General features: G+C 36.9%; 1 protein-coding gene across 7 annotated transcripts; it reads left to right on the top strand.

Moving 5' to 3' along the window:
• Positions 1-64,020: 64,020 nt before the first annotated feature.
• On the top strand, positions 64,021-253,064 carry SLC16A7 (solute carrier family 16 member 7). 7 transcript variants are annotated; one of them, XM_086712936.1, is made up of 6 exons: positions 64,021-64,184; positions 160,491-160,618; positions 163,576-163,819; positions 243,312-243,455; positions 245,748-246,566; positions 250,641-253,064. In XM_086712936.1, the coding sequence occupies exons 3-6, from the start codon at positions 163,606-163,608 to the stop codon at positions 250,910-250,912; spliced, it is 1,449 nt and encodes a 482-aa protein (XP_086569062.1). In that variant the 5' UTR covers positions 64,021-64,184; positions 160,491-160,618; positions 163,576-163,605; the 3' UTR covers positions 250,913-253,064. The 7 variants fall into 7 exon arrangements, with proteins under 7 accessions (XP_086569062.1, XP_086569060.1, XP_086569061.1 ...); XM_086712934.1 differs by lacking the exon at positions 160,491-160,618 and adding an exon at positions 154,960-155,064; XM_086712937.1 differs by lacking the exons at positions 64,021-64,184; positions 160,491-160,618 and adding exons at positions 64,870-64,996; positions 66,108-72,145.
• Positions 253,065-288,358: the final 35,294 nt, after the last annotated feature.

Genomic DNA, 288,358 nt, shown 5'->3' with positions numbered 1-288,358 from the left:
ATTTATGAGTCTCTTCTGTTTTGTCCCCTCCCTGTTTTTATAATATTTTTGTTTCCCTTCCCTTAGGTTCATCTGTTTTGCCTCTTAAAGTCCTCATATGAGTGAAGTCATATGATTTTTGTCTTTCTCTGACTGACTAATTTCACTTAGCATAATACCCTTCAGTTCCATCCACATAGTTGCAAATGGCAAGATTTCATTCTTTTTGATTGCTGAGTAATATTCCATTATATATATATATATATATATATATATATATATATATATATATATATATATATATGTATACCACATCTTCTTTATCCATCCATCCATCGATGGACATTTGGGCGCTTTCCATACTTTGGCTATTGTTGATAGTGCTGCTGAAAACATGGGGGTACTTGTGTCCCTTTGAAATAGCACACCTGTATCCCATGAATAAATGCCTAGTAGTGCAATTGCTGGGTCATAGGGTAATTCTATTTTTAGTTTTTTGAGGAACCTCCATACTGTTTTCCAGAGTGGCTGCACCAGCTTGCATTCCCACCAACAATGCAAAAGAGATCCTCTTTCTCCGCATCCTCGCCAACATCTGTCCCTGCCTGAGTTGTTAATGTAGCCATTTTGACAGGTGTAAGGTGATATCTCATTGTGGTTTTGATTTGTATTTCCCTGATGATGAGTGATGTTGAGTATTTTTTCATGTGTCAGTTGGCCATCTGGATGTCTTCTTTGGAGAAGTGTCTATTCATGTCTTTCACCCATTTCTTCACTGGATTATTTGTTTTTTAGGAAGGGAGCTTATTTCTAACAGATTTTTAATCCACTAGAAATCCCAGCCACAAATAAACTAATATGAAATAAAGAAGTCTACATGTAAGCTAACATAAAAGTTCATATAAAATAGTGCTATCTAATAATAATGGTGGGGGGAAAACAGGATTATGTGATAGAAAATTATTCTAGGAATACACTTTAAATAGGCTTCTTTGTATAGAGGGTAGGTATTTGTGTTAATATAAATGTTGAGAAGGGGCCAGAATTGGGGAGGACAAAAAAGAATGTTCCAGCATAAGGGATAGCAGGAAAAAAGACCTTTAAAACAATGAATTTTGTACCTTCAGAAGTACAAAAAGAAGATTGGTGAGGCTCATCTCATTATGTGATGGGAAGAGGAAGAACAGTGGAGTTCAAGTGATATATCAAGGGGTAACAAATTTGAAGATAAAAAGTTTTGGAGATCATTATTTTATTTTTCTGTTATGTGCAAAATGTTATTCTAAGAAGCGAGAAGGAGTTGGAGGGTTTAAAGCAGGGGAGTAATGTGATCTAACTTACACATTTAAAAAATCACTTAAATGCTACATGAAGAATATGTTGCAGGAAACCCAGGGAACTGCCAGTGTGGAAAAGGGAGAAATCAACAGTAACTATACTTTGTGTACTTCATCAGTATCACACTGCAAAAAGACATCTGCAGACAGGAGGCAGTCAGTTACTCAATACAACATTATCAAGAGTCTGCAATGCGTTAGATTGTGTACTTGAGGAAACAGCATTTATGTTGGAGTCAGAGGTTGGATTCAACGCCTGGTTCTATCACTCCCATGCTTTGTGACCCTGGGAACATTACATAATCTCTGAAAGCCTGAGTGTCATCATCTACAAAACAGATACAGACTTGATGAGGATTAAATGGACAGATGTAGCACAATGCCTGGCACATAGTTATTGGTTTGCTAGTTCGGGCGGTAAGATCACTAGCACTCGTACTACTACTACCCCCAATCATTGGTAGTTGGATGTGTTTTCCACTTTTAGGAATGCTTCCTGATGCAAGAAACTCAATTAAATCTTAACCACTCTTCACATTTAGGGTGCATTTAATGTCCTTAGTCCTATAGACACAATTGAGAATCACGACTTGCTGTTCATTTTTATTTTCACTAGGGGTTTAGAAGTTTTTAAAAATAATTGTGACACATTAAAGCGAAGGGAAGAAATCCTTCTGTTTCATATCCGCAAATAGAATTGAATTTGACACACCAACTTTCAACATAAATTAGATTTCAATTTTACCCTAAGATTCTTTCTGATTTGGGAGAAATGAAGCATGGGGAAAAAATTAATAATACCACAATGCCATTTTATCATATTTTAATATAGCTCAATAGAACCTGTCCAGAAAAATATATAATTATCATATAAAACATAAGGGGGAATATTCCAGAAAAATACCTTTTCTTCTTATTGGTAAAACTATACTATGAAATAAAAACTTGTCTTAGAAGTGTAAACTTTATTGTAGTAGTTTGATTTTGTGTATTAATCTACACATAAAAATAATTATCCTTTCTGGAAGAGAAAAAGATGATTTTATCATATAAACTGATAATTTTTGAAACAATATCCATAAATAAATACCAATTTTTTAAGACCAAGAAACAGTTTGGTCTTTATGATAGATCTAGTTACAGGCTTTTAGAGAAAGTAACTAAAAACAAAGGAAAGAGTGTTGTTCCCTCTGCCTATCTCTAATTGTATCCCATGTACTGTGCTTGGGGTCATGGGCACTGCGGGGCGGGGGGGGGGGTCACTGGGCATGCACACTTCATGCCCTGACAGTCATGTTTTCACCTGGGCTGTAGGTAGGGGCAGTGATGACCAGAATTGGGGACAGAGCAATTGTAAAGTGAAGCTGGAACTGTTGGTAACACTAAAGAAAATGAACTTGTCCATATTTGTAATTCTGAAAAGGAATAGGAAAATTTGACTCAAGGGGAACTTTAGCTTTATTGATAACCTAAGAAAAATGAAGCTAGGGGGACACCTGTGTGGCTCAGTCAGTTAAGTGTCTGATTCCCTCCCTCTCTCTGCCCCTCTCCTCCTTGCACTCCCCCTCTCTCTAAATAAAATTTTTTTTAAAAGACATATTTTTTAAAAAAGAAAAATGTAGCTAGAAGAAGGTATGACAGAAATAATTTGTGGAATTACTAAGAAAGATTTTGTCTGAGGCAGTTAGTTAGGTTCCAACAGGATGTGTGGAGGCCATCAAAGAGGAACTCATGGCCAGCTATTAGGAAAGTCAGAGACCTGGCAGTACTCCAAAACAAAACCACAAGAAGCTAGATCAGACCAGACAGGCCCAAGATGGCTGTCAAAGTAGCCCAGAAACCCCTGCCAGATAAGGAAGAAAAGGCTTGAAACCCTGTTTCCAAGACATTCCTGCTGCAAGTAATGAATGTTCCACCCTCTAGTTAACAACTGTCTATAGAAGATAAAAACCCGAGCTCCAGGACATACAGCTCTTTCTCTCTCTCCCTTGAGTTCACCCACTTTTGCATCTTAAGAGTGTACTTTTGCTTTAATAAACTTTCCTGCTTGCATTGCTCATCCTCTATGTTGTGCCTGTCCTTGAGTTCTTTCTCATGAGGAGACTTAGAACCTTTGGCAACATTTTTGGGACAGGCTGTATTGAGGCCTCAGGGCTCAGGGTCTCCGCATTTCACTCAGCACCAATTTGAATGGCCAAGTCCAGACAGGTTTAACAGCATAGTTCACAACCAAGAACAAAGGATAGTTCACAGCCAAGAACAAAGGACCCAAAAGTCGGTCGGAAAATTCCTTGTCTTTTCCTGGTTACTCAAGGGTGAAACTCATTCTGAAACTTAAAGAGACTTTGTGATCCAATAGGACTATATGTCACTTTCTGAAGACAGCTAGTAACAGATAGAACTTGGCAAACACTGTATGAAAAATGCCTACAAATGTAATTTTCCCAATCAAGCTGTCTGGTAGAATGTGCTTTCATTCTATTGTTTCTGTCCTGGTATGTGTAAAAGCTCCTATAGGTAAGAGGCATCTCCAACAGATAAAAAGCAACTATAATTGAGGCACATAGTCCATCTAGGAACATTTCCCAACACAGACCCCCAATATTATCTGCTACCAATTGCAAGGAACTTGAAGATTAAAATATATTTTCCTAGTATCCTTTTATTCTATTAATGAGTTAGAGATAAAATACAAAAGAATTCTTGGCTTTATGCTCAAAAGCCATCATTCAGGTTTACTGGAGAAAAGATTCTGAAAGATACATGATCTAATGGTTTGTGTGCTTCCCCACACAACTAAGTCCCGTGTACCTGAATCTTCTTCAGATTATCTCATAACTCCGTTCCATATTTTATAATTATTAGGATCTAATATATATTCCAAATTATACAGATAGACACATCAGTTTGGGTTAGGCAGGTTTTAAAAGATGAATTCTTATGTTAGATAATGAAGGAAGAGAAGTATGGCTAAAAAGAATTGAAGACTGATGGACAATAGGTAATCTTCTAAGCGTGTGACCAGTGTCAGGGAGGAAGAATTTCCTGTCCCCTTCAAAGGTCCTTCTAGCTGGACTAAGAATCAAACTGACACAAGACAGATTTATAGGAGTAATCAAATTTAAATGTACACATATAGGGAATACATACACATATGAAATTCCAAATACCATAAGGTCAAATGAGGTATATATGTCAGTCTGAACTAAGGAGAAGAGAGACTGGGACTTCAAAAGGAAAAAATGAAATTCACAGGAAGCTGAAAAGGAAAAAAGGTAAATGGTAAACAAATGTTTACTGTGTCAATCAGAAACAATGGGACATAGAGGATTTTGATCAAAAAGGTCTTGTTGCTAGGGTCTCCTTGTCTATCATACCTAGTTTATTTAAGGTGATAAGGTGGGGAGTTAGTCATTTTCTCTACATACAGGAGGTATACATACTATTAAACTTTGATTTTCTGTTAATCTGTCTCCTGTGAATTTGATTCTTAGACAAACTAGACGAATTTTATAGGATAAGGGATAGTTTTTCCTCCTCAACATCATCATGTTCTTCCACGTTTATTTATTTTTGGGACAGAGAGAGACAGAGCATGAACGGGGGAGGGGCAGAGAGAGAGGGAGACACAGAATCGTAAACAGGCTCCAGGCTCCGAGCCATCAGCCCAGAGCCTGACGCGGGGCTCGAACTCACGGACCGCGAGATCGTGACCTGGCTGAAGTCGGACGCTCAACCGACTGCGCCACCCAGGCGCCCCTACATCATCATTTTCTAAAGTGGATCATTTCCAATATTTCTGTGCACTTATATTGTAGCTGTTTGAGGTAAAAACACAAACAAAAAAAAGTAGTTCTTATATATCTATCCAATACTTAAAACAATATCAAATAATTGTTTATTGATGTAGAGAACAAAGGCAAAAGAAATGTAGAAAAAAATTACATTTCCTTACAACTTGCAGCCCATTGACAAGTACTTGAGACAGCCAGAGTGATCTCCTCCAGGAGTGAAGCTGCCTGGATTTTAATTCTTAACTAGAGGCAAAAGGCAACCTTAGCTTCACCTTAGCCTGACCTTCAGGGTCTGCAAGTCTTCTTTAACTTATAAAAATCCCTTTGGAAGCTTCCTTTATCTCTAATTCCCAAAATATATGTTAGCAATCATCCTCCAAATATATGGCCCACTGATATACATCTGAAGGGTCTCATGACCAAAGTTTTACTAGATAGTAGTAAATGACCTTAACTTAAACAGCAGATAGCCCCTCAAGGTCCTGGAAACCTTGTTTCCAAGTTCCTTAGAGACTTGCACTATCCCTAATCCCCTCCCAACTTAAAAGTTTATAATGTCACTCCTCACAACCCCAATGCAGCTCTTTCTAACCCTGGGTCCTGTCCCCATGCTTTAACAAAACCACCTTTTTTGCACCAAAGACATTTCAATAATTCTTTCTTGGCCATTTGCTCCTGGACCCAAAACATATCACATCATTTACATTTAGTAGTACATGTTGACTAAAAGAAACTAATGAATTATTTTCTTTTGGGTCTTTTGTACAAAAGGAAATTACTATTATAATTGCTATTATATTAGAACATTTCCATTTTATGATACTTCTATGTCTTAAAATCCATTCTCTTAAAATTTCTTAGGCATTCAGGAATAATTTTTGAGACAGAGAGAGACAGAGAGAGACAGAGAAAACTCCAGACATCTTCAGAAGGCCCCTTTTAGGCTTTAGCTAAATATTATCATTGCATTCGTGTGAAGAACCTACTGAGGCTGGTAAAAGAATGATCAGAAAAGATCTGAGAGAACAATCCCTGGATGTGTCACAGGGCTTAGAAGAGTTTCTGTTCTCACCAGCCGTAGTGGAAGGCCTCATAGTTACAGGATATTGGAGAGAGTACTCAGAAGAGTTGCCTCAATAGTAGGAAAAATTAGGGTTATATGAAATGTTATTCTGGCCCTGCCTAACAGAGTTTAAAAGCAAGACCCAAAAGGGTTAAATTCTTACATATGGCTGAATCCCAGAAAAATGTTTGCGTTATTTATATGAAATACCTTTATATAATAAGGTAAACTTCACAATGTCTGGCCTCCAGTGAAAAACAGGCATGCAAAAAAGCAAGAAAATGTGGCCAAAATGAGGAGAAACATAATCCTTAAAAATAAACCCAGAAATGGGGCCCTTGGGTGGCTCAGTTGGTTGAGCATCTGACTTTGGCTCAGGTCATGATCTCACGGTTCGTGAGTTCAGGCCCCACATCGGGCTCTGTGCTGACAGCTTGGAGCCTGGAGCCTGGAGCCTGCTTCAGATTCTGTTTCTCCCTCTCTCTCTGCCCCTCCCCTGCTCACTCTCTGTTTCTGTCTCTGTCTCTCTCTCAAAAATAAACATTTAAAAAAAGCTTTAAAGGGGCGCCTGGGTGGCTCAGTGGGTTAAGTATCCAACTTCAGCTCAGGTCAAGATCTCATGGTCCGTGAGTTTGAGCCCCATGTCCTGCTCTGTGCTGTCAGTTCAGAGCTTGAAGCCTGCATCGGATTCTGTCTCCCTCTCTCTCTGCCACTCCCCCACTCACACTCTGTCTCTCTCTGTCTCTCAAAAAATGAATAAACGTTAAAATTTTTTTAAATAAGTAAAAAAATAAAAAAAGCTTTAAAAAAAATAGACCCAGAAATGTCTCAGATGATCAAATTAATGGAAAAGAACAATAAATCAGCTATTAGAATAGGAATCCATAAATGAACATTTTAAGTAGAGAGTAGAAAAGCAAACTTCATCTCCAACAGACCTAGCATACAAAATGAGTTTTAAAAAATCCTTCAGGTACAAATAAAATGATAACAATTAAAAATCTCTACCTACCCAAAGGAATGATGTGCACCAAAAATGGTAACTACATGTGTAAATATAAAAAAATGTTTTTCTTAATATTTACATCTTTTTAAAAAAAGTAATATAATATATGTAGAAGTAAAATGTATAACACCTATAACATAAGGGGAAAAAACCAGAAGGGGAAAAAAACATAAGTATATTTGTGATGGTTATTATACTAAAGGTGAAGAATGTAACCTCAATGTGGGCTGTGATAAGGTGGAGCTATTATATACAATAACACTGAAGCAACCACTGAGAGAGCCAATAATCCAACAAAGGAGATAAAATGAACTCATAAGCAATACTCAAATCAAAATAAAGGTAAAAAATAAAAAGGGAAATAAAAGATAATTGGGAAAAAGTAGCAACATATTAGATTTAAAACCAGTCTTATCAATCCCATTAAATGTAAATGGTCTAAACATACTAATTAATAGAGATTGTCAGGATGGATAAAAAAATGAAGACACCATTATGTACTGCTTAAAAGGACTCTGCCTTAAATATAGATACAAAACTAGCTTATAGGTAAAAGAATGGGTATTAACCCTTTATCAGATATAGCATTTGCAAATATCTTCTCTCACCAGTAGGTTGCCTTTTCGTATTGTTGATGGATTTCTTCACTGTGCAAATGTGGTTTTTTTTGTTTTTTGTTTTTTGTTTGGTGTAGTCCCAATAGTTTTGTTTTTGTTGTTTTGCTTTTGCTTCCCTTGCATAACAAGGTTTTTCTAGAAACATACTGCAAAGGCCAATGTCCAAGAGATTATTGCTTATGTTTTCTTTAAGGGGTTTCATGGTTTCAGGCCTCATATTTAGGTCTTTAATCCACTTTGAGTTTATTTTTGTGAATGGTGTAAGAAAGTGGTCCCATATCATTCTTTTGCATGTAACTGTCCAGTTTTCTCAGTACCATGTATTGAACAGATCATCTTTTCTCCATTATACGCTCTTGCCTTCTTTGTCATAGATTAATTGACCATGTAGGTGTGAGTTTATTTCTGGGCTCTCTATCCTGTTCCATTAATCTATGTGTCTATTTATGTGCCAGTTCCATACTATTTTGAATAATATAGCTTAGTATATCTTGAAATCTGGGATTGTGATATTCTAGCTTTGTTATTTCTTGATATTGCTTTGGCTATTCAGGGTCTTATGTGGTTCCATACAAATTTTAGGATTATTTCTTCTAGTTCTGTGAAAAAAACTATTGAGAATTTATGCAACTCAAACCAAAAAACAAATAATCTGATTAAAATGAGCATAGGAACTGAATAGACATTTTTCCAACGAACACATATAGATGGCCAATATACACCTGAAAAGATGCTTAATATCACTAATAATCAGGGAATTGCCAAATCAAGACTACAGTGAGATAACACCTTATACTGTCAGAATGGCTAATATCAAAAACACAAGAAATAACAAGTGTTGGTGAGGATGCACAGAAAAGGGAACCCTCACGCACTGTTGGTGGAAATGTAAATTGGTACAACCACTGTGGAAAACAGTATGGGAGTTCCTCAAAACATTAAAAATAGAAATACCATATGATCCAGTAATTTCACTATAGGGTATTTTGCCAAAGAAAACAAAACCACTAATTTGAAAAGATATATGGACTCCTATGTTTACTGCAGCATTGTTTACAGTAGCCAAGATATGGAAGCAACCTAAATATCCATCTACAGAGGAATGGATAAAGAAGATGGGGTACACACACACACACACATATGTGTGTATATATATATATATATATATATACACACACACACACACATATACATACACAATGGACTATTAGTGAGTCATGAAAAAGAATGAGATCTTGATGTTTGTGACAACATAGATGGACCTGGAGGGTATTATAGTAAGTGAAATAAATCAAACAAGGAAAGACAAATATCATATGATTTCACTTATATGTGGACTCTAAAGAACAAAACAAACAGAAACACAAATATAGAGAACAAATAGGTTGTTGTCAGAGGGGAAAGGGTTGAAAGCACAAGTGAAATAGGTGAAAGTAATTAAGAGGTAGACACTTCCAGTTATAAAATGAATAAATCATAGTGAAGAAAAATACAGCACAGGGAATATGGTCAATAATATTGTAATAAGGTATGCTTATTGTGGAGAGCATAGCTTAATGTATAGAATTGTCAAATGACTATTTTGTACACCTGAAACTAATATAACATCATATGCCAATAATACTTCAATTTTTTACAGATGCAAAGAATGGAAAAATGTATACCATGTTAACATTAATCAAAAGAAATCTGGAGTTTCTATATTACTGTTAGACAAAGTATGTTTCAAAATGATCTGTACATCAATTCATCCAGAGGATATAGCAATTCTAAGCATTTATGGACCTAATAAAATACACGGATTAAAAACTTATGGAACTGTAAAGAGAAATATATGTATCTATAATTATGGTACAAGATTTCATAATAATTGATAGGTTAAGTACTCACAAAAAACCAGTAAGAATATAGGAGATTTGAACAGCATTTCAATTATTTTAACCTACTTGACATTTCTTGAATGCTCCATCCAGGAAAAAGTGGGGAAAAAACATTTGTTAGAAGTGCGTTAAGAACATTAGCCAAGTAAGATCAAATGCTGTGCCATAAAAAATACTAAATAAATGTAAAATTTTTCATAAAAAATTCAAACATATATCTATGACATAGCCATTACACTCCTACATATTTACCCAAGAGAAATGGAAGTGCATTTCCATACAAAGAATTATATGTAAATGTCCATAGATATTTACCTGTTGATAGCCCCAAATTGCAACAACCCAAATATTATCAACAGGTGAAGAGATAAATAAATTGCAGTATATCCATTCAGTAAAATATTTCTCAGAAATAAAAAGCAATTATTGACACACACGAAAACATAGGTAAATCTCAAAATAATTATGCTGAAGGAAAGAAACCAGACAAAAAGAGTACATATGGTGTGATTACAGTTATATAAATTTCTAGAAAATGCAAACTAATTTACCATAACGGAAAACAAATCAGTGGTTGCTTGGGGAAAAGGATGAAAAGCAGGAGGGAGAAATTATGAAGACACCTGAGAAAACTTTTGGGTGTGATTAATATCCTCATCTTCTTGATTGCGTTATTAATTTAATGGTTGTATATGTACATCAAAACATTGAACTACACACTTGAAATATTGCATGTCAGTTATACCCTCAATAAAACTGTTTTAATAAAATAGTCACACAGTTAACCCTTGAGCATTGTAGGTAGGGTTAGGAGCACTGAACCTTCAACACTTAACTGCCAATAACATGGACGTATTTTGTAAGTTATTATATACCGTATTCATACAATAAAGTAAGCTAAAGAAAATGTTATTGAGAAAATAATAGGAGAAAATGCATTTAAAGTACTGTATTGTATTTATCAAGAAAAATTCATGTGTAATTGGACCCACGCTCTTCAAACTTGTGTTAGTCAAGGGTCAACGGTGTATGACTTCCTCCAAATTACCATTGAGTTACTTGAAATTTACACACAATGCAAAAACCTAAATACTGTGATGAAAAAAAAATGGGCAGTGGGATATACGCTTACTTTCTGTAAAGTTGCTCCTTCATTAACTTTTCTAGACGAAACAAAAATAACAGCAGGATTTTATCATGATACCTATAAAATAGTCCTTGGGAATAATTTAGGCTTATAGGAACATGCTTTCATGATTTAAACCTCTAGTGCCATTAAACGCACAGCAGAAGTAATTCATTTAATGATTCCTCAGTGACCTAAAAGAATGAACACACCTGTCAAGGCTTCTAACCGTCTTATGCCAGAAGAAAGAAACTGATGGGGGAAAAGCTTTTCCCATTTTATTCTCATTAAACCCCACAAAATTACCAAAACATATCAATCTAGCATAATTTAGATTTACATGAATTACATATGGATTTTAGGACTTGGTTTTCTTTTCATGAATTCCTGTATCAAATTACTTTTGTTTGGGGGTTGGATATAAATTTTGTATTTCTTGTAAGTGATTAAACAGGCTTTCTTTCCTTAGATTATGGACCTCTTATTTTATTTTATTATTTATTTATTTTTTAGAGAGAGGGAGAGAGAGAGAGAGACAGAGACAGAGAGAGAGAATCTCAAGCAGGCTCTATGCTCAGCACAGAACCCAACATGGGGCTAGACCCCACAACCCTGGAATCACTACCTGAGCCAAAATCAAGAGTCGGACCCTCAACTGACTGAGCCACTGAGGCGTCCCTGGAACTTTTATTTTGTTACGTTTGGTAACTCTTCCAGAGTTTTTTCCACGTTTAGTGCTCAAGGTGCCAAGTGCTGGATTCTCTAATGGAAAGATAACTAGAGGAAGTAAACATATCATGATGGCACCAACCAGATTTAAGACAGGTTTAAAATGTTATTCTACCAATATAAGGCAAATATTTTGCTAGTATATTTTGAGATCTGTATCCTATATGTAAAGATATTACATTAGATAAGAAAAATATGAGTACATAATAGTGATTTAACTAAATCAAACTCATTCATTTTGTGGGATAGATGAATGAAAACATTCTACTAACGTATATTTTCTCCTTCATAGGAAAATTCATATTTATGGGTTAGTGATAGGGGAGAATTGGAGTAGGAGTTAAAGAATTAAATTTTAAACCATGATTCACTGTTTATAAGTTATGTGATTGTCAGGGAGAAAGACCTTCCTCCGCCCTATGGTCCTTCTAGCTGGACTTATAATCAAAATGCCATGAGACAGATTAACAGGAGAAAATCAAATGTAATAGGTGTTAGGTACAGGCAATCCACCCAGACATGAAATTTCAAAGACAATGAGGCAACATAAAGTTTATATGAGTTAAGGAGAGGGGCAGGGTCTGAGGACACAAAAGGGAGGAAGGCCATTAGCGGGAAGACAAAAGGGGATGTTTGGAAACAAGGTTTGCCCTATTATTACAGATATGTTCCTCAGGTAAAGGGAGTCTTTGTTAGCAGCATCTCTTTTGTGGTATAAGCTCTCCTTACCAGCGTAAATTTAGGCAGTTGAGGACCAGGAAGAGAGCTTTTCCTCTGTCTGCTGGGTTTTGATTACATTTAACCAAAATAATATTCATGCCAAAATGACCTGTCTTTGGCAGGCTGCCCCTGGCCTCTACATGATTAAGTGATGCAATATGCTACTGTCATTTTCTTCAATATTACAATAATTATTTTAAAATTATCTCATAGTATTATATTTTATGCATGTACCATGATTAACTTCACAATTTTCTTCATTTGGTACATGTAAGTGATATTCAAGCATTATCCTCCATAAATAGAGTTACAAGGAGTAATACCATCATTAGTTTCCATAGTGATCTATAGACAGCAATAGCTTCATGTTGGTAATATTCACACATCAAGATAGGCCACAAATTTCATTTCCATAATGTTTGAGGCTAATGGTCAACCAGAAATCCAAAAGATCCTCAAGATAAAGATTAGACAAAGCACATATGACCCAAGACTGCCACACCTATAATTCTGGATTCACTCATTATCTGCCTCTCCAACACCTGCCTTTTGTCCCTTAATGGGCCATAACCTTTCAGGCTTCTGTGCCTTTGGATGTGTGGCCTCCACTTTCCTAGAAATCACTTCCTACTCCCCCACTCCATGTGGCAAAATATCACTTACTTTTCAACGTTCAGCTGAAATGTACCTCTTGATTACAGTTTTCCAAACTGATTTAGTTACTTTTTCTGTTCTCAGGCAGTTTTTAAACTTTCAGTGTTATAGCATTATATGCTTAGTAAGACCTAGGACCAGATTTTTCCAAACATCATATATCCAGTTCTGAGACCAGTGCTTGGAGCTGAATAAAATTCAATGAATTTAAATTGAATGCAACTGGTGTAATGAACTGAATGCTTATGTCTCCCTCAAAATTCATATGTTGAAATCTTAACCCCCAATAGGGTACTGTAAAGTAGGGCCTTAGGAAGGTGATTAAGTCATGAGGGTGGATTCCTCACAAGTGGGATTAGTGCTCTTATAAAAGCATCCCAGAGAGTTCTTTTCCCCCTTCCTTCATGTGAAGACACAGTGAGAAGATTGTTGTTTATGATCCAGGAGGTGGTCTCTCACCTAAACTGAATCTGCTGGCTCCTTGATTTTGGGCTCCCCATCCCCAGAGTTGTGAAGGAAATATTTTTGTTTAAGCTACCCAATCGTTGGCATTTTTGTTATAGCACCCAAACGAAACAAAACAAAGGATAGAAGAGATGAGATAGGCAAGAGCTTTTATCTTTGAGTATCTTACAGGATGGAGCGTTCACATTCCCTCCAAAGTAATTCTTAGAGTATATTTGTTTGATTTTCAACATAAAATTCTGCTTTTGCAGAGCCTTAAAAAATGCTGTAGCTTTTTCATCAGTGTTGACCAAATGATCTAGAACACTTACAGGAAGCTTTCTTCTAACATTGAAACTGGTAGTACAGAAATCTGGGGGTGAAAGTGAGGCTGATGGCGGGGGACAGAGCATAGGAGTGGGAAATGATTGAATATCACATGTGGAACTTGCCTTTTCCGATATTCCAGGAGAATGTGTGAATCAAAAACTAAGACTATAAGAGTAATAACTAGACTTTAGAGTTTTAAGAGATGAATACTTGGTAGGATTATTAGAACAAGAGATGATAACAGTTATTTATTTCACTTAGCACAGGCATCAATGAAGACAAAATCGGAAATTAAGAGAAAACAAAATCAATATATGAAATTAACAGAAGTAGCCCCACTTACTCTTACACTACAAGAGCATCACCTTACCAGTCTCTGGTCTGATGCGTTGTTCTCAGAGTTAGATACTTTGCTTTAGAAAGAGCAATAAATGGGTGTGCAGTTTAACCCAAACCTTTAGTAAAACAAATTATACGTTTATTTTTGTAATAAACAGTATTTTTTTTTTCTTTTCAGATTTCCTATTTAAGAACCAAGTAGGTTAGGGGCACCTGGGTGGCTCAGATGGTTGAGCGTCTGACTTTGGCTCAGGTCATGATCTCAGGGTTCATGAGTTTAAGCCCCACATCTGGCTCCCTCCTGTTAGCATGGAGCCCACTTTGGATCCTGTCTCCCTCTCTCTGCCCATGCCCCGCTCATGCTCATTCACTCTCTCTCAAAAATAAATAAACATTAAAAAAAAAAAAAGAACCAAGTAGGCTAAAGGTTCTTAATACCTAAATGTACAAGTCTCAATCTGATCACTACAATGATACCTCAGACAAAGTCAATTGCTCCTAATATGTCGATAGTTGTGGCAGAGCTAAAAATTGATTATGTTCAGCTATGGAAGCCTGAAGAATATTACCAGGAAAAGCCATATATCTAGACAATTCCCAAGAAACTTGAATTTCATAAGAAATAAATTACTACTGAAAAATTTTGTTAACTAATGGTATATGCTAAAATGACCCATTCTATCATGTTAACAGCAAACACATAAATTCTATTCATAGGTCAGAAATTATAATGGAAATAATGAAAAGGTATCTACTGCAGGATCTTACAGTGTGCTATACAAATTTACTACATAGGGGCGCCTAGGTGACTCAGCTGGTTAAGCCTCCGACTTTGGCCCAGGTCATGATCTTGCAGTTCATGAGTTCAAGCCCCGCGATGGGCTCTGTGCTGACAGCTCAGAGCCTGGAACCTCTTCAGATTCTGTGTCTCCTTCTCTCTCTGCCCCTACCCCACTTACGCTTTGTCTGTCTGTCTGTCTCTCTCTCAAAAATAAATAAATATCAAAAGTATTTTTTTTAATTTACTAGATAAAATCTCAAGTCTGAGATTTAAATTCTATATCTGTGTTCTAAAAAATATTGAGTCAGAGTTGTATACAATTATGAAAAGTTTTTGGACAAAACCTTAGAAAGGAGTATTGCACATTTATGGAGAAGAAATGTTATACTATAAATTATAAATAATTGTGCAGTATAAATTAACTTTATACTATAAAGTTTTTAGTACATTTCTCTATAAATAGACATTTTCTTTATTTTGCATTATATTAATATGTATTATAGAATGCATCATTTTCATACAGAAAGACAAAATATACAGGAAGAAAAAATACGGGAAGAAAAAAAATATATATATATATATTTTTTGAAAGACAGAGAGAGAGAGAGAGAGAGAGAGCACATATGCCCTAGCTGGGAAGGAACAGAGGGAGGGGGAGTCAGAGAATCTTAAGTAGGCTCCATGCTCAGGGCAGAGCCCAACATGAGTTCAAACTCACAAACTGTGATATTATGACCTAAGCCGAAATCAAGAGGCGCTTAACCAACTGAGCCACACAGGCACCCCAAGACAATTTTTAAACGGCTGATCACCCATTAAGGATTAAAGGCTTTCTGTTTATTTGCCCTTCTGGTACCCAGTTCCTGGGGCTTTTTTTGAAGTTTATTTATTTTGAGAGAGACAGAGACAACGTCAGCAGGGGAGGAGGGGAGAGAGAGAGAGAGAGAGAGGAGAGAGAATTCCAATCAGGCTCCACCCTGTCAGCACAGAGTTGCTGTTGTTTTTTAATCTCAAGGTAACATATCTATAGGTTAAAAACTATCAAATATCTACAATTTTATGTGGTTTAACCTAATAACAATAATCCAATGAGTATAATTGCAAACTAGATATACAAACAAATCTAACTGTAAACACAATAAAAGCTATTTTAGGATATATAGAAAGAAGATGCCCTCCAAGGAGAGCAGACCAAATAAGAATATTGAGGCAGCTAACTTAAATAATTTCAGAAAGCCAAAGTCCAAAATAAATTGCAGATTGCATTAATATTTATAATATCTTCATGATTATTGAAGTCTTATAGTTGACAATATTTAAAAAAATTGATCATATAGCTGACCCCATGGCTTACATTTTAAGTAAGGAAGAACCTGCTAAAAATCAATTTTTAGCATTTCTTCTGCTTAGAGACTTAGTCATAAAACTGTCAATATCATCATTAAATCAGTATCAACAGCATGATATATTTGTACTTTATATATTGTGTCATGAAGTGAATTCATTGTAAATTTCTCAGTGACAATGAATTCCAAAGTAACAGATATATTAAACATATTTTTCCTCATGTACTGGAGAACTTATTTGCAAACATAAGTAAGAAAATTGTACATGAACTGTGTTAAAACAATGAGTTATTCATTTTTAATCCATTGTTTTACAAATCAAGTCATTCACATGAAAAAAAATAGAAGTTTAATTCCAAATAATAAAAAATTCACTTTTGGGTATTTATGGCTATATAGCTTTAAATCTCTTTTAAACATAAATAAATAGTTCATCTTTCACCTTTCCTGCTATGATTTGAACTATCAGCAAAGGATCTCACCTAAAATATCCTAGAAAAGATATTTTATTTTCACCATGTTATAGACATTTCAAGTCTTTCCTTTGCCATACCTATGTGAGTGAATTCCGTTACCCAGATGCAGGGGAAAAAAGATGTGGGGGAAATGGCATAGTAAGAAGGAGAACTTCTTTTTTTAAATGTTTATTTATTTATTTTGAGAGAGAATGCAAGCAGGGGAGGGGCAGAGAGAGGGGGAGACAGGGAATCCCAAGCAAGCTTCCTGCTGTCAGCACAGAGCCCAACACAGGGCTCAAACTCACAAATTGTTAGATCATGACCTGAGCCAAAACCAAGACTCCAATGCTCAACCAACTAAGCCATCCAGGCACCCCAGGAAGGAGAACTTCTGAAGTCAGATCACTTTCGTAGGGAAAACATTCCTTTATAGAAAATAATAATAGTAAAATAATGGTGATATGTCACATTTATCTAGCACTCAACATTTTCAAAATACTTCCTTGTACTTTATCTTATGTACAGAGGATTTGATATATACTAAATTACCACGTGTCAAATGTCAATATGGCAAATGACAGATAAGACTTTGTACTGAATGATATACAAAACAAACTAATAGCTAAATAAGTATGTAGGTAGGTCACAGATGAAGTAGATTTCTTTTATAGATTATACTAGCACATAAAAATCTGTTTGCCTATATCATGAATGAACACTCCTTTTATAGGCTATATGCAGTCATAAACAGTTAATGTTCTACATTATGTTTCAACAGTTATACTCAAGTGAAAGAGTTATTTCCTTCCCCAAAACATAGATTGCTCGTGGCAGTAATCGTATATTATTAGTCAAAACTATCTATCACAAACACATAGCATAACCCAGTCTTCATAATTAAACATTAAATCTAAAAACGTTGTTTGTGATTGATTGCAAAATATTTTAAGGCACTTTTCAATTCATGAAATTTATCATAAATATCTTAGAAAATGAAAAAAGTTGCATTCTGAGAGATTGACTTTGCAAATAAAATTACAGTTTTTACTGGCATAGATGAGAAGTAAAATATTCTTTCACTCGGAAATATAGCACTTACTTCCTAACCTTTTAAAAACATATAAGAATATTACTTTAAGGATTTCCACATTTCATAGATTAAGTATTTTTATGATCACATTTCTGGGGAATTTGGTCTGTTACAGATCTTATTTGAGAATTCGAAAGCAGACGTTAATTTGATAAGTCAAAGGTCTCAATATTATATTTTTCCATGATGCCCCACTGACCTTTAGAAAAGATATGAAATTTTCTTTCTAATGGCTTATCTCAAAAAGAACATGAACAAAAGACAAAAGGCCTTTGCCCTCTGAATCTCAAGGTGACAGTTAAGACTGACATCCAGCTAGCAGAAGAAGATCTCAAAATTTATTCTTGTCCTGTGGGGATAAGCAAATCATTAATATAAGAAGGTATCAGGCCATTAAGTGCTTTAAACATCAACAATAAAACTTTAAAATCAATGCAAACCCTGACAGGAAGTCAATATAAAAACTGGAAGACAAAACTGATGTACTTTGAACAGGTAAGTAGCCTCACACTGTGAATGAACTGAACCTCGGAGATTGATTTATCAAGAAATCGAAACATCAGATGTTGAACCAGTCCAGTCTCAGTGATTATCACATTGTAGTATTTTCAGTACCATTCACGTCTTTGCCCTACTCAAATGATGTGCCAAAGAAGAGAACTAGGTCTTAACAAGAGCATCATCTTACACTGAAACCAATAACTAGACTCAAATTAATAGTAACACCAATCTTTGTACAATACTTTGGATTTCACAGTGTTCTTTTTTAAATGGAATTCTCTGTAATCAAGGAACAAGGAGGGGCGCCTGGGTGGCTCAGTTGGTTGAGCGTCCGACTTCAGCTCAGGTCATGATCTCACGGTTCATGGGTTCCAGCCCCGCGTTGGGCTCTGTGCTGACAGCTCAGAGCCTGGAGCCTGCTTCAGATTCTGTGTCTCCCTCTCTCTCTGACCCTCCCCCATTCATGCTCTGTCTCTCTCTGTCTCAAAAATAAATAAACATTAAAAAAAAATTAAAAAAAAAAGGAACAAGGAGATTCACAGTCGAAAGAATATATTCACATGCTTATTTTTGTCCTACTATTATTCTAATCATAACCCTAACAATGAAGACAAATATTAAAAAGTGAGAGTTATGGGGTTCTAAAACTTCTGATGTGCAAAATTTATAATTTATGGAGAACAGTTCTAATTTCCTTTCAATATACTTTCACCATTTGATACCTTACATAAAACATAATATAATAATAATAACAATAATGCTAATAATAGCTGACACTGGCCATTTTTAAGAGACATTCATGGACTGATTTAATCTATGACTACTATCCTAATTTACAGATGGGGAAACTAAGGCAGACAACATGAAGTGACTAAGATTTTATAACATAAAAATATTGGGACCAGGGGCACCGAGGTGGCTCCATTGGTTGAGCATTTGACTTTGCCTCAAGTCATGATCTCACAGTTCGTGAGTTCATGCCCTGCATCAGGCTCCCTGCTGTCAATGCAGAGCCTGGTTTGGATCTTCTGTCCCCCCACCCCTTTCTCTGTCCCTCCCTTGCTCATATTCTCTCTGTTAAAAATAAATACAAACATTTTTTAAAAATATTCGAACTAGGATTCTGACCCCAGAAACTAATATGCCACATCTGCCGTGTGTATGTGTATTCACACACACACACACACACACACACACACACATACATATATATACACACACTAATATATATATGCTATTTTAATACCTATATATACTATATATACTATTTTAAAGTTTAATATCTTGGGGTGCCTGGGTGGCTTGGTCGGTTAAGCGTCCGACTTCGGCTCAGGTCATGATCTCGCGGTCCGTGAGGTCAAGCCCCGCGTCGGGCTCTGTGCTGACAGCTCAGAGCCTGGAGCCTGTTTCAGATTCTGTCTCTCCCTCTCTCTCTGCCTCTCCCCTGTTCATGCTCTGTCTCTCTCTGTCTCAAAAATAAATAAACATTAAAAAATAAATCAATAAAATTTAATATCTTTAAATATCTAATATATATACTATTTTAATATATATCTATTTAATATCTATGCTAAGTTATTCATATGTGTGTTTGTGGGTTTAATTTGAAATGATACAATTGTCACATTGCAAATAGTGAAACAGCAAAGTGAGAAGTAAATCTCTTCTCCAAAAAAATCACCTCTTTTTTAGTGAATAAAATCTTTTCATGTCAGTGTTCATACTCAAATGACTATTTCAAACAACAGTGATTGGAAAAGGAATTCTGTGGCTATTATTATTTTTTTCTTTCCTTAAAAGAAACATACAGAGTGTGTGCTTACATTGATTACACAGGGTCAGATAACTGAAAGATGCACAAGACTCCTCAAGGTGTATTCACACAAGCTTTGTTAAAAATAAAGGATATAGTACAATAGAAGAAAAACACTCCAGGCAATCACGAAAGAGTTCCAGGCCCCAGGATTCTTTCTAAGTCACACAGAGTGTGCTTTGTTTTCAGATTATGGACCACCAAGATATGCACAAAGTATCTTGATTTTAAGGGAACCCAAGCAAAAGTTTACAGCAGGGCTCTGCACTGTGTAACCAGTTAAAACAGGTGTAAAGCATCAATAGAAACATTTCTAAACTGCATAGACAACCTTGCAGCAGGCGCCTCCAGGGAAGTTTGAACTTTTAACATCAAATCTCAAAGGACTAAGATGTTTCATCCTTACTTTGGCCAAAGATCAATTCCAGATTTTAGGCATCCACAGACATAAGCATAGAGCATTCCTAATTCACCTACAAAATAACCCAATCTTACACAGTGCTCATTATTGAGTGAGGCAATTTATTGAGCAGGTGCTGAGTAAGTACTGGTGGATTCTCTGGACCCTCAGCTAAAATTTGATACTTCTCTCTGTCTTGGTCCCATATCCTACTTTAAATGTACCAGCCTTCCCTGGAAGGCATGGTGGCAAAATTAAGAGGTTGATACTTACTTCTAGGGGGAACTACCACACAGTTTAAAAAATAATAATAATGACAAAGCTAAATGGTGACAAAGAAGACAGAAGTGAAAACATGGCAGAGTATATCCTATTCTGGGGTTGGGAGATGCGATTTCAGTGCTCTCCTTTCTTTGCTTCTTTAGCAGATGCAAACACAAAACGCGGAGATGGGAATATCAATAGGAAGGGACGAAGAATTAGACAATTCATTTGAGCAAGCTGGAAACCAAATATTCACCTATTGCTTAGAAATGGTGATACAAAATCCGTGTGTTTCCGATTTGACTGGTGTCAACTTGAATTACAAATGGCAGCTCAGGGCATAATTTTTCTTGGGTGAAGAAGAGGAGTTGCAAGTTAGAAATGCACGTTTTTCCTGCACTGTATGTATAAATCATGTGGCAACTGCCACAATCCCTACATCAAGAGGTTGATGATATGTTACAAATTAACTTCTACCTTATTTATTTATTGCTGCTATGGTAACATTATTATGCATCTGATAAAGAACATAGCATTCTTTGTTATTTTAAAACAAATGGTTTACAGTGAAATCCAAAGACACTGAGGCTTCTCCTTTTTATCTTTAGGGCTGGGGGGCTACATAAGTGTCCAAGCCTGTAGGTCAAGTAGGTGGGGACTGATGGAGGTGGCAGAAAAAGGTAGATGGTGTATGTGGAGAGACTAAGGTGGAGTCACATGATCCTTTAAAAAGAGTGAACTATGGAGTCAAACTGTCATCTCTACTGTTGCTTATAATCCACGATTTGTATCTTTTATGTCATATTGTCTAATGAATGTGTTATCTTATAGTAAGTTGAAAGTGTTAATATCAAGTCTCATACTGACCCAAACAGGTAGGATAGAATCAGCAAATTGTCTTTACTGCCATACAATTTCCATATCCCCATTCATATCAAACCCGGATGTGAAACAGCAGGATATCAAATTACTTTTGCCTTCCCATAGTCACACATGTATACTTGATGAAATAGCTTGAATACTGATAATGCTACAGGGAATGTGCAGAAATGAGACTTCTAAAATAGTGCTTATAATCAGGAGCTAGACCTTTATCATCTGGTCATGCTGATATCATCTTGGTAAGCAAGTTTCCATTTTTTTCCTCTAGAGGAAACTGACTTTTGTCCATTGTTCCAGCTGTTAAGAGTGTGCACATTTCAATTCAAATGCAAATTGTTTCAAAAGTCTTAGACATGCATTTTAATCTAAATTTAATAATGCCTATTAACAGAGAAATAGACCACCAAATACTTATCTTTTATTAAGGATTATCAAGTTTACCAAACTGGGTAACAATGTATTCAACATTTTATTGGTTCACTCCTGAATCTTTGACTTTTGAGAAGATAATAACAGTCCTGTACAAAGGCAGAGTGTTTACCAGCAGGAGAAGCTAATCATTTGTTGACAACTGACAGTATGAACATAGTAGGTATTCATATTCTCATTGAAGGAAATCAAGATTCTGTGTGACCTCCAAGCTGATTAAAGCACAAACTCATAACTATGATTAAAGACGACTCCCTTATTTAGGAAACGCTCTCTTTGCTCAGTGCAGATTTAGGAGTCTGACATGTAAATGGTAACAAAGGTGAAGAGGAATATTGCTACAGTATATGCTAACAAGAGCAGGATCTCTGGGCTTGTTGGACTGTAGGTGTTTCAACCAATTCGTTATTTACTTTTGCTCCTCACACGGGGTGCAAGGATTGCCCTAACTTTTATTTGTCTACATTTGATTAGAACCAGCTTGAACACCACATTCCTTTCTAGGAGAAAAGTCAGCACCTAATGCCGGGAGCTAGTATCTCCCAGACAATCATCCAAGTGACTCAAATTAGATGCTCAGTAAGATTCCATCCTCGGGCAATGAAGAGTGTTGGAGTTTGTCAGCTCACGGCTGCTATACCTGCCTTTGCCCCTTGCTGTCACACACCCCTGTTGTAGAAAACTGGTCCTTGGCCATCTTTCCAAAGATGCTATTTGCACTGCAGTAAAGTCTTATTTGCCTCAGTTTCATTCTAAGGCGTTCTTCTCTGGAGGACATATTTCCTTTTGTATCCTGTTCAACACTGGCTGATCTCTACCCTGGCCCTTAATGCTCATTCTTTTCAGTGATCACTCCTAGCCATCCTGTTCTCCTGAACTCTCACTTCCCAAGAGATTCTCTGCCTAGAAAAAGTTGGGCTTAAAACAATTTCAACCACTGTTTTTCTTTTTTTTTTTTTTTTTTTTTAATTTTTTTTTTTTCAACGTTTTTATTTATTTATGGGACAGACAGAGACAGAGCATGAACGGGGGAGGGGCAGAGAGAGAGGGAGACACAGAATCGGAAACAGGCTCCAGGCTCCGAGCCATCAGCCCAGAGCCTGACGCGGGGCTCGAACTCACGGACTGTGAGATCGTGACCTGGCTGAAGTCGGACGCTTAACCGACTGCGCCACCCAGGCGCCCCTCAACCACTGTTTTTCTTACCCAGGGACACCACCACCCAAGGGCCTGCTGTCTTTCAGTAAATCATTCATAGGACACTTAGTTCTTCTTGATAGCAAGGAAGATTGAGACTTTAACATACAGGAAGCCTAATTTACCAGGGAAGCAAGGGACCTTCTAAGGAGTGATCCTTTCCTTTCTTCCCATGCCCACCACTGTCCTCAAATAGTCAGACAATAAAGTAACACAAAGTAACATTATAATACTCTGGTGAAAGAAGTACTGTGGACAATGGTAACACAAGTTAAAAGCCTGGAGATCAGAAGAAGATTGGCAAATTTTGTAATATAAAAGGCCAATGTAGCCAGAGCAAAGTGAGCAAAAAGCATGTTAGGAGGAGGAGATTTTGAAAAAAAAATGAATGAGGCAGGTTTATAGGGCCCAGGAGTCACTGGGAAGCAGTTTGGATTTTAATTGTTTTGAACAGGGGCTTGATATAATCTCATGTTTTAAGAAGAGCACTTAAGATTGTTATTGTGAAAAAATTCAGACATAAAACTTTGTGGACAAAAATGATGCAATATTTATTTCCCACAGTTGTTTAAGAAATGAACTTAACAAATATAGTTGCAGTGTCCTATGTACGTTTCCCTAAGCAGATCTTCCTTCTATCCCATTCTTTGCACACACAGGCAACTGTTCCTCTGAATTTGGGGGTTATAATGTCCATTTCTTTATACTTTAAGGACATATTCAATGTTTAATGACATTATACTGTACTTGCTCATATTTGCTTAACAGTTATCTATGTTGATATGAATTACTCTGGTTCATTCATTTTTGCTGTCACATATTATTCCACAGCTAAATACTATCAATCTTTCTCCCATTAATATTACAATCAGTGATTCTATGAATATTCTTGTACGTCTTCTTCTGAACAACATTATGTTTGTGTACATTGAACCATCTTGGCATCCCTTGAATAAATCCCACTTGACCATAGTGTTTGACCCTTTAATGTATTGTTGAATTTGATGAGCTAATATTTTGTTGAGGATTTTTGCATCTATGTTCGTCAAGAACATAATTTGGCCTGTAATTTTCTTTTCTTGTAGTGTTCTTCTCTGATTTTGGTAACAGAGTAATGCTGGCCTCATGAAAGGAGTTTGGAAGCATTCCTTCCTTTTCTATTTTTTGGAAGAATTGAGATGGATTCGTACTAGTTCTTTAGATGTTTGGTAGGATTTGCTAGTGAAGCCATCTGGTCCTGGACTTTTGTTTGTTGGGAGATTTTTGATTACTGATTCAAGCTCCTTACTAGTAACTGGTCTTCTTACATTTTCTATTTCTTCATGATTCAATCTTGGTAGGTTATCTATTTCTAGGAATATATTCGTTTCTTCTAGGTTGTCCAATTTTTGGTATATAATTGTTCCTATAATTATGTATGTATGTATACAATTACCCCTTAACATGAGCTGAGGAAAATATGACATTACTGCAGTGCAAATAGTCTCTTGTGATCCTTTGTATTTTTGTGGTATCAGTTGTATCATTTACTTTTCATTCTGATTTTATTTAAATGTACTCTCTCTTTCCCTTGATGGGTCTAGCTAAAGGTTTGTCTGTTTTGTTTACCTTTGAAAAAACCAGTTATTTTCATTGACCTTTTCTATTACCTTTTTAGTCTTTATTTCATTTATTTCTACTCTGATCTTTGTTATTTACTCCCCTCTGCTAACTCTGGGCTCAGTTCTTCTTTTTCTGGTATGTTTAGGTGTAAAGTTAAGTTGTTTATTTGAAATATTTTGTTTTCTCTTTTTTAAAAACACTTTTATTCATTTTTGAGAGACAGAGAGGGACAAAGTGTGAGCAGGGGAGGTGCAGAGAGAGAGAAAGAGAGACAGATCCCGAAGCAGGCTCCAGGCTTGAGCTGTCAGCACAGAGCCCGACGCGGGTCTCAAACTCATGAACTGCGAGATCATGAACTGAGCCGAAGTCGGACACTTAACCAACTGAGCCAGCCAGGCACCCCTGAAATATTTTGTTTTCTTAATATAGACATTTGTATTATGAACTTCCCTCTTAGGACTGCTTTTGCTACATCCCTTAAGTTTGGGGACGTTGTATTTTCATCTTCATTTGTCCCAAGGCATATTTTTATTTATCTTTTGATTTCTTTTTCGACTCATTGGTTGTTTGGTAGCATGTTACTGTGATTTTTTTAGTTTTCTTCTTGTAACTGTTTTCTAGAATCCTACCCTTGTCATCAGAAAAGATGCTTGATAGGATTTTAGCCTTTCTACATTTATTAAGACTTGTTTTGTGTCCTAAGATAGGATCTATCCTGGAGAATATTTCAAGTGTGCTTGAGAAGAATGTGATTTCTGTTGCTGTTGGATGTTCTGTTCTGTAAATGTCTAAGTCCATGTGATCTAAATTCCAATGTTTCCTTATTGATTTTCTGTCTGGAGAATCTACCCATTGTTGAAAGTGGGGCATTAAAGTTCCCCACTATCATTATAACCCTGCCCATTTCTCCTTTTGAGTCTGTTAATATTCTCTTCCATGTTTAAAGACGTTTGTGATTACATTGGGCCCAAGTGGATAATTCAGAATATTTCTCTATTTTAAGGTTAGTTTTTTTGTTTTGTTTTGTTTTATTAGCAAAGTTGATTCCATCTACAACTGCGATTCCCCTTTTCCATGTAACCTAACATATTAATATGGCCCAAGAATTACAACATGGACTTTTTGTGGGAGGACATTATTGTGACTACTACATGCACACACAGTAGAGTTTTCTAGAAGTGTGATTGCTTAGGATATAAGCAATCACGATAGCCATTGCTAAATTGGTTAAGTAGCAATGTTGCTTCATATCCTTATCAACAGTACTAGACATTATTACTTGCAAATTTGACATATGTGAAATGGGATCTCATTCTGGTTGTAATTTTCATTTCTCATTATTTGTGAAATTAAGCAGTTTTTCTTAAGTGTGTTGGACATTGCTTTTTTTGCTTCTATGATTTGCCTGGTAATGTCCTTTAGTCATATTTTCCTTCTGAGTAACATTTTTCTTATTGATTTCTAGAAGTTATTTATATGTTCTGAATTTCAGGGAAATAAAACTGCACTAGATTTATCAGTGCTCCCTCAACAAGCTCTAGTCTCCTATGACATGAAATGTACATGATATGAAGATAGGGAATGCTTGCTTTCACTTCCTCCAGAAATATTTTACTCTTCATATACCTTGAGAATCTGATCTGTTTCTTGAGTTAATGGGTCTGACACAGAAAAGATAATAAAACTTCTCTTTTTTCCCTGAGTGAGTCAGATAGTTCTAGCCAGTCTAGATGCCTAGATTAAGCCTCTGGTGTGCCAGGAAGGCTGGAGCATGATCTCCCCAGGTATTTGTATTTCATGGTAGAATGAGTCCTAGAACTTAGAGACAATGCTAGTGTCTTAAAGGGCAAAAACAGATGGGGTTATCTGACTCCTTGAAATTTTATTTACATACTAAATGGAACAGGAAGAGAAGAGAAAGGGATGACTGTCTCCTTCATCTTTATTAACAGAGAAAAATCATTTTTTCCTTATCTTTCACCGATGGGGTATCTAACTACTGGCATAGAACAATTGACTTAATTCTCATCATGTTGCCCTAGATGTAAGGACTAACAATGAGACTTAATGCCATTATTTTAGTGAAGCATTTAATAAGAACCTGGTCTGTGTACATTCATATACAAGTAATAAATATAAAGATTAAAAAAATCAATAAAAATAGTAATTTCACTATAACTGCTTCATGTTAAAGCCAAATAGATATTTAAAAGGAAGGATGCAAGAGACAGGAATTGCAAGATACCTGTCTGTCCTAGTTAACCTACCCTGTTTTCGACAAGTGATTTCTTGGTTGTCCTCACTTGAGGGATAAGTTGTTAGGGGTTTTGGGGCGCCTGAGTGGCTCAGTCGGTTAAGTGTCTGACTTCAACTCAGGTCACGCTCTCTCGCTTCGTGGGTTCGAGTCCCGTGTCGGGCTCTGTGCTGACAGCTCAGAGCCTGGAGCCTGCTTCAGATTCTGTGTCTCCCTCTCTCTCTTCCCCTCCCTCCCTCTCTTCCTCCCTCCCTCTCTCTCTCTCTCAAAAATAATTAAATATTTAAAAGATTTTATAAAAAATAAGTTAGAGGTTTTGACATGTTGTCATAATTGACTTTCACTGGGACTCTGACAGGATACACCAAATTCTTTGCAGCCAGGATTCAGATCTCTACAAAGGAAAAATCATTTGAGGTCCAGACAGTAGAAAGTAAAAGAATGGGTAGAAAATCATTCAGGTAATGAATATGAGGGATATCTATCAGTAAGTAGTAACTATTCATTCATAAAGACAGGAGCATGGGGCATAAATCATAATGTCCCAAATGATTAGATACTTTGGGGGAAAATATTGACCTCCATTCCCAAGTGAGCAGGAACCAAGCTTTTAAATTTGGCCTTGACTGTCAGGAGCAAAGGCTGGGTGAGATCGTGGGCATGGTAGATTTTTCACAGTAGTCTGCAGGAAATACGAAATGAAGACATCATCCTGAAGGGGACAGAAGGGCAACACACAGAGAGGGGCCTATATACTGTAAGTGGTAACAAGGTTAGAGAACGAAACCTAGATCCCAATTGAAGGATCTACAGTAGAACCACACAAGATAGAGCACGGCTTTAGGAAGTACAGCCACAGTGTAACAGAAGAAAAAGTAACTTGGAAGTTGGGATTAAGGGTGCCTTTATTGAGCACCTTGTACTGTAAAGTAGCTGTGGACAGAGTTGAAAGAGAGAGGAAAGAGAGAGAGAGAAAAGGGGGGGTAGACAGACAGAGAGAGAGGGAGAATGAGAGAGGAGGGCAAGACTGATATCCCAGAGAAACTGGAAAATAATGTGAAGTCAATCATGGGAGGAAAGATAGAGATCCAGTTACTGGAACTATAGAATAAAGTGAGAAATTTTTATGTTATTAGGCTAAAGTAAAAGAGTTATTCCTTCTTTTCTCTCTTTTTTCTTTTTGCCTCTCTAAGTACTTATATTAAGCAAGGATAAATAAAGCTAGTCATTTAACTCCACCCAATGACTCTATGACAAATCATTTCTGTTTTTGAGTAGATGTTTCAAAACAAGAGGAATTTCTTTTAATATGGAGTAATTTTGGAGTACTCACTTCCAAAATTATGCAGTCACTCTAATTTTGTAAATTGAGAGAAGTTTCTTAAAGATGAGTATCTCTGATGCATATGCTTGCATAATTTCTAAATAGCACAATCATATTTAGGAACTATGTTTGCCATAAGATCCAGCATGAAAGTATCTTTAATTATCTATCATAGTATGAAAAAAAAAAAAGGGCTACATCCAGATTTTAAGATCCAGAAGTGTTTGTACCTATTTTAATTGCCTTTTACCCTGCAGTAATATGAACTTGGTAAGGATGGTTTACAGCCATTTTCAAAATGTTTCCCAATCCTAAGGCAATTTTAAAGTAACTCTCCCTTCTTTTAAGTATGTGCCAAGCTTGAAATTGCAACACCAAACTATCAAAAACAGCCGCAAAAAAAAAAAAAAAAAAAACAAAAAACTAACAAAGAGCCAAAAAGCCAAACTAACAAAAGAGTTATGTTTACTATCTTATACTTTTGTTACTAAGAAAGAGAAGATGGTGTGTTAAAATCATCTGAGATGAAGCCATTGAGAAAATGATAATTAAATGAAATCATTTGAAATACATCTGGGAGTTCATCAAATATAGTATCCTGCTTTAAGTAAAGGCGAGTACATGATGCACTAGCCTGGTGTTTGAAATGGGGCTACTGCAACTGAGGACTGAATTTGAATTTATTTAATTCTAATTTTCTTATCTACATGTCGGATAGCATGGCTGTAGAGAAAGTGAAAGTTGATATGTCAGTGAAGAGAAGAAACGTTCTCTTCATGCTACACTTCACTGAAGAGTTGAGGGGAAATTTTTTAAAAGCATCTTACAACAGGTTCAAAATGGAAAATAAACTGAAATTAGTAGAAAGTGTAGTTTAAGTCAACCATACATCAGTATTTTGCTATCTACTCACACATACGAGATTATGGGAACATTTTACAGGAATTATGGGTCCAAGAGCAAAAGAGAATATAAAAACTTAGAAAATATGAGATATTAATATCAACACAATTGCACTTATTTGGGGGAAAAGTAAATGGTTTTTGCGAACCACAACCTTGGTGTTGCGAAACAACAATCCATGCTTTGTTTCGAAACTATTAGGGAAATATGGTTACATAATGGTTTCAGTCTTCCCAAATTTACAAGTTACCCATTTAAAACCTTGGAGTCTCCTCTGTACCTGATGTCACTCAGGAGATACAAGAATTTCAACTTTGGGGCACCTGAATGGCTCAGTCAGTTAAGCGTCCTGATCTGAGGTCATGATCTCGATTTCACGAGTTCAAGCACTGCATTGAGCTCTGTGCTGACAGCTCAGAACCTGAAGCCTGCTTCAGATTCTGTTTCCCAATCTCTCCCTGCCCCTCCCCCACACAGGTTCCGTCTCTCTCTCAAAAATAAATAAAACCATTTAAAAAAGTAAAAATAAAATGGGGTGACTGGGTGGCTCAGTCGGTTATGCTTCTGACTCTTGGTTTTGGCTCAGGTCATGATCTCACAGTTCATGAGGTTGAGCCCCACATTGGGCTCTGTGCTGAAAGCTCAGAGCCTGGGGCCTGCTGTAGATTCTGTGTCTCCCTCTCTCTCTCTCTGCCCCTCTCCTGCTCACTCTCTCTGTCTCTATCAAAAATAAATAAAATTAAAAAAGAATTTTTAAAAATTAAAAAAAAAAGATTTTCAACTTTAATCTTACTAGAAATTGATATCTTTATTAGGGTAACAGCCCCTGATTTTTCACTATATGAAGACCTTTGGACAAGATAGCAATAGGAATTAGGAAAAAAAAAAAAAAAAGAAACTAAGTAGGAAGACAAAACTATGCAGGTATCAAATGTTTGATAAACTAACAAAAGGCATCAACAGTAAGAGAGTGACCTGCTGAGTACCTGGGAGGATTCCTGAGCTGTAAACTGTAGGAAACACTGCTGAGTGCTTGAAAACCAAGAAATGAGGGTGTGACAGCGACCCCTGGGTCTTCTGGAGCCTCCGATGCATGTATTCATCTGTATGAGTACAGATGCCTGTGGACAGCCCATCCTCTATTATTTCTCTTTCTATATTCTGCCCTTTGCCTAAACCTGAACTGAAGAAACCGGATTAGAGCTGATAAGAACTGAAGTGAGAGGAAGGATAGGTTGTCATTGTCCCTTGATGTCCTTGTTCTCCTTGCTTTTGTTTTCCCACTTTCACTCAGCACCAGTAGCCACTGTGTGTTGTGACTGTGATGGGAGTGTGAACCCTCCGCCTGAAGGTCACTGAAACTTGTCTCAGGTCTGAATGGCCTACGTTATTATGAAGTTGAACCACTCAAAATTACCAATATCCTATCATTTTTTTACCTACAAAAGTGGTAATTTCAAATGTTCAACTTATAATATTGGTAGGTGTAATTCAAAGAATCTTGATTTTAGTAATAATTACTATAAAAATAAAATTAATGTATACATTATTGTTTCAAATAGTATTTTGAAAGAAAAGCAATTTGTTTCAATTTCACATAACATAGAAAATTTAAATTCTTTCCATTTGCCAATCTTTATTATTAAAATAGGAAATAGTGAGACATGGTCCCAATTTCTTATCTAAGTCTTACTTTCATTTGTGTGTCTCCCTCATTCACAAAATAAAGATTCTGGTTTTATAGTAAACAAAATGGACTACTAGTCTCTTTGGAACTTGAGCTTTCTTAATTGGATCATCTCCTCAATAATCTCTTTTTTAATGCAATCTTATAATGTGAAGTATTATCAAATATCAGTAAGGTGATTTAATTTAATAACAGAGAAAATATTTTAGGCTAAGAAGTAGAGTTAAGAATATGTAATGAAAATTACAGAAAGAATATTTTAATGAGTGGTAATGTGCACTAATACGAAAAGGTATTCAAGATATGTTAAAGTGACAAAAAGCAAGGCACGGAATACTGTATGATTTTCTGTCTTTTGTGAAAGACAGAGGAGAAAATGAACATATCTCCATAAAAACAGTAGCAGCATATATAATAAACTTGTAAAAGTGATGAAGAGGATGAAAGCAGGGTGGAAGCAAGAATAGTAACTGTAGGGGCACCTGGGTGGCTCAGTCAGTTAAATGTCCCACTGTTTTTTTTTGGTTCAGGTCATGATCTCACGGTTTGTGAGTTTGATACTCACGTCAGGCTCTGCACTGGCAGCACGGAAGCCTGCTTGGGATTCTTTCTCTCTCCCTGTCTCTGAGCCTTCCCTACTTTCTCCCCAAATAAATAAATAAACATTAAAAAAGGGAATAATAACTATATATGTCTTTATAAGTTAAAAGTTAAAAGATATCCTTGTAGGTATTTTAATTGGCACCAGTTTATAATTTTAAAGTTTTCAATATACAGCTGTTACAGAGATGCCTGGATTTAGCTATAGCAGCATTTTAGGAAAGAAATTCTCACAAATGTTATGTGAAAGATAACTAATATTTAGTACAATGGTTCTCAAATTTTATTGTGCATAAAATCTCCCAGATGCTTTGCTAAAAATCCATATTCTTGGTGCCTGACCCAGATTATAAATTAATAGGTTTGAAGTAGAGTTTAAGAATATGAATTTTATTTTTTTTTTATTTATTTTTTTTTTTAATTTTTTTTTCAACGTTTATTTATTTTTGGGACAGGGAGAGACAGAGCATGAACGGGGGAGGGTCAGAGAGAGAGGGAGACAGAGAATCGGAAACAGGCTCCAGGCTCTGAGCCATCAGCCCAGAGCCTGACGCGGGGCTCGAACTCACGGACCGCAAGATCGTGACCTGGCTGAAGTCGGACGCTTAACCGACTGCGCCACCCAGGCGCCCCAAGAATATGAATTTTAATAAACCCTAGGTAATGGTCATCCAAAAATTTATTGACCCTACTTTAAGTAATACTGTTTTATATTAGGGTATCTAGTATCTTTACATTTTAATGCTATTGCAACATTAATAGGTTCTCAAATATTAAGAGAATAAATGTCTAAAAATAGTTTTTTCTTAAAAGGAATTGATTTTTTTGATCATGATTTTTTGCTCATTAGCTAATTTACAAGTTAATATTTAGAAGTCCAAATCTTTCTTTATATGTGACATTCACTGGTAAGGTTATATAATAAGCCATAAGAAGACAGTAAAGAACATTATAGGTTTATCATTCAAATCATAAAGAAAGGCTCTATAGCAATTACAGAGTAAAACTGAAACTTTTAAAGTGAGTAGTAGACATTGTGAATCTTCATACCTGTTCATCTCCTGAACTTCATTTCAACATTTAGGAAGTTCTCTCAAGTGTTAAGAGGCAGAACCTACCCTTAGATTCAGAAGCTGGATACTCTCTTTTCAAAACATTATTTAGAGCTGCAACCAGACATGTAGAAAGCCTAGAAAAAGCAAAAGTGGGTACAAGTAGGTTAAAAGAAAAGTAGGTAGCAGCAGGATTGGCTCAATCAAATTTTACACATTAATAAAGACTATGACCATGTTAGTAACATTTGATCTATAAATAAGGGATGGGGAGGCACCTGGGCGGCTCAGTCAGTTAAGTGTATGACTTTGGCTGAGGTCATCACCTCACAGTTTGTGAGTTCGAAGCCCTGCATCAGGCTCTGTGCCGACAGCTCAGAGCATGGAGCCTATTTGAGATTTTGTGTCTCCCTCTCTCTCTGCCTCTCCCCTGTTCACATTTGCTCTCCTTCTCTCTCTCTCTCTCTCTCTCTCTCTCTCTCAAAAATAAACATTAAAAAATCAAAAACATAATAAAAATAATAAAAATAAAGGTTGGTAATTTTAACATTCTACTGTTAGAAATACACTGATCTGTGTTAAAGGTGATAAGCAATTTCTAGTAGTTGTTTCCTTGGTGATATGATATCCATTACTGGAACATCTTTTTTTTAATGTTTATTTATGTTTGAGAGACAGAGAGACAGAGCACGAGTGGGGGAGGGGAAGAGAGAGAGGGAGACACAAAATCCAAAGCAGACTCTGAGCTCTGAGCTGCCAGCACAAAGCCTGACATGGGACTTGAACTCATAAACCATGAGATCATGACTTAAGCCGAAGTCAGATGCTTAACCAACTGAATCACTAGGGCGCCCCATTACTGGAACATCTTTTCAGCGTATCATTTCACAAGGTGTAAACATTAAACTATTTCATGCCCATGGTTTGTATATTGACTTAGTTTCTCATTGATATTTACTAAATATTAAGACTGCTTTCATTTATTACTAATCTTCTTTTACAGTAACTTTTAGCTACCAGCAGATAAGGTTTTTTCTTTATACCTTGTCATGAAGCTATTTGCATGAAAATATGTAAATGTGTAATTGGTACTTCTATTTTAACACACTTTGCTTTACTATTTTTTTTTTAATTTTTTAAATGTTTTTTTAATTTATTTTTGAGACAGAGAGACAGAGCGTGAGTAGGGGAGGGGCAGAGAGAGAGGGAGACACAGAATCTGAAGCAGGCTCCAGGCTCTGAGCTGTCAGCACAGAGCCCGACGCGTGGCTCAAACTCACAGACCTCGAGATCATGACCTGAGCTGAAGTCAGACACTTAACCGACTGAGCCACCCAGGTGCCCCTGCTTTAGTATTTTTAAGTGAAATAAGCAATAATTTCTCTGTAAAGAGAAATATGCTAAAATGTTTCACAAGTATTTTCATAACATTGTGTTTTATATAGTAGGTTTTCTCAAAAGAGAAATCATTTCCATATATTGCATTTTGAAAATGAATATGTCCAGGTATCCCAGAAAACATGGATTGTAATCATATATAGATTACTGATTTAAAATTGTCCCAGGCTTATAGAAAAAGGAATATTGTTGCAAAGGAATCCAATTCAACAGATTTCCAATGCAGGGCATTATTATGTCTTCACATGAACTTTTATTGAAGAATTCTCACTGGGAAATAAGTAAACACTAAGAGAGCCCAAGCTATGAAAAATCCATTTAGACCACTTTGAATATCATGCTAGATGCTATTAGACATTTATAAAGTGATTCATGTTGACACTCAGGAGTTCCGATTTATTTATTTTATATAATAAAAACACAACTTTCCATGAAAATTTGATGCAATATAAGAATTACTCTGAAAATTCAGTTTCTTTCATTTAAAAAGTTCCAATTGAATTACCACTTCCAGTAGAAATACTCATAAAGTTGTCAGTTTGTGTCAGCAAACTTCATGAGAAAGGCAATGTAAATTTTAAAATAAAGCAAATTTAACCTACTATTTATAGCAACTTTTCTTAAAGTGATATTCTTTTTTAAAAAAAATATTTTTTTAATGTTTATTTGTTTTTGAGAGACAGAACATGAGTGGGGCAGGGGCAGAGAAAGAGGGAGACACATAATCTGAAGCAGGCTCCAGGCTCTGAGCTGTCAGCACAGAGCCCCACATTTGGCTCGAACCCAAGAACTGCGAGATCATGACCTTAGCTGAAGGTGGATGCTTAACTGACCAAACCACCCGGGTGCCCCGGCACATGTATACTTTTAAATGTATGTATGTTTTATTGGAAAAGAGTGAATAGATTTTTGGTTTTATGTAATGCAGGCTGTGTAATTTAGACTGCAACTTACACATAACACAATTTTAAAACTATACAAAATATTTCAAATACCTTCTCCAGAATATTAAAGAGAAAACAACAGTACTCTGACAAATAGCAACAGGTTGACAGTTGTCCCCTCAGTAGTGAAATGAAATCAAAAGACTGTAATAATTTATCAATATGCTGAAACTAAACATCTTTTATCTAAAAGAAACTCCTTTCAGTATGGGACCTAAAATAAAGCCATTCTCAAACCAAAAATGAAAGAATTCACCACTAGCAGACTGATGCTAAAGGAAATTATACCAGATAACAAGTGAATAATGCAGGGAAAAACAAAAAAAAACAAAAACGAAGAGCACGGAAGCTACCACATATGTGAGACAACTAAATTAACATTGGCTTGTAAACTAATAATAAATATAACAACGGTAATAATAATGTTTCATGGCATTTAAAAGTATATAGTGTGGTGTTAGCCTGGGGATACAGAAATAGGTGAGTGGGATAGAGCGTCTAGTAACGACTCAGTGATGTATATATACTTGACATATGACAGACATGGTTTTGCATAGAAGCGCAAAAATAAATGGTCTTCAGACAATTAAGTATTCATGTGGAAAAATGAAATAGGGCTCTCCTCCAGACTACCAATATTCACAGAACTAAATGTAGAAGAGAAAAACGATAGACAATAGAGATTTTAGGAGATAATAAGGAATATCCTGATAATATTTGGACAGGAAAATATTTCCAAAACAGGATGGAAAAATAAATAATGATAAAGAAAAGATTTATAAATTCAGCTACATTAAAAGTCAGAATTTCTGGGGCGCCTGGGTAGCTCAGTTGGTTAAGCGTCTGCCTCTTGATTTCTGCTCAGGTCATTTCTCAGGGTTAGTGAGTTTCAGCCCTGCATCAGGCTCTGCATTGACCATGTGAATGGAGGCTGCCTGGAATTCTCTCTCTCTCCCTCTCTTTCTGCCCCTCCCCTGCTCTCTTTCTCTCTTTCTGTCTCTCAAAATAAATAAATAAACTTTAGAAAAAAAATCTAAAGAAAAAAAAGTAAGAACTTCTATTAAGGGCACCATTGGGGGTGTAAACATGCAAATCACATAACAGAATACAGTTAACAGCATATACAAAGAGCTTGCTTCCAGTACATATAAAGAATGCCTACAAATCTTAAACAGAAAAAGGCAACCCAAAGGAAAACTAGCAAAGATGAAGAACGGCCACTTCACAAAAGAGAATATGTAATTGGCTGATCTACACATAAAAAGGTACAACCTCATTATAAATCAGGGAGTTTAAAATTAAACTCCTCGTGAATTATCACTATGCAGGCACCAAAATGGAAATAATAAAAATATGACAGAAAGCATTAGAAAGAATGTGGAACAACAGGAATTCGTACGATGCCCCCAGGAAGATAAACTGGTACGATTACTTTGTAAAAAGCACCCTGAAATTATCTACTAAAGTTGAAAATATACAAAGCCTAAGGCAAGCAAATCTACTCTTATACCTTGAGCCATGGAAATTGCAGGCATATGGATCCCTAGGAAATAAGCATGAGTATGTGGATAGCAGCCTTGTAGGAGTGCCCTAAAAATCCATCAATAGCAAAATAGATAAATATATCTTGATTCATTCATACAACGGAATCAGATAAAATAAAAGGAATGAATGGAACTGAAACATTATTGACAAAATTGTAAAAGCAGTACAGAGCAACAGAAGTCAAACACAGAAGAAATACATGTATTTCCTTGTTTTTTTTTTTTTTAAGTTTATTTATTTACTTTGAGATAGTGCATGCGTGTGAGCAGGGGAGAGACAGTGAGAGAGGGAGAGACAGAATCCCAAGTGGGCTCCATGCTGACACCACAGATGGTGCAGGGCTCCATCTCATGAACCTTGAGAGCATGACCTGAACAGAAATCAAGAGTCAGATGCTTAACTGACTGAGCCACCCAGGCACCCCAGAAATACATGTATTTCTGCATGATTTAATTTGTATAAAGTTTTAGAATAGCAAAAACTAAGTTACGGTACTTAGGAATGCATTTTGGGGTTTAGAAATATAAAGAAAAACAAGGAAATGATTACATAAAAGTTGAGGAAGGGAGGTGGAGAGTAGAAAAGGGCAATTGGGGAACTTCTGGGAACTCACAATGTTCTCTTGACCTGGGTAGTTTAATTGGTGTTCACTTTTTAATAATTTGAAACTGTGTACATTTATGTTTTGTATATTTTTTCTGTGTGTAACTTCATCATATTTTAAAAGAGATAAAAAATTTAATGGAAATAACTAAATTCTGGAAATCGTTTAGACACAAAAGCTGAAATGGTATAAAGATTAAGAAAATAGGAACATGAAAAAATTATATGACATACTTCAAAGGAGGTTGATAGATCTAAAAGTATAAATTAATATAGTACTTGAATTGAATATTTAAAACACTCTTAAGATCCCATAGGAGAAACAGTAAACAACTTGACAAATCTGGGAAGTAGATTTTTTTATTTTTGTTTTTAAAATCTCAGTCTTCTGACTTATGCTAATACTAACTTTCCTGTAATAAAGCATGTGGGAAAAAGGCCCTGCACCCCCTACTTCTGAGCACACCCAAGAAAATAAATTTGTCTTCCATTACAGAAAAGAGTGATTAAGAAGTAGAATGAGAGGGGAAAATATAAGGCAGTAACAACTAGAGAAAAAGGGTTTATGGCATTAATATTATTTTTAATGGTAAATGCTAATGAGGCATAATAAAGAATCATGATTTTATGATTAAATAGTGACTGAAGGGAAAATCTCGGGCCATAAATGTGATGTCAAAAACCGACCAAGAAGGTAAAATACATCAAATAAAACAGGCAGAAAAAAATGCTGTAAGAGAACAATGAAAATCTGTATACCGTATCTCTAAGAGACAGAGATATGGAATTAATACATAGTGTGTGTGTGGAATTTCAATTTCTGTCTATAGCTTCAAGAATGAGAAAATAATTGTAATGTACACAACATTAAATCTTCATTATAATAAAAAAGTATGAAAGTTGCATGAGGATGAAAAAAGGAATAATATAGTAGAGTGAATTGTAAAGACCTATTAAAACTGAGAACAGGTCCAAAATGGAGTCACTTATGCAAACCCCTGGTCACCCAACTGAGACTTGACTTAATTATGGTTCGGTTCTCCCGGAAATGGAATCTTAAACCGGATAATTAGGAATCACCTGATCAGCACAAGTTAGGTAAGGAAAGTAACCTTGAAATAACCAAGTGCTATTTTGCCTGGTATAACTTCCTTGTCCCTGTTCCCCTCTGCCTGTAAAAGTCTTTCATTAAAAACAAACAACAACAACTATATATATATATTTAATATTTATTTATTTTTGAGAGAGAGACAGAGCATGAGCGGGGGAGGGACAGAGAGAGAGGGAGACACAGAATCCAAAGCAGGCTCCAGGCTCTGAGCTGTCAGCACAGAGCCAGATGCAGGACTCGAACTTGCTAGCCATGAAATCATGACCTGAGCTGAAGTCGGACACTTAACCGAGCCTCCCAGGCGTCCCTGAAAGTTCATTTTAGACAGCTCCTTGGAGTTCCTTTCTATCTGCAGGATTAGATGCCACTGATTCATGAATTATTAAACAAAGCCAATGAGATCTTTAAAATGTACTCAGTTGAATTTTTTTTAATGGCCAAAATAAATTTTTTCTTTGCCTTTTAAGGCATCAATATCCACCTGCTCCCACCTCCATGAAAATTCCTTATTTAAGGGGATTCTGCTCCTCGGCTATCCCTCAAATGTACATATTTTCTGTGGTTCCATCCTTGAGCCTCTTCTATTTTTTCTTGATGTGATTAAAATCATCCTTTCAAGTGATTAAAATCACCTACATATCACTGATTTCCAGACACAGCCCTTCTTTCTGTTGTTCTCATTGCCTGCTGGATATTTCGGCCCAATCCCTCCATTTTCCACTTCCCCAAAGGAATGTATAACTTTTCTGTGCAGAATCACAATTCTGAAATCAGAAATTCTGAATCAGAATTTCTTACATGTGTGATTTTGGCAAACAGTATTAACCATGCATGTAAGTAATTCACGTAGAAATCTTGAAAAATTCCCTGAGCTCCCTTTTCTCCGTCAGTGACATTTTCAACATTCTCCTCATATACATGCACAGAGATCATCATCATCATCTTCACCTTTGCCATTCTTACCAACACTCTCCACATAATTTTGTTCTCTATGACACTGCCAAAATTCCCTTCTTAAAAAGCAAGCCTGAATGTATAATATAGTTGCCTGCTTCATGTTCTCTACTACTCCATAATTCTTCCGCTTGTCACTTAGAGAATTTTTAAGCCAGCATATAACAACCTAGTTTTATATCTAGTTTTCTACGTCGTTTACATGCCCATCTCTACCAGAATGTAAATTCCTCAAGAGTCACTCATGGGCTTCAATACTCAAAATAATCAATATAAAATACAAGAAATGTATGGACTGGATGCACTCTTTGCATGGTTGCTTGCTGTAGACTGAGCATGCTTTAAAGCAGGAATTATTATTTTTTTAAATAGTTTATTTTTTACTTTACATCCAAGTTAGTTAGCATATAGTGCAACAATGATTTCAGGAGTATATTCCTTAATGCCCGTTGCCCATTTAGCCCATCCCCTTCCCAGAACCCCTCCAGGAACCCTCTGTTTGTTCTCTATATTTAATGAGTCTCTTGTATTTTGTCCCCCTCCCTGTTTTTGTATTATTTTTGCTTCCCTTCCCTTATGTTCATATGTTTTGTATCTTAAATCCCTCATATGAGTGAAGTCATATGATATTTGTCTTTCTCTGACTAATTTCACTTAGCGTAATACCCTCTAGCTCCATCCATGTAGTTGCAAATGGCAAGATTTCATTCTTTTTGATTGCTGAGTAACCCTCCATTGTATATACATACCACATCTTCTTTACCCATTCATCCATTGGTGGATATTTGGGCTCTTTCCATACTTTGGCTATTGTTGATAGTGCTGTTAAAGGAGGAATTATTAACCTAGGGTCCTTGGATCCCAATGGGGTCCATGGATAGAATTTGCAGGTCAGCAAACTTAGTTCGAAAAATATGTACTTGATTTTCACTAACCTCTGACTAAAGTTAGCACTGTCTTCAAACCATAAATTATAACTTTGACACTAATAAAATCATAGATTTATTCATATTATATATGAGTTATTATAGATATACTGAAATATCTTTAAGCCCATAACTACTTTGGAATACGGCTACTATGAGATCCATGCTATACTATTCTATGTAATATGTTAATAATCATAAGCATATATTACTGCATGAAAATTTGAAATATTTTGGTAAACATATTCCACAGTAGTACATCCTTTGCATTTCATTGTAGTTTTTTATTATTCATTAAACTGTGAAAAAGAAGCGGGGGGTACCTGGGTGGCTCAGTCAGTTAAGTGTCAGACTTCAGCTCAGGTCATGACCTTAAGGTTCCTGACTTCCTGGACCTCGCTGGGGCCTGAGCTTGCAGGGTGGAGCCTGCTTCAGATCCCCTGCCTCCCTCTCTCTCTGCCCCTCCCCCATTTGCTAGATAGGCATGTACTCTCTCTTTCTCTCAAAAGTAAATACATATTTAAAAATTTTAAATCTGAGAAAGAAGGGCCCCATAGACTGCAACTGATGACCAAGTGGCCCATGCCACTAAAAATGTTTGGAATAGCTGTTTTAAAAATGAAATGAACAGAACACACCATTAAGAGATTTATTCACCATTAAGAGATTTATTTTGATTCTTCTATTAGATAAAGAGCTCTTTTTTTCTACACACAAAATCACTAAAGATGGACCAATAAATAAGTTGAGTAAAAAACCCCCAAAACCTCAAAGGATGTGAAGGCCAGCAACATAAGCAGAAAGAAGAGGAATTACTATCAATGTCTACCCAAGGAGACAAAGAGAGGCATGAGTAGAAAGAAAGGTAAACTACAGAACTAAAATTAAAATATAAGAATGTATAGCAAGGGCTAAAAAACCCTTGGATAATGGAAATAAATGGACATTGAGTTGTTTAATTAGAATGTCTAAGTCTCCTGGAAAATACATAACAAGACAGAAGCATTTCCAAAGAAAATGGTTTGCTGAGATGGATAAACAAGAAGATTTGAGGCACTTAAGAATACAAATAAAGACCAAGAAACAAATAGAATAAAACCCAAAATAAGATAAAACGAATAAACACAGGCCTAACTTGTAAGTTAGTGAATTGTTATAAATTCCACATGGAAGAGAACTTCATTGTCAAATATCAAGTCACAATTATATAGTTTCCTTAAATAAAACTGTTATTAGTTTTATGCATTTAAACTATCTCCTTAGGAAATTCAACTTCAGTTATATTGTCATTATTGTCATATTTTGAATTTCCTGCTTTAGCTTTTATTAGGTTTTATTCACATTCAAAATATAGGCGAACCACACTAAGTACCTGTTATCTACCCTATTTACCACTATCCAGTGATAAAGTATCTTTGGATCTTTTTACCTGTATTTCTTACTACCAAAAACAGAGAATGAGAAGAGATGGGAACAAGTATTTACCCAATGAAAGAGACACTATTTCAAAACCATTAAAAAATATGACTGGGGTGCCTGGGTGGCTCAGTCAGTTAAGGGTACAACTTCGGCTCAGTTCATGATTTCGCAGTCCATGAGTTCGAGTGCCACATGGGGCTCTGTGTTGACAGCTCAGAGCCTATAGCCTGCTTCAGATTCTGTGGGTCTCCCTGTCTCTCTGCCCCTCCCCCACTCACACTATGTCTTTCTCTGTCTCTCAAAAATGAATAAATGTTAAAAATAAAGAAACATTCTCTCTCCCTCTCTTTGCCCCTCCCCCCTCACTCTTAAAAAAATATTTTTGACTGACTGTACTCTGCTTATGTACAAAGGTGCCACGTATCATTCTTTAAATATTGCATGATACATTGAGTATTATTCTGGGTCTAGTTAGGCCCTGTGTTAGTTACTAAGGATAAAAAGGAAAAAAAAGCAGACACCATCAGTACCTTCATGAACTCGTCATCTAGGTAGACGTCACATTCAATCAAATCAACACACAATATATAATTTAATATGGCAAGTGCTACAAACACTATAAAGGAAAGATACATGGCGTACACAGGGAGAAATAACCTAGTCTGAATCCCTAAGGAAATGATAATTTGTGCTAAGATCTGAATGATGAGTTGGCTAGGTGTTGAGGGAGGTGCATTAGAGGATGGGGTGGCACAGACTCAAGAGGAGAATGAATATGATATAACCCAAGAAATGAAAGGTAATCAATGATGTGTACTGAGCATGAGGTAGGTGGCAAGAGGTAAAGCAGAAGAGATCACACAAAACTTTATAGATAGTTTGACCATATACTACAGTTACCTTGAATAGTCTGAGTTTAAGATCAGTAATAATTAAGAATAATAATTAGTAATTAATGTTGCCCTTTCCAGTCTCGGAATTATTCCTTATTGGTGATATATTATTATTCTACTTCTCTTTAGAAGTATGATAGGATCATGGTATTAGTTAGGAATTGCACTTGGTTGCTAGTATCCCATGTCAGAAATAATAACAGCTTTAAAAAAAAGATAGAAGAAGAAGAAGACCAAAGCAGGAGGCATCACAATCCCAGACTTTAGCCTCTACTACAAAGCTGTCATCATCAAGACAGCATGGTATTGGCACAAAAACAGACACATAGACCAATGGAATAGAATAGAAACCCCAGAACTAGACCCACAAACGTATGGCCAACTCATCTTTGACAAAGCAGGAAAGAACATCCAATGGAAAAAAGACAGTCTCTTTAACAAATGGTGCTGGGAGAACTGGACAGCAACATGCAGAAGGTTGAAACTAGACCACTTTCTCACACCATTCACAAAAATAAACTCCAAATGGATCAAGGACCTGAATGTGAGACAGGAAACCATCAAAACCTTAGAGGACAAAGCAGGAAAAGACCTCTCTGACCTCAGCCGTAGCAATCTCTTACTCGACACATCCCCAAAGGCAAGGGAATTAAAAGCAAAAGTGAATTACTGGGACCTTATGAAGATAAAAAGCTTCTGCACAGCAAAGGAAACAACCAACAAAACTAAAAGGCAACCAACGGAATGGGAAAAGATATTTGCAAATGACATATTGGACAAAGGGCTAGTATCCAAAATCTATAAAGAGCTCACCAAACTCCACACCCGAAAAGCAAATAACCCAGTGAAGAAATGGGCAGAAAACATGAATAGACACTTCTCTAAAGAAGACATCCGGATGGCCAACAGGCACATGAAAAGATGTTCAGCGTCGCTCCTTATCAGGGAAATACAAATCAAAACCACACTCAGATATCACCTCACGCCAGTCAGAGTGGCCAAAATGAACAAATCAGGAGACTATAGATGCTGGAGAGGATGTGGAGAAACGGGAACCCTCTTGCACTGTTGGTGGGAATGCAAATTGGTGCAGCCGCTCTGGAAAGCAGTGTGGAGATTCCTCAGAAAATTAAAAATAGACCTACCCTATGACCCAGCAATAGCACTGCTAGGAATTTATCCAAGGGACACAGGAGTACTGATGCATAGGGGCACTTGTACCCCAATGTTCATAGCAGCACTCTCAACAATAGCCAAATTATGGAAAGAGCCTAAATGTCCATCAACTGATGAATGGATAAAGAAATTGTGGTTTATATACACAATGGAGTACTACGTGGCAATGAGAAAAAATGAAATATGGCCTTTTGTAGCAACGTGGATGGAACTGGAGAGTGTGATGCTAAGTGAAATAAGCCATACAGAGAAAGACAGATACCATATGGTTTCACTCTTATGTGGATCCTGAGAAACTTAAGAGAAACCCATGGGGGAGGGGAACAAAAAAAAAAAAAAAAAAGAGGTTAGAATGGGAGAGAGCCAAAGCATAAGAGACTGTTGAGAACTGAGAACAAACTAAGGGTTGATGGGGGGTGGGAGGGAGGAGAGGGTGGGTGATGGGTACTGAAGAGGGCACGTTTTGGGATGAGCACTGGGTGTTGTATGGAAACCAATTTGACAATAAATTTCATATATAAATAAAAAAAAATAAAAAAAAATAAAACTACAAAAAAAAAGATAGAAGTTTAATTTTCTCTCTCTCTCTCTCTCTCTCTCTCTCATACACACACACACACACACACAGTACAGATATAGAAAGTCCTGATGATCTGATGCAGTTATCTTCTTTGTCTCTCAACATTCCTAGATTATGGTTTCTCCTTTTGTCATTGCATGGTCCAGGATGACTTTTTAAGTCCCAGCCATCATGTCCACATTCCAGGCAAGATAAAGGAAGAATAAGAAAAAAACAATAAAAATAAAACAACAAGGTCTATATCATATTAAGGAGGCTTCACAAAAGACTGAGGTTAGGAGGTTAAAAAACCTTCCATTTATGTTTCATTGACAGGAATTTAGTCACATGGTATCACTTAGTTGCAAAAAAGGCTTTCTAGTTGAGCACACTGCCACCTCATCAAATGGAGGGAGTAGATATTGAGTAGGGAATTAGCAATTCCTGCAAAAAAACACATTAACAGTTTTTTATTCTAAATGAAATGGAAACCATGAAGATATTTATGTTTTTAATTACTATGCTTTCCTACCTTTCTCTCTACAAGAAGCATCCTTGATTCCTTCAACCGTAAGAAATTGCTTCATACACTCTAGCCTGAATTGCTATACTGCTTGATCTGAACTTGTAGCCAGTCATTTCTAGCCACCATTAGTTATAATTATTTATAAAAATGTTGTAATTAGATTACCTACTAGGTGGTAAAATTCTCCGAGGCAAGGACTGCTTCTCATTCATTTTTTTTCCTATGACCTAAAAGACCATAATTCTATTGTTTATTGGGTAGTAGCACAAACCCTACAGTCATGGTCTTGAGTAGACTCGATGTTACTGATTGGCTATGTGACTTGAGCACAGCCACTAAAATTTATATGCCTGTCTCCTTGCAAAATGGAGTAGAAATCTTTCTTGTATGTTTGTTATAAAGATTAAATGAGATGATGTATATAAAAATTTTAATATAGCTCCTGATGTATAGTGAGAACTCATGAAATATTGATTATTTCCATTTTTCCAGCACATAATAAGGCCTCAGTAAATATTTGTTGAATTCTAGTGGGGCACCTGGGTGGCTCAGTTGGTTGAGCATCCGACTTCTACTCAGGTCATGATCTCACAGTTCATGGGTTTGAGCCCCACGACCAGCTCTGTGCTGACAGATCTGAGCCTGGAGCCTGCTTTGAATTCTGTGTCTCCTTCTCTCTCTGACTCTCCCTGCTCACACTTTCTCTCTCTCTCTCTCTTAAAAGTAAATAAACATTAAAAAATTTTTAAAAATATTTGTTGAATTATTGATTCTGTTTTTGAGATTATATATTGATCTGGTTGGTAAAAAGCACAGAAGAGGCCATACCTAGTTAAAATCACGGGAGAAATGTTTTAAAATATAATTGCAATCAAGCAGTTCTACTTTAAGGTAAAATGACTAATTATCCATTCAAATTTTAACTCTCAAGGAATAGCTGTCAATTATTACCCAGTAGTTTATTCTTACGCATGTAAGAATGACATTCATGAGATAATATCAGATAGGGAAGACAAGGGGCAGCTTTATTTGAAAATTTACCCAGAATATTGTAAGATTTCCATCTATAAAAATGAATAATAAATCAAAACCCAAGATTAAGGCTAATTATATTTGTAATTTGGGAAATGAAAATAAGAAATATTAAACATAATTATTCAAATTAAATCAATTGGGACTGAGAACAAATGGGTTTATGGGTTGTTTATTGTTCTAAATAGCAACAAGAAAACCAGATGTTTTCTAAGAAATAGGCAGCAGATAATTATTTTCATCCAACCCTGGATTGTAGTCTTTATAGATTGCCCTCCTTTGATTCTCATGTTGAAATAGTTAATGAAGGATGTTATGACTAAGTTACGCAAATAATATTGCATGCTTGAATTTTTCTTCGACTATTGAAAAGTACAAGTACTATATCATCCTCTCCTGTTATATTTATTTTTGCCTACATGGGAAATGCTATATGAACTACAAATCATTGCTATAGTGGAAATACAAACATATGTCTGTATTTTTTCTCCAAAAACTTCCCCAAAAGAAAGTTATTGTATTACTCTGGATGGGGAAGGGAGGCATTACTTTAAATGAATCTGCATAGCACTTAAAATGCCACACATGCCTTACTTACATGGTTTCTCTTTATCCTTCACCTTCTTAGACTTTCACTCTCTCAGAAGATTTTAACAGAATACTGATAATAATACTAACACTCTTCAAATGCTGAAGGGGAAATAAGATTAGAGGTAGGGAAATCATTTAGAAGAGTATTTTAATCATCCAGGTGTAGCTTGATGAAGTCTTGAGTTGGGATTAGTTTGTTATCTAAAAATAAACTTTTTATCCTTTATAAATTTTTAGTTCAAGTTCTGGTAGTAAAGGTGTTTCTCATAAAATGGACTCACAATTTAATGAAGCAGTAAGCCATCCAAATCTGAAATGTATAGGGAGAAAGTAGGTGATATACTCAGTTACTAGAGTTGAAACATAAATTCATTTGATTTCATGAGTCCTGGAGCCTCTGTGTGATTACTCAGTTCAAGTGGGGAATCTTTGAGAACCTTAAAGCAGTGAACTCAGAGAAAAAAGGAGCTAGCTTGACTGATTGGAAAAGGCAGAAGGGAAAGCCCCAGAAGCAGATAATGTGGAAGCTGGATTAACACATCATGTCATGCAGCAGCAGAAATTCTCTTTAGGTGGATGTAAGATGTTCCAGAAGATGCAAGGGAGCTATTTCCTGAGGGATTGCCCTGATGTCTCTAAATTGAAGTCAGCCTAAAATATCAGGCATGATTATGCAGGGGGATAGAGCATTAACAGAAAGGGGAAAAAAAAGTTATAGTGTGGGGAAAAAAAGTTAAAAAGTACAAAACAAAACCCCAAAGCAGTGGTTGCCAAGGGCTGGGACTGGAAGCAACGGATTATTTTTGCTAATAGAAGCAAAAACAAAAAAAAAACAAAAAAACAAAAACAAAAAACACTACATGTGTGAGTGAATTAATCCATGACATTTTAATTTTTTTAAATGCTTATTTATTTTTGAGAGAGAGAGAGAGCGAGCGAGCGGGGTAAGGGCAGAGAGAGGGAGACACAGAATCTGAAGCAGGCTCCAGGCTCTAAGATTTCAGCACAGAGCCCAATGCAGGGCTCAAACTCACAGACCACGAGATCATGACCTGAGCTGAAGTTGGAGGTTTAACCAACTGACCATGACCCAGATGTCCCAATCCATGACAATTTTAAGCTACAGCATGTGGATTAAGAGATGACCAGAGTTGAAAAGAAGAAGGGGATGGGAAATTGCATATTAACTTGATTTTTTAATTACTGGCTTAGTGATACTGTGTATTCTTTATGTGCAGGGATTTCACGTAGTTCTGTGCCTTGAACGTGGATCCTGATGGCAGAAATAAAGAGAGATGGTTCCCAGTTTGCCTTTCTAAACTGGTGGGTCATCTGTTGGGTTTTACAGAAGCAAAAGGTGACACTAGATTTAGTCAACACGGTATTTTTTCCAAAAGAGAAAGGGGAATAGGCAAGATTGGGCAGACAAAGGAATCCAACTGAGATGAACTCAACAAAGCTTGGACAACCGGATATGGGGCTCTGGAGAGAGCCCAGGTGGTCCTCATGGGCATGTATTGATCCTCCCTTACCCAGTCGTGCTAGTAAACCCCAGGCTGCCTAAAGTGTCCACATGGTGGGGCACCCTGGCCCACTCCTGCCTTACTGCGTCACTTGTCCTGTGCTGTAGCTGAGGCACACTCTGAGGAAGCTGACCCTGAGGCTGACTGCTGACTGCATTCCCAGCAGCAAATCATTATTTGAAGGGCATCTGGGTGGTGCATCTTCGTATTTGTCACAGTTCACCCTTTGCACCACCTTTGAACATAATACTTTATATATGTTTAAAAATCAGCTCCTGGTGGGGCAGAAACTGGCAGGCCTCTTCTCCTAAAGGGACTGTTAGAAGTAGCAGGTTAGTGAGACAAATGACAGGACCTGACATGGCAGTTGTGCTTGGAGCCACGCCACAGCTGATACTCAGTTGTGATCTTCTCCCTCCCCCACTATCTACTGTAGGTTTCCTTCAACCTTAGCTACCCCTCTGGTAACATCAGTGACTTACCTGGTGGTGTGAACCAGACCCCCCATTGCAACAGGCCTGAGTCCCTGGTCACCACACTTCTCAGCCTGGGGTATGATGTACCTGTCTACCATCATCATTGGGTAAGGGGTTTTCAACAGGTGCCAGTGTGGATCACCTGAGTTCCACCTGTATTCTCTCTCTGCTCCTAGTGCATTGAAAGAACCCCTATTGCCTCCTGATGATTAGAATCAATTATTCCTGCCAAGGAAGTTATTCCTCTTCTTTCATGTTGGTCCATAGACACAAGGAACCCAGAATGGGCAGATAGCTGCTGTAGGTTATCATGCAATGAGATACTGGCTGTGGTCCTTGGAGAAAGTGTGTCCTCTTTGGGGACCAGGGCATTGAACACTGTAGGGACTAGAGTTGTGAGGACAAAAACACAAAGTCATTGGGAATGATCATAAGTAGGGCCACTTCTTCCATTCTGTGATTCTGTGTCCCTCTTTTCTTTATTTGGGAATACAGCATCATTGAAGAATACTTGATTTAATGCATATACTATACTCTGGAGGATGGCACACTTTATCCTGTAAATTTTGGGTCACTCCAGCTGTGTCCTCCACAGTCCATTGCAATGCTCTATTATGCCAGAAAACTTTTAATGCAGGAAATGTAATAACCAATAGATAGCATGGTTAAGTGTCCTCTCCAGCATTTCCTTTGCTAAAAAGAGGGTTCCCTGATCTGATCCGTTATATGGGATCACATGTTGGATGGATGGATCCAAACCAAACATTCTATTGGTTTTCAGATAATAGGGGTGGCTGAGGCCCTGTATTCAGAGAAGGCAAACCCTTATGTGAAATATGATGGGCTCATTATGACTAAAGGGAACCAAAATGGTGCTCTTGATATAGAATGGTCAGCTGGTCTCCTTAAGGTATGGTGCCATATCATATCAACTAAGCATTGATCTCTATTACTGGCAGATTGAATATGTGGCAGAAAGAGTACCTGAATCAGTCTTAGTAAGTCAGAGTCTATACTTTTGGGTCCAGGCATAACCTCCAATTCTACCTCATGGCTGCTTTGTTTATGTGTCCATCATAAGTTCATGGGAGGCGTCAGTGAAAGAAGCTAGCTATCATCAACCTACTGGTCACTTTGAATACTTGATTGTTCATGACTCTTGTGGTAAATGCTCTCTTGGGCCATTAACATGTGGAGTGAACATTTTTCCACTTTATGACTACTCTCCTGTGTTCATCCATATGCCTATATTCCAGATATTTTTGTCCCCAGTCTTCCAATCGTTTTCTTTTCAGGCCTCTGAGCAATATCCAGGTCATTTGCTACTGCCTATGAATCAGTATGCATTCTAGTTTTTAGGGGCACCTGGGTGGCTCAGTTATTTAAGCACCTGACTTTGGCTCAGGTCATGGTCTCACTGATTGTGAGTTTGAGCCCTACCTCAGGCTCTGGGCTGACAGCACAGATCCTGCCTCAGATCCTCTATCTCTCTCTCTTTCTGCCCCTCGCCCATGCTCTCTCTCTCTCAAAAATAAACATTAAAAAATTAAAAAAAAAAAGAACTCTAGCTTTGAGCCACAACTTTGTCTACACAAAGTGGATGATCAGGTGTCCCACCTGAAACTTTTCCTATTAGGGTTTCCCCTCAGCACTGTCTTTCAAGGCTGTCCCTGAATAGATCTGTAATACAACTGCCCATGTTGAGTGGACCCATCCGTAAACCAAGTTTTGCCTTTTATTTCCTCCTTCATAGAGCTGTATGGGATCCCTCCTACAGCCCTAAGTGTGGACTAAGGGAAGTGTGCTTATTCAGCAGTTGTGCCTGCCAGGGGGGTCTGGGCTAACTGCCCTTATAACTTACTTGCACTCTCTCCTGCTGCTTATGCTTGATTTCAGACGCACCATTGCTATCTTATAGTCAGTCACTGCTGGGTTTGCCTGACCTTATAACTTAGTAGGGCTGACAGAACTAGGCCGATTATTGGCAATACCATCTGCAGAGTCGCTGGATGTCCCATGAAGAGGCCCAGTAGCCAGGAATTATTCTATCAAAATGTATACAAGGTGTAAAATACTGTGCTGCAGATGACATAATCATGCTTCAGAACCCCAGCGACCTTCGGAACCCCAGAGTCTCCTCCCACTGGGGATGGCCACAGACGCTATATGGTAATTTTGTTTCTCACCATTGCTAGCACCAACACAAAGAGGGAGTTGAATTGTGTTTCTCAAGAAGCAGAGACCTTTCTTCCTCTGGGCCTCACTCAAAGACAGCAGCTTTTCACATCTCTCCATCTATGAGCCAGAACAGTGTCTACAGGTGTAAAATATGCTGTCTCAAACACTCAGAGGCAAACAGATGGCATTCTTCCCTTTTCATGGTAGGAGGTACAAAATGTAATAATTTATCTTTGTTTTGGAGGGGATATCTGGGCACACCATGAAACACTAGACCCCTAAATTTTAAAGAAGTGGAAGATTCCTAAATGTGTTTATCTCCCATCCATGCATCTTGCTATGAACTCCATTGTGCTTTCCATTTCTTGGTCATTCAGCCTGATAAATATGATGTTATCAATGTAATAGATCAATATGCTTTCCTGTAGGATATCCAGATGGTCAGCTCTCTTCATACTTTATCATGAGAGAAGACAGGAGAGTAGCAGAGCCTAGAACAAAACTATAGATGCATATTATTGTTTGGGGTGCCTGGGTGGCTCAGTCAATTAAGTGTCCGACTTCAGCTCAGGTCATGATCTCATGATCCGTGAGTTCCAGCCCCGCATGAGGCTCTGTGTTGACAACTCAGAGCCTGGAGCCTGCTTTGGATTCTGTGTCTCCCTCTCTCTCTGCCCTCCTCTGCTTGCACTCTGTGTCTTCCTCTCAAAAATAAACATAAAATTTTTTAAAATGCATATTATTGTTCATTCCATATGAATGTGAACTGTTCCCATCCTCTTTTCTAAATGGCATAGAAAAGAATGTATGTACTCTAATTGGTGACCCCATGCCATGTATTGGAAGCTGGATTCATCTGCTCTAGCAAAGAGACCGTTTCTGGCATGATGGCAACAACTGGGGCTACTCCATGGTTGAGCTTGTGGTAGTTTATGATCACCCATCAGAAATTATTTTCTAGGGGCGCCTGGGTGGCTCAGTCGGTTAAGCGTCCGACTTTGGCTTGGGTCATGATCTCGCGGTCCGTGGGTTCGAGCCCCGTGTCGGGCTCTGTGCTGACAGCTCAGAGCCTGGAGCCTGTTTCAGATTCTGTGTCTCCCTCTGTCTCTGACCCTCCCCCGTTCATACTCTGTCTCTCTCTGTCTCAAAAATAAATAAACGTTAAAAAAATTAAAAAAAAAATTATTTTCTATACGAACCAATTCAGCTAATTAAGTGAAAATATTATGGTATCACCATCCCTTCTTCCTTTACGCCTTTAAGGGTGGCACTGATCTCCTTAGCTCTACCTCTGGCTCCTTACCATGTGCTCTTGTTTTTGATTTCCTTTCTTGGTTGGAAGGGACTGGGTTAGTTTCTAGGGCCTTTACTTGGTCTTCCCACTATAGTAACTTCCACCTCAAAGACCAGGAGTTCAATGTAGAAATTACTCCCCAACTATCCAGTGTTTAAATCCACTGAACGGGTCCATTGACTCAGTGAATTTACTGTAAGTTGGATGTTGGCAATACTTCATTTATTAGCTGGAGTGGAGTCCATATGCCCAAAATCTAAGAAGGGGTGTGATGATACTTTGGGTTTTTAGGTGTCAATGTCCACTCATTAACTCTGTCTTCCAGTCCTCATATTTGGGCTTCCCTCTTTCCTAATAAAGTAGCTATGGCTCCTTTGGGGAAAGACTGGGGGGGGGGGACCACTCAAGTAACTGTTACAGTTTTACAGGGCTGTTTCTCCTAGGAATCAGCCACCTCTGTGATCAGCGTTCCAATTGCAGGTCTGGAAATAGTGGAAATGATCTGTGTGTGTGTGTGTGTGTGTGTATGTGTGTGTGTTTATGGGGTCACTGCCCTCTACCTCCCCACCCAGTGATCCAAGTTTGATTTCTTCTGCTGGTTCAAGATGAACAGTGCCCTTGTCAGCTGTCCATCTATTATGCCCATTGATATGTCATGTTCTATTAATCATCTTATTAACTTTCTGTGAATGAGCCCAGTTAGGATGCCAGACCAGACTTATTAGTCATTACATGTATCAGCATATCCTGAGTTTTGGAAGTTAAGCATTATTATCTGGGGGCTCAGTCACCTAAACATCTGACTCTTGGTTTCGGCTCAGGTCATGACCTCATGATTCATGAGTTCAAGCCCCACCACCAGGCTCTGTTCTGACGGTGTGGAGCCTGCTTGGGATTCTCTCTCTAATCCTCTCGCTGCCCCTCCCCTGCTCACACTGTTTCTGTCTCTCTCAAAATAAATAAATAAACTTAAAAAAAAGCACTGTATCTGGATTATGTTGTTTTGAGGTCATATAAGTCCTACTGTTATTAGTGAGTCTAGTCTTGCCTGAACTACAGAGGAGAGATACCACTGAACACTCTAGTGATGCTGGTGTCCCTGTCACTGGCACATTCATCATGCCCTCACTTAACACTGTGCTGTATGGCTTTCCTGTGGAATAGATATATTCTCTTGATGCTCTTTCTCTGGAGCATGTTAATAGCATTCAGCTAATAGCAGAATGCTGCTATTATGTTTTCTATTTTTTAAGGAGCCTTTTAGTAGAGAATTCATACCAATTCCTGAGGTAGGTGCCACTGTGGTAAATTCTGTATCTGAAAATGCTCTTTTCTGATCCTGGGCAATTCTTGGACACCAGCAGGGTGTCCAAGAATTCAGTTCGATTCTGAAACTATCTACCTAGAGATAGAATCAGATTCCACACGTAAAGGGCTCAGTTCCACAAGACTGCCCTCCACTTCAGATGCCCAGGATGTTATCCCTGCTTCTGAACAACTGGCTATTAATCAGAGGTTCCTACTACCCCTACTTGGGTTCGATTAATTTGCTAGTACAGCCCACAGAACTCACAAAACCTGTTAGCTCACTAGATTACCAATTTATTGCAATGGATATTAAAGCATACAAATCAACAACTAGATGAACCGATACATAGGGTGAGGTCCCTAACAAAGAAGCTTAGGTCGTTGTAAAGCTTGGGACTAGGCACAGTGGCACATGGAAGAGCTCTTTTTCCTCAACCTGGAGGCTCTCGGCACCCCCTCCTTTTGGGTTTTATGGGGGCTTTGATACATTTGCATGATGAACCCAATGGCCATTGATTATTGTCCCAGCCTCCAATCTCTCCGTCTCTGGGGAAATCAGGGGTGGGATTGAAAGTTCCAACCTTCCCTTCAGGGTTGTTTCCCCTGGCAACCAGTCCCCCTCCCCTGGTGCTTTCCAAAGAGTCATCTCTTTAACATAAACCTAGTTAAGGTAGAAAGGGGCTTTTTATAACAAGACATCCATTTCACCTTTATGGCTCTGAGGCATTTACAGGAACTGAGAACAAGAGACCAAACAGCGTAACAAAAGACGCTCTCATCACTCTTACCGCTCAGAAAATCTCAAGGGCCTGGGGAGCTGTGAACCAGGAAATATGAATGAAGACGAAATATATACTGTCCTCTGAATGACCAAATACATGTATTTCTTATAAATTATACTATCGCAACTGCCAAGTCCACCAACTTTTTACTGTTTAATTTTATGTTTTGACCCCCTTGATTAAACGTCCTTAGAACTCAGTCACACAAGCACTCTCCCAGTTTCACTGGCCACGTCTTGTAACTGCTTTGGGGTATGGTCCTGTTATGCTAATAGATACTGTTTTCTCCCTACAATAAACAGTCTGATACTTAGCTCTCACTAGTGCATACCTTCCACTGGGTTGTCCCCCAAACACTGCTGAAAAGTCTTAACAAATAGACCACCACCTTGTCCCAGAAGTTGTTTGTGATGGCGTCTTCACTGCCAGCAAGGTGATGAATAATGCAGCTCTAAGATCCTATGGTTACATTTGCATTTTCAGACCCCTCTTGATGCCAGCTTTCAAAAGCTGGATTACCTAAAGGCAGATTCTGAGAAGTTGAGGGTGCAACATATTTATTAGGAATCAACACCTAAGATGGGAGAGGAGAGTTAGCAGGATTGGGCAGAAGAGGAAATCAAATTGTGACAAAAACTGGCAGGGATCTCCAGAGCAAGTATTACCCACCAGCACATCTCACCTCAGGCCAAATGACTGGGTTTTTATACACTTCCCACACTCAGTCAACAGATGCATGCTACCCCAAAAAAGAAGCTGACATCAGAAGATATGACTTCCTGCAGCTAAGACAGAGCGTGAAGTTGCTGACATGCCTGCTAACCACACTGTGCATCCGGGCTGCATCTGGGATCCTGGAAACACAAACGTTTCTACCACATGGTCTAAAGTTTTCAAGAACAGTACATGAAACAAAACAAAACCAAGACACACAGAACAAACTGCTTGGTTCTTTTCCTGTATCTTGCGCCTGATTTTCCTAAGAAAAATTGTAGGCAAGTCCACTTACTATTTAGCAATTTTCTGCTAATATTCCTCCACTGGTTTTCCAAATAGAGGAGGTGACAGAGAAAAAAGCAAAGCAGCAAAGTGTCGCAGATTGTGTTTGCCAAACTGCAACAACCCCTCCCATCCCATATGCTTTCCTAAGATATATCCTGGCTGCTCCCCATCTAAAGGTAGGATCTAATTCCTCTTCTCTGATGTGGTAGGTAGAATTAACCTTCCTAAAGATATCCACACTCCAATCCCTGGATCCTGTGAATATGTTGTTTCAGGATTTTGCAGATATACGTAAGGTTATGGGCCTTATGATAGATTATGCAGGTGGGCCCAATATAATTACATGAAGCCTTAAAAGCAGAGAAGTTTCTCCAGCTGGAGATAGCAGAGATGCAATGTAGGGCAAGTCAGAGTCGAGGCATGAGCAACAGGTATTGTTGCTTTTTGAAGATAGAGAGGGTCAGTGTGATGAGGAAAAGAGGTGACCTTAAGGAACTGATAGTCACCAAAGAACTGAGGACCTCAGCCCTACAACTTCGAGTACTTGAATTCTGTAAGCAACCTGAATGAAATTGGAAATAAAATTTCCTCCAGATTGTGAGACCCAGGCAGAGGAACTAATCAAACTCACTCCGACTTCCAATTGACAGAACTATGAGCTCATAAATTTGTTTTGTTTTAAATCACATGGTGTTTGATAATTTGTTACAGCAGCAATAGAAAACTAATATGGACTATGACTCACTAGTTATCTGTAGAATGCAGTGGAAGAGACCCTGAGCAACTTCTGAATTTAGGTCAATTTCCACGTGGATCTTGGAAGGCTAGCTCTCACTAGGTTGCCTTTTGGAACACAGTCATCATGCTGTAAGAATCCCAAGCCATGAGGAGAAGCCATGTTTCAGTGCTAAGGAGACCCAGGTGAGACTAGCCTTTGAGTCATTCCAACCCAGGAACAGATGTGTGATTGAAGAAGCTTCTAAGTGATATTAGGACACTGTGTTCTGACCTTTGTGGTTGAGGCTTTAGACATTATGGAGCAGAGGCAAGCCAACCCCGCTCTACAAACAGAATCCATGAACATACTGAAATTGTTATTGGTTTATAATACAATTTTAACCTTTTTATATAAAAATAGTAACCAGAGCAGAAAGGAAGAAAAACCACTCAAATAAAAAGAGGGATGATCTTTAAAGATCCCACACCCAGCTCCATACCTAGAAAAAGAGGTAAAATTCTCCAGAATAGTTATGAGGAAAAATTTTATTAAGCTATAATTTGGTTGAGAGACAGAGGGAGAGAGTACAATTTTATGTACTACTCTACAACTGGGTCTGTAGCTTATAATAAATGATTTTTCTTATAGCTAATCATATATATGAGTAATCTTAACTGAACAGGAATTTATTTAAAGTTATGAAGCCAAGAAGTAATTTTTATTTATAAAACTATTTCTGGATTTTGCAATTGTCTGATTTTTTCTTTAAAAAACTTATTAAGGAGATAAACTTAAATATCAAATTTTAATTAATTTTACATTGCCTTTGATTGTTTACACAATTCAAATGATGTCAAATCAGTTTGCTTTACTTATTTCATTTCTGAGGGATTATTTCCTAAAATTTACATATTTTACATATGATAATACCACCTTTCATTTCTATTAAGCTTTATAATTTAGAAGGCAATTCCATTTAATTATCTGGTTGACCCTTCTTTTTTTATGTTTATTTTTGAGAGAGGCAGAGCGTGAGTGGGAGAGGGGCAGAGAGAGAGGGAGACACAGGATCCAAAGCTGAGCTCTGAGCTGTCAGCACAGAGCCTGATGCAGGGCTCGGGCCCGGGAACCATGAGATCATGAGCTGAGCCAAAGTCGGACGCTTAACTGACTGAGCTACCCAGGCACCCTGTCTGGTTGACCCTTCTTACTAAGCCAAATCAAATTTTTACTACTTATGAAGACAATAACATTTAAACACTTTGCCAATTTAGTGCATTAGTGAAGGGCCCGGCTAGACCTATATCCAGTATTCAGATGCCGAGTATCTGAAATACTCATTTCAGACATTATATTGCTTTGACAGTTTTTTATTTTATGTTTTAAAAATCAAACTTGATATGATAACACATGTCCACAGAAATACTTGTATTTAAATATTTATAGAAGCAAATAATAAAAATCATCCAAATATGCATCAACATGTGACTTGATAAAGAACTTGTGGTATTTCCACACAATAGAACACTACTCAGCAATGAAAAAAACAAACTACATACACACAACTAAATGAATGAATTAAAGATATACGTACAGAATGAAAGAAGTCAATAGATTATATCATTCTATTTATATAACATTTTAGAGTAGGTAAAACCAACTAGTCTTCGATGATAAAAACCAGATCAATGATTGCCTGGGCTGTGCAGACAATTGACTAAAAACAGCAAGAGGGAACTTTCTGGGATGATGGAAGTTCTCTAAATCTTGACTGGAGTAGTGGTTAAGTGGATATATAAATTTTTCAAAATTCATCTAACTACACACTTAAAATGCAAGCATGTTTATGTAAGCTATATTTCATACACATTTATTTAACATGAAATAAAGCTGCTATATTGACAAAGAAATCCACAATTTCTGATTGAGTCTTTGGCCTCATGGAAGAAAGCACATTCTCCTTCATAAAGTCTGAGGAAGAACTGTATGTGTCTTTTTTGAAACCTATTTCTGAGTGTGTGGGTAACTCTTCAACTCAATGACTAGGATGGTCTATTCCTGTTTGGATTTAAAAAAACCTACAAAGAATATCATTTAAGAAACCTAATATCCAAATATTTATAATCTGGTGTGTATGTATGAAGAAACATAATTATGCAGTGGATGTAATCACAGCATTAGGATCATAATCAGTCTGAAAATTAAATAAACAGTGTATAGGCTGCTTGAGACAAGCACTACATACATCGAAAAACTTGATCACAGTGCCTGGCAGGTTGTCTAATAAATATCCTGAATGAATGAAGTTCATTGAAGATAAATATTTCAAAGTCATTACTGGATTCCATGACACTGGCCTTGTATTGAGAAGTGAAAGTTTCTCAATGAAAAACAACAACAACAACAACAACAAAATCGATAAATCTCAGGTAACCACCTACACTGCTAGGCTCCAGCCCAAATCCTAGGGCTAAAAAGGCATAATCATATTCTGTTGATTTGAAACTGATACCATATTTCATATAACAGATCTCACAGAGATCATTTCTTGGGAGAAAACCTGTAACAAGTGATAGTACAACATCCTTATCAACAAGATCCCAGAAAAATTAGCCAACATTAACAAATCAATTACTATTACATAGCAAAAGAGCACAAAACAAATATGTAGCTTGGGTCAATTCCTGGCAGAGAGGAAGCAGAAGAGTTCCTGAGTGAAAAAATGTAAGTGTGGCCTGAACTTTAGCCAAAGAAACAAAGTAAAGGAAGTTGAAATTTCAGTTTACTGAAAAGCAGGTAGCTGAGAGTATTTTAGCATGAAATTCTCTAGTGACCTGTGAGGCATTATGTAAATACAAATAGTGACTCAACCTTCAAGGACATTCCGGGCATCTGGCAAGTTACTCAATGTTACAAGTTAAACAGGTAACTTTATGGTTGCATTTTATGAAGTACATCCATATAAGTAAATACCTATTTTTAATTTTTTTAACGTTTATTCATTTTTGAGAGACAGTGCATGAGTGTGGAAGGGGCAGAGAGAGAGGGAGACACAGAATATGAAGTGGGCTCCAGGCCCTGAGCTGTCAGCACTGAGCCGGACGCAGGGCTCGAACTCACAAACTGCGAGATCATGACCCGAGCCAAAGTCGGATGCTTAACCAACTGAGCCACTCAGGCGCCCCAGTAAATATCTATTTTTAGTTAATTATTAAAAAAAAACTCTACATAAATATTTCCTTCATTTGTTAAAATTATGCATGATCTTTGTGGATCTTTGCACCCTTGAAGTGCTTGAAAGTACCACAGAGTTTTAGAAAGTTAAGATTAAGTGACCCACCTAAATAAGACTACATGCACAGGAGAAGGCACTGAAACTTAGGTTCCTAGGTACCATCTTCAGTCATCATTGATTCATTTAAGTAAGTTCAGTAAGTATTAAATAATTATAAGCCACTATTTACAAGATCCCTGCCAGAATGGTTTGCAGTTTATAGTGAAAACTTTTAATCCAAGTTTCTAATTTTATATGCTTTCAGAATAATTGAAATATTCAGATGAAGACATGTATAAGACACTTATAATTAGAATCTATTAAGCTTACTTCATGGATAGCATTAAATAAAATGTAGAATTAGAAAAATGCCAATGGATAGGAGTTTCAATGCAGAATCCATCAAGAGATTTTTTAGAACTCCAAAGGTCATCTATTTTGACAAAAGACCTCTCTGGGCAATTGTATAGTTATGGAAAGTCATGCCATACAGCAATGTCCAACACAACTGTTTTCCCTTTTTTTATTCTTTGCACAATGAGACTAGGTCTGCATTCTCCACAATTCTATGGGAAGCTTCCATAGAAGGTATTTCTAAAGTAGCCTATATGGATGTACTCAAGATAAGAATCTATAAGCAGTGGAAAGATGTCTTTCACATTTTGTACATTCTGTGAAACCAGGTCAGAGCAATCATAGTCACAGCTGCTAGCCAGCTGCAATCTTAGTTACTGGCTGGCAGGTACACGTTTCTTTTCATTCAGGCTAAGGGGATTATTTGGACATTCGGCCTTTTGTCCTTAGTTAAAACCCATCTATTGTGTGTAGTTTACACACACACACACACACACACACACACACACACACACACACACACCCCTACTCTGGATTCACAGAGTCTTGCCATGAAAAAGCTGTTAAAAATCTATTGTGAGTTGTGAAATATCTATAGTCAGTCTTGACTTAAGAACATGTTATGGCATTCTCTTAAGCTCAATGTTTCATTGGGTCTTTATTTCATTATGATTTATAGTCTTACTAAGTAACATTGTGTATTGGTCATAATAGGCTAGGCTATGTTCTTGTAACAAATAAAGCCTGGAATATTAGTGGCTGAACACAATACTGGTAACTTTCTCACCCAAACACCAGTGCAAGTCTTTATCTTTTAGGGACTCTAGTTTACAGCTACTGTATCTAAAACATGAGACTGTTAGAGCAGGGAAAGACAAGAATGGAGGAGGCACACTGGCTCTTAACTCCCTTTGCCCAGAAATGATATATGCCATTTTCGTCCATACTCTATTAGTTAGAACTAGTCACATGGCCCCAATATAACTGTAAGAGAAACTGGGAAAAGTAGTGTCATGCAGATCATGGATATTGTGAACACCAACAGCCTCTAGAATATATCCGTTGCCTAAAGTCACACTATCATTTCTTTCCTCCAATTGTCAAACATTATTGATTACCTTCTAGCCGCAAGAATTTGTGCCGGACGCTGGAAGACTGCAGAGATGAATAAACCGTCCCTAACAGATTGGGGAGACAGAAAAGAAATTATAATACAGCTGTACCGTGAAGCAGAAAGAAAATGCCCCAAATAGAGGCATACACCATGTTCTATGAAAAAGAACAAAGAGGAAGATGGAATTAATTCTTATTGGAGGAATCCCTGAAATGGTAGAGAGATGATGACATATTTGCTGGACCCAAAGGGGAAAAAAAAAAGACTCAGACCAGTTTGAGATGGAAAAGAGAACATGGGGAATGCAACAAGTTTGCAAAATGTGCGAAGATATGGCATGTCTGAGGAATGAAGAACCTGAGAGTTTACAGCTGAGGGTAGACAACCTGGAATATGAGGCTGGGGGTAGACAGTGAAATATGTTTAGCTTTATTAGTTTATATGTTATTTATGCATTCACTAGTTATTTGTGGAAAATGGGTTGCTAGAATATTGAGTATTGTTTCTTGCACTGTTATTTCCCCTTATGAATACAAATTAAGGCAAAAATTTTTACCAAAAACATTTCAAGTTCTGGTCATATGGTTTGCCTTTTCCCTACATTGTATTCTTTTCTCAACTTCTGAATAATATTAAGACTATAAGTCACAGGATAAACTGACTGGATTTATTCCTACCTAATTCTCCTTTGAGATTACTTTTTTTTAAAGTTTATTTATTTATTTAGAGAGAGAGAGAGAAAGTGAGAGAGGGAATCACAAGCAGGCTCTGCACTGTCAGCACAGAGCCCAATGCAGGGCTCCATCCCACGAACTGAGAGATTCCCATGAATCTGAGCCGAAATCAAGAGTCAGATGCTTAACTGACTGAGCCATCCAGGTGACTTGTCAGATTCCTTTCTAATCCAACCATATATTTACATAGCATGCCTGGCCAGAGCAACAATGCAACTTAAGGATGAATCCCCAAATACTAACACTGGGGCAGTATGTAAATTGGACTGAGTTTTTAATGTTGGAAAAACAAGACTTAAAAAAAGAATTCTTGTTACAATTATGATTAATGCTATGGGTAGTGACGTTTAGGAGTTTGAAAATGAGATAAATAGACCAAGAACACGGCGCGATAAAAACAAAAAAAGGAGACAAAAAATAAAAAATAAGGAAAATGGAGAATAGGGTCAAAATTCAGGAACTATATGGTCTTTCTTCTTCTTCTTCCTCTTCTTTGAAAGGAAATGAGTGATGAATGAGCAGGAAAAATGTCAATAGAAAACACTCAAGAACGTGACCTAGAGAGGTATGTCTTAGTGTTGCTTCTTTTCAAAACGTGCCATTATTTTTTGTAATAAAAATGAAGTGCTTACAGTCACTGTTAAACATCCCATCACTATAAAATGTACTTTTTATAAATGTCATTTTACACATTTTTGTTTTTATTTTATTTTTAATGTTTATTTTTGAGAAAGAGAAAGAGCCAGCGAGCACAGGGGAGGGGCAGAGAGAGAGGGAGACAGAATCCAAAGCAGGCTTCAGGCTCTGAGTCGCCAGCGCAGAGCCCGATGCGGGCCTTGAACACAAGAGCAGTGAGTTCATGACCTGAGCTGAAGTTGAATGTTCAACCGACTGAGCCACCCAGTTGCTCCACTTTTAAAGAAAAACTAAAGTTCTTTCTAGAATTTTCTGCCTTCGTCTTGTAGTTTCTGACACCCCTTCCTCGGTAAAACTGTCATCCCAACTTTTGAAAGTTACTAATAATAAGGCACCATTAATTCATCTCATATTATCTACCAGCTATGTCACATATATCATCTCACCTAAATATTATGACAGTAATACGAAGTTGACATTATTTCTATTTTGTAGCTGCAGATACCAAGATTCAAGTTTTGCACAAGACTACAAACTAGCCGTGGCAGAAACAAGGCAATGTGAATTTAGCTAAATGACTTAACTTTGAAGGGGAGCAGAAAACGCCACCCCCAAACAAGCCACTTTGGCATACTGATTATTTGCTTGAGACACAGTCAGTTCAAGGACACTCTGACTCTGCTCTGTCCCCCTTGAAACAGGAAGTAAATCTTTCAGGTGAAGTTACCCTCCCAGTACCAGGAGGAAGAGAGCCATCCTTATCACCAGAGATAGGGAATTCAGGGCCAGAAAGGAAGTATAAATAAACCTTGTCTACTTTGGTCACTTTTTGGAGTCTCCTATTTTATGGGCTCCTAGACATATGAAATTAAATTTGTTTTTCTCCTGTTAATCTGTCTTGTGTCAATGTACTTATTAGGCCAGCCCAACAACATAAAAAGCAAGAAGGGAAGAGTTTTCCTTCCCTACACCTATTTCCAAATTTGAAAACTGTGAAAAATCTTAGTATTCATCCAATAGGTTTATTTAATTAATTGAGAAAACCCATAAAACTGCTTAGGACAGTGCCTGACAATCATAAGGACTTAATAAATCAGTGTTGTTGTTGTTGTTATTATTATTATTATTATTGCTGTTACTATTATTACCATTTGGATTCCTTGTCCCGTGGGCTTCAACGCTCCAGTTACTTCAACTAAGTTATCCTGGCTTCTTACAAATTATTTCAGTTCTAGAATAAACAAGAAAAGCTTCTAGGGAGTTATATTAATATTTAGGATTCACATCACTTTGTATGTTTCACTTTTCAGGAGCAGACACGTGTGTCCGTGGGGGAGGGGTCTGTTACATGGGCAGAAAAACTGCAATATGAATTCTCACATTCAAGCCCACATTTAGTCTTCTGTTCCTTTTCTTCCAAGCAGCACTTCAACAATAAAGGCACTTAAGGAACCCGATCTTTGGTGCGACTTACATGTTCATTTCCTCTTTTCAGCTTCCCCCAAGAAACATGTTCTAGACAGTGGAGGGAAAAAAAAATACATAAAAGCAGGAGACACCACACCAATGGCTGCGGGAGTACCACTATCCCCAGCGCTACTCGTGGACAAATACGAAGCCCTACTTTGAAGACTTAAAGCATTTGAGAAACAAAAAAATGGAAGGGACTGTTTGTAAGGGGCTTTCCTATTTCCAAGTTCTCCTCGTACTACTTTCGGCACTCCTCGTCCCACGGTGTACATTTTATTTTTCCTTTAGAGTGTGCCGGTTGGTGAGCCTCAACTCCCGACACCGCCATTCCTCCCTTCGCGGCAAAAAAGACCAAGATGGCAAAACGGCCCTACCCTTTTCGCGCCACACTCGCAACGAGAAGCTTCCAACCTCCCCGCACCGTGCCGGCTCCTCTCCGGCGCACACGCTTTCCTCTCACACCGATTTCACAACTCCCCGGGGGTTATCGAAACGGGGCAACGGGCACACCTGGCTGCTAGGTTCGCCGCCAAAGTACTTCGGGTAAAGCGTGTCACGACCGATCCGGAACAACAGTTCTCCCCACCTGATTTCTGACTTTTTTCCCTCCGGGCCCAAACTAAAATCCGAGGTGGCGCGCTCCGAGCCCCAGAGAAAGTGTCTACAGCGGCGACGGTCGCTCGGAGCATGCTCAGTCGGCCCGGAGTCACAGGGCGGGGTTCGCCCCCGCCCGCGGGCGGCCGGCTCGCCGAAAGCCCGGCGCGCTAGCCCCCGCCCTCCTTCACCACCTCTCCCCTCCCCCCACCCACGCCGGGCGCGCGCTCCAGGGCACCCACGAGGGCGCCCGGCGGCCGCGCCTCCCCTCCGCCCCCCTCCTCCCCCGCCCCCGGCTGCGGCGGGCGAGGACAAGTCTAGGGCCGTAAATAAATAAATAATTCCATTCACCCGGTGACGGCGAGGCGAACCGGCTGCGGCGGGGGGGGTGGGGGCGGGTTGGGGATCGGAGAGCTGCGGCGCCCACCCCGTGCCAGAGACCGGGTAAAGTAAGTACACCCCGGGAGGAAGGGAGGAGGCGGCGGCGGCGCTGGCCCAGAGGCGGGCGAGCGTGCCTCTGCCACGCCAGCTGCCAGCGGAGCCGCACGCGTGTGTAAAAATAATGGCCAGCCCCTGACAAACGCGCCGACGCAGAGCTGGCTAGCGAGCCCTTATATAGACAAAAACCCCCGAAGCGGCCGCGGGAGGAGAGCTCGCGTCAGTCAGACGCGCAGACAGCAGCGCGGCAGCTGCCGGGGCGCAGCCGGCGCGGGGTCGTGCGCGCGCGCGCGTCAGGGAGGTGGGCCCGGGGGGTCCCGGGCGGGGAGCGCCCGCGCGCCCGCCTGCTTATGGCCAGGAGGTGCCTGTGTCCCGAGCGGTTGCGCGGAGACTCTGCCGACGCTGTGCTTCTCCCCCTCTGCTCGCCCCACGAGTCTCCCAAGGCCGGTTCCCACCAGGCGCGTCCCCTGCCTGCTTGTCACCAGCATCTCGCCCCAGGCCCGCGAGCACCCTGGGGTGGCCTCGTTGCCGCAACACCTGGGGACGAGTGGTGGTGAAAAGTGTGGGTAGGGGGCGTCTTTTCTTGTCGCAGACGATCGGGAGTCCGAGAGGCTGGGAGGGGACGGAATACCAGGGAGGGAGGTGTCGTTTTCTTTTTTGGTCCCCAGGTTGCATAGTGGGGCGGAGGCGTATGGAAAGATGTGTGAGGGAGAGGCCTGCGCTCGGGCAGAAGGGAGCATGACTGGACCCGGGCCGAGGAGGGCCTGCGCCGCCCGGTATCACGCTGGTTTCCTGCGCCGCTGCGCCGCTCTGGGGGCGCCAGGTCTGTGCAGGTAGTGCGGGAGGCTGGAGACGCGGCTCGCGTGCGAAGTGCCTCCTCTGAGCAGATGTTACGTTGCTTGGCAGCTGCCCTCTGCGGCCCCTTTTCTCCTTTACTTCCGCGAGAGGGATTGCAGACTGCCTTGGCAAAGGCGGTCGTGACCAGGGCCACTTTCCCGGTAGGGCTGGCGAGGGGAGTTTGTGGTCTACTCCAGGGATATTAAAATTATGTGTGCGCGCGCGCGCACACACACACACACACACACACACACACACACACACACACACACACACACACAGAGGAAATGAGCGGTTTCTCTACAAGTGACTCTACCATCCCTTCCTGGAGAAGTAGTACTCAGTGGGATGGGTTGAGTGAGGGCTGGCTGGTGTTAGTAGGAAAGCTAGTATTTCATGTCCTCCTGCCTTTCCTGGTCCAAGAAGATTCATAGTGGAGAAATGAAATAGCAGTCGTGAGGGTGATATGAAAAAGACTGGGCAGGAGTAAACGGTGGGCGCTAGAAGCCCTTTCCTGGCACCCTGTACATTATGGTTAAACACAAACCGAGAGCTCAAGAGCAAACTTTCAAAAGACACGTTAGCTTGAAGGTGCTGTCATTGGAACCACAAATACTAAATGTGCAGTTTGGGGGAGTGTGGCTGAGAAATCAAAGCTGGGTGGTGGCTGCAGAGAGTAGACGAAGGTTGAACAAGGTGACCCTTATTTAGCCCTGGTGAAGCAATCTTAGCTTCGCTTTTCTGCTTCTGAACACATTGCATTTAAAGCAATCTGAGCGAGTGGGAAACTGAATGATTCAGTGAAAGGGAAAGATTATTACTTTAATAAGCAACTCAGTGTGTTGTGTAACAACTCATAAAGTCAGAAACCGTTTTTTTGTTTTTTGTTTTTTGTTCTTCAAAATTCACATCAGCAGATTGCAATTACATACTGCTTCCCCCTGCCCCCCAGGGTGTGTTTTAATAATGGTAAGTGGGCTGAAATTTTAACACCTGTTTCCCAAAGTACATGTTCTTGAATCATCCTATAAATGCTCAGTTTATTTCTGGTTATGCATTTACTCCTATATAATATCCGGCTTGTATTTTCTGCCTAGAACCCTCCCAAAGAGAAGAAGGGCAATGTGACCTACAGAAATTTTCCTTATCCAGTCATATTCCTTGGTCATGAATCTGGAATGAAAGGAAATTCCCTGCATTTACTTTTACTTCTTATATTTATTCACTGAACATTTTTTTCGAGACATTCACATGGGAAAAGGTAATTAACTTCAGAGTTAGATGTACTTCAAGGTCAGTTTTGCACTTTCGTAAGGTTGAGTAATTATTTAACAATCTCCTCAGTTTTTTCTTATCCTTAAAATATGGTTGGTGGTGCCTACCCTGATGTGCTATTGTGAGGAATAAAGTGTGTGGAAAACACCTAAAATATAGACTAGCTAATTTTGAACCCCTGAAATCATTCTAGACACTGCACTGTGGTTACCAAGATGGGTGAGGGTGAAATTCTGCTCTCAAAAGATTCATGTCTGGTTATCCAGGCTAATCTTCCTCCAATACTTTTAGCTTTCTTTGTTTCTTTCTTTTTTTAATATAAGTGTTTTTAATTTTTAAGTTTTTGTTAAATTCCAATTAGTTAATATACAGTGTAATATTAGTTTCAGGTGTACAATATAGTGATTCAGCATTTCCATATAACACAGGTGCTTATCACAATATCCTATTAGCTTTCAATCAATTTCTTTCTCAGTGGAAGAGACATATATCCTAAATAACTTGAAAGAAATGTTTATAAGAACTGCTAAAAGGCAATTGGAGAAAGGCACCTCGCCTCAGAAACTGGTGTATTCAGCCCTATTCTTTTGCCTGTTGAGAGTGACCCTGTAAAAACAGGAAATGGTGATTTTCTTCTTGCTGTGAGGGTAAGACACTCTTTCCCTGGAAATTATCTTTGCCAATGAATTGATTTCCATTTTTGTAAAGAAGAGACTACATTGCAGTTTATTATATGCTTTGATAGACTACCATTCACCTGCTCTGAAGAACCCAAGAGTATAGTAACTGTAACAACATCTCTGTAATGCTTACAATGTTCTAGGCACTGTGTTAGAACACTATTTCTGTAGGTCTATTAATATCCATGTTTGCAGAAGAGGAGTTTAGGTACAAAGAGTTAACTTGCTCAGTTTGCACAGCCAGAGGCCTAGATCTCTGGCAAAAGAGGGATGAGGGTAAGAGCGGGCGTCTGTAGTCTGGTCTGTCTGGGTTTTGATCTTGGCTCTGCCATTTACTAGCTAGGGCAAGTTGCTAAACCTCTAAATCTCGGTTCCTTCATGTGTGAAAATTTCTCAAAATCTGTTTCTTCATGTATAAAAAGAGGATAGTATTCAATTCCATATTATTGGTTGTAAAAATTAAATGAGATAATACCTGTGAAATACTTAGCACTGTGCTGAGCACATGCATAATGGTAGCTAGTGTTAAGATTTTTTTTTTTTAATGTTTATTTATTTTTGAGAGAGAGAGACAGAGTGAGTGGGGAAGGGGGAAGGAGAGAGGGAGACACAGGATCTGAAGCAGGCTCCAGGCTCTGAACTGTCAGCACAGAGCCTGACACACGGGGCTTGAACCCACAAACTGGGGGGATCATGACTTGAGCTGAAGTCAGATGCTTAACCGACTGAGCCACCCAGGCACCCTGCTAGTGTTAAGATTTAAATGTGTGGCATTAAGGCTGTTAGGTTGTTAGAAGGATCACTGGCTCATTCTTCTTAACAGATAATTTAGAAATGCTTGGAAATGCCTGTTTTCCCATTAGATGGCCTAACAGTGTTGGATTGCATCATAAACCGTTACATGGGCTCTCATTGTCTGAGAGGTCATCCAGGTTTGTCACAGGCTTTCTCAAAACTGGATCAAAGCGATTAGGAAATGTGTTGGGAAACAACTGTACACCAAGTCTCAGTGAGAATCAGAACTTAAAAAAAAAGTTAAAGAAAAAGCTTCATTTTCTCAGGTGTTCCCCTAAATGGTGAAGCCAGGGGCCTGGTCTGCCTACTTGGGAGATTCAGGCGTTTACAGTCATGATATGAGAGAATAGCCTAATGTGGACAATTGTCTAGTGAAAAAAAAAATAACATTTACCCCACATACATGGCAGTTAGTAAACAAGAAGGGGGTATGTGCATTTATGCATAAACTGTAATCATCAAGAACACTGGGAAAAAATTAAGCACAAATTAAACAAATTGAACTTGACTATAATATAACTAGTCCACCCAGCACTGGAGTAATTGGTGCTTGGGTGCACCAGAGACGTGTTCAACATATTCATAAATATTAGTATTAACAAGTGATGCCAATATTTTTGAAAACATTTTTTCTGTCCTAATATCAAATCATCTTGCAGATGTTCTTATTAATATTCATTGAAATCCCAAATGAGTTCATGAAAATCTTATAGGGCATTTGAGTGACAGCTATGAGACGCTGGTATAAAGATATTTTTTGTTAAAAGTTGTGTGCAATTAGGATAGCCATACAAAAGTGGGTATATTGAATGGTTCGATGATCTAAACAGGTAATGAATTTTTGGTAATATTTGGCATTAAAACATCAATTTTTCAGTTAGAAATATTTAGTATGAATGGTGCACGCAAGAGAAATATTTGTTTAGAAAACAAAGATCTGGATAAAATGTTGGTATTTTTAGAAAGTGTTTTATGTCAAACACTGGCAGTTTCCTCACCTAGTAATACAATAAATTATATGCGTGGTAATCACCTATAGCCCTAAACAGACTCTGATTAGAGCTAAGATGTAGGTGAATTATAATTTATAAGAAGAAGCTGTCCTGCTAGATAATTTACTTGAAGACCACTTTCTTTAGGAAGTAGATTAGATATGAATCAACAGCAAAACTAAGAGGCATGAATTTACTTGAAGAGTTTCTAAGGAAGGAACTATGTTAATGAGTTTCCCTTATTTTAAATCTGAGTCTCCAAAATTTCAGAATCCAAAATTCTATCACTTCTTTTCAACTATGCAAAAGGTGTATTCAGTGATAAACAGTGTCATGTGACAGTGTTTCTCAACAGGTGGTACTGTTGGCATTTTGGCGGGGACCTCTTCTTTGTGTGGGAATGCCTCTTTCATTGCAGAACATTTAGTGTCTATGGCCCTGTTAGCTTACCCTCAGTCATGGTAATCACCAAGAATTCCCCTGATATTTAAATACGCCTCTTAGAAGAATCGTACTAGATGTGGTTGAAAACTGTTGGCCAATACGATCAAATTGAGAATGTTTGAAGAAATGATCCTTGAGATTAGAGTATTTCCAAAAGCATCTTTTGTCTTTGCTTCAAAGGCTAGCTCACGTGAAAATACTTGGATTTGAAGGACTAAGTTCTTTCTTGTAAGATGTATTAAGCATAATTATTTAATAGTCATGTTATCCTAGGCTCCAGACTTTCGTTTGCTTTAACCTGTCATCAGCCTTGGGCAGTGTTGGCATCTGCTGCTTCTGAAACTCCTGTTTTGGCTTCCAGGTGCTCCTTGTTTTCTTACTTCTCTGACTGCTTGTTTGCAGCTCCTTCTTGGGCTCTCTTTTCACCTCCTGCTCATTAAAGTATGTGTTCCTCAATTTCTGTGCCGAGTTTTCCTTTTGTGTATATTCTGTCATTTGACAAAGCTCATCCTCTCTTGGCTTCTGCCTTCTCGGTAGGAATAACTCCCACGACATTATCTTCAGCTTTGACCCTCACAAAAGCTTCAAGCCTACCTTTCCAAGTGCCTGCTGGACAGCTCCCCTTCACTTGCACTGCTAACATCTTCAACAACACCCTCTGAGCTCTCTGTCTTCCTTCTTTCCTTTGTTCCCATTGCTTTAGTTGGTATTAGCATCCTAGTCTAGAAGATTTGAGACCTCTCTCCTCCTAGAAATGCATCTCCGAGTCAGTTGCTAACATCTGACAATTGTACATCCAAAATACTTCATTTCTCAGAAAATTCTCATTTCTGATGTTGCCACAGAGTTTGGGCACTTTTTACATGCTACCTAGAATCATGCCAGTCTCTTAGCGGCTCCTCTCACCTCTGGCTTCTCACTCTACCACTTAATTCTGTATGTTCCACCAGATAGTCTTATTGAAATACACCTCTCTTACTGATACATTCCTAACACGATGGTGACTTCCATTTTCTGGGTCCAAGGACTAGCATTTCAGCCCCTGTAATTCCAAAAATTTTTCTGGGCTTATCTTCCACCACTATCATACTTGAGTCCAATTGAACTGTCCCCTCTGCCTCATTTTATTTCTGGCCACTTCCTTTGGCCATGTTATCCTTTCTTTTTAAAATGCTCTGACTTCCTGCTATTTCGTTTCTAGCTTTAACCTCACCTTCATAACTAAGTTTATGTTCAAATTTCTTCTGAAGCCTGTAGATAAGTAGAAGAAACTTTTACACAATTTTAGTAACATTGCATTTGTAATACGTCTTGTTTTAAACATTTTATTATAGTTGCATTTGTAGAAGTCTTTAGTTTCTCTATATAGTGCAGCTTTCTGGATGCCAGGTATAATTATCCATATTTACATATCTTTTAGCACTTTGGTGCAAGAAATTTAGAGGACATCTGTTTCCATTTTTATGTACTGTTTCTTCAGCATCTTTCATAAACCACCATCTATTGTTTATTTTAAGTATACATACTGAGGGAGTCTATTCTTTTTAAGGCATTTCCAATTATAACAGAGTTGTTTTTGCTTATACCTAGAGTCCTTACTCAGCTTTCTGCGTCTACACAAAATAAAACCCTTTTGGGTTGATTGACACCCTGTACATAGGTGATGACAACTTATGTCTTATATTTTCTCTATCAATTTCACATATTCAGTCTTTCTTTTTTTTCAAATGTTTATTTATTTTGAGAGAGAGAGAGAGAGGCAGAGAGAGGGAGACAGAGGATCCAAAGCAGGCTCCATGCTGACAGCAGAGAGTCCGATGTGGGGCTTGAACTCATGGACCATGAGATCATGACCTGAGCTGAAGTTGGATGCTCAACCAACTGAGCCACCCAGGCACCCCTCACATGCTCAGTCTTTCTACCTGTTGTTTTAGTAACCTGGTTAAGGCTGCTATGCTTTTGGGGCCATTCAGGTTTAGAAAGTCTAGATAGTGTCAGTGGTTACCTCAAATCCACCTTGGGAACCAGCATAAGTGTGCCTGTGATATTTCAGAGGTATAAGCAAGCAATGACCCAGGTCAAGTTAGTCTTGCTAAGTAAGCTAAATTAAGCTTTGTTTATATGAGTCAAACTGATTTTGTCCACCCAGGAATTCTCAAGGCTGGTCTCTGTTTTTTATTTTAGTAAGACTGTTTAAGTGCCGCCTATGTGTCTGATTTTTTATATACGGTATTTCTAATTCTCATTATTACCATGTAAGATAGATTGTATTCATTTATAGATGAAGTGAATAAAGACTCAGCAAGATGAGGCTGCCCATTAGGGAACTGCAAGAATCCATGCGTTAGTAAATGTTTCAATGCAGGTGAGATGCTAATGGCAACTAAATCTTGCTCCCATATCTTAAATCATTTCAAATCAGTAAATAATTAGCATTGCTATATGAAGTACTCTCCAGAGATAGCTGAATATATGTGTAAGACATCATTCCTGACACCCTGAGGAGATTATAATTTCAGAGACCTTCTTGATGTGCGTACTGGTTATGGGTATAATCCAGAGTAGAATTGTCAAACGGTAGAGAGCAGTGATAGTCTGCAGCAGAAGTTGACAAACTATAACCCTGGGACCATATCTAACCTACTGCTGTTTTTGGATAAGTGAAGTTTTCCTGGAATACAGCTACACTCATTTGTTTCTACATTTTCAGTGGCCGATTAATTTCCTGCTGCTGGATAGAGTTGAGTAGTTGTGACTAAGCCTGTGAAACCTAAAATATTTACTATCTGGCACTTCAGAGAAAAAATATTTGTTGATCCCTGCTCTAGGATTTCTGAAGAGGGGGACTTTACTGTGTGATGGAGGAATCAAAAAAGGCTTAAATGAAAGAAGTGGACATGTTTTGGAGCTGAGAGGATAGTCTTTCAGTGAAATGAGGAGCTGGTCAATGTAAGTGCCACAGAACTCAAAAGCAAAACCAAACACATGAATAAATATAAAAATCTGCTTAATAAGGATCATAATACTGTATATAGTTCATGTAATATTATAACCATTTGTCTGTGAGTGTACCTTTTGTAAGTAGAACAGTGGTTCCTAAACTTGAAGGTGTTGCAGGATTTTTTACCACAATACCCGGGATTTGTTGTCTGGCCACTTCAAAGAAGGAAGAGGTGGACACAAAATGAGCGGTAGGCAAAAGTTTATTGGAATATAAGATTAGAAAGGAAGAATAGTAGGAAAGCTGTCTTTACGGAGAGGGGACATTTGAAAGTGAATGCCCAAGGACTATAGGCAAGGTTCTGGTCAGCCCTCCCCTTTCCCCCCACCCCCTTCCTTCTCAGGTTCTACCCTTCCTTATTGGCTTGAGAGCTCTAGGTGCTGGGTTGTCCATTCCTGATTGGTTCGTTTCCATTGTATGAGAGGTGGGCTGTGGCCATACTCAGGTCTTTAGTCCAATTCCAGAGGGGAAACCTGAGGGGGAGTAGGTGGGGTCTGTTACATTCTTACAGGAACCTTATGCCTGAGGGGGCTTGCTGTAGTCAGAAGCTCCCAGCATTGTTCCAAAATAGGTGTTTTTCTGCACCCAGGGACCTCAGGCCCTAATCGTATCCTCTGCCTACTGAATCCTGTCTTCTATCATAAAGGGACATTTGAACCAATTGGTGAATTACTTCAGGATAAGATTTTGGTTTTACTCAGTAATCTGTGATACTAAAGTATAGCCCATGTGGAAAATCACGGAGTCAGAATACTCATTCACTTGATAAAATTGATTATTTCCTGTAGAAGGACAGAGAAATTTTTTTCTCACAAGCTATCCAAACCTTCAAAAAGTACATGTGTGCTGGACATGTGTTAACTAGTTTTGCTAATCACTAGTTTAGTAAAAAATAAACAACAAAAACTAGATGTTGAGAACACAACTAAGTGCCAGCGCTGTGTCAAGAGCATTTCATACCTTATCTCATTAAAAACTTAAAATAGCCCACTGAGGACTAAGGTGGATGTTGTTATACCCATTCTAGGGAAGAGAATACTAAAGATGAGATAGAACAGATTCTTGGTTTAAGGCTGTAATACTAGTAAATAGATCACCATTGTTCAATATGACCAAGAAATTGACTTTTTTAAAAGGAAACTTTTGGAGCTGGGACATAGATAGGAATGGACTTCAATACATTTAAAAAAAAAAAGTGAATCTGCCGATTTGTTCTATTGTATGACTGAATTCTTTTTTGTTAAAAGCATTATGCTGTGTTTTTATAAAACTTGAGTCTTTCACTAGTAATTTTTCTGCAGATTTTTATTGAAAATACCAGTGTTTTATTGACCCAGAACTTTCTATGTCCTCTCTGTTTCTTTTTGTCTCTGTCACTTTCTGTCTATAATCCCTTCTCTCTTTTCTTTACCTGTTAATGCTTAGTTGTTTATAATGTCTTCTTTTCTCCCCCTCCATTTTCCTGTAGTATCCCTTCCTAACTTTCCTAAAAGTCCCACTTACTTATGGCATGGTGGTGTCTTCACTGAAGCAATCAAGTGCTTCAATGCATTTTCCTAAAGCAATGGCTTTTTTTAAAGGAAAAACAAAGAATCAATGCAACTTAATACAAGTTTTTTTCCCCCCTGAACTTAGAAAGCAAGAGATACTGCAGAAATATTTGCATATCACTAATGGATATGACAAAATAATAAGTAGATAGGAAAAGGTGAATGATTCAGAAGAAGCTGCAGGGAGTGTATGAAAATGTAAATTCATCCCTCATGGGCCACATTAGCATCTCTGTGGAGAGTAATCTGGCCACTTGAGCCATGGAGAAGAACATTAATTATATACATTAATGGCCTGCTACAGGATTCACAGATAACAGTTCTAAAGCTCACCTAAAATTATTTCCTTTTTTATCATTAATTGCCAAGTAATAAATGCTGTTAATTAAAAAAAAAAAAAAAGCTGCTTCATTGAGGAGACATGCAAATTTTTATTGTTATTATTTTTTTTTTTTATCAATAACAGACTTGTTACTCTATCTCAGTAAGGTACCTGGCTGGGCCCATTATCTACGTTTGTTTTCAAATGTTCAATAAAAGGGGGAAGAGACACTTCGGTAGACTTGTCACCAATTAAAATTAAAATCTTATTTTGAATGCTTAGAAACTTAATTATTGTTCATTGGGATATTTCACTGCTTATGATAAAAATTATTATGCATATTGGTCTATAACTTTCACTTAAGAATGAATGTTCCCTCAAACGTCTTTAGTCTATTAGCTATTTAAATTATTTCACATTTTATTAGTCCTCTTACTTTACTAGCTTTTGTCTTGTAGCAATAATACTTAACACCTCCTCAGCTATACGTTCAGATATTGAGTTGTGGTCTGTAATAAAATCTAAATTTAAAAATGTGACTTTTAAAGTATTCTCTTGTGTCCTAAGGATTTTCAAAAAGATTTGCTCACTCAGATTTTTGGTATTGGAAAAGGGGAAAGAGAAGACAAATAGCATAGTTGGTGCAGGTTATGTGCCAAAGAGAAGGTGCAGGATTACCTCAGGGAATCCTGAAAGTCATTATCTGAAAGCCTCAACAACACTGTAACATGGGCCCCATTCTCACTAATTTAGGATCCAAATGAAGCATCTCATGTCTCAGGCATGTTAGATAACAAAGCTCTATTTTCAAAATCCACATTTATCCTGTTCCATGTAGTCTTCCCAGGCAGAGTGGAATCTTCCCTCATGGAACACACATTTTCTAGAAAAGGAATATATGGGGAAGAGAAAAGAAATATTTAGGGTTCTGTCCTTTTAAATTATGCTAATTAAAAAAATGCATTTTAAAATACCAAAATCACACGTTTAGGTTGTTCTCAAAAAATAAAAGACAAAATTAAAAGGACAAGAAAAATGTTGACAAAATTTTATTTTGCCCCTCTTCCACATTGTCTTAGTCTGTTCAAGCTGTTGTAACAAATGCTGCAGACTGGGTAGCTTATAAACAACAGAAATTTATTTCTCAAAATTTTGGAAGCTGCTGGTCTCAGATCCAGGTGCCAGTGTGGTCGGGTGAGGGCCTTCTTCCTCCAGGTTGTAGACTTCTCCTTGTATCCTCACATGGTGGAAGGGATTCAGGAACTCTTTGGGGTCTCCTTTACAAGAGCACTAATGCCATTCATGAGGGCTCCACCCTCATGACCTAAGCCCCTGACAAAGGCCCCATCTCCTAATATCATCACCTTGGGCATTAGGTTATCAACATATGAGTTTAGGGGGGCCCCAAACGTTCAGACCATAACACACATACATGATCCTTCTTTTAAAAAATGTCAACTCTGAACTATGTATGTTGCGACTGATGTTAGCACCAAGAAATTAGGTAGACATGGTTAACACTATTGAATTAGGACTGTGTTTAAATAACTGGGATTTGAATATTGTTTTCCTTTTTTTCTGAGTGCTTGATTATGCTTTATTAATAAACAGGTGCATTGATCTCCATTTATATCTTAATAAGAAACTATTCACATCTAAAATCCCAAAATCTTAGTAATAATTGGTTCATTAAACTACCAGAATCTCATCATCATTTGGATTCAGTGTAAGAGTCCATCTTAAACCCATTTCAAAGGGATTTAGGAAAACCTTCATTATATGCAATTCAGCTCGTAACTATAGCATGAAAGGTCAAGTACATTAAGCTGTAGTACCTAGAAGATGGTGCTATAATGAAATTCCAGTATAAAGATTAAAAATGTGTTTTTCTGTAGTAAAACAATTTCAGAATACACGATTGAGATACTACGTGCTGCAAAATGTGAGGCAGTTGAGTTGAACATTGTCTTGTTTACCAGAGTTTTATTGTGTCTAATGGTCATTCAATGTGAGTGGGATTTTTCATTATAGATGACAAGAGAATATAATTTATACATTGTAATTATAATATCCCTTCTTAATTCCAAAAAGATATCCAATCAAAGAGGTATGGGAAAATTATCAAGTATTATTAACACTTACTGAACAGTATTTTATAGGAGAGAGTTGATGGGTAAAATAAGAAATGCTCCATTGTTAATTGAACATTTTTATGGACAGATTAAGAGCATAGTCCATCTATTTTTAGATAATCTATAGTAATTAAATTTGGTAGTTTACCAAAACCAAGAGTCTAAGGACAATAATTCAAACAAAGAGTGGTTATACAAAGCAGATATTCCTGTATGCATGGGTCTTGCACAAAAGTAGAACTAGAGGTTCAAATTGATCTATTTGGATTATTAATCCTGAATTAAAATATCCCCATATAGTCTGTTGGGGTGAGAAAAGTTTCTATGTGGACTCTTTTGGCTCCTGGAAAGGGCCATCTTTTGTAATCAGATCATTAATGATTTAAAAAGAAATAATTCTAATGTGCTGTCCATGTTACTAAAAAGTATCAGAATAATACAAGCTAATCAAAGTGCCATGGTTCTTTAACATTATTTCATTAGACAGTCAAGTTTGTTTTAAAAACTAGGCATTCTTTGTCTGTACAGCCAGCTCCTTCCTACATTCCTGGGAAGTCTCTCAGATTCCTAGAAATCTGAAAATAGAAATACACATAATCACATAATTTATCAATTTTTCGGTATAATTTCTGTCTTAAATATGCCAGTGATCACTAATAAAAAACTTTCTTTTCCTTTGCTTGACATTGACTTTTACCTTTTTTTTTTTTCCTTTGTAATCTGTTATATGAGAAATTACCTGATAGGGTTGAAAACAAGTATATGGAGAAAAGCGTGTGTACCAAGATTGGCGAACATTCAGATGCTCAATTTGCTGCCTCTGTGAAACTACCACACTGTGTGTGTAGCCACACAATTGCTCCAGTAATAATACTAGCAAAGTTATCAGTCACTCATATCTTTGGTGACTATTCCTGTTCTTGGATTGCCATGGGTGGTGTTGCCATTGCTCCAGAAATCTGCCTTTGGCCTGTTGCTGAAAGTGTTCTAAGCAATGTAAAGACATTTGTGTGGCTGACAGTTGGGTTTTCTGGCCTTTACCTTGCTCATAAGATGTGGATTTATCCTGTGAACTCTAAAGTGCCAGAGTCTAAAATGATGAACCTGTTGAAGCTTGCTTGTTGCCTCATCTTGGACCATGACTTGACTCTGTTGGATGTTGGCATTGACTTTGGCCAGGACCTAGTGACTGTTCCCTGAAATGCCCTTCAGTTTTACTGGAAGGCAAAACTACAAATAATAGTCATAAGAACCTAACAGTTGCCAGAAGTCAAACTGAGAAAGAAAAGTGTAATGGACAGGCAACAGTATGATGCCTATAGAACTGGCTTTTAGCTTTACTACCCCAGGCCTGTGACCTTTAAGTATAAATACATAGAATAGGGATTTCATTGTTTAGTATCTTAACTGTCATATAACAGAAGAGTTGGAGGTGCTTATTAAAATACTCTGCAAAGATAGGAAGCATCCTGATAATACCTAAAATATCATTTTATGGGAATTCTCTCTTTTGCTTCTAGCCAAAGTATTTTATCATTTAGTTTGAACAAAACTAAAAAAAAAAATAGGTACCAACAACAAAAATCATTTGTCATGCAATTGAAATATTCTAGGTAGGCCACTAAAACTTTCTAAATTTGTGCTTAAAATCTCTATAAGGAAGTTCATAGGTTTTCCTGAATTTATTTTCAATATTGATGGATATTTTAGTTTCTTTTTTCTAATTAAAAAAAAAGCAAGTTTATTTATTTTGAGATAGAGAAAAAGAGAGAGAGCCTGAGAGTGAGTGGGAGAGGGGCAGAGAGGGAGAGAGAGAATCCCAAGCAAACTTTGTGCTGCCAGCACAACACCCCATGGGGAGCTCAATCCCAGGATCCATGGGGTCATGACCTGAGCCAAAATCAAGAGTCAGATGCCCAATTAATTGAGCCATCCAGGCACCCCAGGTGTTTTAGTTTTTTTAATGAAAAAAATATTGAGTTATTTATTTTTCACAAATGCAAAAAAATATTCTGAGTTGATTTTAAGTTACCTGGTTAGGGTTTTATTGTGTAAAAATAACTCCATTATCTTCTCAAGACTTTGCTTGATTCTATTTCTTATTCAGTTGTCTTAAATTGATTGTAAGAGTGAAAAATAAAGAATATTCAGTAGAACGAGCAGGGGGAACTGAGTCACTGTTATTCTGGAAAAAAAATTATCCATGGATATAAAGGAATTACAACATTTCAAGAATAAGCCCGTTATATGATACATGTTTTTTATTTACACAGTTCCCCTAACATTCATTATTTAAAAGGGAACTGAAACTCCTCTCTTCTATTATACTTAATAGTATATTTGCCAGCATCATTCCCCAGTTAGAAGTCATATTCTGTCTGAGAATTTAGTTAACATGAGTGACATTTTATAGATTTTAATTTTACATGTTTTGGCACAAATACATTCTTTGGAGAGGTGGCTGGCTAATTTTATTAAATAATCTAGATTTTTTAAGCATTATTGTTAGGCCCATTTCACCATGAAGTATGGAATCAGAAAAATTAATCTACATATATTAAGTGCTCTATTCTGTCAGTCTTTAGTCATGTGATTAGTCATGTGACTGTATTACTTAAATTAGTACACATTAATAAGGGCTTCATAAAGGCAAAATGGTTTTTTATTAAATATATGCACCCTTCTCATCCATCATCATTACTATGCTTATAAAGTTCTGCTTGGCTTTGGACAAGCACTAGCCTCTAGTCTAAGTTCAAAATTTTCCAAGCTTATTTGATTACAGAGGTGATTTTGAATAGAATTTCATAGCTTTGGAGTTTAATGGAACACCATTTAGGAAGCATTGCCTTGAGACAAGAGCTCTGTGTTTAAGACAAAATAGAATTTGGAAGTATTTATAAAGCCCTGCATGTGTCTGAAGAGTAACTAAATTTTGGATTTCATTGTCACAGTTTTAAACATATGACATATTCTCAGGTGTCTTACAAAGCATGACCAATCAGGTAGCTACTATCTCTGTTTTCATAAGAGAATGACAAACATCAAGGTCATATGGGTTAGTAAAATTTTAATATTGATATGGCAAACAACAATAAGAAGCAGAATGATAAATGGAATTGTTGAGGTGGGGAATCCATTGTTGAGACCTGGGGTCTGTCCTAGTAGACTCAAAATCCTTTAATCTAACTCATGAACTAAATGAACAATTCCCATGTGAGAATACTATGGTTATCTTGTTTGTTATTCATAGAATCACTTTGCCTTTTCAAATCTTGGGATTTTAATCATTAGAAAAAGCATTTACCATATTGACATCTGGTTCTCCTTGTGTATGTATGATGTGTATTGCCACAATCTAAATTTTGAATTCCTTAGCTTGTAAAAGCTTTAGTTACTGAAATATAGCTGTATTTTACCATAGTTGACTGACCAAATTTTGTGCAATCCTGAAAGGTTTTTATTTTGTTTCGTTTTACGACACAGGAGGCAAAGACATCTAGTGTGTGTTGCAGGAATACTAAGAAAAAAATTTAAACCATTGCTTGTTATCTGTATATAGTGTTGTATTGTAGCTTGTAGCCATATCAATGAAGTGCTTAATTATCAACACCATTTATATGATTACCTGCTCAATAGACTTTACCAATGTCCTTAAACACATAACTCAACATCTCTAAATCATTTTTCTTACCACATTCTGAAGTTTTCTGCCATACACCTCACATTCAAACATTTATTAAAACACATGGCTAACCAACATAAATTGTTATATTATAGATTTAAAAGTATGACTGCTTAGTATTTTTTACTCATTATCTTTACATATACTGTCATTCCATTCTATCTAGTGTGACGGAGACCAGTGAACCTAATAATATTGTTGTACTCAATAATGGGGCTAAAAGATGAGTAAAAGTCACCTGCCTTCAAGAAGCACAAGAGGAAGTTTCCTGAATTTTGACTAATGTTTGCCAGTGTACTAAAATAGCACACTAGACTTTTCCTTCCATATTTCCCATACCCTTTAAGGTAATGAAAATTAAGACGATGCAAAGCTAATCCTTTCAAAGTAGAACATTCCCTTCCAGGTCCAAAATGCATGACAATTAGCATTCTTCCTTGTTCAACACACACTTTGATAGTACGTGATTTTCCCTTCTTACTAGTGGTTCTGGTTATAACGTACACAAAGTTATTCAGGTCAAGAAATTCCAAAGAGAAATGGTTGTTCCTTTTGATCACTGCTACCACCATCCCCTCTTCCTTCCCACAACTCACTTTTTTCTTGATTTTGTGGGAATCACCTATCTGTACTGAAATTTTGGTGCAATAAATGGTATCTTTGATAGTAGCATAATGTTTTGCTTGGAAACTGGCTACACTTTCTACGTAGAATTCTATGCTGATATGATTTTGTGATTTTTCTATTCCTCTATTTTCCCATTTACAGTACCTGACATTTCCATGGATCCATCTTATTTCTCAACCACACTGAAAATTCTATAGGTTAGATGTATCTAAAATGAGCATTTAAACTTTTTGAGTGAGCTCTCACTTTAACATCAAGATTTTACCCCATATTTTCTGTTGAAGTGGACATTTACCTGATTTACAGGGTATTTACCCTTTTAATCATTAGAAAAAGCATTTACTGTATTGACATCTGGTTCTCCTCGTGTATGTATGATGTGTATTGCCACATCATTTTATAGGATTTAAAGGATTGAAACATCATTTTATAGGACTTAAAGGATTTAAATGATTTATAGGATTTAAACAAAGGAAAATTTAAGTTCTAGATTTGCATTGAAGACTTTACTTGAATTTGAGTATCATGGATTTTACACAAAATCTATATAAATTGAGTCATGCACTCAAAGAAACTTAGAAGTTGTTTAGCCCAGTATTTCAACCAGTGTATTAATATTACTTGCTGAATCCATGAAAAGTGATTACCCAGCTTCAATTAAAAGGTTTGCAGGCATACAGTGAACTCACTATCTTACAAGCAGCTCATAGATGTCTTAGCCAGCTTCATTTGTTGGTAAGTTCAGCCATAGAGGAAAAAGTCCCTATGAATTGTGTTCCTGACATTTTTCTTAATCTATGAATTGGCAACATAGAAGAGCAGGCAGAGAGAAGAATAGCATATATGCTCAAAACAAGCAATTATAATAATGCTATCACAATGACTTAGATTTATTTAGTGCCTACTGTCTCAGACACTGTCCTAAATATAAATACTTCATGTGTTATCTTGTTTAATTCATACACATAAGATAGGTACAATTATTACTTTTTTTTTTTTTTTTTTAACAGAAAGTACAAAGGCACTGAGACATTAAGTGATTCAGCCAAGTTCACAGTTAGTAAATAGTGGAGATAATGTTTGGGACTAGACACTCCAGATTCCACATTTTAATACTTAGATCGTATTCTTAGCATCTGAACTGTTCAAGGCCCTAGAGAGACAGAGGGGGCTGGCAGCTGCCTAACAACATATGAGTTCTGCAGTTGAATTCTGTGTTGACACTGTTTTTGTTTTTTTCTCCTCTTTTCCTTAAGCTGTGCTGAGTGGATTTTGATTTTTTTGCAACCATACATCCCTGCCTTTGAAAAAGGTTTGATTAATCATGTTATTCTAAGTTCTGACTGCACAAAGAACTCTGAGTGTTACAGATTCATTGTTGAGATTCTAGATGCAAAGCAAAACATACCAACTTGGAAATTATCTACCAATTCATGTAAAAACCTTTTCCTCTGAGGATGTCCAAGTTATTATTGAATTTATATGTTTATGAAAAATCGCATATGGAGATATCACACTATGGTTTGCATTAGAATTAATACTGAGGAGGCAGGCATCAACCAAGTGGTTACAAATGGGTTTTAAAATGCAGTTTTTGCCATGGGGTGCTGTAGAAGTCGTCACATTTCTCGGCATTTTCATTAGCCTGGAAAGTCAATGACTAAGTTTCTTCTCATCAGTTCCTATTCTTGGTTTTGCAAAAAGAATGACATTTGTACTCACAGCTCTGTGACAACAGGATAGAATTAGGGTTGTGTGTCTCCTTTGGAAGGAACAGAACATAGGAAATTGGCAGGAGAAAATGAATAAGAGTCTGTGTAGCAGAGGAGGAGGTAGGAGGCATGTACTTGTGAGGAAGAGAAGTCAAGCGTACAATCAGAATATACCTCAAAAGGGAACCATATGGGACTGTTAATCAGAAATATAAAATTATGCACAAAAATTCATCCCCTCCAAATCTTATGGCCTTTTGTCTGCTTTCCTTAGTTGTGCAAAGTTGGCCTACTGATTAGTTGTGTAAAGTTGGCCTACCAGCTAGCTCAAACCTAATCTCCTTTGGCAGGCCAGTCTGAATCGAAGCAGAATATATAATTAAACAGTCTCTGCCTAGGATAGTAGGAAGTAGTGAGGCTAAACTGGAATTGGGTGACCCATTACTGTCAATCAGAGGGGTTGGCTTTTACAGTGTTTTTCAACAGCAAGTTTGTTTCAAGAGTTGGCCGACTGGTTGAACCATGGGTCTCTACCATTGTTCTCTCAAGTGTATCCTCTTCTTTTCCTTAAAAGAAATTTTTTTAATGTTTATTTTTGAAGGAGAGAGGCAGAACGTGAGTGGGAGAGGGGCAGAGAGAGAGAGAGAGGGAGACACAGAATCCGAAGCAGACTCCAGGCTCTGAGCTATCAGCACAGAGCCTGACATGGGGCTCGAACTCACAATCTGTGCGATCATGACCTGAGTGAAGTCAGTCGCCCAACCGACTGAGCCACACAGGCGCCCGTCTTTTTTTCTTGATAATGTGAGTTACATGCCTGCATTCATGAGCCTGATATTCCCAGCCTCACTTTCTTCTACTGTTAGGGCTACTTTATACCTGTCTCCACATACTGATCACTGCTTGTAGAATTCTCTGGCTCCCCTATCCTCTATGAATACTGGGCACAGACATGTTCTTTACAGTTTCCTTCCCTGGGGAGAGGGGTCTTTGAACTTCAGTCTAGGAGCTAAAGTCCTGCTATCCTAAAGTGGATCATATTTGTGGTAACTTCTAGTTCACCTAGACTGTCAGCTATCACCCATCATACACACTCCATTCATTAGATTGGGGTCCTAATTCATGCTTTGGATTCTTCCTAATTATTACTAGTGATTGTCATATGTCCTCTGATATTCAACCTGATATGAATGCCCTATTATCTCTGCAACTGGCTAGCACTATTCACCTTGTACAAGAATTGCCACACTATTAATTGTTTTCCTCTCATTCTTAGATTACAAAGACCTTGAGGGGTGAAATCATGTCATAGTCTCCTGGGATCCACACAGTGTTCCTATTGTCTATTTCTTTCTGACAGATTAGGTCTACTTGTAGAATCATTGGCTCACTGCCTTTTCTGAGTGTGATCAAATGACCGTGTATTACTGTTTGGCACTTCATGATACTTAGTGATATTTTAAATTATTTGAAGTTGTTTAATATCACTATTGTTTTTACCATATGCCAGAAGCTCAAAAATCCTCTCATGCTTCTTTTAGAATTTGGTTAAAACTAAGATTTAGTGCAAACTATGCCACTTGGGTATGTAGTGTGAGTGTAGTTTTGATTCAAATTTTGATAGAAACATCAACTTTTATAATTCATTTCATTAAAATATGAAGATTTTTTTTTCTATATGGAAAGTTAGGAAATTGTGATTTGTTTTTTATCCTGTCTGTGTTGTGTTTTTGGAGGAGAAGAGGGTAAGGAAGTGGATGGTGCATTGAATAATATGTATTCATGTTAATTCAGGATTGGAAACTTGCTTTGAGGAAACTACGCATTTCAGTTATATTTTGAGTATTTCCTCATAGTTTACAACTTAATCTCCTTTTTCCATTCCACCCTCCAGGCACACACATGCCTTTATCTTCTCTGATTCTTCTGATTGAGACAAATATGAGATTAATGCCTTAGTCACCACCAAATTTTGCACCTGAGTGAGAAGGTGGTATAAATATGCTCTGTGTGTCCCAACTACTCTTGTGTGCTCAAAGTAAGGTGAAAATAAATTGTTAAGGGAACTAGAAAACTGTCTTTTAATGAAGGATAAGCTAACAGTAGAAGTATCTACTTAACTACATGTTCAAACATTATTATCAGCCTACTTATATGTTGCTGGGATGCTGTCTAAACCAGTATAATCTTTTATCCAGGCCAGAAAATAGATTGTTGTTGGCCCTCCTTACTCTTGATGATTTAAAATGGAACATGCAAATTTGTCAAACGTTTTAGTATATATATTTTGATAAAATAAGTCAAATTGTAATTACCATTTTCTGCCATCACATAAAGTACCTGATAAGTCTTTTGTCCATTTTTCTATGTGAGTGTTTATCTTTTTATTGCTTATGTAGGTTTTTATATATCCTGAATGTTCCATATATACATGTTACAAATACCTTCCTTCAGATAAAGGCTTTTTGGGACGCCTGGGTGGCTCAGTCGGTTAAACGACTTCAGATCAGGTCATGATTTCGCGGTTCCTGAGTTTGAGCCCAGGGTCAAGCCTGGAGCCTGTTTAGGATTCTGTGTCTCCTTCTCTCTCTGCCCCTTTCCCACTCACATTCTGTCTGTCTTTCTCTCAAAAATAAATAAACATTAGAAAAATTAAAAAAACAAAGATAAAGGCTTTCTTTTTCATTTTTATATAGTATCTTTTGATAAATAGTTCTGAATTTTAATAGCTGAATTTTATCAGTTATTTCCATTTTTTTCTTGTTTGTTTAATTTGTTATTTCTTGCTTGATATATCCTTCTCACCCCCAAGAGCATGAAGATACTATCCTAAGTGTTCTCAGCACTGTCCACTAGACTTTCCTCTACTGATGGAAATATTTTATGTGTGGCACTGTCCAAAATGATAGTCACTAGCCACATATTGCTTTTGAGCACTTGAAATGTGAATAATGTGACTGAGGAACTAAACTTTTAAATTTAATTTTAAGCAATTTAAGTTTAAATTTAAAAAGACTCATGTGGCTCTTGGGTTGGATAGCTCAGCTATCTAGCTTTGTTTTCTCATCAGTGGTGATTCATTTATTCTTTATTTTTCTTCACGGTGTGAGGGAAGATCTTATGTCATAATTTCCAGTGCGGGTGACCAGTGCTTTCCCCTACTTATTGGTAATGCCAGTTTTGGAATAAAAATAAATTCTGTGTGTATTTATTTCCTGGCTTTCTGTTGTGTTTCTTTGGTAAATTCATCTGTCCTGGCACTGGCACCTCTTAGTCACCATAGCTGTAAAACAAACCTTAATATTTAGTAATCTATGACCCCCTCCATTTGTTCTGGTTTAGAACTGACTTTGCCATCCTGGCCTTTGATCTTTCAATACATTTTAGACCTAAGTTTCAAGTAAAAATTAAAAAAAAAAAAAAGGATTTTTCATTGCATTTGAATCAGTACATCAATTTGGCAGTTTTAACGTATTGATATTCTTAATTCATGAGTATTGTTTATCTCTATTCATTCAGGTCTTCCTTCATGTCTTCCATTTTGAAAAATTGTATCTGAAAAGAATTTGCCACATTTTGTAATATTTTTTAAGAAAGAACTATGTAATGAAGATATATGTTGTCTTTTAAAATTACATATATTTTGTGATGTATAAATAATTTATTCTTGTATGATATTTTATCTACCAAACTGACCATCTACTTGATTCTAGTATTTTATTTGTAGATATTTATCCTATGCAGAGAGATATATCTGTAATCTGTGTATAAAAAGAATTTTATTTTTACATATAATTTCTTTTTCTTGTGCCTCTTACATATAATTTCTTTTTCTTGTGCCTCACTGCTTTGCCTGGGACTCTTAAGACATTGTATAGATCTGATTCTAGTCTTGTTCCTAATCTCTTACAGTGATAACAGTAAATATGATGTTACACATTTTTATTTGTTTTTCTTTTTGTTTTGTTTTTATACATTTTATTCACGAGATTAAGGCATTTTTCTTCTAATTTTAGGTTGGTAGGATTTTCAGGTGATATTATGATTTTTCCTGGATTCTATTAATGTGGTGAACTATAATAATTGTTTTTTAAATAGTAATGTGTGTATATGTGTATGAATGTATGGTTTGGTCCTCAAGTTTGTGACTTGCTCTCATTATTCATAGGTATTTTAAGTTACTTGTTAAAATAGTGAAAACCAATGAACCCACTAACCAATTCAAGAGCTAAAGTATTAACAGAAATCAAATCTTACCTGTGTTCATCTCCCTAGCATCATTCTTTCTTCCTCATTCTGCGCCCCTCCCAACTCTTCTCAGAGTTAATCACTATTAGAAATTTTGTATTTATTATTCATTTGCCTTCTTTTGGTTTTATTTGGTTTTAATAATAAGTCATATATGGGCAAAAGTTTTTAATGTTCAGTTCTTGTACAATTTCTTCACGGTCTCTTACTCTTTAATCACATTTTAGTCCTTTCCTTTATAAAGCATATTTAATTTATATTTTATCTTTGATAATTTTGTTATCTAATGTCTTTATGGACCTGATTCTCTGTCTGTAGTTTCTGCTGGTTCTTGCTTAATAATGCCTTATTGCTTAGATTTTTGTCATGTGGGAATTATTTGAAGTTTGGGCTAAGCTGGGTTTTTAGTTGAGAGAATTTACATTTCCTTTTGCCAGGAATCTAGAGCATTACTCAACACTGTAAACTGGTTTTAGATGTTTGAGCTACCTTGATAATATGAAATGAGCTGCAAAGCCATGTGAGTGATGACTGTTGGTCATGAATCCTCAGGTGATTTTTGTTGTTGTTTGTTGTTCCTCTTCACTAGTGCCAGGTTTGGAGGCAGACTGTTTTTTTTTGTTTTGGGTTTTTTTGCAGTTGCCAGCTGTGTGGGTGTGTATATGTGTGTGTATGTGTGTGTACTCTTATAGACTTATTTCTCCTACAATGACGATATAGTTTTATTGGATTACAGGAGGGCATATCACCTTTTGGAGACTTTCCATCTCTGGCTGGCTTTGTGAATTGTGATCTTTGCAAGCAACCTTTGGGCTGTGAAACCTTAAGTCTCAGTCCACCCAGTTCATCAAATGTCCCAAGAGGAAACCTGAATAATGTACTCCTCTTAACCATCTGGTTTCCCCTTTCAGTTAGTTTCATTCTCTGGATATTTCTTTCTTTCTATTTTTCCTATTTTATGTGCAATTTCTAGTTGATTTCCATGGAGGGATTTTTTATACTACAAAGCACAGAGATTTGTACAAATGAACTCAAATAATAAACTCATTGATTGGAAATACAGAGGGATTTCTTAGAGCCTGATTTCAGGAAGTACAGTCAGATCTTGCTGGAATGGTAACGCATGACTGATTTTCCCCAGGGTCTGCCCATTTTGCATGTTGTTGCAATGCTCAGTGACCTCATGCTTCTAGCATCCAACACAGTCCAACTGACTCGGTCTCTCCATGAAGTTCTTCAAATTCTTGAGGTAGAAAATAAAATTGTCTTAGCCTCACCTATAGATAGTAGTAAAGTGACATACTATTTCAGGACAGTATACCATTGTGGTTAGAGTTCAGGTTCAGCAGCTGGACTGGCTGGATTTGAATCTCAGCTCCAAATCTTGTTAGCATTGTAATCTTAGGAAGCTTTCTTAATGATTCTGAGACTCAGTTTCTTCCTCTGAAAAGGGGGATGATAATGATAGTAACTACCACATTGCTGTGGTGAGCAATAAATGAGTTACTACCTGTGAAAAGTAATAAGTAAAAGTGATGACTTATGTATAGTGGCTGCTCAGTGAATGTTTATTATTTCTTTCCCTTCACTTGATGTAATTGCTGGTCTAATTGGCTATGGCCTGTGGTTAGGATCATGTGGTACAAGCCTGTCTACCTAGGTATGTTCTATCACCATCATCAAGAAGCAAATTGAAAGAAAGGGAGGCAATTGAAAATATGTCTAATGTAGACTGGTGAATTAGAAACAAAACAACTTGTCATTTTGGGGAAGAAATTTTTTATGTAATTTCCTTTACATAAAAATATGCTTGAGTAATAAAATTGTTACTAAAGAGACAGAAATTTCAATTTATCGTATATTTAGTGACAGTGATATTTCTTATTTTGTCTCTCGACTTTCAAGCTCATGGCTGATGACAAGTTGGTCAGATTGAGTTACAGGGAAAACAAATTTTGTTTGGTAAAAGCTAAAAGGATATAGATTTTAACCTGGACAGTTTTAATTTCTTTGCCACTGAGTAAAATAGATTTAACTTTCCATCTGAATATATTTTATGTGGGAGTTTAATGTGTACCAACAAAGAGACTTTGTTCTACAACATCTATAAATATTATTTAATATGGTTTTTTTCCTACTCTCAAGAACATGGAGAGAAGTTGTTTAAAGTACTTGACCTTTAAATGCAGAGTGTATAAATTAATTCATGTTATTACTTCAGTTTCACAGCTGAGTTGTCTTGTAAATAAAACTTTTCCCTCATTAGAAATGAAGCCAATCTCGCAGTTCCCTGTAGGTCTCATATCACTTACACCATGCTATGCTTCGTATGTTGACCTGGCACCCAAGAGAGTTTATGCGCAATTGGTGAATTAAACCAGAAATAATTTCCTGTGGCATTATGTCACAACCTCAACGATGAAAAAAATCCATTAATTTCTCTTGCATTTAATATGAAAATTTAAATGAATTCTTTCAGAAGTACATAAAATTTGGTAGGTCAGTATTTAGATTTCTTGTGCTATGAAAAGTACATATGCCTTTCTTATGTAAACTGTGTAATCATGCAGTTGTCTATGTGTATGTATGTACTAGTCTTTTGATTTATATTTATTTATCTTGTCCTGTCTGATGTTTGTCATTAATTTTACTAGAGAGAAACTTTAGCCTCCCGAGGAAAGATTTTTTTTATCTTTCAGTAATGACATATTTTTGTCCACAAAGCTTCAGAGGAAGCAAGATTAAATATGAGGACTCTCTCTGGATAAATCTATCATCTTTACTAGTTCCTGTTCTTTTTTATACATTTGACAATCTTCCTCCCTATCTTTGTCTCCTTCATAGACTCAACTATTTTTTTTTATTCACCCAACACTATTTATTTCTCAAATGTCTGCTTTTTGCTTTCCTCTGTCATTTTTTTTCTTTTCTTTTCAGTGACACTCCTGTCTTCAGAGTTTCAGCTTAGCCTTTCCAAGGGGATATTTTCCAGGTCTGCAAATCTTGCCCTAATTGACCTCCTTTGATTCAGTCCTGCATGGCCATTGCAAATATTCTGTTCTCCCACTTCTTGGTGTTCCTCCATCCATTAATATCCACCCAATCTTGACACTGGATATACAAGGTCATTCTTGACACTTCTAACCCATCTATATCCATATTTTCATCAAACCCTTAAGACTTGATAACCCTCTTCTCTCTTTTATAATTCTCCACATCATCTCAAACCAATTGTACTAAAAAACAAAACTAATTATGTCCCTCCCATGCCTGAAGATTAACCTTCTGCTTACTGTTGTAACCCTTAGCTTTCCTTTTACTATCAAGTACTGTCATACATTTTCAGTCTTCATTCTTGCTTTTTGTAATCATGCATCCAATGATTCACGGCCATCATGTGCCAGACCCCTTCAAGAATTATGACTTTGAATATTCTGCTCTTTATATCTAAATGATCTATCAAACCTTTTCCTCTAACTGCTTATCATTCATGATTACTTTCCATTGCCACTTCCTCTACAAAATTATGCCAGAATCCCATAGGAAGTCTTCATTGCTTTCACAGGAACTTAATCTACCTCCATTGTAGCTTTTAGCACACTTGACTATAATTATATGCTTATATAATCTATCACCCCTACCATGTAGTAAAGGAAAACACATCATATTCTTTTGGTGTGTGTGTGTGTTTTAATCCACCAGTTAGCTTAGGGCTTTCCATATGGTAGGTCCTCAATTACTGACAAAATGAACGAATCAATTAATTAATGTCCCACCAGCACTCAGATTAAATTTTCCCATCCTTAGGATGAAGATAGAAATAATTTTTTTTTCTTTTTTTAAGATAGAAATAATTTCTTTTTTTTTAATTTTTAAAAATATTTTTTAAAGTTTTTTTATTTATTTTGATAAAGAGTGAGTGAGAGAGCAGAGGAAGGGTAGAGAAACTGGGGGAGAGAGAATCTCAAGCAGTATCTGTGCTGTCAGCACAGAGCCCGATGTGGGGCTTGAACCCACGAACCATGAGCTCATGACCTGAGCCCAAACCAGGAGTCAGATGCTTAACTGACTGAGCCACCCAGGTGCCCCAAGATAGAAATCTTAGAAAGACTACATTGAATCTCAAAAGACTATCTTCTGTTTTCATTTTTAAAACAGTCAGTTTGTCTTTTTTTTTTTTTTTTTTTTTTTAATTTTTTTTTTTCAACGTTTATTTATTTTTGGGACAGAGAGAGACAGAGCATGAACGGGGGAGGGGCAGAGAGAGAGGGAGACACAGAATCGGAAACAGGCTCCAGGCTCTGAGCCATCAGCCCAGAGCCCGACGCGGGGCTCGAACTCACGGACCGCGAGATCGTGACCTGGCTGAAGTCGGATGCTTAACCGACTGCGCCACCCAGGCGCCCCAAAACAGTCAGTTTGTCTTTAGGCAATCGGTCTATCTACCTAGTCATCTGCCTTAGTTAGTTGCAGTGTTGTAATGAAATCTCATAAACTGGTTGCTTAAACAACATTTATTTCTGCCAATTCTGAAGATTGGGAAGTCCCTCATCAAAATGCTGATTCCTGGTAAAAGCCCTTTTCCTGGTTTGCAAATACCCGTCTTCTTGCTGTGTCCTCAGATGATGGGACAGAGACAGAGAGAGAGAGAGAGGGAACAAGTTCTCTGGTTTCTTCTTGTAAGGACACTAATCCCATTATGAGGACCCCTACCCTCCCACCCCCATGACCTCATATAAACCAAATTACCTCCCAAAGACTCCACCTAATGTCATAATGGGGATTATGTCTTTAACATATGAAGTTGGGAGGGGGACACAAACATTCAGTCCATAATGTTTTTCATCTGACTGTATCTGTCTCCATTTTTTGCCATATGCAATGATAGAACAGTACTTGGACAACCCACTTTTCTCAAATGATAATAATAAAATTTTCTATCTAGAAGCTATGTGCCTGACTATTAAAATGATATGACCTTCTTATATTTAAAACACTTTATTATGATCAGTGTTCATATTATACATTAAATTACAAAAATTATCTACACATAGGTCGAGCACCTGGATGGATCAATCGGTTAAGCGTCTGACTCTCGGTTTCAGCTCAGGTCATGATCTCACAGTTCATGAGTTTGAGTCCTGCATCGGGCTCTGTGCTGACAGCATGGAGCCTGCTTGGGATTCTCTCTCTCCCTCTTTTCTTTGCCCCACCCCCCACCTTGCTTTCTCTCTCTCTCTCTCTCTCAAAATAAATAATTAAATTAAAAAAATTATCTACACATAGGTAATAAAATGAAAGAAAATAAGTTGTTTTATGAGCAACTTTTATTTTTTTTAAGTTTATTTATTTTAAGTAATCGTCTAAACCCAGCATGGGGCTTGAACTCACAACTTCGAGATCAAGAGTCACATGCTCTTCCAACTGAGCCAGCCAGGTGCCTCTGATTTTGTTTTTTGTTTTTTTTAATTTTTGTTTACTTGTTTTGAGAGAGAGAGAGAGAGAACGAGTTGGGGAGGGGCGGAGAGAAAGGGAGACAGGGAATCCTGACTAGGCTCCACATTTGCCAGTGCAGAGCCCAATGTAGGGCTTGAACTCATGAACCATGAGATCATGACCTGAGCCGAAATCAAGAGTGGCATGTTCAACTGACTGAGCTACTCAGGTGCCTCCAGATGCCTCTGTTTTATGAAAAACTTTTAAATGGAAGTGGTTGATGATCCTTATAAGTCATTGTTTTAAAAATCCTCCTCTACAAAAGATTTCAGAATGTGTGCCTACGTAGTTTCTTAAACTTCACATTTTGTCATTTCCCAAATATGTTATACAACTTTCTGTATCCAGACTTTTGATTTCTCAACTTAGTGTATTTTCTTTTACAATCTGTACCTATTGATACTAAGGCTGTCCTTCAAGGGCAGCTCAAATTCCACCCTTTTGAATAATGTGTATCCTCATGACCCCAATCAGAATAATCTGTTTCCCCTTTTGAATTTTCATAACACTCAGCAATCGAATAATATTTAGAACTCATTGTATATTTTGCTTTGTAAATTTCTATGAATTTCCTGTAAACTTTTTGAAGAAAACCGTTTACTTCTTTTATGCTGTATAGGAGGCACTAAGGTGCCTTATACACAGTAGGTCCAAATCAAGTTGTTGAAGCAAGGAACAAAGAAGTGTGAACTGAATTGACACTGTGTGAATTGTGATCCTTTCCGATTTTCCCTTGCTTCTCTGTATGCTCCACCAAAAGCCCAGAAGAATGGTAGCTTCCTTTTGTCACTTATCTTGATGTGGTGCATTTCCTCTTGGGAAGCTCAGTCCTTGCTTAACCTTGAATATTATTATAGCTTAACATCAAGTTGCATGTATTGATTCACTAGTGGAGCACTCTTAAAATATGAACAGATTTTCTGCCCTTCATAGTGAAAATGTAAGCCAGAACATTTTCTGGATAGCAGTAGTTTGACATGACTGGACGTTCATGCTTTAGAAGCACTGTTTACCAGTGGTATGAAAATTGGCAACTTGCTAAACCTCCTTGAGGCTGTTTCCTCATCTGCAAAAGGTAGGTGGTAAAACCTCTCCTAGCAACGCTGGATGTTGCAAACAACATGGAACATATGGAAATTGAATGAGACACCCATGGAAATTACTTGGCTCATAGTGGGTGTTCAAAACAAGTCAGCTGTCTTTTCCATGGATGAACAATTAAAATGATTTGTACGTAGCACAGAGTCAGGTAACACTGTGAGAAAATCTAAGATAGTAGTTCTGTGACCTCACATTTTGGAAATGATCTTGTCAATGGAATATATAGGCATTTAATCTTTAGTAGAGTTTTTTTTTTTTCACACTATTTCATAATAAACTTGTAAGATCAGAATTTAATCTTTCCCAGTGCTACTTAAAGGTTACGCCAATTCCCAGATAAGAAGATGAAAAGACTTGGGGAGCCTGGGTGGCTGTCAGTGGAATGTGTGATTCTTGGTTTTGGCTCAGGTCGTGATGTCAAGGTTTGTGAGATGGAGCCTGGCATGGGCTCTGTGCTAAGGGTGAGGAGCCTGGTTGGGGTTCTCTCTCTATGCCTCTCCCTGCTCATGCACTCTGCCTTTCAAAATAAAAAAATAAATATTTTAAAACAAGGTGATGAAATTATTAAAATCAGTGGTTTCATGGTATCCACAGGGGAAAGGCCTTCAGTTTCCTTTCTGTCAAATCATATATTTAGAAACATATATTACATTTGTTTCAAGGATAAATAGCCAAAAAATTTGTATTGTGTTATATTCTATATTATATTCTTTTTCAATAGGAGGTGTTTATAGTTACATATTAATCACTTAGGCAGTCATAGCATATTTTTTATTAAAAGCCAAAATTAGAAATGTTTCAGAATAGGTCAAGGTGAGTAGGGATTGTTGGAATGTGCTTTCAAATGGCATCAATTTGGCTTCCTGAGGAGTTTGACAAACTACAAAGCTATTCCTTCTACTGTTATTAGTAATTGAGTTTATTTTCTTACTGAATTTGGACTCAGAGCTCAAACAAAGGCAAAGTTCTGCTTCTGCTAGAATAGGCCTTTGGGAAGGAAAGATTCTGGGCATTTGTTTGTAGCAAAATGTCAAGTCAGTTACCTGCTGAAAACAAGCCTTAAAAATTCTGGAAGATCAAACTTGAAATAGGTGGAGACATCTGCAAGAAAAGAGATTTGGTACCGGATTCAACAAGGCCAGGAAATATTATGGTTCATGGTGTCTGTTATGTATTATTTTTTTTACCTGCCTCATTGATCCGTTTAAAACATACATTGAGTGCTTTCCATGTTCAAAGTACTGTTCTACATAGAGGCAGTTGGGAAAATAAATATAAAGAAAACCTGTACTGTGCCCATAAGGAGGTTAAATTACTATGTGTGCATTTGTATGCATGTTTGTGTGGGGTGAGCAAATAAGTGACTGCAGTGCAATGTAAGAGGGAGAGAGAAATACATTTGAAAAGGGAGGGGTCACATTTTGACAGCATAGGTATGTTGACATCCGGGAGTTAAAGGCAGTTTGGGTGAGTGAAAGCAGCAGATGGAAAGCCTAGGGCCTGGACACAAGAGCCAGGAAGGAAAGGGTCGAATTAATTTAACTTCATTGCAGATGTGAATGGGAGTAAAGTGGATGGAAGATAATGCTAGAATTCGGTATTATTTCACTTTTAGGCACATTTAACAAAGTGTGATTTTAAATTGGTAACTTTAGGGGCGCCTGGGTGGCTCAGTCGGTTAAGTGTCTGACTTCGGCTCAGGTCATGATTTCACGGTTTGTGGGTTCGAGCCCCGCGTCGGGCTTTGTGCTCACAGCTCGGAGCCTGGAGCCTGCTTTGGATTCTGTGTTGCCCTCTCTGTCTGCCTCTCCCCCACTCACTCTCTGTCTATCCTTTCTCTCAAACATAAATAAACATTAAAAATAAATAAATAAATAAATACATTTGTAACTTTAATTAAAAAAGAGAGGGAATCATTTTTCCAACCCTGATTTTCTTTAGATTCTTTAAACCAATCTGGGTTTCTCAACCTTAGCACTATTGATATCCTGGACTAGATAATTCCTTTTATGGGGGCTGTTTACTAATGAGGCCTGGGAGGCAGCCAGGCTACAATATTTAAGGAGGCACCCCTTATCATGGGCATGTCGTTTAATCTTGCACTTGTATGACCCTAAGAATGAGTGAGTGTGTTCTTAAATTTTAAGTCCTAGGCACCTCCCTTGACTCACCATAGTTTGTCACAGACTCCATCCCCTAGCAGCCTTCCCAACTGCAACGGCCAAATATGTCTCCAAACAATGCCGAATGTCCTGTGGGAAACAAAATCACCCCCGGTTAAGCACCATTGCGATCTATCTGGAATAATTCAGCATATTTCTTTTTCAGTTGTAAAATGTCCAGAAGAGCTGCCAGCAGTGTGACCTTTTTTGTACTCAATGTAGCAACTAAAAACAGGTGTATTTGGGGCAGCTTATGATTGCCTGAAACACACTTGGTACTCAAGGGAGCAGTACAGGTGTATTTTGGGCAATGCAGGGGTTTTCAGAGTGAGCTATGGAAAGAGACTGCTGTGATTAATGGGCTGGTGGACACTGAAGTTAGGAACAGACAGAGGTTTGTAACCTTCAGGTTACCTAAACGTGAGGAATCCATCCTGCCATTAATAATATACCTGAATTCTAGGCCTTGGCCGTGTGGAAGAATAATAATTCTGCTGTTAATCTTGGGGTGGAGATGACAAGATTTCCAGGTACTTTTTCCTGGTCCTTGTACATAGGCTCAAGAAATCCACAACGTGCACTTATTTTCTTTCTACAAAATTTGACAGTCTTCTTGGTTAATACTTCATTATGGTATTTATATTTGTTATTGTCGATTCCGCTCTTCCCTCCTCTATTTTCTTGGATTGGGGAATCAGTGGCAGCTGGGCAGTTGCAGTTTGTACAGTGTGACTGCCAACAAGGCTACAGATCCATCAGCCCCCAGCAGGCTGCTAATCAGATCAGTTAGTGCAGGGTCACAAAGCACATCACGGTGTATGCTGTCCATTTTCACCGGAAGGGTTAACTAGGAGTGACACGGTTACTTAATGCTGAGCAGTGGAGTGTGGTTCCTAAGATTCCATGTGTCTCACATCCAGTAATGTGTCAAGTAGCACGTTGCTTCATATCTTTTTGCATCACTTCCTACGAAAGTTGGTACATGTTAATAAAAATAGCGAATTAAACAAGTGAGTTTCGCAGCTCACTGACTTCTGCCAGGCAGTGTCCTGTGTGTTCTATTTGCATTCATATCTCAGTAACCCTTAGTGGTGGTTAGTAACATATTCCTTATTTAATGGGTTTGGAAACTGAACTTAGCTAGGTTCATTAACTTGCCCATAGTCACATGGTTAAGACCTCTTGATTTCAGATCTGTCAACTCTGGAGTCCATGTTACTTAAATACTACTTCCGAGCTGCTTGCAGATGGCCTTGCAGACTGTGCAGCCGTGATTCCAGGTGGCTCTGTACATTTTGTGTGCATTGTGAGTGCTCTGAGATGACTCTGGTAGGTACACGATAAGTGCCAAGTGAATTCCAAGGCATTTAAGTGGTATTTATTTTTACATTTTTGTTCTGAATGATATATGGTGAGTGATGGGGCACTAATGTCTTCCTCCCTTCCACCATCCTTCCTTCCTCTCTTCCTTCCTTCCTCTCTTCCTTCCTTTTTCTTTCCTTGCTTTCTTTCTGTAGGGACCGTGCTTAGCAATAAATTTCGTTGAGGAAAGGATGGACTTCACTCGAAAGATTGTGCTTTGCCTATTGTGTTTTCTGTATTCTAGTGCAGCTGATGCACTGAGGAGAATGAAACTACCCCGTTAGAACTATTTCTATAGCTAGTGTTAGTGAAAATTGTATAGTGCCACCAGAGTTCTTTTTCTGAAGCCTGAGGCTAGAATATTGTCTTACCATTATTTATTATTGTCATGGAGCCATTAGCTTTTGCCATTAGAAACTATACTTATACTAAAGGTGTTACAGCTGGATGTATGTGCTCCAAATTCTCATTACATGCTGCTGACCTTTCCCTATAAATCTCAGCTTGGAGTTATCAGCTTTCTACTTGTTGGCCCTAATTGGAAAGTTCTCTGCTATATCCAGGTACAAAATGTACTATCAGAGCTTGAATTTCTGCCCCTTATTAACATTGCCTTTGTAACTTATTTCCTCAATTCTCTTTCCATTGGCAATCCCGCTGAAACAAATTCCTTAGTTTTATATACAAATTGAGTTTATGGTAGAACATGTTACAAATCATGCAATGCAATAAACTCAGAGAGCACAGTCTAACACTTTTACCATTTAGAGGATATTAAAATGTCTTTTACTAATTAATTATTTGCATGCCATTTTTTGACCTAATAATCTACAAATAAATTCATGAATTTTTGGCAGTCATGTTACAGTCTGCAAATCCAAGTGTCAGGTATCCAATAGCAAATTTCATGAAGGGCTTCGAGGGAGTTGGTTTTATAATTTCCTGAAACCTACCTATACTTTAGATGGATTCCAATTTGGCAAGATTTGTGTAATCCGAAGATGGTAGAAGGAATGTTTGTGACTTGATTCATCTGTCTATGAGGAAAAGTATTTCCCTGAGAAAATCCTTTATATTTCCCATTTAAGTCATTTGTTTAAGCTTAAATGGTGGGTTTCCAAAGTGGTTTATTACCATGTTCCTCTTTTACAATGTAGGGACCCTATATATTGTATTTAGAAACTCCTTAACACTCAAATACCCCTGTTACAGTTTTATTTGACATATATATTAATAACGAGATGCTAGAAATCAGTATTACTCACAAAGATCCACCTTAAATGCAAACTTAGAAGTATTTATGTTTTCAGTACAGATTTAAATAATTAAACAATTATTTCACAAATCTCAATTAAATAGCACTTAACTTCGAAACAGTTGTGTAGAGTATATTGAATGTGAGTTTTCTTCTTCTTAGGCTTTAAAGTACTTAATTTTCTATTAAAACCATATTACACAGTGTAAATAAATGAGCTCAAGCTTCATGAACTCATGAGATAAAATGATCAAAACTGTATGTGTTCTAAGTTACGACCTCTATAGAATTATGGGATGGTGGGCAAATTCACCTGGAGACAATAGGTGTGTTAAGATGAACTGAGGCACATTAAACATTTTCAGAGTTTATTTGAGCAAAACTATATTGAAATTGGGCAGTGCCAGTCTGCAAGTGTTTAGGAGTGCCCCTCCGACAGGAGCGTGGGGGAGACTTAGAGAGAAAAGGTGGAAGCAAAGTAAGGAAATTATTGACTGGCTGCAGCTTAATGACTAGTTGGCTCTTCGTGATTGGTTGCCTGTAGCGTTTTCATTTTGCAACCTTGAGGCATCTACAGGCTGAGATTTCAGTAGGTTTATGTAGGCCACCATGGCATCACAGCCACCTCAGTCCGGTGGTCTCTTTGTTTAATTAATTAGACAAGTAGTCCATATTTAAGGAGATATAGTATGAGTTTGATTACATGAATTTAAGACCAGAGATTTCAGTGTCCATGTAGCACCAGACACGATGTGTTAATCTAAATTGTATTCTCTGAGCACACGGGCTTACTATTTTTCGGATACTTTGTAGATTATGAGAAAATAGTTCCGGATTTCAAATAATTTACAAAATTCTGTTCCTATTTCCAATATGGGTCCATACCAGTCAAATACCACTGACCTCTTTGCTCATTTCTTTGTAGAGAAAATGGAGACCCTACTAATGGTTAAGAATTGTAAGCTTCAACCCTTTGAGTATTAAAGAAGAAACTATCAACCAAGTCATAGTATTCAATTGTAAATCTAGTCTTTTGTGGTTTAGTAGAAAAGTTGCCTTTGTTTCAACCTCAGATTGCCTTTAGGAAAGAAGCAGGTCACGCCCTATTCTTTTTATATGCACACTGGAAGAAAGCCATCACATATATTTAAAATTTTCCAAGGTACATAAATTTAGTATACCATAAAATCTTAATCTCAAATCTAAAGTATTCTGCTTACATGGCTAGGGCTTAAAGGACTAACAGAAAACATGTGGGGCCAAAAGGATCTTTTTCCCTAAATAGTTAGCATATAATAATAGTCTGACATTTTGTTGTGACTCGCCATTTTCAACTCTTTATGTTCTGTGGCTTTCCTTCTTATCATTCTCTTTGTTTTCTCCTTCCTCTTGCTGTAAATAGAAATGTATCCTACTGGCATGGTCATTGCCTTTTTAAAGTTGCCATTATTTTCCAGTCTTGTGTTTCTTATTTTGCAGAATTCTAGCCGGAGGAAGAATTTTTAAAATAAAGGTTCTAGCAACATTCTCTTTTCTGTTGTCCATTCCACTGGGTTAATAACTGTTTTCTGAAAAAAAATGTATAATGCTGTGTGTCATACAGGTACTAAGCTATCTGCAAGTAGCAGATCATTTATTCTTTCAATGACCTATGAGGTATTCCCAGTTTAAAAATGAAGAAACATAAAGGGGTGCCTGGGTGGCTCATTCAAGTGTCTGGCTCTTGATTTTGGCTCAACCATTTGTGAATTCGAGCCCTGCCTCAGGCTCTGCTCTGACAGCATGGAACCTGCTTGGGATTCTCTCTCTCTCTTTCTCTCTCTCCCTTTCTCTCTGCTTCTCCTCCATTTGCACTCTTTGTCTCTCAAAATAAATATATAAACTTTAAAAAATATTTAAAAAACAATGAAGAAACATTGGTATTCAGGGGTTAACTAAAATTTCCAAATTCACATAGTTCATTAATAGTTGCCTGAAGAAAAAAAACAACAGATCCTCACTCTTAATTCTTAAATGGTCTGTAACTAATTCTTGAATATCTTAGAATTAAATATTTACTAAGTCTTTAGTCCATCAAGTATAAACACCAAACTCTCTTCCATGATAATTTTTTAGGTAAAAAAAAAAGTTTTACAGACTTCTAAAAAACGTAGATAAGAATCTCTGATAGTTGTTTGCTCATAATTAACACAGGGAACAGAATACAACTTATATGAATATCAATTTAAGAGACAGTGTAGGTATTTTCATGTGTCCTGATGGGTTACTATATATTTGTATACCTTTTCTATTAATAATTGTACTGTGGTTGTTGACGTTATTTGAGTTAGAATGATTAATTCTTATATGAGCATCAAATACTGATTTAATAACTTGCAATTCTATCAAGTTTTTGTCTATCATTTGAAAGTATCAATTCAGTAATACATACCTGATCAAACTTAATAATCCTTTTTGCTCATAGACTTTCACATTAAAGCCTTTTAAAAAACAATGTTGATTTTATTTTCCAAAGATTCTTTTTTAAAAAAAAAATGTTTATATATTTATTTTTGAGAATGAGAGAGTTATTGCACACAAGATGGGCAGAGACAGAGAGACAGGGAGAGAGAATCCCAAGCAGGCTCCGTGATGTCAGCACAGAGCCCGATGCAGGGCTCGATCCCATGAACTGTGGGATCATGACCCAAGCCGAGATCAAGAATTGGCTGTATAACCAACTGAGTCACCCAGGAGCCCCTTATTTTCCAAAGGTTCTTGGCAATTCCAAGACTTGATTCAGGAGTTTTGAAAGCTAATTTTTCATAACAGTCTTGTAATTGTTACCATCATTCTTTGGGTTTTATCATTCCCTGTTCTGAAAATAAGTTTTTAGTTTGTTCCATCAATTTTTGTATGACACAAAACAGGGTTGTTGTGCCACTATCTTTTTTCTTTTCTTATATTGTTTTTATAGATATTACTATTTATAAGTGATAAAACAAACATGAAACAACCTAAAAGTATACCACAAAACTCTTTGTGATAGTGAGGGAGTTGAAGCCATGCTGTATAGCCAAAATGATGTAGCAAAAGGCAGTCTTGCCAATAAGGGATGGTAGTGATTTCCACTGGATCATTCTCCTCATGGGCTTATAATTCACATCTCTAGTTAGAGCAACATCAACAGCCTGTTGACCTGTATTAGCCTTGTGCCAGATTTAAGTGGTTGTTAGGAAACCCAGGAATATTACTAGAAACATAGGAGGCATTGGCTTATGAATAAGTAGACCAAAATGACATTTGTGACTTATTACTTGTTTTTAATATTTAACTTTTGGGGGTAATTCCGTGCTTTCAAATTATACATTCAATAGTGGATTTTGGTGAATGTCCTTTTTTGTCATTTGAAATGAAATCTTACATAATTTGAAGTTTGCATTCTGACAGAAAAAAAATACATCAGAATTTTAGTTTTCTAAACATTGTGATCGTTATTTTTGTTTGCTACAAGAAATTAAATGGCTGAGATTCTGAAAAAAAAAATAGTGCTTTCTCGAAAATAATCTTGGATTTTATCTACCCAGATAGCAGAAGGATCCATGTCACTCTTGGCTACTGAAAGTACTTACCATGCCAAGTGTTTGCAATTGTGTAGGCTTTTTTTTTTCAATGGTATGTTTCTTTTTTACCATTTGACTGACAGATATAATGAAAGTCACTGGTGGCCTTACTAGAAACAAGTACTGCCGTCTATTAACAACTGAAAACATATACCTTTCATCTTGACAATCTAATAAAAAGCTTAATAGTCTAAATGTCTTTTCCAAAAATTTTTAAATTTCAAAATGGAATATTTTGGTGGTTAGTCAGAGTTCTCTCAGGAACCTTTAAACTAATGGAGTGCCAGTTTTTTGAGAGGAGTTGCATGTATGAAAAATGACTTGGATGGGCAAACTGAGAAGTCTAACATAGTTTCTAGTTGCACAAAACATTGAGGGCAGCATTTACATAGAAATTCTTTTTTTTTTTTTTAGTTCATGTATATGTATATTTACACATTAACATACATATTAGTTGAAACAATCTTACATAAATTCTGTAAGCTTAAATTTCTCTGTCTATAAATTGGAGGTATGATAGCTGCCAGGATACCCTGTGATGAGAGCTATGTGAAACATACAAAGTATTTACCTAGGTAAATATTGTATCCTACCCCCACCTTTCCCATCACAGAGGCCTTCCCTAACCAACTAGCTGAAGGAGACATTTCTCCCACTCAGTATTCCTCAGATTCTTTTTTACTTTACTTCATATAAAGCCATTCTTTTAATTTGTCTGTTTGTATCCCCTACTATGGTGAAGACACTGTATTCATTCATTTGCCACCAAATTCTCCTGAGTTTAGTCTTATACATAGCATGCATTCATTTATTCATCATTTACAAATATTTTTTAGAACTTTTATTGAGATGGAAAAGTGTGATGAAAAAATGAAGACTTTGCTCTGATGGGACATAACACTAATTGTTGTATTAATAAATACATTTCTGGGGCGCCTGGGTGGCTTAGTCAGTTAAGTGTCCGACTTCAGCTCAGGTCATGATCTCGTGGTTGGTGAGTTCCAGCCCCTCGTCAGGATCTGTGCTGACAGCTCCGAGCCTGGAGCCTACTTCAGATTCTGTGTCTCCCTCTCTATCTGCCCCTCCTCCTCCTCTTCTCTCTCTCTCTCTCTTTCTCTCTGTCTCTCAAAAATAAATAAACATTAAAAAAATAAATACAATTCTTTTTTGATGGGTCCAAATTTATTTTACAATTGTGCAGTAGTTTCTAGGGTTATTATTATACATGTATCAGAATGGAAATTAAGTCAGTCTTGTTTTTTCCCAAATGTCTTCATAATGTTTCTACTTTTACATTCAAGGGAGTCATTTTAGTGTGTGTATTTCTGACTTGGAGACAATCACTAAACGATATTGGGTATCACTGGTTCTTATGCTCTCCATTTGTCAAGAGGGAGCTCATTCCCATGCTTTTCTATAACCAAGGGCTTATTGAACCCTTATTGTTACCAGTTGTACCTGTCAGTGTGTGTCAGTTTCTCTTTATAGAGCGCCACTGTGGTCTTTCCTAGATCTCACTAATAAGATTAGTCAGTTTAGAACTTGTGTTTGGTGGGAAAAATGTACAGTAATGCGAATATTCCACCATTTTGGAATATTGTGACTGTATCCGTGTGACCTGAAACACTGAATAAAATATAACAAAACAGATTCTTCCTAATATTGCTTTATACGGTGGTAAGAGAAAAATGTTTGAATTTACGGATTAAAAAGGATTGTAATGTTAATTCATCTTAAACAAAATCTATGACAAACCCTTTCCTAATTTATGCTGGAGACATCTTTGTGAATTGACGTAACAAAAGAGTTTCAAAGTAAATTTGCTGTGTTAGTGAACAGACCATCTATGGTTTCAATGCTTCATACTGGCCCTCAGGCCTGGAATGCCCCTCCCCTTGTCCTTTTAAGCCTGCTGTTTCCTCTTTATAAGAACCATTGCTTTCTAGGATTCTGTCCCAGTTCCTCACTTACTCCAGGCTGGTTAGATATCCCTTCTCTGTTTTCAGAAAGCCATGCACATAATTATTTCACTTGCCACATTTTTCACACCTGTTTCTAAGTTTGCATTCCCTAATTAGATTTGAGCTCTTTGATACTAGACACCTTACTGTGTTCATCTTTGTAACTCTGTATTCTAGCATGCTATCTGGCATATAGATTGGGCTAGTCTGTTTCTGCTGCTATACCAAAATTCCACACACTGGGAAGCTTCTAAACAACAGAAATTTACTTCTAACAATTCTGGAGGCTGAAAGTCTGAGGTCAGGGTGCCAGCGTGGTCAGATGAAGATCTTTTCTGGGTGGCAGATTTCGTGTCATATTCTCAGATGGTGGAAAAGAAAAGATAGCTCTCTACAGCTTCTTTTAAGGCAGGAATCACGTTTCTGATCACCTCTAAAAGACCACATCTCCTAATACCATTAACTTAGACATTAGGTTTTCAACATATGAATTTGGGGGAGCACAAACATTCAGACCAGAGCATGGATGGTACTTAGTATATGCCCATGAATGAATAAATAAATGTTAAGATTTTAGACTGGATCCGATTCTTCATGCAGAGGAAAGAGCCCGAAAGCAGGTATAGTCCAGAACGGAGAACACAATCTAGGGAAGATTTGCTTTTTCCATTGTGATAGTGGTTGGAATTATTAAATATAGGGGCAATAATGAAATGAAAGTTGATTGAGAAAGAGCATGAAATGTAGGCCACAGAATTGAACTAACCATGAATTAAGATTGTAGTTATGGGGACCAACTGAGATAGATTCCAAATGCTTAGGAAGGATTTGGAAATAGTGTACAGAATAACACATGATGAAATTTAATTGAAAGCAGCTTACTTAAACAGCTTCTAATAATTGGGAATATAGGCATAAAGGCGCTGGAAATTTCTGTTTAGTGCCATAAATTATTGATGAATTATCACTGCGAACGTATGCTCAAAATAGATTGATTTTGTCAATTTTAAAAAGCTCTTGGATAACATTATATATATATATAAATAAATATATATTATATAAATATATTAACATGTAAATATAATAATAAACATAATGTATTATATAATTAATATATATTTGTATACTTATATATATATAATTCACTTACAAGCTATATGAAATATTAATAAGTGGTATTACCTACCACATGAAAACCTTGCTCTGTGCCACGGACTGAACTGCATACTTTTGTATGCATTAATTTTAATACTTCAGTGCAGTTGTTCATATTTTACAGTTGTTTAATACTTACTCCAATGCAAAACAGAGAGAGGGTTATAGAGTTCAGCCTGCTTGCCTTTGATCACACAGCTATTAAGTACCAGATCTGGTATTAAATTCATTCCATTTGAATTGAAAGTCTGTGCTTTGTTATAGTATGCTATTCTACGTGCCACCAAATCTCTGAAATACGTATGCATTTTCAGCATGAGTTTAGAGTGACAAGCATAAATGTATACAAATGTAGTTACCTCTTCCGGTCATCATTCATTCATTTATTCACTCATCAAACATTTCATGGTTGGTCCTCTGGGCACCGTACGACGTGCTACATGTACAACATATCCAGAAGCTATAGTGAAAGAGAATGGCATTAGAAATATATAATAGAAACTGTGTAACAACTATTTTGATAAAGGCTATGAAGAAAAATATAAAGCCTTTTATTAAGTGGATTACAGAGCAGGATTCTCACGTACTTGCTTTCCTGTGGGTAAGTGTAATTAGATTTACAATATAGCTTACTGTAACCCAAGAAGATGCTTAAAATAGCTTTAGATAAGTTGTACCACACCAGTGTAATCAAGCTGAACAGTTTGAAAACTGGTCTTACAACAGCCTTTCCACAGCACAAAGGGAATTTTGGTGAATTGAAGAAAATTGTGTTATATAATGGCTTTGAAAATTTACCAAATGTCAAATCTGTATTCCAGCTTTGGAAGGTGACTTTGAAACTATCTCAGCAATGACCTACATCTGTTCACAAAAAAAGCATAAATATCCATGGAGATGATTCTTGCACTGACCTTTAAAGAGTCGTATCTATCCTGCTGCAACTCTGAGCATGTGGAAGGTTTTGTATTAAAATATTGAGGGAGTTTTTGATAAATTTGAATATTTGGCCTCATCTATTGCTAACATGTGGCATAAAATCTAAGCAGTGGTAAAGAGAGAATTTATGTCGTATAGAACTTAATAAAGCTAGATGGCCCAAATAAAACAATTAAACAACCAAAAATAAATGCAAAGCAAAGCAATGTGAAACATTGGCAGATGTTAATAGCAACCTAGGCTGTTTTTATTGCAGTTCAAGGTTATAAAATCCTAAATTTCAGTTTCATAAGTTACCTTTGGGCTGTATTATAATGATATTATAACTAACTGGTATTGAAGGAATTTGTGAAAATTACAGGAAAATCAAAATCAATGTCTCTGTATATTTGATGTTGATTTTCTCTCCAACAAACGTGTGTTGTAGCTTGACTTCTTTTTCCACCCTCCCCTTTTCAACTCACTTCATAAACAGATGGAAAGCTGGTAATTTCCTGACAGTTGGAGATATTTTTGTAATTATCTGCAAATTTGAAAGGTTTAAGACTCTATTTCTTAGCTGTCAGGGAGCAATTGAAATGCTTTTCATGAAATAAGTGTAAATGTACGTGAAAGATAGGAGTTAAGCAAGAAACCCAATATCATAATTGAAACTCATTATCATCTATCAGCTCTAGATATTGTGAGGCTTTCTTATTATCACCTTTTCTGGGAGGGTTTTTTTTTTTTTAATCCTGCCAATACTTCTCATTATCCTCTCTTTCATGTCTTTCCTGTACATTACCCTCACAGAGAAGGGACTCTTAAATTGGGTCTTGAGGAATAAATAGGAGCTTGCGTAACAAAAGCGAGAAGGTTCATCTATAGGCACTGACGCCAACTAAGGCAGTAAAGGCACAAAGGTGTGAAATAGTATGGGAATGAACTGGAAACTGAAATTAATTCAGTGTTAGAGCATATAGTGCAAAGGAAGAAGTGGCATTACAGGACACTAGAGTGGGGGTTCGATCATATGGCGAAACTCTCAGAGGTCAAGAAGAAATCATCACCTATCAGGTGAGGGTCTATTTGGTGACCAAGAAGAGCAGGTTTTGTGTCCAGCAAAGAACAAGACTTTGTGAGATTTCATGCCTGGTCTGATGGCTTTCTTTTTCTCTGATGGAGAAAAATGGATGGGCCACAGGTGATGACTGGAGGTGGCTGGGGAACGAGAGGGGAGGATGTATAGAACTACAGTGGAAAGGAGAGGAAGATACCAACAGGTGTGAGAAAAGTTTACTGGAGAGGCATTAAAGATCTTGCTGAAATTGGAATGTGTAGTGGCATTGGTCTATACAGTTAATCCATTTTTTTCCAGTTCTACTCAGTCATTGCAGGGTCTACTCTAATTGCAGGGCCCATTCCAAGTTTGGAGTTTTCAAGGTCCTTGTTGCCAGAAGACAAAGGTGTGAACGACCTAAAATGTTATAGGGTATATTAGTATTTATTGAGTACTTATAATGTACTAGGAATTATACTTAGTATCTTATATATGTTACCATATTTATTCCCTTCTTTCCTATGAGATATAAATATTATTTCCATTTAAAAAAATGAGGATCCAGTAATTTTCTCAAGGTATCTTACCAAAAAATAGCAGAACTGGGATTTGAATGAACATGGCAACTGAACAGAGAAGAAATTGAGGTTAAAAAAGGTCTAATAATTTGAGAGAAGATGTCAGTGTCAAGGGAGTGAATATTTCAAGGAGATTCCAGAACAGTATTGATGGAAATGACATTTTTAAGGTTGCACGAAAGATAGGAAACTAATTGAGAAGTAGAATTTCAAGGTTTAAGACTCCAGTGGTAGAGGCATTCAGCTTGGCTGGTAGGATCCAGTTTGGAAGGTGGTTACTGACGTGAGAGTGGGGGTGGAGGTCATGAATTCTCTGGATCAATAAGATATTGATTGCAATGTATGGGTATTGATTATGGATATTGATTATGGTGAGACCTTGGAATGAAAATAAATGAAGTTTAAGGAAATGACCTGAAAGCTGATGTGTCCTAGTATTCAGGGTGATATAGCTTGGTGAAAGGAACTTAATTGAAAAAAGATTTCCTTGTATAAGTTAAAAAAGGAAAAGTAGTTATATGAAAGCCACAGAGGGGAAATAGGATTATGTTGAGCCTCTGTTCTGGATTTGATGATATGGGTATGTCTTCAGGGACTTCATGTGAGTCAGGTCCTCAAGGAGAAAAGGATGTGGATATAGCACAATGTCCATGCTAGGAATAAGAAAGTTTGTTTATTTAAAAAAAAAAGAAAAAGGAGATCAAGAAGATATGGTGGAAAATGTTAGGAAGCATATTAAGGGGGTGTGGGAAGGTGGAGAGCATAATGGAAAAAAATACCTAGCCATGTGAGTGTGAGATTGAGAAAGAGGATTAGTGATTAGAGGAACATTCATTTAGGGCTTGAGAGTGATGGGGACCAGAGTCATTAGTGGAATTTGATGGCTTCAAATTTGTAAATGGAACTTTGCTTTAAAGATATTTTACTATTTTGATTCCAAATAGTGCCCTGACTTGACTTCAACCACATTAACATTTGAACTAAGTGGGGGTGGTGCTGTTTGAAGTTCTCTAGATGCTGGGCTGATACATACGCCTTGTTGGTCTCTTCAGTATAAGATTTGGGTAAAATTAACTGGATTTCTACCTCTGGTTTTGTGATCTTGCTTAATAGTATTTTGCTTAAAAATTCCTAAACCTGATATTAGTACATATTTCATAGATGTATCTTTCTAATATTTTACTTGCTCAAAGCATTACACTGTACTGATTTCATATTTAGTGTCTAGGATTTATATATCATCATCTTTTGATTATAAGAACAGATACCTAATTCATAATGTTAATTTCCATTGCTGTATTTAGAAACAACATAGTCTTATCTGAGCACTTTGGTAACTGTAATCTGAATTAAGAATTTTGAGTTGGCTGTATACATTTCCTTGCTCCACAGTGTATGAAAAAGAAATGTTGCTTATATGAAATAAAACAGCTCTGACATCGTCAAGTGAATTTTCTCATAAAATTCATCAAAGTTTAGCACTGGAAGTGTTTTTACATGCCACACAGTTTGACCATCCCTTGGTGACTGAGGCAAGCATTCAGGATCTTTTCATAGCAGATATGTCTTCTGACTGTATGGTAATTGTGGCAGGAAAAAGGGTGAGCAAATTTGAGGTTGGAATATTGGCTCCTGCTCCTGAAATTGTTTAACCCTGAAAACTTGGCTTCTCCAAGCTGAGTGTTTCCTGTCCTGTGAAATGGAGATGTTAGTATTATCAAAGAGTAATTGAGGGGATTGGAGCAGTCCACTTAATTTTTAGATACCTCTGATATCAGAGGTTATATTTACAAGGAACAAAAATCTCTTTGTAGTTTTCTAACCCATTTGTTGTACTTTAGCTTCCTAGAATAACATTGGAAAGCTGAAAATAATTTTATTTCTTTAAAAAAAAATTAAATGTTTATTTTTGAGAGAGAGAGATAGCATGAGTGGGGGAGGGGCACAGAGAGAGGGAGACAGAGGATCTGAAGCAGAGAGCCTGTTGTGGGGTTCGAACTCAGGAATCATGACCTGAGCCACCCAGGTGCCCTCGAAAATGATTTTAAAACTAAGTTTCACACTTAGTCAGTTGCTGATATTTATGAAGCAACCTGGGCTTTGACAACTCAATAATAATAATGGTTTATTTTCCCCAAAGATAACTATTGAATATCCAACTTAGGCCAGGCAAGACTAGGCCCCAAATTGGTCACCAGAGGAGTCCCATGTGTCCTAGGTACAATCTGCCTTAATATCCCTGCGGTGCTCATGTGTAGGCTGAGAGCAGCCAGTGGGAAGTGTGGACTCTGTGCAAATCCAGCAGTGGATTTCAGAGCTCAGCAGCTGGGGCCGTTGGTCCATTACACTCCCTCTAGTTGGAGGTTTTGAGGCACCTTCTTAAGGGGACCATACCATATTTGTCCACCCTACTCATATGTAAAAATAATATTGCTAAAGGCTCTGGTGCACAATTTGCTTCATAGAATGAAAGATAAATGTAAATTTGGCTGTAGGGGAGAGAACCACTAAGCCACTAATAGAAGCTCCTATGTGTTTGAGTCTCTTCACTTTGCCCATGCAAGCCCCATCACAGCCACCCCCACCTGCATCATAGAAATAAACTTGGTGACATATCAACAAGACAGGCTTATTAAGATACGCTTTTGCAATATGTTTTGGATTTGTCCCTCTTCATGGTTAATTTTCAATATTATACTAAAGACATTCTATTTGTTTTCAATACCAGTCAATTTTCTTTCATCTTTGACTTCCTCAGTTAGAAGGGAGAAGGATTTATATCTCCATAACAAAGATATTTGAATGAACTTTTTGTCAAAGTTCTGCAATAAACCCTTTGTTTTAATGTGTTTTCACTTTGTGTTCATTCTGAGATAGTGAAAGTCATTTCCTTAGATTCCACTCATGTAATTTTATTACACTTGTTTAGAGATTTTTAGATTATGCTGCTTAGTAAGGTGTGCAATAGCATGTCTTGAAGTTGGCCGTGAAAATGGCTATACACAGTAGCTGTAAACACTGATTTCTGTAGTTGTATGTAATAAGGCTTAGGAGAATGTGTCTCCTATGACTTTCGAAGATCACCTGCGGTGGTTGTATAAACTTGAAACAGTGGATTTGTTACGGGATATCTAGGTATGACGTGGTGCCACATGTCAGTCACGGAAGCAAAAGGAATGTTAATCTTTAGCTTTGCCATAATGCCCTCACTGTTCTTCAACCCTGGGCCTGTCAGCCACTTGTCAGCTGATGTGATTTTACATTTTGCCTCAATCATAACTTACTCTAAATTCTCCTTTAAGTGTTTGATGTTTGCTTCCAAACAAACATCTGTTCTGGGTTTGTGAGGAAAAGAAGGGAGAAAGAGATTTAAAGAAAAATAAAAGAAGGGTTCTGTTATTTTGGGCTTTACTGCTGATGCTAACTACTATCATAAAGTATGGACTTACGATTGAGGGATTAATGAATAATTCATTCCAAGAACTTTTTCTTAAGCCCTAGTGAACACTGAATGTTTAGAAACATAAATGGATGATGCTGTTAAGTTTAAGGAGAAAACACTATCTCCTAGGAGAGGAGAATTATCTGCTATTTCTTCTGAAAGTTTGAGTGTGGATTTATATAGTGTTAAATATTCTTTTTATGCTTTACTGTGTTTTCCAAAATAGTTTCTTATTTTTGGAAGACTTCCTGTCTATGTTTTCAAATATATCAATAAAATTACCTATTTCAGCTAATATAGTTTTTCCTGTTTATCACTCTGTAGGTAATAACCAACCATGTGTAAATATGAATAATATATTTCCCTTCTCAACATCATACATTCTTAGCTCTTTTAATAAACAGCTTTATAAAAGTATATTTTATTTATGTCTTAATTAAAATTTTTTCATGAGCTAGAAGAGATCACAAACCCTGGGTAATGCATTTTAGTTGCAATGGAAATTCCTAAGTCAATTAATTATGAGATGACCATACACCAGACATAGAACTTTATGATGCTGCGGAGTATTAAAATGGCAATATTGAAATAGCTGCCGTTTCTTTCTAAAAGGTAGGGCCATTTAAATCACCTAAGTAATGGTCTCTGAAATTATGGAATTAAAAATACCATATTTTTTCCTACCTGATAATTGGATGGGACATTGGACATTAACATAAACTTCCAAAGGCTTAGAGTTTCCTGTAGGTTTTTGTTGTTGTTGTTGTTTTTCTTTGTTTCCTTTTCTTATTTGTATTGATTTCAGCATAATGGATCAAGGAATTTCTCTTGACTTGTAGACTTTCCTAGAAGTACGCCTAAGGTTGGTATCGGTTTTATATTCAGAGAACTATAAAACAAGCTTTTTTTTTTTTTTCCAATTAGTAAAAGTCTATGTAAAACTTATCTGTGATATAGACTTGCATGTTTCAGAAGGTCATATATCATAACTTTTGTACAAGGTGAAGATTACTCACAAGGTCAAAAGGCATGCCAAAACAAACAGAAAATGTTTTATTTCATTTTAACTTCCTTTCCTTTAAAAAAACATATTTAATGGATATGATCATTTAATTTTTTTTTTTTTTTTTTTTTTTTTTTTTTTTAACGTTTATTTATTTTTTTGGGACAGAGAGAGACAGAGCATGAACGGGGGAGGGGCAGAGAGAGAGGGAGACACAGAATCGGAAACAGGCTCCAGGCTCTGAGCCATCAGCCCAGAGCCCGACGCGGGGCTCGAACTCACGGACCGCGAGATCGTGACCTGGCTGAAGTCGGACGCTTAACCGACTGCGCCACCCAGGCGCCCCGGGATATGATCATTTAACTGTCAATTTAGTCCTTTTGTTTTTTGCATATCAGACACAAACACATACCTTTTAAGGTTTGTTTCTGTTTCTGTTTTAAAAAAAGCTGCACATTAAAGTGAAGGAGGGAACTTCTATTGCCCTATTTTTGCATAACCAACTACTGTAAATTAAACTTAATTCTGATTTTCTAATGTTCTAGTTTTAATATTCTAGTTTTTAATGTTCTAGTTTCTAATCAGAGAATTTCTAAACTCACATCGTTTTAATAGGTTCATAGTTGAGACACAGAAATAAAACCTGCCTTATCTCATTATTCTCAAATATGAGTGACATTATTTTATCTCACATGAGAATCAAAATATGAGAGAAGTTGCTTTTCAGGTATGGGATAAGGAATGTAATTATGCTGATGAAAGCGGATTGTAGCAAATAGTACCAATATGTCATTGTATCTATAAATGAAATGAATTCAAAATTATATATTTCAGTGGTAGTCACTGAAGCAAGAAAGAAAATTAATTGTAGTAGGATGTTATGTCCTTAGATATGTTAACTTTATCATATAAATTTTACTTATTGTGGTATGATAATGCTAGTAATTTTATAAAATGTATTCTAATATTGATTCTAAACTCAAATAGATTTAATTATCATTGGAAGAAAAATTCCTTGCAGGTAGAATGGACAAGTTTTCATGTGGTATTTACTGAATGAGACAATTATATGTACATAGTCCGCTTATGATAGTCTTGGAATTTCACACAGTAAATACTTTCACTGCCAGCCTACAATTCCTTCCGTTGTAGGCTGTAATGTCAAAGTTCTCTGGTCAAATTAGGTAATGATATCAGTACTATCCAAATGACATTGTATTACCTCCATTCTCTCCTCTTAGTCTTTGCTCCTGTGACGTACATTTAAATAACTTTAAAAATTTTTTGATCTTTTTAAAATATTTTATTCTTTATTTTTGAGAGAGCACAAGCAGGGGAGGCGTATGGGGGGAGGGACAGAGGATCCAAAGTGGAGCAATGAACCCGATGTAGGGCTTGAACTCATGAACCTTGAGATCATGACCTGAGCGGAAGTCAGGCATTCAGCCGACTGAGCCACCCAGGTGCCCCTTGATGATCTTTTTAAAGTGTTCCTAATTTCTTGTTAGAGCTTCGAAATCTTACTGCTACTTCAGTTTGTTTAAATTAATAAATTTAATGTAAATAGAGTTTTAATGTATTTATGTAATAATTTCAAACTATCGCTTTATAAAAAAGACCTATACATACACTTATATATTATCCTACCAAAAGTGGAGGGAAATGTCTCCCAAAAGTTAAAAACAGGTTGTAGTTTTGAAATCCCAAATACATTGGACTGAAGTGGGTCTCTCTGATGTTTTGTTAGGAACTCCTCAGCACTTTGGGAAATAGAACTTAAGACAGAAAACGTAAAGGCAGGCACAAACCAAGGCAGGCACCACAATTATGATGTAGGATTCATGGTGAAGTGAAGTAATATAATTAGATCTGTCCGTATCTAAAGAGGGCCTTTAAATAAAACTCTGGAGACCTAGAGAAAGCAAACAGCAATTTCAGCCAGCGCAATAGAAAGCTACATGCTACATCTTTCAGAGATGGAGTGAGGTACCTTTTTCATTTTTTTTTTTTTTAACATGCATCTCAGTATTTTAGATAGTTATTCTCAGGTTCTTTTAGGAGTGGCTTTTCAGATGTGATGCTTTCCTGTGAAAACTCAGACACGGGAATCTTAGGAACCAAAGGACTTAGGACTCTGTGCTGACAGAACTGCTTTGTGAGGGCTCTCGGTGGGTCTAGTTTCTGCCAAGTCATGCTGCTTGTGGAATTGGTGGATCTTAATGTGAATGGGCATATCGTCTTGGCTGGTGTTTAACTCTGTTTTTAAAAATAGAATGGATTTGGAAGTTGGCACTCTTAGCCTCTAGTCCTTCTATGACTCCGTATTCTGTGTGATCTCAGGCAAGAGATTAAGCTTCAGTTTCTCTGTCTATAAAAGAGAGCTGGATATAAACCCTTCCTTCATCAGAAGAATATTTTAAAGGTAATAAATAATAAATTTCAATAATAATAATAAGAACTATGTTATTATTACTAATGTGAATGCTTGTTTTAAAGGAAATATGGAGACTGTAGGTGCATACTTTTATTTTTATCTTTGGCACCCTTTGAAAAATAAGTATATTTTGAACAAAAATAATGATACTGGGTTTCTTATGTTTATATTTTATTTGTATGAAGCTTTATTACTCACAGAGTTTTTACAGTCATGGTTTAATCTGATTTGATTCTCAGTATAATCCTGGTGTAGAGTATGTCAGGTGTTATTTTCATACTGTGTAGATGAGAAAACTCGTTTGGCACTGGATCAAGACTCATGCATTGTTGAGAGATCATTTGAAGTCAAGTGTTCTTATAACCAGTGCATGCTCTTTTCAGAGCTATGTTTAATTGGCCAAATTTCCTTTTTGGATTTGGATTGCTACATATTTTAGCTATATTCATAGAGTAGCATGATAAATTTATAAAGATGTGTCATACTCGTGACGTGTATGATCTTCTACCTTAAGTTCACGAACAGAGTATGGTTATGTCCATATGGCAGGCAGAATCATATCTCCCCACATCCTAACCCTTACACCCTATGAATATGTTCCTTGGGGTGGGAGAAGTAAAGTTGCTAATCAGATGACCTTGAGATTATCCTTGATTCTATGCATGGACCCAATGTAATCACCAGAGGCCTGATAAGTAAAGGAGAAATGGTAGCATGAAAAGGACTTCAGGTGTTATTGCTTGTTGGACGATGAGGGAATGTGGCCGTAGGCCATGGAATACGGATGACTTTTAGAAGCTGGAAAAGCCAAGGAAACAGATGCTTTCCTTGGCCTCCCACTGACACCTTGATTTTAGCTCAGAGAGACTTCTGACCTTTAGAACTATAGGACAAATAAATTTGTGTTGTTTTAAGCCACTAATTTTGTGCTAGTTTATTGCAGTAGCAGTGGAAAACTAATATAGGCTGACACACTGCAGCTAGGGGAAGCTTGAGAGTAGAGTCATTTATGCCAGGATGACCTCAGGTCGATCATGGGAGGATTTGCTCCTTTGATTTAATTTTTGTTCCATACTAGGTTTATAATTGTTGAGGTAGGTTATAATATGTCATGTGCTTCCTTTGGGATGCATTGCTTATTAGGGGAACTGGCTATTCCTTAACAGTTAAGTGTACAGATTATGGATCCTGAATATATAAATTCAGATGTTGGCCCTGATTCTTACTAATTATAACCTGCCGAAACATCACTTTTTCACCTGTGAAATAAGAACAGTAAAAAGCATCTTCTTCATAAGGCAGCTGTGAGAATTAACTGTTTTAATTTATGTTAAATACTTAGCTCAGTACTTGGTACATAGTACTAAGTATTACCTATTATAATTATTATTTTTATTCCTTAAATATTTTCCTTCAATGCTTTCTAGAGTCATACTTTATTTTCAAATATAGTCAGGAGAGCATCCAAACTTTAGGGTGACTATCTTTGGGGTAGAGGCAATCTAATGCAACTAAATTCTGTCAACTTCATAATTTGTTATTGAATGTAATTTTTAAAATTTCTTGTACTTTTAAATAACTCTCTTCCTTGCCCGTTCTCATTATCACTAATATGTAGATGGATCAAATTTTGCATATTCTATAATCACTTCATTTGATTCATTTGTATTTCTGTTTTATCTGTCAAATTGTAAGCTTTTAGGTTTATTTTGATGTCATTGTTTAAGCATGCATATTTCTTGGTTCTAGGAAAAGTATGCAACACCCTGTAAAAAGAATTCCTCGGTAAAAAATAAATAAACAAAATACTCTGCAAGTGAGAGAAACCTAGTCAGAATGTTGAATTTTCGAACATTATGTTAAGAGAGGAACCTCTGAAGTAGATGGATAGAAATTGCTACTTCTGTCAATGTTACATTCCGTGTGTCTGGTGATGATGTGGTAGGTCTTCTTTAGGCCTAATAATATATATTTGATCAGCCTTTTGACTTTGGCCACAGTAGCTATATTCCAGGGCATGATACAGGAATTGATTCAGTCAACATGTATTGTGTACCTCTGAATGGCAACAGATAAATGAAGTCTGTTCAAGACTTTCCTCCTGTGGTGGGGAAGAGCCAATGATCCCTGAAATAGCAGAGATCCTAGTAGTTGAGTTAGTTGGATGTAAGAAGTTGAAGAGTTAGGTTGGGTGTGACATCTCCCTCTGGCTACCTACACACAATAGAAGCATGCCACGGTTTCTTAGATAGTTTGTAGTCATGAATTGTTCTTATAGAATAGCTTGTCTCTACTGGTTTGTTTCTTTGTTTAGCTCCCCAGGTTCTCTCTAGAAACTGGATACTTAAAAACTATAATCACAGACCAATGAGTATATGGTTTAGAAACAAACCCCAAGGGGTGCCTGGGTGGCTTAGTCAGTTAAGCCTCTGACTTCAGCCCAGGTCATGATCTCGTGGGTTGTGAGTTGGAGCTCTGTGTTGGGCTCTGTGCTAACAGGTCAGAGCCTGGAGCCTGCCTCAGATTCTGTGTCTCTTCCTCTCTCTGCCCTCCGCCCCCATGCTCTGTCTCTCAATAATAAAATAAAACATGAAAAAAAAAAAAGAAAAAAAAAGGAACAGGCACCAATAGTCACGTTGTGTGCTTTTATTTTTATTTTTTAATTTTTTCTTATTTTTATTTTTTAATTAATTTTTAAATTTACATCCAAGTTAGTTAGCATATAACATTGTGTGCTTTTAGTTCAATGATATTTTTATTTTTCTTCAAATACATTTGACATCTTGGTGGTATGCTTTAGTCGATCCCTTCCATACCTATTTCATAGCCTCATTCCTCCCACACTTCACTAAACGGCATCTCTTTTGCCTGGCAAAGCTAAAAATCACAGAAAATTAGGAGGGGCTTTCCTCAAAGCACTTAATTGTGTGGAAATATGTAGATTGTTGTATGCCTTTAGAGAAACTTCTGAACCTACAAAGATATCACTCTTGCCTCTGCTTTAACTTTAATCCAGCAGTTGACAGGGGATGGCAGGAAATAAGAGAAATTATTTGAACAAAAAAGTCACTGGAATGAATGAGTCAATGGCAGGTTTCAAGTAAATTACATATAGAATACCTTGTCATGTTTTCTTACCTCTATATACCTTTTTACCTTTGAAACCACATCAAGAAATGAGTAGGGAGGTAAACTGAACATGCCTGACAATATTCTCCATATTAGATATTCTGCTAAGTCACTCACTATGTCCTTGTTTCTTTTATGTAAACTTTGGATTCTGTTGGTAATGTCAATGGTGATGACCAATAATTAGGCGTTTTCTTTCAGGCAGAACTGGCCAGATTTATGTACTTTTGGCAGTGTCTTAAACCTAGGGAAATTTTTAAATTAAATGTGTAGTCTTCTCCATTCATGTTATGGTCCAGAAATAATAAATTGAGAGTTCCCATATGAGCAAATCAGTCACATTTGCTAATGTGTCCATGGAAAATCTGGTTGACAATAAATATACTGGTTTCAGATCCAGGGGAACATTTCTAGGATATTGTTTTGATTATCAAATTCTAACATTTCTTAACAGCTTTTTGATGTTACAGCACATGCCTTGAGTAGGTAGTTTTACGGTTTTGGTTCTTACCTTTAGTGTATGTGAATGTATGTAGCGATGAATTAAATTATACAAGAACTACAGTAGATGACAACTCTAATAATACTTTATATCTCTATTTTAACTTTGATAATTCAGACTTGTTAACTGTATATTAATCTATCTTCCTACATGGAAGAGTGATTGAGAAAAGATAAGTTGTCTTATTTATCTTGGCATCATAATATCTTTTGTATATGCTAGCTGCTCACCAAATGTTGGTTAAATTGATTAGTTAACACAAGGGAAAACATAGATTCAGCTAGTCCTTTGACTCATCTATTTCTTTAAAATGATGCTAAGCTAGAGAATGTGGTTTGGATATATGGTCAAATGGGGTTTCTAGTTGAACTTATTTGCAACACTTAGGCTTTTCTTTTGTAGGAACAGAATTTGCCCCAGTAGAATTATCACATGGTATAGACCAAACCAGAATGCATCTCCTCTGTAGGAAGGCACATAAGGAAAAGAGAGAACCCAGAAACGTCCATACTAAGCTTGCATAGTTTTTTTTTTTCTTCTTCCAAAGTCATCAGTCGCATGGGGGATGAACTGAAGTGTTATTTTACCAGAAGTGTCTCCATAAGGAAATATGAAACCAGTAGATAGGTGAGAAGCCTGAGATTCAGAGACATTAGGTAATTTGTTAAGGGTAAAAAGGAGAGGGTATATCTGAACCTAAACTTTTTAACACTAAATCGAGACTTTTTTTTAAAAGAATCCTTTAGAATAGTGTGAGGAAGGACAGAAAGGGGCTGTGCTGCACCATGGTAGGAAATAGTTTGTTCCCCAAGGGGTGAAGCCTAGTGAGTGGGCTGTGGCCTGTCTCATGGGGCCACAGCTAAAGGCACAAAGGTTATGTGCTCTGGCTGCTGCTCAGTGGGACACCAGGAAGGTCAAAGTCAAAGTCAAGTCCATACAGGGAAACCTGAGAGGAATAAAAAAGATTGAAACTGTATGATTTATTTATTTATTTATTAAAATTTTTTTTCATTTCATTTATTTGAGAGAGAGAGAGAGAGCGCGAGAGAGCGCGCGCGCGCGAGCAAGTGGGGGAGGGGAGCAGAAGGAAAGAGAGAGAGGGATAGAGAATCTCAAGCAGGAGCTATGCCCAGTGCAAAGCCTGCCATGAGGCTTAATCCAGCAACCCTGGGATCATGACCTGAGCTGAAATCAACAATGGGATGCTCAACCAGCTGACCACCCAGGTGCCCTGAAGCCATATGATATTTGTCACCTTCTAGACATGATTATAATTCCTAGAAATTGCCTTTGCCATATGACTTGACTTTACTTTGTTTTTCCCCAGCTCTCTTGTGATATAGTTGACATGGAACATTGTGTAAGTTTAAGGTATACAAGGTGATGTTTCGATACAGATGTATATGCTGTAGTTATTGTCACCATAAGGTTGGTTAACACATACATCACCTTACATAATTATCATTTTCTTCTTGTTATGGTGAGAACAACTAAAGCTCTACTTTCCTACCAATTCTTAAGTATACAAAATGGTGTTGTTGACTATAGTCACCGTGCTGTACCTCAGATCCCCAAAATGTATTCATCTTATAACTGAAAGTTTGTACCATTTGGCTGACATTTCATTTCTCCCACCCTCCAGCCCTCCACCATTCTACTGTCTCTGAGTTCAATATTTTTAGATTCTAAATATACATGAGATCATATCTATTTGTCTTTGTCTGACTTACTTCACTTAGTATAATGTCTTAGAGGTACATACATGTTGTCATAAGAGGCAGAATTTCGATCTTCTTTTATGGCTGGATAATATTCCAATGTGTGTGTATGCCTGTGTGCATGCACACGTATCACATTTTCTTTTTTCATTCGTTCGTTGATGGACACTTGTATTGTTTCTGTATGTTGTTTTGGGTATCCGTGAATAATGCTGCAGTGAACATAGAACATAAGAGTGCAGATATCTCTTCGAGATAGTGATATCATCTTCAGCCAGTATATATATGCATAGAAGTGGGACTGCCAGATCACCTGGTAGCTCTATCTTGAATTTTTGATGAACTTCTGTACTTTTTCCATAGTGGCTGTACCAGTTTGCATTCCTACCAACAGTGCACTAGGCTTCCTTTTTCTGCACATCCTCTCCAGCCTTTGTTATTTCTGGTCTTTTTGGTAATAGTATTCTACTTTTCTTATTTATATTCCATTGCATCTGCATTTGAAGATTTTGTACTTCCATTTAAAATAATTTAAAGGGCACCTGACTGGCTTAGTAGGTAGAGCATGAGACTCTTGATCTTAAGGCTATGAGTTTGAGCCCCATGTTGGCTGTAGAGATTACTTAAAAATAAAACCTTAAAAGTAAAATAAAACAGGGGTGCCTCGGTGGCTCAGTCGGTTAAATGTCCGACTCTTGGTTTTGGCTCAGGTCATGATCTCATGGTTTCGTGGGTTTGAGCCCTGCGTTAGGCTCTGTGATGGTGGCGCGGAGCCTGCTTGGGATTCTCTCTCCCTGTCTGTCTGCTTCTTTCCCACTTGTGCTGTCTCTGTCTCTCTCAAATAAATAAATAAAACTTTCAAAATGAAATACAACAAAAAGTCTTAAAGGCTTTTTAAATTAACTTTTACTAAAGATATAAACTTATTTTGAGGTGTGGAAGACTGTCATACCTGGTGACATATGACTGGGCCAGTAGATAGAATGTTGCCTTAAACTCTGTTGGCTCATATCTTGTTAATGTCTAATGCCTTTGTGGTATTTTTAAAACAAGGAGGATTAACGGCTTCTAATTTACTAATGGCAGTGAAAAGCAAATGCACGTTAAAACACCAATGTTAGTATTGTTGGCTCTAGCAATAGATGGAAACTACACACTTGATCATATTATTTTATAACCTATCTCCTGGTGTGTGTGTGTATGTGTGTGTGTGTGTGTGTGTGTGTGTGTACTCACACATACAGATAACTGTGGTGTCAATGTTGGGAAGAGGAGGCAGGGAGTTACTGACCAATTTTGACTTGGGGTGTGCCATGGTCTGAGCTTATGTTAGCTGTCTAATTTAGGCAACGATATTGAGGCTTTACTCAAATAGAGAGATTGGATGCCAGGATGACAATTGGAAAGCTACCAGATTTATTGAAATTAAATGATGCTTGTGGGAAAGAAGAAAAGTAGATCGATTTGAGTCTCTGTGGCAGTAGAATCTACAAGGATTGGCAACTTTGATTTGATGATAGAGAAAAGAAGACAATACTGCTGACTCTGAGACTTTGAGCTGAGTCACTGGCAGGATGCTGGTTTATTTAATAGAAAGCTATGAGGCCCCAGTGCATGCTGAGGGGATGGCAGAGAGCTAAGTGGATTCAAAGTCTTGGGCTCGAAAGGTTTTTTTTTAAAGCACTCTGTCTCTGAACATGTTTCCTATATTGGCTGAATATAGTAGGATCTTCTGTTGACTGGATGACGGTCAAAGAAGGAGGGGTCTTAAATGTTCCATATTCTCAAATCACTCTTCCAATAATTCTGTTCAACTAATGAGCAACTATCTTCAGCAAAAAGGGGGAAGTCTGTTGAAATGGTAGAATACTTGTATATTTTGTGTTTGGGACCATGTTGCGCCCCTCTTATTTTCCTGTGGCATATTGAAACCTTAAAGGAAGTATTCTGTGCAAGTTTACTGAAGACTTTTTCCTTTTTATGCTTATCAAGGTTAAAGAAAAAGATTCCTTTTACCTTGTAACCTAAGGGATAATGAACTCAGGATTGTTTTCTTCTGTGTGCACCTTTTAGCTCTATTATTATTCTGGACTTCAGAAAATAATAGGATCACAATCAGTAGTGCAAAATGAGTGTTCAGATGATGGTACTTGCTCCAGGAAAAGAAGAAGAAAAAAAATTTTACTCAGATGAGGAAAGCAATCCGTTCAAAGGTTCCCATTGTGTTTGGGAGGTATTTATTTGATTTTTTTTTTTTTTTTTTTTTTTTACCTTCTCACTAGTTCTCTGCTGTTTCTCACCCTAAGTATATACCTGAACTTTCTGCTCTGTGGAATTTCTTACAGTTTTTATTCAGATGACAAACTTGGGCTTTCCACATTAATTCAGTTTTCACTCCTTAGTCATAATACACAAAGCATCAAACTCTCACAAGGGAAATGTACAAATGCTGCGTGAAACTTGGGAGTAATGCTATAAACAAATTCATTGCCAAGAACTTATTGTCATGTTTCAAATGCAGAATTAATAACCTGTTCCAAGAGCACACATGCTATTCATCAAGGTTTTCCCCTGAGACTATATTTCCCCTCTCTACTGTCCCCACATTATTGAAGAATTGTGGAAACTGGAATTTAAAAAAAAAAAAAGTCTCACATTATGATAGTTTTGAAATTGCTCTTGAGAATTTGTAACCTTGGCAAAGGTTAGTCACCTTCAGCCATTTTTCTCCCCAGGGCTCCTGATGAACAAGTCTGTTTTGCATGTGGCTTTTCTTTTCTCAAAGGTTTATGTAGCAAACATGACTGTCTGTATTTATCTCACATCCCACAGAACTGAATTGTTCAACTTTAATACCAACGTGATTTCTCTGTGCTTTAAGATATATTTCTTGTTGAAAGAAAGAGTCAAATTGTTGAATATTTTAGTGTGATTACAAAGCTGTCCAAAATTGCATATTTAAGTCAATTCATTATTTTTGCCGTTTTTTTCTACTTGAGTAAACACTAAATCTAAATTAGGTGATTTTGGCTTTTTGGTAGATCTGCTGAAAATGCATATTTAAGATGATAAAACAAAAATAAATTCTACACTGAGAAAGCAAATATATTATTTATAATCAGAGCTCTTTAAATTTGTCTAACAAACTCTATAAAGTTAACTAACAGACCATGGGTTCTATCACATAGTAATTTTTTAAGGATTTACTATTGTGACACCAATAAGCAAAATCATACAAAATAAGAACAAGATATATTGTACACATTCCTTCCAATTCTAATATTTCTAGACCTTATGTTGTTACTTTCTTGATGACATAATTTTTACATATCAAACTTTGATATATCTGTATTTCTCTTTTTATTTAACTTTGGAAGTTTTTATATATACGCACTTACTTAACAAAGTTAATAATCATTTCTTTGCAAAAGTTGAGTCTTATTGTCATATTTCCATTATATAAAAGCAGTTGATAAAGCATGTGACTTTATTGAAATTTTGTTCTTCCGCTTTTTTTGAAGGCAGCTATGCTCACCACTAACCACCAATGCCGGCTATTTTTCCACTTTTTTTTTTTTTTTTAAAGTTCATGTATTTTGAGAGAGAGAGCACAATCAGGGTATGGGCAGAGAGAATGGGAGAGACTTCCAAGCAAGTTCCATACTGTCAGTGTAGAGCCCTACGCGGGGCTCGAACTCCCAAACCATGAGATCATGATCTGAGCCAAAGAGTCGGACACTCAACACACTGAGCCACACAGGCACCCCTGTTCTTCCACTTTTTGGGAAAATAATCTACTTTGAGGTGTATCTACCAAATACCAAATTAAGTTATTATTAATTGATTAATCACCTATATTACATTAGGCAATTTTACTCCAAATAAATATAACTGAACATTGGCTAGCTACTAAGCACTTTGCTGTGTTGGAACAAAGGTATTTGAAGAGTTCTCAGTAAAGATATTCTTTGCTTTTGATTATCAGATATACTACATAATTGTAAAATCCATACTACAATTTGTTCAGGATATTACAACCTCAGTGAGTGTCCAATTTTGTCTGAGGCAAAATTTCTTAACAATTTTATTTTATTTTTTGAATTGAATTTTAATAAGGGAGAGAGAAAAAATACCATGTCATATTTTGTAAAAGCATTTGCTTTATATCATTAAATAAATTAGGGGAAATGCCCAGAGACCATTTATGCTATTACTTGGTGATTGAAACCATGATATGCATTTAGAAATGCAGCCTATTGAAATATTTGGGGGACACCTGGGTGGCTCAGTCAGTTGAGTATCTGACTCTTGATTTCAGCTCAGGCCATGATCTCACAGTTCGTGGGTTTGAGCCCTGTGCTGGGTTCAGCCAGTGAAGAGCCTGCTTGGGATTCCCTCTTCCTCCCTCTCTCTTCCCCTCCCTGCACTTGTGCTTTCTTGTCTCTCAAAATAAATAAATAAACATTTAAAAATAAATAAATAAAATATTTAGGAAGCATATTTTATAGCTAGTTATTACTTAGTGCCTTGGTCTTAATAATGGCATCTTTTACATGGGGAATCAAATTCCTCTCACCCACTGACTATGCAAAGAATGTTCTACTGTTCAGTGGAGAGGAATACAGATTTGGATTCAGACAAACCAGAATTGGAACCCAGGACCCAATAATTATCAGCTATATGGCCTTACATATGAGTGATCAAAACTCAGTGCTTCAGTGTTTTCATACTTAAAATATGTATCATAATGTCTATATTTTACAGTTTATTTTTATTTTTTTAAATTTAATGTTTACTTATTTTTGAGACAGAGGCAGAGCATGAGCTGAGGAGGGTAGAGAGAGAGAGAGGGAGACACAGAATCTGAAGCAGGCTCCAGGCTCTGAGCTGTCAGCACAGAGCCTGATGCGGGGATCGAACTCACGAACTGTGAGATCATGACCTGAGCCCAAGTCGTGCACTCAACCAACTGAGCCACCCAGGTGCCCCTGTATTTTACAGTTTAGAGAATGAAGTTGTGGATATAAATTGTTTGGTAAAATAACTACCGAAGATATGAGAAACACCCAGTAAATGGTAGCTCTTCGTTTCTCCAAAGGTCAGTGTAATTTCTTCAAATACAAAGATGGCAACACTGACCCATCATCAGAATTACTGTCACATTCTTAAGTGAGGACGCTTTCTGATGGAGGTCTTGCATTTATAGAATGGCTGGTCGAATAAGGAGTGTAATTTGTGATTAGGCAACAAAAGGAAGCTGAGGACTCCTGGAGGGATTCAACACATGACCTTGGCCTTAGTTTTCATTCCTTTCTGAATTATCTAGTTTTAGACTCAGTGAAGATTCACTGGCACATGAACTTATATATTATAGTACGTTTGCAGTGTCTATACATGAATGAAATCACATTGTGGTAAATACACTTGAAACTGTGCTATATCAACTCAGAGAAAAAGGATTGGAAGATTAAATTTAGCAGTTCAAATTGCCAGACTTGGTTACCTTCTTTGACCCAGGATATAATTTAAGCCAAGTTAACTTTATACTGTGAAAAGTATGAACTAATTGTGCCTGTCAAAGCAAGTTCCTCAAGAAAAGAGGCTGCCTTTCCCCTATTTGAGAGAAGAGAGAGGGAAGGGAAAAGCAGTCTCTTGAGATAAGTGTGCAAGTTCGCTTCTGGCTAAAAGTTAATGATTAGTTGCCTCTGTTCTCAACTCTGAGCCCTGAGAAAAGTGGAAAACTCGTGTTCCCTATTCAGGTAACTTAAATTAAACAGATTGTATCCATGTTAGGCTTTCCTTAGATTATAGACATGCGGTGTTTTTTTTTAAATTCTTTAATATCCACTGATTTCATGTTATAAGCTTAATGAAAGAACAATGAAAAACTGTAGAAAAAGACTAGCCAACATTTAAAGATTTTGCTTTTGAGTTGTATGGAGTTAAGGCTAGTGAGGTATTCTGTGCCTGCATTAGGGAAATAGGATTTTAAATGTTTTTCTAAAACTAGTCATTCTTCAACCTCTTGGCTGAAAGATGTATTAATCGCAATTATGTAAAATAATATGGTATATTATGTAGCCTGCCAAGTCTTCATTAGTAAGGGAAATCTTAAAGTTTGCTTAACACTGACATTTTGAAAATAACACAATCTTCAATCACTAAAATTTCATTTTTATTTGATGTTATATAACAATGTCAAAAATAATCTAATTTTTCTTATTTTAAGTCATTATGTTTTATAACTGTCTGTGTGTACTTTGCTGAAAAAATTGCAAAAATAAATTTATTCTGTATGGGGCTTAGGTAATTTATTCCCAGAATGTTCAAGACTGTATTATGGCAAGATAAGAAGTTCCTGACAGCTACATTGCAGGTGATGCTGTCTTTATAGGTTAGATGTAATTAAAGACATTGCTTACTAGAGTTTACAGTTTTCAAAGTTGGTTTCTAAAAATGAAAATATTTACTCTGTATGTTTACAGAGTAATCATATTCTGTATTGAATTCTGAGGATAAAGAGATATATTGCTTAAGCCACTGGAGCCATAAATTAGAAGAATTTATGTTGGGAGTCTTGGTTTTTTTCTAGAGTGTCTGACCATTGTTATCGTAATTCAGCAAGTATCCAAGGCCAGGAAAACTTGTTTTGGTTGTGTTGAGACTCAAGTGATAAAGACGAGTAAAAATTAAAAGCTAAATGTTAATTGTGGTAGTTTTCCATGTGTGTTTCTTTTGAACTGCAATTAAATGTCAATCGAGGATTGATGATTTTGCAATTGAAATTTGGAGCTACCAGGGATCTTGAAGACCATCACATTATGTCTGAGAAGCGCAGTCCAGAGATGGAAAGTAACCACATATGCTGGGAGAGCTGGGACTAAAACTAAAGTCTCTACTTACTGGGGGGACAATGGAGTTAATGGGTTATTAGTCAATGTTTATACTGGTTTTGAATGGGAAATCATATTTTAGTCCTTAAAACATTTTTATTTGGAGGTGTAGCTAAATAAGCACCAGCATTATTAAGGAATTGTTTTCTAGTGATATTTTCCAGATTCACCCTTCGCATTGCTAAAGTTTGTGTATCCATTTATTATAATGTATAGAATCCAGTCTTCTCTCTGAATATGGACATGCTTAGGTACATTTAAGTTCTCAAGGTTAGAGAAGAGAGTGTTTCTGGTACTCAGTATGAGACACAATAAAGCCATGCCAGCAGGTTCCTCATTTATAACTTAATGTTTAAGTGGCTGTAGTAACACTAATTAAAGAAATTTAAAATATGAGTAGAATACAAATATGCAGATAAATATGAAGTATCTTTATTTAAAGTTTGAAACAATCTGGGAGCACCTGGGTTGGTCAGTCCGTTAAGCATCCGACTTCGGCTCAGGTCATGATCTAATGGTTTGGGAGATCGAGCACTGCTTTGGGCTGTGCTGACAGCTCAGAGCCTGGAGCCTGCTTCAGATTCTGTGTCTCATTCTGTCTCTTCCCCTCCCCCACTTGTGCTCTGTCTCTGTCTCTCTCTCAAAAAAATAAATGTAAAACAAAAGACGTTTGAAACAATCTGCATGCCATCCAAGATAAAACAATTATTTGACTTATGATTTAAAAAATTAAGTTTTGAGGCCCTAACAATCAAGGCAGTGTTTTTAATTTTTTAAAATGTTTATTTATTTTTACGAGAGAGAGAGAGAGAGAGAGAGAGAGAGAGAGAGAGAGAGAGAGAGTGTGTGTGTGTGTGAGCAGGGGAGGGACAGAGAGGGAGGGAGACCCAGAATCTAAAGCAGGCTCCAGTCTCTGAGCTATCAGCACAGAGCCTGATGTGGGGCTAGAACTCACAAACTGTGAGATCATGACCTGAGCCAAAGTCAGACGCTTAACTGACTGAGCCACCTTGGCGCCCCAAGACGGTTTATTAAAGTGAGGTATGTATAGATTTCTTATCATATTTTTTAGTAAACTCTTCTATTCCTCTTTTATTATTAGATATTCAGATATTCAGAATCATAATATGTAGGTCCTTTTTCCAATTCACTGTGTCCATTGGATATTCACCTACTTCTCAATTTTCCTTTGGGAAGATACAAATCAAGTTACCATCAAAAAGGTTGTCTGTGTTCCTTCAGCCCATTATCCCATAAACTCCATGAATTGCTGAAAAGTTCACTAAGGCCCTTTGGCAATTACCCATAGATATTAACACATACATGCATGTGCATGCACACACACACACACACACACACACACATGCACACACAAGATCTATCTCAAAGGTAAACAGAGAGTACCAATCCTTTCAATGCTGTAAAGGGTAGGTGTCAAAACCTAGCTCACGGCCTCAGCATCACAGTTAACTTGCTTTGCAATCATGGGTAAATCACATAACCTGTAAGAGCCTCTGTTACATGAGTTATAAATGGGGGCTATAGCAATAATAGTGCTTCCTCCACTTGTTTAGTATGAGAATCATGTGAATTTATATAGAACGTTACCTGGTAAACTATAAATCCTTGCTAAGCACTTCCTAGGTCTGCTGTAACAAAGTATCACAAACTAGCTGGCTAAAAACAACAGAAATGCATTCTCTGTATTTTGGAGACCTGAAGTCTGAAGTCAGAGCTTTGGCTCCTCTGGGCTTTCTTGGAAGCTTCTAGGAAAGAATCCTTCCTTTCTTTTTATACCTTCTGACAGTCCCAGGCTGTGGCAGCATAACCCCAGTCTTTGTCTCTGTCTTCACATGACATTCTTTCTGTGTCTCCGTCTTCACGTGGCCGTCTTCTTATAAGGATTCCTGTCATACTGGTGTATGATTTGGAGTCCACCCTACTTCAGCATAACCTTATCTTAACTGTTTCCATCTGCATTCGCCCTATTTCCAAATAAGGGCACGTTCTGAGGTATTGGAGGTTAGGACTTAAATGTACTTTTTTTTTTTTTGAGGGACACAGTTCAACCAATAACACTCTGCCTCTGACCCTCCCCAAAGTCATGTCCTTCCCGTGTAAAAATACATTCACCCAATCCCAGTATCCTCCAAAGACTTTAACCATTCTGGCGTCAGCTCTAAGTCCACATTCTATCTAAATCAGTAAAGGGTGGGACTTGGGGTCTAGTCCCTCAGGGGCAAAATTCCTCTCCGTTTGTGGACCTGTGAAGCCTAGCAAGCAAGTCACCTGCTTCCACAATGCAAGAGGGCAGATGCAGATTAGATACTCCCCTTCAAAAAGGGAGAAATTGGAAGGACAGAAGGGTCATTGGTCTAAAGCAAGTTTGCTACTTAGCAGAGCAAATGCCATTAGGTATTGAGGCTTGAGAACCATTCTCTGTGGCTCCATGCTCTGTCCTCTGTATTAGGCAGGGTTCTACAGAGAAAAACAAAAACAAAAACTGAGGGATTAATTTTAAGGACTTGGCTTATGCAGTTACAGGTCCTGGAAAGTCTGCAATCTGCGAGGAGGCCGGCAGGCTGGAAATTTGTGTAAGAGTTGATATTTCAGTCTTGAGTCCAGAATTCACAGGGCCTGCCAGCAGGCTAGAAACTCCGACAGGATTTCTATGTTACAGTTTTGAGGTAGAATTCTTTCTTCTTTGGGAAACCTCAGTTTTTGCTCTTAAGGCCTTCAGCTGATTGGATGAAGCCCACCCATGTTGTGGAAGGTAATTTTCTTCACTTAATTAAAGTCACTTGGTTATAAATGTTGATTACCTCTGCAGAATACCTTCACAGCAGTTATCTGGACTATTGTTTGACCAAACAACAGGTCCCATAGCCTCGCCAAGTTGATACATAAAATTAACCATCACAAATAGGAAGTATATGGAGAAGCCCTTGATTTCTTTTTTTCTTTGTGCTAAGTGTTCTGTCTTTTTTTTTTTTTTTAAGATAAAAGTTGACTGGGAATTTGGACATTTTCTAGGGAAACTAATATTTCCACTTTTTATCTTTTGCCTCTTCAGCCTTCCTTCCTTCTTTTAAGTCTTTGATGACTTATTCTCAGTGTGATATAGACTGCTGAGAAGTTGGTAGAGACCTGAATCCACGTATAGTACATTTTTTATCTCCCATCAAACCAGAGTTGTGTTAAAAGAACATAACTATTCTTCTTGTAGCTTTTTATTATTTGCAGTGTGCCTCTACATCTATTTCCTTTCGTAAATTATTTTTAAGTTTATTTGTTTTTATTTAATTTGAAAGAGAGCTGGAGAGAGAGAGAATTCCAAGCAGGCTCCGCACTGTCAGCGCAGAGCCGAATGTGGGGCTTGAACTAGCACGAATTGGGAGATCGTGACCTGAGCCAAAATCAAAAGACAGACGCTCAACTGACTGAGCCATCCAGGTGCCCTGTCATTTTGAATTTGTCAGGCATACCAGCCTCAGGGCCTTTGCATGTGTTCTACCTTTACCAAGAATTCTTTCTTCCAGACAACTTTTTATCTTGTACTCACTCTTTTCAGATCTTCTCTTAAAAGTCACTTTCTCAGTGAGGCTCTCTCTATGCAGCACTTTCTGACTCTGAGGTTTAGACCTGCAGCAATCTACCCTCAGTTCTCCATGTCTCCCTTTTAGGTTTGATTTTACTGCAGAACGGTCGCCATCATGGGGAATGCTTCACATCTCACTTACTTGTTCCTTCTCTGCTGCCTCCTCTTTTCTACCGGAACATAAGCTCTGTAAGGGCAGGAGTATCAGTCTGTTTTGTTTATTGCTTAAACCCCGTGCCTAGAATGGTGCCAGGCACACAGTACGTACATAATATAGTTACTGATTGAATAATTAAATCTTGTCTTAGTTACTTAAGTACTAATAATTTGTAGACACAGAGGAACGCCCATGTTAGTCTCCCGTCCTGTTGCTCCCCTTTTCCCCTTACCTGCTTCCTGTGATAATGGCCTTGCTGAATTTGAAGGTTATCATTCTCATGATTTTATACTTTATATGTATTTATTTATATTTTGTTATATTTATTGTATTTTATTATATTTTCTGTTCGTATAGATTATATATATTTTTTACACAGTTTTATGAGTTATCAGGCCTTGTGATAAATAAAAGCATGCATTATTTCGCCACATGCTTTATCTGAGGTGGCTCAAACACACAGCTTGCGCTCATTCAGTTTAACTCTGTATATTCCATTTTTTGAATATGTATACTTTATTTTTTCCTGTTTATTTTTTTTAAATTTTTAATGTAAATTCAAGTTAGTTAACATACAGTGTAATACTAATTTCAGGTATAGAATTTAATGATTCATCAATTATATACAACACCCAGTGTCATCACAGGTGCCTTTTTTAATACCTGTCACCTATTTAACCAATCCCCTGCTCACCTCCTCTCCAGTAATCCTCAGTTTGTTCTCTATAGTTAAGAGTCTGTTTCTGCATTGCATTTCTTTCTTTCTTTCCTTCTTTCTTTCCATGTTCATCTGTTTTGTTTCTTAAATTCCATATATGAGTGATTACATATGGTATTTGTCTTTCTCTGACTGACTTATTTCGCTTAGCATAATACTCTCTAGCTCCATCCATGTCATTGTAAATGGAAGCTTTCATTCTTTTTGACAGCTGAGTAATATTCCACTGTGTGTGTGTGTGTGTGTGTGTGTGTGTGTGTGTGTGTGTATGTGCGCGCACACACCACATCTTTTTTATCCAATCATCAGTCAGTGAACATTTGGGCTCTTTCAATACTTTGGCTATTGTTGATAATGTTGCTATAAACATCAGAGTGCATGTTTCACTTCAAATTACTATTTTTGTGTCCTTTGGGTAAATACCTAGTAGTGCAATTGTTGGATTGTGTGATAGTTCTATTTTTAACTAACCGAGGAACATCCACACGTTTTCCAGAGTGGCTGCACCAGTTTGCATTCCCACCAACAGTGCAAGAGGGTTCCCCTTTCTCCACATCCTCACCAACATCTGTTGTTTCCTGAGTTGTTAATTTTAGCCATTCTGACAGCTGGGAGCTGGTATCTGTTTGTGGTTTTGAAATGTATTTCCCTGATGATGAGTGAAGTTGAGCATCTTTTCATGTGTCTGGTAGCCATCTGGATGTCTTCTTTGGAAAAATGTCTATTCATGTCTTATACACATTTTTTAATTAGAATATTTGTTTTTTTTTGTGTTGAACTTGATAAATTCTTTATAGATTTTGGATACTAACCCTTTTTCAGATTTGTGATTTGCAAATATCTTCTCCCATTCCATCGGTTGCCTTATAGTTTTGTTGTTTCCTTTGCTGTGCAGAAGCTTTTTATTTTGATGAAGTCCCAATAGTTCATTTTTGGTTTTGCTTCCCTCGCCTCTGGAGATGTAAGAAGTTGCTATGGCTGATGTCAAAGAGGTTGCTGCCTGTGTTCTCCTCTAGGATTTTGATGGTTTCCTGTCTCACATTTAGGTTTTCATCCATTTTGTGTTTATTTTTGTGTATGTTGTAAGAAAATGGTCCAGTTTCATTTTTTACGCTTGTGCTGTCCAGTTTTCCCAACACCATTTCTTGAAGAGACTGTTTTTTTTTTTTTTCGGTTAGATATTCTTTCCTGCTTTGTTGAAGATTAATTGGCCATATAGTTGTGGATTCACTTCTGTGTTTTCTATCCTGTTCCATTGATCTATCTGTCTGTTTTTGTGCCAGCACCATACTGTTTTGATGACTACAGCTTTGTAATATGGCTTGAAGCCCAGAATTGTTATGCCTCCAGCTTTGCTTTTCTTTTTCAAGATTGCTTTTGCTATTGGGGGCCTTTTGTAGTTTCACACAAATTTTAGGATTCTTTGTTCTGGCTTTGTGTAAAATGCTGGTGGTATTTTGATAGGGATTGCATTACATGTGTAGATTGCTTTGGGTAGTATAGACATTTTAACAAGAATATACATACTTTAATTACCTATTCTTTTATTTATATACATTTAAATTGTTTCCAATTTTTAAAAACTCCTATTTACAGACAGCTATAAACATTTTTTACATGTCTTCTGCACAAACATGTTCACCTAGGAGAACTGAGGATTGTGAGATGTGCAGAGCTTCAACGAACATTTCTCAAAATGGAGAAGAGTTCCTACTGTTCCACATCCTGTGCTTGTTTGAAATCTATAGCAATCTACATGTAAGCCATGGACTAGCTTTGTTTGACTTTTGTTGCCCAGTTCTGCCTGTGTCCCATTGGCTCTAATGTCAAGAAATATTGTTCTGGTTGTGATGGGAAACGGTTTGCTTTTTTCTTCCTCCACTCAGGAGGAATTGAGGGAGGAGAAGACAGGCCTGGACTGGCACCCAGCTTACATCATTGGGCAAGTCTCTAATATCTGGTGTTGCATGGAACACTTGCTCAAGTTCTCCCCTCTATTGTACAGAAGATGAACTTTTGCTTCATTGACCGCTTCTGGTTCCAGATTCCAGCAGACTCATGTTTTACCACATCGTGCTCTGGTCAATGGAAATGTTTGTTGTTGTTGTTATTTGTTTATTGTTCTTCTTATCATCATCATCATCATCTTCATTTAGATTAGTTATTTGCTTTGATTTTCTCTTTTCAGGTTTTATTTTTCATCATCATGTACTTACAGCAGATGGGTTATATCCAAATGCAAATTTACAGAATTATCTTGATCTTGACTTTGGACTAAAGTTGTATAGCAAATAATTAAGACTGAAGTGTTTGGCAGTTCTGTATCACCTATTGCAATAAGATAGATCCACTTTGTATTCTAATTCGGTGGATTGTGAAAATGGCATTGTTATACACAACTCAGAGCCTTGCTTGTATTCTTATCTAGGGGAAGAATGTACCATCTCTGTATCAATATGGTTCTGCAAGGGTACTTTATAGTAAGTAGTCCAAGGACTTTAATTCAAATGCAGTTTTGGATCTAGTCAGCTATTTGAATTAAAGCTTTAATAAAGTTACAGAATTCTGCACTCTGAAGCATAAAAGGGTTGACTCTGACCTGGGATGTTTTGTAGGCAGGAAGTTTCCATTTCTATCACCTCTATCATAAAATAACTTACAAGGCTCTTACAAAATTTAGAATTTTGAGCAGTGTAATAAGCATGCCAGGATGATTTTGCTATATAATACTCCCATGTATAATAAAGCTAACCTGTTGCATAGAATTTTTAGCATTTTATACCTGTAGAAGAATAGCTACCAAAAACGATGAGTTAGGTTTGGTGTAATTAATACTGAGCTATTCTTTCAGACAGTAATTGGCAATAGAGTCCGTTGTTTCTTGAGGCTACTTCTGAAATATCTAGTAAGACCATGTCATCAACATAGACAGAATAAACACTGAAGATAAGAATCCAAGAATGTTGAATAAAATTAAACCTAATTCAGGAAAGTGATGCACTGTTACTTAAAGACTAGGCAAGTTGCCAGCAAATGTGGGTTTTTATTTTGCTGTTCTTGTTGTTTTTCTACTGGTAGTTCTTAGTGGTTCTTAGCAATAAAACATTTTATATTAACATTTAATCAATACACTTTCTTTTCCTTAGTGTAAGTTAAAATTATGTAGACTAAGAGGCTATCAGCAACAGTGAAAAAAAAATCGTAACATCCATTTCTTATCCATTACATTGAACTTACTTTCGGAAACAGTTTATAAGGATGAAACTGTGTTTCTCATTCGGTGTGTTAGTTCTTCCAAGTGATTATAATTTTAGTCTGTATTGGACTTTGCTATGCTGTTTTCTGGGGCATCATTGGTTAGCTATCAGAAAGAGGGAATCGATTTTATCTGTTAGTTTTACAAGTGTACTAGCATCTCTCCTCCCAAGACTCTGTGTGAAATACTCTTTAGTTTTTCTTACTTATTTTTTTAAATGTTTATTTATTTTTGAGAGAGAGTGCAAGCAGGGGAGGGACAGAGAGAGGGGGACAGAGGATGCAAAGTGAAGTAGTCTCCTTGCTGACAGCAGTGAGCGTGATGTAGGGCTCGAACCCACGAACCATTAGATCCTCACTTGAACCGAAGTTGGCCGCTCAACTAACTGAGCCACCCAAGCATCCCCACCTCCCGCCCCCTTTTTAAAATAGTCTCCATGCCCACCATGGGGCTTGAACTCACAACCCTGGTATCAAGAGTTGCATGCTCTACCAACTGAGCCAGCCAGGAGCCCCCAAAATATTCTTATTTGATTATTTTTCTCTTTTCTTTTCACTTGACTGTTCATGTTCATCAATAAAGGCTCAACCAAAATATATTTATAATCTCTTCAGGCTGGTTTGTTTGTACTTCCTAGTGCAATAGTTATTGATACAGACTGTTTTTTTCTCAACTGGAGTTTGATGAGACAATTACTCTTAATGCCATAAGTCTTAGAATGGATTGAATTAACTTACTGTCTATACACTGAGGTACACACTGTTTATGTAACATACTTGAGACAACTGAGAAAATAGTCACTCAAGTCATTTCTGTATTTGCTGGTTCAGATCATTGCAGTTGAGAAAAGCTGCCACAGGGTATTATTCCCCACCCCTTTACAAATTTTTTTAATATTTATTTATTTTTTGGGAGACAGAGAAAGACAGAGTGTGAGCAGGAGAGGGGCAGAGAGAGAGGGAGTCACAGAATCCAAAGCAGGCTCCAGGCCCCGAGCTGCTAGCACAGAGCCCAATGTGGGGCTCAAACTCACGAACCATGAGATCATGACCTGAGCCGAAGTCGGATGCCTAACTTTCTGAGCCACCCAGGCGCCCCTGCCCCTTTTTTTATTGTTATCTCCCAACGAATTACATACTGTGTGAATGCATGGGCTGCATCTTGTTCCATGGTTGTGTCCCTAATCTTAGCCTGTTGACCTCTTTCCATGTAGTTTGAAAATATTTGTGAATCAAATGCTAGAATGAAGGAAGCTTCTTTTGGCAGAAGTTTGATAGTAGAACTATTTAAGGCGATCACTAATTCATGTCACAGTGTCCAAGGAGGAATATGTGGAATAGTGGTATTCCACTAATGAATCACTAATTCATGCCACAGTGTCCAAGGAGGAATAGTGTTAGTATTTGAAAGGCCCGGTGAGGTGGGGAGAGTGGTAGGAATCTGCAATTATAATTGTCTCAGAGTGTGGTAAAACTGATCCTCAACTATCAGGTCATTTTACTCATGAGCTAAGTTAGTCTGGATCAGCAAGAACAAAGACGGAATAAGGCCACGTGTCTCTTATTACCCAGCGGGCTACCTCAGACTCCTTTCTTGGGTAGTGATGATGGGGGTCCAGAAAACAAGAAGAAAGGAGGGATTCAAATGCACAAATGGTCTTGAAGTCTCTGTGTCATATTTGCTGTTGTTACATTGGCCATAATGTTACAGACTGAATACTTGTGAGTTCCCCTGCTTCAGTCCATTTATTAAACTCCTCATTCCCAATGTAATGGTATTTGGAGATGGGACCTTTGGGAAGTAACTGGGTTATGAGGGTGGGGACGAGGTCTGATGGAATTGTTACCCTTATACAAAGAGAAATCAGAAAGCTTGATATCTCTTTGCACACATGCATTAAGAAAAGGCCATGTGAGCACATAGAAGGTGGCTTTCTGCAAGCCAGAAAGAAGGTTGTCACCAGAATTCGACCATGCTGGCACCCTGATCTTGGGCTTCCGGCCTCCAGAAGTGTGAAAAAATAACTCTGCTGTTTGAGCCATCCAGCCTATGATATTTTATTGGGACAGCCTGTACAGACTAATACATACACAGTAAGTCACATGGCCAAGCCAAGAGTAAATGTGAAAGGGAACTATTTAGAGAGGTGGATACAGAGAGGGGAATATTTAGTAGGCAATTTTGCCTTGTTACCATTTTGCATCATGGTCTTTAAATAAATATGATGCATGACGTAATAAAATTTATGTAGGTATCATAAATTAATGAATTATGTTTCTTTGCATATGAAACATTCTTTAAAAACTCCGAAAGCTAACCCTTTAGAAAAAATGATTCGGAGTCACACATTCTGATGTTATTCAGTGCTTATATGCCATGTAATTACCTGTTAAGTATACTTCAGGACTATTGTGTGTTTTACTAGTTTTGCAGGCTATGTGGTATCTTCCAAAGGATATGTACATGAGACCAAATGACAGTGCAGGTTACATATTCATTAAATCCACCTTCACGTAATCTGTTCAAAATTTAAAATTTCTATTATTTCATTGCCAATTGACCTTGAGGCAAATTGTCAAGAAATTTATGAGGGTAACAGCATGAATATTGTGTTCTCAAGTGCCTCCTGGGTAAAATATGACTCATGGCTTTCTTGCTTCTAAAATGATTAAGCCTCAAACCTGAAGTTGACAGCAGAGTCATTGTACAGATTGATGTTCTCAATGACTAACATTTGACGGAGTTTGCTTCTGATTTATTATGCTTCTAGGTAAAAAACAATTTACCTCATTTTTTAGTATTTTGACTATGCGCTTTCACTAATTGGATAAAAAATTCAATTTCTTTTATATTGAGGACATGTGCATTTTAAATAATCTAATCATTTTAAATTAAAGCTTTCTTTTTAAAAAAGTAAAGTTTCATTGTGTTTTTAATTATGCTGATATGGTCCTGCTCTTCTTTTTAAATGGCAAGTAGCTCCTGAGATTTTTTTTTTTAATTTGTACCTAGCAGTAAACCTAATACTTATATGAAAAAAATCTGTTTACTAGTTATTGGATTTTTGCTACAATTATCTATTTGAGTACAGCAAATGTACTTGAAAAACAATCATAGATAATTAGGTGCAGCCCTCACTAACTGAACTTGTAATTTCTGGAAAACAGAAAACTAACAAATCATTTTTCTCTTTCTTCTCAAGGGTACTTTGTACTATTATAACGTTATAAATTTATTTATTTTTTTTTTTTTTTAATTTTTTTTTTTTCAACGTTTATTTATTTTTGGGACAGAGAGAGACAGAGCATGAACGGGGGAGGGGCAGAGAGAGAGGGAGACACAGAATCGGAAACAGGCTCCAGGCTCTGAGCCATCAGCCCAGAGCCCGACGCGGGGCTCGAACTCACGGACCGCGAGATCGTGACCTGGCTGAAGTCGGACGCTTAACCGACTGCGCCACCCAGGCGTCCCTAAATTTATTTTTTTAAAGAATTAAAGTGTGTCACATTGAAAAGGAAACAAAATGCAAGAAATGGAAGGAAGGAAAATAATACACATTTGCTATAGTTTTCTCATCTACTAAGAATATAAAATAACATTACTGTTACTATGTATTTTCTTTATCACTGAAACAAATGTGATAAATACAAAACATTTTAAGTAACATTTACATAAATTAGAATTCATATTAATATGATAAATATCCAGAAACCTACCATTCAGCTGGAGAATTTACTAGAAACATCCCTTGAAATGACTTTATTCCCCTCCTGTTTCCTCTCCAACCTGCTCCCAAAGGAGGTAACATTTATTCTAAACTTTGTATTGATCCACTGTGTGTGTGTTTCTCAGATTTATTGAGATATAACATTGTGTTAGTTGTTGTGTAAGATGTGTTAAGATGTAAAATGTGATTTTTTTTAAGTTTATTTATTTTGAGAGAGAGCAGGGGAGGGGCATAGAGAGAGTGAGAGGGAGAATTCCAAGCCTGCTCCACACTCTGTCAGCGTGGAGTTGGACCCAGGGCTCCATCTCACAAATCATGAGGTCATCACCTGAGCCGAAATCAAGAGTCCAACACTTAGCCAACTGAACCACCCAGGCGCTGCTACAATGTGATGATTTGATACATTTAAATATGGTAAAATGATTACCACAATAGGGGTAGGTTACACCTCCATCACCTCATATAATTACCATTTTTATTTTGTGGAGGGAATATTTAACACCTATTCTGTTAGTAACTCTGAAGTATATAATAAAGTTTTGTTAACTATAGTCTATGCTCTATATTAAATCCCCAGAACTTCTTCATCTTATCAGTGGACATAAGTACTCTTATTTAACATCTCCCCAATTCCCACACTCCTCAACCTCTAGCAGCCACCATTCTACTCTCCGTTTCTATGAGTTCACTGTTTTAGATTCTGCATATGTGAGATCATACAATGTTTTTTTTCTTTGTCTGATTTATTTCACTTAGCATAATGCCCTCAAGATCCATCCATGTTGGCATCAGTAGCAGAATTTTCTTTTTCTTGTTTTTTCAAATTTTTAATGTTTATTTATTTTTAAGGGAGAGACAGACAGACAGAGGGTGAGTGGGGGAGGGGCAGAGGGAGAGAGGGAGACATAGAATCCGAAGCAGACTCCAGGCTTTGAGCTGTCAGCACGTAGCCCGACGTGGGGCTCAAACCCATGGACCATGAGATCATGACCTGAGCTGAAGTCAGACACAACCCACTGAGCCACCCAGGCACCCCCCTTTTTTTAATGATTGAATAGTATTTCATTATCTGTCTGTATATATTTGTGTTTGTATGTGTATATATATATATATATATATACACACACACACACACACACACACACACACACACACATACATGTTGTATATCTCACATTTTGTTTATTCATTTAACCATCAATAGACACTTAGGTTGTTTCCATGTCTTGCCTATTGTGAATAGATGCTGCAGTGAACATGGGGGAGCAGATATCTCTTTGAGATAGTGATTTTATTCCCTTTGGATATATACCAGGAACTGGTATTGCTGGATCTTATGATAATTCCATTTTTAATTTTTTGAGGAATCCCCTTGCTGTTTTCCATAGTAGCTTTACTAATTTATATTCCTACCACCAGTACACCAAGGTTCCCTTTCCTCTGCATCTTTGCTCATTCTTCTCTTGTTAATAATTTGCCTTCTATATCTTGACTATTGTAAATAATGCTGCAACAAACATAGGAGTACATATATCTTTTGAATTACTATTTTGTTTGTTTGTTTGTTTTCTTTGGGTAAATATCCAGTAGTGGAATTACTGAATCATATGGTGATTCTATTTTAAAATTTTTGGCAGTACTCCATAATGTTTTCCATAGTGGTTGCACAAGTTTGCATTCCCACCAACAGTGCAGAAGGGTTCCCTTTTCTCCACATCCTTGCCAACACTGTTGTTCCTTTTTTTTTTTTTTTATTTTTAAAAATTTTTAATTTTGTTTATTTTAGCCTACCTGACAGGTATAAGGTGGTATTTCATTGTGGCTTTGGTTTTCATTTCCCTGATGGTTAGTGATGTTGAGCATCTTTCCATGTGTCTATTGGCCATCTGTATGCATACTTATGTTTATTGCAGCATTATTTACAATAGCCAAGATATGAAAGCAACCAAGTGTCCATCCATAGATGAATGGATAAAGATATGGTATATATATTCAATGGATTATTACTCAGGCATAAAAAAGAATGAGATCTTGCCATTTACAACAACAAAGAGGGTATAATGCTAACAGAAACAGAAATACCATATTATTTCACTCAGTGTGGAACTTAAGAAACAAAACAAATGAACAAAGAAAAAAGAGACAAAAGACAGACTCTTAAATACAAACTGGTGGTTGCCACAGGGGCCATAAGTGGGGGAATGGGTGGAACAGATAAAGGGGATTAAGAGTACACTTATCTTGATGAGCTCTGAGTATAGAATTGTTGAATTGTTACTTTATACACTTGAAACTAATATAACTCTGCATGTTAATGACACTTCAATTAAAAAAAAAAACTTATAAAATATAATAATAATAGTCCTTCTAAGAGGTGTTATGTGATATCTCATTGTGGTTTTGTTTTGCATTGTCACAAGGATTAGTGATATTGAGTATCTTTTCATATATCTGTTGGCCATTTGTATGCCTTATTGGGAAAAATGTCTATTCAGGTCCTCTGCCAAATTTTAATTGGAATGTGTTTTTTGTTGTTGTTTTTTGGGTTTTTTTTTTTGTTGTTTTTTTTTTGCTTTTGAGCTATATGAGTTCTGTATATACAAGATATTAATTAACCCCTTTTTATAGAGATGGTTTGCAAATATTTTCTCCAGTTTTATAGGTTGAATTTTTATTTTCTTGATTTTTTAATTTAGTTTGGTGTAGTCCTACTTTTATTTTTTGTTTTTGTTTGCTGTGCTTTAGTGTCATATCCCAAAAGTAATTGTGAAGACCAATTCAAGGAGATTTTCCCCTGTGTTTTCTTCTAAGAGTTTTAGGATTTCATTCTTATGTTTTAAGTTTTTAATCAGTTTCAGGTTATTTTTTGTGAGTGGTGTAAGATAGAGGCCCAGTCTCATTCCTTTGCATGTGATAATCCAATTATCCCAAAACTATTTATTGAAAAAGCTATCCTTTTTCCATTCAGTGTACTTGGCTTCCTTGTCAAATGTTAGTGACCATATATCTGTGGATTTATTTCTGGGTTTGTGACTCTGTTATAATTGATTTATGTGTCTATTTTATGATTATACCATAATGTTTTGATTATGCTAGCTTTGTGTTACAGTTTGAAAACAGAAGTATGATGCCTTCAGGTTAGTTCTTTTTTCTCAAGATTGCTTTGGCCAGTCAGGGTGGTTCCATATGAATTTTAGGATTATAATTTTCTATATATTAAAAAAATGCTATTGGTATCTTGATAGGGATTGCAGTGAGTGTTTAGGTTGCTTTAAAATTATTAATTCTTTTTATTTACTGCAGATATGTTTTCACTTATTTCTGTCTTCTTCAATTTCTTTCATCAAAGTCTTATAGTTTTTAGTGCACTGATCTTTCACCTCCTTGGTTTAATTTACTCCTAAGTATTTGATTGTTTTGATGTAAATGGGATTTTGTTCTTAATTTCTTTTTCAGATACTTTACTAGTAGCATATAGAAATAACAAGTGATTTCTGTGTATTGAATTTGAATCTTGATTAATTTTAAGTTTTTGGATGAATTATTTAGGATTTTCTATGTATAAATTCATATCATCTGAAAATAGAAATAGTTTTACTTCTTTCTTTCTAATATGGGTGCCTTTTATTTCTTTTTCTTGCCTAATAGCTCTGGCAAGGACTTCTGGTACTGTTGAATCGAAGTGGTGAGAGTGGATATCATTGTATTGTTTCTGGTCTTAGAGGTAGCTTTCAATTTTCCTCTGTTGAATATCACATTAGCTCTGGGATTATCATATATGGTCTTTATTATGTTGAAGTACATTCATTCTATTCCTAATTTCTTGAGAGTTTTTATCATGCAAAGATGTTGAATTTTGTTAAATGCTTTTTCTACATCTACTGAGAAGATAATATGATTTTTATATTTCATTCTCTTTATGTGGTATATCAGATTTATTGATCTGTGTATACTGAACTATCCTTGCATGCTAGGGATAAATCCCACTTGTTCATGGTGTGTGCTATTGTATTTGTTTGCTAATGTTTTGTTGCAAATATTTACATCTATGTTCATCAGGGAATTTGATGTTTAATTTTATTTTCTTACAGTGTCCTGATCTTACTTTGGCATCAGGGTGATGCTGGTTTCATAGAATAAGTGTGGGAGTGTTTCCCCACCCAACCCCCTCTTTTTTTTTTTAACATTTTGGAAGCATTTGGGAAGGATTGGCATTCATTCTTTTTATTTTATTTTATTTATTTATTTTTTTCGTTTATTTATTTTTGGGACAGAGAGAGACAGAGCATGAACGGGGGAGGGGCAGAGAGAGAGGGAGACACAGAATCGGAAACAGGCTCCAGGCTCTGAGCCATCAGCCCAGAGCCCGACGCGGGGCTCGAACTCACAGACCGTGAGATTGTGACCTGGCTGAAGTCGGACGCTTAACCGACTGCGCCACCCAGGCGCCCCAGCATTCATTCTTTTTAAATATTTGTTAGAACTCAGTACTCAAATCATCTTGTCCTGGCCTTTTTGTTGTTGGGAAGTTTTGATTACTGAATCAATCACCTTAATTGTCATTAATCTGTTCAGATTTTCTCTTTCCTCAAGATTCAGTCATATTAGGTTGTATATTTCTTCTAGTTTATCCTATTTGTTGGCATATAACTTTTCATACTGGTGTCATGATCCTTTGTATTTCCGTGCTATCAGTGGTAATGTCTCTTCTTGCATTTCTGATGTAATTTATTTGAATGTTCTTTTTTTCCTATCCTAGTCTAGCCAAAGATTTTTCAGTTTTGTTTATCTTTTCAAATAAACCAACTTTTAGTTTCATTGATCTTTTCTAATTTTTTTCTGGTCTCTAACTTATTTCTGCTCTAATCTTTGTTATTTCTTTCCTTCTGCTAACTTTGGGCTTATTTGTTCTTCTTCTTTTAGTTCCTTGAGTTTTAAAGTTAGTTTATTTCAGATCTTTCTTTTTTCTCAAGGTCGATGTTTATTGCTATAAACTTCCCTCTTGGAATTACTTTTGCTACTTCCCATAAGTTTTGGCATGTTGTGTTTCCATTTTGTTGTTGTTGTTGTTTGTTTCAAGATATTTAAATTTTTTTTTAAGTTTATTTATTTATTTTGAGAGAGAGAGTGTATGAGCAGAGGTGGGGCAGAGGGAGAGAAAATCCCAAGTAGGGTCTATACTGTCAGTGCAGGCTCAATCCCATGACCCATGAGATCATAACCTGAGCCAAAATCAAGAGTTGGATGCTTAACCAACTGCGCCACCCAGACACCCCACAAGATAATGTTTTTATTTCTTCTTTGACTCATTGGCTCTTGAGAAATATATTCTTTAATTGCCACATGTTGGTGAATTTTCCAATTTTTTTCCAGTTATTGCTTTCTAGTTTAATTCTATTCTGGTTGAAAAAAATACTTGGTATGATTTCAGTCTTCTTAAATTTGTTAGTACTTGTTTTGTCACCTAACATATGATCTACCCTAAAGAATGTTCTGTGTGCAATTGCGAAGAATGTGGATTTTGTTGCTGTTGGGTGGAATGCTTTGTATATGCTGTTTGGTCCATTTGGATAAAGTATATTTCAAGTCCAGTGTTTCCTGATTGATTTTCTGTCTGGATGATCTATCCATTGTTGAAAGTTGGGTATTGAAATCCTCTAATATTATTGTATTACTGTCTTTTTCTCCTCTTTAGATCTGTTAGTGTTTGCTTACTGCAGTTAGGGGGTCCATTTTTGGCTTCATATATGTATTTATAATTGTTATATCCTCTTGATGAATTGACCATTTTACCATTATATGATTTTTTCTCTTCCTAGAGTTTTTGACTTAAAATATATTTTGAGTGCTGTAAATATAGCACTCCAATTTCTTTAGATTTACATTTGTATGGAAATCTTTTTCCATTCCTTCACTCTAAGCCTATGTGGATCCTTAAAACTGAAGTGAGTCTCTTATAAGTAGCATATTTTTTTTCTTTTTTTTTTTTTTCCATTTGGTTTTGGTGACTCCATGACTTTTGACTAAGAATTTAATCCATACATTTAAAATAATTATTGATACCATTACTAATGTCATTTTATTGTTTTAACTATTCTATAGCTCCATTATTTTTTCTTTTCATTTCTTGCTGTCTTCTTTTATGAATTGGCGAGTTTTCTTAATGGTATGCTTTAATTTCCTTCTCTTTATCTTTTGTGTATCTTCTATAGGTTTTTGCTCTGTGGTTACCATCAGGCTAACATAAAACATTTTATAGATATAATGGTCTATTTTATGCTGATAACAACCTAACTTGAATTGCATGTAAGAACTCTACTCTTTACTCCGCTTCTTTTCACAGTTTATGTCTTTAATGTCATAATTTACCTTTTTTATGTTGTATATCCATTAAATTATTATAGCTATTATTTTTAATAAATCTGCCCTTCTGTCTCCCTGGATACTGTTTTCTCATGTCTTTTCTAGATTACTGCAATAGAATTTAACTACTTTGTTAAACCATCTCTTCAATCATCTTCTTCTCTACTCTATATCTAGGATTATTTTCTAAAATGGTAACTAACTAAATCATCCCCTTTCTCAAAAAGCAGAATGTAAGTCCCCAAACTCTAAGATGAATAGAATATATGCCCTTTCACCTAATTTCTCTCCAACTACATCATGATGTCATGCTGTCTCTTATTTCTGGGACATACCAACTGATATATTTTCTTGTCATCTGTTACCACTCCCTATCCCACCAGGCCCCAATCCATCCCAGGAGTGGATCCCATTTATATTTCAAGAGTCAGCTTACCCACGTCATTGTGACTTCAACTACTCTTGAGATAATTCCTTAACTTCAGCACGTGGTCTCAGTTTTCCTCATCTTTCTCTATAGAAATCTGAATTTACCCATTTAATGATGTTTATCATACTCTGAATAGACCTACCCTATGACCCAGCAATAGCACTGCTAGGAATTTACCCAAGGGATACAGGAATACTGATGCATAGGGGCACTTGTACCCCAATGTTTATAGCAGCACTCTCAACAATAGCCAAATTATGGAAAGAGCCTAAATGTCCATCAACTGATGAATGGATAAAGAAATTGTGGTTTATATACACAATGGAGTACTACGTGGCAATGAGAAAGAATGAAATATGGCCCTTTGTAGCAACATGGATGGAACTGGAAAGTGTGATGCTAAGTGAAATAAGCCATACAGAGAAAGACAAATACCATATGTTTTCACTCTTATGTGGATCCTGAGAAACTTAACAGAAACCCATGGGGGAGGGGAAGCAAAAAAAAAAAAAAAGAGGTTAGAGTGGAAGACAACCAAAGCATAAGAGACTCTTAAAAACTGAGAACAAACTGAGGGTTGATGGGGGGTGGGAGGGAGGGGAGGGTGGGTGATGGGTATTGAGGAGGACACCTTTTGGGATGAGCACTGGGTGTTGTATGGAAACCAATTTGACAATAAACTTCATATACTGAAAAAATAAAAATAAAAAAAAGAAACGGAAAAAAATATCATACTCTGTTGTAACCATCTACTTCATAATTTACCTCCTAGATGGAGTTATTTCATAGGTCAGAGACAATATTTTGTGTCCTGGTCATGTTTATATTTCTAAGGCCTTGCATAAAATGAGATACCCAGTAAATGTTAAGTGAGTGAATGAGTATATCACCACAGGAAACAAGAAGATATGAAAACACAATGTTCTGTCTTGATTTCGTCATGAGGGCAGACAATTAGAATGAAGGAAGAGACTTGCAAGGCTTATCTCCAGGAATGAGAACTCAGGATAGAGATTCATTTTCCACTTTAATTATCATCTCAGAGACAGGCAAAATCTCTAATTGAAGACCAGCACAGTTAATACTCTAAGCTGTAGAACTTACCATATTTATCATTTTTACTATCCCCATGTATTTCCCCACAGTGATGATTCATAATAACCCCCAAAACAAAGGAGTTTTCTGTCTAACTTTAGGACTGTCAAGAAACGAAAGATTTAGGGAAACTATCCCACTTTCCAGTCAAGACTACAAGAGTAGAATTTAAAAAAAGACAGAGAGGCAACAGGCAAGAAGACTAGAAAACAGGCTGAGTTCCTGGGACCCACAGCCAAGAAAGAATGAAGCAGGCGGTGAGTTGATCCTTAGAGCATCTAAGAGCCCTGGGGCTGAATATCACAGAAAATGGGGGGCATTTTCCAATATAATGTTTTCCAGAAAACAAACGGTTAACTATGTTTGAAAAACAGCTTTGAACTTCATAGGGATTATATCTAGTCTTATTTCTCTTAGACTGAGGATGAGTTATCTTGATTGCAATTAAGTTTTGGATTGAGAAGAACTCAGGGAGAGAAGAAGGTTCTTCAACTTCTACTATTTAGAAGGAAGTGAAATAAAAATTCCTCCACATTTTACTTCCTTTACTTCCCCTGGCTACTTTATTTGCAAGCTTGTTTTTTGTTTGTTTGTTTGTTTGTTTGTTTATCCCACCCGTGAATGATGAATCTCTATCATTATACCCTGTTTATTTTCCTTTTTACACGGTATCAGTCTGTTATTATCTTGTCTATATTTATAACATTCTTTTTGCCTCTCTCCTCCACTAAAATATGCAACCACGGGTGGGGATTTGTTTTGTTCAGCACTGTAGCCACTGCACTTGGCATACAGTAGGCTTTCAATTGATACTTCTTGAATATTAACTGAATATGGAGTCAGGTTATATTAATGATCCCAGTTCTTCTGACTCTTCACCTTTTACTTTTTTATAAGGACTTTGAATTCTCTGAAACATCTTCCATCAAACATTTCTGGGAATCACATGAGATCAGAAAGAGATCAGATGAGGTTTTCCACTACTGCTTCTCACCAGTAATGCCCTCAGTGAAAACAACAACAAGAAAAACAAAACATTGCCAATGGAAAAGACCTTGTCTTCTGATGCTCCAAAAGTAATTGACTACTGAGGGCCTGAAGCTGGCCAAACTTTATCTTCTGAATCTTAAAACATCAATGTGTACAGACCTTCAAAGTCTTTTGGGAAAACAGTTTTCTTGAGGTTCTGTCCCTAAACTCTCTGTCCATTAGAATCTGCAGACTGAGCATGGGTACTATGCCATACATCTTGTTTACTGGATTATTTTACTCTCTCCTGGGCCTCCATACACTCTTCTCTCTGCCTTTAGCCACATAGCAAGACAAAACAACAACAACAACAGCAGCAACAACAACAACAACAATAAAACAGAATTGTTAATTCGTGCAAATAGATTCCTAGAATCATCTTCAGCTCACTAGCTCTATGAGCATAGTTTGGAACCTCAATTTTACCTGCATCAGAACAATCGTCTGTATAAACATATTGTTCTCCTTTGAATCTAGAAGTCTCCATACCTCATTACAAACATTTTCTTAAAATCAGAACTGCTCCAAAAATTGTAGAAAAGTTGTTCATAACATTTTTTGTAACCAGCGAATCTGCTGTAATCTCCTGGTTTACCAGGAGATGCATAGTAATGAGAGAGAGGTATAAGCATGGTTGGGAATGAAGAGAGATGAAGAGTGTTTCTCATTTTGTAGCCCCTTTTAAGGTCAGGTGTTACTGAACATAATATTTTAAATAGTGATTCAACCTACAGCATGTCTTAGTCTTTTATATTTGGATGGGGATCTCTGTTACAGGTTCTTTTGAGAGAGTCAGCTCTAGACATAGATGGCATCTGTGTCATTCAGGACATTTTTCCTTAGGTCCCGAAGGAGCATGGCTTAGTCAGTCTGAACTCCTCTCAAGACAGGGCTAGATTCAAAGGCATATTTATTTCCATCACTTTGATGGGTCAGCTTAGAACCGGATAGAATTAATAGCCTCTAGGAATCCCATGATACAGCTTTATTCCCCAGGGTCCTTGGTAATACTTTTTACATGTTTGACCCCAAAGAAACTGGGTGAAACTAGAAATTCTAATTAGTTTGACTAGAATCTGACTGGCTTTTACAAAGTTTTCTGTGAGGGACGCCTCCGTGGCTCAGTCGGTTAAGCTTCCGACTCTTGATTTCAGCTCAGGTCATGATCTCATGGTTCATGGATTTGAGCGTCACATCGGGCTCTGCACTGACAGTGTAGGGCCTGCTTGGGATTCTCTCTCTCCCCCTCTCTCTGTCTTTCCCCTGCTCACACTCTCTCTCAAAAATAAATAAACATTAAAAATTTTTTTAATTAAAAAAAGTTTTCTGTGAGACCAAAATTTACCTAGTTTCATTTAGTTCTGTGTGAAATAAATTGAGCCATTGAAACTAAATACATTGAGTAAGTTTTGTCATTATCTGCAGATAATGATTCTAGCACCAATGTCTATTTTAGGATTGTATGAGTAACAAACTCCATGTTAGGATTTTTATGTTATTACTAAGTGCCAGTTTATATAATTGAATGTACATAAATTTCTTTATTCGAAAGGACTATAAGAAGTGAAGTACTCTAAAACACAAAAACAACCTGTGTCAAGTTTTATATATCCTGGAATGAAGTTATTTACTTAATCTGAGGTTACGTGGTAGGTACTATAGAGAATATAATATGATTTATTCATGGTTCATGGTCTCAAGATACTTACAGTCCAGGATGGGGGATAGATGTGAATAATTTCAAAATAAGATATGGCATAGTATAATAAAATGGCTTTCAGAGTTTAGAGAAGGTAGATTTTCCCTTCTCATAAGTTATTAGAAAGACTTCCATGATTTTATTTTAAAAGGCATCGTTTATTTGTGTGGAAGGATGGGCATTATTTCATCATGTGACTATGTACGAGGATTGAGTAAATGAAGGGAAGGTAGACTTCTTGGGGGGAAAAGCCCCTTTCTGCCCTAAAACAAGTCTGGGAGCTTTGTATCCTATAACTAAAGCAAACCAAAATGCATATTAACAGTGAAGACTGAGAAACTGTGAAATAAATACATGATTTAGCAGAGAATTCCTCAAATCTACCTGATTACTTATATGTAAACATCCTGTGGGACAGGTATTTTATGTAATATATAGATAGAGTATTATGCAAATTTAAAACTTGAATGAGGGGCGCCTGGGTGGCGCAGTCGGTTGAGTGTCCGACTTCAGCCAGGTCACGATCTCGCGGTCCGTGAGTTCGAGCCCCGCGTCGGGCTCTGGGCTGATGGCTCAGAGCCTGGAGCCTGTTTCTGATTCTGTGTCTCCCTCTCTCTCTGCCCCTCCCCCGTTCATGCTCTGTCTCTCTCTGTCCGAAAAATAAATAAATGTTGGAAAAAAAAAATTAAAAAAAAAAAAACTTGAATGATAAAAATGAGCAAGAAAGATTTAGTATAGTCAAATATTGCAATGCCTTGTACTCTGTGGTACCACTGAAGTTTTTGAGTGATGCAGTAACCCAATCTGAGGGTACTGTTGGGAGGTTAATCCTGCTGGGGAACATCAAAGGGAGGCTGGCTGTGTGAAGAGGTTACAGGAGGCAAGCATGGGAAATTGAAGATGGGACAGTCCCTTAGGGGACAATGTGAGATGAACAGGAGTGTGAACCATACTGGTCAAAGAGAAATTAAAAGAAAGATGCATTCAAGAGCTATTAAAGAAAAGTATCCATGCGTAAGGAAGGACTTATGGATTTACAGCCTAGGACCTGACTGTTACTACAATTAACAGACTTAGGGGAATTTAACAATTCAGTGGCATATCCTTTTGAAAATGTCTAGGGAGTAGTACGAAATAAAGAACTATAACTTAGGAAAAACATAGCCACAAGGGATAGAGAATTGCTACCTCACGTGTAAAAGTGGTAACTGAATTTTTAGAGGTAGATGCTATTATGGAGAGTAGGTAAAGGAAAAAGAGAATCAACAATATGACCTTTATGAGAACCCACATAGTTGGACCTGAAGAGGAAAACTAGTCATGGAAGGAGGTAGAGTGAGGGAGTGAGATAGAAACCAAAGTCTCAAGTACAAAGTACAATTAAATATTGTTAAATACCATAGAAAATTCTGAAATGAACGCCAGTGGTTTTGGAGATTAGGAAGTCATAGCTCGTTTTTAAGAGAAAATTTATTCAGCGAAGCTTGCAAGTGAAAGGTTCCAAGCAAGGAATTACAAGTAGATGGGGAGAAAATAGAGGTTTTAAGGGAAGATGGCTCTTGCATGAAGTTTTGAGGTAAAGATGAGAGAAATATGATGAAAGCTCAGGAAAAAAAAATGGTAACTGGAGTAGGTTATGCTTTCCTGTTCTTTTTAGGCTTCAAGAGGTAAATAAACACAGTTAGTAGGCTAAAGGAAAGAACCAGAATAGACAAGTACATTAAAAATTAAAAATAACGCATGGGAATTATTGTTTCCAAAGCCCTTAGAAAGGTCAGAGAGATTTCCTTAACAATGATAAATAAATGAATTAACATGAGAAAAGCGAAGGATGTCTTTTTGTCTAGAACAGAACAGGAAGAGAAGGTTTGTTTGCAGTGGAGGTTAAAGATAGGAATCCCCTTTCTGCTGTCCCCAGGTTTGGAAAGTTCTAGGGAGAAACGGTGGCAGCCCGTAGTTCCTACCTCAGCTGCTTGTCTTGCTGTCAGTCAGTCTGGGATGTGTTGGACGAGCAAACTAAAAGTCAGAGAAAGCTTAGCGCTGTCTTGTAAAGCCGCAAGGAGTGTAAAGAAAGCCTCAGGGTGGGGGAGCTCTTCCCTGGCTGAGGCAAATTCAGAACAAATAGGAGTGAATCGCCTGGAACAGAGTGGTACCCAGTCAGGCAGGACAGTCTCTTGAGAAGATGGGTGGATGCCAGGATCTACAAGGGAACAGCAAGGTGGAAACAAAATTAAACTAATAAAATGATTAAAGGTAGAGAAATTAAATTGACCTCAAATTGCTTGGAATTATCGATATCATCCTTGCCCAGGTGGCAGCAAAATCTGAGTGAAGCCTCCAGGCTTTTAGGAGAAAGCTAAGGGGGAAAAATGGATACAGCGTGCAAAGATGAAAGGGTTCTCATCATTTCATTACTCTAACTTTGTGTGGTACTAGTGTGTCGTCTGTTCTCAGATGACTGCATTTGTTTCTGTATTTTTGTGGGATTCACAGCCTTGACTAGTATTGTAAGGAAAGGAGAAAGGGAGTGAGACGATTTTCTTTTCTCTGCGTTAGGGATGATGCTTCTTTCTGGTGACCTTCTAGAAGTGACAAGCGGGATCGAACCAATGGATTTATTTTCAGTGGCTCCTGTAGCTCTCATCTAGGTTCTATTTAACTTTGGGTTCATTTTTGTTCCAGTCAGCATCAACTTCATTATCAGCGTTCAGTGCATATCACATAACAATAACATCAGATTCTAAATACGAGGGCTTAAAATTGTGGATTCTGTGGGGCTTTACAGGGGAGTTTCCTGAGAGGATCTTCAGACTGATTCTTGAGAATGTCATAAAATGGGATGAAAGTAATCACTTCGGCTCTGCCTCCTATTTCAGCTGGGTTTTATTGATCTTTTATAAGAAATGACTGCAGTTAACGGTCCCCACCAATGTCAGTGTCGTAAAATTTATATATAAGTTAGACAAGAGGGATACCTTTTGGAATGTTTGTAAATAGTCAATTCTTATGCATTATTAATGATATCTTCAGTGACTATTTAAAATTCTATCGAACATGTTATTTTTACTGAACAATAATATGATGACCTGATTCCCGTTTGGTAGTGGTATAGTACATTTTTTTTTTATTTAGGGATATATAAATTGGGCAAATTTGGGAACTAAAAATATATAGTGTATGAATTGAAATATTACATAGTTTTTAAAACACTTTGAATATATCATGTGCAAGGTTCTGTTTTCACTCTGTTTTGGAAAGATGCCTTCACGTGATTTATTTGCAACACTGAACCAAATTGTCCTGCTTTTATGGGAACATATTCTGTTAAAGAACATGGCAATATGCTTCAATATTTTAATCCTGATCATGAAAAACCATTCAAACACATACCAACCAGGTCCTCTGAGGATCTCATATAATAATTTTTATGGAAACTAAATTGTGATTTGGGAATTGAATAAAATTCTAAGCACACTTAAGGAACTAATACTTGTCCTATAGGAGCCTTCTTGTATTTAAGTACGTGGCCCAGTCCCCTTACATAATGAAATTCCTTCAGAGGATTCTTTCAAAAGAACTTTTCTCATTTCCAAGTTTTTGGAATCTTGGAAAACTTGCTCAAATAATGTCTATCTGTTCATTACTTATTTTCGGAGAGAAAGAAATTTGTATTTCACAAGCTAAGAGAGTCTATAAAATAGGACTATTTTTGTGTCATAGAATCAAATATAAGCTGAAAGGGACCTCAGAGAACGCCTAATCCTGCTGTCTTTTTACAAATAAGGAAACTAAGAGCCAGTGTGAATGCCACTTGCTCAAAGGGTTACGGCACTTTAGTGACATTTAATGTGATCTATGTATTCGAATTTTCCAGTGTTAGATCTCTGTATGTCACATAAAGTAAGATGCAGGATATAGGAGTCATTTTAATCACTTGATCATTTTATATTTCCAACAGACACTATTCCTTTCTATCCAGGCTGATGACAACATTTTATAATATAACCCTTTAAAATGTTTTTAAAATTATTTGATTCCAATCAGTGCAAATAAGAACATTCTCAGTTCTTTATGAGCAATGCCTCTCTAAATACACTTAATGAGAGACAATTTAAGGTTACTAGACCTTCAGAGACCAACGATTCATTTCTTTTCCACCCCTGCCCTCAACTATTTTTTAAACTGAAAGAACTTACTGGTGTCTGACTCAAGCCAGTAAGAGATTTTAAGAAAAAGCACTAAGGCTGCACCCTTGGTTTGGCCTTTTCCCGTGACCTTTTGATTCAGTTTTTGCATTGAGGCAGTGTCTTAATTTGAGAATCTTTTACCAGGCTATCTATAGGGGACGGAAATGTGTCTTACAACCCTCCAAGTCCCTGTAATACATGGATTGTCCCTTTTTCCTTTCCACCCTTGCTTGCAAGCAGATCAAATCTATTATGACCTTATTGCCTCTGCTAGTACTTATTAAATGTAGCTAGTTAAAACCAACTCATGATACCAACATTCTTTATCTAAATCTCTTGTCCCAAAATGCCAACTGCCCTGTGTGCATTTTCTGCCTTCCAAGATGCCACAGACAAATAGTTTTACCAAATTATTTTGCCTCTGCTTCACATAATTGTCATTTTTCTAATCTCTTCTAACAGGGTCCTTCCTCACAACCATCAGCCTATCCCTAAAGCCAATGCCACACATTTTAGGATTTTGTTTTACACACACCGCCTCAAAATTTGTTGTTCTATCAAACAGCTCTAATATGTTAAGGCTTATGACAATAGATATTTATTTCTTATTCATGCTACTTGGAAATATGGGTCAGCAATAGCGCCGGTTGGCTCCTGGCTAACCTTCAAACATCAGGGATCTAGGGACATGTTTTCATATTAGAAGTAAGGACTATACGCATAGTGTCAAAACATGCAAACATATTTTAAGGTGACTCTTACTGCTTTATATCGCATTGACAAAGCATGTCCAAAATTAGTGGGAAGGGAGTATATTTTGCTTTCAGAGAAGCAGGGCAAACATGAGTAGACCAGGACAAATAATGATGAAGAAAAAATACAATTGTCAATCGAGTCCATTGCTAAGTGTGTAGTAAAAGAAACAACTGACAACTTGGTTAGGTTTCTAAGAGTTGCACAGCCCTTCCCTTCAAAGCCTTATAGTCCTGACTCTTGATACCATTTCCTGAATGCACTGGATGGTTAATTTTCCGTAGGCTCCAGCTTTTGTTTCCTCTTCCTAGTTTGGCAATTATCAACCGAATGTCTCCTGAAGTCTCCTGGGAAGTACAGAGCTGAAATGGGTGGAAGGCAGAAAGCCTAGGCAAGTGACAAGAAGCAAAGCAGAATTGGAACAGGCAAAATAGATAGTAGGGTGGAAAAAGGGCGGCAACGTGCACACTGCCAGTGGTCCAGGATTGCAGAGTAACATGAAGATAGTAGGAAGCGTGCAGTTCTTAACTCTGAGCACCTTGTCCTAGAGTGAAACAAGTGCAGCAGGTAGACTTAAGGAAAGATACCCGACATGGTTGGCTTTCAGTTCATTGTCTGCAAAATGGAGACAATAGCTACTCAATAGAATTGTGAGAAAATACAGGTCAAAATGTCAGGTGTCTTAATCAGTGATGCTTACTTGTAATTTAAGAGGTAACAAGAAGTGTTATTTACATGGGTAATTGGTAGTGAGAAAATGTAATGTATATCTAAACTGATAGATCGAGACCATCTCTGGGTATCCTCTTTACAATACAAAAGCCTCATCATTTCATTTAGATATAACTAAAAACAAAATCATATAAAGCAAGACAAAAGGAACAAAAACGGAAGAAAGGTCTCTAAAAATATAGCTTCCAATTTCACTCTATTACTTACAATAACCATATTTGAATTGGTTGTGTATGAGTTAAAATTAACCTATTTTTCAAAGCAGACATAAACCCCAAAATTAGGGCAAATAATTAAATGTGTAAGATTAACTTAAAGCATTTTATATAGTAAGATATTATAATAAGTGTTATTCCAAACTAGTATAGTTAAATATATATATTTTTTACCAACCTCACCCCAAGACTATGACCTATGTGTTGTTGTTTTTTTTTAAATAAATATTCATTTTTGAGAGAGAGAGAGAAAGAGCAGGACCAGGAAGGGGCAGAGAGATGGAGACAGATTATCCAAAATCCTGATGTGGGGCTCAAACTCACAAACCCTGAGCTCATGACCTGAGCTGAAGTTGGACGCTCAACTGACTAAGCCACCCAGGTGCCCTTTATGAGGTCTTTTTAAATACATCTCTTTTGTCATATATTTTGAATTTTGCTATCATACACATTTTTAGCATCGTGTTTTCACTGAACATTATATAATACATATTTCCCTTGTTACTGCACAATTTTTGTAATTATCATTTAATGTATGTATAACAGTTTACCAAGCGAATGGCAGTGACATATGTTCAACCACTTCCCAGCATTGGTCATTTAAGTTGTCTTTACTTTCCCCATATTATAAATACTATTACTCAAGGGCGAGAGGATGCAGGCATTGTAGAATTGGGTTACAATTCTATTGGGGGACAAAGAGGTATGTCATAGATGGAACTAAAACAGGATTCTAAAAGGAGCATTGCTTCACAGGAAGCTTCAGCCACCTGGTGAGCAGAGGAATAAGGGAGCTTATCTTGGTGAAATGGAAGACCATGTTACTTCATGCCTCTGGCTGGTTTGATTCACCTTGCTCTGGTACTGTATCTTAATCCTGCCCTCAACAGTATTGTATTTTATAGAAACTTCTAGGAGATTCTAGCATATTTCTCAATCTCATCCTTGGTATCAGATCTTACGGATTTTTTTTCTTTACTTAATTTTTTAAAATGGGCTTTGTAATAGAAAAGTGAGAAGGGTATTCTATGGCCCTGTAATCTTCCTGGAAATCTTCAGGAATTTTTTTTAACACCCCTTTCTTAGTGCCAGTTAATTACCTTCCTTTCAAATTGAGGAAAGAAACAAATACCAGAAAATCTTTGAAGACTAAATGCATAATGGAAGACCCAAAAATCTGTAAATATAGTTCCATTTTTCCAGGTTGACCAGAGAATGTCACTAAAATATAAGAGGTAAAAAAGATAATGTCGGACAGCATCGTGCCCCCGGTACCGAGTTTTATCTTAGTCTGTTAAGGCTGCTGTAACAAAATACCATATACTAGGTGGCTTATAAATAACAGAAATTATTTCTCACAGTTCTGGAGACTGGGAAGTCAAAGATCAAGGTGCCAGCAGATTCAGTGTCTGGGTAGGGCCCTCTTCCTGCTTCATAGTATCCTCATTCGACAGAGGGAGCAAGGGAGCTGTCTCGGGGCCTCATTTAAAAGGGCATGAACCGGGGCGTCTGGGTGGCACAGTCGGTTAAGCGTCCGACTTCAGCCAGGTCACGATCTCGCGGTCCGTGAGTTCGAGCCCCGCGTCAGGCTCTGGGCTGATGGCTCAGAGCCTGGAACCTGTTTCCGATTCTGTGTCTCCCTCTCTCTCTGCCCCTCCCCCGTTCATGCTCTGTCTCTCTCTCTGTCCCAAAAATAAATAAACGTTGAAAAAAAAAATTTTTTTAGAGGGCATGAACCGTTTTCATGAGAACTTCACCCTGGTGACCTGCCTCCTATAGGCTCTGCCTTCAAATACCGTCACCATTTGGGATTAGGTATCAACATCTGAATTTTGAGGTAACACAAGCACTCAGGTTCTAGGACCATATGAGGTATATTGCAGATTCTAGGGATTAGACATGGACATCTTTTGGGGGGCCCCTATTCAGCCCACTAAAACTGCTTTTACACAATTCTAAAGTATAGGATTAGAAATTGGGAATTGCTTGGTGTGGGATGTCCATTTCCAATTCTTTATAAATAATTATGGGCTGGTTCATATTATTTTTTATAATTTGCCCATTATAAAAACATCTTCAGTAAGTTTGACCTTTATTATCAATTAGCATTCTCAGAGTCCTTTTAACTACAGCAGTAGTTCACATCTAAAAATAGGTTTTGTGTTACTGACATTTTGTGGGCCATGCACTATTGATATCTCTCTTGTCTAGTTGTCAAAGTAAATCAGTCTATAGGATTTAAAAGATGGTCCATCTGGAAGAATAAAATAACCTCTCAGCATTAGATTCCCATTTTAATTCAATTACCTGTTGGAAAAGAGAAGATTTGGTTCAATTTAATTCCTATTGTAAAATTGGGTGAGTTATCATCTAAACTTAAATATCGTACGTTAATTTGACACAACTCTATCCTTTTGTATAAGAAAAAGGAAATAGAAAGCAAAAAGTCTTCTTCATTATTCTTTAAGGAACATAGTAATCCCTTTAGGTGAAAACACAGCCAAGGTAGGATGTGAAGAACAAGCTATCTAGATGAATTTATAATGAAGTCAGTAGTCTCCTAACATCAATTGATTTAATTTGGGACTTAGTTTCCTGAGAATATTATTTCTGGACTGTATTTTGCAACACAGACTTCTGGATGGCTTAGACTATTGATAAGGGTTCATAAAATTGAGGCATCCTGATTTAGATTTGGGTAGTTGAAGAAAAATTATTTTCAAAATATATAAAGGAACATTCTGATATTCTGTGCAACTGAATGAGAAAGGGCCCTAAATATAACACTGGAGTCTACCCATTGATCATCACTAATAGTTATATTATTTCTTTGTACTACATCTTCCTCTCCATAGATTAGTCAACCCATATTGATTGCTAGAAGATAAAGCAAGGTTTTGGGGCTTTAGCATGTCCCCCCACATAAGTTTTTTACTCGAAAAAATTTATTTATTTTTTTTTTTACATTTATTTATTTTTAAGAAACAGAGTGAGACAAAGTGTGAGCAGGGAAAGGGCAGAGAGAGAAGGAGACACAGAATCTGAAGCAGGCTCTAGGCTCTGAGTTGTCGGCACAGAGCCCAAAGTGGGGCTCAAACTCACGAGCTGTGAGGTCATGACCTGAGCCGAAATCGGACACTCAACCGACTGAGCCACCCAGGCGCCCCCTAAATTTTTTACTTTATAGCCAAATGTTTTCAGTAGTCATTAAGTCACCCTTTGTGTCAATGACAATGATATATTGTAGTCTATATACTCAACCACATTATAGAGAGGGTAGATGTAAATAAGCTGAAATAGTGATGAATTCCTAAAGACTTTGAAGGATAGTTGATGTTTAGAATTAGAGAACAAATATTTGAATTCCAATGGACCAGACAGACAAGGATATATGCAAGAATTGAAATTTGGAAATCCACCATAGAAATAAAACTGAAGGAATGTATTTGTTAGCAGAAAGAGCAGCCTCTAAGTTGCTGTGTCAAAGTGGAATCGGTAACAATGGGCCTAACAAAAATACTAGTCATGGTACCAATTTGATCACTTACTGGACATTACACGTTGGAAAAATCACTTTGCACCTCTAACTCTTCATGCCCTCATCTCTCTCTCTCTCTGTGTCTCTCTTTTCACAGAATCCAGTGATTTGTTTTGTTTTAGCTTATTTATTTTGAGAGAGAGAAAGAGCATGAGCAGGGCAGGGGCAGAGAGAGGGAGAGACAGAGAATCTGAAGCAGGCTCTGCACAGTAAGCAAGGAGCCCAATGGGGGGCTCAAACTCATGAACTGTGAGATCATGACCTGAGCTGAAACCAAGAGTCGGATGCTTAACTGAATGAGTCATCCAGGTGCCCCATATGCCCTTATCTCTAAATGTGATTAAAAACACCACTTCCTCTTCATTTATGGAATTATGATAATTAATTGAATCTTTGGGGGAAAAATTAAGCATTGCTGTTTTTTTTTTCATGCATTCTGTTGTAAGTAAAAGCCATCATGAAACAAGTGGCGTATGTGAGAACTGCTAAGAAACCAAATTAGCTGAGAGCATAGTCCAACTTGCACCTATGGTAATTAACCCAGCTTTTGTAGGGACACATAAGCTTTATGCCTTCTTGGACTTTAGGAAACAATCTCCAAAATAGTTGCTTTCCCAAATTATAAGAAAACCTTCCCATATTCTTAAGGATTGTTGATCTTCTACTATTTTTTTAGTAGGGCACACAATTCTAAAACACTGCTTTTCATTTTTAAAACTAAAGACTGGTGGGGCGCCCGGGTGGCGCAGTCGGTTAAGCATCCGACTTCAGCCAGGTCACGATCTCGCAGTCCGTGAGTTCGAGCCCCGCGTCGGGCTCTGGGCTGATGGCTCAGAGCCTGGAGCCTGTTTCCGATTCTGTGTCTCCCTCTCTCTCTGCCCCTCCCCCGTTCATGCTCTCTCTCTGTCCCAAAAATAAATAAACGTTGAAAAAAAAAATAAAATAAATAAAACTAAAGACTGGAGCACCTGGGTGGCTCAATGGGTTGAACATTTGACTTTGGCTCAGGTCATGATCTGACAGTTCATGAGTCCCGAGTTGGGCTCTGTGCTGACAGCTCAGAGCTTGGAGCCTGCTTTGGATTCTGTGTCTCCCTCTCTCGCTGCCCCTCTCCTACTTACACTCTCTCTTTCTCTCTCTCTCTCTCTCTCTCAAAAATAAATAAACATTAAAAAAATAAGAAAAAACCTAAAGACCAATATATGGGTTGTATGGATATAAATATATTTGCATAAACATGTATTAAAATATGATAGTTTTAGAGATGTAGAGAAAGGGGTGTAAAATAGATTAATATAGTTATAATTACCAAGCAGGAAGTTATAACTTACTGGATTTTTGGCCAGTTTGTTGAAAAAGCCATGCATATGCGTTGGTCTTTCTGTAAGAAAATAGACCAGTCAGGTTAAAGCACTGTGAAAGTTTTGTAGAAATGTTAGATGGCATTTAGAATGTGGACTTGTCAAGATTGCTTGTTGTGGCCTCTCTGCTGACCTCCATAAAGCATGATGATAATTAAGCATGGACTGCAAGGTCGGAGCCCAGTTTTCAGGAATGCCTCAGGCTTTCCTCTGAGGCTTTGCCCTGAACTCAGGGCAGTTCTCTGTGCCAGAGGAAACGGACAGAAACTGTATTTTGTAAAACATAAGAAGGGTTTTCTGCATTCGGATGGGCTAGTTACATGTAGTAGGATGGGGCTGCCATCCCTAGATTACCCGGCTTAAAGTTACCAAGGTTCCCAAGGCACCTGGTAAGACCAGAACAGATGTTTCTCCTCGCTGCTGTTACCCCAGACCTGGGAGACCCATTTAGCATGAACTCTTTTTTCCTAGTGTAAGTTAAGACTTTAATTCCAGCCTTATCCATTTATCAGATTTTATTCTTGACTTTATAATACCCTGAGTACTCTTCATTCTGGTCCCCACCCTCAGTTTCTCACTGACTTGGCAACTAGATCACAGGCTTTGCTCATCCTGTCATACAAATCTCATTTGTATGGTCTGGTGGCTCTGTTGCCTGCCGTCAACACTTTAGATACAGCAGCCTTGTATGCAAAACAGGAAACTGATTATTTAATTGAAAGAGTTGACTTTTTCTCAGCTTTAATCTGGGCAAAGGAATGTCTAACCCAAACAAAATAAACTCTAAGTACTAGCTTCTATATATTCAGCACAAGATTCAAGTTGAAATAATAGTATTTGATGTATTAGGGAATTTTAGCCTATTTGTCTGTCACCCAGATCTGATTAGGAAGTTTTAATTCTAAATCAGAAGGTCCCTAAAATACTTTTATTTCTTTTCATGACCCAGTCTGTCTCACTGTGAGACATATATATTATTGGTAATATTTCCCATAATTCTCTTTTAAACTTTGTTTCCTTTGTCAATGGATATTTTCTTTAATTGAATTTTACAGCAAATTATTTAAATGAGTATAGGAAATTATTTGAGTGACAGCTAATGAATGCCAATAAATTTCCTTCTCATATTGATAGATATGCAATCTATTATTTACTTTTTTAAAAAATGCCTAGTTCTTCATTTTATACTTATAAATTTTTTTTTCTCACACATGTATGTTTGTCATTTTGTTCATACTGTAGTAATCCAATTGATGGGTTGACCAAGAAATTTTGCTAATTATTAAAACATGGTCACATGTTTTCCTGGGATGATTAAAGCTAGTGGCTTTAATGAGGCTTATGGGATTGAATTATACATGTAACCTTTGTTTTTTTCATTTCTTTAGGAAATACAGAGTCTGCTCTACTCTCCCCTTTGCATTGCCTTCACATATCACTTCAAGGAATAGTGACTAGGCTTAAAAATTCCACGGATAATCCAAATAAATCTGTTCAATTTGGCATCTATCAACAGGTAAAATTATACTTTTAATTCCTATTTTTTCTGATTATTTCCACAAACAAAAGGAAAAAGACACAACAGCTATAAGTTGTGTAAAATATTAACAGAATTGTGCACAGGAAACTAACGAGACCATTGAGTGTGTGAATTGGATCTGACTTAATCAACTCAGGAGTTTTTTAATACCGAACAGGTTGGGGGCACCTGCATCTGACTTTGACCCAGGTCATGATCTTGTGGTTTGTGAGTTCGAGCCTCGCATCTGGCTCACTGCTGTCAGCACAGAACCCACTTGGATCCTCTGTCCCCCTTTTTCTCTGTCCCTCCCCTGCTCACGCACACGCTCTAAAATAAATAAACATTAAAAGAAATAATGAACAGGTGAAAGTGGAAATATTTCAAGGGCTAATTGGTTAGGCTGTACTTTGTAATGATTTAGTTAAGAGATCATGAGATACCAATTTATATGGAAAAAACTAAACAGCTAGGAGATAAGAAAGTGAAGAGGTATAAATGGTGCCTCTCAACCTGGAGTATGTGGTTATAATTAAAATCGAGCAAATGTGCTGTAAACAGATAACAAAAGATCGCATACTAAGATAAACTGGTGAAAAAATAACAATACAAAACAAGGATTGAGGAGAAAAAATATTTCAGTCATATAATCCTTTTTTGTTAAAATTTTTTATTTTTGAGAGAGAGAGAGAGAGAGAGCGCACATAAGCAGGGGAGGCGCAGAGAGGAAGGGAGAGAGAATCCCAAGCAGGTCCCATGCTGTCCACATGGAGCCTGACTCGGGCTTTATCCCATGAGCTGTGAGGTTATGACCTGAGCCAAAATCAAGAGCCAGATGGTTAACTGATGAGCCACCTATGCCACCTATATAATCCTTTTTTTAAGGGCCTTTATGAGCATAGATTCCTGTCTCTACAATAGAAATCCTAACATCAACCTAGCTTATTAGTAAATTTCAGTATTCATATTCATAACATGATTTGAATATTAGTAAATTTCAATATTCATATTGATATAATGCTTAATGATTTAAAAGTGTATTTAAGATTATTTAGAAATGTTATTTTTGAAATGATAAATCATTCAGTTGTATTTCTGAGTGTTTACAATAGCAGATGTAATAAAAACTGTAATAGTTTAAACTCATGAATTAATAATGAAAGACAGATTCTTTTATGCAAACAGGAAAATTGCAGAGAACTGCTCTATCTATTTTAGGTTTCATTTTTATCATTCTTCCTATGTGAATTTCTGAAAGCAAAGTCCTTCAGTATAACTATCAGCAGATTATAAAATTTTAGAATTTAGACTATTTTCATTCAAAATCTAAATAAAAAACACATATAAAAGATCACTGAAAGTATCCCTGATGTAATCTGACATTAAAATAAAAAATCTGTCTCTGTTTTTATAGATATATGTTTAGTTTTTTGGTAGGTTTTCTGAAAACAGGTGGCAAAATTAGTTTTTATTAACTCATTTCCAACATTATTTTACTAACAGAAAATTGCTTCTCTCTCTCCTCTGCATTGCAATTGAAATATGTTCACAAATAACATGAGAGTTGTAATAAGAAGACACTGAGAAAGGCTGGCCATTGCAGCAAAAGCTAAGCAAACAGCTTTACAAAGAAACATTGATGTTAGGCAACCAAGGTGTTTTAAAGTTAACTTCAGTTGTATTAAGTATGTGTGATCATTTCTTCCACAGGAGAGTGGGTGCTATGTACCATAAAGTTAGCAGTTAAGTGTTCCTAGTCATATCCAGAGAGAAAGTCCTTTCTTTTAACAAACAATAACATGCCATTCATCTGTTTGAAAGAATTTCATTGCTATGAAAAAAATGCATAAAATATATCATTCATTAAATGGTAGCACCATTTTGAGAAGAGTGGTAATGTTAATTCATTAAAACCATGTAATTTCTAATGCTGAGTCTAGAAAACAGATGCATGTGAAATATTTTTAAGGGTTCTCAATTATTAAAAGAAAAATTCTAAAATGTATCTAATGATCTAATATTTCTACTAATTTAAAAATCTATTCTTTAAAATCTATCAGATTTAATACATGGTCCTTTAAAAATTTTTTTTAATGTTTATTTGTTTTTGACAGAGAGAGAGAAACAGAGTGCAAGCAGGGGAGGGGCAGAGAGAGAGGGAGACACAGAATCTGAAGCAGGCTCCAAGGCTCTGCGCTGTCAGCACAAAGCCTGACATGAGGCTTGAACTCAAAGACCGCGAGATCATGACCTGAGCTGAAGTTGGACGCTTGAACCAACTGAGCCACCCAGTTACCCCATACATGGTCCTTTTTAAACTTTGTAAAGAAAATACTAAGTATTTTGGATTAAAAATGTAATCTGGGTTTTCTTTTTAAGTTTTTATTTATTTACTTCAAGAAAGAAAGCACAAGTGGGGAAGGAACAGAGAGAGAGGGAGAGAGAGAGAGAATCCCAAGCAGGCTCCACAGTGTCAGCCCAGAGCCCAAAGCAGGGCTCGAACTCATGAACTGGGAGATCACCACCTGAGTGGAAATCAAGAGTCAGACACTTAACCTACTGAGCCACCTGGGACGCTCAACCAACTGAGCCACACAGGAGTCCCCAAATGTATTCTGTTTTTAAGTGATAATAGCTCTGTTTTTACTAGGTTTAGAAATCAGATTGAGATAGCTTTTTATTTTGGAGTTGGTACTTCAGTATAGAACTGAAACCGTTGAGTAATTTTTATTTCTGTAAGTGAATTAAATGGTTTCAACTTTTAGCCCATAGCAAAGTGACATACCTCATTCCATTTTTTTTGTTAATTTTCTGAGTATAAGCGTATTAAAAAGTATTCATGCAAAGTTATATAATTGTAGCTATAACTGGAATATACTATTTTGGTGATTATCAAGAGTAATGTATGAAAATGGAAATATGGTTTCAACTGTTATTTCATTTTCTTTAAACAGGTTATTTGAATTTCAAATAGAGGAGCAGACATGCCACCCCCAGCAGGTGCCCCACTGCATCCACCTCCTGATGGAGGATGGGGCTGGGTAGTGGTTGGAGCATCTTTTATCTCCATTGGATTTTCATATGCGTTCCCCAAAGCAGTCACGGTGTTCTTCAAAGAAATTCAGCAAATATTCAACGCTACCTACAGTGAGATAGCCTGGATATCATCCATTATGCTGGCTGTTATGTATGCAGGAGGTAAGGTTTCTGGTAATAAATGGAATTGCCAATTAAGAAAACAATTCTTCCATACCACAGTGTTTTACATGTAGTGTCTTGGTGTATATATTGTCACTTAAAACCAATCAAACATATAATTCCAAATGAATTCTTAATAATTTTGTTGATTCCACCTCTTGAACTATTCACCTGAATCTGAGTATTACTAGAGTATTTATTTGAATGATAATTTCTTTGAACAAACTAAGATTCACTAAATTATAGAATTTCCAAGGGAGCTACCTTTCCATTTAATTTGGAGTGAAGTCTATACTGTAGTGTCAGTATCATTTCCTACCACTGCTACAGTTGGTAGAAATGCTTTCTTCTTAATGAGAAATAACCTACAATTGCTGACAATCTATAAGCCTAGGAAGTACTTCACTTTCAGCTGCAAAAATGGAGTGTTATCAGTACATTCTGGATCCATTCAGGTTTGTGTGATCAAAATAATTCCTTATCTCTGTCGTACTCATTAAATATGACAGGTTTTAATTTAAATGGTTGCCTGAAAATTATCTCGTTACATTCCTTGTTTAAATGAGGGTAAGATTCATGAAGGATAAAAAATAAAACAAAGTACCGTATCACTTCTGAATATTTTTTAAAAAATGGAATTATTTGTGCATTATTATGTAAATTATTTTCTTTAAATCAATCTCAACAGCAGACTAGACTGTCTCTAATTTTTTTAAGTCATTACTTAAAATATTTAGGTTTTCGAGTTTTCATTTTTCAACTGGATACTTGATTTTAAGATACAGATGTAGGCTTAGAATATAAGCACTAAGAGAAACCATACAAATCATTTAGCACAGTTTCTTACTTGGCAGTTGAAGGTAATATGGCTCATTAGTGATAGGGAGATACCATTAGAAATAATATTCAACATTTATTAGTATTTACTTTCACATAAGTTCTCTCTAAACGCTTGTTATGTATCATATGATTTAATCCTCTTAACAATATGTGAAATAGGTATTATTTTCTCTCCATTATATAACTGAGGAAATCGAGACATAAAATAGTTTCCCAAGACAGAAAGCTCATTAGTGGCAGATGGAAATTGAGGCTCAAAACATTGTCACTATGCTCTTATGCCTTTCTCATTTCTTCCTCTCTGCCTCTAGAAAGTGATAGAGCCAGATCTAGGCCAGGCCTTGTACTGACCTGATTCAGTGATACCTCCACCGAGGTCATTTGTCAATGGCATATGATTATTCTGTAGGATATTGGTCTCTTTAGTGTGCTACCGAGGTGAATATTTTATCCTCCAATAATCCTGTGTGTGTGTGTGTGTATGTGTGCACCTGTGTGCTCATGTTGATATGTGTTTTCCATTTTCTATATGTCACTGATTTTACATTATTCCAGTTTGCCTTTCTTAGCTTTTTAGTTAGGTTAAATTGCTGCATTTTTTGTTCTGGTACCAAAAGGAATCTTTAAAATGCTACTTGGGGGGCGCCTGAGTGGCTCAGTCGGTTGAGCGTCCGACTTTGGCTCAGGTCATGATCTCGCGGTCTGTGAGTTTAAGTCCCGCGTCGGGTTCTGTGCTGACGGCTTAGAGCCTGGAGCCTGCTTCGGATTCTGTGTCTCCCTCTCTCTCTGCCCTTCCCCTGCTCATGCTCTGTCTCTCTCTCTCTGTCAAAAATAAATAAACATTGGGGCGCCTGGGTGGCGCAGTCGGTTAAGCGTCCGGCTTCAGCCAGGTCACGATCTCGCGGTCCGTGAGTTCGAGCCCCGCGTCGGGCTCTGGGCTGATGGCTCAGAGCCTGGAGTCTGTTTCCGATTCTGTGTCTCCCTCTCTCTCTGCCCCTCCCCCGTTCATGCTCTGTCTCTCTCTGTCTCTCTCTGTCCCAAAAATAAATAAACGTTGAAAAAAAAAATTAAAAAATAAATAAATAAATAAACATTTAAAAAAAATTAAAATGCTACTTGGGTAGATCAGTGAAAACTTCTGCTTCTAAAACACTTTCTGAGTATCTCCTTTGGACAGTTACTTTAAGGAATATAATTATAGTACTTCTGATGACTATAGAAACAGTAGATGCTGTGCACCCTGTCTTGTTCCTCTGGCAGAGGGTCAGGTGTTCTTTAATAACACTTCACTAGAACTACACACAAATTCCTCTTGTCCTGAGCTACAAAATGTGCTAATGTTAAGATATGAATTTTTTCCCCTTCTTAAATACAAATGAAACAGATTCCTCTAGAAGTCCATTGAATTTGAACATCATAATTTTTTGTTGAATAGGTAGTTGACTAACTCACAAGCAAGACAAAAAATTGTATAACTTTTAGATTAACTCAAGTCTTGACTTTATTACTTTTAAGCAAATAACCCAAAAATCCCAGTGCCTCAAAGGAATACATGTTTATTTATTGCTCAAGCAATGTTTCATCTGGTGGCTCTGCCATCACCTGAGACTTTGTGGTGTTTCTAAAATCTGTTCCATTTGTCTGGAGAGAATGAACACAGACATCATGGAAGAACATGTGGAGATATTTTAGGGCCAGGCCTGGAAAGGATAAACAGCACTTCTGTAATATTCCACTGGTCAGAATGTGTGTGTGTGTGTGTGTGTGTGTGTGTGTGTGTGTGTTTCAAAATTTTATGTAAATCCAAGTTTGTTAACATAGTGTAATAATGGTTTCAGTAGTAGAGTTTAGTGATTCATCACTTACATATAACACTCAGTACTCATCCCATCAAGTGCCCTCCTTAATCCCTTCACCCATTTAGCCCATCCCCCCACTCACAACCCCTTACAGCAACCCTCAGTTTGTTCTCTTTGTTTAAGAGTCTTTTATGATTTGCCTCCCTCTCTATTTTATCTTATTTTTCCCTCCCTTCCCTTATGTTCATCTGTTTTGTTTCTTAAATTCCACATATGAGTGAAATCATACGATATTTCTCTGACTTATTTCACTTAGCATAATACGCTTTTGTTCCATCCATATTGTTGCAAACGGCAAGATTTCATTCTTTCTAATCATTGAGTAATATTCCATCGTGTATATATATATATATACACCACATCTTCCTTATCCATTCATCAGTCGATGGACATCTCGGCCTTTCCATAATTTGACTAGTGTGGATAGTGCTGTTATAAACATTGGGGTGCATGTTCTCCTTTGAAACAGCATAAGCATATCCTTTGGATAAATACCTAGTAGTGCAATTGCTGAATCATAGGATAGTTCTATTTTTAACTTTTTGAAGAACCTCCATATTTTCCAGAATGGCTGTGGCAGTTTGCATTCCCACTAATAGGGCAAAAGTGTTCCCCTTTCTCCGCATCCTCACCCACATCTGTTGTTGTCTGAGTTGTTCCTTTTAGCCATTCTGACAGGTTTGAGGTGGTATTTCATTGTGGGTTTGATTTGTATTTCCCTGATGCTGAGTGGTATTGAGCATCTTTTCATGTGTCATTTGGCCATCTAGATGTCTTCTTCAGAAAAGTATCTCTTTGTGTCTTTTGACCATTTCTTCACTGGATTATTTGTTTTTTTGGTGTTGAGTTTGGTAAATTCATTATAGATTTTGGATACTAACCTTTTATCAGATATGTCACTTGCATATATCTTCTCTCATTCCGTCGGTTGCCTTTCAGTTTTGTTCATTGTTTCCTTACCTGTGCAGAAGCTTTTTATTTTGTTGAGGTCCCAATAATTCATTTTTGCTTTTGTTTCCCTTGCTTCCAGAGATGTGTCTAGTAAAAAATTGTTGTGGCTGAGGTCAAAGAGTTTGTTGACTGTTTTCTGTGCTAGGATTTTGCTGGTTTCCTGTCTTACATTAGGTCTTTCATCCATTTTGAATTTATTTTTGTGCAGAGTGTAAGAAAGTGGCCCAGTTCATTTTTCTGCATGTCCGTGTCCAGTTTGCCCAATACCATTTGCTAAAGGACTGTCTTTTTTCCATTGGTTATTCTTTCCTGTATTGTAGAAGGTTAGTTGGCCATATATCTGTGGGTCCATTTCTGGGTTCTCTATTCTGTTCCATTGATCAATGTGTCTGTTTTTGTGCCACTACCATACTGTTTTCATGATTACAACTCTGTAATACAGCTTGATGTCCAGAATTGTCATGCTTCCAGTTTTGGTTTTCTTTTTCAGTGTTTCTTCTTTCTTTTTTAATATGAAATTTATTGTCATATTGGTTTAAATACAACACCCAGTGCTCATCCCAGCAGGTGCCCTCCTCAATGCCCAACACCCAATTTCCCCTCCTTCCCACCCCCCATCAACCCTCAGTTTATTCTCAGTTTTTAAGAGTCTCTTATGGTTTGCCTTCCTCCTTCTCTAACTTTTTTTCCCCCCTTCTCCTTCCCTATGGTCTTCTATTAAGTTTCTCAGGATCCACATAAGAGTGAAAACATACGATATCTCTCTTTATCTGTATGACTTATTTCATTTAGATAACACTCTCCAGTTCCATCCACGTTGCTACAAAAGGCCATATTTCATTCTTTCTCATTGCCAACTAGTATTCCATTGTGTATATAAACCACAACTTCTTTATCCATTCATCAGTTGATGGACATTTAGGGTCTTTCCACAATTTGGCTATTGTTGAAAGTGCTGCTATAAACATTGGGGTACAAGTGCCCCTGTGCATCAGCATGCCTGTATCCCTTGGGTAAATTCCTAGCAGTGCTATTGCTGGGTCATAGGGTAGATCTATTTTTAATTTTTCAGGAGCCTCCACACTGTCTTCCAGAGCAGCTGCACCAGTTTGCATTCCCACCAACAGTGCAAAAAGGTTCCTGTTTCTCCACATCCTCGCCAGCATCTATCGTCTCCTGATTTGTTCATTTTAGCCACTCTGACTGGCATGAGGTGGTATCTCAGTGTGGTTTTGATTTGTATTTCCCTGATGATGAGTGATGTTGAGCATCTTTTCATGTGTCTGTTGGCTGTCTGTATGTCTTCTTTAGAGAAGTGTCTATTCATGTTTCTGCCCATTTCTTCACTGGATTATTTGTTTTTCGGGTGTGAAGTTTGGTGAGCTCTTTATAGATTTTGGATACTAGCCCTTTGTCCGAATGTCATTTGCAAATATCTTTTCCCGTTCCATTTGTTGCCTTTTAGTTTTGTTGATTGTTTCCTTTGCAGTGCAGAAGATTTTCATCTTCATGAAGTCCCAATAGTTCGTTTTTGCTTTTAATTCCCTTGCCTTTGGAGATGTGTCAAGTAAGAAATTGCTGCCGCTGAGGTCAGAGAGGTTTTTTCCTGCTTTCTCCTCTAGGGTTTTGATGGTTTCCTGTCTCACGTTCAGGTCCTTTATCTATTGTGAGTTTATTTTTGTGAATGGTGTAAGAAAATGGTCTAGTTTCATTCTTCTGCATGTTGCTGTCCAGTTCTCCCAGCACCATTTGTTAAAGAGACTATCATTTTTCCTTTGGATATTCTTTCCTGCTTTGTCAAAGATGAGTTGGCCATACTTTTGTGCGTCCAATTCTGGAGTCGCTATTCTATTCCATTAGTCTATGTGTCTGTTTTTGTGCCAATACCATGCTGACGTGATGATTACAGCTTTGTAGTAGAGGCTAAAGTCTGGGATTGTGATGCCTCCCGCTTTGGTCTTCTTCTTCAATATTACTTTGGCTATTCAGGGTCTTTTGTGGTTCCGTACAAATTTTAGGATTGCTTGTTCTAGCTTTAAGAAGAATGCTGGTGCAAGTTTTACTGGGATTGTGTTGAATGTGTAGATAGCTTTGGGTAGTACTGACATTTTAACAATATTTATTCTTCCAATCCATGAGTACAGAATGTTTTTCCATTTCTTTGTATCTTCAATTTCCTTCATAAGCTTTCTATAGCTTTCAGCATACAGATCTTTTACATCTTTGGTTAGGTTTATTCCTAGGTATTTTATGAGTCTTGGTGCAATTGTGAATGGGATCAGTTTCTTTATTTATCTTTCTGTTGCTTCATTATTAGTGTATAAGAATGCAACTGATTTTTGTACATTGATTTTGTATCCTGTGACTTTGCTGAATTCGTGTATCAGTTCTAGCAGATTTTTGGAGTCTGTCAGGTTTTCCATGTATAATATCATGTCATCTGCAAAAAGTGAAAGCTTGACTTCATCTTTGCCAATTTTGATGCCTTTGATTTCCTTTTGTTGTCTGATTGCTGATGCTACAACTTCCAACACTATGTTAAACAACAGCGGTGAGAGTGGACATCCCTGTCGTGTTCCTGATCTCAGGGAAAAAGCTCTCAGTTTTTCCCCATTGAGGATGATATTAGCTGTAGTCTTTTCATAAATGGCTTTTATGATCTTTAAGTATGTTCCTTCTGTAGTCTTTTCATAAATGGCTTTTATGATCTTTAAGTATGTTCCTTCTATCCCGACTTTCTTGAGTGTTTTTATTAAGAAACAATGCTGAATTTTGTCCAATGCCTCTTCTGCTTTGATTGACAGCATCATATGGTTCTTTTCTTTTATTAATGTGATGTTTCACATTGATTGATTGGCGAATACTGAACCAACGCTGCAGCCCAGGAATGAATCCCACTTGTTCATGGTAAATAATTCTTTTTATATGCTGTTGAATTCGATTTGCTAGTATCTTGTTGAGAAATTTTGCATCCATATTCTTCAGGGATATTGGCCTGTAGTTCTCTTTTTTTGCTGGGTCTTGGTTTGGTTTGGGCATCAACATAGTGCTGGCTTCATAGAATGAGTCTGGCAAGTTTTCCTTCCCTTTCTATTTTTTGGAACAGCTTGAGAAGGAAAGGTATTATCTCTGCTTTGAATGTCTGGTAGAATTCCACAGGGAAGCCATCTGGTCCTGGAGTCTTATGTGTTGTGAGATTTTTGACAACTGATTCAATTTCTTCGCTGGTTATGGGTCTGTTCAAATTTTCTATATCTTCCTGTTTGAGTTTTGGAAGTATGTGGGTGCTTAGGAATTTGTCCATTTCTTCCAGTTTGTCCAGTTTGTTGGCATATAATTTTTTCATAGTATTCCCTGGTAATTGCTTGTATTTCTGAGGGATTGGATGTAATAATCCCATTTTCATTCATGATTTTATCTGTTTGGGTCCTCTCCTTTTTCTTTTTGAGATGTCTGGCTGGAGGTTTATCAATTTTGTTTATTTTTTCAAAAAACCAACTCTTGGTTTCATTGATCTGCTCTACAGTTTTTTTAGATTCTATATTGTTTATTTCTGCTCTGATATTTATTACATCTTTTCTTCTGCTTGGATTGGGGTGTCTTTGCTTTTCCACTTCTATTTCCTTTAGGTGTGCTGTTAGATTTTGTATGCGGGATTTTTCTTGTTTCTTGAGATAGGCTTGGATTGCAATGTATTTTCCTCTCAGGACTGCCTTCACTGCATCCCAAAGCGTTGGGATTGTTGTATTTTCATTTTCATTTGTTTCCATATACTTTTTAATGTGTTCTTTAATTGCCTGGTTTACCAATTCATTATTTGGTAATGTGTTCTTTAACCTCCATGCTTTCGAGGTTTTCCAGAATTTTTCCTGTTGTTGATTTCCAGTTTCATAGCATTGTGGTCTGAAAGTGCGCATGGTATGATCTCATTTCTTTTATACTTATTACAGGCTGTTTTGTGACCCAGTATGTGATCTATCTTGGAGACTATTCCATGTGCACTCAAGAAGAAAGTATATTCTGTTGCTTTAGGATGCAGACTTCTAAATATATCTGTCAAGTCCATCTGATCCAATGTATCTTTCAGAGGCCTTGTTTCTTTACTGATACTGTGTCTAGATGATCTATCCATTGTTGTAAGTGCAGTATTAAAGTCCCCTGCATTTACCACATTCTTATCAATAGGTTGCTTATGTTTGTGATTAATTGTTTTATATATTTGGGGGCTCCCATATTCGGCGCATAGACATTTATAATTGTTAGCTCTTCCTGATGGATAGACCCCATAATTATTATATAATGCCCTTCTTCATCTCTTGTTACAGCCTTTATTTAAAGTCTAGTTTGTCTGATATAATTCTGGCTACTCCAGCTTTCTTTTGACTTCCAGTGGCATGATAAATAGTTCTCCATCCCCTCACTTTCAATCTGAAGGTGTTCTCAGGTCTAAAATGAGTCTCTCGTAGACAGAAAGTAGATGGGTATTGTTTTTTTATCCATTCTGATACCCTATGTCTTTTGGTTGGAGCAGTTAGTCCATTTACGTTCAGTGTTATTATTGAAAGATATGGGTTTAGAATTGTTGTGATGTTTGTAGGTTTCATGCCTGTAGTGATGTCTCTGGTACTTTGTGGTCCTTGCAACATTTCACTCACAGAATCACCCTTAGGATCTCTTGTAGGGCTGGTTTCGTGGTGATGAATTCCATCAGTTTTTGTTTGTTTGGGAAATCCTTTATCTCTCCTTCTATTCTGAATGACAGAATTGCTGGATAAAGGATTCTTGGCCGCATATTTTTTTCTGTTCTTCGCAGTGAAGATTTTCTGCCATTCATTTCTGGCTTGCCAAGTTTCAGTAAGTAGGTGTGCTACTACCCTTATGTGTTTACCTTTGTATCTTAGGGACCATTCATCCCTAGCTGCTTTCAGAATTTTGTATTTTGCAAGTTTCACTATGATATGTCATGCAGATCAATTCAAGTTACCACTGTAGGGAGTTCTCTGTGCCTGTTGGATTTTAATGCCTGTTTCTTTCCTCGGATCTGGAAAGTTCTCAGGTATGATTTGTTCAAGTACACCTTCAGCCCCTTTCTCTCTCTCTCTCTCTTCTTCTTCTGGCATTCCTATGATACAGATATTTTTCTGTTTGATTGCATCACTTAGTTCTCTAATTCTCCCCTCATATTCCTGGATTTTTTTATATCTTTTTATCAGCTTCCTCTTTTTCCATAATTTTATCTTCTAATTCACCTATTCTCTCCTTTGCCTCTTGAATTCGTGCTACGCCGCCTCCATTTTATTTTACACCTCAATTATAGCATTTTTTAGTTCCTCATGACTATTTCTTAGTCCCTTGATCTCTGTAGCAAAAGATTTTCTGCTGTCCTTTTTGCTTTTTTTCAAGCCCAGCAATTAATTATGACTATTATTCTAAAGTTTTGTTCAGTTATATTGCTTAAATCGTTTTTGATGAATTTGTTAGCAGCCTCTACTTCCTGGAGTTTCTTCTGAGGAGAATTCTTCCATTTTCTCATTTTGGATAGTTCCTGCGGTGGCTCCAAACTCTAGGGCACTTCCCCTGTGCTGTCTGGAGTAACTTGTGTTGGAGGGTGGGGTCATAGTCAGACCAGATGTCTGCCTGCAGCCCACCTCTGGGGCGACAGTCAGATGGGTGTGTACCTTATCTTCCCGTCTCCCAGGGGAAGGACTCACTGTAGAGTGGTGTATCCCCTGTCTGGGCTGCTTGCACACTGCCAGGCTTGTGGTGCTGCTTTGATGGAATCTGGCCAAGGGTGTATTAGATGGGTGGATCTGCAAGGTACACAGGGGTGGGAGGGACAGGCTTAGCCTGCTTTGCAGTTGGTGGTACCCTGCGGGAAGGTCCCTGCAACACTTGATGTAGGCAGGCCCGTGGGAGGAATGGATCCACAGAAGCACAGCATTGGGCATTTGCGAGGTGCAAGCAAATTCAGGAATGGGAACTGGTTCCTTTTTGGAATTCCAGCTGGGGGATGTGAGAGGGAAATGGCGCTTGCCAGCACCTTTGTTCCTCCCGCCGAGCTGAGCTTTGTCTTCTGGGGCTCAACAAGTCTCCCTCCTGGCGTCCTCTTGCCCTCCCCAGTCTCCGAGAGCAGAGCTGTTGACTTTTAACACTCCAGATGTTAAGTCCCTTCTGCTGTCAGGACTCTTGGAGTCTGGCCTCTCCACTTTTTCAAGCCAGGCTTCGGGGGCCTCTGCCTTGCCGGGCAGGCTGCCCCTCCACTGCCCTGGCTCCCTCCCGCCAGTCCGTGTAGTAGGCACCGCCTATCCACCCTTCCTACCCTCTTCCGTGGGCCTCTTTTCTTCACTTGGCTCTGGAGAGTCCATTCTGCTAGTCTTCTGGAAGTTTTCTGGGTTATTTAGGCCGATGTGGGTGAAATTAATTGATCAGCAGGCCATGGTGAGCCCAGCGTCCTCCTGTGCTGCCATCTTCCCTACCTAATCTCTTTCAGGGTTTCTTTGGCTACTCCAGGTCTTTTCTGGTTCCATCCAAATTTTAGGATTGTTTGTTCTAGCTCTGTGAAGTATGCTGGTGTTCGTTTGATAGGGATTGCAGTGAATGTGTAGTTTGCTTTGTTTTAACATTTTTAAATATTTGTTCTTACAATCCATGAACATGGAATGTTTTTCCATTTCTTTCTGTGTTTTTCAATTTCTTTCATAAGCTTTCTGTAGTTTTCAGTGTATAGATCTTTCACCTGTTTGGTTAGGTTTCTTCCTAGGTATTTTATAGTTTTCGGGACAATTGTAAGTGAGATCGATTTCCTTGATTGCTCTTTCTGTTGCTTCATTATTGGTATATAGAAATGCAACTGAACAACTGATTTCTGTGCGTTGATTTTATATCCTGCAACTTTGCTGAATTCATATATGAGTTCCAGCAGTTTTTTGCTGAAATCTTTTGGATTCTCCATGTAGAATATCTCGTCATCTGAGAAGAGTGAAAGTTTGACTTCTTCATTGCTGATTTGGATGCCTTTTCTTTCTTTTAGTTCTCTGATTGGTGAGGCTAGGACTTCCAATACCATGTTAAATAACAGTGGTGAATGTGGACATCCCTGTCATGTTGCTGACCTTAGGGGGAAAGTTCTCAGTTTTTCCCCACTGAGGGTGATACTAGCTGTGAATCTTTCATATATGGCCCTTAATGATCTTGAGGGATGTTCCTTTTTTCCCTACTTTCTTGAGGGTTTTTATTAAAGGATGCTGTATGTTGTCAAAACTTTTTCTGCATCTGTTGAGAGGATCATGTTATTCTTACTCTTTCTTTTATTAATATGATGTATCACACTGATTGATTTGAGGATTTTGAACCACCCCTGCAGCCCAGGAATAAATCCCACTTGCTCTTGGTGAATAATTATTTTCATGTATTGTTGGACTTGGTTTGCTAGTGGTATCTTGTTGAGAATTTTTGCATTCATGTTCATCAGGGAGATAGGTCCTTAATTCTTTTTAGTGGGGTCTTTGGTTTTGGAATCAAGGTAATGCTGGCCTTATAGAATGAGTCTGGAAGTTTTCCTTCCATTTATATTTTCTGGAGCAGTTCAAAAGAGTAAGTTTTAAATCTTCTTTAAATGTTTGGTTGAATTTCCCTGGACAGTCATCCAGCCCTGGACTCTTGTTTGCTGGGAGATTTTTGATTACTGATTCAATTTCTGGATATGGGTCTGTTCTGATTTTCTATTTCTCCCTGTTTCAGTTTTGGTAGTTTATATGTTTCTAGGAACTTGTCCATTTCTTCCAGATTGCTCAATTTGTTGGCATATAATTGCTCATAATATTCTCCTGTTGTTTGTATTTTTGTAGTATTGGTTGTGATCTCTCTTCTTTCATTCATGATTTTATTTATTTGGGTTCTTTCCTTTTTCTTTTTTATAATCTTGGTAGGAGTTTATCAATTCTGCTAATTCTTTTAAAGAACCAGCTCCTGGTTTCATTGATGTGTTCTACCGTTCTTTTGATTTTGGTATCATTGATTTCTGTTTTAAGCTTTATTATTTCCCTTCTTCTGCTAGTTTTGAGCTTTAATTGCTGTTCTTTTTCTGGCTACCTTACGTATAAGGTTAGGTTGTGTATTTGAGACATTTCTTCTTTAGGAAAGCCTGGATTGCTTATATACTTTTCCTTTATGACCACCTTTGCTGCTTCCCGGATGTTTTGGTCTGTTGTGTTTTCATTTTCATTGGCTTCTACATACTTTTTAATTTCCTCTTTAATTTCTTAGTTAATCCATTCATTTTTTAGTAGGATGTTATTTAATTTCCAAGTATTCATGGTCTTTACAGTTTTTTTCTTGTAGTTGATTTCAAGTGTCATAGTGTTGTGGTCTGAAAATATGTGTGTATGATATCGACTTTTTTGTACTTGTTGAGGGCTTATTTGTGACCCAGAATGTGATTTATTCTGAAGAAGGTTAATTTTCCATGTGCACTCGAGATGAATTTGTATTCTGCTGCTTTAGAATGAAATGTTCTGAATATATTTGTTAAGTCTATCAAAGTATCTGTCATTCAAAGCCATTGTTTCCTTGTTGATTTTTTGCGTAGATGATGTGCTCATTGTTGTATTTGGGGTGCTAAAGCCCCTTACTATTATGGTATTATTATCAATGAGTTTCTTTATGTTTATATTAATTGATTCATAAATTTGGGTGTGCCAAGTTAGGGGCATAAATATTTAGAATTGTTAGATTTTCTTGCTGGATATACCCCTTAATTATGATATAATGCCCTTCTTCATCTCTTGTTACATCTTTATTTTAAAATATAGTCTATCTGATAGAAGTATGGCTACTCCAGCTTTGTTTTGATAACCATTAACATGATAGATGGTTCTCCATTCCCTTACTTTCAATCTGAAGATATTTGGTTCTAAAATGAGTCTCTTCTAGGCAGCATATAGATGAGTCTTTTTTTTTTTTAATCCATTCTCATACCCTGTGTCTTTTGATTGGAGTATTTGGTCCATTTGTACTTAGAGTGATTATTGAAAGAGATGAATTTCGTGCCGTTGTGTTGCCTCTAGGGTTCATGTTTCTGGTAATATTCTCTGGGTCTTTCCAGTCTGTTGCTTTTGGTCTGTTTTGTTTTGTTTGTTTTGTTTTTCTCCACTCAAAGAGTCCCCCTTAAAATTTCTCACAGGGCTGGGTTAGTGGTCATAAACTCCTTTAGTTTTTGTTTGTCTGAAACTCTTTATCTCTCTTTCTATTTTGAATGACAGCTTTGCCAGATAAAGAATTCTTGGCTGCATATTTTTCTGATTCAGCAGGTTGAATATATCCTGGCATTCCTTTCTGGCTTGCCAAATTCCTGTGGACAGATCTGCTGTGAACCCGATCTGTCTTACCTTGTAGGTTAAGGACTTTTCTTTCCCTTGCTGATTTTAGGATTCTTTCCTTGTCTGTGTATTTTGTGAACTTGACTATGATATGCCTTAGTGATGGCATTTTTTATTGAATCTAATTATCTGTGTTTCTTGGATTTTGATGTCTGTGTCTTTCCCCAGATTAGGAAAATTTCAGCTTTAATTTGCTCACATAAATCTTCTACTCCATTTGCTCTCTTTTCCTTCTCTGGGACTCATTCGATTCAAATGTTATTTCTTTTTAATAAGTCACTGAGTACTCTAAGTCTCATATCATGATCTTTTCCCTTTGTTTCCTTCTTTTTTTCTGCTTTATTATTTTCCATAATTTCTTCTTTTATTTCACTTATTTGTTGCTCTGTTTCATCCATCCTTGCCATCATGGCAAGATCCATTCAACATTTCATCTCAGTTACAGCATTTTTAATTTTGTCCTGACTAGATTTTAGTTGTTTTATCTCCACCGAAAGGGATTCTCTGGTATCTTCTATGCCTTTTCAACCCCAGCTAATGTCCTTATAATCGTGGTTTTAAATTCTAGTTTAGACATCTCATATCTATGCTGATTAAATCCCTGGCCATAATTTCTTCCTGTTCTTTGTTTTGGGATGAATTCCTCCATCTTGTCATTTTGGAGGAAGAAAAAGAATAATAAGATAAAAAAAATAAAAGTTAAAAAATTAAAAACATAACAAAACAAAATCAATGAAAGGGAGCTATATCCTAAGTGTGTTACTTTCTGCTTGTTGAGAAAGAAACAGAAATAGAAATAGAGAAAGAAGATGAAGGAAAAAAATGTTAAAATAATTTAAAATTTTTAAATAATAAAATTGAATAAAACAAAAAAGAATTTGCTCTTTCTGTTTCCAAGAAAGAGAAATAAAAGAAAGAAAAAAGAAACAACCTAAGCAAAAACAGAAGCAAAGAAAATGAATAAATAAACAAACAAGCAAACAGAATGAAACCTGAATAAAGTTACATCCTGTTTCCCTTATAATTGAAACTTTGCAGTACACTCTAGTCCATAGATTGATTTGCAGGTGGAAGGGGTTTATGCTGGTCTTCTGGGGGATTGCCTGAAGGGCACAGGTGGGTGGGGCTTGGTGTAATAGCTCTGTCACTTGGTTGTGCTGCTTAGCTTACTGGGGTGGAACTGTGCGTGCAGGCACACTAGAAATGAAAATGACTTCAGCTAGCTCCCTCGTCTTATGCGCAAGAATTCCACATCCTCACCAACCCAGGATCAAGCATCTCTCTTTTGTCTCAGGCTTCTGTCCGCTCCCTGCCTCTACCCTGTCTGTGTTCAAGCTGTCTACCTTCCAGGCAGCACCTCCCTCCAGAGTTTTATCTCAGAGGGGGATGTGTTTCAAAACCCCACACTTCAGAGACCCTTGCAGCATGGACCTGCAGCAACTCTCTGGGGCAGTGTCTCCCTGAGCAATGGCTAGATGCTGGCTTGTCTCAGAAAACATTCATGGTTTCACACAGTGGAAGAGGCCCAGAGTTTATGGCAAATCACATCACTGAGCCCGTGTCTGGTTTTGCTGCCCTCAGGCAGTTTCAATATCAGTCAACATGGCTGCTCTCCAGGGTCTGCTGGGACTTTTGCTCATGGGGAGGCCATCTGACCTCTACCAAATGCAATCCAGTCAGGGGAACCGCTTCTCCCTGTGTGACACACTGACCCCTCAGACCCTGCTGCCTGCTCTTGGGGATTCACCCTACTTCCTCACCAGAGCACTGCTAGTCACTGAGCTCTGAAACTTCAGACTCTGTGCTCCAATATTTATGGAATCCTGGCCATAGTGAAGCCCTCTCCTTTCTCCCCATCAATGGTTTCGGGGAACAGATTTTTTTTCTCCTGTCTCCTGCAAGTGTTTCACTCCTCTCTCTCTTTCTTTCCAGCTAATTTCAGGGGGAGTTCTTTTCTTGCACGATCCTGATGCTCTGCACTCTCCCCATTTCTCTTTCTCTCTGTCCTCTCTCTGCGACAATGGCTCTCTACCCTATGTGGCTCCATGGCTTTTCTCTTTCCACTTATTCACCTCCCTGTACCATATACCTGCCAAGTTCTCTGTCTCCAATTATGCAGATTGTTGTGTTAATCCTCAGACCAATTTCCCAGGTGTTTAAAATGGTTTGATGCTGATCTAGCTGCATTTCTGGGATGAGACAAGTTCAAGGTGGCCATACTAATCCACCATCTTAACTCCTCCCCCATTGTCTTGACTGATCAGAATTCTTATACTGCTCTGCCTAAAGACAGAGGCCAGGGTTGCTGGAAAATGCAAGATTCCTAGAGGAAAAAGTAGAGTTGGTATCATCCAGTGAGTCTCATATAGAGCTTGATACCCCAGCAATTATTCTTCATCCAATGGAAGCACGATGTGTTTATAGACTTGCCAGTGTCAGTTGATAGCCTTCTGCTCCCTGGCTGTATCTACAAAAAGGCTTATTAGAATGAAGAATGATAAATTTCTTTTCTTGAACCATTAAATCTCAGTATCAAATTATAATATGTCAATACCTATAATATATATTTATCATGAAATAGTTTTTATTTTATTCATTTTCCTATTTTAAATACATATAGTATACATGTTTAAAAAGCACAAAAGCGAACTCTTTTGAAGCTCATAAAGAAAATGGTAGTTTGGTTAAGTAAGTAGTTATCAATTTGGGATAAAAATGCCTTAAATGTTTAGGGTAATAGATGAAAAAATGTGTCTAAATTAAAGATCAGTAGGGAGTTTCTATCTGAATGTTTCAAGAAAGCAAACGCTAGACACATAAAAATACTCAGTATGTAGTAATTGATAATGGTAATATCTAGGTGAGATCGAAGAAGTAATTAGAATATTGCTAGAGTCCTTAGTCATCAGAACTGAGACATTTTGTTTATTATCCCTGGCCATAGAGAAAAGTCAGGAATTCTAGAAATTCTTCTACACTGTGTTCTTTCCCATGAATTTTGAAAGCAATCCCAGGCCCATGGGCTGCAGGATAGAAGTGTCATTGCCTTCCATGTCCCCTGGTTAATGGAGAACTCATTACACTTTACATGGTTTGTTGCAAATAACATTTGTGTTTCATCTCAATAATTGTTTTTAATCTTTTAACAAGAAATAATTGGTACATTTAAAACTGTAATCTCAGTATGAAAACAATCCCCCTTATATGGATTCAGATAATTTTTTCAGAAACCTAATAACTATTAGAAAAAAATTCTGATACATTCAATTAACCTAAGAGACAGATATTGGTCCTGTTACCAAAATGGTAGTGCTTTTTCAAGTATGGTCCACAGACTTTTTGCTTTTTATTTAATGGGTCTCTTGTTTAAAATGCATAGTCATGGATCTTCTCCTAAATCCCCTTTTTTTAAATCAGAATTTCTATTGGTAGAGTCTAGATACTTGAATTTCAACAAACATCACTGAAAAATACTTCATTTAATTTATAGCATGGGGTTTCACTTTTGTTCAAGAAAATCCATAATTGATGTAAAAATATTTAGCTTATCCTTTAATATTTGAAAGATCTCTATTTATGGAGGACTTTTAGGTTGATGATTATGAAATAAATTGAAAGACCAAGATGTGAAAACACATAGTTTAGTATGAAGTTTAACGAGGCTCTCTACTAAGTAACTGAAATACTCTGTTCAACATAATGCTAATTACATTAGCCTAGAGAACATCTAAGATCTGACACACTCATTAGGCCTTAGCACTCAACCTATTAATCACCATGGTGGGGTCACCGGGTAAGATGGAGTGTGTTCTGAGGCCTGGCCTGTGATGTCAGGACTGGAGTCTCTTGTAGTAATTAGTTGGCATCTGAGCCTTGGTGGCAAGGTATTATCTTCCCTTCTGATGTCTGAATTAAAAATGAAACTAATAAAAGGTATGCAGGAAGAATGGAAAAGAATGCAAATTATGTTTATACCTTACTTCATCCTTCAAATAATGACATTAAATTACAGCAACCCATCTGGTCATCCATATGGTCTCCTGGAGCTCTAACGAATTTCAGCAAATAGGTCAAGCACAGTGGTCACTCCATTAATAAAGCGCTAAGTAGAGGTAGAAAACATTACAATTTAAACTTTCCACATTGTTTAGATGGATATAGGGGTTTATTTTGTAAACAGTGATTACATAGGATTATCTTTCAGTGCAATGTTTGCCTTTGTTACTCTATCAAAAGATAATGCAAACTTGCTTAGCTCCATGATAACTGAATATGGATTTGGGGCTGCCAGTCTCTGTGAGTACCTCTTGTTATTTTTCTGGTAGTATCTGTTATGACTTGGAAGAATCAACCATTCTGGAGGGGAGAGTTGGTTTTGTCTCCATGGTAACATACTCTTCTGTTTTATGTGAGCAGTGACTGCCAGTTGTACTAAGGTAAGGGTGATGGTTTTATGATGGAATACTTTACACAGGGGGCCAAGCCTCAGACCACCAAGTTTTGTTTTGGTTTGTTTTTACTGGAGGCCAAGAAGCAAAAGATTTTAGGCATGAGTGGTTGGTGGTCATAATATATAATGTGTATTTTTCTATTCTAAGTCTAAATAAGCTCACTACATTATTTTGCTTTCTACTCTGAATATTTTGCAGAATAAAAGAGCCATTAAAATAATTCATAAAGTGCTGTCTTTTAGTAGCCAAAAAAAATGAAGTTTATTCCATTCCTGTGATTGAGATAATGCAGGGCTTTCATATTAGCTTTATAAAATCCCAAAAGTACCAGGTACATTTGGATAGTCCTGTGCAAGCAGGCTATGTACCTTTTATACCTACAGGATGGTAGATTTTTTTTTTTTTTAAATCCATGAGCATGGCTAAAGATATTGCTAAAGTTTTCCTAGGAAATATGGTATAGTGTGGCAGAAAGCATTTTGCTTACTGTGTATATCCATGTGTTCCTGTACATTTTCCAGCTTCTCTATGCTCACATTGAGATCAAGTGATTAGTTCTGACCAATGAAATGAGAGTGAAAGGATGTATATATTCCCTGGGCACCTGGGCAAAACAGTCCCAGCTGCTGTGCAACTTCCTTTTTCCTCTTCTCCTGGCAGCAGTCTTGTTCCATATGACTTGGCTACAAGGGGAAGATCCTTGGTCCGCCTTACACTTTGAGTAATTAAGAAAGAAATTTTTATTAAGCTTCTATAGTTTCTTGTTCCGAAAAACCTATATCGTACTGACCAATACAAACATGAAGGCCTAGATTGTTATGTAATTACAATATAAATTATGGAAATTGTAAATATGGACTAGAATAGACTTTAGTCATTTGGCTCATATCATGAGAAGGTTTCTACATGGGCTCCTTCTTCAGAGCTCTGTTAGGGAAGAGGGAAGCCTTCAGTTTCTCAAATGAAAAAGGAGCTGTACATGGAAATAGTCATTGCCAGTTTTCATGGGGATAGAAGTGAGAGGCAAACACTTGCACCTTAAGGCACAGAGATCGGGATCAAATCATGCCAATGGAGCTTTTTATAATTAAATGTCTCTTTGTCCCTCCCAGAACTTGGATGGTAAGAGACAGGATCAAGGGCAGATCTTAAGTATGCTTTGGCCTAACTAGTCCAGGAGATACCATCCCTATAGAGGGGTGATAATTCAAATAATATTGGATTATTACTAAATTTTATTTCCAGGAGAAAAAAAAATTAAGGGGTGCTTGTGTGGCTTAGCTGGTTGAGCGTCCGACTCTTGATTTCGGCTCAGTTCATGATCTCATGGTTCATGAGATCGAACCCCGCATTGGGCTCTGTGCTCACAGCTCACAGCCTGCTTGGGATTCTCTCTCTCTGTTTCTCTGCCCCTCCCCTGTTCTCTCTCTCTCTCTCTCTCTCTCTCTCTCTCTCTCTCAAAAATAGATAAATAAAAACTTAAAAATATATGCATTAAAAAATTAACAAACTGTTTAAATCCTTTTTGATGTGTGTGCTTTAGATAGTGAACATTTATCAATGTATAAAAAGGACCTTCTGAATTTGTGGCTTAGTAAGAATAAGAGTACGTTTCCTGAATTTTGGCTTAAATTCCTCTGAAATATGTTATTGTATCATTGCATATGCAAATGTGTTTTGGTTGCAAATGACAGAAACCTGATTTCAACCCCTTGTCTAAAGAGAAATGTTCCTGCATACAAATCAGAAGTGGCACACAGGTGTCAGTGCCTTCCAGGTCAACCAGCAGCAGTGATTTCTGTCTGTCATATTGCTCTCTCTTCTCTCTCCTCTGCCTCTTCCAGTGAGGTAGCTTTGTTTATTTATTTTGGTATACTCCCATTGACACAGGGAAAATGATTACCAGCATCGCAGGCTCATATTTCAGTCTCAAATTTGACATGAGACTGCCCCTCTTCCCTAAGTTATAATTTGACAAATGCTAAGGACGATTGCTAGGATCTGGTCTACTTTGCATCAGCCCCTGCAGGCAGTGGATGAATGAGGGGCCAACACTGGCAGTCTGAGTGGAACAATATATGTGGGGTAGGAAAAGAGCAGTTCCTAAAAACTAGGGTGACACTCTTCCCAGAGGAGAGAAGGTTTTTGAAGAGACAAAACAATCAGTACTCACTACTTCACTGTTTTTAAAGTAGACTAATATGTGATTTTCAAGAATAAAGTATGTTGCTTTTTTTCTAGTCATCCATGATTTCATTTAGATAGTTTCTTTATAGCTAAGTGGTTAGATGTGTGTCAAAATCCATATTCTGTATTTAGAAACTCGATCACCTAATGAAATATAATACTTAGTAGTTATCTAGACTGCTCAGTTGCACCTTACAAGGTTTGGCCCTTTGAGTGGAGCTTAGATATGGAAAGTCCTGGGATCTCATGAGGGTTTTTTAATGCTCTTCTGCCTCAGTGAGAGGCAGAAGAGCATTGGTATTAAAATAATGAGCTCCAGGGGCGCCTGGGTGGCGCAGTCGGTTAAGCGTCCGACTTCAGCCAGGTCACGATCTCGCGGTCCGTGAGTTCGAGCCCCGCGTCAGGCTCTGGGCTGATGGCTCAGAGCCTGGAGCCTGTTTCCGATTCTGTGTCTCCCTCTCTCTCTGCCCCTCCCCCGTTCATGCTCTGTCTCTCTCTGTCCCCAAAATAAATAAACGTTGAAAAAAAAAATTAAAAAAAAATAAATAAATAATGAGCTCCAAAATAACAGACATAAAGTGTGGACTTTGCCATTTCATGTCTTGGGCCACCCATTGACCTGGGATCTTCACTTTCCCCATCTGTAAATCATAGAAAAAATACATGTGAATGTACATATGATATCTACTCCTCAGAGTCATGATAGAATACAACCACAGATTAGGTGCAAGGAAGATAGTAAGTCTGATTAGAACAACCCGTGCCAGTAAGGTTTTTAAACAGACGTTAAAGTAACAAATAGGTCAGTAGTCAGTTCTAACAGCAATGCCGTGGCCTTTACACGTATTTGCTGTGGCATTTCCCTACGCCACATGCTGTTTGGGTAGCGCAGTGGATATTTGTCATTCTTCTGGGCTATCATATACCTTTGGGATCCTTCCTATGTTTAGGGGACTCCCAACTTTGTGATTTCTTGCCTTCCCAGATAAAAAGTCAGAAATTCACTTTCTGAGAATTCCTTGCACCTAGGGCACCCAAGCCCCATCAACCTAGTTTGGTAAGGCCAGGTTTAATTCAGAAACTACTGATGTGAAGAAACAGATGCCTCACAGAATACATTCAGGCAAGGTGGTTACAGATAATCCATGATCCAGAAGTAGCACAAAAATAGTGTCACTGTTGGAAGTCGGTGGGATGTGTTTCATAAGCTGTAGTGTATGTGGCCATTGGTAACAGCGAGTGATGTGCTTACTGGAGCAATCAGTTTATAATGTTGATTCGGGCAGTGCTGTGGACTAAGTAGCGTCTCTCCACCAAATCTCAAATTCATATGCTCTATAATTTCTATAAAGAAATAATCTTCCTTAATATTCTGTGAGTTACTGTTAGTCTTCAATGAATGTGTTCTTCTTTAAGTAGAATAGACATATGATAGATGTATGTCAGGTTAAGTTCCTAAAAGGTCCTAGCATAAAATACTTTCCTGAACTATATTGATTAATTTAAAAACTGTTTCTGAGAATATTTCTTTTAAGACAAGGAAATATTCTATCCCCTCTCAATCAGCATTAGGATCGAGAATCTGTAACAGGTGTTTTCAATTAGCTATCTTAAAAGGACATTAGGAAAATAGGAATTAATTTTCATTTTTTTGTATTCTGTGAGTGACTTAAGTTTGATGATTATGGAAGAGAATTTGAAATACCCTTTGATTACTTCTTTTTCTCCCCTTCCTTCCTCCCTTCCTCCCTTCCTCCCTTCCCCCCTTCCTCCCTTCCCCCCTTCCTCCCTTCCTCCCTTCCTTCCTTCCTTCCTTCCTTCTTATAGCAGTAGTGACAGACACAGTAATTGCACTTTTCCAGAGAGTTTTTTAAATGATTAATCTAGATGGCTGTTCTTGTGCAAGTATTTGCTCAGCTAGTTAGAATTAGATACGCAGAGATTCATAGATCTGACCTTAAGATGAGGCTCCTGGCTATGGCAGAAACTCTGCTTCTGCCTAATTAGTACACAAGTACACAATTAGTATGCAAGTATTTGTTTGTGATCATCAGAGGTAGAGATATGTGGGTAATCCAGTGTCATAACTGGGGAGAATTACTTATGGGGAAATTACTTATGTAATTTCATTCATTTATTTATTCTACAGATATACACTGAGCATCAATAACATGCAAAGCACTGGTTTACCTGGGAAAGTCACATCGAGCAAGCAGATGCAGTCTGTGCTTACAGGATAATAAATTTCATTTATTTAATTATAGCTATCATATGTATGAGTAAGGAAGCACAGCAGTTGGCATGAAACTGATAAGAAAGGAAATAGATCTCATAAGTGTGTGATCAGGAAATGTTTCTTGGAGCTGAACTTAAATGATGAGTATGCAGCATTAATGAAAGTAAGGAAAGTATTTGAAGCAGAGCACATAATACAAGTGAAAGCCCTAAAGGGAGAAAGGTCATAGAGAGTTTTAGTAGTCCAAAGGAAATGAATGTGATTGATACAGGATGAAAACATGGAGAGAGGTCTAGCGGATAGCCTAAAATTGACTGAAATTATCCTGGACAACTAATTTGTGTCCATGCAGGCACCAAAGAAGACAATCAGAAGATGACCAGCTGGGATACCAAAATCACAACTCTGGGCAGTGTCCCAGTTCTTTTTCTATTTTAGGATCATAATTCTGAATGTATTAAAATGCAGCTGATTCTTGGTATTCACATTAGTTATGTTGGATGAAATTGCAGTGGATGCCGAATCAGTGAATACTGAGCTCCTGCTCCCAGGGAAAATACAAGGTTAGGTTCCTATGAGCCTCTGGTCATATTTTTATCCACTGCTCAATATATAATCTTGTTTTATGTGTTTCTGTTCAAAGACATTTTTCTCCATAACGTACAACACAGCCTTCTTGTGCTTAGAAACACTAGCTAGTACTTAAGCATTTACGCCTTAAGACCACTTTTAAACAGCAAAATCATCAACAAAAAGTACAGAAATGTGGAAAACATGGCACTAAGGAAGGAAAAGGATACTTGTTTACAGTAGGAGAACTGAAATAAGAAGGCAGAGTGTCACCTTGCTTGACCTTGGGAACTTGCATGTCAGGAGGTTCCATTTTTCCCCTACTCTGCACATCTCTGAATGACTGTGAGTACTGATTTGGGAGTTACAAATAAATTTTAGTGAGTAGGCAAGTTCACCTAAACAGGGAATCCAAAGAGAAGGAGGAACCACCATACCTGTAGACTTTCTCTGATAGAATTACTGTTTCCTGTGCTGTGTACAATAATTTGAAGTTACCCAATGTTTTTGTTACAGTTGTTTTCCCTACACTAACATTTATGTAGATATACCTGGATTACAGCCATAGATTTTATCAAGGTCCTTCAAAAGGAATACAATTTTCTCAGGCTATTAAAATAGTAATAATTACACCTAGAAACATTATAGTCACGAGAGGGGCATTAATTCTAAAGCTTTGTAGAACTGTTATGGAAAGCACTGATGGATTTTTGAAGACTGATACATAGGTGATGCCCCATAGCCTTGAATTATTCTGATGAGAATGTGTTCTGCATGGTGCTAGTGGCAAGATGATATGGTATGTGCTGTGGAAATGACAACTGTGAAATCCGTGTGGCACTAAGAACAGGCAGTTGGATATTTGACTTTTTGGGCAAGAACTGGGCTACAAAAAGTTTTTGAAACAGAAGTCTGGCTCAACGGTACAGATTTCTATCATCTTCCCAAGGGTGGATGCAATCTAAAGATTGAGAAACTTTTCAAAGCTTCTCTGTGTTCTGTGCCCTTGTTGTTGTCTGGGACAAATTTTTTTGTCTTCTATCAGAAATCTGGAAGGGGTTGACTTTTAATAACCTCACTTAGAGTGTTCTTGAACACATAGAGGTTGTTATTAATCTTCCAAATACTTCTTGGGTAAGAGAAGTCACAATTAGTGTAAGATACATGTAAAATATCTGTGTAGAGTTAATTTTTCCTTTTCAGATAAAGAAAGACAAGTTTAAGACAATGACTCTGATAAAATGAACAATAAGCCTTTTTGATGAATACTCCTTCACACGAGAAATGATACTAAATACCATTGTGTTGTGGCAAAAATATTACTTCAAGGTGTTCCTTAAATCAAACATGATGTGTTTTAGAAGCTGAATAAAACTTTCCACAGGCAACATAACCTCTGCTCCTTAAAGTTGGCTCCCATTTAGTTCAAACACAACTCAACTAGAAGCTTGAGGCAATTTGAAAGTGCTTGCGAAACTACATGTCCTGACAAAACAGCCTGGCTCCATACACTTGACATTCCAAAATAAATCTCTGGGAGAAGAAAGGAAGACCATTTTATTCACTTCATATTTTAAGTTCATATTTGTGACCTCTTATTTTGTCTTTTTGACTACTTTTACTCTCTTACGTTTAATGAATGAAGCATCAGTTAATGTTGAATAGTTATTAGACACAGGTATTTTCTCTCTCTACTTGTGAAGCATCAAAATTGAAAACAGAAATGTTTCTGTTTCCTTTATGTTCACCATTCATTTGTTCCCCCTTGGGGGTCGGCAGTAGCAGCAGAAAAACATGTCTCACAAAGAACCTGAATTTCTGTTTGGTTTCAGACAATACTTTTTGTTGCTTTAGCTAAGTCATAACTATTTATTTACCATAATAGGAATCTAACAGCCTGAAATTCAATTAGCTAAACATTTGAATATTAGTTTTACTTCAATGATAGTTATTCCTGATCTTCCAACTGTAACTGTTTTTTCGAAGAGGTGCTCCTCTTTGAACTGGCAGGCTGTTTCACTTACCCTTTTGTAGTGCATAATCATTGAGTCTAGATAAATTGTTGTTTAAAAGCACACCAGAAACTTTCAAAGATGAATAACTGATTTTTTTCTTTACTAAATTTCTAAGCAAAAGAAGTCTTATTATGCTTTTTTTTTTTTTTTAAAGATGTAATGTAACATAGTGGAATAGTGGTTTAGGGCACGGACTTGTATTTTTGACTGTGCTCAGATTCCAGTGCTGCCACTTAACTAGCTGAGTAGCTCTGGCAAGTTAATATTTCTCAGCTCAAGTCCCTTATAAATAAAAAGTCTGTGCTTTTTTTCATGAATATATATTTCTGAACTCTCTGTGGATTAGTTTCATCTCACCTAATTAAACACAATAAGGAAGAACAGTGTGGTTATCTGGGCAAACATCTTACCATGTAAACCTGTATGTGTTAAGATAATGTTCTAACAATGAGCTTAGTTTAGGTGTTTTGAAAATTCAAAATTATTCAGAGACCTGGACACCATCACCAGTGTGGAAGAATGGATTAAGAAGGAAAGAAAACTTCCTATGATAATGTAAACTTTGCCTTAGATTTCAACTTGGAAAAAAAAAATCACAAAAAATAAAGGGGGAAAAAAGGATCCATTTTTCTATTACTTTGACCACATTTTGCCGTTCTAGACATTGTCTAAATTAGATGATTCAACCTTTAAACTAGATTTATGTTCTGTCTTCTAAGTTTCCTCCTTTCTTGTCTTTTTCAATGCAACATACGGAGAAAGTATGTGAGAATGTATGAGTTGCAGAATCCATCGTAACAGCAGCTAAGCCATTGTGCTTTATTTTTGTGGTGAATGGCTGTATATTATGTTTGAACAGATTTTAACGCAGTAGATGCACAAAATGAGCACCATACAAGTAACGTAATGCAGGCAGAGAAACTAAAATGATCAGAAACACATATTTGTGAGTTTTTGTTTGTTTTTGAAATGGAGAATCGTCTTCTATCAAGACAAATCATATTTTATCTTTACACGGTAGAAATACCAAGTCTAAGAAAAGATAAAACAATAAAACAATATGAAGTTCTGAAGGGTATGGATTATGTGAATAGATGTGCTAACTGAATTCTACAATATTGGAATTGTAGTGAGAGAAGAAGGAAACGTGAGGACCAACAAGAAGAGACTGGAAAAGATAATTTTTATTATATAAGGGAATGATGATCCCATATAATTTATGATCCCAATAAAAAATGAATTAGGCAAAATTTTTAACAGACTCAAAGTTTAGATAAATTCATGCATGATATGTCTACATAAAAGTGGAAACAAAGTAATACATATTCTTAATCAACTCATCCTTATTAGAGTCTTACATTTAGGTCTTTCATCCATTTTGAGTTTACTATTGTGTATGGTGTAAGAAAGTGGCCCGGGTTCATTTTTCTGCATGTCACTGTCCAGTTTTCCCAGCACCACTTGCTGAAGAGACTGTCTTTATTCCATTGGATATTCTTTCCTGCTTTGTCAAAGATTAGTTGGCCATACATTTGTGGGTCCATTTTTGGGTTGTCTATTCTGTTCCATTGATCTGAGTGTCTGTTTCTGTGCCATAGAAATAATCTTTCTATTTCTGAAAAGGACCAGTCATTGTAGTGTAAACTTCTCATGTCACAAAAATTAAGAAGAGAAAGAAGTATAACTTTGAAGTCAGATAAACCCAGGAATGTCCTGTTTTGGATATCTCCTTAACCATGTTATCTATTCCCTCTAAGCTTAACTGCTTTCTCTACAAATTGGAAGGACATTATAGATTCCAACCCAGACATTTGGTGAAATAAAAAAGGTAATGCACAAAGTAGTAGTTATCACCACCTTCACCATCACCACCGCCACCATCATCCAGTCCCTCTATAGTAACTCCTGTGTTCACATCCTTAAACTGTCCTCACCAATAACTTTTAAACCCTTCATAGTCCCAATCTTCTAATATTTGACTCTCTACCAGTAGGTCCTGTCTTCTACCCATTTCCTTTCGTCTCCCAGCTCTGCTAATCCTTCAGCCCCACTGGTCCTATCCTTCTATTTATACTGCCATATTTATCACAGCTCCCCTGATGCCATCTTTCCCCTCTTTACCTAACTAACTGTCAGATTCGGTGATTATTACTTTTTTGTGTGTGTACATTCTCAATTTGCTTACCTACTGCTCATTTTCCTGTACCCCTTAATGCAACCAGAGCCAGTTAAAGCAGGCTGTCTACCTGCTCAGTGCCTGCATCTACACAGCTGACTGTCACTAAAGAAAAATATGCTGCAGGATTTACTGCTCTATTTTTATTCACGATCAGTAATCTCAAGTGGATCCTTAAACTGTCTGGTAACTGTACTTTATATTCTGTTGTCCTAACTCAGTCTTTCTCCCATTCTATGAGATGGGTATTTCTCCTTGAATTCTCATTCCTCAATTCCACCATCATCTCCTTCATCCCAGGTGACAACTTTGATTTTTACTTCATTTAGAAAGTTGAAGTAAGACATGTCACATATTTCTACCATCACAGTTTCCCACGTGTTTACATCTGGACCTATCTACCCCCCCTTCTGTCTTGCACTGTCTGCACAACCCCTTTACTCATGCATTTCATTTTGTTACCACTCACTAGCTGAAAGACATGACTATAGACAAAAATTGCTTCCCGTTAAAACAGAATCATGCCCGTAGCATATATACATATTTTATCTTCCAACTTCCAAATAGGTTAACTTCCAAAACAAGATAAATAAAAAACGTTCTCTTATTTCCTGTCAGCCACAAACCCTACATATGTCCTTCCCTTTAAGCAAAACTTCTTGAAAGCATTGCTATATTTAATATCTCTGATTTCTTTTCCATCTCTTTACCCCATTCCAGTTGGATGTTTGTTCCCACCATTTACCTGAAATCGCTGTTTTCAGGGTCTCCCTGACTGCTGTGGGATCAGTTTTGTCATTTCTCAGTTCTCGTCATACTGACCTTTCAGTGATTTTAGACACAGTAGCTGTTCACTCTCTCTTCCATCAAACATTTTCTTAATCTTACTTGTAAAAGACTGCACATGTTATTTTCTTCTGATGGTGTTAGTCATGCCTTCTCAGTGTGTGTTTCTAGCGCTTTTTATTTCCTTAAACTCTCAGCATTTGAAAGATAGGCTCTTGGATTTCTTTTCTGTATGTATTTGCTCCATAGGTGGCTTGTACTTCTCTGTGACTATAGCTGTTATTTCTACGTTGATGCCTTTCAAATTTATATCTCCAGTCCTAATCTCTTCTGAACTCTAGACCTGCACATAAAGCATTCCTTCAACATTTTCACTCAACTTCTTAACAGATATCTCTAACTTAACCTATCTAAAATTGATCTCCTCAAATTCTCCCCCCATTATTGATCAGTCCAAAAACATTGGAATGTTTCTTAATCTCTCTCTCTCTCGTTCTCTTAATTCTGATTAGCATATCTTTTGTACCTTCTAAATACATCCAAAATTTGATCACTTTTTATTACTTCTGCTGCTCGGTTCAAGACACTATTATTTGAAGTCTAGATGAATATTATAGCCTGTAATTTGGTGTCCCTGCTTCTGCATATAGCTACCAGTGAAATCTTGTAACCTAAATCCAATCTTTTCTTTCCTCTGTGTGTGTTCCCATCTCACTCAGAATGTCTGCTGTCCCCCATTACTTCCCTGACCCTATTATTCTATCTCCCTCTGCTTTAGCTATATTGCCCACCTGCTGTTTCTAGAATATACCAGTCATGCTTTCATCTCAGGGGCTTGGACTTATTCTTCCCATTATTGGAATGATGTTCCCTTGATTTTATAAATGACTACCCCTATGCTCTCCATTTCTTTCAGGTCTTTACTCAAAATTCACCTTCCTAGAGAGGTCTTCTCAAGCTTGCCAACATCATATCCACACAATTTTATCCTCTTTCCTTGCACTGTTTTTCCCACCTGTATCATTTATCACTATTATTTAGTTTTTACTAGAATGCTACTGCTCTGTAGAACTTTGTGTGGTGATAGAAATGTTCTATAAATCTGATTGTCCAGTAAATGTTATCCACTAGCTACATGTGGCTATTGAACCCTTGAAATGAAGTTAGTTTGAGAAAGGAACTAAATTTTTATTCCATTTTAATTTAAATTTTAAAAGCTTCAGTTGGTCAGTAGCTACCATATTGGACAGTACAGGTTCAGAAGGTAAACTTTCAACCTCAAGGAGTTTTATCCAGCTGGGAAGAAAAATAAATAGAAACTATTAAATCTATGTGATAATTTTAATGACAGAGATATTAACCGATGGGGGAGAAAAGAAATAAAAAATATCCTTAATGGTCAAAGGAATAGTTGGTGGAAATGGGAATGATACAGCTTCCTGGAGGATAGAGAGGATTTAAACTGTTTAGAAAAAGTCAGCATTTTAGTATAAGGACAACAGAGATCATCTTTGAAACTAGTTCCTTCCTCTAACATAAAACGTGGAAGTATTATGGGATATTTGAGTGCAAGGCATCGCATAATATGACTTTGTGTGCTATTATGAGGTCACAGTATAAATATTCAGAGAATACTTTTATAAAGTTGGAAATCCTTCAACTACTTTCTGTTATAAAATTCTAAAGCAATAATTATTTGTTTTCAACTGTTGTTACCCCATTTCCATTGTTCTTTTTTTATTTCCATCAATTTTCCATCTACACAAGAAATATTTTCTTGCTTTATAGTGAATACTTTACAAATTCTTCTTTTTTCATTCCTAAAGAGGCATCCAGTTTACAAAAACTGACAATGAAAGTTTCTTTAGACAAACTTTAAGTTTTATTTTACTTTCAAAGATTATGGTCAAGTTCTCTCTGCTATGTGGAATCTTTTTGAATTGTCTAATTTTCTTTTTTTTTTTTTCCGAACATTTTTTATTTATTTTTGGGACAGAGAGAGACAGAGCATGAACGGGGGAGGGGCAGAGAGAGAGGGAGACACAGAATCGGAAACAGGCTCCAGGCTCTGAGCCATCAGCCCAGAGCCTGACGCGGGGCTCGAACTCACGGACCGCGAGATCGTGATCTGGCTGAAGTCGGACGCTCAACCGACTGCGCCACCCAGGCGCCCCTGCATTGTCTAATTTTCTATTAAATTTTTAATTTTAGGGGAGGCTGGGTGGCTCAGTCAGTAAAGCGGCCGACTTCAGTTTAGGTTATGATCTCATGGTTCTCATTAGTTCAAGCCTGCATCAGGCTCTCTGCTGTCAGTGCAGAGCCCGCTTTGGATCCTCTGTCTCCCTCTCTCTCTGCCCCTCCCCCGCTTTTGCACGCTTTCTCTCTCTCTCTCAAAAATAAACATTTAAATTTTTTAAAATTTTAATTCCAAAATATTTACCATACAGTGTTATATTAGTTTCAGGTGCACAATATAGTGATTCAACAGTTCTATACATTATTCAGTGCTCATCATGATAAGTGTACTCTTAATCTGCCTCAGCTATTTTATCCATCCACTCATGACCACCCCCTCTGGTAACCATCACTTTGTTTTCTATAGTTAATAGTCTCCTTTTTGGTTTGTCTCTTTTTTTTCCTTTGTTCATTTGTTTTTGACAATGACAAATTTAATTGTGGAGATAAACAATGTATGTATATATAATGTCTGTTCTATATAACATATGTGTGTATATGATTTTAATATCAGAGATACCTCATAAGCTCCATAAGTCGTCATAGACACTCCAAGAAAACTTGAGTGCAGAAAAACCTGAAAGGCCACCTGGTATACAGCAGCAACTCATAGATCCTTTGTAGAATACAGCTTTTGTGTCCTTCTCTTATTCTAGTGCCGAGGATTAGGTGACAGTGGAATGAAGAGTACTGTTAATTTGGTAAAGCAAGGTGCTATTTCAAACCTTTCACACCAGCCAAGGAACTTATCAGGTATCTCCCCTGAAAGCATAGCTGATTGTCACAGTTCAATATCAGTTTTCAGGTGCGCATAGGAAAAAGAAAATAAAATTATTAAATATTAACATCAATATTAACAATATGCTTAAAAACCCATATCTCAAGTCTTTCTTAGGGTTAGTCTTCAGGTTTTTATATCAATTGTATACAATAAAAAAGAATCATAATTGAACTTGCTAATCGGATATGTTATTTACCAAGTAAACATATGTTGCGTTTGGTAAGATAGAACCTAGGGGAGACTTGTTGGAGTCAGTTTGGTGCTTCTATCTGAGGTGTTTTCTAAGTTGTCAAACAGAATAGGACTAGAATTTGAGACATAAATGTGATTCTAACTTAATTACACGGAGCATTAACTAGTTAATTTTATCATAAGAATATTTTCATTAAAAGTATACTTGAAGAGTGAAGGTGCTTTTGCATTTTAGGAATAGTTTTTTTTTAATTGAGATGTACATGAAATTTCTACATTTGAGAGTATAATAACAAGAAGTCCAATATAAACCTTTTACCTTTGAAATGAAGGTGATAATAGAAAACTTTTGGTTTATGAAAATTCCAGTTAGATAAATTACCCAAAGTGTAGTAAGGCTATGTAATAAGTTCCAAAAAACTTATAGTTATTGATATTCCAGTGCCAAAGAATAATAGTATATCTCCAGAAATACTGTTGCATGAATACTTTCCCTCAAGAACACAATCCTGTTGAAGCGCAGAGATACAGGAATTAACTATTTGGCTTATATTCATAACTAAATGGAATGTTGCTTATGGGTTCTTAGTGTATGTTATTGGTATGGTTTATCATTAAACAGCTAGAATCCACTTCCAACTCCATATAATTTAATATTCTTTAAAGAAATATTTTATACTTTGTCTCATAATTACATGTGTTCATAGACCTTTACAAAGTGAAGGGAAGTTTCTTCCACTTTACTGCTGCTTTATTTTATGGATAAAATACCAAGAAAGTTCTGAGTTTTTCAAAAGCCATATAGTATGTACCAGTGAGGGGATGAGGGCATTGGCTTCTGACTTCTAGGAGTCATCTTTCAGGATTCCTTCTGCTAGATCATTCTCTATCCTTCCTATTCGAAATAGCACATAACATTCTTTGATTAGAAATAACTTTCCTCAAATTATTTTCACCACAAAAAAAAAATGTTTGATGGGTGTAAAATGTTTGTACTGCTGAATTACACTCTGAGGTATGTGAGATGTATTTTGAAAATTATACTAAAGAAATATAAGCTATATAGTGATTATTATTATTATCTACTTGGTAAATAATAAATGCTTTTACTTTTCAACATGTTAAGTCTCTCAAAAAATATAAGTAGTTATTTCATTGTCCTCCCTGGCATTATTTGACCAAGCTACTTATTTTCTGTTCTCCTAATCATCCCTCATAAATCAGTCTCTAAGCCTTGTAGACATTTCACTTATTTCTCCCTGAACTGCCTCCTACATGTTCTTATTATTGTAATTTATTTTTTGAGTGTTGACAGTTTGTTTGGCACCATTCAAAACATAACATCTTTCTACTTAGAGAGGTGACTCAAATTGCCACATTGAGTTTGTGTGGTCTCAGCAGACCACAGATGGAGTGTGGACTAACCCATCCCAATCAAGTTGGAGATATGAGGAAGGGATTATAACGATTAGTTAGTGCGTAGAGCTCAGAAGCATTTTTTAGCTTCAAACTCATGTTCCCCATGACGGTGTTTAAAGTTATCTCAGTTATAGTGCAGAATGAGTGCATGTGGCTAATTTGAGTTTCTTTGGACCTATGGATTACCAGAGAGCCTTGAGTACCAGTGGAATTCATATAGAAAATGAACGTGACTTGAAACTCTTTTGAGAAAGGTCTTTGGAGTATGAAGAAATAGCTATATTAAGTTAGCCAAAGTGTAATTTTTAAACTGTTTTGAAAAAAGCATATTTAAAGTTTTTAGGTATAGATTGGTAGACATTTAAGTATATGGCTTAAATTAGACATTTCACTTTAAAAGAGAGAAAGAAATTAATGTAGGGAGGTAAAAATGAAGGAGAAGCTACAGATTTCAGGAACTATGATAGGCAGGTTGTTGTTTACTACAACCTTGTCACTACTCTCACTGACCTTGGATATCAAATTATATGGTCTAAAATCTTATTAGCCAATTTCTGGTCCACTAGATTTTAATGACTCTGTTAATAGTGAGCAAGTTAGTACATAGCATTGGAAATTAATAGGGTACAGAACTAGGCACCAGGAAATCTGACTGTTAATCTTGGATCTTCCATCTTTGGGCTATTAGGGTTGCTGGCTATGATGGTACAGGCTGTGCTCTGCCTCAACTTCCTGTCCTGGGACCTAGCACTCTCATTCAAGTCCTCCAAACACTCGCCACTCAGTAATCATTACTTATATCTCTGGAAAGAAGTTAGGAATTTTATGTGATATAATACTTGGGAATAAGATTGTCCAGTGGTATATTCTTTATGGCCAATGCATAAGTGGATTAGAATAAAGATAGGCCCCATCACCTTAAAGGGTAAGAAAGGAACTCTAAGCTGCAGTAGTAATCATACTAAATCCAGTTATCTAAATAAGAATGTTTTTCAAAAAGAGGGTCATAAGATATGTAAGTGATGAATCACTGGGTTCTACTCCTGAAACCAATACTATGCTCTATGTTAACTAACTTGAATTTAAATAAATCTGTTTTTAAAAGATGGTCATAAGGCAAAACTTGTCAGTATCAATCCAAACACTGTCCAGTGGTGAAGGAACTTTAGCCAACTTATACTGAATATTATCATTATATTAGCAAGACCATTGAAAATATGGAATGAATATAAATGTACTAGAGAAGGGATAAGTGTACACATAAAGGTATAGTGGAGTTGTTGTTCTAGAAGATGAGTAAGTCCCTGGTGATGACTTCTCTTGTCTCACCACAAACTGACTGCAGGGAGATGGGCATGGGAAGAGGGAGAATAGGGCTTTGAGGACCAAGGGAGTTGGGTGTGAAACCTCAGACAATGGGAAAGCTAGATTATTAGAAATCACATAGCAGTATTGAGACACTGTTGAGATTCCATTTGGAGTTTGATGTCATGAAATGTGAAGGCATCTGTTACTACAGTTCTGTGATTTTTCTACAGCAATTTTCAGGTCTTTAGTGTAAGCCATCCAATTTAAGTTCTACAAGGGAAAGAAAAGTAGGAGACCTTGATAAATGTTGGATGTTGGAGGGGGAGCAGTAGCATCTATAGATTGGAAATCTTGGTGAGACCTTAGAAGTTATTAATAGTGAGATTGAGAGCAAGTGAAATGAAAGGCCCAAGGTGGTGAAGGGGATGTTTGTATTCAAATTGTCAGGGGAGAGAAATGCCATATAGGTTGATGACAAATTCCAACTATGACCATTTCAGTGTATCATTGAGGTAGAATGTGACAAAAAAGAATTGAAGGAAAAAGTTTGGAGTGGGGGGAAGCTCAAGAAATTGAGAAGTCACATGTATATTGATGTCCCTAAGAAGGATGATTGGCAGTGGGGTAGAGAGAGACTCTTAGCTATGTGCCAACCTCAAAAGCATGATTGGGTAAGAGACCCAGGTGCCAATCGATAATAGCAAGAAGGGGGGTTGGAGAGAGTGCAGGAACTTGATGGAAATAGCTTAAAGGAAGCACAAAGATTCATAAAAGAAAGGGTAAAGTTGGAGAGGAGGTTTAAATTTGATAGAGAAAAGGTAGAACACTTATGCCGCCCCCTAGCCCTGAGGTAGTTGGGTGGGGGAAGTTCCCAATTGAAAGATTATCAAGGGAAGTAGTTTCGTTTTGAATTTTTTTGTAATGCTTATTTTTGAGAGAGACAGACCGACAGAGCACGAGTTGGGGGAGGGGCAGAGACAGAGGAAGACCGAATCTGAGGCAGATTCCAGGCTCTGAACTGTTGGCCTTGAGAGCCTGATGCACGAACCATGAGATCGTGACCTGAGCCGAAGTCGGATGCTTAACCGACTGAGCCACCCAGAGGATCCAAGGGAAGTTGTTTTGTAATGGAACAGCTAGGGCACTCAAGGCAAAACAATGAAACACAAACAGAGCATCTTCATAGTGTACGGGAGAAGGACAGAACAGCGTAATGGGAACAGGACAGGTAGAAAAGCATGGACACTCACTCAGTTCTAGTTCTCTGTTCGTAAACATTTTCTTTAGTGATGTGGTGGCACTGACTGCATACTCTCCTCTGAACTACATGCAAGGGCATGAGCCTGATGGCTGTGAGCAACCCTTTAGGCATCAAAGAATAGTGTGTCAGTGAACGACAGTGGCTTAAACTAGGCTGGCAAATGGTCAATATGAGTTTGCCCTTGAGAAGTGGATATGCTTGCAGATTACTGACAACTAGTGTTTAGTCTAAACACTAAAAACCTGCCATCAAGCAATGTGCAACCGATGGGGTAATATCACCCATGCTTCCCCCTGAAAGGACACACGCTTCTACATACTGTGGTGTACTTTTCTTTTTCTATTGCACAGGAAAATAGAAACCTAGAAATTCTGAAAGTTTACCAACTTCTGAAATGAGGAAATATCAAGCAGAGAGGTTTCCTATGTAGATATGTATCTGAGATTGTTTTTTCCAATTTGCCTAAACTTTCACCTTATAATTCATTTTTTTAAATTAAAAATTGCAAAACACTTTTACACTTCAGAGTATTAGTGGTACCATTATGTTGGGTGAAACTCACAACCCATGTGTATTGTCACCGGATACACCAACACATTCTCATTAGTTGCATCTATGTGTGGTTTGAAAAAATAAGTTCATAATTATTCACATTTCTTCTTAAAGTCATTTCTTCTTAGTAATGAGCTTGCCATTAAGATCTACACAGTTTCAGGGGACCCTGGGTGGCTCAGTCGGTTAAGCATCCGACTTTGGCTCAGGTCATGATCTCATGGTTTGTGAGTTCAAGCCCCATGTCGGGCTCTGTGCTGACAGCTCAGAGCCTCGAATCTGCTTCGGAATCTGTGTCTCCTTATCTCTCTCTGACCCATTCCCACTTGCACTCTCTCTCAGAAATAAACAAACTTTAAAAAAAAATAAAAAATAAAACCAATTTCATAGAATCCATAGAGTTTACAGGAATTGATTGGTATTATAACTCACGAGATTGATTACCAGTCAGGTCAGGTGGGTATTTCCTTTCCTTTCCTTTTTTTTTTCCTAAATTTTATTTTTAATTTTTTTAAATTTACATCCAAATTAGCATATAGTGCAACAATGATTTCAGGAGTAGATTCCTTAGTGCCCCTTACCCATTTAGCTCATCCCTCCTTCCACAACCCCTCCAGTAATCCTCAGTTTGTTCTCCATATTTGAGTGTCTTCTGTTTTGTCCCCCTCCCTGTTTTTATATTATTTTTGTTTCCCTTCCCTTATGTTCATCTGTTTTGTCTCTTAAAGTCCTCATATGAGTGAAGTCATATGATTTTTTTATTTCTCTGACTAATTTCACTTAGCATAATACCCTCCAGTTCCATCCAGGTAGTTGCAAATGACAAGATTTCATTCTTTTTGATTGCCGAGTAATACTCCATTGTATATATATATACCACCTCATCTTTATCCATTCATCCATCGATGGACATTTAGGCTCTTTCCATACTTTGGCTATTGTTGATAGTGCTGCTATAAACATGGGGGTGCATATGTTCCTTCGAAACAGCACATCTGTATCCCGTGGATAAATGCCTAGTAGTGCAATTGCTGGGTTGTAGGGTAGTTCTTTTTTTAGTTTTTTGAGGAACCTCCATACTGTTTTCCAGAGTGGCTGCACCAGCTTGCATTCCCATCCTTTCCTTTTTTTATCATCTCTTTATTATTTCTTTTATTAAAATATTTATTTATTTTGAGAGAGAGTGCATGTGCATGTGGGGGAGGGGCAGAGAGAGAGGGAGGGTGAGACTCCCAAGCAGGATGGGGCTCAGTCCCTTGAAACATGAGATCGTGACATGAGCCAAAATCAAGATTCAGATGCTGAACTGACTGAGCCACCCAGGCGCTCCATCTCTTCATGATTTCTTACATCATGTAAGTGTTCTGTGAAAAAAAGAAAGGAGTAATTTGGAAAGGGTGTCCTCACTCTGTCTTTCTCTCCCTTTTGCTTCTCTTTATTAAATGTCACTTTCTAATTCCCATGTCATTATTTATTTGACATTTTCATGCCTCTCATTTGATAAAGTTATAGTCTTAATTCTTTATTTGTGAAAACTAAAGGTTTTATGACTCAACCTTTCTCCATAAGAAGTTCACCTTTAAAAACAAGATTGTGGAGAGACTCTCAGAAGATGGTGGCATAGGAGGACACTGGGCTCACCTCGTCCTGCTGATCACTTAGATTTCACCCGCATATGCCTAAATAACCCAGAAAACCACCAGACTCTAGTAGAACAGACTCTCTGGAGCCAAGCGTAGACAAGAGGCCCACAGAAGAGGGTAGGAAGGGCAGAGACACATTGCGTACTACACAGGCTGGTGGGAGGGAGCCAGGGCAGTGGAGGGGCAGCCCGCCCGGCAAGGCAGAGCCCCCATAGTCTGGCTTGCAAAAGCACAGGGCCCGGACTCGGTGAGTTCTGAAAGCCAGCGGGACTTAACATCTGGAATGTTAAAAGTCAACAGCTCTGCTCTCAGAGAGTTGGGAGGGTGAGAGGACACCAGGAGGGAGAGCTGTTCAAACCTGGAAGACAGAACTCAGCTCAGCGGGGAAGCAAAGGCCCTGGCAAGTGTCATCTCCCTCTCCCATCCCCCAGCCAAAATTCCAAACAGAACCAGTTCCTGTCACCAAACTTGCTTGCACCACGCAAATGCCCAAAGCTGTGCTTTTGTGGATCCATCCCTCCCACGGGTCTGCCTCCCTCCAGGTGACGCAGGGCCCCTCCTGAAGGGGAACACCAACAGCAAAGCGAGCTAACCCAGCCCCTCCCACCCATCCCACCCCTGTGCACCTTGTGGATACACCCCAGCTAATACGCCAGATCCCACTGAAGCAGCACCACAAGCCTGGCAGTATGCAAGTAGCCCAGACAGGGGCCACACCACTCCAAAGTGAGTCCTGCCCCTGGGAGAGGGGAAGATAAGGTACACACCAGTCTGACTGTGGCCCCAGTGGTGGGCTGGTGTCAGACATCGGGTCTGACTGTGGGCCCACCCACCAACACAAGTTACTACAGACAGCACAGGGGAAGTACCCTGCAGTTTGGAGCCACAGAAGGGACTACCCAAAATGAGAAAATGGAAGAATTCTCCTCAAAAGAAACTCCAGGAAGTAGAGACTGCTAACGAATTCATCGAAAATGATTTAAGCAATATAACGGAACAAGAATTTAGAATAATAGTCATAAAATTAATCACTGGGCTTGAACAAAGAATAGAGGAGAGCAGAGAATCTATTGCTACAGAGATCAAGGGACTAAGAAATAGTCATGAGGAGCTAAAAAATGTTATAAATGAGGTGCAAAATAATACGAAGGTGGCTATAGCACAGATTGAAGAGGCAGAGGAGAGAATAGGTGAATTAGAAGATAAAATTATGGAAAAAGAGGAAGCTGAGAAAAAAGAGAGATAAAAAATCCAGAAGTATGAGGGGAGAGAGAACTAAGTGATGCAATCAAATGCAACAATATCCATATAATAGGAATTCCAGAAGAAGAGAGAGAGAAAGGGGCAGAAGGTGTACTGGAACAAATCATACCTAAGAACTTCCCTGATCTGGAGAAGGAAAAAGGCATTGAAATCCAAGAGGCACAGAGAACTCCCTACACACATAATTTGAATCGATCTTCTGCACAACATATCATAGTGAAACTGGCAAAACACAAGGGTAAAGACAAAATTCTGAAAGCAGCTAGGGATAAACAGGCTCTAACTTCCAAAGGTAGACCCATAAGAGTAGTGGCAGACCTTTTCTACTGAAACTTGGCAGGCCAGAAAGGAATGGCAGGAAATCTTCAATGTGATGAACAGAAAAAAGTATGCAGCCGAGAATCCTTTATCCAGCAAGTCTGTCATTCAGAATAGAGGGAGAGATAAAGGTTTTCCCAAACAAACAAAAACTTAAGGAAATCATCACCACTAACTAGCCCTACAAGAGATCCTAAGGGAGGCTCTGTGAGTGAAATGTTGCAAGAACCACAAAGTACCAGAGACATCACTACAGGCATGAAACCTACAGACATCACAATGACTCTAAACCCATATCTGTCAATAATAACACTGAATGTAAATGGACTAAATGCTCCAACCAAAAGACATAGAGTATCAGAATGGATAAAATAACAACACCCATCTATTTGCTGACTACAAGACTCATTTTAGATCCGAGGACACCTTCAGATTGAAAGTGAGGGGATGGAGAACTATGTATCATGCTATTGGAAGTCAAAAGAAAGTTGGAGTAACCATACTTATATTAGACAAACTAGACTTTAAATTAAAGGCTGTAACAAGAGATGAAGAAGGGCATTACATAATAATTACACGGCCTATCCATCAGGAAGAGCTAACAATTATAAATGTCTATGCCCCGAATATGGGAGCCCCCAAATATATAAAACAATCGCAAACATAAGCAACCTTATCATAAGAATGTGGTAATTGCTGGGGACTCTAACACTTACAACAATGGATAGATCATCTAGACACAGAATCAATAAAGAAACAAGGGCCCTGAATGATACATTGGATCAGATGGACTTGACAGATATATTTAGAACTCTGCATCCCAAAGCAACAGAATATACTTTCTTCTTGAGTGCACTGGAACATTCTTCAAGATAGATCACATACTGGGTCACAAAACAGCCCATAATAAGTACAAAAGAAATGAGATCATACCATGCATGCTTTCAGACCACAATGCTATGAAACTGGAAATCAACAACAGGAAAAAGTCTGGAAAACCTCCAAAGCATGGAGGTTAAAGAACACTCTACTAAAGAATGAATCGGTCAACCAGGAAATTAGAGAACACATTAAAAAGTATATGGAAACAAATGAAAATGAAAATACAACAATCCAAACGCTTTGGGATGCAGTGAAAGCAGTCCTGAGAGGAAACTACATTGCAATCCAGACCTATCTCAAGAAACAAAAAAATCCCAAATACAAAAATCTAACAGCACACCTAAAGGAAATAGTAGCAGAACAGCAAAGACACCCCAAATCCAGCAGCAGAAGAGAGATAATAAAGATCAGAGCAGAAATGAACAATATAGAATATTAAAAATCTGTAGAGCAGATCAATGAAACCAAGAGCTGGTTTTTTGAAAAAATAAACAACGTTGATAAACCTCTAGCCAGATGTCTCAAAAAGAAAAGGGAGAGGACCCAAATAGATAAAATCATGAATGAAAATGGAACTATTATAACCAATCCCTCAGAAATACAAGCAATAACCAGGGAATACTATGAACAATTATATGCCAACAAAGTGGACAACCTGGAAGAAATGGACAAATTCCTAAGCACCCACACACTTCCAAAACTCAAACAGGAAGAGATAGAAAGTTTGAACAGACCCATAACCAGTGAAGAAATTGAGTCAGTTATCAAAAATCTCCCAACAAATAAGAGTCCAGGACCTGATGGCTTCCCTGGGGAATTCTACCAGACATTCAAAGCAGAGATAATACCTATCCTTCTCAGCTGTTCCAAAAAATAGAAAGGGAAGGAAAACTTCCAGACTCATTCTGTGAAGCCAGCATTATGTTGATTCCCAAACCAGACCAAGACCCAGCAAGAAACGAGAACTACAGGCCAATATCCCTGATGAATATGGATGCAGAAATTCTCAACAAGATGCTAGCAAATCAAATTCAACAGCATATAAAAAGAATTATTCACCATGATCAAGTGGGATTCATTCCTAGGCTGCAGGGCTCATTCAATATTCGCAAATCAATGTGCTACATCACATTAATAAAAGAAAAGATGAGAACCATATGATCCTGTCAATCAATGCAGAAGAAGCCTTGAACAAAATTCAGCATCCTTTCTTAATAAAAACCTTTGAGAAGTCGGGATAGAAGGAACATACTTAAACATATTAAAAGCCATTTATGAAAAGCCTACAGTCAACATCATCCTCAATAGGGAAAAACTGAGATTTTTCCCCCCCGAGATCAGGAACATGACAGGGATGTCCACTCTCACCGCTGCTAACATAGTGTTGGAAGTTCTAGCATCTGCAATCAGACAACAAAGGGAAATCAAAGGCATCAAAATTGGCAAAGATGAAGTCAAGCTTTCACTTTTTGCAGATGACATGATATTATACATAGAAAACCTGACAGACTCCAAAAGTCTGCTAGAACTGATACATGAATTCAGCAAAGTCGCAGGATACAAAATCAATGTACAAAAATCAGTTGCATTCTTATACACTAATAATGAAGCAACAGAAAGACAAATAAAGAAACTGTTCCCATTCATAATTGCACCAAGACTCATAAACCTAGGAATAAACCTAACCAAAGATGTAAAAGATATGTATGCTGAAAGCTATAGAAAGCTTATGAAGGAAATTGAAGAAGATACAAAGAAATGGAAAAACATTCTGTGCTCATGGATTGGAAGAATAAATATAGTCAAAATGTCAATACTACCCAAAGCTATCTACACATTCAATGCAGTCCCAATCAAAATTGCACCAGCATTCTTCTCAAAGCTAGAACAAGTAATCCTAAAATTTGTATGGAACCACAAAAGACCCCTAATAGCCAAAGTAATATTGAAGAAGAAGACCAAAGTGGGAGGCATCACAATCCTAGACTTTAGCCTCTACTACAAAGTTGTAATCATCAAGACAGCATGGTATTGGCACAAAAACAGACACATAGACCAATGGAATAGAATAGAAACCCCAGAACTAGACCCACAAAAGTATGGCCAACTAATCTTTGACAAAGCAGGAAAGAATATCCAATGGAAAAAAGACAGGCTCTTTAACAAATGGTGCTGGGAGAACTGGACAGCAACATGCAGAAGAATGAAACTAGACCACTTTCTTACACCATTCAAAAAAATAAACCCACAATGGATAAAGGACCTGAACGTGAGACAGGAAACCATCAAAACCCTAGAGGAGAAAGCAGGAAAAAACTTCTCTGACCTCAGCTGCAGCAGTTTCTTACTTGACACATCTGCAAAGGCAAGGGAATTAAAAGCAAAAATAAACTATTGGGATCTCATGAAGATAAAAAGCTTCTGCACTGCAAAGGAAACAATCAACACAAGTAAAAGGCAACCTTTTATGGGAATGGCAAAAGATATTTGCAAATGACATATCGGACAAAGGGCTAGTATCCAAAATCTATAAAGAGCTCACCAAACTTCACACCCGAAAAACAAATAATCCAGTGAAGAAATGGGCAGAAAACATGAATAGACACTTCTCTAAAGAAGACATCCAGATGGCCAACAGGCACATGAAAAGATGCTCAACATCGCTCCTCATCAGGGAAATACAAATCAAAACCACACTCAGATACCACCTCACACCAGTCAGAGTGGCTAAAATGAACAAATCAGGAAACTATAGATGCTGGCGAGGATGTGGAGAAACAGGAACCCTCTTGCACTGTTGGTGGGAATGCAAACTGGTGCAGCCGCTCTGGAAAACAGTGTGGAGGTTCCTCAAAAAATTAATAATAGACCTACCCTATGACCCAGCAGTAGCACTGCTAGGAATTTACCCAAGGGATACAGGAGTGCTGATGCATAGGGGCACTTGTACCCCAATGTTTATAGCAGCACTCTCAACAATAGCCAAATTATGGAAAGAGCCTAAATGTCCATCAACTGATGAATGGGTAAAGAAATTGTGGTTTATATACACAATGGAGTACTACGTGGCAATGAGAAAGAATGAAATATGGCCATTTGTAGCAACGTGGATGGAACTGGAGAGTGTGATGCTAAGTGAAATAAGTCATACAGAGAAAGATAGATACCATATGGTTTCACTCTTATGTGGATCCTGAGAAACTTAACAGAAGACCATGGGGGAGGGGAAGGGAAAAAAGTTAGAGAGAGAGAGAGAGAGAGAGAGCCAAACCATAAGAGACTCTTAAAAACTGAGAATAAACTGAGGGTTGATGGGAGCTGGGAGGGAGGGATGAGTGGGTGATGGGCATTGAGGAGGGCACCTGTTTGGATGAGCACTGAAACCAATTTGACAATAAATTTTATATTTAAAAAAATACATAATAAATAAAAGCAAGATTGTAGTATAGTTGAAGAGTAGTACAGATAGGTTTTACTAATCCATGCTTTTGTGGCTTTTAAAATAATCATGCAACAAGTGGACAGATCCTTACCTTGTAAACAGACTAGTTTCTTTCTTTCCTTTTTTTTTTTTTTTTTTTTGCCTAGGCCAAGTTGTTATTTGTCACTTAAATGTTAAATGTTAAATGTAGGTATTGGAAGGCAGAATGACGGTTCCGGAAAAGCTACACATAGCTTTCAAACAGCACAATGAAGCTTGCTGACAATGTAGCTGACTTTGATACCTAGATAGTACATTCTGCTTGTCTGTCTGTGTGGAAAAGTTTAAAGTAGGTCTAGGAAGAGATTGCTTTAAAATTATTGGTAATTATTGAGGATCTACCTTTGTTATAATAGGTTGCCTGCCAGCTTTCACATTTACAAAAAGATTTTTCAGTGTCTACACAGAGGTCAATTATGACCCAACCACTTGTGAGAATCTAGAATGAATTTTCAGGACAGAGGTCCTCAGTCATTAGTTCAAGATCTACCAGGTATTATTGAAGCCTTACCTTGCAAGTATCCACACCAGTTATTGCTGCCACATTTTTTTTATTGTTGTCAGTGTTCTTTGGGATCTATCATACCAAAGGACAAAATCCTCTAACACTTAGAAGCATCTTAAGAAAAGAACTCTTAATCTTTTAAACCTATCCACATAAATAGTCTTAAGTCTTCTCTAAAATATTGGGCTTGCTAAAATTAAAAATAACCAGAACATGCAGCTCCTAAAATGATAAACTGCTGGTGTTTCCAAAATTTCCCCTATTTCTTGAGCTAGTATATAAATATAGTTTTAGTGTGAGAATTAGATACGTTAGCAGTAAGTATATATAGACTTACTGTTATATAGTTGCATCTGAGGAAAATATTGGTAAAGCAAAAAGAGTATTATTTCATAAAGGAAGCCACCAAAAAGCACAAGGAGTGACTTAGCTACGGAGGACTAGAGTGGTGGCCATATCAGAGAACATCTTGCTTGAGTATCTGGACCAAGTCCATCTATTTTACTATTTTTCTAATATATTTTGAGATGTATTCAGATTCCACGTGGCATGTTTTTCATGATCAGAAACTTTTTCGAAATACATGCTTTTCAGGATGGAATGGTTTAGTGCTATTTATTCTACTAAAATATGACAGTGGTCATAGATCTCAGAAACTTTCAAATTCTCAAGTCTCTTCACCACCTGTGCTTATCCATAGCAGTGTTATCCGTCCAGCCTTCCCACACACATCCCAAGACGTGTGGAGAGCTTTTTAATAGATTATAAACAAAAGGGGAGGAAAACCTATCTTTCCATAAAATGAATAATCATGAAAATGTAATCTAAAGCATATGTATTGAATATCTGCCAGGACAGGTTCTAAATATCTTTATGTCAAAGTACCTTCTGTTTTGACCTGGTCTGATTCCTTTTATGTAATAAACAGTTAACAATGCATACTGCAAATGAAATTAAATGCAGAGTATTCAAGCTCAGACATGTTTAGACTTTTACATTTTATTCTTGTGTATGCCCCAAACTTATAAATTAAGTAAGAAATTACCCTTAAGACGTTTTCAGAAAATCGTGACAAAAAACACTAACATTTTGTATTTGTATAGCATTTTAAAGTTTGTAACATTCTTTAACATGAATGACCTCATCTGAATTTTAAACAACCTATGAGTTTGGAGAATGATCTGATCATCATTCTCCAGATTACAGAACTTCTGAACTGCAGTTCAGAAAGGTTAAATGACTCACGAAAGATCACAGGACTAGTCCCTAGGAAACAAGCCTTGCAGCCCCCTCGGCTCAGTGCTTTGAAGCGTTTGCTGGCATTGTAAGAGTCCCAGACACATGGCCCATTATCCTTTATGTCTACTCTTTCAAACCCTTGAGTTCATAGACTATCTAAACATTTTGGATTTAGTATAAAAAGACCATATTCAAATCTTTATTGCACTGTTAGCAATGTGACCCTCATGCAAGTCACCTGAGCTCTGTGAACCTGACTTCATCATAACGTGGTTATAATGCAGCTCTTGGCTCAGCCCGCAGAGGTCATATGACCCACACTCGAAAGGGAAAGTGTTCCAAAGAGGACTAAGTGCTGCTGTTCTAAAGTATAAACAAATACTATTTCATAACATCATGGCATTTTGTAATGAGCGTTTCACCCGGACGTAAAGACAGGGGGTCAAACTTTAGCTCTATCACTGGGAGCTATGTGATTCCAGGCAAGTCCTTGATCCAGTGTGAGAATCCGTTTTGTCCACTATGAAGTAATGATTGGGAGTGATATTTATATCACTAAAATAGTGATATTCATGCTTTACAGTGTTTCAAGAAGCCAAATGGAATAAATAAAATTGTGAAGTTCTTTGTAGACTGAAAACGTGCTATGCAAATATATGTGTATGTGGAGAAAAGCGTCATTAGCGTGTAGCATATTTTAAAATGTTACATTTTTCAGTTCTTCTGTCAGAAAATGTAGTGATTCCTGAATCTTTGTGGGTTCTACAGGAAATAAGCCAAAGCAGTATGAAAGGGAACTATGTCCAGGTAAAAGGCCATATGTGACTAAAGCCTAGTGTATGACTTAACTGGCTTATTTTTTGCCCTTCTCTGCAGATTTCAACCATTCTCTTCCTTTATTTCTTAATTTTCTCAAGTACACAAGGTTCTTATTTTTCTGCTGCTTCATAAGGAATTTCATAAAGGTTGAAGTGACTTTCCATACTGACTCCTCCCTTCTCGTGTGACTTATCAGCCCATTGACCCGGTGCCAGTACGTGTCCCTCCACAGATTGAGTTAGACTTCTAGCCTGGCCAGCTCTAGGCCTCCTCACCCCCTCCCACCAACACCAACTTGAAGAAAGAGAGGGTGTTAAAGAGTTGATTTCTATTATAGCTGACATAAGGGATCACTTTTGAAAATGCCTTTGTTGAAAACGATGCAGTATGTTCTCACTAGTACATGAAAAATATCCCTGAAGTTGCCAACACGGGAGAGCCACAGGGGGAGGGGGACAAACAAACGTATCTAAGTGTAGCTTTACACCCTCAATATGGAGATGCTGTGGGTTGTCTCAATTCAAACCGGACTTTCTGACTATAGAGGGAATCCACAGAATAATCTGGGAGATTCATGTTAGAATTGGAAATATTCCTAAAATTTTCTTAAGATTCCAGTTGATGATATGGATTTGGGGACTTTGATGATGGAGGTAATTGAAATTCTTCACTTTATTTATGTAATTAGCTATTGTTCAAGTGTTATATGCAAAATAAGAAAAATTGTGAAGAGATTAAGAAAGCTTGTTTCATTAAGAAAGCTAAGTTTCATTAGGTTTATAATCATATTTAAAAAATCCTCCCATATTGCTATAAATTCATACATTCATGCATTACTCTCTGGTTTCTTAAAATTCAACTTGAAGTTTCCTTTTCTATGACACTAACAATAAAGCCCACTGCATTTTCTATATAATTAAATCATCTTGAAAAGAGCTTAAGACATGATACAAGAATGAAAGCAAAATAGTCTTTTACAGCTCATGAATATATTTTGAACACTCCCTGTGTGCTTTGTGATTTAGGTGGCAAACAGCTAAGATATAAATAGTCTACCACTATGAGGTCCTGAAAAAGTCATTTTGATTTGAGGCATATTTAATTTCTACCTCAAAAACATAGTTTTTATAATGGAAGAAATGCGTTTTGCTACCAGGAAACCTAAATAATATTCTCATCACAAGCATAACATGCTATATCCTTCCTGAAGTCAGTGTGTATTTCATTGGATCATTTTAATGTGCTCTGACTGAAGAATATCAATATCACTCTTCAGATGAAAGGTGGTTCCAGTAATGCCTGATGTCTAAGCATCATTTGTAATACAAATGATGAGGAGCCTGTGGCTTAATGGCCACTAATTTATTTTGAATGTATGATGCATTGCAGCCATTAGAAGTAAGCTGCTTTACATCAGTTCATGGGGAATAAGAGTTCTATTTGTGGTAGGTTTTATTTCTTGATGTCAGATAGGAATATATGCCCATTTCAAAAGGTAGAAAAAGGGAACAGCTCTGTAGTAAAGTGGGATAGGTCAGAAGTCTACCAGTTCTGTGTAACAGTTCTCATACATCATGCATTTCACTGTGCCTTATCACAGGTGACCATGAAGATGTTTTTAAATGAAAGAATGTGCATCTGATAGTTTTGCATTATATTTCAACATAAGTTTAATAATAACTTTCACCATTTTCAACACTGTTTCTCAATATATGTTTATCATTAAATACTTAAAGATTAGGTAAAATATTACAAATTTTGCATAATGGAGATTGCTGTACATTTGAATGCACATCGACATTAGAATAAAGTTAAACTCTCTAACACGTATCAAGTATAAATATTCTGTGATTGGTACTATAGGAAAAAGAAGCAGAGCATTAATTTGTCCATCGAGATTACCATCTACTTGAGATAACAAAATTTTTGTAGGAAAATACATTTTGATGCCTGGTTTTCATAAGAACTCAAGGCAATAGGCAGTGAGATATATAGTCCTGTTAACCAGTAAGAAATTGATTCCTACATCTGACAATAGATGGCGCCAGTGGTTGGAAACATGAGAGCAAGGCTCCAAGGACAGACCTTAGATGTGGTAGCATTTAAGCTGGATCTTAAAGGAAGAGCAAAATATGAGCATAAACTCCATGTGCATGTAGTATGGTAGAGGCAAAAGAATAAGAATTTCTAGAGCGTGGATGTGAAGTCAAATTGTTTATCCAGGAGCAGAGATTTCATAAATATGGAATAATAGAAGGTAGAGTAGGCTTGGGTGAAATGCTTTAAGTGCACACCAAAAAAACCAAAACCAAAACAAAACAAAAACAAAAACAAAACTCTTCAAAAATAATTTCAAACACAGTATGCAAATTTCTAACTGTAGCAGCCATTAAGGTCCATTGAAGGGTGAGTTCCTGTAGTGAATTAATTTTCGCCTCAGCCTTCTGTTCAGGTATCACTTCAAGGCCGGATTGGTCCAGGAGGCTACAGATGGTCTCTTTGCACCATAAACTGCTGCAGATGTCACAAGCACTGCAGTTAAAAAGTCCCTTTTAAACAGTTGTCTGGGAAGATACCACTTTAGGGTCCCAACAAAAGAATTTTTGACCAGCCTCATTAGACCTCACTGCCTGATCCTGCCTGGAAATTAAGACCATTGAGTTCCTTATTTCTGTCTAGCCTTTAGTACAAGCATAAGTTTTCCTGATCATCTGCTTCCCTCACACATACCTTCCTCCACATGCTGACTAATGTTTCTCTGATGATTTCTAGTCCCCCCTTGGCATCCTTACCAATCCTTCCCACTGAGCTCTATGGAACTTCCTTTATGTATTATGTATTAGAGGACATGTATTATGTTCTCTAGGCTCTACATTGTCAGCCTCTTTTAATGAATTAGCCCTCTGTCTCCTTATCCTAAACCCGCCCTAGTTTCTTCTCAGACTCTACTTCCTCTCAAGTGGAGACTGCATATTGTCGCACAGTATTTAAATTTTTTTTTAATTTTTTTTATTATTATTTATTTTTGAGACAGAGAGAGACAGGGCATGAGTGGGGGAGGGGCAGAGAGAGAGGGAGACACAGAATCCGAAGTAGGCTTCAGGCTCTGAGCTGTCAGCACAGAGCCTGACGCGGCGTTCAAACTCATGGAGTGTGAGATCATGACCTGAGCCGAAGTCGGACGCTTAACCGACTGAGCCACCCAGGCACCCCTGTACCACAGTATTTTAAAAGCATGTGGCCAACACCCTCCCCAACCTCCCAAGATTCAGTATTTGTGCTTCTGCACCAAGGCATAATTGCCGATGTGGTAGGGGGAGCAAATGAAACACAAAGGACATTGCAAGCCAGCTTCAAATAGGATGTACAACTTATTTTGCCTCCTCTACCTAATGCTACAGAAGACCATCTTCTTTGAAAGGGTTTTGGTACATACCTAAAAGCTTAGCAAATAATAATAATGAAGAGACTGCTTGTTATTCTATGAAATCGTTGACAAATTAAAATTGAAGTTTTATAATGAATGAAAATTCCAATATTTGAGCTGATTGCATTTTGGAGAAAGAGGAATTTCAGACCAGTTTATTGGAGTTCTCAGAAGTGATTATTGCTTAGTAATGGGCCTTTTAAAGTAATCAACGCAGTCACTAAAACCCCATTCCTCTTGTAACGCCATAGAATAATTTTATTACTAACCAAGTGTTGATGTTACTTAACATCCTTAAATCCCTGGCTGGGATAAAAGTGAGCTGACTTTTTGAATAACTGAGTAAATTACATGGGACTTTTCCTAGTTTTCCTAATGCCATTGCTGTGATAGGAAGAAACTGGGCTTCTTTAGGGTGACTCGGCCTCTCACCTTGACTCTAGATTTGTCCCTGTAACAGCTCCCCTGTATCTCTAAACCAGTGTTCCTGACCCTGGTAGAACAGCATAATTGACTCATACTTTGACTATGGTTCTGTTTCTATCCTGCCAACCAGTCCAACTAATGAAATAGTTCCTTGCTTCTTTAATGGTTGAATATCACTGCTTGTGTCCCATAAGTCATTGCTCTAAACTAGACCACATGCAAAGAGTTTGTGGATTGCAAAAACAAGTAATGCTCAGCCTTTATGGTATGAGATCATGATCACCATTCTCATATTGCCATTCACTATGTATGAGCTTTATATAAAGTAAAACGTTCGAAGAGCTCTAGGCTATGCATTCACAGAATGACGCTTTATCACAGAAATATTGCACTTGAAAAAAAAATAGGTTCACAAGAATTCCAGGACAGATATCTGGTCTCAGTACACCTACCAGGTTCGATTTGGGAAGTGTCAGGTTTTGATTTGGAGAATCACTTTAGCAGCCTAGATCACACCATCACAAGAATGAAATCTTTCCATTAAAGAATAAATTTAAATTCATCCACCAAGTATGGAACTATACTGTAAGATTTTCAAATATAGCCCATCATTTACTAACAAAAATATAACTCTTGAAAGCCTATGTGTGAGTGATTATGAAACGCAACTATAAATTGGAACTGAGTGTGGAAGATACAGCCAAACTGAAAAATCAAACAGGGTTTTAAATATTCCAAAATACTTGATCTTCAGTCTTCATCATCTTAATATTTCCTGCGTTGGTAGGTTGCAAGAAAGTTTATAGTTTTGCACACTGGAAGTTGAGAAGTAGTTCTTGCCTGGTGCCTTCTGTGTTCTCCACTTAAGCCTGGGAAGTGCCTTCTGTGTTTTCCATATAAGTCTGAGTGATGGCAGAGTGGGAAAGAGAGAGACTTACACATTTGAAGAGATTGGAAGAAAATATAAGATAGGCTTTGCATATATTTTGAGTGACCTGACTTGAATTGGAATAGGATGGCCGAACAGCTTGGAGATAGACACCTTTAAATGAGACAGGTGACCATGAATTTCAATTAAGTACAATTTCTTCCTAGACCTTAAGGGAATAAATATTAGTCAACATCAGATGACCACAGCAGGTCTAATGAGTAACTTGTGACATTGTCGGAAATCTGAGTAGGGCACCTTGCTATTGGAAACAGGACAAAGAAAGCATTCGTGCTGGATTATGATCACATTTATATGTGAGGCGAATTGATGACAGGAAGACTTTTTGCTTTGAGAACTTTCCCAATTTCATCATATTGAGGAATTAAATTATTTCTAAAACATTAGCACCACTTTGATGTTAGAAAACTGACTTGTTTAGCTACACCTTTTAAAGGCAGAAAGGTGGCAACAGGCAACATAGTATTGTATCCTGACAAAAACACAGTGGCCCAAACAAATCTCTGAAAGAATTGCTCTGGCCTGTGTCCTCTTAAAAATTCTCCTGCCTTATCTTCTTATTTGCCCCTGTGATTTAAAAAAAAAATTTAATTGTTTTGAAGTTTCATTTTATTGTGGTAACAACACTTACCATGAGATCTACCCTCTAAACAAATTTTTAAGTATATAATACAGTATTGTTAGCTGTAGGGACAGTGTTGTGCAGGAGAGCTCTACAACTTATTATCTTGCTTAACTGAAACTCTGCCTTTTGATTAGTAGCTCCCCATTTCCCTGTCCACCCAGCCCCTGGCAACTATCATTCTACTCTTGATTCTATGAACTGGACAACTTTAAATACTTCATATAAGTGGAATGATATTGTCCTTCTGTGACTTGCTTATTTCACTTGACATAATGTCCTCCAGATTCACCCGTTCTGTCCCATGTTGTGGAGTTGCCTTCTTTTTTAAGGCTGAATCACATTGCATTGTATGTAAGTGCCACATTTTTTTCGCCATTCATCCATCAATGGACATTAAGATTGTTTCTCCATCTTTGCTATTATGAATAGTGAGTACTTTAATGTACCCCGGAAAGTGCTAATAGCTCTTTAAGATTCTGATTTTCATTTTTTTCTGATTTTCATTTTTCTGATAAATACTCAGAAATGGAATTATTGGATCATTATTGGTGGTTGCACTTTTAATATTTTGAACAGCTTCCATACTATTTTCCAAGGGCTGTACCTTTTTACATTACCACCAGCAGTATCAGGGTTCTAGTTTCTCCACATCCTTGCCAACACTTGTTGCCTTTTGTTTTGTTTTTAAATAGCCACCCTGACAGGTGTTAGGTGATGGCTCATTGCTGTTTCAACTTGCAATTCCTTGATGGTTAGTGATATTGAACAACTTTTCACATACCATTTGTATGTCTTCTTTGAGAAAATGTGTGTTTATTTAAAAAATCAATTCTTGGGGTGCCCAGGTGGCTCAGTTGGTTAAGCTTCAGACTCTTGATTTCGGCCCAGGTTGTGATCTCATGGTTCCTGGGATCAAGCCCCGCTTCGGCTCCACACTGACAGTGCAGAGCCTGTTTGGGATCCTCTGTCTCCCTCTCTTTCAGCCCCTTCCCCCTCAAAATAAATAAATGTAAGAAAAGAAACCTGTTAGTTTTGTTGAACTTGTGTTTGTTTTTTTAATGTTTGTTTGTTTTGAGAGAGAGAGAGCACACACAGAGAGAAGGGGCAGTCACTCAACCAACTGAACCACCCAGGTGCCTCTCTCCTGGATTTTTAAAATCTTATTTACTAGCTCCAAGGGGCGCCTGGGTGGCGCAGTCGGTTAAGCGTCCGACTTCAGCCAGGTCACGATCTCGCGGTCCGTGAGTTCGAGCCCCGCGTCGGGCTCTGGGCTGATGGCTCAGAGCCTGGAGCCTGTTTCCGATTCTGTGTCTCCCTCTCTCTCTGCCCCTCCCCCGTTCATGCTCTGTCTCTCTCTGTCCCAAAAATAAATAAAAAATGTTGAAAAAAAATTTAAAAAATAAATAAATAAATAAATAAATAAATAAATAAATAAATAAATAAATAAAATCTTATTTACTAGCTCCAAATTCTGATAGAGAACAACTCTTTGCCCTGTTTCTAAAATAGGGACTGTGTTTTGACATTCGTGTTACCTTTTACTGGCATTTCAACCTTTTGCCTTCCACTGCATTTGTCTCTATGTTCCTGAGTATCTATAGCTGACATCAGTACTGGGCCACTGCAAAACCTTGCTTCAGAGAAAGAAAATGCTGTGAGCTCACAGCTTAACCCGGAGAGTTAAACTTTAGGTACAAAAGAATCACTTGAGGATACTGATCATTTTTAACAGCAGATTTCTTTTCCCATGCCCAGAGGTTCTAATGCAGTAGGTATAGACTGTAGCCCTTTCTACCATGGAGCACTTGGAGAAAACTTAACTAGTTTGTTTGCAAATGCAGTGTGAGGGGTAACAGTTCCTTCACAGCTGTGTTGCAGCTGCCAGAACCTTCTTCTTTGCTCATGGTACTGGGTTAGTCCCAGGGCCCACGTGTCTGCTTAGCCTATAGTAGACCCTTACTAAAAATAGGGCAAAACGGGCACCTGGATGGCTCAGTTGGTTATGCATCCGACTTCAGCTCAGGTCATGAACTCACAGATTCATGAGTTGGAGCCCTGCCTTGGGCTCTCTGCTGTCAGCGTAGACAACTCTTTGGATCCTCTGTCTCCCTCTCTCTCTGCCCCTTCCCTATTTGCACATACTCTCCTCTCTCTCTCTCTCTCTCTCTCTCAAAAATAAATAAACATTAAAAAATTAAAACTAAATAAACATTAAAAACATAGGGTAAAACATTCCAAAGGTAAATAAGGGATGAGTTGCCCTGGACATAGCATGCTAAAGCTGCCACCATCCTTTCCACTTGGAAAGTTTTGGAACTTTTCTTTTAAGAAGCAAGAAACCATTGGCTTGAATCTAAAGAAAATCACCTGGAACCCCTGAGGCCAACCAGTAGCTGAAAGCAGGAACTATATGCTATTGACTAGTTGGTTCACAGCTAATTTTAGGACATAGAGGAAAGAGGTGCCTCCACTATGTCCCTGAATGGCAACCTAGAAAGGCAAGTGAAAAATTCCTAGGGAAGTGGGGAATTCAAGAGGGTTCTGAAATGGGAAGAGGAATTCAAGACAAGGAAAATATTCTAAAGATAGTTGATGGAAACAGAGAAGTTTAAAATAAGCATCTACAGAGACTATCATGATCTAAAAGATAGAGGGGGTGAGAGACATCATATAAATTGTTTATAGAAAAATAATGTTGTATAACAATATGAATTTCTAGAGACATCTTTTAGGCCAGGTGAAAAGGAAGGGGGAATTAATGATGTGCATGGGCTCCATCTAAATCAGTATCTTCATCAATGGATAGAAATGTATTTGAGAGATTCCTTTTTTTTTTTTTTTTAGCATATTCCTTTTTTTTCCCTCTGTCTATATAAATCCTTGCACAGTAAACTTGACTTAATGTTCATCATTATTTTTATTTTAGTTTTGTTTTGTTACTAAAGCTACATTTACTGGATGTTTAAGAAAGGATCTTTCCATCTACAAGAAAGCGTACATTTGTAAATCGTGAAACAAACAGATGATTTAAAGCATGGAAATTATTCTGACATAGGAGGAGCCATTCTTTCAGATTAATATGTAGAACACTAGGTTCCAGGAGGAGCGATGGCTGGTGTCCCAGAGGAAAAACACTCAGGAATACCAGCTATTAGCAGACTCACTGTGCTGTTTTACTAATAATTAGCAACATTGTGTTAAAAAGAGAAGTTTATGAGGCATTAGAGGAAGAGAAGTTAGAATAATTACTAATGAATTTGGACAAAAGTCAAACTTTGTAAATTACTTACCTCCAAACTGGTAGAGTTTTTCTGCACTGATTTTAAAAAAGCACCAAAGTTATATTGTCAAAACATGTCATTGGGTTTCATTTGGTTTTACATTTCATTCACGCAGTTTCTCTACACGAGAGAAACATACTAAGAGAAAAGGAGACATTATAATCTGGTATGACAAATTCTACATTTTTAAGTTCATTTTACTGTAGAAGCCCTAACCAAGTCTTTTCTCCCATTTTATTGGCTCAAAATAGTGTAGTTCTAATCAACCCCATACTGTACCAGCAAGAAGGATGAGATTTCTGTCACTGGTTTGGGCTCCTTCCTAAACATTTCAACTGGGGTTAGAATGAATGTTGGAGAGTTTATCACAATGTCCATGATAACGATGATGACAGAGGGGATGAAGGTAATTGCTCTAGAAATTGATACAAAAGTTGCTAAATTTCAAGTAAAGACTTAAATCAACAGGTATGATAATGGAAGAAACTGTACATAACAAAGTAGAGATGTAATGGGTTAGTCACCAAACCCACAGTGAATGACACAAAAGAATTTACATTCTGGTGAGGAAGACAGATGTATCAGAAACAAAGTAATACATGTCATAATACAAAATTGTACCAGTTATGATACATGCAAAGTAAAGAAGCAGATACTTTTCCTGAGAGATAAACTCCACAGGGAGTTACATTTAGGACAAATTTTGGAATTTATGTAGACGTTTTCTATGTTGGAAAAGAAGGCACTCCAAGCAGAAAGGATTAAAATGAATACAGTAAGAGAATAGGACATTTAATTCTCTTTTGTTTTGTATCTTCAATGCCTAGACCTGTCTAAAACATAGTAGGCACTCAATGTCTATAAGATGAGTTAAAACAGCATTCACAAATATAATAGATCTTGAAAGAATGTAGAAAAAACAAAGTGGAATGTTGTGAAGTTAAAGACAGATAATATGATAAATGAGTCATCTCTCATTTTTAAATATTTAAGTCTTTATTCTAAAGCTGATAGACAGTCAATTAAGGGTTTTGGAAAGAAAAACCATGATCAATAAGATGCTTTTTGAAAGATCGCTCTGGTCATCTATTTGTGTCCAGTAAAAGGTGATACGAACTCTAAGTAAGGAAATGGAACAAGGATGAAAAGAAGCAAATGGTTTCAAAGTATAATTAGGAACTGAAATCACCAGTATTTTATGATTAATTTGATATCAGATATGAAACATAAAGAATTATTTAGGATGGTATCTAGCTTTCTGGCTTGATTGAATAGATAGTGATGTCACTAAATGAAATCAGAAATACAGGAACAGAACCAATTTTTTCTGAGGCTTGAATGAAACAATGTTTGTGGCTTGACTGATTTTGAAATGGTGGTGATTAATGCTGCTGAAAATGCTAGAAGGAACTTGTTTTTCCTGTGCCATCATCATTAAAGAGTTTTGGTCTAGAATTTTGGATTTGGGACTTCTCCAATAATTAAAGTCTGAAGAAAGCTTTTAGAGTAGCTTCACATTTAATTGTGAGCTGAGCCAAAGGAGACAGTAAGATAATGTGTCATTATTATTATTTCCAACCAGAGCATACCTTAAGAGTATCCTAGTTTAGTTCTAGCCAGTTGACATTCCTCATAGGCTGTACCCTCATGCATCTGAATCTAGCAGAAAATTATTTTAGGTTTCCTTCAAAGAATATTGACAGAGTAGGCAGCAGAATAATTAGGGATTTTATGGATGAAGATGTCTATGCAATCTGATTTTTTTCCCTAAAGTCAGGCAGGCAAGATTTAGTATTCACATGAATAATACTGAACTACCAAGAAATACACCTACAGATATATATACAGTGACATAGTAACATGGGAGAAAGACTTTGAACATTTTAAGTTTCTATTTAAGCAGAAATTACTACAACTATTGGACTGACTTGTAACAGTTATTACTGTGCTATGCATTTAAATAAATTAATTACAGCTGTAGACATATAATGAAATTATCATTTGATATAATTCAAAATATATCTGTGCAGAAAATATATATATTTATATTTTTTTCTGATTATAAAAATTACAAAAATTTTTTTCTATTTGTTTTATCTTTATTATAATGAGTTAACACTAAATTCTGTCTTCCTATTCCCTGATTCCCACCACATATCTAGATCTTGTGATCTTACCTTTTTCTGGTTTGGTAAATGAAGGAGCAAACTTGAATAAGAAATGAAGAGCATAGAAGTAAGACATCATGAGTGAGAGGGTGTAACGTACCTAGTTCACATATTTTAGAGCAGATGATATCATTAAATAGGTTTAATCCATTCCCAGACTCTAACCAATCAGATTAAAATTCATCCTTGTTAGGCCTGGAATAGGCTATGGTATTGGAGCTATAAAGAAAAGGGCATAAGCTGGGGTGATCTTGGTGCAGGAAGAGGAATTGGACTTTATTTCTTTAACTGTCCCAAAACTCTTTCATGTGTATTACCTCTTTTGATTCTCCAGAGACCCTGTGAAGTAGTCTATAGACTGTAGATTGAAAACTCTATTACAGAAGTAATATGATCACCATAAGCCACTAATTTATAAATTTTAATCTGAGATTTGGCCATAAAGGTTTCCCATTTTTTTTAAAGGAATTATGCCTGTGATTGTGCTGTGTGCTACCCCACATATAGACTTCATTTTCTATGACACACAGCATTATATGTCTTTTGTGTTGAATCTGTGCATTTGACATATGCAACCTGCAGATAAACATTTTTTTTTTAATTTTTTTTCCACGTTTATTTATTTTTGGGACAGAGAGAGACAGAGCATGAATGGGGGAGGGGCAGAGAGAGAGGGAGACACAGAATCGGAAACAGGCTCCAGGCTCTGAGCCATCAGCCCAGAGCCTGACGCGGGGCTCGAACTCACGGACCGCGAGATCGTGACCTGGCTGAAGTCGGACGCTTAACCGACTGCGCCACCCAGGCGCCCCCAGATAAACATTTAAAGCCAGTGTTTGGTACAAGTGCTGGGTGATGTCTTTTCTGATCAGTGGGTGAACTGATCCAGATTAAAATAGGAATTTTTTGTGTGTGTGCATGAACTCTCTTAACCCTACCTAGCAAATTAAAAATAGACATATCCAGTTGAATATGAATGGAGTCGCTAATGGTTATCCAGTTTATATGTATATAATGCGTATTTGAAAATGTGTAAACCATTGTCGACTAATGTGAATTTTTAGTAGCATTTCTAGATTTTACAAATTTAACATATTTCTCAGCTGTGATAATTTTTCATGATGTTGCATTTTCATGTGCACATTTCTGTTTCCCTCCATTTTGTTTATTTATTTTTAAATGTTTATTTATTTTGAGAGGGAGAGAAAGAGAACAAGTGAGGAAAGGACAGGGAGAGAGGGTGAGAGAGAATCCTAAGCAGGCTCCAGGCCGTCAGCACAAGCACAGGGCTTGATCTCACGAACCATGAGATCGTGACCTGAGCCAAAATCAAGAAGAGTCTGATGCTTAACTGACTGAGCCACCCAGGCACCCCTTGTTTCCCTACATTTTAAAATAAGTCTGTACTTTACAGTTAACTGATTCTTGAGCATCTATTTCTGAAAAATAGACACACCTTCATTTGTCAGACTGCTTTAGGATAACATTATTTTAATGAATATTCTTTTCATTTTTGTGTCATCTTGTTGCCATTTTTAAGGCTGTCAGCTTTATTGTATAATTTGATATAAAAGATATTCTTGGGCCAATCATAAATTTTTATCATGACTCTTCTGGATGGATTATTTTACTACTTAAGGAATTATTTCTGTGTATTCTGAAACTAGACATATTTTAATTCATTGTGTGATAATTGCTAGCTATGAATGTAGTACAAGGCTTATAATTTGGAACTTTTATCTTTCAGAATCATAAGCAAACATAAGTATCATAGTACTTACAAAATATTAAAAAAATATCTGGTAGAGTACCTAAATTAAAATCTATCAGTCTCTCTATTATCTACCTGCCCTGTCCATCTGTAAAGATCCATTTTTCATATGAGATTGTATTCATAGAAACATTAAAGAGTCATTAAAATAGTATCCTATTTTTTATTCACTTTGTAAAATTCACTTCATATTTATGTTTTTCTTAATACCTCTTGACACAATTAGGGAATTATGAAATTATAAATTCCACAATATTCCATTGGTTTTCTACAAATTATTAGACTAAGAAAAAAAATCCAGACTCCAAAAAAGGGATACAGCTTTTTTTTTAATTTTTTTAATGTTTATATATTTTTGAGACACAGTGACAGAGTACAAGTGGGAGAAGGGCAGGGAGAGAGAGAGAGAGACAGAATCCGAAGCAGGCTCCAGGCTCTGAGCTGTCAGCACAGAGCCTGACAGGGGCTCAAACCCGTGAACTGTGAGATTGTGACCTGAGCTGAAGTCGGACGCTTATCCAACTGAGCCACCCAGGTGCCCCAAGGGATACAGATATTTTTAATAAATGGAAATAGACATCTCTCTAGAGACCTATAGTTTTAAGACACAACAAGAAATATTTTATTGGATAAATTTAGGATAAATTCTGAGGAAAACATTTTTTGTTTTAATTTATTTTGAGAGAGAGAGAGAGTGCATGTGAGCAGGGGAGGGGCAGAGAGAGGGGGGAGAGAATCCCAAACAGGTGCCTTTCTCTCAGCGTGGAGCCCGATGCAGAGCTCGAGCCCATGAACCAAACCATGAGGTTATTACCTGAGCTGAAATCAAGAGTTGACACTCAACCAACTGAGCTACCTGGGCACCCCAGAGGAAAACATTTTAATTCAGAATGCTTTCATGTTCTGCCTCTGAGTGATAGAACAATGCAGTGGTATATTTAGGGTAAATTATGCAAATATTGAAAGCTGTGTCTGTTCAGCAGAATTATTTTAGGTCAGTTCTTATAACTCTTTGTTTCTTCACTTGTACTGATTACTAATATTAGCATGACATGAAACCTTGTCATTGTGTTTTTCTAATGAGATTTATTTGTGGATCAGATATAGATGGCCTGTGTCCTCAGTTGTCATAAAGAAACTAAATTTTTATGGGTTTTTAGCACCCTGGAATTTTTCCAACTCTCTGGATCACATTAGTTTAACAATCATAGATTATAGTAGCTAAGAAGTGCACAGACAATTCTCCTGTTACATGATCAAAACAATCTAGGCTTTGTGAAACTAAGTCTAAATTTGAAATTTTATTTACATTGCAGCCAAAAAATATTGGCATTTCTAGGAGTAGATCTAGATTTTGTTGTCCTTGTAATCTTGTACCATTTGGAGGAAACTTTTCAAGAAAAAATGTAAAAATATCTTACTTTTCAGAGTTTACTAAATGTATGACCTTGTGAATACATCTCTAGCCCCTTCCAGGGCCTTGCAAGGGACCCATGAAAGTGTAGGGTTTGTAGCTTAAGCTGCCTTCATTTGACAGTAAAAGTACATTTGGATATAGCAAAAAGATATGAAGAAAGAAGCAGATTGGCTAACGGCTTCATTATCATTAGTTAAATATTTGGCAACAGTGCACATAGATACTCCTGTTAAATATTAAATCAAGTATTTTTTTAACCAACTAGTTCTCAAGACTTTCAATATTTAATTCCATTTGCAAAAAAAAATTCACATGTATCTTAATCTTTAATTTCAGGGATTAGTGCAGAAGGTACATGTGTTTTTGCAAGTAGAATATTTGAAATTGTCTTGTTCTCTACAGCCTTCATTCAGTGCAGCTTAATCACAGGAAATCTCAAGGCCATGGAACTATTCATTGTTAAATCATCAGTAGATAAGATTTAGTTTTGTTTTTTTTTTTTTCCTTTCCTGCATTAGGAATATTTGTGTTGATCCATTTACTACTAAGTTCACTTGGGGGATATACAAATGCTTTCTTTATTATTTGTAATGGAACATACAAAATCTTAATGCATTTGTGATTCTCTCACTTGTAGCCTATGTTATAAAGATGCAGGAAATATAGTACGGCTGGGTGGCTCAATTGGTTAAGCGTCTGACTCTTGATTTCGGTTTAGGTCATGATCTCACAGTTAGTGAGATCAGCCCCGAATCAGGCTCCAAGATGATATAGCCCAGTATCTGCTTGGGATTCTCTCTCTCTCATTGTCTCTCAAAATAAATAAATAAACATTTAAAAAAACAGAGATGAAGGAAATCGCAGTTTACCTTAAACTCTGTTGTATTGGAGTCTGTCTACTCAACCCTTTTGTATTTTTTACCTTCACTTAGCTATCATAAATTATTTTATTTTTATTTTTTGCTAATCATAGTGATAACAGATCTTAGTACACAGTTTTATTTGAAGCATAGATTGGTCTTAAAAAACATACCACAAATACTTGTATGTATCAATGAATATTTGGCATTTGGCATTTCAGGTTAAACTATTTCAAGTGAACAACACACATTCTTAGCAAGAAACAGAAGAAAATACCTGATTCCCTGATGCCGAGGCACAATTCCCTGAAAATAACAATGCCAGAATGTCCAAGAAAACTTTGGCAGGGCTATATATTTTCACATGTTTCTCTGTTTATTCCCTTGGTATCAAGTCTCTACATGCAAATTCAGAACATTTGCATAGTGTCTGGGCAGGCACAGTTCTAACATCTCTTCAAAGAGGAGTACTGGAGGTAGACATTCTATGAGAGGAATGAGTAGGAAGGGCCTTAGGCGGCGTTGTGCTTGATCTTACCAGGATTGTTCACTCTGTCCTCTTAAGAGGCTTCTTTCTGTACTACTCAGGGCTCTCACCAAACTACCGCCATATACGGTGGAGAGATGGTACACATTTAAGCTTGGCTGAATTGTTGTCTAACATAAACTGACTCAAGCAAAAGAAATAAAGAGGGGCTTTACCAACAATCTACTGCTTTTTTTTTCTTTTCTTTTCTTTTTTGTTTTTGTTTTTTTTTTTGAATTATCTTTCACTCTAGAGTCAGAGTTGCTCTGGCCTTAACCAATTATTGGAGAAAATTCCACAGATTGTGTCTCTTAAGCCAGAATGCCATGGGTGAGTCAGGAGCCATTGTCTTTATACTGTCACTTGCAACTCCTCGTGGAAAGCTTTTGTAGTGAGTTGTTTCATTCTACCTTGAATATTCAAATATAATATCTCATAATTACATTTCCTTTATTATAAAATGTATTTAGTTATGACATTGACTGTGGATTACGTGTAAGGTTTTATAAAACTTTATGTGTAAGGTTTTATAAAACTTTGAAAATCTTTGCTTATGCATTATTTCTAGGCATGTTTAAATTAACCAGTAAGTAACCTTGCAAAATGTCCATCAGCAACAGTCACTACCAAACAACCATTCCCCGAAGTCAAACAGGTTTAGAGAGTTTTTTTTTAATTTTCTCTCTGATAAAAATTTCTATACAAGCAAAGGATAGAAATAGTGACTTCTTTCTGAAGCAATAATAGAATCCAAATACCAAAATGATCTGTTGACCATTATCATTCACCTAAAATTAAATGAATGAATGAGCATTCAACTACAAAGTGGCAAATTTTGCATCCAATCCATATTTGAACTTACGTTTCCATTATACTCCTGCAAATTACTTTCATGTTTTTAAGTATTTTTAATTTCTTTTTTCTTTCTTTGGAAAAACATGGCTTATATATCTAAATTAATTTGTAATTTTTGGGGATTCTAAGGTATTCACAGAATTATTCTGATCTAGTTTCATTATAATATTATTATAGCAGATTCGATCAAAATAGGGTAATTCAACAAAAAGTAAACATTTAATGGAAAGGTGTCTTTTAATGAGATTAACAGGCCACCTTTGCTTTTACAGATGAATATTCTTTAGTGCTAGTTGAGCAGATACAGATTTTGTCTCAATTATATTCCTGTTTAGTTTCTATAGATGTAAACACTGAGTAAAATATTTACATAATAAAGTAGATCACAATGGAATGTATTTGATTTTAGCAATATCAGTCAGCTCTCTGAATTTGCCAAAAATCATATAATGATTTCTAATAAAAAATTGTAATGATCGATTAGCTAACAATTTAACTAAGTCTTTAATTTACTAAGTTAATTAATTTAATTAACTAAGTCTTTAAACTAAATTATGAAAAGCAGAGCATTGAAAATCTGTCTCACCAAAGAATTATTTTTCAGTCAATAAATCTCTCAACTTTTGAGAAGTTTATTTAAAACGTTTACCAAAACGACCTAAACAATAAAAATTTATATTGCTTTTTCATAATTCAGAGGCAGATTTTTAATCTAATAAAGTCATAAGGGGTAGAGAAATTAAAATATACACCTTTTTAAAATAAGGTGTTTGTGACTAAGAGCTTTGTCTGTCATGTGTTTTATGTATATATTTGTAAAAACATTGGAGGCACAGACTTAGCTTGTTCAGTGTGTGGGAACATGATTCTTTCTCATTTAATTAGCAAAGCCAGTCCCTACTCAAACTAATCAGCTAAAACAATTTAATTTCAGTCAGAGAATGTCTGAATTGATTTTCAAGTTCAAATAAATATTTTAATATGCATTTGAAGATTATTGTAAAAGTACTGAAAATTAATTACAGGGTGCATCTTATAAAAAGTTAACCTAAATTAATTTTGTAACATATTTAGGTGTTTTTGCAAAAAGCTTAAAAACAAGAACAAATTTGTAAGCTGTTCCTGATACTTAGTATAACATGCCTCTGATTCCTATTTATTTATGAAGTCAGAATATGACAAAAGGCACAATATTATTTTAGTAAATATGTATCTGGAAGTATTTTAAGAATCAGGTGTAGGGGTGCCTGGGTGGCTCAGTCGGTTAAGCGTCTGACTTCAGCTCAGGTCACGATCTCGCAGTCCATGAGTTCGAGCCCCGCATCAGGCTCTGGGCTGATGGCTCAGAGGCTGGAACCTGCTTCCAATTCTGTGTCTCCCTCTCTCTCTGCCCCTCCCCCATTCATGCTCTGTCTCTCTCTGTCCCGCAAAAAATAAATAAACGTTAAAAAAAAAAGTTTTAAAAAAAGAATCAGGTGTACATATCCAAAAATATCTTACTTTATTTTTAGATTCATTATTATGAAATTTTCATACGAATTTAACAAACAGAAAAGTATATGCTGCTGAAATGCAATTAGTCCCATGGCTATCTTAGTATTTATCCATGAATTTAAAGTAAAAATGTGGTGTTCCAGAAAACATTTCAGGTACAATTAAAGGAATATGCTCCAACGATTTGAACTGCTCCAGCTGATCAAAGGTGCTTTTATTTCCAGTGACGTGTCCTAAGAGTGAAAAGAGAGAATAGCTGGAAATTATTAATTTAAATTTTGAATCTTTAACAAGCATTCATTTTTATTAATGCTCTGTTTACATTGTTCTCATCAGACTCTCCGTCAAGAGCAATGCATTCTTTGTAGTTGGAAGACCTGAAGCTGCTGAACATAAATTGCCATCACTTCTGCTATCCACACTACAATGTATGTGGTTTCTGAACACTTAAAAATAAGACCTCAGATACCCCATGGACAAGACTGCATTCCCCCCAACATTAATATGCACAAGATAAAGAAAGGAGGCTTTACAGTGGGTTTTTAAAAAACCTTTATTAATCCTTTAAAAGCATCTAGGGAAACTTTCCAAATGTCTCGCTCGTGCTTTTGGGGGTTTTAACACCTCTAAGCGGTGGACCCTTATGAAAGCAGAGGTAGGATAGAAGAATCTACATGATATTTGAATTTAGAGCATATGGAAATTGTGGATTGAAATAATTGAATACCTTAAACTACAAATGCTTTATCCTTTGGAAAGTTTGCATTACTTACAAGGGTAAGAACACCTCAATTTGAAAACCACTCTTCTAGAGAGGTTCCAACTTACTGAGTCATACCACTCTTTCCACCATCTAGAATGTTCTCCCTTTTACCCACTGTTCAGTTTTCTTGACTCCTGGAGGCACCTTTAAGTGGTCCTCTCTCATAACTGTTTTGAGATCTCCATAATAACAATACAGGATTGCAATTTGCTCTATTTCCTTATATGTCTGAACCACCCTCCTTTACTGAACGCTGAGATCCTTTAGAATAAGATTCTCCTGCCCCCAAGTTTGGGGTAGATAAGGTCTCTTTTTTCCCAGCAACAAAGGAAACACTTAAAATTCCTGGCATATAAACAAAACTGTCTATATGTTTATTGACTGAATAAATGAATTCCAGAACAAGTTACTGAGGCATAGGATTCTCAAACTTTTCTATAAAGAAAACCTAAAAGTCACTTAGCCTAATGGTTCTCAACAATCATATAATCAAGTGAAGCACAGTCTTTGCTGACAAGAAACAAAAACACTCACTTTTTCCGAGTACCTTTTTGGATGTGAAAATCTGCCTCTCTTTGAAAGTACTATCTCCATGACTGCTCAAGCACAGATGGCTGATTGATAATTGGAGATTTTTAGAGATATGCTTAAGGTTATAGAACCACGACCCTTTTTTCCCCCAGCTTACTAAACAGCAGTGACACTTAATCTTATTTTCTCAGTTTGAAATGAGAAACCAATTACCCATTACAAAATTTTTGGAAAAGCATCCATCTCACTACCTTCCCAACAGTGTGCCCAACATCTAATGTTTGTTGAGTCAATTCTCCTTATTAACTTAAACAGGAATGAACTGTGTGTGTTCCAGAATGCTGAAATTCACTTGCATCCTTTTAAAGTTCTCTGCTTTTCCAGCATTCTTTCATACTCATGTTATTTTTAATACTGTAAATAAAATTATAATAAATATGTCATGAGTAATGACTGTTTATACTAAAATAGCAAAATCAACAGAAGGTAGAAAAGCTGAGATAGTACTTTACTTAATAATCTACAGATTGCATGTTTATTGTAGGAAACTACTTTTGATAAGTAATTTACGTTGTTTTTTAAGAAATGTAAGGTTCACCATAGTAGTTAGACTTAAAAATCATTTCAAAACGCGATTGGAATCAGTCATGCAAGGAGTTCATAATTTAGCATACTTTAAACTGCAGCTTTTATATGTAAGATATATGAAATATTTTCTTTGAAAATCCTAGGATTAAAAGAACATAAATGTCTGACCAACTTTCATTCCTTAAGTCTCTTTACAATATTCTTATTACGTGGTCACATAGCTTCTGCTTGAACAGTTCAAGGGCAAGTAACTATCTCTCAAAGAATTAAGAATATCTTTTCTATACAAAGATCTTCTATAACTTCTGTTGTATCTATTAACCCTCTAAATGTTCTTCAAATAATGAAAGGAAGCTGTTATTTTTTTTCCTATATCATATTTATCAGAGCTAAGTATATACATTTTTTTCAACCATTCCTCATTTTATCAGGTGTTCATGTGTGAAAACACTCTCCTCTTCAGGTAATCTGCCTCTATTTTTCTAGCCCAGAGTATTCCATTGGGAGCTTAGTGGAATTTGAAATTGGCCAAATCTGTGTAATGGGTTTTACACCTTTCAGGAGGTTTAGCATCTCTGATCCCATCCACCAAGTACTAATATGCTCCAAATTCCCATGAAAACAGACATATTCTCTAACACTGCCAAATGTCCCATATGAAGGATAGATTTTACCTCAGTTAAGAAGTTCTGATAAGCAAAGGACCTGAATAGATGTTTTTCCAAAGAAGACATCAGAGAGCCAACAGATATATGAAAAGGTGCCAGACATCATTGATCATCAGGGAAATGCTAATCAAAAACACAATGAGGTATCACCTCACACCTGTTAGAATGTTTATTATATAAAAGGCAAGAGAAAACAAATGCTGGCAAGGATATGGACAAAAGGGAACCCTTATACACTGTTGGTAAGAATGAAGATCTTTACAGCCATTATAGAAATCAATATAAAGTTCTTTAAAAAATTAAAAGTAGAACTCCCATATGATCTGTCAATCCCACTTCTGAGTATGTATCCAAAGGAAATAAAATTACTGTCTTCAGGAGATGTCTGCACTCCCATATTCATTGCAGCATTCTTCACAGTAGCCAGGATATGGAAACAACCCAACTGTCCTTCAATAGCTGAATAGTTAAAGACTGTGCGGTATATGTATATATGCAGTGGGATATTGTCCAACCCTAAAAGAAAGCAAATCCTGTCATTCATGACAATATGGATGAAGCTTGAGAACATTATACTAACTGATTAAGTCAGAGAAAGACAAATACTGCATGATCTCACATATGTGGAATCTAAAAAAGTTGAACTCCTAGAACCAGAGAGTAGAAGAAGAAGGTGGTGTTGCCAGGGGGTGAGGAAAGTGGAGGAAATGAGATGTTGGTGAAATGCACAAACTTTCCATTATAAAATGAGTAATTCGGGAGACCTAATGTACCACATGGTGACTACAGTTAACAACCATGTAATGTATACCTGAAATTTTCTAAGAAAGTAGATCTCTTATGTTCTTACCCCCCCCCCCCCCACACACACACGGTAACTATGAGAGGTGATGGATATGTTAATTAGCTTGACTGTGGTTATTCATAATGTAGGCATATATCAGATCATCATGTTGTACACCTTAAATCTATACAATTAAAAACAAGCTCTGATAATGTAGGTGAATTTTGGGGTGGAGCAGTTTAGTTTTTATTTGTTTTTTGGTAGTCACAAGTTCTCTATTACTTGACTAGTAATTGATCATAGCTTTCTATTCTAGTTTTTTTTAAAAAAAATCTTTTAATAATGTATGCTAATTTGTTCCTAGAAACCTTCAGATTTATTATTTATTAATCTATGGAAGACATATTTTTGTTTGTTTCTGACAAGTGGGTCTATATTTCCCTGACTCTACTTTTCTCTGACATCTTCTTTGTTCTTTTTATCTTAACACTATAATTTAATTACTTCATCAGCAGCTATCAGTGCTTAGAGATACTCCTTATTCTTCCATATTTTTTCTCCATAAAAATCTTAATTTTCAGAGATTTGAACCTCATACCTCCCTTCTCTCGGTTTCTCTTCATGACTCTAGTTCTAATTCCATGAGATATACCATTATTCTTCTCTTGAGTTGCCATTTCTTCTCCAAAAATCCACACTTGTCTTCCATTTTGGTCATCTCAGGCTTATTTTGTATTTGTGTAATTTTTCTAATTTTGGTACCAGATATTTTTCTTTAAAAAAGTGGTTTAGGGGCGCCTGGGTGGCGCAGTCGGTTAAGCGTCCGACTTCAGCCAGGTCACGATCTCACGGTCCGTGAGTTCGAGCCCCGCGTCGGGCTCTGGGCTGATGGCTCGGAGCCTGGAGCCTGTTTCCGATTCGGTGTCTCCCTCTCTCTCTGCCCCTCCCCCGTTCATGCTCTGTCTCTCTCTGTCCCAAAAATAAATAAACGTTGAAAAAAAAAAATTTAAAAAAAAAAAAAAAAGTGGTTTAAAATATCCTAGAAAGAATGTTGGAAATAATATAAAAAGTGAAGGAGTAAGTGTAAATGTCTGGAAATGTGAGTTCAAGCCAAAACCAAAAGATGGGGAAGTATATTAAGGAAAAATATTCTGCAAATACCTTCCAAGGTTGCTTCTGGAAACCACTGTTCAGTGCCCATATGTCAGTTTACTCCTCTATCTGTAGGCCTGCATTGCAGGTGCTATTTCCACAGGTAACCTGTGGTGCTTTCTGGAACTTGTTGATTCCTCATTCAGAAAGACAAGAATATCATACATCATATATTTACTAAATAGTTGGATTCATTCATTCATTCATTCATTTTTTTAAATGTTTATTTATTTTGAAGGAGAGAGGGACAGAGCATGAGCAGGGGAGGGGCAGAGAAAGAGAGGGAGACAGAATCTGAAGCGGTCTCCAGGCTCTGAGATGTCAGCACAGAGCCCGACTTGGGGGCTTGAACTCACAAGCCATGAGATCATGACCTGAGCTGGAGTCAGACGCTTAACCGACTGAGCCATCCAGGCACCCCTCATTCATTCATTTTAGACTTACTCTGTGAACACTGTTATAGCTGGATCCCACTCATAGAGGTTCTAGAAGATGCCAAATGTCCTACTGTGACTTTTAAAAAAAATAATATTGTTCTCTGGATTGATAGTAATGTTACATACATTAGAGCATATATGTCCCATAATTAATAATAAATAATGAGATTTCTGAGGCCATTATTAACATTTTTTAAAATTTTATTTTGAGTTCATATGTGTGTGTGTATGTGTAAAAGATGGTGGTTATAAAGAGGTTAAAATATAAACCAACCGCAAAGACGTATCTAGACAATGTCATATATTTTATCTAAACCCCCGTGAAATTCCAAACACCAAAAAACCCTTGTCAACTTAAAGTTTTTATTTAATTTACGAATGTATGTATTGCCATAAATTTATGACTGCCACTTACTTCAGGAAATCTATAAAACAAGCTATTAAACAAAATACCCAGTTCTTCAAAGTAAAATTACAGTTTTTCAGTTAGGCATGTGATTGAACCAAACTTCTTTTGTTGTAATTACTCTTGGTATTTCCAAATCTATCTTTCATTAGACCACAATATTTAAGGAAAAGTAGTCTTTTTTTGCACGTTTATCTGCTAGGGTGCTTTCAGTTTAAACACTAAATAAATACATTCCTTCATTTAACGAGGATTTAAAGTATAGAGTGACCATAAAATGGAATCATTAGGTTCCAAGTCCACTTCATTGTGATGCTCTGTGAAGTTCTCTAGCTTCTGTGTTTCACCTTTTCCTCAGGCCAGCTCTCTTCATGTTTGTAAGACAGCTGCTGTGTTTCAAAGTAACATACATATAGGAGACAACATTTAGTGATTTATTTTTCGTATCTCTCTCTGTCTTTTTTTCTTTTTCTTTTAGAAAGAGAGAGTGGGAGCAGGAGAGGGGCAGAGAAAGAGAAAGAATCTTACACAGGCTCAACACTCAGCATAAAGCCCCACATGGGGCTTGATCCCACAACACTGGGATCATAACTTAAGCCGAAGACTCAGATGTTCAACTGCCTGAGCCACCCAGGTGCCCCCTCTTTGTATCTCTTTTTAATAAAAAGACTTTTGAGGTGCCTGGATGACTCAGTCAGTTGAGCATCCAACTCTTGGTTTTGGCTCAGGTCATGATCTCCTAGCTTCATGAGTTCAAGCTCTGCCTTAGGCTCAGTGTTGCTTGGGGTTCCCTCTCTCTTCCTCTCTCTCTGCACCTCCCCCATTTTTGCTGTCTCTGTCTCTCTTGAAATAAATAAATGAACTTAAAAAAAATGAAGAACTTTTCCCAGAAATTGCTAGATTTCCTCTCATGTCTTGGCGGCCAGAATTGTGTCATAAGCCCAGACCTAAATCATTCAATGGAGAAGGGAATGATGTTATCACAACTGGCTCTCTATGTAAATCAGGATTTACTCCTACCTCCATAATTCTCTTAGCATGTGGCTGCACAGTGAAAAGCAGAATCCTGCAGGGAATCCATGTTTTCTCAAAAGAGAAAGCAGGAGAAAATGGATGCAGAGATGCAGAGTTTATAACCAAGAGTATTAGACACAGGAGGACTCACTTAAATATAAGTTATTGTTTCTCTGGTGATGACTATTCCCTAGAATAAGTGGAGAATACTAATTATTATCACTCTGTAGTACTTTATACCAGCACTTATGTAAAAAGTTCACAAAGGACAGTAGGAGCACATTTTCTTGATACTGTGTCTCTTAGGTTCAAAACAAACCTACACACAAATATATCTATATATACACTATATATACACTATATGTACGCTATATATACACTATATATACACTATATGTAGTGTATGGAGTCAAATATGGTAATAAGTAGTGACAGAGATATTGGGGTATGTGGACCTCATACCTTTAGTTAGGAATTTTGTATGCGTAAAACCAGTCTTCACTCATAAACAAAGGCACTTTAAAGAGAAGAGTTAAAATCAATGGAGCTGATGTACTCATCTCTAAATTGACCTTTAACCTGGCATATGTGTTTCTTGTTTTGTTTTGTTTTACATATCATCTTTAGATGAAAAGAAAAAGGAACCCAGTAGATTAAATACCCTCTTTAAAACCTGTCTGCTGTGATAAATACTGATATCATGTCGAAGTGAGGGTGGCATCATATGACAGTTCTAAAATCAACTTAGAAAATAATTTCATCTAATTAAATTAAAAAATAATTCCTATCTCCTATATGAAATAAATTGTCTTAAGTCTAAGTAAATTATAAATGAGTCACATTATGCCCTTACCCTCCCAAGAGCTGAGATTCTAGTGACTAATACAAATATGGAAATAAATATCACAAAGTAGAATATTAATACGAACTTGAGAGAAGAACAAAGTAGTTTAGCACCTAAAAGATTAGAATACGTTAGATGGATGCGTTCATGGAATGCATTAGAACCAAGTTATTTAAAGCTAATTTTGAAGAACACATGGAAGGAAATAATATAAAATTTCATAGGACTTCATGCAATATTCTATGTACAGTAAGAATTATGAGGGAAAAATATCCATGAACAGAAACATATTTTAGCACCGTTTAGAAATGGTCATATTGTTTATTAGTTGCCTAAGACAGGTATGAACCTTCAATTTACAGATTGAATTTTCCTGACTGGTTAAGAGAAATACATATATTTTAAGATACATTATCAATTACATATCCACATTCAAAACTTCCATTGAGGTTAAACTATTACAACATTTAATTGAGTATAACAAATTGGAAAAATGTTAGAATCACTTTAAATGTTGTATAGTTAGATGGGATGCCTGGGTGGCTCAGTCAGTTAGGTATCCGACTCTTGACTTTGGCTGAAGTCACTATCTCACAGTTTGAGTTCAAACCCCACATTGGGCTCCCCACTGTCAGCTTGGAACTCTGTCTCCCTCTCTCTCTGCCCCTTTCCTATATATATATATATAGGATATATATATATATCCATCCATATCCGGGCGCCTGGGTCACTCAATCATTTAAGCATCTGACTTTGGTTCAGGTCATAATCTCATGGTTCATGGGTTCAAGCCCCACATCAAGCCTCTGTGCTGACAGCTCAGAGCTTGGGGCCTGCTTCGGATTCTGTGTCTCCCTCTCTCTCTGCCCCTACTGTGCTCATGCTCTGTTTCTCTCTGTCTCTCAAAAATGAATAAATGTTTTAAAATATTAAAGATTATTAAAAATATATAAATAAGTGTTCTATAATTAGATTTCACTGAAATAATTCTGTGAAACTAAATAAATTTTTTTAAATAATATGTATATATTTTATTATTTGTTTTAATTTAAATCCAAGTTACTTAACATATAGTGTAATAATGATTTCAGTAATGGAATTTAATGATTCATCACTTACATATAGCACCCAGTGCTCATCCCAAGTGCCCTCCTCAATGCCCACCACCCATGTAGCCCATCCCCACACCCAACACCCCTCCAGCAACCCTCAGTTTGTTCTCTGTATGCAACGGTCTCTTACGGTTTGTTTCCCTGTCTGTTTTTATCTTACTTTTGCTTCCTTTCCCCTATGTTCATCTGTTTCATTTCTTGAATTCCCCATATGAATGAAATCATATATTTGTCTTTCTCTGACTTATTTCACTTAGCATAATACACTCTAGTTCCATCCACATTGTTGCAAATGGCAAGATTTCATTCTTTTTGATCCCTGAGTAATATCCCATCGTGTGTGTGTGTGTGTGTGTCTATAGACACACACACACACACACACACACATCACCACATCTTCTTTATCCATTCATCAGTTGATGGACATTTGGGCTCTTTCCATACTTTGGCTATTGTCAATAGTGCTGCTATAAACATTGGGATGCATGTGTCCCTTCAAATCTTGAATCAACACTCCTGTATCCTTTGGATAAATACCTAGTAGTGCAATTACTGGGTTGTATGGTAGTTCTATTTAGAAACTAAGTAAACTTTTAAGCTTTAGGGGAAAAGAAGGTATTTAGTAGATGTCAACTATTTTTAGTGTGAGATAGTATTAATAGATTTTTGAGATAGTGTTAATAGTATTAATAATAGTACTTTATGAGATAGTATTATAGATACTATAAAGACTATTATAAATATATTTTATAGATCTTATTAATACTTTAGATAGTATTTTATGAGATAGTATTAATAGACTTTATTTTTTATGAAATATATTTAATAGGAATTGAATTTTTTCTATTATATCAGAATGTCTTAGACTGCAAGCAGGGAAAAATCCAATGTCCATTGGTAAACTAACCAGCACTGAAGCTTTATGATGTTATATCACAGGAAGTCTGGTTTGGTTAATTTATTGGCTCTTTGGTCTAATCAATGGCTTAAATGTCTGTCTCATCTTCAAGAACACTTTACAGTCAAAAGATGACTATGGAACCTCGAGGCATCACATTCTCATGAAAACATACAGAGGCATTTTATTGCTTTATTGCTTTATAAGACTAAGGACATCCTTTCCCAGAAGCCCTCAGAAAATTTTACCCTATATAAATTGCCCCCAGATGCTCATGTTTAAGCCAGTATTTGGTGATGGGAATGGTCCTATCATGATTGGCTTACAGTACTTACGATTCATTCCCCAAGCGTTAAGGCCTGGGGTGTCACAGAAGAGATTAATTATAAAACAAAATCAGGATTCTTTAGGAGAGAGTAATTATAAAACAAAATCAGGATTCTTTTAGGAAGAATGAAGGGCATAGACAACCAGAAGTTTCTGCAATATAGTCTTATTTTTTCTGTCTTCTTAAAAATCATTCCAAAGATCAGGGATTATAAAGTATACATTTGCATAATGTAATATTAAATGTAATATTAAATGTAATATTAAATGTAAAAATTTTTTATTTTGAATAAATGAGCATCATACATGTAAAAGAAATGTGATCTCTGCTCCCAGGAATAATGATACTTGTGCGAGGCATGGCTCTAGAACAGGTAGGTGTAGCAGAGGGCTTGAGCAAGCCTTCAAAGTTATCACTCTGCAACTCAGTTTCCTTATATATAAAATGGGAATGAAGAAATCATGCCAACTTTTAGAGAGATTTTAAGGATTCAATGTGATTTTATATGTGAAGAGTTTAGAAACATGCCAACTCCTCAAGAAAGGTTTTTGTTTTTGTTTTTGTTTTTTTACGGAGCCATTGTGCCAGCCTTAAACAAGTGAAAATGGTTTTCCTGGTTGGGAAGAATGTAACCTGTAAACACCAAGGAAGTGTTCGGCATTTCTGCCAGTGCTCACAGGGAATGTTCGTTTTCAAACACTTTGATTTGTAGTGAAAGGTTTTGAGGTCAGTTTGTTCACTCTCGCACCCCTCCCCCATGCAGAGTGACCATTCCTTTAAACAGCTGTAATGATGCCAGGTTGGTACGTTCATCCGTTGAAATGGTGAGATGTCTGTCTGAGGAGGTGACATATGCACGGAGACCTGAATGTGAGAAAAAAGAAGCCATTTATATATAAAGGGGAGAACATTTCAAACAGAGGGAACAGAAAATGCAAAGATGAGTTCGTAGACCATGTCACCCTCCAGTACCCTCTGTCCCTGTTATGCATCAAAATACACCTAGCATATTAATCACCCCTTTCTTGATTTCTACAGCTACTCAAACCATTCGTTCAAAACCCTCATATACTTAAAAATCTAAAATACTAGTTGAATGCTGAATGAATATACTATGAGTGCCTTCGGCCGACATAAAAATTCATCTTTTGTAAGAGCCTGAATGAGCTCTAGTAAATCAAACCGGCGCAATTATCATTGAGCAACATGCTAACTGACGATGATTTACCGGCATAAGATTTATATCTCCATCCTTTGTAAAGGTAAATGCGATAGCTGCTTCATAATTATTAGGGACTCTCCCCTCATGTTTTTCACTGACCTTAAGTGAAATGAGATCACTTGGAGAAAGAAAGCAGGGGAATTTTCAATTCCAACTTCAGTGCAGGGATAAACGTCAGGCAAACAAGTAGTTAATGAGGAGGCTCCCACCCTCTGTCCCAATTAAAATAGCAACAGTTTTCTAATTCAAAAAATCTCTTTGAAAAATCTTTCAAATTTAGAAAGTCCCTGTCAGTAAGAAAAATACTACAGTAGTAAACACAGATAAATTTCTGTAATTGCAAACAACTTTCTCCCAGCCCTGCACTAGTGCTTTTTATCATTTGATTTGACAGGATACCACATATACAAATTTGAAATAAAGCAAATGAAAAATAAATTATAGCAGTTTATCATTTCTTCTGTTAGTGTTTATGCTATGCATAAAATTTTTATGTAGCTCAAATTGATAGTCAATTCCAATTCATGGTTTTAGATTGATCAAATATATTTTATGAAATGTTCATTACATAACATATTCTCTACATTTTCTCACAGCATTTATCATGTACTCATGCCATATACCAAAGAAATAAAACAAACACTATGAGTTCATGTTTGCAGAACAGAATAACAATGCACAAAAGAATAGACCAGCTCCTGTATACGTAGGTCATACATTTTAAAAATATTTACCAAAAAAAAAAATCAGTTGTTTAAATATAACTACATGCAAAACTCAAAATTAGAAGAGATATACTATAGTAGTTGTATTCAGAATCCCCAAGACAACTTTCAGGTTTGATGATTCACTAGAAAAGCTCACAGGACCCAACAATGTCTTTTTCATGGCTATGATTTGTTACAACGAAAGGATGCCAAACAAAGTCAGGAATGGCAAAAGCCCATGGGTCAAAGTCCAGGAGAAACTAGGTGCAAACTTCCAAGAGTCCTCTCCCAATGGAATCACAGAAGATAAGCTGAATCCAGCAACTAGTTGTGACACAGGTGAAGCGTTGTCTACCAGGAAGATCACTGGAGACTCGAAGCTTATGGTTTCTATTGGGTTGCTGGTCACATGGGCATTCTCTGTCACACATGACCTAAAGATCCACACTCCGGGTAGGAAAACAGATGTTTGGCGTAAACCACATCGTGAAACAGTTCAAGCACAGTGAGCCACCTCACCAGTTAGGGAATGGTGGGAACACGTCTGAAATCCAAGTTCCCAGGTGCCAGCCTTGCAGGCAGGCCTTTCTAAGGATGGCAGTCTCATACATGATATGTTAATTCTTTTCTGCACAGTAGTAAAAGGTGTAAGTTTTATAATCAGATGACCTGGGGCTCATATCTACATTCTACCACTTATATTGATGTGTCCTTAGACAAGTTATCTAAACACTTTGCATATATCAGTTTGATCAACTCTTACATTACTGTAATTATCAATTGCCATGAATATCACATGCAATAATTCATGTACAATTCTTAACACACTGCCTGCAAAGAGTAATAATTCAATAAATGTTGATGAATAATAATAGTATATGTGGTGACTAATGTCACAGAGCTTCAAATAGAATATATGAACAAGACTCAAATAAAATAGAGAGTAAATAAGTGTTGCGGTATGTGTGTGTGGGGGGGGGAGGGGTGACGAACTATAAGTGCAACAGTTCTAAGAATGGGCAAACACTGTCTGTAATTTGTAAGAACCCACAAAAACTTCCTTGCCAGAGTATTCTTTTGCTAAGTGTTATGGAGCCATAGTCATTAAAAGACAGAAGTAGCTGACAGAAGTAGCTTTCAGAAAACAAAGAAGGTGAAATATGGGTGACAACATTGTGATCTTCATACTGCTCTCTGAGAAAGTCCTCCTTTACAGCATCACAGCTACCATAAAAGTGACTACTAAACTTGACTCTAAAAATTCTGAGATAGTTCGGAAAGCTGGATCAGAAGAAATTAGTGGGTAGATCAGGCTGGTTTGGATACAGTCTGATACTTTCTTGGATTTTTTGGAAGTAAGACAATATTAAAAATTCTTACACATCACTTTTTTTTAACTACTTGAGAAATAAAACACAGCATTTGGATGAGTAATACCTTTGCTCTACTTAGATATGGGCTCAGATACAACTCTCAGCAGGTAGAGAATTTTTTTGACATAACTAATGATTAAACATCATGACTACTTAAAAACATATGCTGAGTAAAAACTTCCACACTGATTGAATTAATAGATAAATGAATGAATGGGCTCAGAATATAATTAGGCCTATGATTCATCAACAAAGGATAACTGCGAGGCTAGTGCATGTTTAACAAAAATTACATGTGATGAGAATTTATTTTCTTAAAACTTTATCTTTCTTGTTAATACAATGAACCAAGCTGTTTGTAGGTTGGAGAAAGAGGTATTGAGTGGCAATGTGTTTTACATCTAATTTTAGATGCCTCCTCAAGCTAATATTAAGCATTTAAAGATTCTTTACAAAATAAGTATAGTTTGTCCTGTATCAGAATTTTAATTAGATCCACAACTGTTACAAATAGAAATACTTTATGACATTTTATAAGCATTTAATATGAAGAGGTAAGGAGCTTTGATTATTTCTAAATAAATCAACTTAAAAAGTATATATTTTTAATATATTTTTTATATATTTCTTTTTGCTAGGAAAAGATTATAGATGAATTATGTAAGTATATTCCTTATAGATTATTTTAAGGATTATCACTTAAGTATATGATTTACAGAAAAATCATTTGTTAAAATCAGAACTCTTCATTGCATCTTGACTGATACTACGGTAGAAACTATAAAGGCCCCTTCCAAAAAAAAAATGTTAACACCTCTAAATATTTCCTTTATTGGCTACTCTTTTTTTTAATTTTTTTATTGTTTATTATTTTTGAGAGAGAGAAGCGGGGGGGTGGGGGCTGAGAGCAAGCAGGGAAGGGGCAGAGACAGCGGGAGACACCGAATCGGAAGAGGGCTCCAGGCTCTGAGCACTCAGGACAGGGCCCGACGCAGGGGCTCAAACTCACAGGCCATGAGATCATGACCTGAGCTGTAGTTGGCTGCCCAACCAACTGAGCCACACAGGCGCCCCTTTATTGGCTACTCTTAATCAGTCACAGTTGTGGGGGTGGGGAATGAAAGCCTTTATGTCGTTATCCTAAACTATAGACATCATTATTTACAATGCATTGCAAATTAAGTTGTGATTCATAGCCTCTGTTCAAATTTAAATTTATACCGTTTAGGCAAATACATTTGTAAAATGTAATTAGCCCTTGTGTTAGTTATCCAGGCATCACATAGAAAATGGCATATATAATTTCAACGATACTGAGAAAATTGTTTTTAGTCCAAGTAATTGATAAATGCCTTTGAATAGTCTGGTATTTAATCAAAGCACTCATCACAGTTCTTAAAATAACTTGTTGTTAATTTCCTCTGGACTATAATGCATTGATGTTTATAGCTGTGCGTTTATTATTTTATGTTTGGTGTATGTCAACTGGTTTTATACTAGAAGCTCAAGAAATATTGCATTGAACTGATTTGAGTTAAAGTGAAGTGAAGTGAATTGGTTAAGTAATTTTAAGAAAAGGAATATACACTTAAGTTCAATACTTAATCAAAGCTAATCAATTCAGTTCTCACAAAGGCTATCTGAATTTAGCTATGTGCTTTTTAATGAAAATGCTCATTTCCTAAATCATACGAGTTTTTACCATCTTAGTGGTAGAAATCTATTCTTTTCACATTATCTTGTACAATTTTCATTGATTTCTCCCCCAACTCTGTTGTTTTTATAGAGCTATCTTTCATATGGCCCTTTTTAGTTTTGCTTTGTTTGGTATTAAATGCAAAATGTGATATTCTGTTTTTGAGTGCTTTTTGTAAAATAATGTGTTTTTACCAATACCATTTCAGAAGATGTGTGGAGTAATATTAGGCCATGAAGTTTTTATTTCAACTTATAGTTAAGGAATAAAAATAATAACTATAGTTGTATGAAAGAATAAGGCTTATTGACAAATGAATCTGAACATATTTCAAATACTATCCACGTAAAAATTCTCAAATGCAGTACAATAGCACTTAGCAAATTTTTAAGTTATAGTATTAACTAAAAATCATTAATTATTTTCTAGGCTAAATATTGGGCTGAGAATTCTGACCTAATGTAGTATTTTTTTCCTCAAAGCAATGGCCCTTGTTATAGATGAAACATGATTTTTAGTTAAGAAGGAAATGTCAAATCAAACCATTTACATGTTGACAGTTCTCATAAAATAGTATAAACTTTCACGGAATCTAAGATGACCTCAATTGTTAGGTTGTACCATTATTTTATGAGATACTGCTAAAAAAATTGCTGTGATTAAAATAAAACAGCTCTTAATATTTAGAGCCTTTATTTTATAACTACCAAAAGAGCTTTTCTAGATGTAAACATAGATGATTTTAATCCTTTTCATCACTCTTGCACATTTTATATATATACACACACACACATGCATTAGGAAGTGTACATTAAATAAATTGAGTAAGGCATTTCTAAAACTTCTTCCCATTCAGTATATGGCTCTCCTAAATTAGTTTTTGAGTCAGCGTTCTCGGTGTTTGTGTTTCACACGTAAGCTTGTTCTCTTTGCCAGTGAGGCAGCATATCTTACTAGAGAGATCTGCCATTTTCTCTGGTAATTTCATCTCAGCTGCTCTACCTATTCAGTATGTTTTGATGCTGGTACTTTTTTGACATTATCAGAATGTGTCAACAGGAGAATACTTCAGACAATAATCAGGATTCATATTCATATTACTTCTTCAAGTGGTCCTTATATGGTTTGATTGCAATTTGAAATATATGAAATATGAAGAGTTGCCATTGTCCAACCAAGCCACAGAATTAACCAAATTCAAGCATGCATAGGCCGTGATAGCTACTTTGCTACCTATGACCACCACCTGTCAAACAGGGATTGTTAAGAGACCTCTAGTGTGAGACATCCTCATTTCTAACATAATAAAATATGAAAACAATTGGCATCTTAGAATCAAAAGAAATTTTTCAAAAAAGGATTTATAAAGAAAATCATACTGTGGTATCATAAAACAATTTTGAGCTCTAATTAAGAGGATATGTATGTGTTTGCCCATAGAATATATTATTCTAGAAAATAAAATGATAACAAGTGATTTCTGTAATCTCTAGATTGTTACATAAATTTGTTTGCATTTATTAAATATTGGGTAGTATAACTATGTCCTGTTGAAAAACTTTTGCATCAAAAGTTGAATGATTATGGTCGTAAACTATATGTTAAACACTTAGAATTTATTATTTTATGTGCTGTCATATATATGGTTAAAGAAAAACAGTCGATCTGATTAGGAAGTATTGAAAAGTCTTCATTATATTCTATGTGAACTAATATTTTTGTTTGATCATTAAAACGTGCTTTCAAAATTAACAAATGTTAAAAAATAAACTGTAAGTAAATGACCCAGCAATTGAATATTTCTTCATTTCCTCTCTACCTCAGGTCCCATAAGTAGTGTTCTGGTGAATAAATATGGTAGCCGACCAGTAGTGATGATAGGAGGTTTATTATGCTGCTTGGGAATGGTCACAGCCTCTTTTAGTACCAGCGTAATAGAGCTCTACCTCACTGTGGGATTCATTACCGGTAAGTCATTTTGTTTTCTGCTTATTTTCTTCTTAACACTTCCATTGTTTGCAAAGCTCTGTAAGAAGCATAAACAATAGAACATTTACATTGTTTTACTTGAGTTTATGTCTTATAGCAGATGCTATCTTAAAGTATTTTCATCGAGTACAATGAAATACTACCATGGAATGGCCAATCAAACTTATTTCAAGAAATGGAAGAAACAAAATATTAGACACATTAGGTGCTATGATATCAATGTCGAAAAGAAAACCATTTTCATTTAATTTTACCATTTCACCATTTGCTCATCAGCCAGTTAAGATGGGGTATTATGGACATAAACTTTCTGGCATATAAATAGCTTCATGTTTTTAAAAGTTATTTTTCATTACTTACCACTATTTAGAGTATCTGACTTATGACTCATTATAGGTTAAAAAATGATGCCAAAATATATTCTCTGCATGCACTGATTTAGCTCTAACAATAGAATTATTTTTATTTGTGTTCTGGTTAGTGGTAGGGCTCTGTATTAGGGTCCCTTCTTTTCCTTACAAAAGATTCCAGTTGCTTAAAGGCTCTGTAAGGCACATTTGCTGCTAATATTTTTAAATTTTATACTGTCACTTAATTACAGTTGTTCCTCATGTGTAATGTCTGTTGACCTAAACTGACCTAAATATGTACATTTGGAAAACACTACTTTGATTAGCCTTAACAATAAATTGCATTAAGCAAATCTACACGCAAAGTTTTAAGGAAAATTGGATTCAGTGTATAAAGAAATTGAATCTTTTCCTTATGCTCACAGCAAAACAGTAAGTGTATTTCTCTTTTTATAGTAATTTTAGATCAGTCTAACCCTTCAGTGGCATATCATTTGATGAAAAAAAAAATAAGATGTAGTAAAGCCTATAGTAATAGTGATGTTAAAATCTTTCTCTTTACAGCCTATCCACAACGCTCTACGTTTTTGATGTGATAAAATACTTTTTCACATTGTAAATGAGAATCTTCTATCTAAGAATTGTCATAGTGCAGGGAACACCTTTTTTGTTTTGTGCAGAAATACCGTATATTGCATTTGACCATAGAAGTCAGGCTGGGCCCACAAATAGATGTAATATGGAAACGATCATTTTGATATTACTGTCCCACAAATTTCAACAGCATTATATGCTATTCTGACTTCAATTCCATTTATTTTGAGTCTTGAAGACTTTGGCGCTTCTGGAGTCAATCCTTAAATGCACCTATGAGAGATTTATCTTAAGGCGTTATCAGCCAATACTTTTTGATAGACAATCTAGTTTTAATCCTGACTTAGCACATATTAGCTGATCGTGGGTAAATTAGCCTCTTTCTATCTTTTTGTCTTTAGAATATGGAAAATGATAGCTCTTTCCTTTTGGAGTTGTTGGGATGATGCATGCAAAAAATGAATACTCAGTACCTTACAGAGTGCCCAGAATTTCATTACTTTTAAATAAATATTTGCAGATAATTACCATCATAATGTCATTATATAACATCTTAAGAGTTCTAGAACTTACTTGACTTTGGCAAAACCCTCATTTGTTATTGTTGAGGGGATTGGAACTCAAGAAGTCTAAGTGTTTTGCCCAATAATGCATATAGGTGGGGCGCCTGGGTGGCTCAGTAGGTTAAGTGTCTGACTTCGGCTCAAGTCATGATCTCACAGTTTGTGAGTTCAAGCCCCGCGTCGGGCTTTGTGCTGACAGTGTGGAGCCTGCTTGGGTTTCTCGTTCTCTCCCTTTCTCTCTGCTCCTCCCATGCTTGCGCTCTGTGTCTCTCAAAATATAAAAACAAAACTTAAAAAAAATAAAAATAACAAAAGTGTTCACATAAATTGCACTCTTGTCCACAAGGTAGCAATCTATTGTATATGTGTGTATATAAATATAAAGCATATAAAAATATATGTTACATAAATGGAGAGAGAATTAACCTATCTGTGGAATTACATGATTTTAAGTAAGAACTAATAATTCTGTCCTAATTTCAACCTATTCTATGAATATGGAAACATCAGAAGTTCTTGGGTTTAATTTTGTGCTTTTACATGAAAGCAATATGAAGCTGTCATACCTGTCAAATGTCCAGTTATGAGAACCTCTTTGTTGATGTGCAATTCTGTGATAATAATTATCATCAAAAATTACCACCTGCTGTTGTACTTTGGGTCCTGACCAATGTACCTTTGTGAATGTACCTTTTAAGGAGTGATTTCTTTTGTGACTGACATAATGTGTTTGTGTTTTTCTTCCTTTTTGTCTTTCTTTTTAGGTTTAGGTTTAGCGTTCAACCTGCAACCTGCCCTAACAATCATTGGCAAATACTTCTACAAGAAACGACCCATGGCTAATGGCCTCGCCATGGCAGGAAGTCCTGTTTTCTTAAGCACATTGGCTCCTTTCAATCAGTACCTTTTTAATACTTTTGGTTGGAAAGGAAGTTTTTTGATTTTAGGAGGCTTATTGTTGAATGCTTGTGTGGCTGGATCGCTCATGAGACCCGTTGAACCCAAACAAGCTACGAAGAAGTCTAAAAATAAGATTGGCATAAGAGAGAATGACCCAGATGTGAAGAAAAGCCATAGGAAGAAATCAAGATGGGAAAGAGTTAATAAGTATTTAGATTTCTCCCTTTTTAAGCATAGGGGATTTCTGATATACTTATCTGGAAACGTCATTATGTTTCTAGGGTTTTTTGCCCCCATTATATTCTTGGCTCCATATGCCAAAGACAAGGGAATTGATGAGTATTCTGCAGCTTTCTTGCTGTCTGTTATGGCTTTTGTTGATATGTTTGCTAGACCTTGTGGAGGAATCATTGCAAACTCCAAATTTATCCGACCCCGAATCCAGTACTTCTTCAGTTTTGCAGTCATGTTCAACGGAGTGTGTCATCTCCTGTGCCCGTTGGCAGAGGACTACACAAGCCTGGTGTTGTATGCTGTGTTTTTTGGTCTCGGATTTGGGAGTGTTAGCAGTGTCCTCTTTGAAACGCTCATGGACCTGGTTGGCCCTCAGAGGTTTTCCAGCGCTGTGGGACTCGTCACAGTGGTGGAGTGTTGCCCTGTTCTTCTTGGCCCTCCTCTTGCTGGTAAGAATCATTCTCATCCAGAGGAGCAGAGAGCATAAAAGGAATACCCACTAGCCAGGAACTTCTTTGGAATGTATGATATAATGTGGCTTATAACAATAAACATGAATAGCCTACAAGGCTGTGGGTGTGTTAACTTTAGGGTTTATTATACATGTATTTTTAAATTGCATAAATAGTTGATTTTAGACATAAATTTGCTTCAGAGCCTGGACCTATGAACTTAAGAATTTAAGTTAGACTAGGGCGCCTGGGTGGCTCAGTCAGTTAAGCGTCCGACTTCGGCTCAGGTCATGATCTCGCAGTGTGTGAGTTCAAGCCCCACGTCGGGTTATGTGCTGACAGCTCAGAGCCTGGAGCCTGTTTCAGATTCTGTGTCTCCCTCTCTCTCTTACTCTCCCCCGTTCATGCTCTGTCTCTCTCTGTCTCAATAAATAAATGTTTAAAGAAAAATTAAAAAAAAAGAATTTAAGTTAGACTGATAATTAGTAACATAATCTTCAGGTTTTTATGCATATCTGTTTTTATGTGCTTATAAAAATGTATCATAATAATAAAATTCCACCTTTTATTTATCATTGGTGAACAAATTTCTGTTTATATTAAAAAGAGTCAAAAATTTAAAATAATGCTATCAAAAGGTCAAGATCTCTTATTGGAGTACATTGGTTATATTAATATGTTACATGCCTAAGGATAGCATACTTTTATAATATTGCTGACAGAAAAATATGAATATATATACATATGTGTGTGTATATATATATATATATACATATATACATGTACATATATATGTGTATATATATATATATATATATATATATATAGGAAGGAAAAGAAATTCATTTTGAACAGATACTTACATTTCACACTTATAAACTATAAGGATTACTTTTAGATTTTTAAGATCTGAAATATTTCAGTCATGCCTATGAAAGTATCTGTGCTAGGGGCACCTGAGTGGCTCAGTCGGTTAAACATCTGACTTCGGTTCAGGTCATGATCTCACAGTTCACGAGTTCAAGCCCTGTGTCGGGCTCTGCACTGACAGCTCGGAGCCTGGAGCCTGCTTCAGATTCTGTGTTGCCCTCTCTTTCTGCCCCCCCCCACCCTCTCTCAAAACTAGACAAACATTAAAAACAATTTTAAAAAAGAAAGTATCTGTGCTAAATTGCACACTAAGGAGACTAAAACAAATGTATAAGTGCATTTTCGAAGTTAAGACTTTGTTTAATCTTAGATTTTCGTGTTGTAAACATTATGTGGGCCAGTCTTTTCCAGTAACCACTGGAAACCATTGTTTTGCTTAATACTAAACTTAGGTATTCAGTTAGACTCTTGGCCTGACACCCAGTGGTCGAGGGAGACACAGAATCGGAAGCAGGCTCCAGGCTCCGAGCCATCAGCCCAGAGCCTGACGCGGGGCTCGAACTCACGGACCGCGAGATCGTGACCTGGCTGAAGTCGGACGCTTCAGCCACCCAGGCGCCCCTAGGTATAATATTTTTAATACCAGTATAATTTACATACATTGTTACATGAGTTTCAGGTATACAATATAGTGACAAGGAATCATTTTGAATTGGGAAAATTTGTATTTAATTTGTTGATCTTAAGGTATTATTGACCTTTTGCCTTGCTCTTCCACTTGGTCAGGAATGAGTGGTACAGCTATTGACTTTTTCTGTCTACCAGGGAGGGCTGTCCTCTCCTGTCTAGCACAGATGTTTTGGGTGGTATACCTTTTAATATGTATATACTGTGGCACCAAAGCAATTTTCAAAAAGAATGAAAGCTAGTCTTATTTATCAGCCAAATGATTTTGCTGCATAAGACAAATACAATTGACCTATCTTTTCCTACAGAATTAGTTTTACCAAATGGGTTTTAGAAGCCTATTCATGAGCAGCAGAATTCTTAGTATTAACAGAGAAAATTGTATTTCACCAGCCATGGTGGGAATAAAAAAAAAAAAAAAAAAAGAAGAAGTCAGGTCAACAGACATGGTAGGTAGGCAGTAAGAATGAAAATGAAGGAATATGATTTGATTATTTCTACCTGTGCTGAGAACCTGTATTAATGGAGCTTCTGGGTGGCTCAGTCGGTTGAGCGTCCGACTTCGGCTCGGGTCATGATCTCACAATTTGTGAGTTCGAGCCCCGTGTCAGTCTCTGTGTTGACAGCTCAGAGCCTGGAGCCTGCTTCAGGTTCTGTGTCTGCCTCTCTCTCTGCCCCTTCCCCGCTCATACTCTGTCTCTCTCTGTCTCTCAAAAATGAATAAACGTTAAAAAAATTTAAAAAAAAGAATATTTACATCAGTTTCAGTGTTCTTGAGTCCTTATTGTGTTAATATTGCCAAACCATTGCACCAGTAGTGACAAAGACAATAATTAATTTGGGGCTCCTTGTTGAAGCTCTCAGACCATAGCCACAATTATCCATTTTTTTCATACTGTGTATGTCTCCTGCTACCACAGATTCTCCTTGATGTTTAGACTGGCTTCTTTTCTGTAGCCTTGATCGCTGATAGAATGATGTCTGGCACATGGAGGCACCCAGTAAATACTTTCGAATGAATAAGTGTTGTATTTACTTCTCATACAGTTGCTGTTGGTGCTACTTTTTTTTTTTTTTTTTGCTACTCTTATTAGTAGAGCAGTGGAAGGTAGAGAGAGTATGGTTTTGATTTTTTTTTTTTTTTTCAGCTCAAATTTTCACTGCTGTCTCACAAACAGCTGAAGTTTCAGTACTGGAAATCACATCTGGTTTCTTGATGATGCTAAGAAATTCCCCAAACATTTAGAAAATATGTCAATATGGTAACCCAAAGTGATATTAATTCTGATGGGGGCCATAGACCTAATGTTTATGTATTTAGAAGTAGAAAAATTATTGCATGAACAGAAATACTTGACCTAAGTTAGAATGGAAATGTAAGTTATGCATTATTGTTATGTTTATGTATATGGCACACTTAAATAAGCCAATTTTAAAAGTCAATAAACCTTCAGGTTGTATGATACCAGGCTAGTTTTTAAATGTTCTTAATAATCAGATGGGATACATACTTTCTTCCTGATTAGTATGGCCTTAATAATTTAGATTCAGATAAACTAAAAAATTGTGATCAGCCTAAAGAGTTAATGACTCTTAACCAAGAGTTTCACTGAACCTATTTTGCAGAGTAGTTAAGAACCAGAGATTCAGACAGATTTTGGTTAGACTCCAGATTCTGCCACCCACTGGCTATGTAACCATGGTCAAATTACTTCCTAGTGCTCTTATAAAGATTAAATGAGATATTACCTCATTTAAAAGTGTTGAGCCTAGGGGCACCTGGGTGGCTCAGTTGGTTAAGCGTCCAACTTCAGCTCAGGTCATGATCTCACAGCTCGTGGGTTCACAGCCCTGTATTGGGCTCTTTGCTATCAGTGCAGAGCCTGCTTCAGATCCTCTGTCTCCTCTCTCTCTTCCCCTCCCCTGCTCGTGCTCTGTCTCTCTCTCTCTCTCTCTCTCTCTCTCTCAAAATTAAATAAATAAACATTAAAAAAAAAAAGTGTTTAGCCTAGTGCTGGGCATAGAGAAAGCATTGAGTAAATATTATGCCCTGTCAAGAACCTTATAAAAGCTTTTGTGTCTTTCCTAAAAAATGTAGTATTTTCCTCCGTATTTTCTTTATTGAAAAGAAGCATGGAAAGGATGAAGCAGTCTCAGTGTGTAAATATTAATAGATAAATAAATCTATTTATATACATATAAATACAAAAAACATGCCTCACACATACATGTATTTACAAATATACACCCAAACAGATATATATACCTACTTTGTCTTGGTTGTACAATTTTACTGAGGGGAATAATCTTTAATAAATTCAACATACTGGTAGTATGATGCTGTGTGTGCTTGTACATGCCCTTTCTATGCATATATAGAAGACATAATCGAGGACATTTTTTTGTTAAAGTCTCATTCAATATTAAATAAGAAATAGGTATACTTATCAAAAATGTCATCATTTTATGGCTGTTTTATTATGCTATCTTAAAAGATATTCTTTTGTCTCTTAGGTAAATTGGTGGATCAAACTGGACAATATAAATACATGTATATCGCCTGTGGAGCTATTGTGTTCCTATCAAGTGTGTGGCTACTTATCGGCAATGCTATAAACTACAGATTGCTTGCAAAGGAAAAGAAGCTGGGAGAAGCAAGGAAGAAGAAAATGAGTTCGCCTGAGTCCAAAGAATCTGAACCTTTGAACAAATCTAAACATCATGATGTCAGCATCAAAAGTACAAGAACAGAGAATAATCCCTCAGAAAGAGAAACTAATATTTAATAAGAATCACATCTCTGATTTTAGTGTTTATGACTTTATTAGGAGTATTTTTTTTTCAAAATATTGGAAAGGTTTTTACTTGAAATGAGAAGTCATAATTAAGGATGGAAGTGAGATTTTCCTCAATGGCAAATTTTTATAAGTTTGTTTTTTAAAACTTGTTTTGGTAGTTAAAATTCGAGGTTATGCCTATAAAGAATCCATGCAATGGGTTTATTTCCATACGTGACTCTGGTTGTGGTGGTTAGAGTAATTGTAGAGTCTTCCAGTGACTTCTGGTCTTGGTTATAGAGATCTGAATCCCAAATCCCTGGTTTAAATAGCGAGAAGGAATACGTTTAATCAAATAAGAATACCCTGTCTAGATTTTAGTTTTCAGTGTTAGATGGAATTGAAGGAAAATGAATTTTCTTCTAATGTGCACATGCACACACACACACACACTCACCTGTATTTACACACATGTGCACAGAGTATCTAGAGGACAAAAGACAAATAAGTTCAGAAAGAATATCACTATACTTTTTTTTTTAACTTTAAAAACAAATCCGTGGAGAGTGAAGAAATGTATTAGGTCTGCATACTACTTTGTAGTGTAGATTTTAAATATAAGAACATGGGTGAAATGAAGATGATCTTAATTTGAAAACGCAATTAACTGCTGTAAAAAATAAAAGTATTTGCATATATAAAATAAATTTGAAAAAAAAACAACCCTCCATTTTAAACCATTATTTCTGAGTACTGTTAAATTTGATGAATCCATGCATGTAGTTTCTTTGAGGATGGCCATTAGTACTTGGTGCTAGAGAATAGAACCCTCAAACAATTTTCAGAATTCTTACTTAATATATAAATCAAATTAAAAGCCTAAATGATTCTTAGCAATGAGCTACGTTCATTAATTTTAAAAGGATTTTAGTTGCTAAGCCAGAAAGTAATAAGCAGGGATTTCTTTTAATCAGAACTCAATCCAGACTCCCTGTCATAGACTTCAGAATGGAATCTACCAGAAACCTGGTTGACAGACTGACAAATAGGCCAAATTCTAATTTTTCCCGGTCACGTAGCAGTGATCAGAGAGTTACTGTTATGAGTGACCCATCTGAATAAAGCTGACTAAGAGTGAGAGGTGCTTCTACTGAGGCCTCCAAGTTCTCCCATTTTTATCCCCTCGCCAAAATGCAAAAGCGAAACAGAGAAACCCAAATGGGCCTTTGACTCCACCACTGAGATTCCTCACGTTGTGGGAATGGCAGCTCTTCAAAATCCCACCTACTCCCAGTCAGACTTCCTGCTGCCAGTGAACATGACTAGGAGACTGTTAAAGGTTTCTAGAACTGGAAGCTGTATGTTAGTTGGCATATACTTGTGAAGGGTAGGCATAGTTTATCATACGATAGTAAGAAGCTTGCAGCATTGTGGGCTGGGTTAATATAGCGGTTTCTCATTTTCATAGCGATGTTAAAACATCTGAGAATCTGAATCACCCTTGAGTATGGAAGCATATGACAGTTACTGTGCGCTCAGAACTATAAATACAATTTAGAGTAATAAAGTACTTCTAAACAAGGAAGAATTTGTGCCTTATGGCTAATGCGATAAGTATTTATATTAACAAATCTAAAGTTTAAGCATATGATTAATAAAAAACATATAGTGCTTGATTATTGAAGTGATGTTACTATTAAGATGTTAAAATGAATTTGCCGTTCTTTTTTTTTTTTTTTTAATTGCTGTAGAGGCAGGTGCTATTCTTGTTTCTTATAAGAGTGCACCTGGACACCAAGCTTTTGTGATAGTTAATGTTAGGGATTTGATTTGTAAAATTTATGCACTGGTTAAGCATGGGGCTCATATTTAGGAAGCTATAGAAAATTCCACATCTCATTTATCTTTTTTGCAGATGAAGAGGTATTTGTATTTTTTAAATATTAAATACAACAACTTGTGCCAATATGATAGGTAGATAAATCAGGCAAAATGTGGCAGTGTTTGGCTGTCTTTAATTTAGTTTTGCCCAGTCTTGAGTCTTGAATGAGCTGTTTTCATTTTATTAGTGCTTTTGTATTCAACTCTGATTCATCGTAAGAAATGCAACATGATAAATTGTGTAGTGGCTGTCCAATATTAAAGATTTCCAAAAACTGTCTTCAGATTCTCTGAGGATACCTATTTAAATTAATACAGATATAATATCCCAGGGGGAAATAAACAGCAAAGTATTGATAGTGGGGTTTTGTGCCTACGGCCTTATAGTCCTTTTTGTCACTTGCTGGTACAGATAAGCTGGTGGGTGCATTCCAGTGCCTTCCTCCATGGAAGGGGGTTTATTCACTTACTGATGAGGTTTTTGTCAGGTCAAAACCGATTCGAATTTGTTGTGTTGGTCTTTGGTCATCCTCATTAAATTTTCATTCCTAACACTGTATATAAGATTGTTAAAAAGAATGGGAAGTAAAATTGCACAAAGCACATGATATGTATGTAGCCATACCCAGCAGTAGCATTACACAACGTTACAAAATGTGCAGATATTAATTCCCATACGTACATGTTGGAAATTAGATCAGAACACACCTGAAACACTGACACAGACTCATGTACAGGATTGAGAATTGTTCCAGGGTAAAGTAATCTTCTAGTCATTCACTCTCCACTCTCTTGAACTTGTTAGAATACCTGTTGCTTTAAGAGAATCTTTGGAGACTGAGCAGAAGGTACCAACCTAGAAATTCACATAGTTGTGTAACTAGAGGAAGCAGTATAGTTGGCCTCTGAGTCTGCAGCAATTTGCGTATTTCTTCCCCTAGGGAATGATGGGTTTTAGATGTTCAAGGTGTCATGAAGCAAATTCAGAATATACATCATTAAATTTCCTTTTAGTCTCATTCTGTCACTGAGGAATTGTGCAGAAGGGAGGTTATAAACCAAGGTGCCAAAATAATTAATGATCACTGGATACTTTTAGGTATTTTTTCACTTGTGATAACTGAGCAGCCCATGTCTTTCACAATTTAACCTTAAATATGCCTTCACTAATTTATGAATCGAATATTGGGTTTAGGCTTGTCCTGACCTATCCCTACTCTCTTTCCTTTTCTGGGTCAGTATCTAGTGTATTTCACATTGGAAGACCTGATGTTTTCTCAATGTAAATTCACAAGGCTCATGAGTTTCACTTCTTTAGTATCAAGTTCCAACCACCCTATCTCATGACCCATCCCCTGAAACTAGAAAATAAATAAAATAATTGTCTGATATATTTAAATGTGCACTTTCAACATCTAGGCACGTTTTTTCACTCCTCCTTCTGTGGCTGTACATGACAAATGAGGATACAGGAAAAAGACTTCAAGATATATGATATAAATGTAAGTTTTTATATTGATGTCATAAAACGTAGAGATATCCCTAATCACTTAATTCAAAATAATTTTCCATCCAAAAGGACCTTTTAAAAAAAGGCCCTCTCAAATGTATAATGTTGCACACTTTTAATAAAACAATTAAAAATCATGATCATTAGGATGCATTTAACAGGGAGAAAGGATAGGAAGTGAAAAGAGAAGTAATATTTATAGCATGCATTTTGGCTACGTAATACCTTTTAATATTCAAACCAAATTATAAGTAGAGGCTATTGGCCTGATATAATAGATGAGAGAAACAAAACCAAAAAATCAGACACACAAAGTTCAGCTAATTACCCAAAGTTGAAAAGTAGTATGTAACAGAAATAGAACTAAAACTCAGGTTTATCTGAGAGCAGAAAGAGCCCCTAGGGTGTTCACTACCATGCTTTCTTCCAATAGAATCTATAGAAGCAAAGGTAGATAAAATATGGATATAAGAAATTTAAAACCTATATGGTAAACTAGTTAGGTTTAACTGTAATTTGTAATCTGATTTATTTAGTGTTCATTAGAGACTGTTTGCCATAAACTGAATATATAATTTCAAGTTGCTTGCTTTTCTAGCCCATGAAAATTATCCCAAATAATGGTAATGATTGTATAATAACCCTAATTGTTTTAATACAGCTTTTTTTTCATAAAAATAATGACATTTATATGACTCAGACATAATATATTTTCCCTGAGGTTGGATTTAGAAGGAAAATGTTATTTTCTTTATGGATAAATAATTCCCATATTAGTTGCTACTTATTATGACTCAAAAATAAAAAGTACCTTATACAAATCATATTCAGAGATACAGAGATTCCCATTTATAGGATCATCCCAAGCTATCAAAGAAATTTAGAAAGATTGTAAGATATAATTGACTTGATTTATCTATAAAGTATTTATTTTCCTCATTGAATGCAACTGCCCCTTAAAGCCCTAACTCATTTTTCAAGTTTCCTTGAGCATCTGTAATTGCCATTCTCCATTCTGTCCATTTGTTCTTTAGACAGAAAAGTGTCATTGCTTTTGTCCTTTCCCTCTAGACTTTTGGCATCCATAGAATATTGTTCTCAAAAAAAAAAAAAAAAAAAAAAAAAAAAAATATATATATATATATATATATATATATATATATATATATATATATAGTTCTCCTTAGCATTGTCTCAGATAGTACACTTCTAGTGTCTTACATCTTTCACAAAACCACACATGCTGTATCTGGTCTTCTTTATTTGTGATTTGTAGGAATGGCCATATTCCTGGAGCCAGCAGTATATATTTTTGGCCATGACCTCTCATCTTCACAAATAAGAGAACTTGTGTGACTATAGGCTTGAGGCATCCTGCATAAGGAACGTGCTTATATTCTAGAAGACATTTTGTTAATGAGTCTTCCTTATGCATGATAGATATATAAATGAATATGATTTTTGGGAATCTAGAAAAATTGATCTTCCTGTCCTTGACACTCACTATCTTGGATGTTTCTAATTTTCTTAAAGTCCCTCACAACTTTGAGAAACAAAGCTTAACACCCCATCACAGCACCATTACATATCATCCTATACGCAGTTTTAATGTAACGACATCCCCGACACATCATACCAAGTAGATTCCCTACCAAAACACTTCACAGTACCAAGAAGCATCAAAATTATTCAGATATAAATTGAAATTATCATCTTTATTCAACTCACTTCGTTTATTATGTTTTGATTTCTACACTTCCATGTGCGTGGTCTCCATGCACTTAGAAGCTGAGGGGCTCAATTATCAGTAATTATAATGCTTGTATAATGAAAACCATAAACTATCTTTGTTGGTAATTAAAAAATGAATAATATTCTGAGCTCACATCATTTTTTATAGTTCTCATTTTCTCTTCTTTGCTCTCAATTGTTTGCACACTATTTCATTTTTAGCTCCTACAAGATCCTGCGATCTGATTGATGTTAGTCTTCCCCCACTACTGCCTTTCTTTCACTTTATTTCACTTACACGCACTTCTTGAAAGAATTGTTAGAGTATTGAGAATCATAATTTTAGGTCCTTGCCTTAAGAGGAAAAGTAATACTGCAAGCAGAATGTTTGGCGTTAGTAGAGCATATGGGAACTTTTTAGACCAAATTATTTCTCCCATCGCACCCCTGTGCTACCGTAACTCCTCACCTCCTTTTTTTCCCCTCATAACTATTAAAAAAAAGTTATTTTTTTCCTTTTGGGGTGCCTGGGTGGCTCAGTCGGTTGAATGTCCAACTCTTGATTTCTACTCAGGTCATGATCTCAGGGTTCGTGAGTTTGAGTCCCACATTGGGCTCCACACTGAAGTGCCCAGCCTCCTTGGGATCCTCTGTCTCTCTCTTTCTCTCTCTCAATCTCTCACTCTCTCTGCCCCTCTACCACACATGCACATGCAGGTAGGTGCTCTCTGTCTCTCTCAAAATAAACAAAAAAGATAAATAAAAATTATTTTCCTTTGTTTTTCACAATATCTAGGTCAGCTTCTTTAACATTCTTCCTCTAATTCTGGGCATTTTTAATATAGAATTCTTGTTTTTCTGGCGGGTTTTAGTTACACTTCCCCTATGTGCATGAATGCCATGTTTTCCAGTGTCTGTATGTACTTGTTAATAGTGTGAGTAACATTCAGGAAAATTTCAGTAGGTGATTAATTCATCACCTTTTCAACAAACATTTCTTCTTCACATGGCAAAATAAGCTTTTTTTTTTTTTTATTTCCTTGTTTAAAATTCTAATATGGCAAAATAAGTTAGAGAGGCTCTGTATGAAAACACAGATATTCAATATCTGTCAAGGCATAAGTTGGTAACAAGTTCTGTTTGGGGACACCTGGGTGACTCAGTAGGTTAAGCATCCACCTTCAGCTCAGGCTATGATCTCATGGGTCATGTCAAGCCCCACATCGGTCTCTGTGCTGACAGCTCAGAGCCCGGAGCCTGGTTCAGATTCTATGTCTCCCTCTGTCTGCCCCTCCCCCATTTGCACTCTGCCTTTCTCTCAAAAATAAACATTAAAAAAAATTTTTTTTAAGTTTCATTCAAATGAACAAAAGAATGGAATTCTTATGTGAATTTCAGGGTGAAATTTTAAAACACATTCTTTTAAGCTTTTTATGCTGCATTTGTTTTTTGTTTTACTTTAATATGCATCTAAAAAAGATTTTGAAGTTAGTCCTAGTTTGTATAGCTTGTTCATTAGAGTAGAGTACAAATTTTGGATATACTATTTAAAGGACTTTATTTTTCTACCACATGCTTTCTATTTCTAACTGAAGGATGAAGATTTCTGGATTTAGTGAGAAAGGATACGCAAACTAAAATGTTTATTTTCTGATCATTAGATGTAATTGTATTTTGATTTGTATCGTATTTTGGGTTTGATCTATTTATGTATCAAAAATATATTTAATTCATTTCATCTTCTCAACCCTCTAAATTAGGTTTGTTAGATATGCATGTTTGTACAGAATAAGACTATAACAGGTTAAGGGCTTTGCCTAAACAGATATTTTGAATTTTGAATAAATGCAGGGTAGGAAGTAGAACCCAAATCTTTTGAATCCTGACTCATTTTTTTTTCTCCATTGCACTGAATAGGCCATACTATTTGTAATGGTGAACTTTATGGACTGAATACAAATTTACCTGGAAATATTTATTCTAACCTTGCTTCATAAAACCTTTATTTCCAGAGTGAATATATTTCTCCTGAGTCATACTTTGCAAAATCACATTTGTAAATTGAATTTGAAGAATATTTAATGATTTCCCACAGTGGATAATTCTGAGTACACTGGACATAATAATTGGTGGGATGAATGATTGTGCACAATATGTATTTTTATAGCAATATCTAAGTCATTAAACATACTCTCCAATAATGTGTTTATAGAAACCATGTGTCAGTAGTCCGTTAATTCCTTTATTATGTATGTTCATATTTTATTTTAGAAGCATCATTCACTTGTTTCCTAAAAATTTAATGCCAGAGCACAGAAAACACAAGTTTGTTAAATTATTAAGTTCTATGCAAGAGATTATTGCCACTGTATAATCCTGAAGAGAACACTCAACAATATTTCTTGATCCAGGTATCTGAAGATGGGTTGATAAAATTATTAAGATAAAATCTATCTAGAAAATTCTTGCTTTGTTAAATGGTCATTTCATGTATTTAACACCAAAATCTACAACAGAGGTCTGGCAACAGTAAAACTATAGTTTCTTTTACCTTAGAGATCCCATCTTCCTCTGTCCCCATTTATCTAGATAGATATTATTTTCAGATTTTCCCTTTGATTCTATTCTAGAAAAAAAAATCAGGTCTAAATAGAAAATCCCTTGTGAAGGGGATAGTGGTTGTTATTAGGAATTTGCTCTGTGAAAGTGTAAAAACAGTTTGTACTCTGTATTTGTTTGCTTAATTCATCAAGGCTATTCACCCTAAGAACATACTTTAATAAAAGTTTTGATAAACTGATGTGTCGCAGTAAAATCTTTGATGAACAGGGCATATTACGTGTTTGCGGTCAGTGACGTGTTATTCAGGCAGACAGACATCCATATGTACTCAGTGCCTTGTCATTGGGATGGGGAAAGCCTCAGTAGCTGCAGTGAGCACATCAATAAATATGAGGCCCCTTCTTTGTAATGATGATAAAAATGAGATCGCAAATTGCTTAGATACGAGTCAGGTATAGAAATTCCTATGTTGGATATGGGAGAGTAGGATATTTCCACATATTTGCTAAATATTCCCTCCAGCTATTTTAAACTACTGTGTTGATTAGTGTTTCCTAGGGTGAATAATTTCCCATTTCTGAGGAATTTAAAAAAGTATTTTATTGGGTGTCTGGGTGGCTCCGTTTGTTAAGCATCTGACTCTTCATTTTGGCTCAGGTCATGATCTCATGGTTCTTGGTGTGGAGTTCCACCCCTTGCTGTCAGGCTCCACGCTGACAGCACGGATCCTGCTTGGGATTCTCTCTCCCTCTGTCTCTGCCCCTTCCCTGCTCGTGCTCTCTCTCTGTATCTCAAAATAAATAAACTTAAAAAAATGCAAAAGAAAATTTAAAAAAATTACTATTTATATTCCTTCAATAAACATTTTTTTTCTTATCCCATTGGTATATTGGAGCAGATATTAAAAGTAAAATTATGGGATAAAAGTCATGCATAATGACATGTTGTTAAGAAGACAAAAGATATTCCTTAGCAATAGCCACATCTAGCTAACTTTTCCAAGAATCCTTTAGGAGCTAGATTTAGGGGTTAATCTGTAGGATTACTTTTTTAAAAAATATAAATTGTATCTTGGGCTGTATTTTTATGACTTTTTAAGTGGAAGAATTAAAATGTAGTTGCTTTGTTCATCCTAAAGACCACTGAACAAAATGATCCTACTGTCTGTCACAGGGCCTATAGACTACAACTAAAATTAAAGAGAAATTAAGAGACAGGGTGGTTTTGCTTGATAGGTAAGATGATTCGGTCAGTTGTTTTTATGACCTAAACCATGGTTGCATATAATTTCACTTCCCAAAAAAATCAGTAAGGTATAAAATAATTTGAACATCGATCAAAGTTTTAAAATGTAAGATAGAATGCACTTCTTTTTGCCTTCTTACAGATGAAGGTACTTAAAGTGTATGTATTTATTTCTATAATTTTTGCATATCCAGTAGTTCTGGACTTGGTAAATAAAACATGGGGTGAAATTAAAATGAAAGAGCTAACATTTTCATACAAATACGTATTTTGTTGTTAATTAAATATAATGTAGATCTTATTTCAATCAGGAATATATTATGTTGTTGATTATTTTAAAGTATATTCAATTCAGTATGTTCCTACTTTATTTTTTTCCTACTTCTTCATTTTTTTTTTAATTTTTTTTCAACGTTTATTTATTTTTGGGACAGAGAGAGACAGAGCATGAACAGGGGAGGGGCAGAGAGAGAGGGAGACACAGAATCGGAAACAGGCTCCAGGCTCCGAGCCATCAGCCCAGAGCCATCAGCCCAGAGCCATCAGCCCAGAGCCATCAGCCCAGAGCCATCAGCCCAGAGCCTGACGCGGGGCTGGAACTCACGGAGCACGAGATCGTGACCTGGCTGAAGTCGGACGCTTAACCGACTGCGCCACCCAGGCGCCCCTCCTACTTCTTCATTTTTAACGAAACTTGTTTGACTACTGAATCATTTACCACTTAACTTTCATTTATACTGTCTCTGTTAATTGTATCTTCTGTTTCTCAGCATAACTAATTTGAAACCAAATGTTGAATTCCTTTATGGGAGTACATATTTTGCCTGCAGTTTTGAATATATTTTCAAATTCATCTGTTTCTTACTAGAATGTGAGTTTCTTGCAGACAAAAATGTTAGTTAACTTTGTTATAATAACAGCTTAAATGCCTACCTAGCTAAGTACCATGCACAGAATAATTCATTTATTGAAATAAATGGATGGATCTAGATTATTAAATTAATACTATAGCATCCTATGATGCAGGCTGAATGGATATTAGAGGTATTCTCTGGCTAATTTTCAAAGTAAGGTATAGAAAACAAATACCTGTACCTTTTTTGTTATCTTAAAATTGATAATTCTGCTTTGAGGAATTCATTTTTATTTCATTAGTAAACATTCTGTGTAAATTCTGAAATATGCAGTAGCCAAACTTCCATGGTACATATTAACTAGTTTTATTTACAAAATCAGAAATGCACTATTAGGCTTCCTGGAAATAAATGTTGACAATCATTTTATTGACCAGAGGTGCTACTTATTTCCCAATATTTACATTCATCATAAGTGCTCTTGTCTACTAAGCTTTGGTTCCTCTTTTTTGGGTGTGGGTAGGGGGAGAAGCACACAAAACTAAAGCATCTTTTTGTCTGAATTATGCAATTTAGCATTGTATATATTCCTTTGTACTGTATTCTTACTGTATTTTAATTATTATTTCTCATTGCTCACTAATTTTTATTGCAGGCCTATGCTGTTTCTTGGAAAGTATATGAATATATATTTATATAATATATAGAAAACCTGTATTGCATATTAGGTTAAAACGACAAATAAATGTTCATGCTAAATTTTGAAATGAAATCTGCCACAGCTTTTTTTAAGGACAATTAAATGCTATGCTATACTATGCTAACCAAAACAATTTCCCACATCAGCTCAAATATTAGGGTACTACTTTTTCAGAATGCACAAAATTGATGAATGTTATTGGAAGTCAAATACAGCCAAAATACAAATTATTCTTAAGGGCTAAAATGAATGTCTACTGTTTGTTATTTTCCATGAATATACAGAAGGAACACACTCATTTTAAAAAGAGAATATTACCTGCACCATAGAAGTTCCCGTCAAACCACTTTTTAGCTTATTTTCCCTCCTTTAACTTTATTAAATAGACTTTATTTTTTTAAAGCAGTTTCAAGTTCAAGGAAAATGGAATAGAAAGTACAGCAATTTCTCATACTCTCCCTGTCCCATACACGCATAGGCTTCCCCATTCAGCATCTCCCCCACCACCACTGCCACCCAGAGTAGTAACTTTGCTACAATTCATTTTTGTAAAAATACAAAGTATTTTTAAATTTATCTTCACATTTCTTCTTTGAACCCTGTGTTACTTAGAAGTATGATGTTTAATCCCCAAGTGTTTGGGGATTTTCAAGTTCTCTTTCTGTTAATTGATCTCTAGCTTAATGTTATTGTGGTCTGAGAACAGACATTGCATACTTTCTATTATTTTAAATTTATTAAGGTCTGTGTTATTGCCCAGAATGTCTATGTTGGTGAATATTTCATGTAAACTTGATAAGAAAGTGTACTCTGCTGTTGTTGGATGAAGTAGCCCATAGATGTCATTATATTTAATTGTTTGATTGTGTTGTTGAGTTCAACTGTGTCCTTACTGATTTTCTTCTTGCTGGATCTGTCCATTTTTGACGGAGGATTGAAGGTCAACAGCTGTAACAGTGGACTCATCAATATCTCCTTGCAGGTTTGACCTCATATTTTGATGCTTTGTTTTTAGGAACATACATATTAAGGATTGTTGTGGAAAACTGACACCTTTATCAAGTAATGCCACTCTTTATCCCTGATAACTTTCCTTGCTGTATCTGAAATTAATAAAGCTACTCCTACTTTCTTTTGATTAGTGTTACCATAGTGTACTTTTTCCCATCTGTTTACTTTGAATCTATAGGTGTCTTCATATTTCAAATGGGTTTCTCAGAGGCAACATATAGGTGGGTCTTGTTTTTGTTTTACCCTAATAATCTCCTTGTTAATTGGTGCATTTAGACCACTGATATTTAACGTGATAACTGAATAGTTGGAGTAATATCTATCATAATTTGTTACTACATTCTATGTGCTGCCCTTGTTCTTTGTTCCTATTTTTGTCTTCCACTGTCTTTCTGATTTTCATGGCTTTAAAGGAGCATTTTATATAATTCCATTTTCTCTCCTTTCTTAGCATATTGTTATTTGGTTATATTTCCTTTTATTTTTTTTTTTTTACTTTTTTAGTGGTTTGCCTAGTGATTGCAATACACATTTACAACTAACCCAGTACTTCACAGGTTGTGCAAGTACCTTGTAAAAACAACACAGTCCTAATTCTGTTCTCCTATCTTTTGTATCATTGCTGTCATTCATTTCATATATGTAGGCATATGTATATGTATGAATATACATGCATACTTGAGGACATTATTGCTATTACTTTTTTGGACAAAATATTATTTTTAGAGCAATTAAGAATAAGATAAATAGGGGCACCTGGGTGGCTCGGTCGGTTAAGCGTCCAACTTCGGCTCAGGTCACAATCTCACAGTCCGTGAGTTCGAGCCCCGCGTCGGGCTCTGTGCTGATAGCTCAGAGCCTGGAGCCTGCTTCAGATTCTGTATCTCCCTCTCTCTCTGCTCCTCCCCTGTTCACGCTCTGTCTCTCTCTGTCTCAAAAATAAATAAACGTTAAAAAAAATTAAAAAACAATAAATAAAAAGAATAAGATAAATAAAAGTTTGTATTTTACCTTCATTTATTCTTTCTCGAATTCCTTTCCTTTCTGTCTATAGATCTGAATTTTTGACCCCTATTATTTTCCTTCTCTCTAAATAACTTTTTTAAACATCTTTTAAAGGCTGGTCTACGAGTGAAAAGTTCCCGTAATTTTTGTCTTAAAAAACACTTCTCCTTCGGTTTTGAAGGATAATTTTGCAGTATACAGAGTTATGGGTTGCGCTTTTTTTCTCTCGACATTTTCAATGTTTCCTTCTACCCTCTTCCTACTTGAATGGTTTCTGAAAAGAAGTTGGATGTAAGTCTTAGCTTTGCTCCTCTACAGGTGAAGTGTTTTTTTTTTTTTTTTCCCCCTCTGGCTTCTTTCAGGGTTTTTTTTGGGTTTTTTTGGTTTTTTTTTTTTTGCCATATTTTTACTTTTCTATAGTTTGAAAATCACATGCCAGGTATAGTTTTCTTACATTTATCCTGCTTAGTGTTCTCTGAGCTTTCTGGATCTGTTTGGTACCTGATATTATTGGAGAATTCTTGGTCATTATTGTTTCAAATATTTCTTCCTCTCTTTCATCCTCTTCTGATATCCCCATTATACGTATGTTACAACTTTTGTAGTAGGCCCAATTGTTGGATATTCTGTTCTGTTTTCTGTCTTTACTCTTTGTGCCTTTCAGTTATGAAGGTTTCTATTGAGATAGCCTCAAGCTTACAGATGTTTTTCCTCTGCTGTGTCTAGTTGACTAATGAGCCCATCAAAGGTGTTCATCTCTGTGACAGTGTTTTTGATCTCTAGCATTTCTTCTTGGTTCCTTCTCAGAATTCTCCCTCTCTGCTTCTAGTGCCTCTCTGTTCTTTCACGCTGTCCACTTTATCCATTAGAGCTCTTAGCATAGTTGTTTTAAATTACTGATCTGATCACTTCAACATCCTTGCCATAACTAAGTTTGGCTTGAATGCTAGCTCTCCATCTTCAAGCTGTGCTTCGTTCCTTTTAGTATGTCGCATAAATGTTTTTCTTGATTGTCAGACATGATGTTGGTAGAAAGAACTGGAAGAAGGAAGTGCTTAAGTAAGCCTTTAGTAAGATGTTCTGTGCCCTGCACTGTGCATTTCACACGTGCTTCTTATTTTTCTTCCTTGCCACCCTACCCCCCACCCCCCACCAGCCCAGCCCTGGGTGGGACAGGATGGCTAGAGTAAGCTAGAATTGAGTATTTTCCTTCTTTCTCACAGAAAGCTTGGCGGGGGGGACTGTAATTGGATATTTCCCTTCCCTTATGTGGAAGCCTACAGCCAGGTGGAGCTGGGTATTTTCCTTCCCTTAAGTCAGTTAGGCTCTGATAAGCCCCAGCAGGTTAGGCTCTGGTTAGTTTCTTCTGAGGACAACCTCGCTGAGTAAAAACAGAATGCTCTGGAGCATTTCAAAATGGTTCCTTTTCCCTTCCCCCTGCCAGAAGCACAAGGGAGTTTTTCTCTGATATCCACCGTAAACACCTGGTAAAGCTCCTGGAGGAAAACCCAGAATGTGTGGGGCTCTTCTCTCTGACTGGGTTCCCCTGGAGTTTTTAATTCTCAGACTTTTTAACGCTGAGACTTTGGCAATTACCGTTGAGGTTTTCTTACCCCGGCCCTGTTCCTGTGGAATTGCTGCTCGCAGGTGTCTGCTCTGGTAAGTCGTGGTTATTCGTATTTGCCCGTCCAGCTCTCCAAAGTGGGGGGCAGCAGTGTGCCATGGTACCTCATCTCTCTCAAGGCTCCAAGAAGAAATGTTGATTTTTCAGATCTGTTAGCTTTTTCACTTATTGTTAGGACTGGCAACTTCTAAGCTTTGCATAACAGACCAGAAAGCAGAAGAGTTTTTGTTTTTGTTTTTGTTTTAAATGGCCTTTGAAATGGATCTCATCTCCTATTTATTTTTAATTTAAAGACATAATTCAACATTTAACTTTTGTCATGAGCTCTTGTCCCCACATGATTTCAAATTAGTGATTAAACCTACATCTTCAGGATAATAAAGAAATGGCTCTGAGAGCTATCAACCTAAAAAGTGTAGCTCACGGTAATGGGAAGACTTAGTTGCTTATATTTAAAGTACATTCAGTGGGGCATTGGTATTGAATTTGTGTGTCAATATCGTCTACTAACAAGCTGTCTTAACACAGTCCTATCTAGAATGAAATTAATTAGGTCATATCTCCTTTCACTTTTTTTTATGATGTGGGATTTAGAGAATCTCCTGTGGAAAAATGATGTGTGCACAACAAAGAGAACTGCAGAAACAAGTACCATAGGTTGACATTTGATTTCACACAAACGTAGAGCATCGGGTGGAATATTAAATGTTAAGCACTCACTTGCCTCACTTGTACTAAACAACGTGTATGAACAAGTATCGTTACTATGAGATCCTCCCCCACTTTTTTAAAGATCCTCCCTTTTGAATATAATTTTACCTCATGAAGCCATTAGCTCATTTCAGTAAATTAAAATTGTATATTAAATTCCCTAATACCCCATTATTACTTTAATATAGCTCGTTGTTATCAAAGTATTTCACAAGGAATGTACTATTGCAAATAAGCAAGATGTGTAGCATGGTGTTATTGTATTTATGCAGCTAATTACATCAACACATTTGAGTCACTACTACATCAATTAGGAATGTAATCAGAAATACAGAAAACCCAAGTACAGTGACTTAGGCAAATCGATTTTTGTTTTCCACATCATGAGAAATCTAGAAGTTGGCTGTTTGCAAGCACTGAATGATGCCATCAGAGACCAAGGGTCATTCTGATTTTCTGCTCTGTCAGTCTTACATTTTGGTTCTGCTCATGTTTATCACCTTATGATGGCTACACCTGCCATTATCACATTCACAGTGCAGGCGGGACAAATGAGAAAGGGGAAGGATGAAGTGTAGAAGAGTAAAGCACCCTGCCAATTGGATTTGACCTTATTATCGGGGAAGCAGAGACTCTGAAGCCCATTTCCTAGCTTCCCACTTCTATCCCACTGGCCACGCTAGGTCACATGGCCAATCCTAAACAAATTTCTGGCCAATGAAATTATTGTATCCACTTTGGAGTCCACTGATGATGATTCTCCTGGGGATTAGGTAGAATTTGTCTTCACTGAGCTCAAGGGCCCTTCCTATATTTCTAACAAATCAAGGCAATAAGTGGGAGATGAATATTGGTGTCTATCACATTGTGGAATTTGGCATAATATATATATACTTTCCATTTAGGAGAAAAACAATATGAAATATAGCACCATCTACACTGATATTAAGTCAGAACAAAAATATATATTTTTTCTTTTCTTACATTCTCTGAGAGAGAGAGTAGGTAGGCCTGGTAAGTGGGACTAGGTGAGATATATCTAGTGTCCAGAGATTTTCTGGATGCCGATTAGGCCAAATTCACAAAGTGGTGGTGATAGGAGGTATAGATGAAGGAATGAATAAAAGTATATAAAGCACACAAGCAGCTACATACATTGCAAAGCATACCACTTAATAATTATTTGACAAACATATTTGAATACTTGAAATTGTAGAAACATTTGTTCTAAATGCTAAGTTTATGGTAAACAAAATGGTGAATATATTTAGACCTTATGAAATTTAAGTTCTACTGGAGAAAACAAGAAACAAAAAAATTGAACTCATTTACTATGTTAGATACTAGGTGCTAAGGGAATAATAAAGCAGGGAAGGGGATAAGGAGGTTACAATGTTAGGCAGGGTGGAAAACATAGATGACATTTGTACAAAAACCTGAAGGAGGTAAAGGAAAAAAATATACAGGTTTCTGAAAGAAGAACATCCCAAGCAGAGGAAACTAGAAGTGAGAAACCTCTGAGTTAGGGGCATGTCTGGCAAATTCAAGAAAGGGCAAAATGTTCAGCCTAGGGAGAAGAGCGACAATGAAGGGGGTCGGTGGGGGGGAGTTGTAAATGAGATCAGGGGAGGCCTTGGGAGTGTTTTTAGAGACTTAGTGGTCAAATAAAGGACTTTGACTTGTATAATGAGGGAAAATACCATTTTTTAAAAAAAAAAACTTTCATCCAAATAGAAGACAAAAGCAGGAAAAACAATGCAATTGTAGAAGAAAGCTGCAACCAAATCAACAGCATCCTACCTTTTCCACGTACACTACCACATCTCGTCTGTAGTCTCTGTTCTAATTCACATAGGTCTTGAACAGTCTATTGTTAGCATCCTTTTTTTCTCTATGACTATTTTATTCACATTCTAGCTCTATTTCTATCAAATAACCACCACTCTCCCAAATACTCAGTGTACTCTGTTTTGAGAAGAAAAAGATCAAAGTCCTGAGCATAGTATTAGAATTCTCATTAGCTATTGCCACTTACCTTTCCAGACTGGTTTCTCAATAATCCTTCTGTAATTACTAAAATATAGTCACATGGGTCTCTCCTGATTTTTATAAAGCTGCCATTGCTTTTTGCCTCATGCTACCCCATAAGCCTATAATATTTTTTCTCATTCCTTGACCTGATTAATTCCTTCTTATAAGTGTTCAATAAATGTTTTTCAGCTATGGACTTTTATACTGGCAGACTTAATTATTAGACTTAAGTTAAGACGGAAGCTTAAATACATGCATCTAATATCACCCATTCCAAAGTCTGAATAAAATTATCAGCAGAGTAATAAGAAAAATAGTCTACAGTTGTATTTGAAATGGGAAAAAGTTACATAAGTGTGCCAGACTCTGAAATTTCTTGATGAAGTCTAGAATGGCCATGTACGAAATACCACAGGAACATTCCTTTTTGGGAAAAAGAGAGTGAGGGAGGAAAGGGGTGGAGGAGGGAGGGGCAAACCAAGAAAGAGACTCTTAACTATAGAGAACAAACCCGTGGTTACCAGGGAGGGAAGGGTGGGTGAAATAGGTGCTGGGGATTAAGCAGTGCACTGTGATGAGCGCTGGGTGTTGCATGGAATATTACACCGTATATTATTTACACTGTATATTACAGTGTATATTACACTGAAACTAATATGACACTGTATATTAATTGGAATTTAAGTAAACACCTAAAACAAAAACACCTTCCCCTCTGATCATGCCGGGATTCCAGACCCTGCTGCACTACTAAGCCAATATTCTGCCCTCTTTGGACCAAATTCTCTAGCTCCCCTGGATGGAACAAAATCACTGAGACAGAAAATAAACTGCGATGGGAACGTGGATCTCTTTGCTTTTGTTAAATTAGAAACTTGAATTATTCTTTTGTGCTTTGTCCACAAGTAGAGGAAAAGGTCCTTGATATGCTATTATTTCAACACACAAAAGGCTGAGTATCCTTGAATTGTTCCTCAAGTAGATGCCTATTTATCTGGCTTCTATTTATTTCATACAGTGATCTGGAGAAGACAAATAAAATAGGATTCGAGTTCTTAAAAAAAAAAGAGAAGAAAAGAGCATTCCTAACATTGGCTCCCGATCAAATGTCCCCTATTCCTCTTACAAACTCCTATCTTATTCATTATTTAACATAGATATAAAACTCAACATTTTCTGTAAACTCTCATCTGGTTAATCTCTCGGGTTTTAGCCCTTTATTAGGTTACTATTTCCAGAGTCTGACTCTTTGCCCAACTCTACTGAGGTAGACTTGACCAAAAAAATGTATATATTTAAGGTGTACAATATGATGTTTTGATATATGTTGCAAAATGATGACAACAATCAAGCTGATGAACATATGCATCGCCTCTCATAGTCATGATTGTGTTTGTGTGTATGTGTATTTTTTTTGTTTGTGTGTGTGGTGACGAGCAAGATCAACTCAGCAAATCCCAAATATACAATAGAGTATTATTAACTGTAATCACTATGCTGCATGTTAGATCTCCAAAACTTCTTTATTCCCTCATAACTGAAGCTTGTACCCTTTTACCAACATCTCCCCATTTACCCCACCCCACCCCCAGCCCCTGGCAACCACTATTCTACTCTGCTTTTATGAGTTCGACTTTTTTAGATTCCACATATAAGTGAGATCATGTAGTATTTGTCTTTCTGTGTTTGGCTTATTTCACTTAGCATGATACCCCCCAGTTTCATCCATCTCCTCCCCACATGGCAGGCTTTCTTTCTTTCTCATGGCTGAATAATATTCCGTTGTATATACACCACATTTTCTTCTTTTAAAATGCTTATTTATTTTGAGAGAGAATGAGCGAGTGAGCAGGGGAGGGGCAGAGAAAGAGGGAGAGAGAATCACAATATACTCTGTCAGCACAGAGCCCCAGGCGGCACTCGAACTCATGAAACATGACATCATGACCTGAGTGAAGATCGGGAGTTGGGTGATTAATCAACTGAGCCACCCAGGCTCTCTTAGACCACGTTTTCTTTATTCATTCATCTGTCTATAGACACTTGGATTGTTTCCATGTGCTGTCTTTTGTGAATAATGGTGTAATAAACATGGGAATACAGATATCTCTTTAAGATACTGATTTCATTTCTTTTGGTATATACACAGAAGTGGGATTGCTAGATCATATGGTAGTTCTATTTGTAACTTTGGGGAGAACGTGTATACTGCTTTCCATAGTGGCTATACCAATTTACATTCCCACCAACGGAATAGAAAGTTTCCCTTTCTCTACATCCTCACTAACACTCATTACTTTTTGTCTTTTTGATAATAGCTACTCTGACAGGTATGAGATGATACCTCATTGTGATTATTATGTACATTTCCCTGATGATTAGCAATGTTGAACACATTTTCATATACCTGTTGGCCATTTCCATGTCTTCTTTTGAGAACTGTCTACGCAGGTCCTTAGCTCATTTTTAAATTGGGTTAATCTGTTTTAGGTATTTAGTTGTTGGAGTTCCTTATATATATTGGATACTAATTTCTTATTGGGAATATGGTTTATAAACATTTTCTCCCATTCCACAGGTTGCCTTTTCATTCTTTTGATTATTTCTTTTGCTGTGCAGAAGTTTAGTTTAATGCAATCCCACTTGCCTATTATTATTTTTGTTGCCTATGTTATTGACATCATATCCCACCCAAAAACATCACTGCTCAGACCAATGTCAACACTTTTTCCTTATATTTTCTTTTAGGAGATTTACGGTTTAAGGTCTTATGTTTCTGTATTTAATCTATTTAGAGTTGACTTTTGTATATAGTGTGAGATAGGAGTCCAACTTCATTTTCCTGCATGCTGATATCTAGTGTCCCCACTATCATTTATTGAAGAAACCATTCTTTCCCTATTGTATGTTCTTTGTACCCTTATCGAAGATCACTTAACTATAGATGCATGGATTTATTTATGGGCTCTTTATTCTGGCTTAAAACATAGAGCATCATCTCTTAGCTGCTCCCTCACAAGCTTTGGGATTCTCTCTCATTGGACGATTTTAGGTCATATGCCCATCTGTTAACCAATCCCTGTTTCTAAGATAATCCGGGGCTTTGTTTTACCAGGCTAAATCTCAAATAGAGTCTTGGCTAAAGTCCCTTCTGAGCTTTGTTGCCTGAAGTTGGGTGGAGGATATTCTCCCAAAGGCAATTTGAAATGCTATACCAGAGAGGAGAGGATGTTGGGTAAGCAAAAACAAAAAATGGCTATATTGAAAAAAAAAAAAAACCTGATGACTTCAAGTTGCTATGTTTCTATTGATTATGTGTTTTCATTTTTAATTTGCTTTAATTGAGATAACTGATGCCTCATGAGGTTCAAATTAAAAACATCATCATCATTACCATTATCATATCAACCTTCTTGACTTCTATATGAAAGGCACTTTACTAAAATGAAATTTCCTCATTACCCAGAGTGGAAACTCATGTAACCATTTCCTATTTTAAGGGCTAATTGATTCTAAATCATAACTATATTCATTATCACAAAGTTAAACATTCGTATTTCACTCTTCAAGCTTAATTATCAACAAGAAAATATATTGAGTCATTTTCCACATTTTCTTCTTCATAGAATTTTCTTTGTAAATATTGTTTATACAACTTTTATTTTAAAATTAAGAAGTCAAAAATAAAAAAGAAGTCAGTTTAAAGCTTGGTATCTTAGTTTTGTGTAATACCAAGACTCAATGTTATAGCAAATGAAAAATACATTGAAAACATAATGATAAAATACAAATCATTGAATATAATTTTCAGAGAAATATATATTCCCCAGTTTTATATTTACATTAGGAAATTGGTGGAATCATACATATTTCTCTAAAGCTAATTATTCTTTGCAGGATTTTTCATACAACACATTAGGTAAAGGATACCTCTAACAAAAGTAGTATGAGGAGGCAAAAGTTGTCTAGAGTTATCACAGAGCAAAGTGTGATAGAGATATGCAGCTACCCTCATGTCAATGTGTGTATATATGTGTGTGTATGTATATATATGTGTGTGTGCATATATATTTATGTATGTGCACATGTATGTATATAACTATATATGTGTGTGTATATATATACATATATATGTACATATATGTATATATATATGTACATATATATATGTATATATATATAATTGTAGAATCTAAACAAAAGTCCAAATCATAAAAAGTGGAAAAGTAATTGCCAAGGACTGGGGTGGGATGGGAGGATATGGCAAAGGTTGATAAACAGGTGCAAACTCTTATAAGAATAAGGTCAGGGCACCTGGGTGGCTCCTTTGGTTGAGCATCTGAGTCTTGATTTCGCCTCAGGTCATGATCTCACGGTGGTTTGTAAGTTCCAGCCCTGCATCGGGCTCTGCACTGATGGCACAGAGCCTGCTTGGGATTCTCTCTCTCCCTCCCTCTCTCTCTCTGCCCATCCCCTGCTCATATTCTTTCTCTCTCTCTCTCAAAATGAATAAACTTAAAAAAAAGAAGAAGTTCTGAAGATCTAATGTAAAACACGGGGAGTGTAGTTGAGAACACTGTATTGTATAATTAATATTTTCTGAGAGAGTAGAGATTAAATGTTCTCACCAAAAAAAAAAAAAAAAAAAGATGCAAGGTGATGGATGTGTTAATTAACTAGATAGGACTCATCCTTTCACAATTTATATGTATATCAAATTACCACAATGTACGTTTTAAATATCTTATAATTATATATTACAATTATATTTCAATAGAGCTGAAATTAATTTTTTAAAAAAAAGGAAAGAAAGAAGCAGATGAAGTAGAATGTACGCTTTGTTCCCAGGAGGACTTTCCCGGTTAATTTTCAGACAGTGTTTTGCAGAGACAAAGGCCTTTTTGCAGAAAGTAGAGCAGTCACCTCTGGGACAAGGGGAACTCCAAGAAGGCACTAAAGACCAGGACCTTTATTAATAACCTGCTTCAAGCCAAACAACTTTTTCTGTGGGGTGAAGGTCCTCCTACTATTTCACTTGAAAAATATTCCATTGCTTTAAATAAATGCTTGAAGACCAAAACACACAATAACCTAAAATTGTAGTGGTATTAACCATTTCAACTGTGAGAGATCGGAACCCCACTTGATTCAGCTGGAGTAAAACAAGAATTTATTGACAGGACATTGCACATGTCTCAGAATTGAAGACTTGTAGGACATCTCTGATACATTGAAACTTGACACTCTCGGGGTATTCTCTGCCGTTTCTCATCTCTGTTTTTCTCTGTGTGCATCTTTATTCTCCATGTGATGAGGGAATATGCTCAGGTGTTATGTTTATACGACTCTGTGACCACAGGGGAAAAAAAAATCCGCTTCCCCTCTACACGTGTATGTGTACACAATATCCCCAACTGTAATACGCAGACATGTTAATTCCAGTTAAAACTCCAGGAGAGGATTCCAGTTGTCCTTTCTTGTATTATTATTCACACCCCTGGACCAATCTATTTGTCTAGTTTATGGATTATGAGTCTCACAACTTGGATCACATGGTTGCCCCTGGGATTGGAAACCAGGTTCTGTTAGCAGAAGGAAGGAAGAGGACTCCTGTGCAGACAATTATATCAGGCACCACGATAATTACAGAAAAAAGGTTGGTTAAAATAATTTGAATAATTTTCTATTTATTTTTGCTTCCCTCTGGGTAAACGTGTAAAACATTAAGTATATAATACATTGGGGGGTTAATGAAGGCAAAGCAGGAGGGAACAAGCATGGAGAGAATCATGCTGGAATCTTTGAGAGACCACTTAATTTCAAAAAATTGTTTGCAACATTGTCGGTACCTTTATTAAAATAGTTGTTTTACAATTTCAAATTACGTTAAGTGAGAGGTTCATATTTTTATGTTTATCAAAAGAGACCAAGGGTTTGTAAAGATTTAGAAAGCTAGCGTAACAAGACTTGTCTGTTGACAAAACATAAACTCTGAAATTGATCCCAATGTATTGCTTGCAAACAAATTTGCTACAAGTCAGCAAATGAACAAGGATTAACTTTCCACTCATTTGCCATTCTATAGCTAGGGAATATTTAGCAAATCCTGTGGCTGTTGCTGAATGATCTCTAATTTCTAATTGGACTTGAGATAACATCTCCAATCTCTTGTCCTTTGTCCCTATTGCATTATTACTAAGAAAGATCGAAAGCACGATGTTAGCAGATCTCCCAACAGGATTTGCAGATACTTTCCTCAGTGGCAGAGCATTTCTTGCCCTTCTCTGTGAAATTTCTAGTTTTACTAATTTATTTTTTTTATTGAAGACATATACTAAGGGGAGGAATTTAATTAACCAATCCATCTCCTGAATATTTAGCACAGTTTTATCCATGTGTTTGTGCTTGTTTGTGCACATACACGTATACGGAAAGGGAGCTCAGAGCTTATATGAGAATTTCCAAAGCATTTCGGAACAACAACAACAGAAGCCTAAGAACAGCCAATAAGAATGGGGGAAACAAAAAATTATTGCTTATTTGAATAGAACTATGTTAGAAATTTTAACACTTGAACACTTCATTCCACTTGGTACCTAAAAAATATATTGAATATTAATAGTAGCAATACTCACAAAGATAAGTCAGATGCTTGCTGTGGGATGGTGTCTGTTACATTCCACACGTTAGCTAATTTAACACTTGCCACTCTTCTTTGAAATAGGTAGGGCCAACCCCACATTGTCCTTCAGAATATTGCAAATAAGAAAAGCGAAATCCTTGGCCGGGGTCACGTAGCAGTGAATTAAAGGGCCAGAATCAGAATCTATTCCTGGTTATCAACCCCATTATCTTGCCAGGAATAGGGTAAATACTCAATAACATGAATTGATTCAATTAGAATTTTGACATGAGGAGGGTATAATAGGATAAGAATGGAATATCTACCCAGCTCTCATTAAACTGTCCTTCAAATAGACTATAATATTCCTTCTTTTCCATCTCATCTCATAAATATTCTTTTTTCTAATTTTTAAAACATGTGATAATTTTATTTAGTCATCTCATCATTTTGATCATTTAAACAAAATGTGTCTCCAGAGTGAAGCAGGATTCCTTAGAAGTACAGAGAACAGTTGAACTGTCACATCCTTTCTTCTGGGCACTCTACTTCTATTAATGTAACAGAAGGTCGCGTTAGCCTCTTGGTCAGACATATCACATTGTTAATTGCAGTCAAGGAAACTGAAATCGTTTTCATATGGGATTCTGGAAAACGACATCTTCATCTCTACACTTGCTCTGGGTTTTTGGATACAATTGTAGTCTTTTATGTTCATTTCTGTGACATATTTGAAATACTAGATTCAATTCAATTCTAAGCTAATAAGAATTTTGAGATGCTAATTGCTACATCTGTAATATTAGTATTCCGCTTTTAAAGTAAAATGATTAGATTTATAAAAGAATCCACGTCAAGTAGAAATGCACCTTTGGAAAGGGACAGATTATTATGATATTCATCTTATTATTACTAACGATGAAATTAATAAGTAGTTATTTAGATAACACCTCCTAATTTGCCTTTAGAGGAGTGAGAATAATCGAACCTATCTATACCCAGTAGAATTAGCCATGAAGCAACAGATTTCAAGAAGGGAACACACTGCTGGAGAAATTCTTTGTTACTCTATACCACAAAATATATGCCTGGGTGGTTGAGGCATGAGACAGGGTTGTAGAAAAGGACATCCTTGCTGACTTTTTCCTTTTAATCCCTGGTGCACCCCCTGAGACAGCCCGGACAACTGGGCCTGGTTAGACTTTGACACATTTTAAAGCTATGTGAGAAATTAATTAATTAGAGTTATTGCAGGAAAGCAACTAAACAAAATAGGATATTATTTTCTGTAAATCTTAGAAAGAAATAAAGTCACATCACTTAAAAACCTAAAGAAGTTTTCCTGAAATTCTCCCTATGCTTTGCGATAATACAGTTGGGCACTGAAGCATGTCTTACAAAAATCATCACACTCTGGCTTGTTATAAATAAAAGTTTATAAAAGTCTGACTGGAAGTATCCGATCCCAACTTCAATTACCAAAATATCCTGCAGGCAGTTGTGGGAGTGGAAATGAGATTTGCATCTGTCATGGGCTCAAGGCTGCCCCAGTGCAAAACACAAACAACCTCTGTGTGGGGAGGAAGTCGATGGAACTAGTTTGCGAATTACATTTGACCTGGTAAATAGTTCTTAGTTGTCAAGGGACAAGAGCCAGAGATTAATGAAGTGGGAAGAGAGAAGGAGGTATTGTATCAACTTTTAAGTTTGGCTACAGAAAATAATTTTTCTTGAAATGCGCCCTGCAAAGATAACATAGGGTGTTGAAGAGGCATACCTGGGGGCATAGGTAGTGAAGTTTGTCACTATTAAAATGAAAGGTTTAAGGTCCATAAAATTAAGGATACGTTTTGTTAAACATCCCCTTAATCGCATGTTTTCATTCTCATCTGGGCCTTATTTTAATTTGGAGATGAAAACAGGTCTCCTGCCTTACAACTAAATGGGAGAGAACACTAACCATAGAGGTATCCCTGTAACGTCATTTTTCCATTTAATGCTTATATTTAAAATGTTTATTTACCTTTCACTATAACCAGATTTGGGAGGGGTCAATTCAATAATTTATGGAATTGCACTGTATAAAATATGTAGCAATTCCACATTGATGAACTGTCTGGGTCAATTAGAAATGGTCAGTAGTCTATTCAATAAAATCACGGCCTTTAACTTGTGCCTTTGGTGAATGCTTAAAAGATACAGTCTCACATACCTCCTTTATCTTATGTTTAGATGAGATAAAAATATTTTAATTATAGATGAAATAAATGAAGCAGAAGTTACATGGCATGCCCAAATTTGCAAATCATGGAATATAAAGAATTTAAATATGAAACTTCCTATGGTATACAAAATTGCCTTAATTTTTTCCATTTTGTTGCATATTAGAAAAGGATAACAGATACTATAATGACTGATCCTAATTAATCACTCATAGTTGATAAAAATTCACTATTTGCTTTGCTGCTGGAACTGAAACATTTATGTTTGTTAGTGTTGAAAGAAAATAATAGAAACTGAGATGATCAAGAAGATAGAATATTGTGGGGCGCCTGGGTGGCTCAGTCGGTTAAGTGTCCAACTTCAGCTCAGGTCATGATTTCACACTGTGAGTTCAAGCCCCACATCAGGCTCTGTGCCAACAGCTCAGAGCCTGGATCCTGCTTCAGATTCTGTGTCTCCCTCTCTCCCTGCCCCTCCCCTGCTCATGTTCTGTCTCTCTCTGCTCAAAAATAAATAAAAAACATTAAAAGAAAGAATATTGAGAAACTATGAGACAGAATACATTAAAGCAAAATTTCTATGTCAGTTAAAGTTTTTTTTTTTTCAGATCTCTGTGTATAGGTCCAACAAGAGCTGCATGGATAGCCAGACCAGAAGAAATTTCTCTATAAGTCTTATCTTTTAACCTCTTACTGCGGAGACAAACACTAACAAGTTAATGCTAAATATTCATTTCCTATGCTGCTCTCCAGGTGATAATCTTCAGAATTATAATCTGTATCATTAGCTAACAAGACATCACTGAAAAGTATTGTCTCTTTCAACTTTTAAAGCTTCTGTAATATAAAACTGGTGATGAAGGTTTTGTTCCATCCCTCAGATTTCTCCCCATATGCTGTGAATCAGCTATAAGTGAAAAGCCAGAAGATAAAAAGACATCCCTATCTATCTATCTATCTATCTATCTAGTAGGTACATAAGAGTTGTGTCTGATATGAGACATAAACTATTAATAATAATGTTCTTTTATTACATTTTAATGTTTAGGAAAACAACTTTCCTCTACCCTCTTATGTTTTATCACTGGGGTTGGTGCATTAGACTGACAAAAAACAGATTAACAGGAGGAAAAAAACACACAAAAAACACATTTATACATGTAACATGTATATATGCAGGAGAACTCGGTGATGAGTAACTCCAAGGGGTGGTTAGAATTTTGGGCTTATATACCATCTTAACAAGGAATGATAAATTTGTGCAGAAGTGACAAAACAAGGGAGATTTGAGTTGGGACTTGTAGGCACAATAAGTTGCGGGAATGCAGATAAAATTAATGGAAGATAAGAGCTACTTTAGTAAGGTTTGTTTGTACCGACCCATCTTGGTGCTGCCTTTCTGTCTCCAGCGATGAGGGTTGTTTCCCTCTTCTTGGTACCGAAGACAGAGAGGAGAACACCTTATTCACAAAGGAAGTTTATGTTCTGCTATAGGCAGATGGGAGATGCTACATATGCTGCTTCTTAATTACCTTCAGTTCAAAATAGCCCATATGCCAAAGTGGTGATGACCATCCATGTCATCCTCCCTACCTTCTGAGAGGAGTGGATGAGGAGAGGTAATGGCCATGGCAGTTAAATTTTGTGATATTGAAAGTAATATGGCGTCAGCAATTCTTCCAAGTGGTTTATGTTGCCGGAAGAATTCAGTTTATTCTGATTCTGATTTAAATCAGAAAAGTCTAAGGGTTTCCTTTCAGTGACATACTGTCCAGTAAAGAAAGAACCATGGGAATTATGATACATTAGATATCCATGTACTGATAAATTGGGTGCTAGGAAAATTTTGGAAGAGGATAGATCTATTGATCTTCCCACAGAGATGCACAATAACTAATAGGAATGGGAAAATATCAAGTTATAGATAAAATTGAGTGTGACAAAATACTTAAAATGTGAGTTTTATTTTTTTTTATTTTTTTAGCATTTATTATATTACATATATATATAGAGAGAGAGAAAGCATGAGTGCAGGAGGGGCAGAGAGAGAGGGAGACACAGAATGTGAAGGGGGCTCCAGGCCCTGAGCTGTCAGCACAGAGTCTGATGCGGGGCTCGAACTCACAAACCGGGAGATTATGACCTGAGCCACAGTCAGATGCTTAACCGATTAAGCCAACCAGGCACTCCAAAATGTGCGTTTTAAATAGCTGTACATCGTATCAGTCATTAATTATGTTAGAGTAACAAATGAGCCTCAAGCGTCTAGCTTATTTCCCACTCACGTGACATGTGTTGTGGATCAGCTGTGGCTCTACTTAGGATTTTTTCCCGTTCAGTGTCCAGACAAGAGGAGAGCCCCTGTCAGAATATACTGTGCTTCTGGTGGAGGGAAAAAAAATGGTAAGGGAACCATAAGATAGCTCTTTAGGTTTCTTCTCAGTGGGGTACCTGGGGGCTTCCCTTGGTTATCTCACACTTGGTGAGTTGGAGCCCCACATCCTGTGCTGACAGGGCAGACCCTGTTTGGGAATCTTTCTTCCTCTCTCACTGCCCCTCCTCTACTGGTGTGCATGCTCTCTCTCTCTCTCTCTCTCTCTCTCTGTCTCAAAAATAAATAAATAAACATTTTTAAAAGAGCAGCAAACATCACTTTCTTTCATTTTTTTTTTTTTTTAATTTGAGAGAGAGAGAGAGACAGATCATGAGCTGGGGAGAAGGGCAGAGGGAGAGAGAGAATCCAAAGCAGGCTCTACCCTCAGCACAGAGCCCAACGTGGGTCTCGATCCCACAACCCTGGGATCATGACCTAAACTGAAATCAAGAGTCCTACGCTCAACTGACCGAGCCACCCAGGAGCCCCTCTTTCACATTTGAACACTAAAAGTAGTGCTGTGACTAATATTGATGTTATTGGGTAGGGAAGTAAAATACTCTTGAGGATATAATTTTGAACAATAGCAATCCATCACATAAAGATGCAATTACTCCTTATAACAAGTCAAAATTTATCTCCTTCTAATTTTTTCTACAATTAGTAAAGTCAATTATTTCTCACTACAGATATGTTCTAGGATCCTCTTACTTCTGTGTTCCCAGTCCTCATCCTAATTCAGCTTACTTTCATTTTTTTTCTTCAACTGTGATTGCTTTGCTTCCTAGCTGGTTTTCCCTCTCATCTTTCCTTGTCTCCATCCCCAGTATACTCTCTACACAAGAGTCATCTCCTTTAAATACGAATATAATCGTGCTGGTCATGCTGGTGTTTAAAACTCTGTAATCATAATCACTCGTGACAAGACTATCATTCTTCTCCATGGTTAAAATGCCCTACTTGATCTCTTTCCTGATTTCCTCTCTACATTCTCTTCCTATGCTTTCTTTCTGCCTCCAGACACTCAGTGTAGATCAAAATCTTTCCCCGAACTTTTCAAATGGCTCATTCCTTTCCTTTGTTTTGTACTCAGTTTAAATGTCACCTCATCAGACAAGTCTTCCTCATATGTCCTGTCTAAAGTAGAACCCCTACCACGTTATTTCCTACGTCAGCCAGTTTATTTATTTTATAGCTTCAATCTCTAGAATGTTTTGTAATGGGGCACCTGGGTGGCTCAGTCGGTTGAGCGTCCAACTTCGGCTCAGGTCATGCTCTCGCGGCCTGTGAGTTCGAGCCCCGCGTCGGGCTCTGGGCTGATGGCTCAGAGCCTGGAGCTTGCTTGGGATCCTGTGTCTCCCTCTCTCTCTGCCCCTCCCCCGCTCATGCTCTGCCTCTCTCTCGGTCAAAAATAAATAAACATTAAGAAAAAAATCTTAGAATGTTTTGTAAAGCACTAACATAATATTACTGTGTTCTGAAGTTAGGATGTATGGATCCAGAATCATGAATTATGCATAGAATCAGGCCTCTGGCCATTCCTCCCAGAGACTTACTTGGAAATGTCTTTCTCCTCTGTATAACTTTAGTCTCTGCTGAGTTAGGCTTTATTTCCCAGATAAGGAACACTTCCACCATGGACACAATGATGTTTTCACTGAAACTGGAGCTATGACAGTTGCATTGTCACTTGGGACATCCTATTATATGCCAGTAGACTATCACAGAAAGGAAATAGGTACCATTTTACTGAGGGAAAAGGTAACTCTGATGGTCATGAGGAGCTAGGCCCACAGCTATGTAATCAGAATGGGGAGGAATGTGTCTGGAACTTAGAGAATTTATTGAAGCATATTTTGGGATTTTCTTGCCTGTTAAGAGTGGAAGGAAAATTGCATCTCCCACAGCTTGACAAAACCAGATGCTCAGACCCCTAGGGAATAAAGATCTGAATCAGCTCATCTAGAATATGGAGACTTAATAGAGCATTTCTCAGCAACCAGACGTTGATAAGGAAAAGGGAACCAAAGTCTCAGACTCCTCAGGAAAGGTCACCATCATCTGATTAGACACACACCTAGACCAGCGACAGTGCTGGAAAAAGGGCAATCTAGAACGGGTTGTTGTGGATGGAGATAACGAACATTCTGACCTCAGGGAAAGCCACCTCAGTGAGCACTATAGCTTGTCTCATTAAACCTAATTACTGAATCTTTTTAAGAGAATGTGGTTGGTTACCACCTTGAAGAGTAAGTAACAGTAAAATTAACATGGGTTACAAATAGATCTGAGCAGTGTAAGCAGATGCTTTTGCACATCCTCTTACCCCACCCCTACTTTCAGTTGTGATATATGTGATATATATATATCACACATATATATATGTGATATATATATCGTATATATATATATATATTATATATATATATATATATATATATATATATATATATATATATTTCGATTCCATGGTGGCAAACACTTCTTTGAGTCCTGATGGCACCCCTCCTCAAGCATGTGCCATTAATCTTGCTGCATTTCTAGCTCATAATTTTCCCTGATCATGCAGAAGCCCACTCAGCTCACATACAGGCATTGCTTGGCCGCGCAGGGGTGTTAATGCTGCAGGTGTTGGGATCTGATGCATAACTGTCCTAGCCATCCTCTGCATGGACACTGTTTTGAGGCATTCTACATATTTAATCAGAGGACCTGGTTGAGTTGAGCCCCTGTTGCCTACAACTGTGACCTCAAGAATGTGCCTTTTATTGGCTTTTCCTACTTCATATCACATTTTCCCTGTTCCCCCACTCCGACATTCTGGAATGAACTCCCAACTAAAATACCTGTACCAAAATGTGTGTCTTAGGTTCTGTTTCTGGGAGGACTCAAACTAAGCCAGTTATGGTATCCTTTGGAAAACAAGGATATGGATACATAATGGATTGCATATAACAATTAACTTGGGTGTCTAGAAAGCCAAATAGGACAAGGAATAGCAAAGTTCAATTATTTAGCAGCAAAAAAAGAGATTTATATTACATAATCTGGACATCCAGGAAGAATTTTATTGTTGGGGGAAAAGTCCATCTGTCATTTGTGCAAGATGCTTATTATTAGCCATCCTACATTGTTGTGTTTCGTATACCAGATTAAAATATATCAAACAGAACAACTGTGTAAGTCAGTTTTCTCCTCAGTGTGTTTTTTAATACAGTGCATATTGTGTGTCTTCCTATTTGTAAAGTGATATGTATTCATCACAGAAAATTTGAATATTATAAAAACATATGGAAATATTACTTGCCAGCCTACCATCCAAGAATTTCCACCAGGTAGTGTGAAACTAAAACAAATTTAAAGTTGTGTGATATATACATTTCAATTCCATAAGTATAAATCTGCAACTGTATTTATATGCCATGTGGATCTAAAGTGAAAAGTCCATATTTCAGACTCATTGTGAATGTAACGCTCAGATACTAGTTCCTTGCTCCTTTACTCCTTCTCCTGTATCTCCTCAAAGCCCTTCAACTGTCATAAGCTTGATAATAATATTTCAGCCTACAAATATTCTGTGGTCTGCTGACCTACTCTTAGATTATCGGGATTGTTAATTATTATTAAATGGGCAAATCTACAATGAGACTACAAGGCAAAAAGTTAGAAACACTTTTTGTTTTTAATAATATTGCTGGATTGCTTTTCTGAAAGGTGAAATCCTCTTTCTACCAGCTAGCGGTGAATAAAGCCTCCTACCCTTACCAAGGATGGGTTTTGTTTTGTTTTCCTTAAATGGTGAGAGGCCTGATTCATCAGGGGAACCATATTAAGAGGGTATCATAGACAGTGACTTTAACAGTGCATTACTGGGCCTTAACAGGTACCTAAGGATAAGAATGAACCTGAAAACTGGATGAGACCTTCTCATGGTACTATCTATACCTGAACTAATCAATGGGGTCTCATCTACTTAATAGTCATTGCTCATTTTTGCATGCATATTGTTGACTTTACAACATAGAAGTCTATTTAAAAATGTAACCCTTACAGGTGTGATATTTTAATAAGAACTAAAATTTTAACTTAAAGCAAAAGAAAACAAAAAACAGATCATCCTCAATGCTGTTGAACCCTCTGAGTTAAACCCACGCCCTCCCCTATGTGTAATGTTGTCCTCATTATTATTTTTTTTTCTGCCAGATGGCTTGCTAATTTAAATCCCTAAAGTGATAGGTGTTTTATTATAGACAACCCACTTGGCTGGGAGAAGACCGCAGCCTTTCACACCTTCACTGATGAAGTTAATGAGTTCATATCAAGTTTATGAAACTCATTTCATTTTTTCAGATTTGCAGAATTAGATGTAGGGAGGATAAACATGGATTTCAAGTTGGGAATATTTTGATAAATCTTATCTAGAAATAGTTTTGGAACCAAGAGAAAAAAAACAATGTTATTTTCCATTAACATGACCAATATTTCTAGTCAAGCTCTTTATTAATTCAAAATCAGTCAATGGCCAAAGGTTTTTAACTGGTTTTCTGCTTTTAAACTCTTGCTTCTCCAAACAACTCTTCATATGGCCATTACAATAGTATTCCTCTGATGTCTCTAACATCATGCAACTAATAATTATTTAAGGTCAAATGTCCTTGGCCTATTGTTCAAGTCCTGCACTCCTCACTTACCTTTCTCACAAGGTTTCTTCTGCACAAACTCTGCACTTTTGCCAAGATGAGACCACTCGTGGTCCAGTCGTGTTAACTTTGATTGGTTCAACTGCTTGTATTTCTGGTCTTGGTTTATCTGTTTCTATTTTATGTATCATTTAGATCCCAGCCTAAGAACCACCTCTCTTATTAACTCTCCTTTATCTCCTCATCTATGCCTCTTCTGAACTCCTACAGGATTTGTTTTCTGTACCACCCATGGGCAACAATTTAGGTACTGTCTTTTATTGCAGTTAGTTAAATTTATATGTGAACACTGCAGATTATAAGTTATTGGAACGTAGGGAACATGGTTTATGAATTGTTTATATTCCTTACTGTACTGAACAGGTAACTTTGCAAACAGTAGGTGTTAAATGAATATTTATTTAATTTCAAGTCCATGTGTATTTTCTAAGGAATGTTGATATTAAGTGATTCATAATAGTACAGTACAGTGAGTTACTTACCAAGAAAGATTCCAATACAAATTAAATAATGTACTTTCTTGTTGGCACTGCTAACTAAGGTGCATAAACTAGAATTTTCTAATAAGAGGTCTAATTGGATAATGTGGACACTTTAAAATAAGGGTTGAAGTATATGTTTAAAATAGCTCAGACTAAGATATGACATTTAAATGGATACGATATTGTGAAATTAAAGCATCATATGAGATCACGTAACTCAGCAAGTGCAGGTCGATAAAGATATACTTAAAAATTATATAATTTCAGTTTAATAAAATAAACTTTTTCCTTCTTTGGTTAACTATTATGGAGGGGTTTAGGCTGTTTTCAAGAAGTATTCAGAAAATCTAACTTAATTTATATACTAATGAGTTTAAATACAAAGAGTTCTGTCTCTTTTTCTACATCATTTAAATCTTGATCTAAAGATTGTGTAATATGTTAACTGTGTGTTGAAGCAGGTCATGGGGAAGATACACCACTGGTTGAGCTGTGACCTAGGCAATTAGAGGCTCCTCACCCCCTCCCCTGTCCTGGGATATGGGTTCCATTTGCCTTTCCTGATCCCAGAGGCTGCTCCAAGGGCATAACCATGAGATGGTGAGGTTGAGAACATCTGCACAGTATACGTGACTAATCCCAGTTAGTGTGTCTTTATAAATGTTTACAATTTGGCAGGCAGGGGTGGGGGTTCACTTGTGTTGCTGTCGCCCATGATATGCCTTGAATATAATAATTCTTATTAAAACTGCCACCTGCCAACCTACAGTGGCCTGCCTCTTTCTTTGGCCTCTCCCTGCCCTCTGACCTTGGAGGCTGGTTTCAGATTTTCACGAAGCTCCCAAAGAGGTTACAACCAATATATGTTTTCTTGCCAAAATATCAGAATGCCAATATAGGAAACCATTTCTCTCATGCTCTTTGAAATCTACTCCTTGTTTATCGAGAACTAATAGAATTAAGATTGTCAAATATTCATTTATCAACAAATATTTATTTGGCATCTATTATGTACCAGGAGGTATTTCAAATGGCAAAGTATTACAGATGTAAACCTGAACATATGGCATGTCGATTATAATTGGATAAGGTAGATGAAAAGCAAAACACAGTAACTAAATTTACATTATAATATTATAAGTTCTCAAGATAAAAGAAACAGAAATAGGTGATTAGGAATTTGGAGGAGTACAGCTTACCAAATCTAATTTAACTTTCACTTTTGATCTCATGTATTGACCCAGTACAAAGTGAAAAATAGTATCATTGTGTTATATTACATTATGTTGTATTATGTTATGTAGTCCTGAGAACAGTAATGTCAGCAAAGTAAAACAAATCACCAATACATCTTACGTATTTATACATTATTCATTACTAAACACTTGTTTTGTATTTGTTGCTCTTGTGTTGAGGGCAGAGTGGTGATAAAGAGACAAGTTGTCTGCTCTTATGAATCTTATCAGGAAAAAACACATAAGTAAGTAAACAATAAAACATCATAGTAATAATAATATTGTATCATGAGAACTATTGTCATGTTTATGTAGTAGAGAATAATTGGATGGGTACCTAACAATAGGTGTTTAGAGATGGGCCCTCCCATTGAGTGAGGTAGGGGGGCCTTACATGGGATCAGACCAGAGAGTTAAACAGGGTCAGCTGCCAGAAGCTGGTAAATATGGGTATGCCATAATTACATTTACATTTTAAGATACTTCTTTGACTGCTATACAAAAATAGACTGTTGAGAATATAGAAGGCTATTACAATTATAAGGCAGGAAATGATGGTGGCTTGATTAGATTAGTAACATGTTTTGGAAACAGACCCATGGGACTTGCTCACATGGTAAGTAATACAAAAATGAGAAATTAATTAAGACTCTTTAGCATCTGACTTAAGCAAAAGAATGATGCCATTTACTACTAATGGGAAAGACTGAGAACAGTACAGGATTGGAAGAGGTTGGTATAAATATTAAAAACTCTGTTTTATAGAAAGTTAAATGGTGGTTACCAGGGATTGAAGGAGGGAGATAAGACTGATGTTGTTTAAGGGTACAAACTTGCAATGAGTAGGAAATAAGCCAGAGAGATCTAATGTACCATGTAATGGATATAGGCAACAAATTGTACTATAATTATGTAATGTGATAAATATCACCACAATGGCAATCATATGACAATATATAAATGTATCACAGTAACACGTTATACACCTTAAATTTATACAACGTTATATGACAATTTTTTTTTTTTGATTCACAACAACAAAATAAGAATTCTGATTAGCTGAGTTACCAAGTTTAGTTTGTTAGGCTAGTAGATACCCATGTCAACAAGTCAGTTCGTGAGTTACCTATGATCCTGGGGTTCCGGGAAGAAGTCAGGGCTGGGATTCCTTACCAAAACCAGTTTTTTTAAACTAAATAAATTAATGAACTTCAAAATTAAGTTAGAGATTTCTTTTAGAAACTATGTCTATATCACTCTGATCATATACTCCCATAACTGCACAGTTGGTGGCGAAACAGGCCAGAGGCACTCCCTGGGAGGCGATAATCAAAGGCTATCTTTTGCGTTGAAACCACGTGGTAGACATGGTTTCAATGTAGAGGATGATCTGCAAATATCCTCATCACACTTACTGTTTCAGAATACAAATGAGTTGCTTATACAAAGTCAAACATTTCACAGCTAAATGAAAATCTTTAATCTAAATATTCTTTACGGTGTTTTTGCGGGAAAAGTTACATCGCAACTGAGGAAATATAATCAGTATTATCAAGACCAATGGAGAAGAACTGACATACTTTGCATAGCTAAACCTCAGCTTTCAGTGGATAAATCTACTTGGTTTTCTTATTTTTTTTTCCTGTGAAAGGAAGTATTAAATTTTAAGCTCATCAAGAAGAAATTGTGTTCATGGTATGTGTTCATTATTCAGGATATAAAAATGACTCATACTGCTAGGATTGTTTTTCCTAATTAATCACATTAAGTTTTATATTCTTCTGATAGCTCTCATTTTTTAAAACACCTCTCTAACCACAGACCAAGCTGGTGTGGGAATATTTCTTCATTATGTGATTTCTTTATCTCATTTCTGTTTGACTTTACACCAAAATCTCATTGCTACCAATTTTCAATGAGTTAATGGCTGTGGACTCCATCAGGGTCGTAAGGAAAAAAAGCACATGAACTGTGGAAACATTGAGAATTACAGTAGAGTCACATTAATTTTGCTAATTGATATCACTAGCTTGCAAAAGTGAAAAGTACATATTTTAGATGTGTTATTATTTACAAAATCTTGTGAGGTTTAAACAACTGTAAACTGTAAAGCTTCAGGAGAAAAGATATAAAATAGATGAGGAACAAACAGTGTATTTAATCTAGTTAATTCCTCCAATCTTACTGTCACCAAAGATACAATGATTAATTCATGACTAGGAAAAAAGTCTGATTGATGGTAAAATGCTAATACTGCTGTACTCACCCTGAGCATAGGCTTAAGGGAGCATCTTAGAGTCCGTGTGGTTCCTGCAGGAGACACTTGCTCCAGCATTGTCTGTTGGTATTTAACTGGACCATTCATTTCCATCCCTCTCTTTTTCTATGTTGTGACTCAAAAAAATTTTTTTTAACATTATACATTGTATATTCCACTACTTTGAACCCACTGTGATGGTCTTTGAAGAATCATGACAATGCAAATTTATTACGTAAATGAATCTGGGCTATTTTGAGTAGTCATTTCTTCTGTGAATCTTCTAAGTTTGGCTAACTTAGTAGCTTATTCTTTTTGTGTACTTCACCTTCCTAACAGAAGATATCAACTTTGATGCGAGTCACTAGTTATAGGTAAAGAAAATGTCAATGTTTGTTCTTTGTTTTTAGACTTCCTTCTTGATTTTTTTTTTTTAACGTTTATTCATTTTTGAGACAGAGAGAGACAGAGCATGAATGGGGGAAGGTCAGAGAGAGAGGGAGACAGAGAATCTGAAACAGGCTCCAGGCTCTGAGCTGTCAGCACAGAGCCCGACGCGGGGCTCGAACTCACGGACTGTGAGATCATGACCTGAGCCAAAGTCGGACGCCCAACTGACTGAGCCACCCAGGCGCCCCTTCCTTCTTGATTTTTCAAAATGCTTATCCGAGTAGGCCTAAAAGCTTTGTCACCCATTT

Source organism: Puma concolor, chromosome B4 (genome assembly GCF_028749965.1).
Source record: "Puma concolor isolate L17-30 chromosome B4, mPumCon1.1.hap2, whole genome shotgun sequence".
Lineage (NCBI taxonomy): Eukaryota > Metazoa > Chordata > Mammalia > Carnivora > Felidae > Puma > Puma concolor.
This window is presented reverse-complemented; position numbering and strand designations above follow the sequence as displayed.

What these genes read in the sequence shown, in the direction of transcription:
- SLC16A7 (XM_086712935.1), top strand. Translation starts at nt 163,606, where the DNA reads ATGCCACCCCCAGCAGGTGCCCCACTGCATCCACCTCCTGATGGAGGA. An exon ending in CACTGTGGGATTCATTACCG is followed by an intron (nt 243,456 to 245,747) that starts GTAAGTCATTTT and finishes CTTTCTTTTTAG; the next exon opens with GTTTAGGTTTAGCGTTCAAC. An exon ending in TCTTGGCCCTCCTCTTGCTG is followed by an intron (nt 246,567 to 250,640) that starts GTAAGAATCATT and finishes TTTGTCTCTTAG; the next exon opens with GTAAATTGGTGGATCAAACT.